This window comes from Eschrichtius robustus, chromosome 4, assembly GCF_028021215.1.
Source record: "Eschrichtius robustus isolate mEscRob2 chromosome 4, mEscRob2.pri, whole genome shotgun sequence".
Lineage (NCBI taxonomy): Eukaryota > Metazoa > Chordata > Mammalia > Artiodactyla > Eschrichtiidae > Eschrichtius > Eschrichtius robustus.
In genome coordinates this window covers 57,357,921-57,642,905 of record NC_090827.1, presented here as the reverse complement: position 1 = coordinate 57,642,905, position 284,985 = coordinate 57,357,921, and the positions used below count along the sequence as shown (strand labels likewise).

Sequence of the window (284,985 nt, the reverse complement as noted above, 5' to 3'; positions counted from 1 at the left end):
AACTTTGGGCAAATTACTTCGTGAGGCTGATCGACCATTTCCTTTTGTTTATAAAATGGGAGTAGAGAAGTAAGTCAGACAGAGGAAGACAAATACTGTATGATCTCACTTATACGTGGAATCAAAAAAAAAAACAAAATGGAACTCAGACACAGAGAACAGATTGGTGGTTGTCAGAGGTGGGGTTTGGGAGGTGGGTGAAATGGGTAAAAGTGGTCAAAAGGTACAAACTTGCAGTTGTAAGATAAAGAACTCATGGGGGTGTAATGTAGAACATGGTGGCTGTAGTTTATAACACTGTACTATATATTTGAAAGTTGCCAAGAGAGTGAACCTTGAACTTCTCATCACAAGAAAAAAAAAAAAAAAATCTAACTACGTATGGTGATGGATGTCAACTAGACTTACTCTGGTGATCATTTCACCATATATGCGTGTGTATACCAAACCATTATGTTGTACACCTAAAACTAATACAACATTAACGGCAATTATATCTCAATTTGAAAAAAAAGATGGGAATAATTTATGTCACTCATAATGCCAAGAGGCCCAAGGAGGGAATAATGGAAGATATGAAGAGTTAAATGAGGTAACAAAAGTTCCCTAACAAAAAGCACCTAACACAACATCGGAAATACAGTAATAATTGGACATTATTTACACCTTTCCCCAGTTTCCCATTCTCCTTTGCTATACCTAGTACATGCATATGATCCTTTTTGTTTCAAGTGCTTTCCTATTAACAATTATAGGGCAACTGACACAGGACTGCATATTCTGTTTAACAACCGTGGGGAAGTTTGGCAGCTTAACAAAACATCCTTGACTCCCTTGCAGAGAGGAGAATTCAGCTGCCCTTGGACTTTGGCTTTAAGACCTCACATTCTTTTCTCAGAAAACAGACCTGAAGACCTGGTAGGTGTTAAGTGTGCTCTGATCCTTTCAGGTGTCTTCGTTTCAATAATAATAATAAACACCAGTTTCTTAACACTGAATATGAGCAATTTGTAGATGTTATCTCCTTTAACCTTAACTCCGTGAGGCAGGTGACATCATTCCCATTTATAGTTAGGAAACTGAGACTCAGAAAGGCTAAGTGCCACCCTACATCCCATAACTAGATCATTCTGAAACCACAAGACAAACCAAGATATCTATGGCTCCAGAATCCATGCTCCTGGCACTCTCACCAAGGTGCCTTGAGGCAACAGTAGCAGCAGTTGCAAAGCTCTTTACTTGAGAGGGCTTTTTCCAAGGGGAGAAGGGTCTGGAAACTTGGAGCTCTCATGAACCCCCTGGCTTCTCGCCCCAAGCAATTTCACAATACATCACCGGCATCTAACATTCATAAGTAATGAAGCCAAAATTAGTCCCTCGGAAGTTTACAGATCAATAACCTAAAGTCATCTAGTACAGGACAAAAGGGAGGGAGATGCAAGAGGGAAGAGATATGGGAACATATGTATATGTATAACTGATTCACTTTGTTATAAAGCAGAAACTAACACACCATTGTAAAGCAATTATACTCCAATAAAGATGTTAAAAAAAAGAAAAAAAAAAGCAGTGACTGTATCTTTAAATCCGGGGTGATTGGTCAGGAGGCTCTCAGACCCGAAGTGATCGGTTGACTGCATGTCCTCTGCTTGCTGAGAACTGTGCTATCAAGCCTGGAGAACTCCAGAATGGTCAAGGCAGGGCACAGGTGAAAGGGCAGACTTGGAACCTCAACAAAAGTTTCCCCATGACTTACAGAACTTCCCTAGTTCTGCGTTTCCCATACTTTCTGAGGGGGAAGTAGGCTCCTTTTTAGTCTTCTTTTCCCCGTGCCTCGCAGAGCAGCAGTATGGAACCACTCAGCCACGCGGACTGGGCAGCATCTAAAGGTCACGTCGCTGGCGGGTGCAGTTTGAGTAGAAGTGATCGCAGATGTGCAGGCCAACATCCAGAGGGTCAGCAGGGCCAGGGCCTGATCCGTGGGGCCATCCACATTTTCTGGAGTGGAAGGTGAATACAAGTCAAGACAGGACTGAAGAACAGGAAGATCGTGCGGAGCTCGGGAAGAGAAGCAGCAGAGTCGCCCTTTGTCCCCGTGTCATCTTTAACAAGGCAGTGGTGAAGGAATAGCGCATACTGATGGCCTACTGTGTACTCAGCACCATGCTGCATGCTTTATAGAGGCCCTTAGGCACGGTAATGTTAGAAAGACCTCGTTTGTCCTAACTCTGCTACCAACTAGCTTGGAGAAATTGGGAAAATCATTCAATCTCTCTGAGTGTTTATGTCATCTTTAAAATTGAACTAATAATATCTATATTTATCTCTGAGCCCATCAATATTAATTGAAGACCTACTGTGTGCTAAGCATTATAAAAGCTGGATATACATGTAGGTAAATTAAAATAAACCAGTATCTTATAAGTAAGTTCTAGGAATGTAATGTACAGCATGATTATAGTTGAAAATACTGTACTGCTTATTTGAAAGTTGCTTAGAGAGTAGATCTTAAAAGTCCTCATCACAAGAAAATATTGTAACTATGTGTGATGGACATTATTAAACTTATTGTAGGAATCGTTTTACAATACATCAAATCATTATATTGTATACCTTAAACTTGTATATCATGTTATATGTCAATTATCTCAAAATCTCAATCTGTCTCAATAAAGCTGGAAAAAAATTTTAATAAAATAAATCAGTGACTATTTTTGTGGAACTTGCAATCTATGTACACAAGCAAGCATGGTAAATTACATAAAATGCTTGGGATTTGGCAGTTATTAATTCATTTAATCTTCACAGCCACCCTATGAAGAGTATACTCTTTTCACATCAACATTATCTGCTATTGTTAAATTTTGAAACTAAACCTAGGCAGATCCAGACTGAGAAAAAAAAAAAATACTGAGTACTAGATTCATCTTAATTGCAAAAGTTAAATAGCCATCCGTAGTTGATGGTTCCATATAAAGTCAGTTTGAGGATGTGGTATATTTGATATTCAAAAATAGACCATGTCTTTCATTGATTCATGCCTTCTCTCACTGAATATTTGTGGTCCATCATTGTATTCTTAGTATCTAACCCAGCACTTGGTACATATTAGGTGATTGATACATAATTGTTGAATAAAATTGAGCACTTATTACATTACATTACATTATTACCAGGCATTAATTCTGAAAATTGCCTTGTATCTGATCTTTGTTCTTAGAAATTGTGTTAGGGCCTGTGGATAAAAAGATAAAATTCTGGCCCAGTAAGCTTTAGAAAGCTATGTCAATAGAAATGAAGGTAGGGAAGAGTGGTGGAGACCAGTCTTAAATGAAGAGAGTCCCCCATGACTCCAAAATAACCCTTCTATTGCTACTCTGAACCCATCTTTTCTTGCTCCAAGGTATTTCTCATAATGATGAGTGTTCCCCAAGATTCTGCCCCTAGATTTCTGCTGTACTAGAAAATGTATGGATTTTAGAGTCTCTAAATCAAAGTCCCAGAACTTACAAGCTGGGTAATTTTTGTGAAGTTACTTATTCTTAACCTCTTAGTTTCTTCTTATGTAAAACTAGGGCAAGGCCAAATTCTCTGGTCAAGAAGATGAAATAAAATGCTGTATCTGAGAGTAGCTGGCAAAATGAATGAAAGGATGGGAAAGTAGACACAGGTATAAGTCCATGTTACAGTAAAGCCAGGGGGAGAGGAAGTGTAGAATGTCATTGGTGCCCCCGCTAAATCCCCTTGACTCTCAGCATTCCGTACATGCTAACTGCTCTCACTGCAAGTGCCTTCAGCCTTTATCTCTCTCCAGGAGCTTGCCTTGACCCACGTCTAGGGCAGAACGGCAGCACCAGGGGGGATAACACCCCTGCGACAGCCCTCAACTGATGACAGATGGCAGGCAGTGGATAAATACTGAATGCTCTCCCCTCTGAGATGGGACAGCTCTGAGGTATGGTCTACACTGCCTTCCAGAGATACCTCCACCCCGAGGGGGCACGAACCCCAGTTGCACACAGTATTAACCTGCTCATAACACACCTGTATTGGCTCCCTTCTCATTTTTATGTCACATCTGCTCTCACCTTCCAGTGCATCCTGGGATCCCTGGATCCTTGTGTCAGGGTCTCTTTCTGGGGGAAATTATCCTAAAATAGTCAGATTATGTTAAGTATGAGGCATAACTGTGCGCGTAACTTTGTGAGGTTATAGGGTTACAGAGGAGTTAAGGGAAGAAAACGGAGGCTTTGGGTTAGAAAGAATCTAGAATGGTAACTTCTCTGGGTCAGCGTGCCAGGGAGTTACAAAGAGACTTAAAGAGAAATGGAGAGATGGGGTCAGGGTGCAGCTAAAGTTAGCTAGCACTGGGTAGGAAGTGAGCATATCTTTAGAGCTCTGAATTTTCCTCCAAAAACACAGAGTAACTTGGAAACACAAGAGGAGAAGATGAATGAGAAGAGTGCGAGGGATAGGAGCAAAACGAAGAGGAGGAAGAGCTCCCATCTAATTATTATCTACCAAGTTACTACTACTACCTACTAGTTCCTTCCATTTATTTCCATGGGGTCTTTGAATGTCAAGTCTAGGGTGTGACTTGAAGCCCTCACGCTAAGAACTATTGGGAGAATGGCGATTTCATAGGAGAACACGTTTCAGGCGAGAAGAAGAAAGAAAGGGGTTTTAAAAATGGGTTTATGTTAATAGAAATGTAACGGTTAATTTCATGTGTCAACTTGGTTAGGCCACAGCATTTGGTTATTTGATCAAACATTATTCTATGTTTCTGTGAAAGTATTTTTTAGATGTGATTAACACTTAAATCAGCAGACTGTGAGTAAAGCAGACCACCCTCCATAATGTGGGTGGGCCTCATCAATCAGCTGAAGGCCTTCATGGAAGAACACTTTCCTCCCCTGAAGAAGGGGAAATTCCGCCAGCTGGCTGCCTTTGGACTTGAACTGCAACTTCAACTCTCCCCTGAGTCTCCAGCTTGCTGACCCAACCCTGCAGATTTTGGACTTGCCTACCACCACGATGGCATGAGTCAATTCCTTAAATAAGTCTCTCTGTCTCTGTCTCTTTCTCTCTCTCTCTCTCTGTACCTCTCAGTAGATAGATAGATAGATGATAGGGATGTCAATGTAGAGATGTAGATATAAATATATACATACTGTATCTACATGTCTACACCTAGATACACACACACACACACCCTATTGGTTCTGTTTCTCTGGAGAAACCTGACTAATACAGGGACCCCTGGACTTTCCCCACAATGAAGTGGGGATTCCAAAGTTTCCAGTGAAAGGCAAAATGGTAATGGAGTGAGGGAGAACAGAGATGAGGTGACAGGGGCGAGACTGACCGAATGGGGAATTTGAGGGTAAGGAACAGATTTGAAAGAGTCATGAGAATAAAGGCATAAACCCCCATCAATTAGGTTTAATTGCAGAAAACAGACCATTCTGGTTATTATAATGGAGTTTGGATTTAACACAGGGAATTGGGTGCTTACAAAACCTTAGGAAAAGCTGGGTTTCTGGAAATGAATCCTAGAACAACACAGCCAATGGGCCTTCCAGGGAGCTGCTTCCCGGCCACAATTGGGAAGACGGGCACTTGGAACTCGCCATTGGAAGCATTAACTTCAAGAACACCCGACTTTAGCTTATTCCAGGGAACCCAACACAATGGGGGCCAACTCTTCCGCTGGGTGCTACTAGTAGGCGCAATGCCTAGTGCCAGCAGTACATTTAGGAACCCATAAAACTATTTAAATTTCTTTTAAAATTAGAAGAAAAAAAAGAAATTTTAGGTTGAATTAAATGTTTAAATATATAATAATAATATGTTAATCTTTATCCCAATGCAGTTGTAGAATATAATTTTTTTTAATGGAGGAAGGGGCCCGTGAAGGCAAGAGTACCTACTAGGGCCAATGAAAGACCTAATGGGGCCCCAAAAGCCATTGCTGCTGCCACCTTTGTGATTGCCTTGTGACACCTGTGAAACTAGTGACCAGACCCTGTGATGTGCTGCAGAAAAAGCATGTTGGACAAAAGAGCGAGTGAAAAAAGAAGAAACTCTCGCTTCCACCTTCTTAACTGATGCAAATGCATCTAATTGGTAGAAATGATTTGTATCTGAATTTCTAGCTCCAGAGGAGTCTGGAACATATAGTTTTTAGATTTCCAGTCTCCACAGTACCAGAAGATACACACGAAGGAGGTTGGAATGGATGCTGGAACCTGTCTCACCACATCCACCACACTTGCGTTAGTTACAGGAGTACCAGGAGTACGGCAGGGCCTCATGCTAGAGGAAAGGGAGGACAGAAGGACCTAATGTAAAATAAATTAAACTTTGCTGAAAGTGAAAGAAATGCTGCTTTACTCTCCAAGGCACAGCATATGTTTCTGCCCAGTAGGGACAGTGAGTCTCAGGTTCTGACCCCACCCTAAACCAAACAGATGTTACAATTAGTCTGTACCAGTCTATTCCCCCTCTGCAATTTTACTAGCAAAGGACCCACAAATTAGAGGATGGGGCAATTCATCTTCAAGTAAACAGCAGCTTCCAGCTTCTCTTGGTATTTTTCCTCCCCTCTGATCTCATCTTTACCACTCTTCCCTTTGCTCACTGTGCTCCAGCAACATATGCTCCTAAAACACGTCAAACACGCTCACCTCAGGACCTTTGCCCTTGCTATTCCTAAGTAGGAAACAGCCTGACTTACTCTCTCACCTCCTTTAGGTCTCTCTTCAAATGCCACCTTCTCTGTGACACTTTATGTAAAAGGGCAACCTCAAGCACTCCCTGTCTCCCCCTCTGCTCTAGTTTCCTACTTAGCACTTATTACCTTCTGACACTCCCACATATATATTCTTTTTCATATTCTTTTCCATTATGCTTTATTACAAAATATTGAATGTTGTTCACTGTGCTAGACAGTAGGACCTTATTGTTTATCCATTTTATATATAGTAGTGTGTATCTGCTAATCCCAAACTTCTAATTTATCCCTCCCCTACCCTCTTTCCCCTTTGGTAACCTGGTGCAGCCACAATGAAAAACAGTATGGAGGCTCCTTATAAAACTAAAAATAGAGTTGCCATATGATCCAGCAATCCCACTCCTGGGCATATATCCAGAGAAAACTCTAATTCGAAAGATAAATGCACCCCAATGTTCATAGCGGCACCAGTTACAATGGCCAAGACATGGAAGCAACCTAAATATCCGTTGACAGAGGAATGGATAAAGAAGATGTGGTGTATATACACAATGGAATACTACTCAGCCATAAAAAAAGAATTAAATAATGCCATTTGCAGCAAACTGGATGGACCGAGATATTATACCAAGTGAAGTAAGTAAGGCAAAGACAAATACCATATGATATCACTTATATGTGGAATCTAAAATATGATACAAATGGACTTATTTACAAAACAGAAACAGACTCACAGACATAGAAAACAAACTGACACACTCCATTTTACATATTTGATTAGGATGTATTTTCACCTCTAGAAAATAAGTTCTATGAAAACAGGGACTTTGTTCAGTGCTGTATCCTTAGCACCTGGCTAAGTCCTAGTAGTAGTGCCTGGCTAATTAAATGCTCAAAAGAATTTGTGAAGGCGTGAATGAATGAATGAATGAATGAAAAGTGTTCACACTCAGGTTCTTCTTTTCTCCCAGCTAATTTATTTTTGCTAACCTGATCATCTTTGAAGTTCTTTGAGATATCTATCATCTATCTATCTATCTACCTATCATCTATCTATCTATCTATCTATCTATCATCTATCTAGTGCTTAGATCCATGCACAGAACTGAAACTGAGAAGAATTACATCAGCAAGTCCTCTGCTTCAGTAATCCGAATTTATAGCTCAATGCTTCCTTGGTAGTTAATACCTCATTTTATATGTGATGAGAGACCCAAAGAAAAGTAACCTGCTGAGAGTTGCACAAGAACAGAGTTTAGGTCCCCTAATTCTGAGCTCAGAGTATTTTCTGCTCTAAACCATTGTGACTTGTATTTTTTCAGTATTATTTTCATGTGTATCCTAGGAATATTTGTGGGAAAAAATGACTAACAAGGGCAGTCCTCCCTTTTATTTTTGTTGAGCCTAGAAAATGACATGGCTCTATGTCCTTGGCCATGCGTGGTTTAAGTAGTAGTATCATGAGTTATGCAATTCACATATGAGAAGGATTCATTTATGCCTGTTCTTTAGAACTTTCCCCCTTTTAGAAGGTACAATCTGTTGAGAAGAACCAGCACAACCTCACAACTTATTATGTAAATTCTTATAAATACTTGTTACAGTAAAGTTTTACCCAACCATTATCATTCACTATGTTCCTATCATCTGTTGAAAATATGACATCCAATTAGGTAATGTTTGGTTTCTAGAAGGTTGAAATGTTCATCATTTTGGCAAATGAAAAGTAATTGCTAAATTCACTAACCAGGGTACAGACTAAATTCATCTTGTCCTGGGAGTTATCAAACACTGAATTTTTCTTTTTAAATATATTATTTTACTCTTTTTTTATGATATATTTTATTTATTTATTTATTTACTTATGGCTGTGTTGGGTCTTCGTTTCTGTGCGAGGGCTTTCTCTAGTTGTGGCAAGTGGGGGCCACTCTTCATCGCGGTGCGCGGGCCTCTCACTATTGCGGCCTCTCTTGTTGCGGCGCACAGGCTCCAGACGCGCAAGCTCAGCAATTGTGGCTCACGGGCCCAGTAGCTCCGCGGCATGTGGGATCTTCCCAGACCAGGGCTCGAACCCGTGTCCCCTGCATTGGCAGGCAGATTCTCAACCACTGCGCCACCAGGGAAGCCCCAACACTGAATTTTTAAGAGAATGTCTAAAAGCATCTTGTGCTGAAATCATTATTGCCAACTAAATGGTTCTATGTACTAGATTCATCTGACCTTAAAATAATTCCTATAGCATTCTCCCTGTTCTTGTTCCTGTGAGGCTGGCAATCAGAAAAGTGAGTCATTGGTTAGGCTTAACTTTCGGACAGACATCTTATTTGCAAATGGATGGTACCCAGAAATTCTATTCTAAGATTGGAAAGACTTGTAGCAAGTTTTTCCTGAGACAGATTTGCAATGACATTTGATAGAAAAAAGAAGGGTGTGGGTCTAGATAGCTAGAGGGAATTTCAGCTGTGCTAAGGCCATCTAAAGCATCAAACTTCACTGTGGAAAATTCTGGAAGGCCTGCCAGCTGGCAAGGTTAGAGTCCAGCAATAGGGATTAAGTTGGTCCTAGAGGTGAGAGGAGGTGGCCTCTTCTCACTAACCTGAAGGAGAATGGCACCACATAAAGTTTTTTTCAGACCCAAGGAGTATGCAACCAAATCCTAGTAAAATGACTTCTCAGTGTTGTGTTGTTTTTTGAAGCCAGTCCCTTGTTGTCTGCAGTGCAATTCTCCAGAAAAAAACCCTAACTCCACTCTTTTTCTTTCAAGCAAAGATATGGAATGCAATTGAGTGAAAGTACATTATTATAGGATATTTTAGTTAGGATCTTTCTGAATGATAAAGACAGAAAATCCTCCTCAAACTGATTTACCCAAGAGAAGGAATTTATTGAATTGTGTAACTAAAAATCCAGAGGTACTGTGGACTTCAGGCACAGCTGGATTCAGGGTTCAAAATGTATCATAACAATATGGTTTTTCTTCACTTCAACTGATTGATTTCAGCCTCAGTTTCCACATGGGAGCAAATGACTGCAGGAGTTCCAGCTTCATATTGTCTCAGGTTCACGCCCATTGAGAGAGAATGTCTGCCCCTCTTCCACAGCCTCTCTTGAATTTTAATGGCTGTTATGGGCCATGTGTCATCCCTTAATTAAATCTACAGCCTAGAGAAGGCTAGGCTCTCATTGGCCAGAGTACCTCTGGGTTGGGGATGGAAAAATCACCAGAACCACGGGAAGTGAGAACGGGGTGGGGAAGGAGTAAGTCCCTGACTGAAAATCAGGGAGTGCTATAAAAAATGTTAAAACCTCAAATAATCTGAAATGTCTACAAGATATGGAAAATCTAAAGTTTATTCATATTCAAGTTTTTTTTTTAAGGTTTTTTTTTTTAAATTTGTTTTTATTTATGGCTGTGTTGGGTCTTTGTTTCTGTGCTAGGGCTTTCTCTAGTTGCGGCAAGTGGGGGCCACTCTTCATCGTGGTGCGCGGGCCTCTCACTATCGCGGCCTCTCTTGTTGCAGAGCACAGGCTCCAGACGCGCAGCCTCAGTAGTTGTGGCTCACGGGCCTAGTTGCTCCACGGCATGTGGGATCTTCCCAGACCAGGGCTCGAACCCGTGTCCCCTGCATTGGCAGGCAGATTCTCAACCACTGCGCCATCAGGGAAGCCCCCATATTCAAATTTACTACGTTAATACTGTGTGACTTTTGACACATCCCACAGCTGAAGGAGACAGCAGTGTGTATTGGCTGGAAGATTGACAGAATGAGCAACATTGGGTTGATAGAAAGAGCATAGAACTAGGCTTCAAGATGGCTGATTAATAATCTTGAATCTTGTTTTGACCACAGACTTTTCCATGTGATCCTAATTCATCTTACCTTTCTGATTCCCCAGCTTTTTTTTTTTTTTTTAATCTGTTAAATAGATGAAAGAAACATCTGCCTGCATTACTTAGCTCACTGGGTTACTGTGTGGCTGAAATCAGATAAAATCACTACGCAAGGTGAGGCACATAGTTTTATTAGTTTGTCATGAGGGATATGTCCATACAAATAAATATTACGTATTTTGTTTCAATAAAGGATGATGAGGTTAACCCACTCAGTGATTTTTACTTCTAAGGGTTATGCAGTTCTTGAATTCCTGACTGAAAAATTGGGGCAAGTTCCTTTTGTTGGTTCCAACAACTGAGTCCAAAGTTTAACTAGATACTCATTTGCTGACCTCTTACTAAGAAAGAACCTTTGAAGAGTTAGCATAAGATCTGGGATGAAGGCAATCCATTGACACATTTTCTTTCATTCTTATTCATTGACTCCTTCCACAGACATTTTAGAGTACCTATTATATGATAAATAGTATAGACACACTTAGAGTCAAGAGGACATTAAGATACTAAACTAATAATTATGCCAGGGAATATATAATCACAAACTGACAAGAGCTATAAGACTCTCTAATGGGAACTTATATTTTGATTGAAGGAAGCCTCTCTAGTGAAGTGACATTTAAACTGAAACCCAAATGACAATATACTTAGTTGTTAGAAAATTGTGGTGATGGTGGAGGTGGTGAGTAAGAATCAGGGGTGTTCCCGGCAGAGGGAAAGGCTGGTGCAAATGAACCATATTGAATGTCTGCTATTTTTGTCCACCCAGCATCCCTATCCCCCTTCTTTTTTTTTTTTTTCTTTTGGTAACCTAAACCTTCTCTCCTGTGAGGAACCCATTTCTGCCATAGTTTTTAGGCAGATACGTGACTGAGACTAACCACAGCACTCTTTCCCCCACTAATGGGCACTTATGTCAAGCTAGCCAGCCAAGGTGTCCCCTGGATCTTTTCTTTTAGAATATCAGGATAAACAGAATCATTTTGCTGTAGTTATTAAGCTAAGAATGAATAACTGTGTAATAGCCAACTGTATGGTTAGAGGGGGCATAGTTCACACAAGACCATCCTCACTTCTGACACCAAATGCACATTTGGTAGATCCCACAACTACCTTCAGTTTTGAGATTTAACTAGAAAGACTCACAGAGCTCACTGAAAGCTGTGGTACTCATGGTTACAGTTTATTACAGGAAAAGGATACAGATTAAAATCAGCCAAAGGCAAAGACTCATAGGCCAGGAGGGTATCAGACCTGGAGCGCTGAGTTGTCCTCTCCCTGTGGACTCAGGATAGCATTACTCTCTTGACATCTATGTGTGACAATATGCACAGAGTGTTGCCAATCAGGAAATTCATTTGACCATCTGTGTCTAGAATTTTCATGGGGGCTTCATCACCTAAGCATGATTGATTGCCCAGGTGCGTGGTCTCAGTTTCCAGTTTCTCCAGAGATCAACTGATACCACATGACTCCAAGTCACGTTAACACACATTGTTGATATGGATCAAAGCCCTCGCCTTAACACATATTGCTACTATCTGGCTGGCCTATGGCCCCTAGGCTAATAGAGACACTCTTATCAAGCATGACATTCCAAGGGCCTAAAGATTATTTCCCAGAAGCCAAAGGCCAGACCTCTCTTTGGGTAAGATTAATTCTTCATTACGTACACCGGCATCTTTGACAGTGGATATCTTGCTTCCGTTAAGACAGTTCATGTCAAATCAAAAGAATCAAATCAAAGATAAGCAGAGCTAAAAGATGTAGCAACAGAGCAATAAGATCATAATTTGAGTTTCTGGAATTAGCCATGTCTGAAGTCAGCCACATATTAGGCTCCTTGTTTACATGAGCTACTATATTCCCTTTTTTGCTTAAGTTTGTTTGAGTTAGTTTTTGTCCTTACAATTAGAGAGGTTCTGATGTGGGAAATAACTTGTTGATTTCAAAGATTTAAAAGAAAAGCTGGAATATAATGAGCAAAGGGGAGTGAGTGCTAGATAACACTAAAGACATAGGCAAGGCAAGACGATATAAGGGTTTATATGCTGTATTAAGGATTAGGGAATTTATCCTAAGACTGTGGAAATCTTCTAAAGGATTTTAAGAGGGAAGTGACACTATCTGATTTACATTTTTAATTTTAAATGTGGAGAAAGGAAGGGGTCGTGGAGGAAAATGGAGATGAAGAAGAGTATCTAAATTTGAGAAAAATTAGGAGATAAAATTGGCAGGACATGGTGATTGATTGGCTATGAATGGTGAGAAAGAAGAATGTGTCCCAGATGACCCTCAGATTTCTGGCATGAGCCACTAGGTGAATGGAAGTACCATTTATTGAGATGAGTTGGAGATGAGTTTTGGATGTGATTAAGTTCAAAATGCCTGTTTGTCATTCACATAAGAGATTGTTTCAAGGAACCGAGAGAAGAAAATATGTCATGAAGGAGAGAGAGGCTGACTGTGTTAAACCCTGGGAGTTACAGTGAGGACCAAAGAGTGTCTGCTGGATTTGGAAATATGGCATTTATTGAGGGTTTCAGCAAGAGCAGTTTTGCTGGAGTGGTGGCGGAGAAGCCATATGAATTGGGCTAAAAGTGAATGGGAAGCAGGCAGTTAAGACTGCACAGAGAACTTTCCTAATAAGATTGCCTAAGAAAGGAAATCAAGAGAAAACTGGGCAGGAATGTGGAATCAGAGGAAGGTTATTTTTTGGTTTGGTTTGGTTTTAAGATGGAAGATGCTTGGTCATGTTGAATGCAGATAGATTCTAGTAGAGAGAAATGTGAAAGATGCAGAGGAAAGAAAAATAATGTGCTAATTAGGGTAATGATACCTGCTATAACAGAAGGACTCAGCAATATATAGTAGGTCAAACACAATAGAAATTTTTTTCTCACTCACATAAAGTTCTTAACAGAGAAGTTCTTAATGGCAGGTGGGTCTCTCTAACCGATGAGTCAGAGACCCAGGCTCCATCCATCTTGTGGATCGCTTATGTTTAGTATATGAGTTTCAACTTTGCTGTGCCCCTCTGCATCAAGTGAGAAAAAGGGAGAAGAAGCAGTCCTGCTTTTTCAGCTACTTGGTCAAGAAGTGACCCATGTCACTCATCATCACATTTATTGACAAGAACTAGTCACCTCCGTTGCCTCACCTGAAGGCAACGGAGGTTGAGGAACATAGTCTCCAGCTGGCCAGCCACTTTCTAGCAACAACTGTATATATCAGAAGACAGAAGCCCGAATTTAGGAGGAGAATTATTTCTGCTACAGATAATAACCAGTTGAACACATTCTTTGAGAATGGGATCCAGAATACATGCGGAAGAATTTGATTTTGATAAGCAGAGGGACAAATCTTCCATTGTAAGGAAGGAGGAAAAGAAAATGGGAGCTTGTGATTTTATTACCAAGCACTTACAGTGAGTACCAATTAGAGGAAGAGAATAAGGTAATAGGAGTTGAAACCTGGCTGTGCCCAAATTTGGAGCCCCACCTCTCATCCAGAATCTGGCTAAGGAATCAGTAATGGCTGGTCACCTACTTTAGCAAGAGTTTTTACAAACAGGACAGAATCAATAGGATAGAATCAATAGAGTCAATACAGCCAGGGTCAGTCATGCCTGCAGAAAGTTAAGATTAATTCCTTAGGGGGCTACTCCGTACTATTTCTGTCCTCTGTTAGGGTAACCTGAAAGAAAAACTCATAGAGAGTGAGTTTTGTCTCAAAATGAAATCATCTTAAAGCAGAGCCAAAGGCTTTGCCCTCCATTGAATAGCCTAAAAAAAAAATTGAAACCTTGTTAAAAGTAACCTAAGGGGAGAAGGCCAAAAGATGGGCAATAACTTGCTCTCCACCTTGTAGAAGCCAAGGGAAAGCTGATCAGGAGCCGGGGGCAGGCTAGTCAGTTTTGATACCACAATTGGAGGTGAAGCCAGCAGCACAAATTCAAAAAGCCTTGCTCTACTAAATAAGCTTCACATCTTGGCTCCCAGACAAGAAAGAGAACTTGTGACCAGAAGGGACACTCCAAAAAGAATTTCAATGAAGCACAACTTGAGCAAAAACAATAAGCTACCCAGATTACTTGGATCGTGGACAGAGGGCCTGGCATGTGGAGCGAATGTCATCAGCTGAGAACACAGCCTTGATTGGTAGCTATGGCGCCTGCTGCCCACGTGGTCCCCTTGGGCTGGCTTCCTGGTGAATGCTATTTGGAGAGTGCCAATCCACTCCCCTCTGTTTGCTGTTTTTTCCTCCCTCCAAATGGTTCCCACAGAAATCTTTCCCAGCCTAGGCACTGTGATAAATATGTTTTACTAAAATGTCATCATGGTTTCATAAAAAATTTTCTTTCAGGGTGCAGAGCAACACTGATGGTATGAATATAAAATGGTTCAACCCTCCGGAGAATTGTTTGGCAGTTTCTTATAATGATAAATGCACGTCTATTCCGTGACCCAACAAGTCCATTCCTAGGTATTTACTGTAGGGCAATGAAAACATACGTTCACACAAAGACTTTCATAAAAATGTTCATAGCAGCCTTCCTCATAATAGCCAAAAGCTAGAAGAACCCTAAATGTCTACCAACAGGAGAATGGATAAACAATTGTGGTGTATCTATACAATGGAATACTACTTGGCAAGAAAAAGAAATAGATTATTGATAAATGCAATGACATGGATGAATCTCAAAAATACTGTTGATTGAAAAAGCCAGACCCACACACACACTAGCATACTATATGATCCTGGGGTGATAAAAATGTTTTATATCTCATTTTGAGTAGTGGTTCCATGGGTATAAAGTTGTCAAAACCTATCTAACTAAATATCCAAGATCAATGCTGCTTATTGAATATAAATTGTGCCTCATAAAAAGAAATAAACTTCCTTTATAAAATGCTGTTAACATACCCTCTGCATATTCTCAGACTTCAGGTGCTTGAAAATAAGCTTCCTGTCCCATTTCATACCTTAGAACGGCTTATGAGGTAAGTCTCAGAAGAATTCGAAGGCAAACACCAACAGAGGTAAATGACAAACTGTAGCTAAACCAAGGCAGAAACTGGGTAAGTGCCGGGGCCCAGCCAAGTGGCACTGTGGTTAAAAACTCCTGGCTGTTTTTGCCAACAACAGACCCCCTCTTCTAGTATGCCCTGGAAGGAGGTTAGTGCTAATTCCAGCTGCACTGGCTCCTGAGGTTTACACAGAGAGAATTTAGCAGGAGTTGACCCTATAGTCTTTTGTGTAGCCATCCTTAACTGATCCCAATAGAGAACACTCCCTTCCCTGAATTCCTGTTGTATTCTCAGCTGTACCATACAACTCAGCATCTATTTTATATTTAATACATTACTTATTAGGCAGGCAATAAAGTAGAATGTTTAAAAGCATGGTCTTTGTAATCGGAGACCTGAATTCCAATTCTATCCCTGTCACTTATTATCTGCCTAAATTTGGAGAATGCACTCAAACTCCCTAAACTTCAATAACCATTTGCACTAGACAGGGGGTTTTCCAAGAGGGAAAGACTGAAGAGGGATGTATCATACTTGCCAAACTTACCAATCAGTTTCGCCCTCCTGGGTAGAGTAAGCGGTGGGCAAGGCAGACCAGGACTGTTGTGCTAATAGAAAGGAAACATAGGGAGTGGGGACAAAGCATTCTCCCCCTAGCAATTTGTATGAGAGTTCACCATTTTCAAAGCTCTTTTGCCAATATTACCTACTGTGAAGCAGGTACTATTATCCACTCTTTACCAATATGGAAAATGAGGTTCAAAATCATGGTCTGTACCAACATAAAGCTGACAATAAGCAGCTACACCTGCAAGTAGACAAAGAGTTTTCAAGATTTTTTTATTAATGTCTAATTTGGGCAAATATTTTAAATTTTTATTGACAAATTAAGTGCATAAGTATATATTTTGTATATATGTCACACATATATACCTTGTTAAATGTTTACAAATTGAACATACTCATGGAGTCATGACCCAAATTAAGAAATTGAGTACCCTCAGCTCCTCCAAAGGCCAGTCCCTCTCCCCAGCCTGTGCCCCTCTCAGATCAATGGCCCACCCTCAGGAATAACCATAGCTTAACTTCTGCTACTGACTGAGTGTTTGTGTCCCCTTCCAAATTCATAGGTTGAAATCCAGTCCCCAATGTGATGGTCTTTGGAAGCGGGGCCTTTGGAGGTGATTGGGACTAATGCCCTTATAAAGTAGACCCCAGAGAGCTCCCTTGCCCCTTCCTGCCATGTGAGGACACAGCAAGAAGACAGCCATCTGTGAACAAGGACACAGGCTCTCACCAGACACTGAATCTGCTGGTGCCTTGATCTTGGACTTCCCAGCCTCCAGAACTGTGAGAAATAAATGTTTGCTGCATATAAGCCAGCCAGTCTACGGTATTGTGTTATAGCTGCTGGAACGGACCAAGACACTTCTAGCACCAAAATTAGTGTTGCCTGTTTCTGAACTGTATACAAATGGAATCCTGTGGAATCACACACTAGGCACTCCTTTGTGTCCATTGTTTTAGCTCAGTTTTGCGAGATTTATCCCTGTTGTGGTAAGTCCCTCATCTCGTTGCTGTACAGTCTTCCACTGTGAGGACACACCAAAGTGTGTCCATCCATTCTCGGTGGATGGGCAGTTGGGTCGTTCCCAGTTGGGGGCTTTTATGATTAGTGCTGCTATTAGCAAGAAGGTCTTTTGGTGACCAAATGATGTGCATTTCTGTTAGGTAGACACCTAGGGGTAGAGTTGCTGAGTCCTAGATCATGTGGATGTTCAGCTTGAGTGTGTACCGTCAGTTTTCCAAAGGATTTGTACCGATTTGCACACCTACCAGCATCAATTCCTTGTGTTCCAGTACTTGTTAGTACCAGTCTCTTTCATCTTAGCCATTCTGGTGGAGCTGGGGCACATTTTGCCTTTGTTTTGATTTCAGTACCACTTGTTGGCACTTTTTTTTTTTTTGACTGTGGTTTGAATTACTTTGTTTCCTTTCACACAATGGCTGAGATACTTTTGTTCCAGTTTCTTTGTTTTCCTTCCAATCACTCATCCTATAGGAAATTCTGGTGAGTTCTTTCTTGTCTCTTTGGCTCATCTGTTGTTTTCTTTCCCTGATCATTGCTTTCCATCACTCTTACACATACTTCACTGCCACTCCTCAGAGCAAGTTCTCCAGAGACTCCTGCCACGTCCATCAGAACTCTCAGCCGCGTGGAGTCTCAGGGTCCCTAGGTTCCCCTCTCTAGTCTCATTCACGCTCATCCTAGGACTAGTTCTACTCGCACTTGTTCACCAGGCCAGGCCCTAAAAACTCCCAGCTACCAAGAATTTAGGACCTGAGCATCCACAGATTTTGGTAATCCACGTGGGTCCTGGAACCAATCCCCCATGCGTACAGCAGGATGACTGTAGTTAACATTTATTGAGAGTTTACAGTGTGCCAGAGACTTCGCAATACTCCTACACCCCCCACAAAAATCCTACACTTTACAGGTGAGGAAGCCGAGGTGCAAGTTTCTCCAGCTCAAATCATTAGAAACTGACAGAGCAAGGACGCACACTCAAGAACTCCAACCCCAGAGCATGTGCTCTTAGGACTTTGGTCAATTCGGCCAAACTCCACAGCGCCTATTGTCTGTTCCACTCATCTGGCAGTTATATTTTGATCTTTATATTGTTGGTCATCCTTTTATTTCCATCACCATGATTTTGAATTTTTCGGATCTCCTGTCTCATTTTGTAGGGCATCAACTTTCTGACACTGTGTTTCCGGTATCAGTTAGTCATGTCCGGACTCTGTCATCAGGACCTGGCAAACCTGGCTTCCTCTTCCCCCCCTTTTGTCCCGAGGGTACAGTGGAGCCCTACAAATCAGACTACTTGGCGTACCTGCAGTATTATCTTTCCTACCCACAGCCCAGCCAGGCTGGACTCCTTTTGGGCCAGTCAGATGCCCCAGCCTCTAAGATGACCTATTAAAAAGCCATGTTACTTGTGGATGCAACACATTTTCTGGTCAGAAATTTCATCTGTTAACTCAGACCCCAGCCCACTCGTCTTTGAGTCCTCTCCTGACTTCACTTGCGGCCATGAATTTACCTATCCTTCCTATGATAGTCTTCATCATAAATAGTACTGTCTGTAATTTAATGAGTGTTTACTTCTTGCCAGGAACTGACATATATCCTCTATTTTAATCCTCCCAACAATACGTATAGTTAAATATAATCACTATTTTGCAGCTGAAACAAACAAGGGTCACCAATCAGAGCACAGCCAGGATCCAAAGGTGCATCTGTCTTCCTTCCGACCTGGGGTGTTTCTCCCCTCAGCTTTGCTTTTGCCAAGAGGAGCCCCGACTGTTCTCTGCTGAGGGCTGGACTGCTACCACCGCGGGTGACCTGCTTTCTCTCCTGATAGCGCTCCAGCAAGCCCTTACCAGTTTCCTCATGTCATTATCTGCACCAGAGACTTACACGATCAGACCTGCCCACCAGTTTCTTCCCGGATCGTTACTCTCAACACCTGTCAATCCAGCGCAGCCCAATTAAGAGACCACTCTTCCCCGTCTCCAGGGGCACGCAGCATCCTGTCCCGTTCAAGTTTGAGTAAGAAGATACTTTGTGTATCTCTTGATTGAAACACTTGGTCCTACCAGGATGTATTTGTGTTTTAAAAGAAGAATGTATCTATCCAAGTAAATCTCTAATGCAAGTATTGATACATTCTCTAACAGGAAGAAGTTCAGAACAGGGTGGGGTGGCAGCAGTAAATCCTTGATTTACAAAGAAGGAAGCTGAGTCTCAGAAAATCTTTGGCTTGGCTGAGAATAAGTCGCAACAATGTGAAAATGAAGCTCTGCCTTCTAATCGCTGACTTTAAACCTTGCCCTCTTTCTGCCCCCCACCTGGTGCCCACCTTCATCAGCCACCACGCTGTGTAAAGCTCTCCTTCCTCTGTTTTCATGCTTGTAGGGGACTCATTTCCTCAGCGTGCCCTGGAGAGGGGGCTGGGACAGAGCTCCCCTCCTCCCCTCCAAAGCTGGACTCCATCCAGGCTCTCAGTCCCCTCGGTGAGTAAAAGTGTTGCTAAGGCTCGTCACTCCATTGCAACATTCTGTGTGTCATTATTATTTTATGAGATAAAATGTTCAGCTCTTGCTCACCAGTCTCTCCCAATTTTCCACCTAGGAGATGCTCCCTAGGATATACTTCTAGGTTCCAGAAAGCTTTTTCATTCATATATTCGTTCAGTGTCAGGGCATAAAGAATGCTAGGTCCTGGGGAGAGAAAGAAGAGCCCCTCCTTTACTCCACAGAACTAGGGGTTTGATTTTATGAAATGATTTGCTTCAAATTCACTGGACTCTCCTTGGCTTCCAAACTTACTGTCTCTCCAACCCAAGGCTTAAGGTGAGCCCGAATACTTGCGATTCTTAGATAGTTGGTTGTTTGTAGTAAAACATTGTGCTACGTCGGTGAGCTGGATCCACCTGATACTCCACCCCAGATTCACACACTGGCTTTGCCTCCCAACCACGGTAACCCTGGCAGCAGCCTGCACTGTCCAAGGGCACAGAGCCAAGTCACGGCTGCCACCTTTGGCTCCCTGACACCATCCGACATAGCGTTATTTTGCTTCCACACTCCATGCCTCCTGCTCCTGAGCTCCTCTGTTGTCACGGTGCCCACACTTAGCACACTGCCTTGTGTGGGGAGGGCCACAGACTTGTGCCCACTCACCGCTTCAGCTGCTGTCCTAAGACCCAGCCTCCTGACGTACAGACAGAGGGGCCAGGTGCATGGTCCAAAAGTGCACCTTATCCATCTCTGCGTCCTAGCACCTAGAACACTGCATGGTAGGAGCTCAGCAAATATTTGCTGAATGAAGGAATGAAGGACCAGAATACTGAAGTGGCTTGCCTAGATACCTAGTTTAGGAGAGAACTAGACAAGAATCCTGGCTCCCTAGGTGCAATATCATGCTCATTCATCTCTATCAAGCTAGGTTTACATTCACTTCCTACAAGAAAAGAAAAATAAGATGAATAAGAGCAAGGGAAGGAGGAGAGAATATAGAAGAAAAAACACAATAAATAAAATCTGGGGTTGAATTTATAAGTGGCAAAATAGCCAAACTAGAGCTGACATTTTCCTGGGTCAGAGGTGGTCTGCTCCAAGGCAGATACATTGTACTTATGGATAAATGGTACTGTAGCCCAAATTCTCACATCTGGAACAGGCCTGGAAAAGCACTTGACTCCAGGCATAGTGAAAGTAGCTCAGAATGCATATTTATAAGATTGAAATGTGGCCGTTTACCACTTATCCTATCTCTAATTATCAAGTTTTTTTTTAAATCTCATTTAAAAGATAAATATGATATTTTCCTAATCATCCCAGCAAAGTAAGTGTCCCCTAAGAATTTGTTATTGTTTTGGTTGCTGTTACTTTAAGTTTCTTAAGGGAAGCAAGCATATTCATTAATATTTATTTTTATTTAATTAGTATGGATCAATTAATACTCAGAAACCACAGCAAAAATTCCAGTAAGAAATTTTTTTTTTTTCAGATTGTGACTTAGATGTGTATTTTTTCCCACAAAGTATTGATTGATGAAGAGTAAGGAAGAAAAAGTATCTTAAGAGGAAATTTCTTTGCATTAGCTGTATTGTTAAGACTAAAGACCTGAAGCAGAGAAATGGAGTAATGAAAAAATGATGACAGTGCAAATTTAGGCATGCTGTCACAGAGTCCAATAAAATGGGTTTTGGAAATTATCATTAATTCTTTTACTTAATGCGAAAAAAATTTATACAGAAAGCTATAAAGAAATCAGTATTTCTTGTAATCCTATCACTTGAAAATAACTACAGTTAATGTTTTAGCACATAATTATTCAAATTTGGCAAAATAGGGGCAGTCCTAAGACATCTCAGATTATCAAAAAATATAAAGAGGTAATAAGGGACCTGGGAGGGATGGCTGGGGAGTAGAAGTGGGAGAGAAATTTTTCATTGTATAAATACTATTATGTAGCTTTTAGAGTTTGTCCTGTTTTAATGTATCTCCTATCAAAAATAAATCAAATTTAAATTTAAAACCAAGATTTAAAAAATATTTTAATAGGAACAGAGAAGTTTCAGACTCACAGTAGAACAGGGTTTTTTTCCACAGTCATTTCAATAATAAATGTGTTTTCATAACCATGAGTGTATCGAGTTATTGCCAGCTTTAAAAAAAAACAAAAAAAGGTGAATCAAAAAGTACAAAAGCAAACACAGACTCTTCCTTCCTTGCCCTTTACTCCCCGTATTCAGTGCCCTCTGATTTCCTATCACCGCTGCTGTGCAGTTCTGCTCACAGCACAGTCTATAACAGCCAGGTTAAGCAGCAGCTTTTTTTCTTTTTATTTACTTCTATTCCGATGATGCTAATTCCCGATCAGTTCTAGTTATCATTAAGAGTTGCTCATATAAATTATGTTTCATAATTAGCTAATTGTGCTGTACCCAATTCTTGTTATGAACACTTTAACTATAGAACTCATTTTCCAAATTATTTTTTCAAACTTTTTTCCAAGTATGTGTACACATACCTTACATAAAAGTTATCTTTTGTTTTGCTTTTACCAAAAAAATGAGATCATAATAAACGTACTACTTTAGACTTTTTTTTTAACTGCGCAGTACATTCTGAACTCTTTCATGCTAAGAAACATAGATCTCCCTTATCATTTTAATTCATCACATTCCACTTTTTCTGCCTACAAGTTTAATTAATCCCCTATGCCTTGGGTATGTATTTTCTTTTAAAAAAATGAACACTTCGAGAATTTGCTTTTCTTCATTAAATACGGCCATGGTCGTCTTTGCAGTATCTTTACAATGTTAGTATATAAACTATTAAAATGAATGTGATTCCATTATCATTTAAAGACAGACACAAAGGTCAATGAAGGCTGAGATTTCTATAGGCCATAGCAACCCTGGCTATTGCCTTTGCTGAAGCTATAACAAACCCAGGAGTAATTGAGGTTCACCCAAGATTTCAGATCCACCCAACAAAAGCAGGATATATGTATGAGTCAGCATTCTCAGATCTGTTTTAAATCAAATCATTTCTTAGGTGGGGATTTCATTCCATTCAATTCAAGCATTTTTTTAATTTGGTAAAGTGCAAGGCAGTGTGCTAAGGAAGAGAAATGCACACTAACTAATTGTCCAGGACACTAACTAATTGTCCAGGACACTAACAATCTAATAGGGAAATATACATACATAAGACATACGTAAATAAGTATGATGCAAAGAAGACTTGTAAGTAAGACAAAATCAACAAAAGTGTTCTAAGAAACACAAAGGAACAGATTAAATTAGGCTGGGAAGGTAGCATTGGATTTGCTCCTATAAGAGTCGGTAGGATTGCAAGAGAAGAGAGAAGACATGGGCTGTTGACATGGGCTTGATTCAAGCTGCTCCCAGCTGTAGAACCTCTCTCCTGTTTTCACTCTGTCCTTTTCAGTTTTCTCTTCCTGGGCTGCTATGTTTCTGGGCACGCCCAGAGGATCTTCAGACTTCACAAACCGGTCGTGCAGAGCCTGGCATTTCAATAAGAAGCAAAATGCTGAGTAACAACAACATGAAGTCAATCTGTCGCTTGCCAAGAGCTGGGAGGCCTGGGTGGTTTCCCAAACTTAAAGAGGCAGAAGGATATTAAAGCCAGCCTCCCAGGGGGGAAAAACCTGGATGGATTTACCAACACAGGAAACGCTATGCACTAATCCAATTTGGGTAGGTACACCACCTGTGATTACTACTGGTCACTCCCAAGTCCGATGGGCTAACTGAAGCTCTCCATTACTTTGCCTTTTTTCCCATGACAGACTAACATCCCACAAATGACTTACTTTTGTGAAGAATCTTTCATGCACTGCAGAACAGAGATATTGTGCAGTCAGTTCTGGGTCAAAGAGGAAAAGTTGAAGAGATTTAAACAGGAAATGACTCGACTACAAAGAATTCAAAAGTATAAGTGAATAAAACGAGCCAGGCACAAATGATGAATTCTAGGTGTCCTAGAAACAACAGGGCCCATTGCCAGCTCAGATGGGTGGAATCCCAGGCTGATGAAACACTCCAGAGCTCCAAGGAGAGCACTCCTGGATCCGTCACACCCGTGTCACAAGTTTTCCACCAGCTCAGCTCTTATTCAACACTCTGGGGCCTTTTGTCCAATCACTCATGTTTGACCACTTGTTCTAGGAACAAATGTTGGGGTGACCTCACACTGTCTATAACTGAAATGAACAGAGGAATCAGCAGTCAGAGCAACCCAAGGAAAACCAGGGGCAACTCAGGAATTTCTTAATTTAACCTTTGCTTAGAATTCTCAATCAAAAATTTAAAATATGATTATAAAATAATAGCTACTCCTGATGGAAAATTTGGAAAAACAGAAATCTAAAACACAAGTCCACCACTGACATATGTTGGGTATATTTATTTTCATTCAGTGTTCCCTGCCCACATGAATGTATAAAATTGAGATCATGTTATATATACATGGTTTTATGTTAATTTTTATCTAACATTATACTCTAGTCATTTCCCCTGTTATGAAGCATTGTAAACATTGATTTTAATGGCTGTATAATGTTTCATCCTACAAGTAAATGACAATTTATTTAAACAGTCCCCTTATTGGGGCACTTAGACTGTTTCCAGTTGTTTTTCTGTTTATTTTTTGTGGGGGGTTTTGTTTTTGTTTTTTTTGAAGTAATACTGTGATGAATATCTGTACATATAAATATTTTACTACAATTAAATTTATTCCCTAAGGATCCGTGTCAAGAAGTAGAATTATTGAATCAAAGAGTACTCTCAAATTTTTCTAAAGTTATAAACAGATACACCATGTTGTATGAGCAATATAGTGTATTACAAAGTCTGAACATGAAACAAATCTCTTTGAATCACCGTGGGTGAGTCAGCGAGTCCTCGGCCACACTCAGTAGCCTTATTTTGTACATTTCACCTATAGTCCCTTGAGTTTCCTCACACCCTGCCCCTGACCCCAATCTAGCCAGTGCTTTCCCATAGCTGATCATCTTTTTTCACTTGAAGGATCTGAAAACTGTTGAACTCAATGGTTCCCTCTTCTTCCCAGGCATCCTACATCCAAATAATCTGAAGGAGCGGGTTCTCTGGGCCATGAGACTAAATGCTCTATCTCCCTATTTTACCCACCTGCCTGCATCTACCCACACATATTGGGTTGACCAAAAACTTTGTTCAGTTAGTGAACATGTTGTTCAGTAAAGTTCTTTGTGAAAATGAAAAATGTGTCTTTTATTTTTATTTAAAACCGAACGAACTTTTTAGCCAACCCAATATATATGTATTCTCTTCTGTAAATATCATGTATAGGTTGTCAACACCCAAACTTATCTCTCCAGCCCAAATTTCTCCCCAATCCAACTGCCTACCTGGCATCTCTACTCGGTTGTCTAATAATCATCTCAAACTTAATACTCTGTCTAATACCAAACTATTGATCTTTCCCAAACCTGTTCTTCCTGTAGTCTTCTGCACATATGTTAGTGGCAACACCACCTTTTTCTTTCTCATGCCCAAAACCTTGGAGTTCTTTTTCACACCTCTCTCTCACATCCCACATCCAATCCATCAGCAAATATTTGCATCATTTCTCACTGAATTATTGCAATAATCTCCTTACTGGTCTCACTGCTTTTCAGCCTATTTCTCAATACAACAGTCAGAATGGCCCTATTAAAACATAAATCAGATCATGTGACCTCTGTGCTCAAATCCACCAAAGGCTTCCATTTCACTTAGAGTAAAAGACAAAGTCCTTTTAATGGCCAGACAAAATCTTCCCCCCTCCCTGCCTCTGTACCTATTTCACTGTATGTTTTACTCTTTTCTCTTTGTTATCTCTGCTGTAGCCACACTGGCCTTTTTGCTGTTCTAGGAACAAGGCAGGCACTTTCCTTCTTCAGGGTCTAAATACTTCCCATGCCTTTTATACTCCTCCCAGATTTCTGCATGGCTCACTCCTTACCTCCTTCAAGTCTTTACTGGTCTATCTTCTTATTTCCTATTCATTAAATTTTAATTACAAAACTCCTGTTCCAATGCTCCATATCTCCTTTCCTACCTTATTTCTCTCCATCATGCTTATCACTCACCGAAAGACCATACTTATTTGGTTTATTGTCTGTCTCCCCTCACTAACATCTGTTTTGTTCACCACTATATCCTTAGCACCTCAGTTTTAGTGCCTGACACATAGTTGGAGCTTTAAAAATACTTGCTGAATAAAGGCAAACTATGAAAAAGTATAGGTAAGGACTTCTGTGTCTCGATCATGAGAAAGTGATAGGCACCAAAATGTCTCCACTCAATATTCTGATTCCTGTTACAGAATCAGGGCCAAAAGTACACAAAAAAACCAGCATTATTACAGGTCAACTGAACCAGGCCTAGTGTCTTCTAGTTATTCTTAGATATTTTTGTAAATTTTACACATTATGGAATTTTTAAAACTTCTATACACTAAAGCAAATCAGCAGGTTTTGAAAAGAGATTATTTGGGGGTTTTCAGCATTTCTATTTGGTCACAGAATGTGGCAACGGTTTCTGAAAATGGAACCAGTATCAAAGGGGAAGGACTGAAGATAACGTGGAACTGAGTGGCTTCTAAATTGCTATGCACCTTATAATATCGCATTCAAACCTGCAACAACTGAGAGTCAAGGAACAGCATTCCAATTATAACTATATTAAAATTGAGGTTCAGAGAGAATAATTTCCTCAAAGCCACACAGGTAGTAAGTGGAAAGCTTAGAATTTCTTCGAACTAGCTCCCCAGTATAGGACTTAGAATCTATTGCTCATATTTTGACTAATTAGATGACTTAGGAGAGATCATTTAATATTTCTATCTTGGTTATTTGCAAAACAATGTACATTCACTTTAGACACATACCTTGGAGTGAATCAGAGTGATGATCTCAGGTCTTTCTGGCTCTTATTCATTTCTCACCTCTTTCAGAAGAAAGCAAATGTTCTCAATGATCAAGTCCTTGTGGCTCTTGTGTTTCTCGTTCAAACCTTTAAAGCTTCAAGTTAAACCACAGCCACCACTACAACACAAAGCCTCCTGGAACATTTTCCCAAGTGAAACAAAGAGTCTAGCTGTGTAAGGGTGTCAAGCAAAGCTAGAGATGGAACTCCATGCTGGCTATGCATGTGATGGACTTTGTTTAAGGGAATCCTATGTTGCCAGCACTGTCACTTGTCAAGGACAATAGCTGTCGGCCCAGCATTAAAATGTGAAGATTGGGAGAGCTGCCAGTGAAAGCAAACTGTTTTGTGGTATGGGCTATGTTGTTTTGGGGCATCAGCTGAAGTTCACCATCGATGACCACCTGCACACTGCCTTTCACTGGCAGTCCACCCAAAGGAGCGACTCAGCAAACTAGAAGATGAATTTCTAGGGAGAGGCAACACAGTATAATGGGAAAATAATTAGAATAGAGGTGAGGAAATCTTAATTTTAATTCCAGTGTTGTGAGAGATCCCTCCTTTAACTGACCTTGGCCTCCTTTTCCTTATTCCCTCACTCATCCAGTCACCCACCCAGACATCCAACAGGTATTTATTAGATGCCAACTTGTTTTCAAAGGATTGGGTCAGATGATGTGAGCATTTCATGATTCTGCTTTATGTGTATTAGGGATAATAATAATAGTCTCGTCTACCTCAAAATGATGTAATGAAGAGGAAAATCCAGTTGCTCCATTGGTAAAAATGGAAATAATTATGTTTGTCTTGCTTACTGCATGGATTTACTATGAGAAACATGTGAGATAATTATGTGGGTATACTCTATGAACTGAAAGCATTATATAAATGTGTAGGAAGATAGGTACCTTGAGGAAGGTGAAACTTATACCATTGTTGGATATTAGTGAGAGAGAGCGAGAGAGAGAGAGAAAGAGAGAATGACTCTAGAAACTAATAAAATCTAGTGCCATTTTTCTTTTCTTATTTTTTTTTTTGCAAAAGCAAGACTTCCAAAACTAAAAATAGAAGTTAGCTTAAATAATTGTCTTTATAGTTTTGCTAAGAAAACACACAATAATAACCAAACCTGTGGTTCAAACTACACTCTTGTGTTATACTGACTACCAGTAGTTTTAGGTGTTCAACCTCTACAATTCAATATTAGACCTGTGGGTAGGGATTTTTTATTGCTAATATATAGGTTAGGATTAAGTTTTGCTTCACGTTACAATAAAATAAAATAAAATAAAGCACACTGCCAGTGCCTAAAGCAAGCCAGAATTTGGGAGGATTTTTTTCTCAGATATAAGAAGTCTGGAGGAAGACAATCCAACTCTGGCCATTGCAGAATGTTATATCTTTTTTCTCCATTATCCTAACATGACTTTTATTATTAAGGCCATCTCAGGGCTGTTAAAGTTCCAGTTTTCACATCTGCATTGCAGGCCAAAAGAAGAAGGAAAAGCAGAAAGGACCCCTCCCAGCTGAGCAGCCTTTCTGGACTTCCCAGCTAGTAATGACGCTTTCCTCTCTTTGACAGAAAATAGTCATGTGGCGACACTTAGCCACAAGAGATGCTGGGAAATGTAGTTTTCCACAAAGACACCCTGTGCCCAGCTAAAAATTGGGGTTCTGTTAAAGAGGAAGGGGAAATTGGATGTGAGGGTAGGCAACTAGCAGTCTCTTCCACACAAAATATTAATAAGAAAAATAAGTCAATGGGTAGAATTTCCTCAATTTAACATTTTCCTCCATAAATGTTCCATATTCCTTTGGTTTTAATAATATTACCATTTCTTTATAATAGTACACAATAGAACTGATTTGATAAAAAATAATATGCATTTTTTTTACTTAATTATTTGTATTTCATTTTATTCTTAAAAAAGCAACATGATTTTCAGGTGTTTCATCACATGATTATATCTGAGCCCCATTAATCCAAGTCAAAGAAAATCTTAGATGTCTAGTTTAGAAACACATCCTGCATGGAACTAAGCTGCCAGCTCCCATTCTGTCAACAGCCTTAGCACAGAAGCATTTGCAGTATTCATGGGGGATGGGTTTCAGGACCCCTGCAGATACCAAAGTTCTTGGATGCTCAAGCCCCTCATATAAAATGGCATGGTTGCATAGAACCTATGTACGTTCTGCCATACACGTTAAATCATCTTTAGATTATTTATAATACCTAATACAATGTAAATGCTAAGTAAATGGTTGCCAGCATGCAGCAAATTCAACTTTTGCTTTTTGGAATTTTACTTTCTGGAATTTTTTTTTTTTTTCTAATAGTTTCCACCTCTGGATAGTTGAATCCGCAGATGCAGAACCATGAATACGGAGAGCCAACTGTACTAAAAAAGGATATTGACATGAACACCAGCATAAAACAAGGCATCTCTGAATGTTTTTCAACCCAGAAGAGTGTCTTTCCACCGTGGGCACAGCATGTGCATCTTTCTACATCTGTCCTCAAATTCCTGGCAACATGATTGTGCTCTGAGTAATTACTATCCCCTTAGTGTGTTGTGTTGAGCTTATACCATATGTGTAGCTGTGGGACTTTCTGTTTATTTAAAATTTGCCTTAAGACCTTAAAGAGCTCTGAGCAACAGTGCCTGAGGAGCTCATTTCCCAACCCAAGGAGCATGGCAAACCAACCGGGTTATGAAAGAGCAGTGGTGCATCCCGGACTGTCCCTGTTGTTTGGGGAAGTGCCCTCTGCGGGCCACAGTCCTGGGATGGCAGCCAAATGAGAAACATAAGCTCTGAATTTCGAAGCAAAGTTTTTATTTCTTTCAAAACAACTATCACTATATGACATAAGCTTAATTTCAATGCCATTTGGGCCTTGCTGGCAATAGTATAATTCCTGGATGAAATAAGATTTGGAGAAATTTGAAAAATCTAATACGTTATGTGACCTTGGACAAATCACTTAACCACACCAAACTGTTGTTATTTTATGCATAACAATAATAGTTACATTAGATTATTAACATAGTAATCCCCCCACCAAAGTATTGCAATACTATTAAATACATGTAAGAAAAATAACTACTTATCATCCCCTATTTGGTCAAAGAATTTTTGTCACTTACTAAGACGGTTTTAGCAAGACTTTTAATTGAGGGGTCAGAAAGTTACTCACGCTAATGAGGGAACAGAACGCTATAGTCTGTAATATCCTAGCCGGCTACAGTGTTCTACCTCTCTAGATCTTACTGTCTCTAGACTCCTTTTTTTCTTCCTTGGGTTGCTCCTTAATTCTGGGCATTTTACTGCTCATTGTCTCTCCCTCTAAAGGTTGGCAAAGGAAAATAACAGCAATTCTGATAAACAGAGCAAATATAAATGGAAATGAACCAAAGGCAGCTCTGTTATATTCAGTAGAAAATCATATATTGATCAAATGGCACTATAACTTGGGAGGCAAAATGGAATGGTAGCTAGAACATAGGCTCTGGAGTCCAGAGTGGGAAATTCATGCCTTGAAAATTATTCTATACTGGCCACTTGACCCTTAACAAATCATGCAACCTCAGAGACTTCGTCTAAAAACTTTGGGTGGTAATAGTACATACTGTCTAAGATTTGTGAGAAGTAAATGATATTACTCATATAGTGGGTGTGAAAGAATTTCAATCTAAAATAGAACGGAAGGATATAAAATGAAGAATCTCACACATATGCCCTCAGGAAGACACAATTTAGGGACTAAGAGACCGATTTCCCACAAATGCCTGACTTAGAGAAAACTGATAGTGTCAGAATTTTCTCAGATGTTGGGGGTGGGGTGGGTGTGTGGTTGATCAGAGGTTGTCTGTTATCAATCTTAGGAAATTTTGCTACAAGTATGAACAGAAGATGACCCAGGTCAGGTTGATCTAACAAACTGGGCTGAACTGAGCTTTGTTTGTATGACTGGACTGATTGTGTCTGCTCGCGAAGTTTTCAAGTCTGGTTTCTGTTTGTTTCTGATTCTGACTGACTCTAACTGAACTCTCCCCTCTTTACATCCCCTGCCCATAAATACAACCTATGCCAGACTCTCAACAGACTCACCTATAGCTTGCTACAGTTTGCTTGTCTTGAATTGCAATTCCTCTGACTATTCCTGAATAAACTCTTTTTTTTTTTTGAGCTTGCCTCAGTTTACTTCTTTATTTAGGTCAGCGTGGGCAATGTACTAAATGTTACCTATTACTATTAAGTGATACTATTATGAGATATCTTTATGTATCAACAGCAAAAGAATTCCCCTAATTTGAAGGTCCATTTAGTTCGAGCAATATCTGATCCCATGCAAATCTAGCACAATGGGACACCCCTGGAATGACTATAACAGGATTAAGTCTGTTTCCAGGTCGTTTCAGTAGGAAACTTGAGACTTCATTATCTGTTTGTCAATGTGTTATTTAACCCATAGTTCACTCATAGTCCGTAACTACTTTTCTTTTGTCCTCTTCCGGTGTCTTTAACAGCCCTGTGGCTTTGAGGTTTTGCTCCCTTCCCGATTCACAGTTCATTTTCATCAGCACTCCTGTTTCCTGTTTTGTCCCCGTCTAGGCTGTTTTGCACCTCTAACTCCTTCCCCTTCCTCTTCAGAGGACATCAGCAGCATTTCCACTAGGGATGGGCAATGCCACCAGCTTCTCTTGCTGTAGCTTTTCCTCTTCTTTCTTTTTCTTTTTTTAACCTCCTTTGAACCTTCCTAAGCTTCCTGTAATGACTACATCTCTGTTTCAGCTATTTCAGTACTTCTGGGGCTTTAGATTTTGATCTGGATTCATGTCTTCTAGCCGAAACCATCTCAAACAAGTAGTTTGAGGTTTTTGCTGGAAGGTAATTTGAATTTGTTTATATGGCCACCAATTCCCAATTTAGATGTCATGAGACCTCTGGAGTGGAGGAGTGACCTTCCCAGATTACCTTCCTCTTGTTATCACTCAGTTGCATTATTAGTAGGGACGGGCTGTTTTGTTCATGACTCAACTTTGCTTCTTATATAAGTAATTACTGCTAAATCAGGAGAATTAGGAAAGGCTTTCATTTCAGGAGGGTTGATGAAGGGTTAACTAAACTCAACCGTAGATAGATATGGGTATATATCTATGATTTGATATACCTTCATCAATATGAATGATCACATACACATACACGAGTGCACGCACTTACACAAAAGCACACAATTAATCCTTTGTAATATTCTGGCGTCTCTTCTGCAAGGAAGACACAAATTCAAACTGAATATGACAAAATAACTCAGCTGCCATTGGCAGATGACCACTGACTTCTTCTGCTTCTTTTCTTTTTCTTTTTTTTTTTAAATTTTATTTTTGGTCATCACTATTTAGGTGAAGAGCAAAAAAGCCCAGAATATTTCTCAGGCTGCTGTCAAATGATTGAGGTCTGAGATGTACATTCATTCATTCAACAAATATTCACTGAGCACCAACTATGTTCCAGGTGCTCACAGCACAGCTACTTACAAAACAGACCAGACCCCTGCCATCCAGAACCTTGTGTTTGGGTGGGTAATCATCTTTCAGGATCAGCCACCCTGCTCATTTGATCAAAATCCAATGTTGTTTCAGATTCCAAGAGGAGAAGGTTGAGGTGAGAACAGAGACGGAGTTTATCACGTGCCCCGTCGTGTGGTTTCCTAACAGGCCAAATGCAACACAGGCTGAGGTATTGCTCACTCTTCCTGTTTCTGTCACTCAGAACTCACAGTGACATTTCAGGAGCTAGATATTTCATTTCCTACCAACCTAAGACTTGTGTTGTGTTTCTTATTATTCTCTTCAAATGAGAGGGCCATTCTCTTACCGAACAATATTTTTGCCCTGCACCCTGACAATCCAGAGGAGAAGTCTTCTCTTGCCTTGATTTTCTCCAGGGGGCAAGATAGTTCCTCAGAGGGACCTTCTCTTGCTCTGTAATATCACTGTTCAGACTGACTTAGATGTTTACTGAAAAATGCCACCCGTTAAAAGTCACCATGAAGTTCTTAAGTGAATCCCTGCTTTAGTCTTGTTATGTTTTTGATTTATATGCTAAAAAAAAAAGTAAGCAAGTATTTGCCATTCACATCTTTCTTTCATTTCTATAATTATGTTTTTATAGTGTAACTACAGATAAAAAGCACTTTCCAAGTCTTTTTACTATTATCTGGTTTGTGTAGGGTAAGGATGTAGGAGTGAGTATATTTGGCCTGTGTTTATAGGTAGTTGTGAGTATTTCTAAAGATCTGCTATTTTCTAAGAAGTCTTACTGTTCTTGTTTTCAACTAACAAAAATTGGAAAATCAAGATTGTGGGAGTATAAAATGAATGCTTGCAATTTTTGTCATTTTTTAAAACCCTAGTTCTGTGGCTCTTGAGTTTTTCTAAGATGACTTCACCTAAAAGCTAAGACCAAGCCAAAGCCCTTGTAAACAAGTGACAAGGGACATGATAGCTCATAATGAATGCAATCTGGTCTATCTGTGGCATATTGTGTGGATAAAAATTAAAAGGCTAATTTTGAACACAAAAGAAATGAATAAAGCCTCTTGCTACTAAGAATTAAGAGAAGACCGTTGGAAGGCAGAATCATTCTGTGCAGCTGGACCTATATCCTCCTGCAGAGTGGCAACCTCGTCATATGGTTAGGAAGTCTGGCTCTTACCCAAGTGGCTCGTATTCAATTCCCCATTTGGGCAAGAGTTGGGAGGAGGTGGAGAAGAGCAGTTAAGACACTGCCTGGATTCAAGTCCTGCCTTTACTACTTATTTACTATGTGCTGTCTTAATAACCTGAGCACAGAATAACAGTACTTGTCTCATAGGGTTGTTTTAAGATTTAAATGAGATAATCCACATAAAGCATATGGCTTAGCTGGCACATGGTCATCAGTGTGAGATATTATCGTGATGATGATGACGATGATGATGATGGGTGTCCAGGGAGACACCAGGCTGAATGCACCTGGAATGACTCAGAAGGTTACAGGAAGCCAGGAGTCTGAAATGTGAACCAGGTGACAAGCTTTAGAAAATGGTTAGAGAATTGAGGGGGTAAGTTGGCAAGGTTGTTAAGAAGGATATGAGGCAATGCCTATAAAGTCAAGAGGGGTAAGGGTGCCCTTTTGTCTCCTGTGGAACAAAGTGCATCACCTGGCCTAGGTCCAACTATTCAAGGGCCTGGACCTCAGCAGAGAAGACAGTGAACCCAACTATCATAGTTAAGGTCAAATGGGGCAAAGCTACTTTTCTTTTCTGTTTGTTTGTCTGGTTTCGAATACTCCTGAAGAGGAATTTTATGGTTTTCACTCTTCTAAGATCGGAATTCTGTATAACGGAAGGAAAAATAGCACTCTAGTAATCCTCTCTAAAGCCATACACATACATAATTAAAGAAGGAGACCCTGTGTAGGATAAGAACGACAGATCTCATCTGACCAAAGCACGAAGGAAATAAATACCCTTCTAAACATGTTACAGTTATATAAGCCATAAAATATATTTCCATAAAATGAGCCATCAATTTGAAAATATCACTACATATAGTTTGTAAAATTACTAACTGGTAATTGAAAAATGTAAAGTTGACAAGACTCAAGAAATAGTTGTGGAGTACCTATTTTGTGCATTATTACATAATGATAGAATCATGCTGTTCTGTTGCTTTATGCATTGATTTGCATTGCCTAGTCAATTTCTAACTAATTTCTTCAACCTTCATGAAGAATAGTAATCCAGAATCTCCTACTGAGAATACAGTAACATATATTCATAAATTCATAGCATTTTAGAGCTGGAAGGACTCTCGGAAGAGAATGAAAATCAGTGCCGTAGGCTTTCTTCAAAATGCTAGTTAATGTCCGAAGGACCTTTTGAAATTTTAAAATATTATTTTGAAACCATCTTATAAAAGAAATTATTTAGTCAAATATATTAACTGACCCACTGAATACCCACCTGTAATAAGAATTTATTCATCCTAGCAATGTCAATTTTAGGAAGCACAGAATAGAAATTCAGATAACATAAATGATGGATTCAAGGTGAATGGCATGAATCATTCATTAGAGTGAGATGACAATCAGTAGGGCATCTGGAGAAATAAGGGCTAGCATTTGACCTGGTTGATTATTTCTGTTCCCAGCTGAAAAATATTTTCTACATTCTGCCCAGCTCCTCTTGAGGTAGACAAATGTTAAAATAGAAAGAAGAGATCATGTGCTTTTGTTTAGGATGGGCTCATGGGGAAAGTCCTATAATATTTTCAGCTGGTTGCTATGGAGCCAGCCAACAGCGAGCTCAGCTAATAAATTTGGACTGATGTGGGATGGTGCTACAGTGGCATTTAATAGACAACTAAGCATTGGAGTTGTGCAGCAGAGGAAATGTAAGGCAGGAGGATACTAGCAAAGTTCGCTTAATAGAAAGTCACAAAGTGCACAGAAGAATGGTCTGGTTTTCAAATGTCACAAGGTATTTACAAATCCTGGTGAACGAGATATGCACATTGAGTGCCCATGAACCCTACCACAAGTAGATATCCCAGGGAGAGCAATTTACCTGCACATTGTAGCCAGGGCACAAGGGGAAGCTGGTTAAACTATTTTGGTATTTAGCTGAGCTTTGAAGTAGCTTTGAAAACCCATGTTCCAGGCTGGTTGGATTTCTTGAGTTGTCAGGTCTCCACTGTGGAACTTCTGAAGATAATCAGAAGTTCAATTGGAAAGAGTTAAAGAACTAGCTGCCTTCGTTTTGTTTAAATGGGCAATGAAATCACAATGACAGTCATCATTAGCCATTCTCTTCTATGGCTCTGGACAGAACTTTTTTTTTTCCTGTTCAGCGCTTCGCTTCCTGCTTGGTGTTTGTCTAAGCAGGGAGGAAAGTCATCGTTCAAACTCTGCAACAACAGATTGCAAGCTAAGGCTTTTCTACACTTTGTTTAATTTTCCTGAAATGTCCTTTTTTCCAGAAATGATTTATTGGTAACCCAGCATGCATTACTTCTTACTCAACACTCCCCTGGGGACGTAGTTAAAACATCACTTAGCTGTAATTCTCCTGGGTGGGGAAGTGGCGGGTGGTGGCAATGAAACCAAAGCCCAGATTTGAGCAACTGTGGGCTGTTGACTTTATGCTAGTCTTTCATGAAGGGAGCACTCAAAACACCACAGCCATTCAGCAAACAGTGTGCATTTCATCTAAGCCTGGCTAGCTTTGTGCTTGCCTTTCTTTAGGCTAGAATGATCCTAACCAGCAATGTCTTTGTGTCATGATGCAGAAAGTTGGCAAGTGCACACGAGGATAATGCTGAAGTCTAACTTCTGAGTGGGGGAGGGAATCGGAGAGAGAAGTAAGCTCTGCACAATGGCTAGTGGTTCTCTCTCCTGATGTTTGTTCCAAGAGAAGTCAATCATTGTGCATTGTCTTTTTGGAAGTGAATACAGCATATTATTTTTGAGTAAAATTTGAGATTTCTTTTTGTGGTCAAATATATGGAAAATAGAAGCACTCTGTACTTGATTTCTTTCCTTTTATTTAAATGCCTCTTAACGGCATTCTTCTATGTGAAGGAAAATGACATAATCGGTTTCTAAAGATGATACTGGTTTAATGATAGAAATGTTCAATATTAAATCTACTAGAACTATTAGGATATGTTACCAAAGTTTTTAAAAAGTTCTCGTATGTAGTGAACTTTGTTGATTGCCTACTCAGCAAAATGTCTTTCCCTTCTTCCCAAAAGAACCTCAATTTTGCTTTCCTCTCATCTAGCCATGTGTCTGGAAGATATTGATCCCAGCTCCAGAGAGAAGTCTGATTGGTCTGAGTAATGCCAACCCTCTGTCAGTCAACCAATCAGGAATGGACATGTAATTCAATTCTGGCCAATAAGGTGTAAGCAGAAATTTACACCTATAGGTGCTGGAGGATTCTGGGAAGTTATCCCTTGCTATTCAGAGAACCATAGGAATCCATCCTTTTCCTCCTTGGATGGAAATAAGAAAGCACATAGGCCCAGTAGTATAGTCATCCTAAATCCACAAGAGGAACAAAATTGAGGTCAAAGCTGTGGATGGTCCTTATGACATCACTGAGCCAGTAGATCAATCAATATACTTCTTTGTTGTTTAAGCCATTCAAGTCAAGCTTATGTTACTGCAGCTGAAGGCATCCTTTTAACACAGAGTGATCTATCTGCCAAGCTTCATCCTATGCATCTCTTAGTTTTTTGCTCTCTCTTCTTCTTTCCCTCTCTCTTTTTCACATATGAACCCCTACTTTTGTTTTGACTCACATTATCCCACTCTGACACTCCCCTCCGTGCCCTCTGTACCTCTTCTCTCTGTTTTTCTCCCTTTTGCCCTTCTTCCCACTAGTGGTACCCATAGGTATGTATTAATCTTGTTAGTCCACAGCCAGGATCAAAGAGTAGAACTACCACTAGGTATAACTCTGGAGCAGGTGGAGTTGTCTCCTTTTCCTTCTTGTACTTTGGCTATCAACACCCCTCACCTTCCAGTAATTTCCTCCACTGCTCCTTACTTACCTTAACTACTTGTGATGCATTCTGACATTTTCTATTCTGTTGTTTCATTTTAAAAAGTTGCTTGTCTCTACTCAGTAAATTGATTTCATGGGTGGGTTGTAACCACCAAAAACACTGCCTTAACCCACAGCAGAAATTGATGGGCAATATGACAGTCTCGCAAGGAAGTCTTTGAGGGTAGTTAAAGTCTTACTCAAACTTGAATAAAATGGCAGCCAACACAAATTGGAAGGGATTCTGTTTATGTGAGCTTCCGTAATATTTTTTTTCCTAAAAAAGCAAAGAGTGAGTAAGACAGTGTACAAACGCTGACAACTGATGTGATCCTAGTAATGTGGGGAGCTCTTTCTGAAATGACAAATGTATTTAACAAATACCATCATAGCTATTTCCAAAAGGTAGAGATGTTTTCTTCAAAAGCTGTTGGTGTTCCAGAGTCAACTTACTGATTGCATTTTTATGTGTAACTTCTTAGGGCCTATTAAATACATCTGTTTGTTCATTAATTTGTTGGCATTGCTACTTCTTTAAGAGCTGGGAATTTGATAATGGCAGATTATCTGTAAGCACCATTTTTATACTGTTGGATTGTGTCCAAAATATGTTGGCTTTCCTGTTGATAGCTAGTCGTTATCAGCTGTAACCACTCTTACAGCCTGTACATACAAAGGCCGCACATATAGAGTCCATAGAATGCTTGAGGATCTCATGATATCCAGGAAAGCCCTGTTTATAAAGTGCTATGTAAACATAAAATGTGATTATGAATTTTTAAAAGTAAAAAACTCTCTTTGCTTAACAAATCATTCATGAATTTTGATATTTCTATTAATGGTACTGAGTCCTATGAATTTTTCCCCACAACTCTAATTAATATACACACACACACACACATTTGATTTTTAAGCCTATATTCAAAACAATGCATGCTGGTTAATTATCCACAAGCCTTAAGCTCTCCCTTATAGAATATATTAAGAAATAGGTTTTCTTCCATATATAGTGATATTTATAATGTGATACATCCAGAATTGTTAAACGATGTAATGTAGTCTTAATAGTTAAGACAAAGTTTTGGAGACTGAAAGGCTCCAAATGCATATTTATTTCTTACTAACTCTGTGAACTTGGGCGAGTTACTTAACCTCCTAAGGTCTGGAAGTTCTCATCTGTAAATTGGGGATAATATAAATCCCTTCACAAGGATGTTATGATTGTTCTTATCTCTACCCATTAAATTAATTTCATGATTCTCTAGTGGATCATGACCACCAAAAACACAGCTTTAATCCACAGCATAAACTCTGATATTTAGAATCACGGGCACATGGTAAATTTGTAGTGTGCAGGAGAGTGTGTGTGTGTGTGTGTGTGTGTGTGTGTGTGTGAAGCACTTAGCACAGTAATGATACATAGCAAAAGCTCAGTAAATGGTAGCTCAAGAAATGATATTATTAACAATAAAAACTAATGATAATCGTGAAACTTTTATCTCATATCTCCTTTACTATAAGAAGTGCAGAAATCTAGAATATGATACTTCTTGCTTTCTCTTTAGTGTTGGGGGTTCTCTCTACTGCTCCCCAATCACCCATGTGTATAACTAAGGATGTATGTCATGGCCTTTATGCTTGAATTGTGGAAGAATACTGCGATACACATTTCTAACTCTCCGAGGTGCGTGTGTGTGTGTGTGTGTGTGTGAGAGGAGGGACAGGGTGCTGGTCTCAATCTTCTTGCTAAAGGAACTTCCTTGAAAATAAATATGCTGAAAAGTAATGACAGGAAACTTCACAAAATCAAAAAGAGGATGTCAGGAAGTACAGGATGTGAGGTTGTTTTCATTTCCTTCAGTGTTTTTCTTATTAATCATATATATTTATAACTTTAAAAAGCTGAAGACTTCACTCCTTAAGGCCCAGTTTATAAAATTAAAAGGCTGTGATACAAAAAGAACTAGTTTAATACTTCCTGTATTATAAACAGCTTTTAAGTCTCTGATCCTACATTATTGGACATCTGAATAGGGACTTGTCACACTCATTCTTATTCATTTATAAAACCGTTCCACACTCAGGCTCTCCATGCCAATATGGAAAGGGCACAAAAGCAACGTACTAAATGGTAGAAACTGATAAGGAAAGGTTTGTTTGTTTGTTTTTCTTAACTTCTGATCATTACTTCTTTCCCAGAAGACAACTTTTGAACACATGGCCCTGGGCAAAGCAACAAATGCTCAAAGCTAAAACCCCCTTCTCCCTGTAAGAATCAAGGCTACAGAAATATCAGTACTCTCAGTGCTTGAGCGGTCAAGTGCCAGATGAGCGTTCTGTGTTTTTCTATATGTAGAGAAAAATGAGCATGTTGCCTGCAGATTTTTCTTTATGAAATGAGGATCTGCATCCTGTGGTCGTTACCAAGCAGCACATTTCCTCTCAGACACTGAAACACAATTTATCTACAAAGAAATTTCTAGAGTTCTTATTTGGCTGGAAGCCAAAATAAAAAACAAACAAAAAAAAAATTGTTTTACAGTCCTCTGTTTTGCTGAACAGATAGATATGAAGGTTGTAGGTGGGCTTGTCTTTATTATTCTCCTTGACTTATTAACACCTTGGGACTCAAAGCATAAAGTTTAATCCATCTTTTAAAAAATTATGATCTGAGTCAAATAGTTCAAAAGGTCATAATTTAGCTCCATGCACAGAGTTTAGATTTGAGAGGCAGAAAGTCTCTTGATAGTAAAAGCAGCCTCTCCTTTACTTCTTGATAAAATTCTTGTGAAAGTGTATGAAGGACATATGTTTCCATCTGCCCAGCATCCCTTGCTCTGGGAAAACACCACTCCCCCTTCCATGTGATTTTAGAGGGGTTGCCAGTAGTGACTGTACCCCACTCCCACACAGGACACAGATCTGGCCAGTCCTAAAATTTTCTTTTCCTGAAATTGAGATGTGATGCTGAGGTTGATATGCTTTCTTTCTCCTGGGATGTCAAACTAGGCCAGAGGTCCCAGAGCTACCAGCTGCCAACTTCACCACGCACAGAGGAGGTGGAGGAGGCCCAGCTGCAGAGGGAGAGGATGACAGAGACAGAGGAGCCAGAAGAGGAGGGGAAGGAGAGGAGAACAGCAAGATGGGGGAGGGGAGGAAGAGAAGAAGCAAGAAAGAAGAAATTTAATCTAACCTCAATGGAGCTATGATTGAAGCCAGCTGATTCCTGAACTTCCTAGATACTCAACAAATTCCTTCTCTGTTCAAGCCAGTTTAAATGAGGGATCTGCAACTGAGAGAGTCCCACCTAAGACAGTAGCTGATGTTCCATCATTCATTCATTCAACAAATGTCTATTGTGTGCCTCCTATATGCCAGGTGCTAAACGGGTATCGGGGGGCACACGGCCCTTGCCCCCTTGCCCTCACAGAGCTTATACCCTGGCTGGGGAAATAAACATTACACACACATTCCATTTGAATATCTATCTTCAATTTTTCATTTTATGGAAGAAAAGAATAGGGTACTGAGAAATAGCACTAGAGGAGAATGAGTTGAAAGTCTACAGTGTTGGTAGAATAATACTTAAAATGGCATGCATGGATTGCGATTTGGCAGTGCAGATGAGGCAGCTTGGTGGAAATAGAGAAAACTTCATTCATAGTCTGGAGCCAAGGAGCCTCATCTGAGCTCCATCAAAATCTGCCATTTTTGATTTCTTTCATCAGTATTTTATAGTTTTCTGAGTACAGGTATTTTGCCTCCTTAGGTAGCTTTATTCCTAGGTATTTTATTCTTTTTGTCATGATGGTCAGTGGGATTGTTTCCTTAATTTCTCTTTCTAATCTTTTGTTGTTAGTGTATAGCAATGCAAGAGACCTAAAGATTGTCATACTGAGTGAAGTCAGTCAGACAGAGAAAGACAAATATCATATATTGCTTATATGTGGAATCTAAAAAATGGGTACAAATGAACTTATTTACAAAACAGAAGTAGAGTCACAGATGTAGAAAACACACTTATAGTTACCAGGGGATAAGGCAGGGGAGGGATAAATTGGGAGATTGGGATTGACATATACACACTACTATATATAAAATAGATAACTAATAAGGACCTACTGTATAGCACAGGGAATTCTACTCAATACTCTGTAATGACTCTGTATGGGAAAAGAATCTAAAAAAAAGAGTGAATATATGTATATGTATAACTGATTCACTTTGCTATACACCTGAAACTAACACAACATTGTAAATCAACTCTACTCCAATAAAAATTAAAAAAAAAAAACCTGCAAGAGCTTTCCTCATCAGCAAAGAGGCAATAACTGTCTTTATTTCTCAAGGGTTGTAATAAAAATTGAATGAGAAAACACAGCTGATGCACATTTGAAAAGAGTGTGGTATAAATCCAGCGTGTGCAGGATAGAAGAATAACAGGACCAATCTGGGGCACCTGTTAGGAAGCATGGATGCTGTCCTATCATTGGGGAGGCATTGAAGGGGCAACAGCTGGAAAAATATGTGAAGGTTAGTGGCCCAAAAATGGTCACTAGCAGCATTGTTTGCATACACAAAGGATATGCAACACAATCTTTATTTACTTATTTATTCTAGCCTTTGATGTGTTGATGCATATGTTTTAGTTAATAATGTCCAACATTCATTGTTGAGCAGTATTCTGAGGGAACAGCTCTGAATAACGTTTAACATAATAACAGTTTTTTGAAACCACTTAAGGCATTTCCCAGGTGGCTTTTGTGCTCTCCTTACAAGATGCTTTAGGCCATTTTTTAAAGAAATGCCAAAAACAAAACAGCAAAGAAGGAGTCACCACTATCTCACTAACTTTTGAATTGACTTTTAAAAATCTAATTATTAAAATAATACACTAGTGTTTTGAAAAATTCAAGTAGTACAGAAGAACATAAAGTGAAATTCCCCTTCCCACCCACCCTATTCTCCTTGCCCAGAGGAAACTAATCTTAACAGTTTACTCTGAATCCTTTCACAACTTTATCTGTATAGTCAGCTGGCTCCTGAAAGCTGAATAGCAGTCTCTTGGTAGACAACAAAAGGGAGGTTTTTTTCTACAAGTGGAGGAACAACATGAGCATGCATTGTCATGGGTATGATTGACTCCCAGTCCACTACTCTTCTAAATTAAGTAGTTCCTTAAAAAACTAAAAATAGAATTATCATATGATCCAGCAATCCCACTCCTGGGCGTATATCTGGAGAAAACTCTACTTCGAAAAGATACATGCACCCCAATGTTCATAGCAGCACTATTCACAATAGCCAAGACATGGAAACAACCTAAATGTCCATTCACAGATGAATGGATAAAGAAAACGTGGTACACATATACAATAGAATATTACTCAGCCATAAAAAAGAATGAAATAATGCTATTTGCAGCAACATGAACGGACCTAGGGATTATCATACTAAGTGAAGTCAGTCAGACAAAGACAAATACCATATGATATCACTTATATTTGGAATCGAAAATATGGCACAAATGAACTTATTTACAAAATAGAAATAGACACACAGACTTAGAAAACGAACTTATCATTATCAAAGGGGAAAGGGAGGGGGAGGGATAAATTAGGAGGCTGGGGTTAACATTTACACACTACAATATATAAAATAGATAAACAACAAGGACCTACTCTATAGCACAGGGAACTATATTAAATATTTTGTAATGACCTATATTGGAAAAGAATCTGAAAAAGTGTATATATATATATGTATATGCAGCTGAATCACTTTGCTGTACACCTGAAACTAACACAACATTGTATACGTCAATTAAAAAATTAATTAAGTATAATTTGGCCTGAGATCACCTTGGTAATCAGGCAAAATATTACATCATACTCATTTAAGTGACTTTCAGAAATCCATGGGTCTCACTTTGCTATACAGCAGAAACTAACACAACATTGTAAAGCAACTATACTCCAATAAAAATTTAAAAAGAAAAAGAAAGAAATCCATAGGTCAAAACAAGCATCCCAGGAGTATGTTATCCAGAAAAAAATGGGGTTGAGGTGTGAATTTGTGTCTTGGCTACTTACTGCTCTTTAACATTGGTCCCTGCCCTGTGTGCTATGCTCTGGGCAGGCTCAGTGGTCATCCCCACTGACCACAGGCTGGCCATGCCTCCATCTATAGCATTGTCCCAGCAGGGTTCTCTTCCTACCATTTGCAAGCTTCAGCCTGAACCTAGGAAGGGCCTTGCCTTTATCCCCTCCCTGTCTGGAAGATCCCACAATGCTGGCCTTCTTTGAGGCAAGATGTTGGTGTGCTAGTCTTTTGTTTTTTAAGTTCCTTCATAGTTCCCCTTTTTATGAAAGGGAAGGCAAAGAGGCATTAAACAACATCACCCACCGAGAAAACTAGTATTGCAGCAGGCAGAGGGCCCAGTGAAGGATAGGAAGCCCAGAAGAGTATGGTTATGGGGGCAGGTGGAGACCTGATTAGAAGTGTCTGTACAGGGGACTTCCCTGGTGGTCCGGTGGGTAAGAATCCACGCTCCCATTGCAGGGGCCCGGGGTTCGATCCCTGGTCAGTGAACTAGATCCCTCATGCTGCAACTAAGAGTTGGCATGCTGCAGCTATGAGCCCTCATGGCACAACTAAAAGATCCCGCGTGCTGCAACAAAGACCCAGCGCAGCCCAAGTAAATAAATAAGTAAAATAAATATTTAAAAAAACACAAAATAAATTAAAAAATGAAATAACATTTCTTCATCCATTTAAAAAAAAGAAGTGTCTGTACGGTATTCTAATTTGTATTTACATAGGCATTGTGGGGAGGGGATGATTGAAGCCTTTAAACAGCAGTGGCAGAAATCAGATTCTCCTTTAAAAAAACAGCTCTGGTGCCAGCAGGAACAGTGAGTTGGAGGGGAACAAGGCTGGAGGCAGTGATACCAGTTAGGGACCATGAGAATAGTCAAGAAAAAGAGATTGTGGAAACAGCATCTTAATCTCCTCATGTATCTGAGGGAGTTTCCATTCTATTGGCCTACAATTTGGATCATAGGCCAGTCTCCCACCATAAAAGACAAGAAAAGCTGGAGGCATGCATTTCTAGCCTTCCTAGAAGCTGGAGGTAGGACTTAGACAATAATTCATCCTGGTAGTGCTGGCTGAAGAGGTGGCAACAGTGATCAGGGCAGCAGTGATAATGGCTAAAGTTAAGGCATCCAGAGGCTGCTGGTGGTGGCAGCAGCGTCTTAGCTACAGGGGTTCAGTATAATGATGTTTGGCTGTGGTTCTGCCTGCCTGAACTCCCTACATTTCTGTCCCTTTTCCAAGCCTGAGATCTCTGATCTCAATTTTCATTCTATTTCTAAAATAATCCTCTGAGGAGGTAAGGCAGGTGTTATGATTCTCATTAAGGTGAGGAAACAGACTCTGAAAAGATAGGTGATTTGTTTAAGAGCAAAAGCTGGTAAGTGGCATACTGAGGCTTGGATCCAAGTCTTTATGACGGGGCTCAGTACTCTCTCCACTACCTCCTTGCTTATCAAACTAGGCAGCTCATAATCCACGGCATATGTGGCAAAGAAAAGGGAAGTGCTAAAAACTATAGCTTACTCATTGCACAGCTTTCTAGAGTTATGTAGAGGTCTTATTAAAAGTTACATTATTTAAGATAATCTGTAATGGAGTAAAGTGCAAAATCTAGGTACATTTAGCAAATTCAAATAAATTTTACCTTTGTAGGAAGTGAGCATCTAGATTCCCCAGAAGTACGAAAGCATTCATCTCTGTAGTGTATACTTTGGTAGGAATGTATGAGAACTTCTGAAATGAAACATCAGCCAATTCTTAGGCTAGTGTTGCAATTAGCTAAATGTCCCCATTTAACTTAGTAACCACCATATTTAACCCCACATATCTGATCTATGTGTACATGTATAATATCCTCATTCATACATGTTCTTAAAGCCCAGAAGTCCAGAGCATCTTAATAAGTGTGTCATAAAATTCATTTGACTAAAGGTTGGTAGAGATGCAAATGCTAACAAATGCTGCTAAAGCTACGTGAAACACTCTGGTAAATACCCTATTGAAAAAGAGAGAAAATGTCTTTTCCATATCTGCATGTTATACTGAAATGAGTATTTGTCATCTGGAGATAATTATGTGCGATGATTTCATAGTGAGGAAACAAATTCATGTTTCAATGAAAGGGTAAGGCAGATATGAATCATAATCATTCTAAATTATAGTTATTAAAATCCTATAAATTCAAAACATTTCAATTCTATGACTCGGGCAACGAGTCTAGTTCGAGCAGCAGTGACCAAATTTTCAGAAGTTCTAATATATATATATAGGTTACAGCTGATCACAAAATGTTTCTCTAGATTACTGTTACCTGTGCCCATTTACCCATTCTACTATTCATTCAGGCACTGCTATGTCTTAAGGCAAGATAAATCCCACATAAATAAGGAATTATAATATGATGTGATATATAGTAATAGAAGTACATTACAAGGCACAGCGTAACCATCAAAGAATAAACTGCCTATTGGCTTCACTGAAGGGTTGACCCTCACCCTCAGGATTGGGTCCTAAAGGAAGCATATGAGAACAGCAGTGGACAGCATGCTCAGAGGTGGGAAAGGTGAGCACACGATAGGATTTCAGACAGAGGGAGTTGTATGTGCAGGGGCGTGGAGATATAAAATAGTTTAATGAGTTCAAAGAATTGCAAGTATTTTGCTCTTTATGGAACCTAACATTGAAAAGCAATGGTGGAATAGAAGTTAGGCAAACAGGGGACAGCTCATATGAAGTACCTTAAATAATCATGCTCTATGGGCTTTATTTAATGGACATGAGGCAGACAGTCAGAGTTTCAGGTAAGAGCAGAGCAAGAGAGTATTTACCCTTTGGAAAAATGACTTTGGAGGCACTGTGAAGAAGAGCTTGGAGAGGAAAGAGACAAAGGCAGAGAGTCCAGGTGAAAAGTTATAAAGACCTGTGCAAATAGACATGAAGAAATGAGAAAATATGTGACAGATTTCTATATAACATCAACAGAAATTGATAATAAATTGGATGTGAAGGGAAAAGAGTGGTGAGGACTTAGACACATGAGTTATTATCAAGCCAAAAAACAAAATAGGAAATAGAGAAATAACAGATTTGGTGGATATAAAAAATAAGCTCAGTTTTGGCAAGAATGTGTTCAAGTTGTCTGTGAATTACACAGGTAGACCTACAGGACAGGCAATGGTATACGAGGAAGAGGTCAGGGCTGGTGATACTAATTTAAGTCATTGATCACACAGGTAGTAATGACAACTATGGGAATGAGATTGCCCAATAGGAAAAAGATGTTCTAAGAAAATATTATGTGTATGCCTGAAGTGTCATTAATGGTTGCCACATCTTCGTCAATAACAATTGTTGGAGTGTGTTTTTTCATTCATGCCTAGGAATGTGCACCATGATGTGGTAGAAAGAGTGCAGTACTGGTGAGCAGGAAACTTGGCTCCCAGTCCTGGCTCCCTCATAAAGCCATTGCATGATGTTGGGCAAGTCACTTAACCATTTCTTTCCTTGGTTTCTTTATCTGTGAGATGAGGAGGCTGGATTCCATGAGCTCTAACACTGTGTAATTCTTTAACCAGCCCTCCAAATCTTGTGATTTGCCCTGATGGGCTCTGATGAAGCTGCCAGTGAAACCTGAAATAACTAAATAATAGACATTGAGGGTGAAATGTGGCCTAGGAAGAGCCACAGACTTTATAATTTTTCCCCTGAGTAATGAAAAGCTAACTTTGAAAAAATATTTTTGCTGTAATTTGGGGGCAGTTATTGTAGACTATTATGAAAATGTAGGGCTATTTATTGAAAGGGAATGATATTTGGTCATAAATATTTGGGTTTTGATTGAATGACTTTTTGAGTCCAAGTTTTTCGGAAAATAACTATATAAGATTGTCCCATTTAAAAGCCATCTACTTATAGTTTCATTGCATTAAAGATTGTGTAATAGTTCTGACAATATTTGTCCCTTCTGGCCAATTATGACTGCCTACACAAAATATAGGAATAGAAAACATCTATTGTAATTATACTGCATTGAAATTGTATGTTCGTATGATGGCAGGCAGTTCAGGTGATCGGGCAGAAAGAACTTACTGATAGATGGGCTCATAGGTGCTGAGCTTGTACCCAAACTAAATACATGAAAAGCTTTCCCTTTGTGTTCCCCAAAATGTAAGGTACAGTGGATTACAAGCACCAAAGAAACATAGATTGTAGTTCAACTAACAAATCAAACATCTGTGAAGATATTCACTAGCTGTGTTGGGCTATGTGGGTGACACAGGTTTTGTAAAATTATTTGTGATTTTGATTGAGCTGCAGTCTGGCAGTACCCTTATACTAAGCCTCTGAATTATAATTACTCTCTGAATATTAGAGGATTATCTTGTAAGGAGCCTTGAGCACGCTGTGACTTATAGAAATCATGGCACCAAAAACCTCAGAACATAGAGCTTTGCATTGTAAAAGGAAAGTTTATTTAGCTTAATCAGAATTGTGAAAACGTTTAAAATTCAAAGTAGAAGAGTAAAGAGTTAATGAATGAAAATTAATATATGTAAACAAACAAAAACCAGTTGAAAAATGGAAGAGAATGCAAAACCAATCCCCAAAAGACATGATACCTAGGAATAAACCTAACAAGAAATGTGCAAGACCTATATGAAGAAAACTTTAAAACACTACAGCATGGTTAATCAACTATCCTCCAATATAAAATAAAAATTAAAACAAAACACTATTGCATGATGTCAGAGAAGACTTTGGACAAATGAAAGACTTCTATTTAGAAAGAGATCCAAGATACATTATTAAGTAAAATAAACAAGAAGCAGAACAGTAAACACAGCAACACGGCATAAACACAGCAAGAATCTTCCTTTTCGGGCTTCCCTGGTGGCGCAGTGGTTGAGAGTCTGCCTGCCAGTGCGGGGAAAACGGGTTCGAGCCCGGCTCTGGGGATCCCACATGCCGCGGAGCGACTGGGCCCGTGGGCCACAACTACTGAGCCTGCGCGTCTGGAGCCTGTGCTCTGCAACAAGAGAGGCCGCGATAGTGAGAGGCTCACGCACCACGATGAAGAGTGGCCCCCGCTCGCCGCAACTGGAGAAAGCCCTCGCACAGAAACGAAGACCCAACACAGCCAAAAATAAATAAATAAATAAATTTATAAAAAAAAAAAAATCTTCCTTTTCATATAAAAAAGGAAAAATAAGAACCTACATTTTAATTTACTTGTATATAAAGCAACTCTGAAAAGAATCATAAAAATGTACCTATGGAGGATATGGAAAATTAGTGGATAGGAGACAAGAGTGGAGGAGGGGATTTTTTATATCCATTACAGAGCATTTGCTCATTCAATTTTACAGCTATACAGCATTCCATTCTATGTTTGTACTATAATTTGTTTTACAGACTTCTGTTGATATTTAAGTTGTTTCCAGTCATTTGCTATTACAATCAATTCTGCAATTAATCATGTAAATGATTACTTTTTCAAAAAAATCAAATTTAAAACCATAAACAAAACTTTCAGCTAAAAATATCCAGAAAGAAAAAGCAGACCCCTTCCAATGAAAGCTCTGACTTAAATATAAACAGGGAAGGTCAAAATGGCAGGTCTTAGAAGTGGCCAAGTCCAGGATGAATAGCTAGGCGTCCTCACTCTCCTTTCCTTCTTCCGCTCCCACCACAGACCACACACCCAAACCACAGCAGCTCTCTTGCTTATGATGAAGCAGTGTCCCTGTGTCATCTGTGCATTGGAAAACCTGCTGTGCCCATGAGAAACAAGCCAAGTGATTTCATCCATGCAAGTCAGCACAGGGCTCAAAAGTTGTTCTAGTTCATCAGCTGTCATTATTCTCACCGTGTCTCTTGCCATGGTGGCTACCTTACTAGACTGGTAGGTGTGGCAAGGTGATTTATTACAATATTAACTTGTGTTGGTTCTCTCTTTAGTTTTCCGTCCTGCATTTGAAGCAGGTAGCTCAGTTTTTGCTCCCTTGTCTCAGAAGTGGTTTGTAGCTGAATGGAAAGCAGGAGCTTCATGAGAAAAGGCAGCTCCTTTATTTGTAAACACATCAACTCACAGAAGAGAGTATAATAGATGTCCTGAATTGAGGAAAGAGGAAGAGAAGTGCCTTTGACAGTGGCAAGAGGAAAAGAGGGTTAACTTGTCCATCCAGGGCAGGGCTAGCAGTCTACAAGTTTGTAAAGTACTACCTGCTCCAGGCTCCCAGTCAGGGCCTCAGGAAGGAGGGCTTCATGGCTTTGGAGCCCCAGGCACCAGGGTCCCAGCCCGGGTCATTTTCTATGTTCAGGGGCCCAGGAGCAGTTTGTCACTGAATTTCAAGGAACCATTGGACAACAAATATATCAGCAGCAACCCATGATGGACTGGACAATAGAGATGTTTCCTCTTTGAATCAGTTAGCAATACTTTAAGCTGCAGATAATGAAAAACTCACAATACAGTGGCTTAAACAAGGTGGGTGTTTCTGTTTTCTCTCACAACAAGAAGTTCTGGAAGAAAGTGGATCCTGGAATTGGTTCAGTGGTTCAATGATGTTGGGACCACCAAATCTGCAATTCTCCTGGCCTATTCTTCGTGGTTACAAGATGGCTGCTACAATTCCAGATATCACATCCATATTAACTCAGGAGAAAGAGAGGAAGAGGGAGCCCTAGGATGTTGCATCCATTTTATCAGGAAAGACAAATATATCCTATGCCCTCAGCAGAAGTCCCCTTACCTCACATTGGTCAGTGCTATCACTTGACCACTTATCCACCCCGAGCATCAAGGAAGGTGGCCCAAGCAGAAGGAGTTTGGAAACATCTGTTGGGTTAGCCAAAACCACACCCAAATTTCTGAGCACTACGTAAGCATCCTTGAATCTTGTGTCATCAACGGGAGATGAAACCCCAATAATGACAGAGATTCAATTTGCCACCACCCAGTGAATTAGGATGAATTTTAAAGAAACCAATTAAGAAAAAATAAACACATTTTTAAAACAATAACAATAAGAGGTAAAAGGTGATATTTTTTACACATCAGAGTTTGTAGTTGTAAATTTATTACGTTTTATGTAGGCACCAGTGATCTTCTCTTTTGATGTCATCCTTAAACAAAGTAAAAAACAAAAACAAAAACAAAAACAACCAGTAGTCATAGATGCTTCCTAGCAAGCAGTCACCAAACCTATTCACCATGGACCTGCAAACTCAGCCATGTACATCTGAACACTGGCAATGAATATAAACCTTGTTTATGAGGCACATTTGACTAAAGGTCAACATTACTTAAACTTAGTCATAGAGCCTCTAACCTTTGGGGTGCAGGTGGCTGGATATGGACTCTTACCAAATCTCTTAATTGGATAACGCCTATATTTTAAATGTCAGATACAAGTCTTTCTTTGTTAAATGTAGTCAATTTCACTAAAACCCTAATCTTTTTTGGCAGGTGCCCCATATTTCTAAATTTCTGTTCTGTTCTTGCTCTGTGTCCTTTTGGACTTGATTTTCACTTTGTTTTTTAACTGACATTAGGCTAGTGGATTCTGTTGTCTCTTAACCCCGGTTCTGGATCCCTCTCTTCTTTCCCTTCTGCACTGTTTATGTTTTCTCTTCTAGTGCTATTCCAAGGAATATTTGTCTCCTCATCGGCTGTCTTCTCTCTCCAGAGATAGCGTAATGGCACTGACTAAGGATAGCATAATGGCACTGGGACCAGGCAAACAAGCTGCTGCTTGTTACAGAGATAGATCATTAACTTCAGATCACTAAATGCAATTCTTCAGCTTATCTCTTGCAAAGTTAGTATAAGAAAGTCATTTCCCAATGGTAACCACTTGCCAGCTGGAACTTTCACGCATATGATCAGGCTAGATGAAATTGATGGGGACCTTTGAACTCTTCCCAAGGAATTGTCTCTGTAATGCGATGGTTTTCTCCATATCACGATCATATTGTTAATATTAACAAGCAGTACTTATAATGGGCTTGGAGTTCCTAAGATGAAAGTTGTCACATAAATAGAATGAATCCATCTGGGGAGATAGAATGTGAGTTCGAGGAATGTTACATACATCATTGAAAGCCTGTGGACTTATTCTCACTGACGTGTAGCTAAGGACAGTGGTCAACATTTTGAATGTGGCTTCTCCCATAAGACACAACTTTCCATTTAAAATTTTTAGTTATATCCAGTATTTTGTTGAACATGAACAAGGATATTAGTGGCATCATTTAAAATAAATCATTTTATTTGCTTCTCTGGCTTATGGTTAATTTTGCAGTTAAATCTAACTATTTGGAGGCATTTTAAAATAACCCCTATTGAGGGCAATTCAGCAATAGCTTTAAAAATTATAAATGTATTTGCACAGTTATAAGTTGCCAGATCTACAAAACTATCCAATAGCCAAAGATTGAAAACACCCCAAAAGTTATCAATAAAAAAGACTAGTTAAATAAATTATGGTACATCCATCTGAACACTGTGCAGCTGTAAAAAAAAATGAGGAAGTTCTCTATGTGCAGATATGGAAAGAGTTCCAAAATATATTGTAAAATAAAGTGTAGAAATATATATATATATATTGCTGGTTCAGTTCCAGACCACCACAATAAAGCGAATATTGCAATAAAGTGAGTCACATGAATTTTTTGGTGCCCCAGTGCATATAAAAGTTATTTTTACACTATACTGTCATCTATTAAGTGTGCAATAGCATTATATCTAAAAATACAATGTACATACTTTAATTAAAAAATACTTTATTGCTAAAATCAAGCTAAAGCAATTACAATAGTAACATCAAAGATCACTGAGCACAGATCACCGTAACAAATATAATAATAATAGAAAAGTTTGAAATATTGTGAGAATAACCAAAATGTAACACAGAGACACAAAGTGAGCAAATGCTCTTGGAAAAATGGCACCGATAGACTTGCTTGATGCAGGGTCGCTACAAACCTTCAATTTGTAAAATACACAGTATCTGAAAAGTGTAATAAAGCAAAGTGAAATAAAATGAAGTATGCCTGTACATAGTATGCTATATAGTGCAGTAAAAGAGTGGGGGGGGGGGATAAGAATTTATATTTACAATTGCTTGTATCTGCATAAAGTAATTCTTGAATTTTATATGTTTAAAAAAGCATTAAAAAAAGATTACCTATGGTAGTGTGAGGTTTGGGAATTGGATAGGTGAGAAATAAGAGGAGAAGTGAGATATTTTACAGTTTTATGTATTCTATATATAATACCATAGGAATGTATTATTTACTCAAAAAGTAAAATCAAGAAAAGAACAAGGAAGTATTTGGATGCTCTGCTCCTGTCTCAGTGTGTCTGTATTCTTTTAGCCCTCCACGTATAAGTATCATTATAGTGATTTCATGAAGCTTCCCCTATAGTGGGAATCTTGCCATTCTCTCAACTCCCATGGCACTGTTAGGACAGATCACTCTCCACCATGTGTGATTATCATCTATAGATGTCATTTTCAAGACTATTCTCTACTTACCTCCTGCCATGCTCGTCCTCACCTCTAAATGACCTTCACGTTGTACTTTTCTCGGTTTCTTGAACAGGCTATATGCTCCCTCCCACAGAGAAGCCTCTTCTAATCCTCTTGACTTGGTCAGGTTCCCTTGCTATTCTTTTCTATCCCCGTGCATGCCTTTTCTAAGTACCTGTCTCACTTGTTACTACTTGTCGTATACGTCCTCCCTACCCGAGTCTAGACCAAAAGCTCCATGCAGGGCTGGGCTGTATTGTGTCGTTTACTCCTGTGTCCCTAGCGCTTAATACAGTTCCTAGCAAAGGGTTAGCAATACTTGTTGATTGGAAGTGAATGTTATTCCTCCCTTGCTAGAGAGTGATTTCCTTATGGGTAAGACATGTCATCTTTCTAAAGCCCACATAATATAAAGGACAGCAGGGTGTAGTGGATAAGAGATGGGGGTTCAAATAAGAGCACTGCTATTCACTAACTCTGGGATCTTAACCTTTTAGCCTCTCTGGGCTTCAGAGTTCTCACCTATATTAAGTTTTTCATTCATTCTGTCTTTCAATAATATTTACTGATTATCAACCATGTGCCAGGCACAGTTCTAGTAACTGTGATACAATACAATGGTATGCAACACAGACAAGTTCTGGCTGTCTGCAACACACATTCTAATTAGGATAGGCAAGGAGAGTGTGGAGAGAGGCACAAAAAACCCATAAAGCAAATAAAGCCGAATTCCAAGTAGTGATAAAGGCTACCATAGAGCAGCTGAGGATGGCTACTTCAGAGCAGCCAGGGAAGGCCTCTCTGAGCAGGTAATGTTGGAACTGAGTTTTCGAGCAGATTAAATGAGATAGTGTCTGTCAAGATCTTAAAATAATGTCTGGCATATAATAAACTTCAATAAATGATAACTCTTAGTATTATTAACAACTTGTCAAAGAATGAACTGAAAATATGTGAAAATATAAACAGATTGTCTTTAGCATATAAAATACTATAATCACAACATTTATAGGTGGATGTATATGTATTTATATAGGGTGTGTGTGTGTGTGTGTGTGTGTGTGTCAGCAAGCTCTTTTATGACTGAAAGAATCTCCTTCTTTGGTTCTGAATAGTTAATGCTTCTCCCAACCCCCAGAGCAGTACAGTTTATACCCTGGGAGTGATTTAATTGCTCATAGCACCTGACTAACAAGGTACTCAGGGAGAAATCCCAGAAACACAAGTAACATTTGTTTTCATAAATGGATTCAATGTTCTCTAAGGTGCCATGAATCTATGAGGTTTTCTTTTTTACAGATGTTCGTTACATCTGAGGTGATGAAAAAAAATGGTTACAGGTAAAGGTCTGAGAGAGAGAGACTATGCATGTATCAATACAACCCCACTCCAAACTCTAAAAAAAAATCACTGACCATTCACATCTTCCTGAGGTGGTAGTAAAATCACTGGAGAGTACTGGTTGGTGTGTATCATGGGGTGGCGTTTAGAGCCTCCTCTGTGTCAGGCACTGCTCATTTAATCCCTCCAAAACATAGGAAGTTAGTAGCTATCTTAGGTTGGTTCTCAGAAGCTGACCCTTAGATATGGGAAGTGGAAGGGGATGGGGGAGTCAGGGTGTGATTTCTAGCTAAAGTCTACTTGGGCTGGAGGTCCCAGGGGAATTCAGGGGTATGAAATATGTGCCCACTGGAGTTAGGGAGTGGGTGTGTACATGCTCAGAAACAAAAAGTAAGACCCAGGGAATCTGGGTGGAGCTTCGACAGTGTCCTCTAAGGTATTCATATTCCTAATTTACCTAAGAGGAAATTTGGACGTTTATGCACTCAGAGAGGTAAATAATTTGCTCAAGGTCACCTACCGATTAAGTGGCAGAGCTTGGATACAAATTCAGACAGACCTGACCCCATGATTCATGCTCATTCTCCACTACCAAATGTGCTTCCCCTTCTGACCGTCCATCAGCCATATATACAGAAACATATTCTGTATTTATGTAAACAGATATCCTTACCCAGCTTCCTGAGGCAGAAGTTTATCAGAAATTACCATGAAACGTTATATTTAGGAATCTCTAGAAAAGCACCGTCCAACAGAAATAGAATGCAAGCCACATATACAGTTTAAGATTTGCTAGTGGCCACAATAAAAAAGAAACAAGTGAAATGACATTAATAGTATACTTTACTTAGCCCAGTATATTAAAAAATCATTATTTTAATATGTAATCAATATAAAAAATAGATATTTTACATTCTTTTTTCATACAAATTCTTTTTGTATATTTTACACTAAGCTCATCTCAGTTCAGTTGTGAAATGTCATTCAGAAATACTTGATGTGAATTTAGATTTTATAAAATTTACAGTTGAAAAAAGTAGATTCTCGTAGCCAAGTTCGAAGTATTTAAACATCTTCCACAACAGAATTGAGTATCACTTTTGAATTGAAATCAATTAAAATTAAATGCTAAAAATATCCAGTTCCTCAATCACACTAGCCACACTTCAAAGGCTAGCAGTTTCATGTGGCTAGTGGTTACCATATTGAACAGGATGGAAAATTTGTCCTATGAGCAGGTACAAGGTCATGAGTCTGTACACCATCAGGAACGGAAACAAATATTGTGTCTGTCTTGCTGCACATAGTAGATACAGTGGTAAACAAAACCCCCATGTCCAGGAACAGTGAACTACAAGGACTTTGCAATTGGAGTTGCTCAAAAGGAGTGAGAATTAGCCCTGTTAATAGTGTGGGATCAGAGCAACTCAGGAAGAAGATGGTGATCTTTGCTAAACCACCTACATGCAACACTTTATTTTCATCTCCAGAGACCTGATTACCCAGTTTCAGTGCATTTTGTAATCTGGTGAGAAGCTCTGCAACAAACCCAAGAGTCCTGGCAGGTGGACATTTTGACCCCATAACTACACCTGTACATGCCAGATGGTGCTGGAAGCACAGCCAGGTGCAAACACATGAAAGCACTAGAAAGACTCAAATCTTTAAATATATGTGAAGATTTATGCTCAAAGGAAATTTCCAAAAGGCATGTGCAAAAATGTTCATGGTAGCGCTATTCTTAATCTCCAAAAACTGGAAATTATTCAAACGCACAACAGTAGAATGATTTAATAGAGAGTAGAATTTTCTGGATTATTCATGCAGTGAGATACCATAATAACAATGAGAATGAAAAACCTAGAGTTCTATCCAGTAACACTGATGAATCTTACAAACATACTGAGTTTCTTTGAACCAGATAGAAAAAAAGAACAAAATGTAGGATTCCGTTTATACCAAGTTTAAAATTAGGCAAAAGTAATCTATGATTTTAGAAGTCAGGATAATTATTAAATTCGCTGGAGTGGGGAGAAGGGAGGTTCTGATTACAAAGTGGCATGAAGGGGGCTACTGGGATACTGGCAAAGTTCTGTTGCTTAATTGTAAGCTGGTTATGCAGGTATGTTTGTTTAATGAAAAGACGTGGTTGGTACACTTTTCTTTGTATATGTATGTTATAATTTAAATATATATATAATCAATAAATAAATTATTGAAGACCAACAGAGTTTCGTTGCCCATTCTGGAGCTCCAGAGACAAGTTGGGCATGTGTAAGAAAGTCAAAGTTATCATTCCACTCTGTGTTCTACCTTCTCGAAATCACAAATATCTTTCTTGGAGGTAAAGGAAAACCAAGCTGATCATAGGGCCAGGAGAGTACAGGAGGATAGAAGGTAACAAAAAAAAAGAGAAAGAGTCCTCGTTGAGGTTCCTCTGCCTGGCATGTCCTTCCCTCACTTCTGCTTAACGAAAACCTAACCTCTTTCAAGTTCCATTTGTGACACTTCCTCCATGAAGGCATCCTTGATTGCCATAAACAGAAATGATCTCTCTTTCTTCTAAATTTGTAGGGCACTTGTCAGTACTATTCATGATATATTACCATGCATCATAGCAATTTCTAGAAGGCAATGCAGTGTAGTGCTTATGAGCTTGTGGGGGGAAGTCAATTAGGCTTCAAGATCTTCCTCTACCACTCGCTGCGTGAGCTAGAGCAAACTGCCCAATCATCATGCATTTGTTTCCTCAGTTGTAAAATGAAGATGATAAAACTAGAACCTCCCCAATAGGTCGTTGTGAAGATGAAATGAGATAATGGATGTATAGCTGCTGAAAATCAGTAAGATCTCAGAAAATTCTTCTTCTTATTATTATTATCTAATCTAGCAGATAATAGGTTCCTGAAGAATATGGAATATGACTTAGAATATGGAATATGACTTAGAATATGGAATATGACTTTACAAAGAATAAACTTATTACACATGAAACCAAGCAGGACCCTGTGGGATCTTCCTGTGGACAGACCTCCACATGTCCCCTGTCTGCCTCTTGTTTGTAGTTTTAGCCTCCTAGTTCTTCCTCAAGTTCCAAAGAGCAAATTGAGTCAGAGAAGTGAGAAAATTCAGAAACAAAGGAAGAGAGCCAAGCAAGATGAAATAATAATAGTTTAGCCATAAAACAAACTCAAGGACCTTTAGTTCCTCCTTAAGTGTGATAGATAATATCCTGAGACATATCCTTGAGTTGTTTTGCAGATACTAAAACCCTCACCAGGAAGACCAAGTTAACTGCATGCTGACCCCAGACTGGTTGGAACCAGAAGGTTGATGACTGAGATTCCTGAAACATCATCCTGTTACCTCACCACCAGCCAATCAGAAGGATGTGCATGAGCTGATATGCACCCTATGACCCTCTCCCTCACCTTGCCTTAAAAACCCTTCCCTGAAAGCCATCAGGGAGTTAGAACATTTTGAGCATGAGCTGCCCGTTCTCCCTGCTTAGCCCCACATTGGGCGCCTTGCAATAAATGCTATACTTCCCTTCACCACAACCAGTGTCAGTAGATTGGCATTACTGAGTACTGAGTGAGCAGACCCAACCTTGGTTCAGTAACACTCACAGCCCATGTGGGCTTGCCTTACATGCAGTCATGTTCTTTTCTATGTTTCCCACTAGCATAAGCTCCATAAGAACAGGAACTCATTAATGGTAATATCCTTTGCATTGTATATCTCTGGAATTTAGGCTTTATAGATGCTTAGTAATGGGTTGAATCACCATGCCCTTTCTCATGCGGCAATACTCAAAGCAATCAAAAGAGAATTTCCATAAACTCATACCACACATCTTCCTACCTCTAGGGTGACCAACTCACTCCCGTTTGCCCTTGGCTGTGCCAGTTTGGGCCCTGAAAGGCTCATAATTGAGGAAACCCCTCAATCCCAGACAAACCAGGAAGGTAGATCCCCCTACCTGCATTTGTGCCCATACATTCAGGCTGGCAGTTGTTTTTATGGATGAACAATATCATGATCCTATCTAAAGCCAAGCCCTCGTTCTGGCCGGCATTTCCTCTGCCTACTCAAGGACTGGGTTCTTGAAATTCTCCTCTCGTCTTCCTGCATCAGCAATCTTTTCCCCTCTACAGAGCCATTCCCATCAGCATACCAACATGCTGTAATTTTTCCTATTAAAAAGTGTTAAAAAATTTAAAAACAGTACCACCAACAACAAAAACCTCAAAACTACATCTCCATCAAGCTACTGCCCATTTCTTGGCTCCCCTTTATAGGAAAACTCCTTGAATGAATTGTTTGCACACAGTCACCAATTCCAATTCCTCCTTTCCCCATTCTTTGTTGAACCCCTTCAATCAGGTTTCTGTCCCCAACTCTCCATAGATATATGTCTTATCACAGTTTGCCAACAATCTGAAGCCTTCCTAGACCATTGAATTATGAGAAATAATCTTCTAGTACTGAGCCATTAAATTTTGCCTTTTTTTTAAATTTACTTTTTTTAAAAATTGAAGTAGAGTTGATAGTGTCGTTTTTTGAAACAGAGAAGTTTATCCTAACTTAAGTAATAATAGAGCTTAGGACTTCCACATGTATATCTTTGGTTTAATATATCTCCTCTGCCCTTCACACTTGTATATCCAGCTGTCTACTCTGCAACCAACTGAATGCATAGTAAGCATCTCATGCTTCATGAGTCAAAACTAGACTTTTAATTTTCCATCCCTAAGCACTCTCCCCCTCTCAGAAAATAATCCTCCATTCTTCTTGCTCAGGCTCCAAACCATGAAGTCATCCCTGACACCTCTTCTTCTCTCCTATTCCACATCCAGTTCACCAGGGAAGGCCATCGTCATCTCTTGCCAGATGACTGCAACAGCTTCCTAACCTGTCTCACTGCTTCCTCCCTGGTCCTGACCCCTCTCAACACAGGAAGCAGAATAATCCTCTAAAAATATAGGGTCAGCGTTAGTTACTCTTCTGTTCAAAGCTTCCCCAAGAGACTTCTCATGTCATTCAGAATAAAATCCAGGGTCCTCAGCTGGACCTGCAAAGCCAAACGGTCTTGTTCTGTTCCCTGTCTGACCTCATCTCCCACCGCTGTGTTCCTCCATTCCTCTGGCCCACTCACTGGTCGCCTTGCTTTTTGCAAACACCACAGCCATTCCAGCCTCCCGGCCGGCCATGAACTTGCTGCTTCTCCTGCCCAGAAGGCTAGTCCCCCAAATAATGACATGATTCACTCCCACACTTTCTCAGTCTCTCCTCAAATTTTATTTTATTTTTTCATAATTTTTATTTTTTAGGCCGCAACGTGCACATATGAGATCTTAATTCCCCGACCAGGGGTCGAACCCGGGCCTCCTGCCCTTGAAGCACAGAGTCTTAACCACTGGACCGCCGGGGAAGTCCCTCTCCTCAAATTTTAAACTCTTTCCTTTGCCTTTTAAATCATTCATTTACCGATTTAAGAAATATTTTCCGTGCGATAGACGCTGTGCTGGGAACGTGAAGTTGAACATGACATGACCTCTGCCCTTAAGAAACTGCTAAATCAGACTAGAGACTGTGCTTTCCAGGAAGGTTTCCTAGAGGAGGTGGCCCCTAGGATGAATCTTGCAGGAAAAATAGGAGTTGGCGGAGGAAAAGGTGATCAGACAAGTAAGTGCCTTTCAGGGAGAGAGTGTAGCAATTGTTAGCGTGTGTGGGTTTGACATATGCCGTATTCAGAGGCTACAGGATCAACCTTACCTGTCCCAGAGCCTGGTCATGGGCTATTATGTGAGCATTAGAGATAGCTCAGTTAACTGCAGAGGATGGGGAAGAGAGAAGAAGACCAATACGACCAGCTACTAGGGTGGTCAAGAGCAGCGACCAGACACGGGGACTGCAGAGGACTGCCCATGACAAGAGGGGACGTTCAGACGAGCAGTTAGAATGAGCAGAGGGAGGGATGGCCCAGCCTATGGGCAGAATCGAAGAATAAGGATGCCCGCGGCAAGCAACGTTCGGAGATAGTAATAGCGGTGAGATTGCTTTAAGCTGATGGCTCTCAATGAACCAGTCTCCTAGTATTCATGCCCTCCTCAGCCTCTCCCCTTGAATCTGGACTTGACCTGTGACTCACTGTTAAAGTCTCAACAGGTCTCAACCGGGGGAGATTTTGTTCCCCAGGGGACGTCTTGTTCCCCAGGGGACGTCTAACAATGTTTGGAGACAATTTTGTTTGTCACCAGTTAGGGGAATTGGAGGTGCTACTAGCATCTAGTGGGTAGAGGCCAAGGAAGTGTTAAACATCCAACAATGCACAGTACAGTCCCCACGACAAAGAATTCTCTGGCCCCAAACGTCAATGGTGCCAAGGTTGAAAAACCAATAGAATGCAAGCTAAGTCTTAAGACTTTATGCCTTAAGGACCTAAAGGCTTCCACTTTTGCCCCCTTGGAAGCAGGGTAGCCAGGCTTCTTACATGGGCAGCTCAGAAACTCCATGGAGAGACCACGTGACAGGCCACATGGAGAGGGAGCAGTCCTAAGGCTGAATGGAGCACTGACAGCAAGAACCAAGGTCCCAGATATATAACCCCAGGCAAGCTCTTCCAGCCAGCCTCCAACCGTTTGAGGAATGTTTGCTGAGATGCCAGACATGGGAGCCAAGATGCTACCGTGGATGTTCCAGCACCAGCAGACATCACAGGGAACAGAGACGAGTTGTCCCCTCCAAGCCCTGCCCAAACTACAGAATCATGAGCAAATAAATAAAATGTCGATTTAAGTCACTAGGTTTGGGGAGAGTTTGTTACACAGCAATAGACAGGTGAAACAGCCAACATAATAGGTACTGTTCTAAGCACATTCTGACTGCAACCCTATGAAATGAGACTTGTTATTGTCAATACCACTTTAACTAGGAGGACACCTAAGCACACAGGCATATATAAGTTAAGTACCCACCCAAGGTTAACACAACTAGGAGGTAAAAGAGTTGGGCTTTGGGCTTCCCTGGTGGCGCAGTGGTTGAGAGTCTGCCTGCCAATGCAGGGGACACGGGTTTGAGCCCTGGTCTGGGAAGATCCCACATGCCGCAGAGCAACTAAGCCCGTGAGCCACAACTACTGAGCCTGCGCGTCTGGAGCTTGTGGTCCGCAGCAAGAGAGGCCACGATAGTGAGAGGCCTGTGCACCGCGATGAAGAGTGGCCCCCACTTGCCGCAACTAGAGAAAGCCCTCGCACAGAAACGAAGACCCAACACAGCCAAAAATAAATAAATAATAAATTAATTAAAATGCAGCACCTCACAAGTATTTAAAAAAAAAAAAGAGTTGGGCTTTGAACCCAGGCAGCCTGACTCCAGAGGCTATATCTTAACTGTCATGTCATACAGCGGCTCTGGTCAGTCATTCATTCACTTATTCAACAAATACTCATAAAGAAACTACCCTGTGCCAGGCACTACTCTATGCACATAAAATACAACAGAGACCAAAAGAGAAAAATTCTGGTCTCACAGAACTTACTTCTAGTGAAGTCTGAGGTGCCATAGAAGTATGCTTTCAGGTAGTAAGACATTGATTTCTTTCTCGGCTGTCAGGCATCTATTCTAGCACCCCCATTTCCACTGGAGGACTACCCTTCTTTCTGGATACAGTCTGTTAGGACTGTTACTCAAGGTGGCCAGCCCTTCCCTCACCAAGCCAGGCTAAATGTTCCTGCCCTGGGGTTTGAATCTTCAGAAAAGTAGCAAAACGATTGAAACTAGTTGGAACTCGTTCGTTCCAGGCGTGGCTCTGAGACAGAACTATTGAGAAGCTCTTGCTCCTAGACCTCCAAATCTGCCCTGCGTCCTACCCATTTATGAGCCTTGTTCTATAAACATCTTGCTGTTCTGTGAGCCATCTGATAACTTCCTAATAAATTCCTATGTTGAGTTAGGCAGAGGCTGGTCCTGATGCTTGTGGTTAAAGGACTCTAATTACAAGCCTGGAGTCCAAGAGAAGGTCTCTGGGCCCAGCGGGGAGACTGGTCAGAATAAATAGTAATGATGTTCCCCAATAATCTCCATTAACTTCATCTCTGGTTTCTAGATATGGGCAACTGAGGCTTCTTCAATTTTATGTAAAGTGTTAAGCAAAACCAGTTTCAAGCCTCCTTCTTCAAATCAGATTGCTGTACTAAGACCTTTCTGCATAGAAATTCTGAAAACACCATTGGAAATAGTTTTTAAAGCAAAGATTGAGACACAGGATACTGGTTAATAAGACTGTAATAAAGACACAAGACTATTTATAAGTACAACTGGCAGGATTAAGCCTGAGCTCAGAACCAGACCAGCAGCACATGCCCAGGAAAAAGGAGATTCCAAGCCCTTATCCCAGACTCCCTAAATCAAATCTCTGGCGTGGGCACTAGGAATTGTCATTTTTGTATAAATGATTCTGTCAACGATCTGAGGCTCGCTAAGATTTGATAACCACATTGTTCTGTGCTGGGCTAGAGCCCCTTAGATTAGTGCTTAGTCAAACGTTAACATGCAGACATGTGGTCTTGCTAAAATGCAGATTCTGATTCAGGAGGTTTGGGGTGGAGCCTGAGATGCTGCATTTCTAACAGGTGGGCAGATGATGTCCTTGCTGCCCAGATGGGTCATAGTCTAGGAGGGGCAAAGCCTGAAGCTGGGAGGCAGAAGGCACAGACTCAGGAAAGAAGCTGAGAAGTAGACAGCCTGACAGCTTATTCCTTAGCAAACTGACATAAGGGAATCACAGAGCCTGCAAAACCGACAACTAGGTTCTTAACCCCCGCGGTGCTGCCAATCTAGCTTAACCTGAGCAGCCCCTAAAGCAGCTAGGAGACTCAATCTGTTAAGTCAATCCTGAAACAGCTACTTGGCCTGACTCTTTCTCTCTGATTCCTTGTTCGGCATTACAAGATGAAACAAAAACAAAGATGTGATTCCAAAGTTCAATCTGATGTAATTGGGTGCTTTGTTCTTAATTAGAGTGCAAAGTACTCCTTTTGCAGGCCATTGCATCTGTGTAAATAATCATTTCATGTTTACTGTTCTAATAAAAACTACTTCTCATTATGATAATAAAAGTGCCTACAAAGCTGGCATAGACAGTTTCCAAATGATGGATGAGACAATCAAATTATTCTGAAAAGCTTGTGAATATTTAATTACTAGACATGGCCCTTCCCTTTGTGTTCATTGATACACTCAGTAGTAATCATGGCCCAGGTATTATGCTGAGCATTGACATTTGTTATAAGGATTATGTGGTCCCAAAGGCCTGGCCAAGAAACTCAGAAATTCAGCCTCTGTATCTTGTTTGATGAAACTCACAGGATCCACTCCATTGTTGGATTTATTTATTAAACGGAAGACTATGTGCAAATCCCTGTTCCATGTCTGCTGGAGGAAACCCAGAAATGAAGGTAGAGTTCCGAATGGTAGGGAATAAACAACAGGTGGTCTGGGCTTTGTTCAAAATGTGAGTCACACTAAAAATGAGTGTGGGGTTTTTTTTTTTAAGAGTCATTTCCACTCCAGATTTCAATGTATGGTGCTCCACAACATGGGTATCTAATAGCCACCACAGCAGCTGTCTATTAAGGCAAAGCTCTACTGAACTGATATTTTTTTAAGCTTGAGCAGCATTTGCAGGGCTGAGCAGAGGAGCTGAGAAAGGTGCTTCTCTTAAAGTCTTTTATCCCCTACGGACAGAAGGTCATCAAATCAAAAGTTTGAAAACCTCTGGTTTATACTAGAATTATTCCTCAAATAGCAATTTCAAGACAGAGGAATAATAGTAAAATCTTTAAAAGTAGGTATTAAGCACCCACATGCAAATTCTTTGTGCCAGGGCTATGCTGTTGAAGGAAACTCCTGGAAATGATTAGGGAGAGAATGTGAGACCATAGGAAGAAGTCCAGAGTGAGGGCAAGCAGAGAAAGCAGGACCATCATGGAAAGGGCTGAAAGGAAGGATGTGTTGACACAAGCTCTAGGTGAGAAGTGTGATGTAGGGCTTCCCTGGTGGCGCAGTGGTTGAGAATCTGCCTGCAGGGGACATGGGTTCGAGCCCTGGTCTGGGAGGATCCCACATGCCGCGGAGCAACTAGGCCCGTGAGCCACAACCACTGAGCCTGCGCGGCTGGAGCCTGTGCTCCGCAACAAGAGAGGCCGCGATAGTGAGAGGCCCGCGCACCGCGATGCAGAGTGGCCCCCGCTTGCCGCAACTAGAGAAAGCCCTCGCGCAGAAACGAAGACCCAACACAGCCATAAATAAATAAATCAATACATACATACATAAATAAAATTTAAAAAAAAAAAAGTGTGATGTAGAATGAGAGGTACAGAAATGGATCTCCAGCACCTTGAAAGACTGGAGAAGAAAGTAAAGGCATCACAAGGAATGTCACCTTATTGGAGAGGCCTCCCCTGACCGATGTGCCTAAAATAAATACTCTCATCCTTATGCATCATTTTCCAACCATTCACACTGCTGTATCTTTTTTCCATGATACTTATTACTACATAACATTATTTTATGTGCTATGAATATATATTTGTTTGTCTTCTGTTTTCAGTTACAGTGTAAGCCCCATGATGCCAGGAACCTGGTCTTTTTCACTGCTATATCCCTAAACCTAGAGCAGTGCCTGGCAATGGCAAGTACTCAACAAAATATGTGTTAAATGAACTAAATGAATGAAACCAATAAAGGGATTTGAGGAGGGGAAAAGGCAGAATGCTAGTACACGTTTTAGACTAGAGATGCAGTGACTAAGGATGGCAGGGGGAGAGAAAATAAAAGTAGAACGGTTTATTGAAAATTTTAAGATAAAAAGATACAGGAGGTCCTAAACTCACCCAAAATCCAGTCTAAGCAGTCTAGAAGCATTGTAAAATAGTTGTGAGCTTTACAATAGAAGCATCAAATAATTCTCAAGGAGAAAAACTGAGCCCTTGATTCTGGGTAAAATGGCTCATAGACAGCAAAGACCCTCCAACTGCTCCCATCCCAGCAACTTGACTTGCTCCAGGGGTTCAACAAACCCTCCTGGAAAGTCACACTAGAAGGAGCATCAGATGTCACTTGGGCGCCGTTCAAGAAAAGAGGAAAGCGGAGTTAGTAAGGGGGAGAAACGTTAAAACTCTAGTAACTAGTCAGGAAAGAGAACTCGACTAACCATCCCTCCCACCACCCCCTGCTCCCCTCAGACAGTGTCTCATTGTTGGGATTATGTTTACTTGAGAAAACACAAAGCCTCAGCTGTGAGTTTGTGGTTGTGCGTGCCTAGTACTTATTTTACCAAATGTCTTTGTGCCTGGCAGGAGTGATGCTGAAGGGGCTGGTTTAGGCAAAGGACAAAGGAGCATCTTGTAACTCCACCAAGAAGAGAATGCATTCCAATGCACCTTCTCCATCAGAGCCTTGCATTTAATTTGTCCTTGCCTTGTGTGTACTGATTCCCAGCTCTTAATCATCCTCAGACCAACAACAGAATATTTATTCCGTGAAAACAAAATTCAAACACAGGTTGATCTGATAGTGGGGTTTACCTCTGAAGTGTGAAGGGGAAAAGTGAGGGACACTTTATTATTTTATGAAGTCTAAAAAAGCGGTGACATTTGTTGCTTGTTTCCTTGCTTTATTTGTTCCACTTGATATTTTTGAAACTGTAATTTTATTAAATAAAAAAGGGATACATTATGAGTACTTATTTTACTTTCTTTTTTTCCATTTGACATTTCTAATATACATATATTTTTAAGCAAATTAGGTTGTAGGAGAAGATTGTGTTAAGAAAAGTTGATGGCCATTAAATTTTAAATGGTCTGAAAATATAACTACTACCACCTCATACCAGTCAGAAAGGCCATCATCAAAAAGTCTACAAATAGGGAATTCCCTGATGGTCCCATGGTTAGGACTCAGCGCTTTCACTGCTGGGGCCCAGGCGCAGCCAAAAAAAAAAAAAAAGTCAATAGTAATAAATGCTGAAGAGGGTGTGGAGAAAAGGGAACCCTCCTACACTGTTGGTGGGAATGTAAATTGGTGCAGCCACTACGGGGGACCGTATGGAGGTTCCCTAAAAAACTAAAAATAGAGCTACCATATGATCCTGCAATCCCACTCCTGGACATATATCCAGAGAAAACTCTAATTTGAAAAGATATATGCACCCCAATGTTCTTGGCAGCACTATTCACAGTAGCCAAGACATGGAAGCAACCTAAAAGTCCATGGACAGATGAATGGATAAAGATGTAGTATACATAATGTATACAGTGGAATACTACTCAGCAGTAAACAAAGAATGTAATAATGTCATTTGCAGCGACATGGATGGACCTAGAGATTATCACACTAAGTGAAGTAAGTCAGACAGACAAAGACAAATATCATGGTAACACTTATATGTGGAATCTAAAAAAAATGATGCAAATGAACTTATTTACAAAACACAAATAGACTCACAGACATAGAAAACAAACTTATGGTTACCAAAGGGGAAGGGGGAGGGACAAATTAGGACTTTGAGATGAACATATATACACTACTCTATATAAAATAGATAATACCAAGGACCTACTGTATAGCACAGGGAACTATATGCAATATCTTGAAATAACCTATAATGGAAGAGAATGTAAAAAAAGAATATATATATATATATATATATATATATATATATATATACATAATTGAATCACTTTGCTGTATACCTGAAACTAACACAACATTGTAAATCAACTATATTTCAACAAAAATTTTTAAAAATACCAAGAACATTGAAGGTATTTGTTTCAGAAAGCAAAGCTGATGTCATGCCTCCTAGTCCCTTTCTAATTTAAGGACCTCAGGAACACAGAGTTCAGTTGATTTTACTCTTTTTTTTCCATTGCACACTATTTCCACAAGTCCTTGCTAGACTCCTCTCTAATGAAAAAAATTTTAATGTTTTTCTCCTTTATCCCCCATTTTCAATCACACTTCTCTTCCTCCTAATATACCTACCCTAGAGTATTTAATTGTATAGCACAGGGAACTGTATTCAGTATCTTGTAATAACCTATAATGGAAAAGAATCTGAAAAAGAATATATCCTCAAAAACGGATTCCTTTCGGCCCCTTCCCAGTCAATAGCTCCCCAAAAGGTAACCATTACTCTCTTATCATCATCGATCAGTTTTACCTGTTCTTGAACTTCACATAAATGGAATCATACAGTATATACTTATTTTGGGCTTCTTGCACTCAACATTATGTCTGAGAAAGTCATCCATGTTGTTGTGTGAATTAGTAATTCATTCTTTTTTATTGCTGTATGGTATTCTATTATATGAATATTCTACAATTATCTATCTATTCTCCTGTTGATGGACTTCTGGGTTGTTTCCAGTTTTTAGTTATTATGAATAAAACTGCTACGAATATTCTTTTTTGTGTCTTTTAAAAAACAAATGCCCTTATTTCTCTTGGGTGTATACTTAAGAGTGCGACTGCTGGTTTATAGAACAGATGTATATTTAGAGTTCATAGATACTGCCAGTTTTCTAAAATGGTTATGCCAGTTTACACTCCCACTAGCAATGCATGAGAGTTCCAGTTGCTCCACATCCTTGCCAACTCTTTGTCGTTCTATGGATAGTAGGTGTATAGCGGTATCTCATTGTGGTTTTAATTTGCATTTCCCTGTTAACTAAGAATGTCAAGTGGCTTTTAATATCCTTGTTAGCCATTTGGATATCCTCATATGTAAAGTGCCTTTTAAAATCTTTGCTTATGTTTTTTAATTAGGTGGTTTGTCTTTTTCTCATTGAATTTTAGGAGCTTTTAACACGTTCTTGTTAGGAGTCCTTTGTCACATACATGTAATTGGGAATAAATTCTCACAGCCTGGCTTCTCTTTTCATGCTGTTAATGGAGTCTTTTAACACCAAGTCCTTTTCAGGAATTAGGTAATAAATATATTTTATATGACACATATAAAGGAGAGAGCTTATCTTATTAGGTTATCAACATGTACAGGGTAATAAAATTTATGTCAATAACATCAAATAAAATCTATTTTAAATGACCATTTTATTCATTCAAACATACACTTCAATATTCATCCCGAGTTAATTATGTGCAAGACACTGGGTCTTGGGAACACACATGCCTGAGACTCTTCTTGCCCTCAAGGAACTCCATGAGGTTGGCAGATGATAAACTGCAATAGTGGAATGAGAGAAATGATAATAGATATGTGTACATTTCCATGAGATCAGGCTAGAGTGAATGAATGTACCATGAGGGAGCCCAGTAGGAAGAATATTAAATCAGTTTCACCAAGGGACATTTGCCCAGAACCTTTAATGAAGAGGAAGGAGAAAAACTTTCTGGAAGGGGTACAGAAGGCATGGAGGAGGGGTCAAATGCAAATACTCTGCTCTCGCTAAAGCACTGATTTCTAATATGTGGTTTTCAGACCACCTGAACCAGATTGACCTGGAGTACTTGTGAAAATTGCAGATTACTTACTGCCTTTTACCCTAGAACTTCTTAATTCAAATCTTTGGATGTAGGACTTGATAATCTGCATTTTAAACACATCCCTTGAGTGGTTGTGGTCTTTTTTACGCCCTTATGTTTGAGAACCACTGAACTAGAATGTAGGGGAACCAATATGACACAAGACATGGTGCCTAGAACCAAGTTATGAAGAGCCTTTCCTTGAACTTCATGCTGAAGAGTTTGGATTAAATCCAAGTGGACAATATAAGGACATTAAAGGAGTTTTTAAAGAGAAGAAATTTAGAAAATCAAGATGAATGATGTTGATAAATTGAGTTCTTTCTACTCCAAGGAGACGTAGAAAATCATCATCAAGGAAATCTGTATGACCTATCTGATAGTATTTGAACCATGCCTTGACTAAAAGTCAAAGGAGAAAGGAACATTTGTATTTCTTGTTCTAGATCAGGGATTGGCAAATTTATTCTATAAAAGGTCAGACAGTAAACATTTTATGCTTTGCAGGCCACACATTCTCTGTTATACCTACTCAACTCTGCTCTTAGCAGGAAAGCAGCCAAGCAGCCATAGAAAATATATACATGAATGGGCATGACTTGAGTCCCCACAAAACATTATTTACAAAATCAGGCAAGCAAGATTTGGCCCATGGGAATTAGTAGTTTGCCTTCTTTAGTTCTAAATAACTTCACGCAATCTAGTTAAAGGCTTAATACCAAGAAGTTTGACTCGTGGCTGTCTTCTCCCTCAAAATCGTGTGCAATATCTGCCGTTTTAAATAAATACAAATCTGAAACAAATCATGATGAAAAAAATTAGCAAAAGCTAGATTGTCATATATTTTACAAGAAAGTGCCCTAAATGCTGAAAATGTAATGAGGAATAAGGGGGAGAAGCGGGGAGACTGTTTTAGTCTAGATTAAAAAAAAAATTGAGACTTTACAACCAAATATAATGCTTGAGGCTTGATAGGATTCTGGATCAAAAAAGAAAAAAAAGATCTATAAAGAATATATATATATATATATATATAGGACACCTGGGGAAGTTTGAATACAATCTACATGTTAGATGATATTAAATCAATGTTACATTTCTTAGATCAGATAATGATATTGCAGATATGTAGAGAATGTCTTTGTTCGTAGAGATCCATGCTTATATTTAGGGGTTAACGTGTTGTGAAAAGGGTTCAACAAAAACAGAGAGAGAATATGGCAAAACCTTAACAATTGTTAAAGCTAGGTAAAGGGTATATATATTTCACTGTACTATTATTTCAACTTTTCTGTGGCTTCGGCTTTTTCAAAAAATAAAATTGGGGGAAATAAATATTGCAGAGTTCAATATGCAGTACGCTAGTTTCTCCTTTGGAAATGCGAAAGAGGACTGGGCCACTTCAAAAACAGTTCATTCCGTATTAGAATTCTATCATAAAGTAATGGAAGTCCTCGTAGACACGCTCATTTTCAGGCCTGGAGGTCTCATTGAGAACTTTTGGCTCCGCCTCACCGCAGTCCCACCGCAACCCCATCCGCCTTTGTGTTCTCTTTTTCTTCCCCCAAGTTGCCTGAAGGAGGGATGTGAAAAAAAATCCACATTCCACAAGTATATGACATGTCATAAAACTGTGGACTGTGGCCATGCTCAGAGCTCTGCCCCACATCCTTTCTGGCGAGGGTGTCCCATATTGTGGCCCCGACATTGTCGCTGTTGACATGTTGAGTCCCTTCTGTGTGGAGTGTGGGAAGTCGATCAGAAGGAGGTGACAGAGGCAGAGCTGCCAAGGGGACAGAATCATCTGTTTACACAGTTCTCTTCTGTCTCCGGTTTTGAGTCCTCGGCTGTTTTATCGCCCTCTTCTTTCTGGCACAGCCCCGACTCCTCTGGGGGTCATTTCCGGAGTGGAACCCTTGCTCTGTCACCGCGCCTTTCTGTTTCTGTTTCCTTCTCCTTCCCCTTCCCCTCTGGCAGTTACAGATCCTTGTGTTTGAAAATTGCTCGAAGGGGGACGGGGTGGTTGGCAGTTGCAAATAACTAAATTTAAATCGTACCAAACATAGCTCTGATTTAGGCTGCAGTATAAATTTATCCTGAAAAAATATAGATATGTATAATATGAAAGGAAAGACAAGTAAGAGTGCTGTTTAAAAAGAGCAGAGCTAACAATAACAACCACAAAAGCTTCGTACATGTGAAAAAGCATGAGATTTGCCGTTAGGTAGACCTGGACCTGAATCTCTGCAATGCCACTGACTGGCGGGATGGTCTTGGACAAATTACTTAACTTCTCTGAACCCCAATTTCCTTACCTCTAAAATGGAACAAGTAACACCTACTTCTTATTAGGATAAAATGTTGCAATATATTCTTTCTTCTTGGCTAAGAAGCTTCTAGATATCTGAACATTGATCTAGTATAACTAACTGCTGGTTCCGCCTAAAGTGATCCTTTATATTCCACAAGGATGATTGAGTACACCGCCCACCTGGGAGAAAGGGGGCAGTTGGTTACCTGCCCCCAGGGCAAAGTGGAAAGCCCTTCTTTGAAGTCTTTACAATGCAAATGCATCCAGATATTATCAGTGTTTCTCAAACCTTTAATGTGAACACAATCACCTGGGGCTCAGGTTAAAATGCAGATTTTTATTCCAAAATCTGGAGTGGGGCCTGAGTTCTGAACTTTTATCAAGCTCCCAGGAATGCTGCTGCTGTCCTTCCCCAAACCGCAGGATGATAAGACCCCAGGGTCTGTACTGAATCGGAGATCTCCCAGACTGGGAACTGCTAGGACTTCTTAGCTTCCTTTAATCCATCTTCATTCTCATTTTCATTCTGGGGCAGCAACTCATTTAAACGCCCATTTTTTAAGTTTTCTTTCTATTAAGTGTGATGTTCCTTCCACCATGTTTTAACGAAGTAAAACTCCTTTTCCAAAATAACTAAAACAAGTGTGAGCTGCCAGTTGAAGCCTCGCTAAAGAATTAAATAAACCATGAGCGTCTCCACAAGCATGAAGCAATGAGTTTTGCTGTGAAAAGTTGGGAATGAGAAAGCAAGCTTGGCAAACAACTGCTCAGTGTGCAACCTTGACCCCTGGGGCCCCAGGGGTGGGCAGGAGACCCACGGTCTCTTGCAACTGTGAAAGTGAAAAAAGGGGAAAGCAAAGCTTTAGAGAGGTGAACCCCTGAACCTGTGCTTTGAGGCTTCTTTCTTCACTTCCCTCTCCAGCCTACAAGTCAGTGCATGCATAGCCCTCCCTCCTGTGGGAGCGACTGGGAGCCCAGGACTTGCCCAGCAGGTTCTGGCCCATTCAAGGCCTCCCTTGGTGAGTCCTGGTGGCTCGAAGGGCCCAGAGATTTTTAAACAGCTTGACTTAGCATATGTTTAATGCCAGTGAGTTGTTAACGGGAAAGAGTTGGCTAAATTTCTCATCTACAATCACTGAAAGAGTTTTGAGGTTTTAAAAAAAAATCAACCAAAGCAACAAACACTTATGGAGAGTCCATTAAAAGCTAAGAATTAGGTTAAGGATTGTGGAAAATGAAGTTTAATGAGACACTCCACTGTCTTAAGGAGTTTTCATATTATTAAAGGAGATAGACAAACACATTTTAAAAGCCACAAGACATGAATAAATGCTGTAACAGTGAAACGAGTAAGAAGGTACAGCTAATCAGAGATGGGAATGATGGAGTCCAGTAAAGTATAGTGTGTTTTTGCCCAGTGAGTGCCACAGGGCTTGTTACGTAAATGCACAAATATTCAGTATAAATGAATGGATGAGTGTGAATAAGTGAATGCAGAACAAGACCTTAATCTCTTAGAAAATTAAACCGGTTTTTTCCTGTTTTTTTTCTTTTTCTGAACTATCATCTGCTGGCTTCACATGGCACGCAGCCCTCACACTGCGTTCCATCCTCTCCCCTGACAGCAGTTAGCCTTAGAGTACAAATCACCCCTCACTCTGCCTTTAATGGGCTTTGGGGGTGGGGTGCTACTTGTATAGTGGTAGCTATATCTGTCAGTCGTTTCCCCCCGGCTATTAGCAGATATCCTGAGAGCAGTCCTATAACCCTGGAAACAACTATTGCCAATTTTCTCATTGAAGAAAACAGGACAAGGAGGAAGAAACAGGAGACAGCGTGGGGAAGGTGCACTGACAGTAAAGGACTGAGCTTTTCTGGAAGGACAGTTACCCAGCAGCCTGCAGGTGGCCAGTCATCCCTCAGAACCATGTGGGGCTGAATGAAGCCAAAGGCCTGTGCCCTGTTCAAGTGGGAAGGTGCCCTGTTGATTGTGTTTTATTATGACACTATGTGTGATTAATAACCATCTTGGAGGAAAATTTGCAGAAGACTTCGAAATGGACAAATTTAAAAAAAAGATTTAGATTTCCAGGTGTCTTTTAATGCAATACTAGGTGTTGTCCCGTAAGCCCATCTTTCAGGGTTTATCTCATTCTATAGGGTCTATGCCTTTCATTGTCTTTGAGCTATTTTACAACTCTGTAAGTTGTAGACAACTGACAGCAATGCCAATAATTCCTGTTCATAGAAATGCAACTTTATCGAGGTGAATGTGCCGTTAGTTCCACCATATGGAAGAGGCCAGTTTTGCCTCTATTGGCAAATTTATTTCAGTGCCCCTATTTGCCTGTATATGTATCTGTTCTCTGAAGTCTCCTTTGAACTGGTTTTTACATCTTACTGGTTTCCTCATTAATTGAGTTAAGTAAAATATTTGACACATATCCATTTTATATTTGTATGAAAGTCATGATATTATTTCTTTTAAAAAATTGTCCTTTACCATAGGAAAAACAAGATAACAAGGCATCAGATATTCATACCTTAATGGCAATGGAGAAAATAGATCAAATGCAAGTTTGTAATTATGAAAGATAGTGTTCTGTATACAAAATGAGTATTAAAACTTTATCCACTGGAGCTGGTAACTTTAAATACAGCATGTTCAAGCCTGGTAGTTCTAAGAGAACAGTTTGACACCTTTACATCTTTTTTTTCTCAGTGGTTATCAATGGGAACTCTTTGTAATATCATTGGTGTAGGGGAGGAAAAACCTTTCCTCTACCTTCTTATTGTAAGTGCCTGTAGCCTGCAAATTAAATTGACAAAAGCTAGATTAACAGGAGAAAAGGTTTATTCTGCATGTACACATGGGTTTCACAGAATGAAAAAGTGAAAACCCAAAGAAATGGTTAGGTGAGCAGAAACAGACTCGCAGACTAAGAAAACAAACTTATGGTTACCAAAGAGGAAAGGTGGGGGGGAGGGATAAATTAGGAGTGTGAGATTAACATGTACACACTACTATATATAAAATAGATAATCAACAAGGACCTACTGTATATCACAGGGAACTCTACTCAATATTCTGTAATAACCTATAAGAGAAAAGAATCTGAAAAAAAATAGACATATGTATATGTATAACTGAATCACTTTGCTGTGCACCTGAAACTAACACAACACTGTAAATCAATTATACGCCAATATAAAATAAAAATTTTTAAAAAAAGAAAAAGAAGAAATGGTTAGGCCTGGAAAGTTATACACCATTTTAACAAAGGGTGTTAAGTTGTGGAGGACCTGTCAACACAAAGTAAAGGGGTTTGGGCTTCTAGGCGTGGTAAATTATGGGAAGGTAAATATACGGGGGAAAAAACGAATGGAAGTTAAGGGTTATTTTAGTAAACTTTGTTTATGCAGACTCATCTCAGTTCAGACTTTTTATCTCCTGTGATAAGGGTTGTTTTCCTCCTCCTGGTGCTGGAGAGGGGAGAGGGCCCACCTTCACAAAGGGAATTTAAGGCCTTGCTTTAAGTCACAAAGGGGGAGGGCAGAGAGCTCCTGCTGTGTCTATTTCTTAATTGTCATCAGCTCAAAATTATCCTTATGCTAAAGTGGCGTATTTTGGCATGGCATATTCTGATCCCCCTTCACTGACACAAATCTAATGGCTTTATTTATGCCTGCTCCCTGATGTTACTACAATATGTACATTATTTCTCCTGATATAATCACTGAAGATCCCCTTTAAAGCTTTCAGAGCCAGGTCTGCATTTCTGCATGGCTGATCTGCCTTACTTTATTTTCTCATCACATCTAGTTCCCAAGACTTCTTGCCATTAGGGATCCACGAAAGAGAATCTAGATTGGATTGGAACTGTTGCTTTAGCCAAAATAATTAAAGTTATAACCAGTTCAATCTCCAGAAGATTTTGAGAATGATGTAACAACCAGCCCTATTTCATTTTCGAAGTATATATAGCAGTTCTAACATGTATGTGCTTCACTACTCTTCTATACTGCACCTTCACGTACTAATATGGAGTGACATACGATATATTAAATGAAAAAAAGTGAAGTGCAGAACAAAGTATACAATATGCTACCTTGTGTGTAAAAAAGGGAGAAAGATCAGAATCTTTATTAGAATTTGCTTGTATAGAAAAGATGGGAACAAAATTGGGTATTTTGGAGGCAAAGATAGAAGCGAGATTTTTAGACTGTATACCGGTTTATGATTTCTGCTTTTTGAACCTTGTGAGTGTATTATTTATTTTTTTAAAATTAACCGTTTTTCAAAAAACTAAAGAAAAATTTTAAGTATAATGTAGCTCATTAGGCTTTTCTTAAGTTCCAGTTTCAACATGTTAAAAAATAAAATAGTGAAATAAAATGTGAACTGTAAGATTATGAGTGTGTATATATTTGCCTGTGCTCTATGTGCCAGAATGATCCATCAGAACAGGCTGTGTGCTCCAAACAGATGACCCCTGGCACACTGAGAGCACAGTCACTACTGAGCAATAACGATATTATGCATAGCCTTTAATTTGCAAGCAAAACCGGTTTAAAGAACGAGAGATCTGACATATACACACTACTATATATAAAATAGATAACTAATAAAGACCTACTGTATAGCACAGGGAACTCTACTCAATGCTCTATAATGGCCTTTATGGGAAAAGAATCTAAAAAAGAGCAGATATATGTGTATGTATAACTGATTCACTTTGCTGTACAGCAGAAACTAACACAACATTGTAAATCAACTCTACTCCAATAAAAGTTTTCTAAAAATTTAAAAAAAAAACGAATGAGGGAATTTGTGTTAGAGAGGAAAAAAAAAGAAAAATTGCAAACATAAGACTAACACCTGACATTCTTCTTCCCTGCTCTCCCGTTCTAAATCTCCAAAAGAAAGACCTCAGTTTCCAGAGTCCTCAAGCATTTTAGTTACAATTGGAGCTACAATTAAACTATGTTTTAAGATGTTTGGGAGCTTATCAAGTCTTTGGTCTGTATTGGAAGTGCATGGGTCAAATTATTTAAACAGGGATAACATAAAGTCTTACCAAAAAAGGATACCTCCCACTTTGTAATATTACTGAAATCTTTGCTTCGCACAGGGCTGGTTAGCGCCTGTAAAGGAAAGGCCCTAAGCATGGAGCTTCTACTTACTCTAGGGTCCCTCTCCCACATGAATCCAAACAAAAGCAACGCAAATAGAAAATAAATATCAGAAAGGCTGGCAAATGTTTTATTTTTCCCAAAATGACCACTCTAATGCATGTTAAAAATATAAAATGCCTCAAAACTTTTTCTTTTCTGTATTTTGAGGGGGGTGTGCCCTGTTTTGTGAATGCCTTCTGCATGGGCTTCGTTCGCCTGCTGGGTAATCCAACAATTGATTTGCTCTACATCGTTACAGTCAAAACAATGTTTTATAGATGTTAAAAGCAGATAAATTTGAATCTTAGCTCCACTATTTACTAATTACACAACCTTGGGCAAGTCAGTTGGCTTTTTTGAATCTCAAGTTCCTCATCTTTCGAAACGTTCAAAATAATACCCACCTCTCAGGCATCTGTGAGACGTAAGAATAGTTAACACCTATGCTTGCTGTACACCAAGCCCTGCTCTGAGCACTTTAAGTATAACAGGTCATTTAATCATCAAAATGACTTTAGGAGCTATGTCCTCGTGTCAAACCTCAGAGGCCTGAGGGACATTGAATAATTCCCCAAAGTCACACACCTGGCAAGTGGCTGAACCAGGATTTACACCAAGGCAGTCCAGATCCAGAATGTATGCTCTTAACCACCACAGAATACTGATAGTGCTTCTGTGATGTGCTGACAGACTAAAGTAATAGCGGATTATATAAGAGAGAATTTCTTTTCTTTCTCAACCAACAGTCTATCAGCATTCAAGCCAAGGACCCAGGCTCCTTCTATATTTGTGTTCTTCTGCCTCGATGGAATTGCCTTCACCCATCTGGTCCCGGATGACTTATCATTATACACACATTCCACTCAGTCAGAGGGCTGAAGGGGACAGCCAGGTATGCGTCTTCCCTGTAACAGCATCCCTCTGAAGTTGCACATCTCACCTTAGCAAACTTCCTGTTGCCTAGTATATGGTCATACAGACACATCCAACGGCAAAAGAGCCTACAGACATAGCCTTTATCCTGAGACAGAGAGGGAGAGGGAAGGTGGGAGACAAAGAGAGGAAGTAAATGAAGCAAAATGTTGAAAACTTAGAGAATCTGGATAAAGGGTATATGGGTGTTATCTATACTATTCTTGCAATTTTTCTTTTTTAAAACTGAACTGAAAAGTTCAGTTTTAAAGTTTTTAAAAAGTCTATTTATGACAGGGAAAAAAGGCAATATCTACTACTTAGTCAGAACTTAAATTCCAGGCCCTGTGCTAAGTACTTGTGGCAAAAACTGCAGGTTTTCCAATCTATTCTTCTTTTCTTCAGAAAGTAATATAACCCTGATCTGGACGGGCGTGTGTGGGGGTGTGGGTGTGGGGGAAGGATTGGGGTATGGGCAAATCCTGCCACCTGTTTTTTAAATGAAGTTTATTGGAGTACAGCCACTTGTTTATATATACTTTTTTTTTTAAAAGAAATTCACGTTTGTTTGTTTGTTTATTTATTCATTTATTTATTTATGACTGTGTTGAGTCTTCGTTTCTGTGCGAGGGCTTTCTCTAGTTGCGGCAAGTGGGGGCCACTCTTCATCGCGGTGCGCGGGCCTCTCACCATCGCGGCCTCTCTTGTTGCGGAGCACAGGCTCCAGACGCTCAGGCTCAGTAGTTGTGGCTCACGGGCCCAGTTGCTCCGCGGCATGTGGGATCCTCCCAGACCAGGGCTCGAACCCGTGTCCCCTGCATTGGCAGGCAGACTCCCAACCACTGCGCCAGCAGGGAAGCCCCTATATATACATTTTTATGGCTGCTTTTGTGCTACAATGACAGTTAACTATCTGGTCCACAAGGCAGAAAATATTTGCTGTCGGGCCCTTTACAGAAACAGTTTGCTGACTCTTGCTCTAAACCAGTTGGCCTCACACTTTAATGAGGATTAGAAACACACACATGCATATACATATACACAGGTATCTTTTCTGAGCCATTTATATCATACTCGTTTACCCCTTAATATTTGAGTGTATTTCCCAAGAACATTTCTTGCATAATCACAGTACAGTAATCAAATGCAGGAAATTAAAAATAAATACAATCCTTTTTCCAACCAACGGTCTACATTCTGATTTTGTCAATTGTCCCCATAGTGTCCTTTACAGCAAGGGTCCCCAACCCCCTGGCCGCGGACCACCGCCTGTTAGGAACCGGACCGCACAGCAGGAGGTGAGCGGCGGGCGAGGGAGCGAAGCTTCCCATCGCTTCCCATCGTTTCCCATCGCTTCCCATCGCTTCCCATCGCTCGCATCAACAACCCTGTCCGTGGAAAAATTGTCTTCCACGAAACTGGTCCCTGTTGCCAAAAAAGGTTGGGGACCTCTGCTTTACAGCATTTTCCCCCCCCTTCCACTGCAGGATCTGGTTCAGAATCACATACTGCAGTTTTAAATCTTTTTGGTGAGTTGTTTTTCATGTCTTTCCCCCATTTTCAATAGGTGTAAATTTTTTTCAAAATTCAAAAATTCTTTAGTAGAGATATTAGTCCTTCATTTCTGATATCCACGGCAAAGATTTTCTTATAATTTGCCATTTGATTTTTGACTCTGCTTATGGTATATTTCTGCCCATGCAACCATGCAAAAGTGTTTCTTTTTTTTTAAATGTAGTGAAACATCTTTTTGCATCTGGATTTTGAGTCATAGAAGCTTTTTCCTACACTGAAGTTAAAGGTGGAATTCACCTATGTTTTCTTCCAGTACCTGTATAATTTCATTTTTTACATTTTGATCTCTGATTCGTTTGGAGTTTGTTTTCTGGTGAAGTGTGAGGAATGAATCTAATTTCATCTTTTTCCAAATGGCTACCCAGTTGTTTCAACAGCACTTACTAAAAGTCCATCTTTGCCCCAGGTATTTGAGATCCCATAGTTATCATATATGAGATTTCCACATGTAGTTGGGTCTATTTCTGGACTCTTCATTCTATTTCATTGGTCTGTTTGATTATGCATGTGCCGGTATCACATGGTTTTAATTATAGAGGCCTTGCAGTGTAATTCAATAGCAGGCATGCGAGTCCCTCCTTGTAGCTCTTTACTTTGCCATGTTTTCCTAAATATTCCAAAATGTTTATTTTTCCATATGAACTTTATTTCAAATCAACTTGTCTAGCTCCAGAAAAAAAGTGTTGGTGTTTTTGTTGGGATAACATTAAAATTCCGGATTAGGTACAAAACTGATATTTTGAGACTAGAATAAGGGACTTTTTCCATTTATTTCAATCTTCTTTTGTGTCTTTCAGGAGTGTTTTATGGCTTTCTTTGTATGGGTATTCAACATTTTTTGTAAAGTCTATTCTAAGTATTTTATCTTTTTTGGGTGCCTCTGTAAATAGGCATTAAGAAATTTGAGGTTTAGGAGATTTAAATGTAACATGTTAATTTTATATCCTGTTACCTTACTGAATTACTTTATTGTTATCTAAGTTTTACAGTTAATTATCTAGGGCAACACTGTCCAATTGAAATATAATATAGTCATACATACAATTTAAAATTTTCTAGTAGCTAAAGTAAAAACTGTTAAAAGAAACAGGTGAAATAAATGTTAACAGTATATTGCATTTAACTCAAGATATCAAAAATTTTCAACATGTAATCAAGAGTAGAAATAAAATATTTTTGAAATTTTTATATAGGGTCTTCAAAATCCAGTGTGTATTTTATTTATTTACAGAATATTTCAACCTAGAGCTTAAACTTTTATCAGAAATATTTTGTGAATTTAGATTTCATAAATTTTACAGTTGGAAGAGTATATTCACATATCCAAATTATTCCAAACATACTTAAAAGTTTTCTTGTGACTGAAGCAAGTACCAAAAAGATCATTTTCTCTTAAAATTTGTGTCCACATTGACAAAACTTGTTCTTCTTCTTTAGAAAAATTGACATGACTTTGTAGCAAAAGCATCTATCTGTTAAATAAATTCACTAATTCTTGTGTCAGTTCTGTATTACTAACATCAAATTTTAAAAGGTATTTCATAAATTGAAGTTCAGCCTTGAAGTGAGGAATTAAAACCTCCCAGGGGTAACTCTCAGCAAATGCGGATAAGAATCTGGATAAATACTCCAGCACACCATTGTTCAGGTGGGCAATTCTGAGAGCCATTCTGTAGGCTTTGCAGGAGATTACGTGGACCTATCCTCAGGGGTGACCTTGATAATGCACCCTTCCGTCAGCTTTCCCTCCTTCTCCAGCTCATCCCCTGCTGTGCTTCACTCTGGCTCCCTGGGAATAGCTCCTCCAAAAACAGCCTGTACCTAAGTCCTTATCTCAGGCTCTTTTTTTCAAAGGAAATTCAAGAAAAGACAGAGCTCTACCAAGTTTGGAGCATGAGCATGTGTAAATGGTGGAATGCTTGTAGAAAAACAAATTAGAAATATCTGGTAAGTCCTTAAAATATTAATCTGGATTTTGATTGAAAAGTGAGACCTAGAAATATAGATTTAAATGTATTCGTTATTAAATTAAGTAAGGAGAAAGGTAATGTTAAAAACTGTAGTCTGGGGCTTCCCTCGTGGCGCATTGGTTTAGAATCCGCCTGCCAATGCAGGGGACATAGGTTCGAGCCCTGATCCGGGAAGATCCCACATGCTGTGGAGCAACTAAGCCGTCCGTATGCCACAACTACTGAGCCTGTGCTCTAGAGCCTGCGAGCCACAACTACTGAAGCCCGCGTGCCTAGAGCCCATGCTCCACAACAAGAGAAGCCACTGCAACGAGAAGCCCGCACACCACAACGAAGAGTAGCCCCCGCTCGCCACAACTAGAGAAAGCCCGCGCACAGCAACAAAGACCCAACGCAGCCAAAAATAAATAAATAAAATTAAAAAACAAAAACAAAAAAAGACTGTAGTCTGTACTGTGGCTATGTAAGAGAATATTCTTATCTTTAGGCATATACAACTTATTCTTAAAAGTTCAGAAAAATATGTATATGCACATATACATAACTCCTTTTATACATATATGTATACGTATATGAAAAGAGAGAGAGAGGGAAAGAGAGAGAATCTGGGTAAAGAGTATATGTGTGTGTTCCTTGTACTATTCATGGAGCTTTTCTGTAATAAAATTATTTCCAAATAAAAAGTTCAAAAAAAAACTACTATAGAGTTTCTTTTCAAAAACAGCAAACTTCAGTCATATAGCTTCAGGGTCAGCAGCCTTTTATCTTTTTACCACCTACCTATAAAAAAAATTTCCTGAAATGCTGACAAGCTAATATTGTGAAAGGCTCCACATTTGGGTTCACTAAGAAAAACAAGGAAACATTCCCTCGGAAATGATTATAAACAGTCACACTTTCCCCCACTTGAAAACAAAAGGTAACGTTGGCTATTGCCTTTAAAAACTTGGCTGGCTCTTTCCTTACTGTGATGACCTGGTTTGCAGAGGCACTGAGAAAATTCATTAAAAAATGGTAAAGCAGCTGAGATGTTGGATTCAAAGGTCACGTGCTGATGTAATTTCTTCCCTGGATTTCTTGGAAACTTTGCTCAGGAAATCTCTTGCTGAGTTAGTAAGTAAAGACAATACAGATATAATGGGGAGAAGGTCTGTTAATGAACCAACAGTACACTGGCCAGCAACTTGAACAAATGCCTGTGAGGCAGCTCTTAACATGTCAAGGCTGAAGAACTTTTACAACTGATAGTACACAATTCCTTCACTTGCCAGAGTTTACTATTTGGCGGAGCTCACAACTGTCATCTGTTCTAACTGCTCATCTGCAGTTTTCCACAGTCTCTAATGGTACCTGTCAGGTCATCATCCAGTCTATGCCTAAATATGTCCATTATGCCTGAAACAGCACTATTATTCTGTCTCCTTGTATAAACAATGATGTTCATGGCATTATTTTTAATAGTAGTTAACAAATTAGGAAGACCTTAATGTCAGTCAGTAGAAAAACTCATAATTCATTGAAATTCTGAGTATTATTAAAAAGGATCAGTTGGGTTTAAAGATACTTATTTGGAAGAAAAAAGTTTACAATATATCACTAAGCAAAAAAAAAAAAAAAAAAAGAGATTGTAAAATAGTTTACATAACATCATTCTGATTTTTTTACAAAAAGCTGTAAACTTTATCTCCATCTGCCCCAAAAAACAGTCTGGAAAAATAAATTCCAAACAATTCCAAACCATTTACAATGGTTTCCTGTAGGGAGGATGGTGGAAACAACTTACTCCTACTTCTTGTGTTTCATTGTGGTGAGAGTTTCCCTTACACTTCTGACCTCTTGACCCTTATTCCTATTCCACTCCTTGGAGGTGTGTGGGCAATAGGGTGGGATATGCTTATTCTCTCTGACTCTTATTTCCAGGTAAGGAGTAGGCATTAGAGAAATACCACTCCTGGGTGAAGGAGTAGATTGGCAGGTTTGAAGAAGAGCGTTGTCTCTTTCCCTCTGGAGTCCGACTCTAGCAGAAACCACCCTTCCGCTCTTTCATTCCATGCTGTAAGTTATGGGGATGGACCCCCTTAGGTGAGGAGGCCATGGTTGTAACGGGTTCCCAATAATTCACTGACTGGGGCAGATAAGTGCTATCCTGGGGTTTGGTATTAGCAAGCCCACTGCTGCCTCCTATCTAGACTGTAGATTATACAGTAGATCTAGCAGTAGCAAAGCTGATGTTTTGCTATCTGCCTGATTCCTTATTTCTCATTGGTTCTGAACTTGAATGAGTAATAAGTATCATTCATTGGAAACCCTCAAATGTGAAAACACTATTTTCTTTTTCTTTTTTACGCTTATATATTGTCTGAATTTTTTGTCATGGTCAGCATGTATCAATACTACATAGAGAGATATTGATACCTCTAGATATAGAGGTATAAGGTCATAAAATCTATATCCTCAGTTTTTACCTAATGTCAGTATTCTTGTTTCCTCTCTGATTTGTATTGTCCTTTATACTTCAGTCGCTTAAAGCAACCACATTGCCTTCCAAGCTTAGGAGGGGTGCTTTTCCTTGATCTACTCTCTACTCCCTTGGTCACTGGACACTAATTCTCTTGTTCCATACATACTTTCCCCTATGATAGAAACCATCTAATTTGGCTTCTCTCGAGAAGATCATTGCCTCTCTATTCCATTAAGTCATTCCTATTCAGACTAGGGAAAAAGCTTTTCCTATTTTTCTAGACCCCCAGAATAATTTTGCTCTGGTGACAGACTAAGAATGGTCTCCCAAGTATTTATGGAATGTCTCCTTCATTTTCCATATCAAGGACTCCAAATATATAAAATACTATGTCCTCTCAAATCTTTATTTTTCCAGGCAAAATATTTCCACTTTTTTCAGCTATACATCACATGACATGGTTTTGATTCCCTCTAATGTATTGGCCACTATCCTCTAAATGGCCCCCAGTTTGTTGATAAGCCTCCTAAAAGGTGTTAAAGAATGACACCCACAGAGGAATATAGTTCTCTGGGTGTGATCTGAGCAGTGCTGAATAGAAAAGGGTCACAACCAACTTGTTACAAGGATGGTACACTCTTAGCACAGTGGGAAGACTGGTGGTGTACTTATTGTATGTGCGATATTGGTGATCATGTCATAGGATCCACTCATATTGGGCTTACTGTAATATGAAACACATAAATCACGTTCAACCATGCTGTTGGTAAAATAGATTCATTCCTCTCAACATACAAACATCTCACGTCACTTCCACACTAAATTATAAATGCCCCCGTGTTTCCTACAGTGATCATCTCTTCACAACAAAATATCCCTCCTCCTTTACTGTCTATCACTGCTCAATTCAGGTGATTCTGATCTGAGTACTTTGAAGTGACTCTTATAAATAATGCTAATAAGAAAAATCCAATAGTCTCTTTTCAGTCCCAGTCCTGCCCTCTAGAATGTTGACATTGTTGGGCATTCCCTCGTTCTTGGGCTTTAGACACTACTGCCTTCCAACTCCCATAGCACTTTCAAGGTTCCCTTCCTATTTCAAACAGTTTCTCTTCTGGCTGTCCCACCCATATCTCTGTTATTATCCCACTTAAAACACGTCAATGCCTCCTTATAGCAGTGGTTCACAAGCCATTTATATATTGGAACCATCTGGGGAGCTTTTAAACATAGCTAAGTCCAGGCCTCATCTCAGACAAATTGAATCAGAATTAATATAGAGACTCCTGGATTTAAAAACCACCAGAGATGGCCCCTACTTTTTTGTCCAGCATCACCTCTCATCCCTTACCTAATGATCTAACCATATTAAATAGATTTCTTCAACATGGGCTCTTTCTCTTTCTAGGTTGTACACTGTCAGTTTGTCACCTCCTCTGTGAAGCCTTCCCTAGGTCTACATCTCCAACTACACCCTATTTTTTCCTTACTATTTAATTCCTTTGACTTGATAGTGAGACAGGGTTTAGGTTGAGTCAAGTTGGTAAAGCTGTAGGTATGCCCAAGTCAAGGAGCCAAGAGTAGGGAGGGGTAGAAGGTAGAGTATGCAGAAGCGGTGGTACTCATATCCCTTTCAAAACCTTCACACGCATGTACATAGACACACAGACACACAGACACACAGACATACACACACACAGTGAACGAAAGTGGGGTCCTCTTCACTTAGATTGCAAAGAAGTGAAAAGAAAGCATTTGGGGAAGAGATAAAGGATGTAGGAGGGTTGTTTTATAATTAAAGGATCAAAAGAAAGTAGGATGTAGTCGGCTGGGGATAATAGTGAGAGAGAAGCGATTGTTTTTTGGCAAAGGGCCTCGGGTGACTGGAATGAGAAGTTTGGGGCAGACGTGGGGGAGCTTGTGGGATTTACATAGCTGGTGGGGTGAGAGGTGTGTGGTCAGCAGCTGTGGGCAGCTGTCTGCAGCTTCTCAGAACCAGTTTTTGATTCTGAACTAGGATTGATGTAAAGGTCATTGGTCCGTTGTTTGTGGTCAAACTTCTTTCTGGTTTTGAATACTTCTTGTTCTTCTGATTGTTTCAAAAGTTGCTGTCCTGTGATTTCCCTCTTAAACTATCTTACTATCTTGAAATAGAGAATAATATTGATTGCCTACCCAACACCATTTCCCATTTACTCTTTAAATAACTTCTTTCCCATACAGCTATGTGCTTTAAAGAAACATGATTCCATTCCCACCTCCTTATCATGATTAGTCTAAAGTTTAGAGCAATCTGTGCATGGCGTTTCCCAGGCAACTGTAATTGGTTTGGGGGGTGTACCTAACCCCAAATCTTATTGGTTAGGGGATAGGATTTCTCTTCTTCTGGACACATAGAAGAACTTTTGTAGCCCAGTGACAGCCATCTTCCAACAAAGAGAAAAACAAAGGGATAAACCTGCTCCTGAAGACAGCAAAGCAGAGGGATGCAAAGAATCTAAACCTCTTATGATATCACTGAGCCACTGAATCAGCCAAACTTGGATCCTGCCCTACCTCTGGACTCTTTGTTATATGAAAATAAATGTTATCAGTTAAGCCATTTCTGGTGATGATTTCTGTTATTGTAGCCAAAAGCATCTTAACCTTCATCTGGATATAATTTTAAAAGATTAAATGCCTTAAACTCACATAAATTAAATGATTATCTCCTCAAAATTTCTTCAACCTTCTTGAATCTTGGCCTTAGTTCTCTCTTTCCAATATTTGTTCTAGAAATCTGCATTCAAATATCACTGAGATGCACATACTGGTGCTACCACTCAGCTCATAGACCTTCCAGGAAAGCGAGGGAGGACTGATATGAGAGCTCCTTCCCCTTCCCAAGGCTTGGAAAGGAGTCAGATAGATTTTAACTTATCCAGTACAGGAAGCAAGTTGTTAAAGCTTTTTAAAATTATTATTATAAAATAACATATGCATCTGAGATAGCTCTAGAATGGAATTCCCAAATGATAGGACTGTATGATTTGAAAGAGGAAGAAAAAGTTAATGTGTCATCTGGTGTGTGAATGTTTTATTGTCACTGAAAAAAAGTTATAAGTCCATTCATCACACTTGGTTTGCTACTCTATATCCTTTTCTTGTTCTTCAGAGGAAAACAGAATAGTTTTTGTAGCTACAAGAGGCACATCTCTCAGTTCCTGAAAGTTTTGTAGAACAGCAGCAGGAAAGAATTATTTCCAAATGATCTCACAATTGACAGAAAGTTGTAATTTCATTTCTCTTCAAGAAGGCGGTCTTTCAGATATTGAAATTAGAAGGCTTTTTTAAAAATGATAATACAGAAGAGACAAATTGACACTTTGCTGATGATTTTTTGTCTTTCCTGTCACTATTGGCAACACAAGTCACTGTTAAGGTGGTTTCCAAAAACACTTAAAGAACAACTGTAAAAATTACAAATAAATCAGATGAATTAAAACTTAGGAAAGAGAAAGTTCAAGCGATCCTTCTAATTAGCGAATATAGACCAAAAGTAGAGTATTTCACTGTTAAATTTAGTATACAAACAATCAAGGAAACATATATTTTGAATTATTTGCATGTCTGCATTAAAGGTTTAAAATATCTTAAGTGAAAATGATAAAAATACATTCAGAAACTATGGCTTGTGGAATCATTACTTCTCCCTCTTCATAGCAAGAAGACTCTACAATAAGATTAGGCTGTCCCCATCTCCCTGTGTAAATTAAACTTCCCCTAATCACTCTCTATCCAATTAACGTTTTATTTTCTTTAGAGCGCTTACCAGTCTCCGAAATGTTCTTCTCTATTTGTTGTCTCATTCCACTAGAATGTAAACTCCACAAAAGCAGAAACCTCACCTAGTGTATTGCTCCTGTGTTCTCAGCAAGGCACTTAGAACATCTAATGCCTTTTAGGGGCTTGGTAAATATCTGTTGCATACATAAATGATGGATAAATAAATCTTGGTGAAAATATGTTTTAATTTACAGGGGAAAAGAAAAGACTCTGTACAGTATATTCTAACTAATTCAATTAATCAGGAAAATTTTCCCCGAGAAGTATTAATAATGTGACATTGTTAACAGATAGGCGTGGGCATTTAGAAGCTAGTTATAAAAAAAGAATGCTAAATATGTACAGATCCTTTTTAATACAAAAAATATTTATGGCATGATTTGGATTATTTTAAACGTTTCTGAACTTAAATTTAAATCTTCCCAAGTTGAAAGGTGTTTTACTAACAAGGACAAATGCCGTCTCGAGAATATTTATGATCAGAGATTTCTGACCCAGCCTGAGACCTGGGGCAGCAATCACCAAAAGTAATTCTTCTAATTGCCCTAACTACCTAACTACTCTTTCACATGTAGCCAAAATCTCCGAAGATGGTGAAAACTTGCCAAACACAGACTATATTCATTTGTTCAGATTGCTATAACACAGCACCGTAAACTGGCTAGTTTATAAACAACAAACATTTATTTTTCACGATTCTGGGAGGATTGGTGAGAGCCCACTTCCTACATGGCTGCCCTTCTGCTGTAAACTCACAGCGTGGAAGGGGCGAGAGATCTCTCTGTGGCCTCCCAGATGGGATAAAGGTACCGAACCCATTTATGAGGGCTCCGATCTCATGACATAAGCACCCCCCAAAGACCCCCACCTCCTAATACCCTCACCTTGGTGGCGAGGATTTCAACATATGCATTTTGGGGAGACACAAACATTCGGACCATAGCACAGACAGACAAAAATGGCAGAGCCAAGAGTTGAAATTTCAGGTGTCTAACTTCAAAGCCTGTGCTTTTTTCAATATATAATACTTTCCAGTAGATAGAGTTTGATGACATGTCAGACATGAAAATGAGATAGAGAGAAGGAACAGTTTAGAATCGTTTGGAAAAAAGAAAGCTGGCATTTACAAAATACCTGCTTTTCATGATCTTAAAATTTTTGTGGTTAATCAAAAAGTGAAGGTCACATTAATAAGGTACTAGATGCGGTCAGACAAAAGTCAGTATCAGGTACTGATACATACAAGCAGCATGTATGACATTCCATCCAGGGAAGACCATTTCCATCATCATCACCATCAAACAATTATTGAAGAACCTACTGGATGACAAAGCAGGTGTTATACTAAGGAATTAACCCAAGGATTTGAAACAGTAAATTTGATACTCCAAAGATCTTATTTCTTGAGTTAACCACAATTAACTGGAAAGCTCAAATGTGTTGACAGTATGTTAGTGTGAAACAATTAAGAAATGGATCTCTGTCAAGGAAATTTCCTTCTCCTCACTTCCATGCATTGGAAGCCAAATGCATGATTAGTACGGATTTGTTCAAAGTGTATAAAGTGGCAAAAATGCTGAACTAGTAACTGTATATATTGAAATTAAATGACAAATACTTGCTCTTTCACCTTGAATACTTACAGTAATATTTTGTTTCCTCTGTGAGAGTCTTACTGCATGTAATATAAATAAAAATAAAAATGTCTTGAAATACAAGAGAATCTGATAAGGTCATTTGTAACATTTGTGAAAAGCTTTGAAATGTGGTCTTTAAAAAAATGCAAGTTTCAAAAAATGTCATCTATCAACATTTATTTCAAATTTATTCCAGCACAGATCAATACCTGATATAACTACAGCATTGTTTTTCTCAATGCAACTGAAAAAAGAAAAAAAAAACAAGAGCTTCAATTAAAACAAGCCACATAGACCCAAATTTGAGATTCTCATAATTTTTGTCAAGTTCTACTAGAAAGTCTAAAAGTTTTGTTTGGACTTCCAGCTGGACTGGGAGTATAGAGAACTTTGCATTTATGCACAATATTCCTAGTTACCTTTTTGCCCAAAGCTAAGATGATCGCTTTCGTAATGAGTATTAATACTTCCTGTAAAGCAATCTGCTTTACCACCTGTTGTTGAAAATATTCCATTTTCTTTCACAGTTGCTGGAAGATTCCTCTGCTTACATTTTGGTTTCACACAGTTTCTGTGAGCCTTTCATTGGAAAGAAATCAATTCTGTAGTTAGATTAATAGAAAATGTTTGTTTATATTCTAAACAATCTGATCAGGAGTGGCTGAAGGGAGAGCTAAGTGACTCAAAAGAGGGAAATAATAGAATATGAAGTTTCCAAGCTACCACTGGCCGAAAGCCAAATATATTCCAGGGCTGCTCAGTGACCAGCAAGACACAAATTGATCTTGGTTGTAGTCATAGAGGGCGGGCAGGTGCTTTTGACCCCAAACAGTTGCATTTCTTGGCCTCCTCTGTTCTGGCAGCGTCATCTGTAAGGCCAGGTAGCAGAAGAGCCTGTAGGACTAAACTCTTTGCCGTAACTGACTTGATTCATCCGGTGAGGGAAGCCGACCCTTTCTTGGATTTCAGCAAACAATTGCTGTGGCACCATCTTTTATAAGCATGACACTCCAGAGAAAATACATATTAAATTTCGAAAGGCTGTTCTTGGGTCTTTAATCTCCATACTTTTCTTTGAAAATCATGCTTTCCATGAATATAATGGCGCATCATGAGAAGTTAAATAATATAAATATTGAATTATAAATTCTTATTCGGAAATGAAATGATGTGGCTAAATGTTTATTTTTGGAGAAATATTTTCTATTTTAACTGAAAAAAAAAAAGTGTGCATTTAGGAAAGAGGTATAGAATAGACCCCATCTCAAAATTCATACCAATTTTTAGGAGACACAGAGAAATTAAAACCCATGGCTAAGCCTCCATAATTACAAATGCCCATTTAATTACATGAATTCAGCCAACAAAGTAAATTCCATAAAAATCAATGAAAGTCTCTTTAGTTTTCTTTTCAGTCACAGATGAGATAAACAGTTGACTAGTTGAGGATATTTTTAAATGGCCTTTTAAATAAATATCTGTTGTTCTTTTATTTAATCACAAAAGTAATACATGCTTATTACGGAAATTTTATAAAATATGAAAAGATCTAAAGTACAAAATAAAATTATCCATAAAGCTATTGTTCAAGTATAATCATCATTATGTTTTTATTGTATGTCTTTTGGATTTCTCTATGCATAAATTATATGTATGTTTACAAAAAAATTGGGTTAAAATTGTATGCATCATTTTGTGACTTGTTTTCCCCCTCAATATTATACACAGTTTTCCTTTATTCTACTACATTTAATCTCTTATGACTGATATATAAATTGTTGTCAGTGTTTTGTTATTATAAATACAGCTGCAGGGGGGCTTCCCTGGTGGCGCAGTGGTTGAGAATCTGCCTGCCAATGCAGGGGACACGGGTTCGAGCCCTGGTCTGGGAAGATCCCACATGCCGCGGAGCAACTGGGCCCGTGAGCCACAACTACTGAGCCTGAGCGTCTGGAGCCTGTGCTCCGCAACGAGAGGCCGCGATAGTGAGAAGCCGGCACACCGCGATGAAGAGTGGCCTCCGCTCGCCGCAACTAGAGGAAGCCCTCGCACAGAAACGAAGACCCAACACAGCCAAAAAATAAATAAATAAATAAATAAAAATTAAAAAAAAAATACAGCTGCAATAAATGTCTTTGCAAATAAATTTGTATATCTACTTTCCATTATCTCATTAGGGAAATATTAGCACTGGAATTCTAAGATAAACACTTAGCCTTTTAGAAACATTGAAATAAATTATACTCTTACAAATAGTGATAATAAGGCTAGTTTGCTGATGCCCTAGCTAACACTGGGTGTTATCAACCACCTGTCTTCATATGTAGGCAGAGCATAATCTAACAAGTGCAGGAGATGGACAAGTACATATATTTCCTTCTAAATGGTCCAGAGATTTCCCTTGAGTTTCCTTTATGCTCAATTATAATATGAGTCAGAACCAAGTCTTCAAAAGCAGGACAGAGGGACTAAATTGACAAGAATTTGGGCCACCATGTCCATAACTTTCCTGTTGACTCATTTGTTCCTGCACACTCATGTGCCTTAGCTCTGAGGCTGCTTTTGTTTCAAGTTACTCAGTAAATTACAAAAGTCAAATCAGCAACAAAAGAAGTGAGTTGGAACACAGTACAGTGGTGGGCGCTTTTATCCCTGCAATTTCAATGTTTTATTAAAGTATATTTGTCTATTTATCCATGAGACTAAAAAGCTGTGATTTGTTCCATCTTTTGTTACCCACAACAAAATCAGTATATTGAAAACAAACAAAACCAAATTAGTTTCCGAAGAAAATTCCAAAGGAATTACACTATCACAGGCATCAACAGTGTTTTCTATAAAGGACCAGATAGTAAATATTTTAGGCCTTGCCAGCCATATGGTCTCTGGCACAATTATTCAACTCTGCCCTTGTAGTATAAAAACAGTAATAGACAATATGTAAGCAGATGAGCGTGGCTGTGCTCCAATAAAACTTTATTTACAAAAACAGGCAGCTGGCTGGATTGGACCCTCAGGCTGTACCCTCAGGCAGACCCTCAGTCTGCCAACCCCTGCTCCATCTTACTATTTGATTGTAAAGAAAAAATACACCAAGGAATGTTTGTATAATTATCTCCCTGAAATGAAATCATTGTTTATATGAAGTGAAATCATTCTTTACATTAAGATATAATTTTTATTAAACATCTGTTAAGTGTGTGGGATCACGTGAGTCCCTGACGTTCTAAGAAAGGGCCATAGAAAGGACAAGTCAAAGAAAAGGGCTGAAGGTGAAAGGGTCTCCACAGGGTGCCCTTTGCCTCACCCAAATAAAACTTAATACTGAAACTCTTCTAAAGTACTTTGGAGCTTATAAATCTTCATAGATAGGAACAATGATAGACCCCAAAGCAAAAGCAGAGCTCTGCTCGGTGAAAAGGGACAGCTCTACCATCACCAGTGAAGAGCGGCCATTATCATCTTGATCACTGAGTATTAGTATTGGCAGGTTTGTTGCACCTTATTGATTATTTTGGTGCTTATTTGGAGATAATTTTCAAACATTAGCTATCATGGCTAGTAAAAGCAAATAGCAAAGGAGTGACAGAACGGCTTGAAAGTGCTTGCGAGAGGCCTAAGATGACAAAAGAAATGTTCAAATGTAAAGTCAGAACTAATACACAGTTCTTTTATAAAACAACTTAATATAGCTGTCAGATTGCATACATTTTTATAGTGTCACTTTGGCTCTATGAATAAAAGGACTTATGTATCAAAGAGCTAACGTGCTCACAATTTCAGAAGAGAGTTTGTATTCTTTTCCTTCATGACACAAACCTTTCTGCCAAAGAGTTTTGGCTTCTGTGGCAGATTAACGATGGCCACAAATCCTTTGACACTTTTACTGAGAGCTGGGCTCTATACTCTCTCAGATTCTCTGACTAAAAGAATGCAATGAAAGCCCCCTTTCTCAGTTTTCAGGCCCAGGTCTTAGGAGCCTACCATTTTCATCTTCTGTCTCTTGTAACACTTACACTTGGAGCCGTGAATGGCTGAGTAAGAAGTCCGACTACCCTGCTGGAGAGTAGGAAATCCAACTACCTTGGGACACAGAGAGGCCCCAAGACCACATGAAGAGGAATAGGGGCCCAGCTGAGCCCAGCCCTGCAGCCATCCCATCAAGGCATCAGCCATGTAGGCAAAGCCATCTTGGACCCTCAGGACCAATGCAGTTGCCAGAATGCTAGCAGAAGAATCACCCAGCTAAACCCTTTCCAAATTCCTGACTCACAAAATAGTGAGATATAATAAACGTTTTGTTGTTTTAATCCACTAAGTTTTGGTGTACTTTGTAATGCAGCAATAGGTAACTTGAGTAGCATACACGAATGACAAACAGCAAAAGATACTTATATGCATCCTAGCAATTAATTACTTTGCGTTTCTCTCTTTTATTTTCTGGTTACTTTCAATAAAATACACATCCCCAGTTTTGTCTCTCTGGGTGTCGTCATCTGAAAGTTCTGTTTCACTTCCTAAACCATGACCTTCACCAAGAAATATCTAAGATCACTGTTGACACATAATTACCAATAAAAAATTACTTTTTAAAAATTTAAAATCTGGGGAGATTGGTTCAAGATGGCGGAGTAGAAGGACATGCTCTCACTCCCTCTCGCAAGAACACTGGAATCACAACTAACTGCTGAACAATCATCGACAGGAAGACACTGGAACTCACCAAAAAAGATACCCCACATCCAAAGACAAAGGAGAAGCCACAATGAGATGGTAGGAGGGGCGCAATGAAAATCAAATCAAATCCCATAACTGTTGGGTGGGACACCCACAAACTGGAGAACACTTATACCACAGAAGCCCACCCACTGGAGTGAAGGTTCTGAGCCCCACGTCAGGCTTCCCAACCTGGGGGTCTGGCAATGGGAGGAGGAATTCCTAGAGAATCAGACTTTGAAGGCTAGCAGGATTTGATTGCAGGACTTCAGCAGGACTAGGGGAAACAGAGACTCCACTCTTGGAGGGCACACACAAAGTAGTGTGCGCATCAGGACCCAGGGGAAGGAGCAGTGACCCCATAGAGACTGAACCAGACCTACCTGCTAGTGTTGGGGGGTCTCCTGCAGAGACGGGGGTGGCTCTGTCTCACCGTGAGGACAAGGACACTGGCAGCAGAAGTTCTGGGAAGTACTCCTTGGCGTGAGCCCTCCCAGAGTCTGCCATTAGCCCCACCAAAGAGCCCGGGTTGGCTCCAGTGTTGGGTCGCCTGAGGACAAACAACCAACAGGGAGGGGACCCAGCCCCACCCATCAGCAGGCAAGCGGATTAAAGTTTTACTGAGCTCTGCCCACCAGAGCAACGGCCAGCTCTACCCACCACCAGTCCCTCCCATCAGGAAACTTGCACAAGCCTCTTTTAGATAGCCTCATCCACCAGAGGGCAGACAGCAGAAGCAAGAAGAACTACAATCCTGCAGCCTGTGGAACAAAAACCACATTCATGGAAAGATAGACAAAATGAAGAAACAGAGGGCTATGTACCAGATGAAGGAACAAGATAAAACCCCAGAAAAACAACTAAATGAAGTGGAGATAGTCAAACTTCCAGAAAATGAATTCAGAATAATGATAGTGAAGATGATCCAGGACCTCAGAAAAAGAACGGAGGCAAAGGTCGAGAAGATGCAAGAAATGTTTAACAAAGATCTAGAAGAATTAAAGAACAAACAAACACAGATGAACAATGCAATAATTGAAACGAAAAATACACTAGAAGGAATCAATAGCAGGATAACTGAGGCAGAAGAACGGATAAGTGACCTGGAAGACAGAATGGTGGAATTCACTGCTGCGGAACAGAATAAAGACAAAAGAATGAAAAGAAATGAAGACAGCCTAAGAGACCTCTGGGACAACATTAAACACAACAACATTTGCATTATAGGGGTCCCAGAAGGAGAAGAGAGAAAGAAAGGACCCAAGGAAATATTTGAAGAGATTATAATCAAAAGCTTCCCTAACATGGGAAAGGAAATAGCCACCCAAGTCCAGGAAGCACAGAGAGTCCCATACAGGATAAACCCAAGGAGGAACATGCCTAGACACATAATAATCAAATTGGTAAAAATTAAAGACGAAGAGAATTATTGAAACAGCAAGGGAAAAATGACAAATAACATACAAGGGAACTCTCATAAGGTTAACAGCTGATTTCTCAGCAGAAACTCTACAAGCCAGAAGGGAGTGGCATGATATACTTCAAGTGATGAAAGGGAAAAACCTACAACCAAGATTACTCTACCCAGCAAGACTCTCATTCAGATTCGATGGAGAAATCAAAAGCTTTACAGACAAGCAAAAGCTAAGAGAATTCAGCACCACAAAATCAGCTCTACAACAAATGCTAAAGGAACTTCTCTAAGTGGGAAACACAAGAGAAGAAAAGGACCTACAAAAACAAACCCCAAACAATTAAGAAAATGGTAATAGGAACATACATATGGATAATTACCTTAAACGTGAATGGATTAAATGCTCCAAACAAAAGACACAGGCTTGCTGAATGGATGCAAAAACAAGACCCATATATATGCTGTCTACAAGAGACCCACTTCAGACCTGGGGACACATACAGACTGAAAGTGAGGGGATGGAAAAAGATATTCCATGCAAATGGAAATCAAAAGAAAGCTGTAGTAACAATACTCATATCAGATAAAATAGACTTTAAAATAAAGAATGTTACAAGAGACAAGGAAGGACACTACATAATGATCAAGGGATCAACCCAAGAAGAAGATATAACAATTATAAATATATATGCACCCAACATAGGAGCACCACAGTACATAAGGCAGCTGCTAACAGCTATAAAAGAGGAAATCGACAGTAAGACAATAATAGTGGTGGCCTTAACACCTCACTTACACCAATGGACAGATCATCCAAAATGAAAATTAATAAGGAAACAGAAGCTTTAAATGACACAATAGACCAGATAGATATTGAAATATAATTGATATTTATAGAACATTCCATCCAAAAACAGCAGATTACACTTTCTTCTCAAGTGCACACGGAACATTCTCCAGGATAGATCACATCTTGGGTCACAAATCAAGCCTCAGTAAATTTAAGAAAATTGAAATCATATCAAGCATCTTTTCTGACCACAACGCTATGAGATTAGAAATCAATTACAGGGCATAAAACGTAAAAAAACCAAACACATGGAGGCTAAACAATACGTTACTAAATAACCAAGAGATCACTGAAGAAATCAAAGAGGAAACCAAAAAATACCTAGAGACAAATGATAATGAAAACACGACGATCCAAAGCCTATGGGATGCAGCAAAAGCAGTTCTAAGAGGGAAGTTTATAGCTATACAAGCCTAACTCAAGAAAAAAGAAAAATCTCAAATAAATAATCTAACCTTACACCTAAAGGAACTAGAGAAAGAAGAACAAACAAAACACAAAGTTAGCAGAAGGAAAGAAATTATAAAGATCAGAGCAGAAATAAATGAAATAGAAACAAAGAAAACAATAGCAAAGATCAATAAAACTAAAAGCTGGTTCTTTGAGAAGATAAACAACATTGATAAACCATTAGCCAGACTCATCAAGTAAAAGAGGGAGAGGACTCAAATCAATAAAATTAGAAATGAAAAAGGAGAAGTTACAACAAACATTGCAGAAATACAAAGCATCCTAAGAGACTACGACAAGCAACTCTATGCCAATAAAATGGACAACCTGGAAGAAATGGACAAGTTCTTAGAAAGGTATAACCTCCCAAGACTGATCCAGGAAGAAATAGAAAATATGAACAGACCAATCACAAGTAATGAAGTTGAAACTGTGATTAAAAATCTTCCAACAAACAAAAGTCCAGGACCAGATGGCTTCATAGATAAATTCTATCAAACGTTTAGAGAAGAGCTAACACCCATCCTTCTCAAACTCTTCCAAAAAATGGCAGAGGAAGGAACACTCCCAAACTCATTCTATGAGGCCACCATCACCCTGATACCAAAACCAGACAAAGATACTACAAAAAAAGAAAATTACAGACCAATATCACTGATGAATATAGATGCAAAAATCCTCAACAAAATACTAGCAAACAGAATCCAACAACACATTAAAAGGATCATACACCACGATCAAGTGGCATTTATCCCAGGAATGCAAGGATTCTTCAATATAAACAAATCAATCAATGTGATACACCATATTAACAAATTGAAGAATAAAAACCATATGATCATCTTAATAGATGCAGAAAAAGCTTTTGACAAAATTCAACACCCATTTATGATTAAAAACTCTCCAGAAAGTGGGCATAGAGGGAACCTACCTCAACATCATAAAGGCCATATATGACAAACCCACAGCAAACATCATTCTCAATGGTGAAAAACTAAAAGCATTTCCTCTAAGATCAGGACCAAAACAAGGATATCCACTCTCACCACTATTATTCAACATATTTTTGGAAGGATTTTGGGGAATGAGTGTGGACTGAAACACACTTTGGGAAATACTGGCAGAGTGGAAAGATCTGGAACTTGGAGCCCAAAGGCCTTGGTTATAATCTTGATCTTCTATTTACTGACTGAGCAAGTCATTTACCCACTATTAGTGTCGATCTCATCTTATGTAAAAGGTTGATTATGCATGCACTTACTGGTACTCCACAGAGTTCTTATGGGAAATAAATGAGAAATTTTAAGTAAAAGTTACTAATTCAATGCCTGCCATACAGCAGGCCCTAGTGATCAAATGCTGGAGGATGATTGTCTTTGTATGACAACATCTTTAGATTTTTTAAGGTTCTGGTGAGAATTCTGGTGCTGATTTCTTATCAAGTTCTAAACATTTACCCTACTTGGATGAGCCTAGATCCAGTTCTCCAAAAATGAACCCCTGCAGCCTCACAACATCTCATGGCAATGACCACAGGACATGATATATTGTCTGCTGAACTGAAGGTCAACTTGGTTTTGTTGTCAAACCCATCTGACAGATAGACAACTAAGCTCAGAGATTTTAAAGTTAATTTCTCAAGAAAATATAAGATGGAGATGAAACCTATCTTAGAGCAGAGGGCTAGTATCAGAAATTCAGAACATGGTTCATCTCTTTGACTCTTTGTTTCCTCACTTATAAATCAAAACAATAATTGCCCCATAGGATTATTTTGAGAAATTTGGTATTATGTATGGTAAGTACATTGTGTGGTATAGGATATAATATACAGTCAATAAACTGGCATCAAAAAGATTTTTCATAGAATTATATAATATTGAAATTAAAGGATCTCTTAAAGACCACCTAATCCAATTCCTTCCTTTCTAGAATTAAAAAAAAAAAAAAATCTCAGAGGGATGAAGGAATTTGGCCAAGATCATACTGTTCTTAACGGCAATGCCAGGCAGGAAGTAATAGCTTTCCCCAAATATTCAAAGAAGGATAATAGATTTGTCCTGTATGACCCCAGGGGATAAAATCGGTGTGAAAGCCAGAGCAACGTGAAGAAGACATGTCTAAAAACCTCAGTGTTCCCCTGTTGAAATGGGTTGCCTCGGGCTGCACTTTCCCCCTATTTATGTACTGAAGCTAGCTCTAGGAAGATGAATCAGGCCAGATGTACAGTGATCACTCCCTGGGGTGTATGCACTGAAGATTAATCATATGCATTGTGGCTTGGCCACAATCGTGACTTGGCACATGGTTGACACATTACCTAAGATGGGCCCAGACCTATGACAGAGCCAGCTCTGGAACTTCTATTTTACAAGAATATAGGAGCCACAATCTCATTGGAAGAAAGGACTCAAAACTGTAATTTCTCAGCACTTTACATAAGATTGAGACTATACCAAGTATCCATATCAAAGAGTAGGGTTTCAAGGAGATTAGAGGGAGACTAAATTCCTTTAACCCAGTTGGCATTGCCACTGGGTATATATAGAAGTCTGGCTCGACTCTGCTGGATGATTAACCAAAATTTTAGAATCTGTAATTTTCTGTTATCTGTACCAACAACCTTTTTATGCGGGTAATTGAAAATTGGCTGCAATTATGAAATCTGACCACTCAAGACAAACTCGTTGGGCATCACTCTTGAGAAATAATGTGGATTGAGATATTCCACCCACTAGACAACCCAAGTAATGTTTGCTCATGATGAAAGAATGTGCTGTCAATCACAATACCCCAAACCAAAAACAACAACAAAGAAAGTCCTCTCTTAGAAACAATCTGAGTGAAACAGGACTGATAATAGCAACAAAAGAGAAGTGAGAGGTGATTTGAGGAAGTAAGATAAAGTTCAGTAAAGGCTGGGATATTTCAGTGGAACCTATTAAAAGGGGAACTCCAAGATATGCCTTGCATTTGCTCAGATCTGGACCTGAGTTTGCATATTTTGTGATTTCAGAGTATGTTCTGAATAAAACAGCAAATATACTTAGTATGAGTGGTTAATGAGGCCAGCAGTAAAGTGGGCACATCCTGTTACAGTGCACATGATAATACAAAGCTAACATTAACCAAGCGCTTACCATGGGTAGGCACTGTGCTAAAACGTTTCACATGAGTTAACTTGTTCAGTCCTCCTAACAGGCTTGTGATGTCAGTACTATTCTTAACTCATTTTCAGGAAACTGAAATTTAGAGAGATTAACTACTTTCCACAGCTGATAAGTGTCTAACCTCAGGTTTGAATCAATGTCTTCTGACCCCAGACCCATACTCTTCACTATTGTACTATACTGCATTGTAGGCTATACTGTCATTTACCCTTGTGACATCTGAAATGAAATCCAGTTTTGTTGCATTAGAGCTGCTGCTTTTGTTCCTGAAGAAGCCCATCATTACCACCTCGAGTGGCCAGCCTTTGGGGAATGATGTGCCTCATTCATGTCAATCCTTGGAAAAAACCTACTCCAAATAAGTTCTTTTCCCATCAAGGTCATGATAGATCAAAGATCTACTAAGGATGATAAACTTGATCAGGAGAAGTGGCATAAATTGAAATATAATCAGGAAAATATTCTGACCATTATTTCACTTACATTGATAGTTAAAGAGTGGCCCACGGGTGCTGCTGAGGAAACCACTCAAAGGCCCAGCCTATCTGTGGCAGCTCTAACTTTCCTCAACATAAAGAAGGTTGGGTACAGGACCAGCCAGATACATGTATAAAGCAGGTGGACTTTCAGGATGCTGAAAAGGGCACCTGCACCTACATTGTTTTCCTCCAGAATTGCCAAGTGGTCTGAAATTCTCACCACTACTATCACTAATTTGGATAAAGCCCCCTGTCTTAGAACATAAATATGTCCTTGAAAAGGTGAATGCATTTATCCATCAGCATTCACTATAGACCAACCAGTGAGCTGTAGTGTTAGAAAAGAGAACTGGGCTTCAAGGGAATGAGACCACGGTAGGTAAATTTTGATGAATAAGACAATTAGAAAGTCACCACAGTGGTTTCCAAACACAGGTCTGCAGAGAGAAGTTGGTCCACAGTGAGGTTTTCATTAATTTATGGTGAAACATGAGCAACAAGGACAATGTAGTAACTTTTTAAATTAAAATTGTAAATTCTGAGATCATGTTCTTTTTGGATGGTACTATGTCGTTTCTTTTATAAAGTGATACTGATATCACTTTATAAAATAGTGATATAGTGGAATATCTCTTCATCTACTGATGAAGGTTGTGTTTTTTTCCTTAATGTCTTTACTTAGCAAAATAAAAAGCTAGCAACTTTTTGTTCATCTTTAATGTGTACATGCGCATGGGCTAAGTACTTCACATTTGATATTTTATTTATCTTCACAATGACTATATGAAGAATATACTGTGATAATCTTTATTTTATGGATGAGGAATCTCAGGCCTGGAAGATAAATAACTTAACCAAGGTTATATAGCTACTGAGTGGCAGAACTGTGACTTGTCCTCCTTACTCTTCCAATTTAGCGTAGGGATATTGAGGCCTTTGTGGGAGGTATGGGTGCTAAAAACAGAGAGAGAAATGTCAGAGGAGCTGAAGTCCAGAAGATAAATTTCACCTGCTTAACTTTACCATAGGCTCCCTAGAACTTTGCCTCCAAAAATATTTCCCAGCATTTATAAACTAACATCATAAAATCCTAGAAGGCTAAGCAAAAAGAGTCTTAAGGTTTATCTTCTTATTTTCAATAAATGAGGAAACTTAGAGATAGTGTCTGACTTAAAATTCTAAATACTTGCATTGCACTAACACTCAGAAGTGTTTACTTAAAGCAAAAGATATAACATAGCTGTTATTGCTACATGTAGAAAAAGAAAATAGACAGAAGAAAATGCAGCCTGATCAAACCAGCAAAGTATCTGAATGTGATAGACTCTAGCTCAGCCAACTCAATCACCCATCCCAAATGAAGAGCAGTAAATAGGAAAAAAGACTCCAAAATACAGCTAATTTCAACTCAGTGCTTTGTACATAGTAAGCACTCAGCAAACAGTCAAGTACTAAAAAGACTGAATGAATCCCTGATTTTATATTACTCTTCATAACATGGGCAACATGCATCTTTTCTTGTTCTAGAAATGGACATTGAAGACCTGTGAAGATGCTTAACCATGAAATAACTCTTACAAGGCTACGTTTTGATCAACTAAGTCCTGCCACTGACTAGATATGAAATGAAAATGTGCAAATATGTTAGTATAGACATAATACATGCAGTGATTAACTCTTAAGAATGAGTATCATTCATTTGGCATTTTTCCAAACTCTCAACATTTGAAAACATTTTACATTACTGTGCCTCTTTGCCACCAGGGAGCCCAGCTAAGTCCAGAATTATGCTAACTTCAGGGAGGGAGGTGGAATTCTTAACAACCACAATAACCTTGGCAGGCAGCTCTCTTATGCATGCTCTGGAACACACTTCCAAGAATTAGAATAAAGACTAAAGGATACGCTCAGCATTTCCAAGTACTTATGTACCCCTAATTGGCATCTCCTGTTGACTATAGGAAAAATGAGTGAGGAGTCATTTAAATTACTTTTTTGGAGGGTGAGAGGAACAGAAACAGAATAGTGTTTTGTGAACTCAGCCCTAAGCTTCAGGAACCCCATTATAACTCATATCTCTAAGCCAAATTGCTAAAGAAGTCCATGTAATGCTTTTGAAAGGCAGGCATTGAGGTGGGGACCCCTCATCTACCCTGTAGACCAAGATACAACCTATTACAGTGGGAACTCAGGTACCACATTGAGGCACTTCCCACCGTGGCTTGGGTTTGTATGAGAAACATGATCAAATGGAATTTGATTCCTGAAGATGTATAGAGACAGGTAATTCTCAAGATGCCTCTTCACTAGGGATGAAACTAGGGCTTGGAATTGCGGGTGATGACCAGCATAGTTCACAGGCTCCTCTGAGTATGGGCCAAGGGATTCCTCACTTAAACCCCTGTCCCACATTTCACTCATCCCCTCAAATGGATGAGGCATTTGGCATCATATTCATTTTTATTGGATTTTTTTTCCTCTTGAAAACTTCTTTTTTTAATAGTAATCTTTTATTTATTTTTATATTTATTTTTGGCTGTGTTGGGTCTTCGTTTCTGTGCGAGGGCTTTCTCTAGTTGCGGCAAGCGGGAGCCACTCTTCATCGCGGTGCGCGGGCCTCTCACTATCGCGGCCTCTCTCGTTGCGGAGCACAGGCTCCAGACGCGCAGGCTCAGTAATTGTGGCTCACGGGCCCAGTTGCTCCGCGGCATGTGGGATCTTCCCAGACCAGGGCTCGAACCCGTGTCCCCTGCTTTAGCAGGTAGATTCTCAACCACTGCGCCACCAAGGAAGCCCCTCCTGAAAACTTCTAAGCCGAGATCTAATTACATAATCTCATGATATGTCTATCATATAGGGATATCAAGGCTAACACTGTTGGACTGTATGCTAATCAGTAAAAACTAAATCTATTTTAAATAAATAAAAAAATAAAGACCTTGTCTTAATTCTCTCTTCGGCCTCCAGTGCACAGTACATGCTTATTCCATAGTGGACATTTCATAAACGTTTACTGCCTTGAAAAGAATTCCTATGGTGAGGAATTTTTACCTTGGTCTTTGTTTGGCTGGACGTAATTATTTCTTGGTATTTTGTCATTTGAAATGTTTTGAACCAGTAAGTAGTAATACTGAGTAGCAACAGAATAACAACTGATTTATTTAACTTTTAAGCCAGGAAAATTTGCCCACTCAGGGAGCAATATTCAGTCATACAATCTACTGAGTATTTGCTTACTTTAATGTCAAATTTCAGCTTCTCTTGAAGTATTCATCAAGAGTGATCATCTGAAAGTATTCTGAAACTATCGATCCTATAACTTTTGCCCTTTGACTCAACTTCCCTGTTATCAATGTTATCAATGCCTATTCCCTAGAAATAGGTAGAAGGTTTGTGAGCTACCAATTAGATATTACTATACACATGCAATTACTATTACTCTCAATGGCAATGATTCAACATGCAAATGTGTTGAAATAAGTTGCATATTGCAAGAAATAAATGACTAACTTTTAAAAATGATGTATTTTAAACATATTCAAATCTAAGACTATCCCAATAACATATATTCTCACTCATTCTCACTGACATTTGAGTTGCTTTTCCTGAGTGAGAGAGAACAAGGTGGAATTATAGCCAGGTACCAGGAATTACACATAGCACACAAGGTCTCACTGGTCACTGGTTCACTTATGGGAGTGTGTGACACACGTGAATGCCATCAGTCACATGCATCACAGTGGAGAAAACGTTTGCAAATTCTTGTTCTATAGCCATAGTCTTTTACTGAGAATTAAAATTACCTTTGGAAAATTTACATTTAAACATGTTACAGTGTGATTGTTCACCAGTATAAATAAGACAAGAGCTTCCCTGATGAAACTATTTAATAATGCACCTAACTACCTACATTCCTTAGTCCCCTTTTCTGCCTTTATTTTCCTCCGTAGGATTTATCTCCATCTGACATACTGTATATTTCAATTATCTGTTTCTACCTTCCTTCTAGAATATAAACACTCCATGAGGACAGGGATTTTTGTCTTGTTTTCTACTGCTTCTCCCACCTCTAGAATAGTGCATGAAATATAATTGACACTCAGTAAATATTTGTTGCTTTCATTAAAAGAAAATTTGGGAGTTTCCCTGGTGGCCCAGTGGTTAAGAATCCACCTGCCAAAGCAGGGGACACAGGTTCAATCCCTGGTCCTGGAAGATCCCACATGCCACAGAGCAACTAAGCCCCTGAGCCACAACTACTGAAGCCCACGCACCTAGAGCCTGTGCTCCGCAACAAGAGAAGCCACCACAATAAGAAGCCCATGCGCCGCAACGAAGACCCAACACAGCCAAAAATAAATAAATAAATTTAAATTTAAAAAAAAAAAAACAAAAAAGAAAATTTGGATGATGAATAAGTAAAAACAGCCCTAACAGTCTAAAACACAATAGTCAGTCCAAAAGTAAAAGTAGAGCAATGATGGAAGAGAAACCATCAAATATAGCGGTTCTTTTCTCTGCCTGGCAAATTAGAGAAAGATACAACATTTTTCGAAGGCTTGAACAATATATAAATTCCAAGAGCTTGTGAAGAAAGGAGCACTTCTCAAATCAACATCTTTTAAAGGAAACTAACATTAATTGTCAGATTAGACAGTAATATTAGTAAACAATAGAATAGTAATTCTACTAAATGAAAGTAATAAAACATTCATCTGAACTATAGTGTTAAGAAGGATGAAACTAAGATGAATTCATTTTTATTTATCAGCTAGAAGGTAAAAGATTATAAAGTCCCATTTTATTTCACTAAAAAGAATCCTAAACTTGAATAATTCTAATGCTAAACATGAATTGGCTCATATGATATATTTGTTTATTTTTAATTAAACTTTTTATTTTGTGTAAGTGTGAATTCACATGCAATGGTAAGAAATAATACTGAGAGATCCCATATGGTAACATCTTACAAAACTATAGTACAATATCACTTACTGACATTGATACAGTCAATACCTAAAACATTTTCATCACCACAAGGAATCCTCAGTAGCCATATCTACTTCCATTCTGCCAACAACCCTCCCCAACTCCTGGGAATCACTAGTACATTCTACATTTCCATAATTTTGTCATTTCAATACTGTTACACACACACACACACATTTTTTTTTCCAGCCATGCCATGCGGCTTGTGGGATCTCAGTTCCCCAACCAGGGCTTGAACCCAGACCACCGCAGTGAAAGCCCAGAATCCTAACCACTAGGCTACCAAGGAACTCCCAATAATGTTACATAAATGGAATAATTTGTTCTAAGTTCACAGTATGTAATTTTGGGTATCGGCTTTTATTTTCACTCAGCATAATTCTCTGAAGGTTCATATAGGTTGTTGAATGTATCAGTAGTACCTTCCTTTTTACTTATTTTTTTTTAACATCTTTATTGGAGTATAATTGCTTCACAATGGTCTTCCTTTTCATTAAGTAATATTCCATGCTATGGATGTACCATAATTTGTTTAACCTTTCACATGTTAAAGGACATCTTTAACATCTAGTTGTTTCCAGTTTTGGGTATTATGAATAAAGCTGCTACAGATATTCATGTATGGGTTTTCATATGAACTTAAGTCTTCAGTTCTCTGGGATAATTGCTCAGGAGTGCAAATGCTGGGTTGTATAGTAGTTGCATGTTTAGTTTTTAAAGAAATTGCCACACTGTTTTTCAGACTGGCTATACCAATTTACATTCCCACCAGCAATGTGTGAGTAATTTACTTTCCCTGCATTCTTGCCAGCATCTGGTGGTGTCACTATTTTTTAATTGTAGTCATTCTGATAGGTATGTATTGATATCTCATTGTGGTTTAAAATGTGCACTTCCCTGATAGCTCATAAAATTGTATATCTTTTCATGTGTATGCATTTTTACCATGAAACGTCTGTTTCTATCTTTTGCCCATTTTCCAATCAGACTGTTTTGTTTTTCACTATTGAATTTGGAAAGTTCTTTATGTATTCTAGATACTAGTTCTTTATCACATATGTGGTTTACAAATATTTTCTTCCAGTCTGGAGCTTATCTTTTCATACTCTTAACAGGGCTTTCCACAAGCAAAAGTTTTTAATTTTGACAAAACCCGACTCATCAATTTTTCTTTGATTGATCACGCTTTTGGTGTCAAATCTAAGAACTCTTTGTGTAGCCCTATATCCCAAATATTTTCTCCTACTTTTTTCTAAAAGCTTTGTAGTTTTAAGTTTTACATTTGACTACAACACCATTTTGAGTTAATTGTTGTATATTATGTGAGACTTACCTCCCTGTATGTTCCTTTACTATCCCTTGTTTACAATATAAATGTCTTCAATATTTCCTATGTAAAACCACAACAGACAGTGTTATAACTTTTGGCTTCCACCATCAATCTTAATTTAGAACCGAGAGGAGAAAAAAAGCCTATTGTATTTACTTATATTTTTGTTTATCATGTTCTTCTGATATTCTAAGTTTTCTTTTTTATCATTCCCTTTTTGTTTAGAGAACTTCCTTTAGCCATTCTGATAGAGTTCATTTGTTGATGACAAATTCTCTTAGTTTTCCTTCATCTGAGAATTTCTTGATTTCTCCTTAACTCCTGAAGGGTATTTTTTGCTGGGTATAGGATTCTGGATTGACAGTTCTTTTCTTTCAGCACTTGAGAGGTCTTATGCTACTTTCTTCTGGCCTCTTATTGTTTCTGATGAGAAATTTGCTGTCATTTGAATTATTTTTCCCTGTAGGTAAAATGTCATTTTCTCTGGCTGCCTTCAAAACTTTTTTGTTATTAGAAGTTTAATTTTACTGTGCTGTGGTGCAGGTTTCTTTGGGTTTATTTAGTTTGGGGTTTGCCAAGCTTCCCGAATCTATAGGTTTCCAAATTTGGGAAGTTTTCAGTAATTATTTCTTCAAGTCCTTTTTCAGTCTCACTTTCTCCTCTCCTAACGACACAAATGTTATCTTTTGTTTTGGTCCCACCAGTCTCTGAGACTCTGATCTTTTTTTTTAAATTTAATTTTCCTATGCTGTTCAGATTAGTAATTTCACTGTTCTATCTTCCAGATCACTAATTCTCTCCTCTGCACCTTACATTCTCCTGTTGAGCCCACCTACTGAGTTTTTTATTTTGGTTATTGTATTTTCCCACAATTTTCTAAAATTACCAATTTGTTCTTCTTTATATCTTCTATTTAATTTCTGAGGCTTTCTACATTTTTTTGTTTGTTTCAAGTCTGTTTGTTTTAATTGCTCATTGATTGCTTTTTATCATGGCTGCTTTAAAATCTCTGACAGATAATTTTAACATCTGTGTCATCTTAGTGTTGGCATCTTTTGTCTTTTTTTTTCATATGAGTTTGAGATGCACTTATTCAACTGAGGTTCATTCATTATGGAACCTCTGAAAGAACAATATCAGTTTCAGTTCTTCCCACTTCTTGGTGTGACAAATAATTTTTTAAAATGAAATATTTGAATATTTTTGTATTCTGGAGCTGAATATTTTTGTATTCTGGAGCTTATTTAAATCTTCTGTGCTCAATAATAGCCACATGTGTCATAGTGGCTATTATATTGGATACAGAACATTTTGAACATCTCAGAAGGTCTACTAGACAAGGGTGAACTAGACACTGAACAAAATGGCTCATGATACTACTAAATGTTGATGTAAAATACAGGGGAAGGAAGAAAAATATGAGGAAGATGGGTGAATAAATGACCCTATGAATTACAGGGATAGAAAAGATGTGGATTTATTCACAAGGCAAATCTGCAAAATGGACACTAACCTACTACCATACCATGGACTGAACTTTTAGTGATTCTAGCTGCATGGGTCTGTTCCTAAAAAAAAAAAAAAAAAAAAAGAAAGGAATTCCCTTTTTCTATGAGTTGATGTAATTTGGAACAGTAAAAGCTAATTGATGTGACAGCTGAGATTAGTGTGTATTTACCCTGACACTGCATGTTATGTTACATTGAGATATATCTGACTTTAGCAAATGTTGGACATATTCATTCAACATCATTTTATTTGATAGAGGAGATACATCTACGTTATAGAATTCAGGTTTTTTAAACAATAAATGAAATGATATAGAGACGACTTTGGCAAGAGAGTACAATTTCAGGGCAGCAAAGCCCAAATAAAGATAAAATATATACAAATAAATGTAAAATGGCTAAAAATCATAAAGATTTCAGAACTAGAGCTTCTTGTTATTTAGTTTATTCAACAACTATTTATAAAATGTATGTTATTACAGTTCAACCATCAATTTCTTAGATGAGAAATTGAGCTACAGAGAAGTTGGCTTCATTACTTAATGGGAAAGCAAGGAAAGGAAACCTAGGCCATTTCATACTACATCTAGTTTCTTTCCTATTTATATCATATGGCCATCAAATGTCTTTCATAGTCATACCAGCCACACTGGAGAGTTTTGAAAAAAATACCTTGCACTTTCTGTTTCCATGATTAACTTATAATTTCCCTCATTAATTCATTCCACATATATTTACCAAGTGCCTACAATGAGCCAGGAAATTCTAGGCACCAAAGTTCATCAGTGAACCAAACAAAGATCTGTGTTTGAACACTTACATTCTAGTGGTGGTAAATAAATAATAAATTAGAACATGAATACTATGAAAAAAAGAAAAAGTAGTACAGGTTAAAGGGGGGTGAGATGGGAGGTATGAGGCAGATTAAGTCACTCTTGCAGGATCTATTATAACCATCTGATGGATCTCAGCTTTTCTCCAATACCCATCTCAAATGCCACCTCCTCTATGAAGCCCTCCTTAATACCTTAGTTAAAATTTATCTTTCCTCTCTGCTCCTTTAGCACTTCTTATCTCTATTCCAGCACTTAGCATTCTGCCTTGTGTAAGATATGAATGTATCTGTCTTTTCATTAGACTGTAATTCCTGAATAAAGAGAATGTGCCTTATTAATCATATTATCCCTTAAAGAGTCACTCATGATGGTTGCCTTAATAAGCATTTGTTGAATAATGAAGTCTAAATTGAATGAACTGACAAAGACCTGGAATGTTTATAAAAGGTAATCCTGATATTAGAATTCAGAAATATAAATTCAGCATGCAGATTTTAGGTGCCAGTTCTCTATCCATGCTAATCTTGTTCTGTTCTGCCCACACCTGTGTGGCTAGAGAGATAGTATTTAGTTTTGTTAGAGAGAGTCTTTATTTTCTGCTCTTGCTGGATTTCTAGTAAAAAATACCACATATTCACAAATACCATTTGATTCACTTAACAAATCAAGCAAAATAGTGGCATCATGAGGAACTTAAATTTGTCTTCAGAGTTGTCATGCATTATCCACACAGCCTATTAAATTAACTGTTATACACCAGAATTTAGGCAACTTAACCAACACTATGACCCTTATATAATATCACACCTTTACCTGAGAAAATAAGATTTATGTGAAATTGTCAATCTTTATTTTTCTTTTGCCAGTGAATAAAAAACACAGAAATCATCAAGCTATATTCTTCTCTATTTCTTTCACGAAATGTACTGCTTTACATGCCCAAGAACCAGTAGGACTTGATGGTTAAGAAATGTATTTCTTACAGCATAGTAGCATATTATCTTGAAAGTGCTGTTATGAACAATATTTACTACATTCACGAGTACTGAATAAAGCATAGCTATGAAACTGATTTTTTTTTTTTTTTTAATAAATAGGTATTTTTTTATAGTGGGTAATGTGAAGACTTCAGATGAAATAGATTGAGAAACTGATTGGAAATTGAACGCAAACTAAGACCACTTGACTGTTACTGAAAGGAATAGCCCAGTTTGCTTTTTTTTTTTAAAGAAATTCACGTTCTTTTATTTATTTATTTATGACTGTGTTGAGTCTTCGTTTCTGTGCGAGGGCTTTCTCTAGTTGCGGCAAGTGGGGACCACTCTTCATCGCGGTGCGCGGGCCTCTCACCATCGCGGCCTCTCTTGTTGCGGAGCACAGGCTCCAGACACGCAGGCTCAGTAATTGTTGCTCACGGGCCCAGTTGCTCCGTGGCATGTGGGATCTTCCCAGACCAGGGCTCGAACCCGTGTCCCCTGCATTGGCAGGCAGATTCTCAACCACTGTGCCCCCAGGGAAGCCCCTATGAAACTGATTTTGATTACACATTCTGTAGGTATTCTAATTGGTAGGTATGAATAAAAGACTTCCCCTAAGCAATCATATAACTAAAAGTACACAAAGTTCTTGCATCTTAATTCTTTTAAAGAATCAGTTTTAGAATGTAAAGATTTAGTTAGTGCATAATTATAAAGTATTTATAAATTCTTAGTAATTCAGATATATTGAATTGGTTGAATTAGTGATTAGTGTTGCTTTTTTGAATAGAGATGTGACGACATGAAATATTAATGAAGGTTCTACTGGAATTGCTAATGATGGATTCTTCTGATGAAGAAGAACTTAAAACAAATCTCTTTTAAAGAAGAGAATGTGTTTGTATTTTTGATATTTTTATTAAACTGAAACATTGATGTGTCTCTTGAAGGTACTTATTTTTATCCAAGATGCACATACAGTACATATTTCAATTAAATTTTATCCCTGTTGTGCAGGGCATTTACTATAAAGGATAATCATTAGAGTTCTCATTATTAGAGAAACAGGGATTGATTATGCATTATGATTATTATAGGAAAGTTGATGGGTCATAAGTGAGAAAGGTAACAATGGTGAGTGGACGAGAAAATGTGCAGGTCAGAAGCAGAAGAAATGTAAAAAACGTACAGGATGAGTATGACCACAAGAAACCATGTCTATACCCACTAAATTCAATGTTTGTTTGGCTTAAAGTTTGGATCTTAAGTCTTATTTCTATTTTCCCATGTGAGTAGTAAAAGGCTGTGTGCATGTGTATGTATATATAGGACTGCAATAAGTGCCTATTTAATTAATTTATTTACACAGAGACAGCCAAGTTGCTAAAGTAACTCTTTGTCTTTGAAGCTGTGTGTAAATGCTATCAAAACAAGTGATAAGTTCAACAAAAATAAAAATTGTTATGTAAACTTACTTCAGACAATTTTAATTTTTTAAGGTTTTGATCATATCTCTTTGTTGTCATACCAATACTAAAAAGCTCAAAGTTTAAGTGGGCCAAATCTATAGCTGGTTAATCCTCTTTGGTACAAAATATGAGCATTGTTATCTCATAAAAACTATTTTGCTTAAAATGTATTGTTAGACACATTTTCAAAGACCAAGTGTACTTATGTATGTGTGCAAAATTTGAATTTGGTATCTGTCAATACTGAATGAACATTTTAGTGCAAAGCCGCCTAAACACACACACACACATCAAATTTATAAGTTTAGAGTTTATAAAAATGTGCTTGTTTATAAAAAGGATATAACATGGGCACTCAACAAACAGTATTTCATTTGGATAAAAATGGCAAAAATTTTAATAAAATGTTAACAATGTATAAATTTCTTTTAGCTTTCCTTTTTTTTTCACTCCTGAATTAAAGTTCTTACTCAGGAGTGCTAATTCCTCTTGCATCTTGTATATGTTCTGACTTGCTACTAGTTTATCAGTAAGCATTAGCTGGGTGTTGTCATGGTAAATGGGAAAAATGTTTTTAATCTGTCCTTATTAGTAGGTGCAGTGCTGTCAGCAGATAAGAGAGAGAACAGAAACAAGGTATCTGTTGAAGTGTGAAAAATTAAAAGTTTTAAAAAAGCATACTTATGTTTAAGAATGATTTCCTTGAATATTATATTTAGAGCAACATGTAAATTATGTAATTGAATAAGGTCAACAAACAGCAACTTACAAATATTATAATTTAAGAAGTGGGTACATAAATATAATTTTCATGTTAGCTTGAAATATGCACTAAGGTGGTGTTTGATCGTCACCGTGATGAAAATAAATGACAAAAATCGCTTTTATATAATATCTGGTCACACTTCATTAAGATTTTTCTGAGGAAAGATCTATCATAGGAAGCTCTCTTTTACTTTTAAACAAAAGTACATTCAGATTTATCTTTGTTTACCTAGACTCTGATCAATTGTAACTCTCCCCTCATAGCATCTGTCTTTTATTTCTTTCTGTGAATCCAAAATGCCATTAAAAAGCACATTTCAAAATATCAGTTCAAAGTAGCATTTATTTTCCAGGTACTTTGTTTAATTCCATAAGTATTTAACACCTATAATGTGCCCAATATTGGGCTATGTATGCAATGGAATTACTTTAAAATGATAATGATACATTGTGTATTTTGTTTCACAGTTAAGACTTATATACACTCAGCAATTAAAGGACACAGTATGCTAGGCTTTGCATGCAGACAAAAGTGCTACAATGGTTCAGAGAAATGATGGATTACTGTGAAGTGGGGAACTTGGGAAAAAACTTTCTGGAGGAGGTAAGTTGGGAAAGCTGTATATGTCTAAAATGAATGACGAGGAGGGAAAACGGTGCTCAGAGTCAGGGAAATAGCAAGTGCAAAAGGACAAGGGTGAGATTTTAGCCAGTGGAAAAGAAATCAGCCTCTTAGGGCAGATTTGTTTGTTTCGAGTGGTAGGGACCAGGCTTTCATTATAGCCTCAGGCTTTACTTTCCGATTTACTTAAGGTTTCAGAGATTTTACCTCTCACCTACCTTTGTCTTACTGATGATATTACTTATGGCACTCTCTTGCTTAAGCTATCCTGATTTTACCCTTTTAAGTTTTCCATTCCAGAAGCAGAATTTCCTTTCTTATCGTTCCATAAACTGAGCAGTTTCCCATTTCTTGTTTTTGTTTTGTTTTCAACTACCGGCATTTCTTCTCTTAAGACTGTCTGCAAAGATCCAGCAAGCCACCTAAGTTTAAGTTGGTCAATGTACCTGAGTTCCACAAATGTTTATTAAGCAATTAGTAGGGACCAGGCATATACGGAGATGAAGAAGCCATGGTTCCTACCCTCCTGAAACTTTCAGACAGGTAAAGGCTGTTTCTTGCCCCAAGTCTGCCTATATTGTCCTATACTACAATTTACAGTTTAAAGTCTGCCAAAATAGAAAAACATAAAATAAATGATAAATGCTAAGAAGCCTAAAACTCACTCCAAAGAAGAATCAATAGGTTATACCTGTGAAGCACCTGTGATGAAAGGGTAGCACAGTGGAGTAGTTTGGGTCCTAGCTCTGTCACATTTAGTACAACTTTGAACAAGATGATATAGAGAAAGGAAAGGGGACATTTCTTCATTGCCTACTATGTGCTGGCAGTGTGATTGGTATTGGTTGTGCATTATTTAATACTCATAGATCACATCACCTTCCAGCTCCCACTTCAAAAAACAACTGCAAAAAATTCACCACCACCACAGAAAAACAAAATTTAAAAAACATATTCTTGGGAGTTCCCCGGTGGTCTAGTGGTTAGGATTCAGCGCTTTCACTGCTGTGGTCTGGGTTCAATCCCTGATCTGGGAACCAAGATTTCCCCAAGCTGCACAGCATGGCCAAAGCCCTCCCCCCACAAAAAAACCCCCATATTCTTCCTATTTTAAAGACAAATGAAACTCCAGTGTAGAAAAGCTAAGAAGCTTGGGATTTCAGACACACCTGAGATTTGAGCCTGGTCTCAGCCCCCAACTCTACCACTTACTAGATTTTTGGCAAAGTTATTCACTTATTTATTCAATATTCACTATATGTCAAGCATGTTGCTTGGCACTGGGTTTTAAGAAAACGATGTGACAGTCCCTTTCCTTAAACCTCTTAAACTGCAGTAGAGGGAGACAGGCATGGAATGAAGCCCTTGTAATTAAGTGATAGGTGTAGTTCTGGAAGTTGTACAGAGTAGCGTTGGTGGGGGGGGCAAATGAGTCCACTCTACCTGGGATTGGCAGATGGCAGAGGACAGGAAAGGTTTCCTAGCGGACGTGGCCCTGGAGTCCCACACAGTCACCCACTGATTCAGATGACTGTGGGAAAGAACAAGACATTCTACCTTGCGTGAGCAGTGGGGCCTGAAACAGCTTGGTAAGGAATGAAAATGGTTCAGAGTGGCTGGAGTGAGAGAGCTGTAAGTCAGATGTAGTAATACCTACTTCCCTTGTTAGAGGATTAAATATATACAGTGTTAAGAACAATGCCTGAGACATACTAGGTGCTCAAACAATGTTCCTGTTCCTCCTTCAGTTTCTCCAGTAATTATATTGCCTTCCAGCTTGAAATTCTATGACTTTATTACACTGTATGGGTTCTTATTGTATATTGGTTCATACACTATTTAGCACATCGTACAGGTTCAATAAATAGTCTCTACCACAGTTGGAAGAAGTCTGGATAAAACAAGATGTGAATTTTGATAAGGGATTGAAGCAAAAGCTGACTTTAGCTTCAACACTTTTCTTTCTCTCTGTCCCTCTACAGTAACTTGAATAGAGTTTTGCTTGAGTATGTGTGTAAGTAAGTATGTAAGTAGAGAGATTCAGCATCAGTTCAACACATGCGGACAGGATTCAATATCTTTCCATGGGAACTGCTCACCATCTTCCAAACCCAGAAGAGCTGCTTTTCTGTTCCCAGAAGTTTTTTGTTTTTTTTTTTAATTTAATTTATTTATTTAATTTATTTTTAGCTGTGCTGGGTCTTTGTTGATGTGCACGGGCTTTCTCTAGTTGCGGCGAGCAGGCTCTACTCTTCATTGTGGTGCGTGGGCTTCTCATTGTGGTGGCTTCTCTTGTTGCGGAGCATGGGCTCTAGGTACGCGGGCTTTAGTAGTTGTGGCACGCGGGCTCAGTAGTTGTGGCTCGCGGGCTCTAGAGCGCAGGCTCAGTAGCTGTGGCGCATGGGCTTAGTTGCTCCACGGCATGTGGGATCTTCCCGGACCAGGGCTCGAAGCCGTGTCCCCTGCATTGGCAGGCGGATTCTTAACCGCTGCGCCACCAGGGACGCCCCCCAGAAGTTTTGAAGATCATAACATCAACCACACTGTCAGGAGGAGATTTGAAGGCAACGTACCATCATTGCATAACGTTAGAGCTCATTATTTCTGTCCAGAGCTTACAGTCAACTCTATCTCCACTTTCAATCTTTCTTCCCTGCCTCTATTCTATGGTTGTGTACATGTCTCCCCCACCCTGCAAGAGTACAAACTCTGAAATCTTGTCTTATTCAACTTTGCATCTCCTAGTTATCCGCTCCCTCCCCCCCGCCGCAATCCACAGTGCTTTACCCATTGCAGATATTCAGCAACTATTTGTTAAATTTTAAATATACCTGGTTAATCAGAAATTAATCTCACTTATCACAGTAGGGTTCCCTGAACCCTAGCAGCACACTCACATTTGGTGAGTGATGTGACCAGAGAGCATAGGAAGGTACCTTATCACCTTAAACTGCAGCAATCATATTGTTTATTGTGTGTTTTCAAGGAAAGTCTCCATGGTGTAGTGGGTTAAGAGCATGAGCTATGAAGTCATACTACCTGGTTTTGAAACCTGCTACAAGTCACAAGACAGACCTTGGTTATGTAACCTATCTCTCTGTGAATCAGTATTCTCATCTGCAAAGTGACAGTAATGGTCTAAGATGTCATCTCATAGTGTGGTCACGAAGATTTACTGAGTTAATAGCACTGGTACATTGCTATTTGTGAAGAGCGCTGGTACATTGCAAGTGCCCAATAAGAATTAGTTCTTATTTTACGCTCTGCTAAGTTTTATATGAATGTAACTGGGAGCAGGGAGTAGCTCGGCCATAGCAAGGAGATGCAAAGGCTAACGAGAAGAGGGAGGGCAGGAACATATCCAGGGATGTGACTGTAATCCCCTTCTAGGACAAATGCTTCTTGAGGCAGGAAGATATTCCTGTCATGAGGTGTGAGGCTAAGGTGCTGTATACCTGGTGGACTCTTCCCCCTGCCACCAATTCAGCAGGGTCAGGGATCAAAGTACCTCTCTTGGTGGTGAAGTTGCCTACCTCTTGCAGTCTTTTAAATGTTTTTTTATATCAAAAGTGGTTTACTAGTTAAACATTATTTATTATAACATAGCAATATAGAGCATGGGCTAAGAATATGGAGGCAAAAAAAGATCTAATCATGGTTTTGATCTTTATTATCTGATTGATCTTGGGCAGGATCCTTAAGTTCTCTATGCTTCTATTTTTTTTTTTTCTAACATCTTTATTGGAGTGTAATTGCTCTACAATGTTGTGTTAGTTTCTGTTGCATAACAAAGTGAATCAGCTCTACATATACATATATCCCCATATCCCCTCCCTCTTGCATCTCCCTCCCACCCTCCCTATCCCACCCCTCTAGGTGGTCACAAAGCACTGAGCTGATCTCCCTGTGCGATGCAGCTGCTTCCCACTAGCTATCTAGTCTACATTTGGTAGTGTATATGTGTCAATGCTACCCTCTCACTTTGTCCCAGCTTACCCTTCCCCCTCCCTGTGTCCTCAAGTACATTTTCTACGTCTGCGTCTTTATTCCTGCCCTGCCCCTAGGTTCATCAGAACATTTTTGTTTTTTTTTTTAAGATTCCATATATATGTGTTAGCATACGGTATTTGTTTTACTCTTTCTGACTTACTTCACTCTGTATGACAGTCTCTAGGTCCATCCACCTCACTACAAATAACTCAATTTCGTTTCTTTTTATGGCTGAGTAATATTCCATTGTACATATGTGCCACGTCTTCTTTCTCCATTCATCTGTTGATGGACACTTAGGTTGCTTCCATGTCCTGGCTATTGTAAATGTGCTGCAATGAACATTGTGGTACATGACTATTTTGAATTATGGTTTTCTCAGGGTATATGCCCAGTAGTGGGATTGCTGGGTCATATGGTAGTTCTATCTTTAGATTTTTAAGGAACCTCCATACTGTTTTCTATAGTGGTTGTATTAATTTACATTCCCACCAACAGTGCAAGAGGGTTCCCTTTTCTCCACACCCTCTCCAGCATTTATTGTTTGTAGATGTTTTAATGATGGCCATTCTTGCAGTCTTTTTTAAAAGCATGGTCAAGTTACAGGAAAAATTCTATCATCACAGAAAAGTATTTTATGTCAAATGAGTCATTTCTCTTATTAAGAGTATTTTTGAGCATCTTGGTATTTTAAACTATACTATCAGATTGAATTTTCTTTGATGTATATATATTTTTTACAGGCATAGTAATGATGTTGAGTAGTTTTAACAGAGGGTTTAAATATCAGTGATATTTTAAAAAACACTTTTTAAATGGATATATATATATATTCTTTTAATGGACTTCAGGACTTTTACTTTTTTGGAAAGCAAAGATATGGGCATTTAACTAGGTATAAGGTAATTCTGTTAGGCAGGGAGGATAATTTTTCCTCCTAGTAAAACATAATGAGGCTAATAATGATTGAAGACACATCATCAAAGGAAAACATTGACTCCTGAGGAAAACTGATCAATCAGGCATTGGAAGAGATGATTTATAAAGGTAATTATGGCACTGGAATAAGCCTTTTGGGATAAGCATACTTTGATCCATGCCAGTCATTCTTACTTCACATATGTCTTTGAGCAAAATAGATGAGGGTCAAAGTAACAAGAAGGTTTATAGCTTTCCAGTAGAAGACAAAAATATAACAATAATCCTCCCTCCTCCTCACCATTGTCAAATTCCTTCCTGTTTGAGGATCTCTGAATCGTTTAGTTGGCTACAATGATCTGCTGACTTTATCAGTATATTGTAACATGAAACCTTGTAAACTGAAACAATCTGCTTTAAATAAAAGTCTTTATTATGTGGCTAGTTTCCAACTATTTTAATCACAGTACAGCTGTAAACATTAGAAAGATTGACGTTTATATTGAAAAAAACCCCCTGAAATGTAATTTTAACTTTTTATCTCTATTATTCTATATCTGTGTTCTTACTGTAAGTCACCTCAATGACAGTGTTTAAGATGATAAGAATGTACATTATCCATACTTTTTCTTCTGTTTTATTTTCCAACAGGAAACCAAAGTGAAATGAATGCAAAACTAAAAGACTAGAATTCTCAATATAGTTTTTCCACTGATTAGTATCTCATTTTCTGCCTCCAAATCGGTTTATGGACACTTAATTTTGACTCACAAAGTTCTTAGGAGGATACAATCTGACAGTTAATATCAACATCTTTTGATAGTGTTTGTAAATGCTTGGCATTCTTCTTATTAGTAATACAATGTTTTTGCATTCTTATTAGTAACATATTTGTCATAGAATATTGTGGAGTTAACATTCTGAGAAGATCAAACAATATTCAAATTTTTATTATGTGCTTGATGAAAAATTAAAGAACACATTGCTTAGTGTTACCCATAATTTTTGAGAGAGGATCTGTGCCTTAAATTAATTACCAACTTCCATATCAGAAGTCAGGTTATTTGGGTACACAAAAGTTTGTTTGTTTGTTTGTTTTTTTAGCAATTGTGGTAAATTGGCTCCCAAACTGATCACAGGAGACTTCATTTACTCTTGTGCTGTCATCAGATGAATACGTATTAGGCCTCAACTTTGTATATTAGGCTGATTGCAGTTTAGATTGTATGAAATGACTAAATTTCTCAGTTATTTGGCTTGAAAAAATATAATTCAAATATTGTAGGAATGAGACTCCACAGTGAATCCCCACAGTAAGGAGAATGGTCCGCTTATTTCTGAATGGAAATCCCCAATTGTCACACCACATCAATGATCTGACATATCTGACTTCCACTGAGCTGGACTTTTAAAGGTCAGGTCACTGGACGAAGAATTTTAGCTTAGCGGGTTATGCAGCAAAGATGCCCAAATCCAGAGCACTGTTTTAATGTTGTCAGAAATAGCTTCTCTTGAAATAGCAGAGGGGAAGAAAAAAATGGAAGATTTTAAGCCCAAAGTCTTTTGCCTAAGCACATTTTCTAACGTTTCTGCCCGTATCTCATTAAAAAGCTGGATAAAGAAACAGGGGTGGGGATAGAACCACATCATCTACTTTCATAGAAGGTTCAGACTGGAGTCCCGCAGGCACAATTTATTTGGCCTACATTTAAAAAATTTGTAAAGTGCCATATTAGAAAAAAATCCAGATTTTTGGCTTCTCTTAAGAAATGGAACCTTTGGCCACAGTGGGCCTGTATTCATACGGGGGCGAAAGCAGGCTGGATTTGAGAATCGGCTGCTTTCTTTACACACGCTCAATGATTTCCCATTCCCTACCACCCCGAACGTCTTAACACCACGTTCACTTTGCCTGCCTCACCCCGCAGGCGTTGAGATTCCTGCAGTTTATGAAATGGATGCAAACGGCTCTTTTTTTTTTAAATGGGCAAATCTCTTTGTTAAAGGAGGAAGGGGGAACCGATGGCTGGTTTTGCTTCCAAACAGTCCTAAATCTGCAGTTTTTCAACCATCTGACCCTAACCTACTTTTTCCGGATGGCCCAAAGTATGCAACTAAGTATCAAAGGATGGCCCTTGTAGTCACAGTTCTATCACAAGCCAGCCATGTGACCTTGGGCGAGTCCGTTAATCTCTCTTGGCCAAAGGTGATGAAAAGTCTCTAAACGGACTTAATTACTGCTCTGAATACTTCACAAGGCTATTGCACAGCACACACGAGATTCTGAAAGTACTCCTAAATCATTTATAAACCGCAAAACGCTCCCTAGCACAAGCGTCTGTCAGAGTGCGACACCACGGCTTTAGAAGTTGGGTTCCTGGAATCCGCTCCAGTTCCGCGCTGCTCCCACCTCCCACGCTCGGGGTGGGCGGGCGGAAGAAGATTCTCAGGGGAGAAGCTCTGGAAAACCAGCTTAGAAATGCAGCGAGAAGTCCGTTAGCGGGCGTAAAGTTGTTGGCATTTTTAAGCCCCCAGAGTGACATACCAACTTCTGGCCGAGATGACAGACACCGCGCACAGCCAGCGCGAAAACCGGTCCCCGGGCCACCTCCCTGCTCGAAGCCAGGACCCCAGGAGCCAGGCCTGAACCCTCCCGGCCAGGACCCCAGACCCGGGATTCCGGACCTCGCTCTCGTCCCCAACCCCCCCCCATCGCCTCCCCCATCCCCCCTCCACGTGACAAGAGCCGGAACCGTCACTTCCGGCGGCGCAGGCCACGCGCCTGCGCGGGGCGTCTGGCCTCAGTGAGCGGTCGGCAGGGGCCCCGCGCCGCCAACGGCCTCGAGTGGCGGGCGGCGCGGGTTCGGCTGGGGCGGCAGCGGTGCCGCGGGATGCTATCCAGAGGGTGTGCGGCCTGAGCGGACCAGCCCACTCCGCGGAGGGGCCGGCCGCCCCGCCCCCTTCGCCATCTCCCTCCATTGCGCCCTCCTCCGGGACTCGCGGTCCGGGCGCCTGGTGCGGCGGCGAGGGCTCCCGGGGCACTGGCGGAGGCGCCCGCGTCGCCCTCGCACTCGGGCCCGCCCCCTCGCGCCCCGCCCTGTCCCCGCCCTCCTCGCCGCCCTCTGCGGGAGCCCGGCAGCTGCAGTGGAGCCGCGGAGCGGGCGGCGGGGCCGGGGCAGTGCGCTCGGCGCGCGCGGAATGTGAGGCTCGGCGGGCCGTAGCGCGCTCGGACGCTCGGACGAGCGAGGGGCGGCGACCCCTCGCGGACGCCCGGCCGCGTGCCGGACCGGGCACTCACCCTCTCGCTCGCCCTTGCGCGCGCCCCGCGCCCTCCAGCGCGCCGGCGGGACCATGAAGAAGTTCTCTCGAATGCCCAAGTCGGAGGGCGGCGGCGGCGGCGGTGGAGCGGCGGGTGGCGGGGCCGGCGGGGCCGGGGCCGGCTCTGGTAGCTCGTCCGTGGGGGTCCGGGTGTTCGCGGTCGGCCGCTACCAGGTCACCCTGGAGGAGTCACTGGCCGAAGGTACGGGCGCCTGGGGAGGCTCGGGCCGGCAGGTGAGGGAGGGCTGGGGTGTGGCGGTAGCTTCTCCAGGTCCTCGCCCGCTTGTCTCCTCGCGCTCCCGGCTCACTCTAACCCCTTCTGCCTCCTCTGCCGGGCCAGCGGGGGCTCTTAGAGTAGCTCGGGCTCTCGCTCTTAAGTCGGCTTTTCTCGCCGCCGGCAGCTCTGACCCGTGCACAGTTATTTCAGTACGAGTTTGTCATTTTCAGTCCTTCTTGACGCAAAGAAATAAATAGGAAACGTCTTAGCGAGTGCTGCGGTGTCGTGATTGGACCAGTGACTCATTAGAGGGTCAGACCGAGCAGGATTGGGGCTTTTCTGTCCCCGCTGTGGCTCAGGGGGGTGTCAAGCGTTGGCCTCACCACTCGCGACGCAGGGCACAGGACTCTGCAGCCCCGGCTGTTCAGCCTGGGTTTGCTCCTGCTCAGTCATCAGTTGAAAAACAATTTATTTCTGTGCGTGCGCGTGATGGAGGTGATACTTTGCCCCAAATTCAGTTAGTAGGTTGCTTTGGGGGAGCAGGTAAACTTGAAGTCCACTTATCTTTGTTTTTTTAGAATCTTCTCTATCAGGCAGGGTGCTAGTCATACCCTTTCGGTATGTCTTCTTTGATAAGACTTTAAAAGACGATATGAAAGCAGGTTAACTTTCACTTGAGAAGTTTTGTGTTCGATTCTTCATTATCTTTATCAGACTATGTCAACAGTTGAGAGTCTGCTTACAAAAAAGTTTGCTCCATTAAAAGAAAAAGATCCTACACTTTTAGTTTTGTATTTCTTGTATAATTGGCTTGTAAGAAATACTCTTGTTTTATTGCATGCTTCACTGACTTGAGTTTTTAACTGCAGAATATTACAAAAATACTTTAAAATTTCTCAAGAAATTATTTGTTGATAATTTGCCCTTTTAAGTTTCAAGATTAAGAGAGAAGAAACCAAAGACAGTAGTTTTGGTTCTCTGAGGGTCAGTTGTTGATGTGGTTTGGAGACAAGTAGACTGAGATTCCACTTGTGTTTTTTGAAATGCCATAAACAATAGCAAATTAGTACAAAAGAAAAACCTGAAAATTTTTGTCTATAAAATATTCTAAAGAGAAAGAAATCTTGAATTATTCAGGATGGATGTCATTGTTTTGCAAGCCATTGCCCCTAATAATGAGCCTAGCTGAACCTTAGGTGGGAGGAGGATCTTTAGCTTGTCAAGTAATGAATGTATGGTAATTGGTGTTGATAGACAGATTTACCATGCTGTAAAAGTTCCTAGTTCTTTATTATACGTTAACTTCAAGTGTTTGAGTTGTAGATTAAGCTATAGGTTTTAAGAAGACATGGCTGTTAACTCACATGCTGTACTTCTGTTTTTGAATTGTAGTAACTAAAGGGTGGCTTGAATAACATTACTCACTTCATTTCACTAAATCCCAGATGGGTCTTTTACTTAATAAGAAATCATTGACATTTCATCAAGTTAGACTTTGGTAGCTTCTACCGCTGCTCCACGCATGTCCTGTCATTACCCTGAGCAAACCATTTTCAATAAAAAAGAAGTAATTTTGGAAAATGCAAATACAAATGAATTTCAAAAGGGGAGTGCTCAAGCACACACACACACACAAAATTTAAAAAAATGTTTCCGTCACTAATGTCACTATTAGAGTGTTCCACTTACTTTTGCCATAAATTTGTCATTTATCTTGGAAAAATCCGTAATCAAGTGCTAGGAGGAAGCAAGCGTTGAACAAACTCTTTTGGAAGATGGCACTTCCCCAACCCGACACCCCAGCTCCTGGAACTAGGCTTTTGGCCTTCCCCAGAGGGAAGGCTGAGGCCTAGGCTTTGTTCCTTGTGTATTTCTTCTATTTTCAGCACGCGCACCACGGAAATCATCTATATTCCGTTTACTTTTTGATCCTGACAACATATTGTTATTTCATATGCTTAATATCATCTCTTCTTTCTGAATAAGTAATGCTACAATTTAGATAAGATGTTTAAGCACAAACGTGGTTTACATTCAAGAATGATCATTCAATAATTTACAGATACATTTGCCCAATTGTAAGATTAGGGCAAGTGCTTGTGAAAAGGCGTTACTGTAGAGTTGAGAGTACCTGAATTGGGGAGAGGTGTACCATTGAGTGGGAAAAGGGTAGAAGCATAGACAGATCAAAAAACAAATTTAGTAGAGTTTACATTTTTGCTTTGTGTCAGTGTTGTTTAAATGGAGGCAAGACCCTGTAGATGCTGTGTCCTGAGGTGTTTTTGCCATGCTACTGCAAATATAGGCAGCTTGCTCAGAATGACCTCTGCGGTATCTTTGAGTCTTCACTAAACCTGGTATGAGTGCTGCCGCCCCCCTCTTCAAATACATACTTGATTCTCATTATTCACAGTAGTCACGTTCTATAAAGTCGCTGTGACCAGTGATTTAGCAAATACTGAATCATTCTTCCTAGGGGAAATAGTGGCAGGGTACCGCAAGCCTGTGTTTACAGCATTTTTGTCAACCAGTCACTATATAACCTTGTTTTATGTGTGTTTCTGTTTAAAGACACCTTGTTTAGTATATATTGTTGACTCGTTAACATTGAACTAATGGTCAACAGTACTGTAACTCATGCCTAAATGAAGCTTAGTGAATACACAGATTTTCTCTGTAAGGGACGTCATAGCCTTCTTGCACTAAGAAACGCTAGATGGACAACACTTTGGCACTACACTTGGGGGCTCTTTTAAACAACAAACTCACCAATAAAAAACACAAAAATGAGAAAAACATGACACTACATAGACCTTGAAAAGGGCCCTTGTTTATAGCAGTGAGAGCTGAAACAAGGCAGAGCAATACCTCGTTGATTCCAGCTGGCTTACTCAAAATTTTCACCACTATGCGCATGTCTGCAAATAACTATGAAAGTGCCATTGTATTGATTTTGGGATATTTTATTGATTTCGGGGATACAAATAAATTTTAGCAAGTAAGCAAGTTTACAAATATGAACTCTCCAAATAATGGGGATCAACTATATGTATGTATGTATAGGTATGTGTATGTATGTATATATTTACATGCACATACATGTTTTATATATTATATATATTTAAAAACCCCACATTCTCAGGGGTATACTTATGTTGTATGTTATAAGTAAACTATTGGTGTAGTTTCCTTTCTGAAATATTATACACTTTGTATCATAATCTCTAGTTAAGTATATAGATGTTTGAAAATGCTGACAACTTGCACCTTTTTAGTTCTTGCTCAAAGTTGAGAGGACTAATATCACAGTGGGCCATTTTTTTGGTTTTCCTCGAAAACAATTTAGTTTCAGGAGTGGAATTTCAACTTTGGGCTGTAGAAATGAGGTAGAGCTATATATAAGAATTTTAGCTTGAAACAGTGTCGAATTGTCAAGCACATATAATTCAATGTAACCGTCCAAGTTTTTACTAAAACGTAGGACTGCTTTTGGATCATATGCCTCTTAGACCTTCAGTGCTAGTCAGAAGAATTTAATATTGATTTATAATGGGAAGAAGAGTGGGTTGTCAGGTAGGAGACTTTTTCCCCTAAGTGTCTTTGGTAAAAAGCAGACTAATGGGGAGCGTGGAGAGCAGGACACCATCCAAAATTTGTTGACATAGTCTAATCATGAGGTTATGGGACTGGATAGGAGTTGTATTTTGAATATGATTGGATGCATAGGACTTTCTGACACGGGCATGGGGGTTGTTGGCACTGTCAGTAATTGGAGGCCAGGAATTTACTACAGAGTTTTGTAAAAGTAGCTCAGTAGCTCTCAGAGTTAACTGCTTAGAGCAGGGTGAATTTAGGCTAGGTGTCAATTCTTATTGTTAATTTTACAGGAAGGTAGTAAGGTACATCTGATCTTGCAGGATAAATCAGTAAGAATCTTTAAGCATGGTATCTCATTTGCAGGAATTATCTGTGGCTACCCAGTAACATGTAAGTAAAAGTTCTTGAGAGATAACAAAGCAGAGGGGAGGATTTAGTAAAGATATCAACAACTGTTACTATTCCCTAACTATTTATTAAATGCCTTTTTTTTTTTTTTTTTAAATGCCAGGCTCTGTACTAGGTGCTATTTACACAGCAGAGAACAAAACAGGTATTTCTCTGGCATTATGGAACTTACAGTCTAGTGGAGAAGATAAATGTTAAACAGAATTAATCAGGTTAATGTAGTTAACAATTTTGATAATTGTCGTGAGAAGAAAGCATAGGGTTTTATGAGAGAATAACTGATTCAATTTGTATTGGATGAAGGAAGGCTTTTTTTTTTTCTTGACATTTTAGCAGAAATCTGAAGTATGAGGAGAGTTAAGTAAAGGCAGAGGTATGAAGGTGGCGTGGTATGGAGTATGTCATGAAGGGAGAAACTCCTATGTGGGGAAGAGTTTCAGGAACTGAAATATGTCCAGAGCTATGGACTATCATGAATGAATCACATGGAAGAAGGACCCAAGGTGGTTTTGGAGAGGACCAGGATCCAGGTCTTTGTATGCCATGTTGGGGATTTTAGATTTTGTCTGAAAATGCAATGGGAAGCTACTGAAGGATTTAAATTAGGGCTGTGACATGCTCTGATTTGTATTTTCGTAAGATCATGGTGTTTGCTCTATAGAGACTGTTTAAGAGGTATACAAATTAGATGATTAGTTAAGATGATGGCAGTGGGGATGGAGCCTGATGTTACTAATGCTTGAATGGGAAGACCTGGTTGTGGATTGGATGGAGGTGGGTGTTGTAGGAAGTGTGAAGAATGACTTGCTTATGTACTTCTTGGATGAAGGAGGTGCTATTTATTGAGATGGGGAAGAGTAGAGAAGGAACAGGTTTGGGGGTGGGGGGGTTTGGGAGGATATCCAGTAATTCCAGACATGTTTAGTTGAGATATCTGAGAGGGGAAATACATGTCGAGTGAGAAGTTGAATATATTGTCCAGTACTCAGCAAAGGTGTTTGGACTTAGAGACACGTACTTCTGATTGGTGAGCATTTGGCTGTTATTTTAAGCCCGGGAGAGGATTGGTGTAGGCAGAGGGTGTAGAATGAGAAGGGGAAGGCTCTCATGAAGGACACCTGTGGAACATTGGTCTCAGACATTAGAGTTTACCAGAATCATTTATTTGGAGGGCTTGGCAAAACACAGATTGCAGAGCCTGACCTCCGAAGTTTGATTTTGTATGTCTGGGCGGAGCCCGTAATTTGCATTTCTATCAACTTGCTCATCAATGCAGATACTGCTGCTCCAGGAACAGTGCCTTGAGAACCGGTGATATAGAGTAGGCAAAGACTGAAAAGACTAAAAAGGAGCTGCCAGAGAGGCAAAGGAATACCAGGAGACTCTGATGCCTTGAAACTCAGGAGTGAAGGGGAGGGAGGGAACAGTTGTGTTGCTGAGAAGTCATCTTACTTGGTCACATGTTTTTGGCCAGGCATTCATGACTGTCCATGCTCAGTCATTCACCTACCTTCTGAATCTTAGCTGTGGTTATTTCCTAGTAATGCTTTTTGCTCCAGCCACAGTGTGCGCCTCTCCTCCTTGCTCTGTGATTGAATCCTCTGTTTGCCTTTCACTCTGCTTCTGGCTGTCTAATCCTATCTTCCTAACTGCTGGCTGTGATCACTCCCTTCTTCCTGTGGACATTTGTAGCTGTTTGCTTTTTTCCCCTTATCACATTTAATCTTTTGTCTTGAGATACAATTATGTAAGCACTTGGAAACACTAGGGCGGTTAATTATTGTTCCTGTCTCAAGGCCCCTAGCAGATAGTAAAATTCTTGAGGCTGAAAGGACTCTGTATTAATTGCTTTTTGTGTCATAAAAATTGCCTCACTGTATCATGGACATTCAAATACTTTTCAAAGGAAATGATTTTTGACTTTTTTTTTTTTTTAAACCAGAATTCTTTAATAGAATTTAAGACCTAATTTGCGAATTAAGAAGTACCAGTGGAGGGCTCTTTAGTTCTTGTCCCCTCAAAGGTCTTCTACTTACGTCTGGGGACCCTGAATTTTCTACTTTGGTGAAGACAAAGTTTCAAGACAAAGTTTGTTTAAGGCAAAGTGTTGTTTAAATTAGCTTTCTTGAAACAGCAAAGAAAGAATAATGTGGATGCCCCCTTAAGTCATCTTTCTCTATTGACATTATATTTTTCTTTATTTAGCAGAGGTGGCTGAGTTAAACGGAGGAAAGTATTTTTACGTGCAATTGTGAAATTGTTTTATATTCTACAGTTGATTTTGACAGCCTTTTTTGGATGGAGAGCTTTTTGAGGACAGGGTCTTATTTATTTATCTCTGTATCCTTACTTCCTGTCCAGGAATTTTTTGTTGTTCTTGAATTAAACTATCAGGAAACATTGTTTCCTTTTCTGTAACGTGTAGTTAATACCTATTATGAAGATCAATAGGTAATGTGTGATATTGACAAGATAATTTGTGACAGTACCTAACAGCGCATGCCCAATCTCTCAATCAATATGGCTTAGTTTTAGGTTCAGATTTAGTTACAAGCTTTCAGTGAAATCTGATTCTGGCATTGTAGTAACTTGCTTTTAGATTAGGTATTACATTTATCCTGAATTAAGTTTCACGTTTATGTGTGTAAAAAATCTGAATCATTTTGATTAGATAATTATTATATGGCATTCAGTCACATATAATTTTTATGTTACAATCAGCTGTATAGAATTTTGACCTTGATACCAGCATATGCTTTCACAATAATATTTAAGTAATTCGCAGTAAAGGATATTACATAGAATCTTATTAACGGATGCTTCTCTTTTGGGTTGTTTATGTTATCATTGTAGGGATAGCGGCTAAGATATAAATTTGATTGTCTGCTGATATGTTTTCTCTAGAGGTGGCAGTTTTATTCAAGGACAAGATACTGACACTAAAACAATTCCCAATTTTCAACACTTCAGAAGTATGTAGTGGAAACTATACATTTATCTCCAATAAAGGGGCTAAATTGCACTGGTATGTCAAATTCTTTGCTTTTAGCTGTAGTCAACTTTGTGTGCTTAGGGCTGAGCAAATTGGAAAGGTTGTCTTTGGTTATTTTAAAAATAATGGAAATAAATTAATACTTGTTAGTATCTTTCCATTATGGAGTCTGCAGGAGAGATAAATAGAAAATTGATGTTGTTAGTACTAAGGAACATACTAGAAGGTAGAATTGATGTCTGTTCTTACATTGATTCCTGATCTTCTCTAGTGTTCTTTACTAATCTTATGTGTTATCTGGGGTTCTCTTTCACCCCTTCTCTCCGTTTGTTTGTTTGTTTTTTTTTTTGGTCAAAGCTTAAAGTAGAACATACACATTTATTAGAACACGTTTGGTGGCTATCAAAATGATTAAAACCTTGATCTGGAATTCTGACATTAAGAGTCTGAATGGCAATTTCAGTGCTGCATAAGGTTTCATCAGCAAAGGTTTGAGACTGCTCATTCCCTGATTTTTTATCCTGCATCCATCTGGTGAACCATTTATGTACCCACAAGCCACTATTTTTAGGGGACTCAGTTGGGACATCGAGTGGTTAATGACTGAGCCGTTTTAAATAGTTGGGCACTTAGTTAATTTGGAGATTCTCTGTGTGTATCATCTTTACAAATGAGATCAGTCAGCACATTTCTGCTAAGTTTCAAAACTCTCTGTAGGAAAGTGGTTGTCGGGCCTTTCCACAGAGGGACTTTGTTTTTGGAATTTTGGGTTTGTCTTAGAATTCCAGTAACATTAAGGGCATAGTTTGGGACATAACCTTTGGAGAGGCACTTTGCAATGGATATTATTTTAAAATGTGAAACAATTGTCGCTACTAGTTTTCCTATTTTAATATTATATTAAAATTTGAAATGATGCCTTCTTGGAGGCAGCTATTAAAAAAAAAAAAAAAGGCAAAACTTGGAGTCGGGCCAGCTGCTAATCCCAGTTAATGCCGCTAACTCACATTGTGACTTTTTTTTTAAACTTTTTTGCATTTACTTTATTTTTTAATTAAAAAAATTTTTAAAATTATTTTTTAATGTTTTTTGGCTGCATTGGGTCTTCGTTGCTGTGCGTGGGCTTTCTCTAGTTGCGGCCAGCGGGGGCTACTCTTCGTTGTGGTGCACAGGCTTCTCATTGTGGTGGCTTCTGGCTTCTTTTGTTGCCGAGCTCTAGGTGTGCGGGCTTCAGTAGTTGAGGGTGCGTGGGCTCAGTAGTTGTGGTGCACGGGCTTAGTTGCTCTGCTGCATGTGGGATCTTTTTTTTTTTTTTTAATATTGTGAACATTTACATATAATTAAAGTTCTTCAAAATCAGCATTTTTCAGAATCATCAATATACCATAGTCTACTATTCCAATACAGTTTTTTGTTGAACTTATTTCCAGTTTTTGACATTATAAATAGAAAGTAAAGAACGCCCCTGTGCAAAACGCATTGTCCACACATTGTGACATTTTGACCTCAGTTTCCTCAAGGAAAAAAATGAAGTGGGTAAAGATGAGCCTGTAACATCTTTTTCCATTTTAGCATTCTCTGATTCTGTCTATGTAACTGAAATTTACTTCTCCTGGTGATAAGAGAGGAGCATGAGAAAGGAGGGATAATGATGAACAGTTTTAGGATTGAGACTGTAATGAAAGGATTGTGTTTGATTATCATGCATTTGAGGTTTTTTTTTTTTTTTTTTTTTAAAAGGGAACGCTATTTATTTATTTATTTTGGCTGTGTTGGGTCTTCGTTTCTGTGCGAGGGCTTTCTCTAGTTGCAGCAAGCGGGGGCCACTCTTCATCGCGCTGTACGGGCCTCTCATTGTCGCGGCCTCTCTTGCTGCGGAGCACAGGCTTCAGACGCGCAGGCTCAGTAGTTGTGGCGCACGGGCCTAGTTGCTCCGTGGCATTTGAGATCTTCCCAGACCAGGGCTCGAACCCGCGTCCCCTGCATTGGTAGGCAGATTCTCAACCACTGCGCCACCAGGGAAGCCCCTGCATTTGAGTTTTTTGGCAAACTTCAGTATAGGGTAGCAATTTATTTTTTATTCCACGGTATAAAATTATTTCTTAATCATTGGAAAAAAGTCTTTTCTAAGAAGTTGCCTTATGTGGTAGCCTTAAGGTAGGGGATGGGTGCTCAAATAAAATTGTATGGCATTTCAGAGTACTATTTAATTTCAAAGGATGTACAGCCTTAGTTGCTGCTTTTGTCATTTTAGTAATTTGTGTTCTCCAAGTGATTCATTTATAGTATATGTATTTTAGAGGGTATCTGGAAGTAAAGAAACTTTCTTGTTTTTCAAGTTTTTATTTGTAAAGAATATATGAGGAAGGGTATGGTTATACTTTATCTGAGTGAGTTTACGGATAGAAAATTTAACCATGATATGTGTGAGGAACATTACTTTTTGTTTCCAGTGCTGTCAGCTCTAGTCTGGGTCCCTAATACTTCTTAAAGAAGTACGTTCTTATGTGGACTATCCCTCCCATTTTATGCTCTTTACTCACCAAATCAACACTTGTATTCCTTCAAATTTATTCTCTCTGAAGTGGACTTCTGATTATGTCACCCTCTTATTTGCCTAACCAAGTGAAGTGCAGACTCATTACTCTGGGATTCAAGGTCCTCTGTAATGTGACCCCAAGCCCCTCTCCAGCCTTAATCTCTCACTCCAACCCTAGGTGTATATCACTATTGCATATGTACTTGATATCTTCTGCACTTCTCTGATGCTTTCTCATTCCTGTTTTTCAGCTTGTGTTGTTACATTTGCTTAGAATGCAGACACCTGCCTCCCCAATTCTGTTGAAATTGGATCTTGCAGAATACATTTAAAATACAGTTAGTAATTTGCAATCTTTATTTTTCCATGAAACCCTGTTCGCAACCAAATGAGTGTAATTATGCCTTCCTTTGATGCCCTGTGTAGCAACTCTTGCTCATATTGCACTTATTTTACACAGCTTTGTTCTATTCCAAGAAAATGTCTAATAAAAAGTTTCCTCTGCTGAAAGATTAAAAGCTCCTTTAAGGTTTGGCTTATGTTCATCTTATATCTCTTGCAGTGCTGTACTCATGATAGGTATTCAGTACATTTGTAAGAGATTGAGTTTTTGAACTGAACAGCAGTCAGAAGGCCAGTAAAAATTTACTGTAAAACAATTGGATAGCAACCAGATTTGACATATCCTGCTGTTCAGTTGATATTTAGGAGCAGATTGGCCCTGTTTTTCACGTTGTGTCCCTTTATAGAAATTAAAATAAGTAGATATATTTGATGATAATGTAGATACAGTATTATCTAGATGGATGAAAAAAATACAACCAGATTTATTTTGGGATTTCTAGCCTGTTTTATTTTTGTTATGATTACAGGAACAGTACATCTTTGTTTTGTGCGTACTACATTGCTCTTTTTATTAGGTATGACTCTCAGAAATATTCCAGCCTGAGTTCCCTTGACCCATGGCATCTTTAAGAAAGCCACTACTGTGGGACAGAGAGAGCAAGCTGAAGAGGCCTAAAGTATGTGCTCTGAGTAGCTGATCTTAAGAAAGTAATAATGTTGGAAATGATCAAGTGGCTATGGCTTTCTCTTGAGTGGCTGATAAGTACCAAGGTTTAATGTGACAGCCAGAATCTAAGAGAATGAGAGATTAGCAAGAAGGGGGTCTCATCTCCTTAATGCTCTGTGTGAAGGAACATATGATCATTACTTTGGGAAACGCCTCTGACTAGTCTGTGATATCAGAGGTGATCATTTTCTAGGTAGAGAAACATTGAATTTTTTATTTTTTTTTAGATTAGGAAATTTGTAAGCCTTTAATGTAACAGATCAGAGGGTAAAAAACCAAGTCCTTATGCAGTTTTCTTAGTAGCTAATCATTATCACCCTCAACATTCTTCTATTTCTTCTTTGGTTTCCTGGAAGAGAGGTTTCCAGCACACTCCTTCGCTTGCCTAATTGCTGTATTTACTTATTTTCCTTAATTTTTTTGTGGCTGGGCCATTGTTCAGGCTGGCTGGAGCTTTTTACATACTTAAGTATTGTCTTTTGAATGAGATGGTCAGTGGTTAGTCTAAATTTTAGTATTCATTCTGGAATCATTAAGATATTAGTACTAAAATGACTTACACATAATATAGTAAAATATTTTACTTAGTGAATGTTGTCAGGACTATTTTTCTAGGGAGTGGGATTATGCATCACTGGTCATGATCCACTTCTTCATTCTCTGGCCTGCATAACACAGTCTCTCCTACTGAATGTTAATGGCCTATCTATTCTTTGTGTACAAAAAAAATGATGCCACTGAGTCATGATCAGTAGGATGTGTGTTTTGAGTTATTTTTCCAGAAGTAGGATGAGTATGTGCTTAGCTGTGCTTAGGCTTTTTTTAAAAAAATTAATTAATTATTTAATTTATGGCTGCATTGGGTCTTCATTTCTGTGCGCAGGCTTTGGTTGCAGCGAGCAGGGGCTACTCTCCATTGTGGTGCACGGGCTTCTCATTGGGTGGCCTCTCTTGTTGCGGAGTGTGAGCTCTAGGCATGCAGGCTTCAGTAGTTGTGGCATGCGGACTCAGGAGTTGTGGCTCGCAGGCTCTAGAGCACAGGCCCAGTAGTTGTGACGCGTGGGCTTAGTTGCTCCATGGCATGTGGGATCTTCCCGGACCAGGGCTCGATCCCGTGTCCCCTGCATTGGCAGGTGGATCCTTAACCACTGTGCCACCAGGGAAGTCCCTGTGCTTAGGCTTTTAATAGTCTCTTTTGTGATCAATGACAGAAGTTTGTAAGATAGTTAACTAGTGTTGTACTGCAGTAATATAGACCTAAAGAGGTTTTTGTTTGTTTGTTTACCAACTAGCCTAGTTCAAATCCTAGTGAGAGTTAACCAGATTGTTAAATCTTTGTTAATTGTTCGTCTTTTAGCAAAATACTATTTTTACAATTCTAAGGATCTCGATCCAAATTGATAGTTATATATTTTTAAAACCCAGTGAACTAGCTGTTACAGGTTTATGTTTTTCAGCTCACTGAAGTGGGAATTTAAGAAATGTTGCAGATACATGGATTGAACAAACATGTGTTTGTGTATGGCATTTTGCCCATAGTATCCTGTCTGTAAGGAATGTTAGAAGTGAGTTTGCAAGGTGCTATATGAATCCATCACGTTCAAAGTTGGATGTAACCATTTTGTTGTCCTATAAATTTCTAGCATGAGAAACTCCTATTTACAGAGTTACGGTTCAAATTTGTTCTCACTTTAGAATAGTGGCTGTCTTTCTTAATAAAGGCTATGTGTATTTTAAAAGGTTATGGTGGGCCATTATGTGTATTCTGAGGTCAATTCTATTGAGTTTTGCTTTTTGGAGGACTAAATAAAGGGATAGGGATGGTGGGTGGTGTACAAGAGTCTGAGTTAAGGCAAAGACCTTCTCACCTTCCTTCAGAGAGGATCCCCAGTAGTCTATTAACTGGAGTTGGTGTTGCTGGACTAACAGTCTTTCTTTTAAAATGCTGCTGCGCCATTAAATCTCCCGTAATTGTAGCAATTATCCAATTTCAGTGCCCTTGTTTAACTATGAAAAAATAGAGTAAGGGATGAACCAAAGTTACACTGTTAGTGCTGGTTGTGGAGGGCAGAATTTAGGTCTCAGGACTTTAATTTAGCACTTTTTCTACCATGTGCCCTCCTTAATTGGCTCTTGCGCACATTCCAGCATTGGCCTTTGATTGGAGTGGGACTTCAAGCAGGCTTAAGGGACCAGGGGACTTTTAATATTCTGGAAGCAGCTGGAGTATTAATGGGTACGTGAGGAGTCTGAGGTGGAAGGAGGTATTCCCAAACATTTTTGAGTTAAAGTTTTCCCACTGTGCTCCTTGCTGAGGCCATCAAGCTATGTGTTGCAGTTGTTTAAGATGTCAGGATTAATATGAAAAGGTTTAAAATTGCAACTTCCCCCAAATTAGTTTGTTGTCTCAGTCTAGAAAGATTCAGTCCTAAGTGAAATAGTGTGTTTGAGAACTGTGAAGTAAGTAACATAAAATCACATTACTTTAGCTTCTTCATTTGAATCTAGCGTAGCAGTATCTGGGAACTCCTGGTAGGGAGGAAAGTGAAAAGAAGAGAAATAGCTGACTTCTTATCCCCTACTTCCTTCTGTTCCTAGTTCAAGGCTATGGGAACTTTAAAGCTTAGCGTATGATGTGCTGTAATATCAAATCCCGTTTTGTATTTCATTTAACCAGTTTATGCTACATTTATTCAAAATAAAAAGACACAGGTTCTTTCAAGTTTTGTTTTAGATAATAGCACATATGCATCTGACTTAAGCCTGGAGTACTACACTTCTGAGTTTTTGCAGGAAATAAATTCATGTGACACCATAAAAATTTTCTTAAAAATGACACGACATTACTTCTGTGATATATGTGGCATATTTTTATACGCATGCAAGTGAAAAGTTAGAATGGAATGGTCCTTGATCTATGATTTAAAAATATCAAAAGAAAATTTCTTAATATTTTTTATTAGACTATGGGACTATCACCATCATTATCAAGAAGCATTTATTTAATGTCTGTATTTTTCTAAGTAGGGAGTTTTTTTAAAAAATTGAGATATAATTGACATATAAGATTATATTAGTTTCAGATATACAGCATAATAAGTCCATATTTGTATATACTGTGAAATGACCACCACAATAAGTCTAGTTAACATCACTACACATAGTTACAGAATTTTTTTCTTCTGATGAGACCTTTCAAGATCTACTCTCTTGGCAACTTTCAAATATACATATAGTATTATTAACTGTAGTCACATTATATCCCCAGGACTTAGAGCTTTTTTATAAGCCAAAGTATAACCCCTCCCACCACCCATCTACCTCTAATATCTGTCTCTCCTTTACTTCAAACTTTAGAGACTACACCCCCTGATTATCTTTTCCCTCCTCTTTTTTTCTCCATTAGTTATCTGATTACTTACTATATATTACTTACTATACTAATTACTATTAATTACTTACTATATCTATTCAGCATATCAAACTGTTTGTTTTTCTCATCTTAAAAGACAAACAAAAATGAAAATAAAGCTTTTTTTGTGGTCTTTTCATGTCTCTTTCTTTCTGTCATTGACTTTTCTGAAAAAATAGGCTTCAGTAATGGTTCTCAAAGTGTGGTTTGTGGGCCCCAGGGGGAGGGATCCCCAAGACCCTTTGAGGGGGTCTATCAGGTCCAAATTATTTTCATGATACTTCTAAGATGTAATTGCCTTTTACACTGTACTGGCATTTGCACTGATGGTTCAAAAACTGTGGTGGTGGTTAAAGCTGCTTTAAGACAAATCTACACAGTTGGCACCAAAATGTATTAGTAGTCATTGTATTCTTCACTGTCACATGCACTCATTTGTTGTTGTTGTTTTAAAGCCAGTTTTTCTTAAGAACGTCCTTATGAAGCAGTAAAAAGTCTTTTCTCAATCTTGGCTCTTGAGTCCATGTCTTTTTTTTTTTTTTCCCTGCTTGTGTTAAAATACATATAACAAAGCTTACCATTTTAACCATTTTTAAGTTTACAGTTCAATGGCATTAAGCATATTCACATTGTTATGCCACCATCACCACTATCCATCTCCAGAACTTCTTCATTTTCCCAAATTGAAACTCTGTATCCATTAATCACTAACTCCTCATTCCTCCTTTTCCCCAGCCCCTGGTAAGCAGTATTCTACTTTCTGTCCCTCTGAATTTGACTATTCTAAGTACCTCATATAACTGGAATCTTACAGTATTTGTCCATTTGTGATTGGCTTATTTCATTTAGCATAATGTCTTCAAGATTCATCCATGTTGTAGCATGTATCAGAATTTCTTTTTTAAGTCCGAGTAATATTCCATTGTATGTATATATCGCATTTTGTTTAGTCATCCATCGGTGGACACATTTCGGTTGTTTTTGGCTATTGTGAATAATGCTGCTATGAATATAAGTGTACAAATATCTGCTCAAGTCCTTGCTTTCATTTCTTTTTGGTATATACCCAGAAGCAGAATTGCTGGATTAGTATGTGAAAAATTCTATGTTTAATTTTTTGAGGAACTGCCATACTGTTTTCATTGTGGCTACACCATTTTAAATTCCCACTAGCAGTGAAAAGGGTTCTGATTTCTCCTCATCCTCACCAACACTTGCTGTTTTCTTTTTTAAATTTTATAATGGCCATCCAAATGGATGTGGTGTATCATTGCAGTTTTGATTTGCATTTTCCTAAAGATAAGTGATGTTGAACATCTTTTCATGTGGTTATTACTGGTCATTCGTAAGTACGCATCTTTTTAATGTGTAAAGAAATGGGAAGTATACATAAAGCACTTGCTGTATAATGAAGTATAGTGGTGTAATTGAGGAAAAGCACTTAGGTGATTGTTTGAGTTGTGTCCTGAACCTGCTGCTTTTTTCATGGAAGACTGTTTATTTGCAAGAATGACTGACAAACTATGGTTATTTATTTAGATTTGGGTATTTGGCAGACATTTTCTCAATTAAGTGAGCCTGTCACTGCAAGGAAAACAACTGTTTTTAATGATAGGGTTTGAGCTTTCAAAAGAAAATAACAATTTTGGAAAACTTATATCTGCCATTGTGAACTTGACAGCTTCCCATCACTTAAAGGCTTTTCTGAGGAGATAGGTGGTAATATTAACAAATATGATTTTTAAAAAAGGGTAATGGGAAATTTGGTGAACTGTTATTTTCCAAATACATGACGTTACAAATATAAGATTGACCATTGGCTTCTAATGTAACAGTGCAAAAAATTCAGTGATGTGGTTTTAGATACCATGTTGCAGTGACCTTTAAGAAACCACTAACTGTTATGTTTTGCTACTGTAGCAGAGAAGAATATCCATAGTTATTGGAAAAGACTATTAAGATAGTCTTTTATCTTTCCCTCTTCATGTATGTGTGAGGCTAGATTTTCTTCATATGCTTCATTCAGCCAAAACCACATCACAGAAGATCTACCGCAGAAGCAGGTATGAGAATCCAGCAGTCTTCTATTAAGGCAAATATTAAAGAGCTTTGCCAAAATGTAAAGGATTGCCATTCTCCTTTCTAAATTTTTGTTTCGAAAAATACGGCTATTTTTAACAAAATGTCATCTATATTGATGTGTAATATTTTTATTATTATTTTCAATGAATTAATCAACATTAAAAAATTCCTTTTTAATATCTAATCTGGTAAATGCAGATTGGTATAACCCACATAAACGAAAGCTCTCTGGGGTCTTCCATAATTTTTAAGACTGCAAAGGGATCCTGAGCCCAAAGGGCTTGAGAATTGTTGGGTATACATTGTATGGTCTAGCAAAACTGTGTAATACAGTAGCCACGAGCCACATGTGACTGCTACTTGAAATACGGCTAGTCTGAATTAAAATGTACCATAAATGTAAAATACACACGGGATTTCAGAGCCTGAATGTAAAAAAAAAAAAAAAAAGAATGTAAAAGATTTCATTAATTTTATGTTGATTGCATGTTGAAATAATCGTATTTTGGGTATTTTTGGTTAAATAAAATGTATTACTAAAATTCACTGGTTTTTACCTTTTTAATGAATGTAGCTACTAGAAAATTTAAAATTACATATGTGGCTCTCGCTATATTGGACATACGTTGGACAGTACTGGTCTGTAATGGTGAACAGTTCAATGTGCGGACCCTACACTTTGCAGTTGGGGTTCTTCACCCGGGGTTCACAGACATCCATGTGTGTTTTTCTTAGGAGAGGGCTTATGACTCTCATCATATTCTCAAATGGATATGTGACCAAGGAAAAGTTAGGAATGTGTTGTAGAATGTGTAGACAACTTGCCTGAGTTACTGCTTGTAGTTACTTGGGCACTGCTCGTGGCTTGGATCTGGGGGAATCCCTTTCTCACACTTTGAATGGCTGGGTGAAACCTGTGGTGCTTGGGTTTTGGTGAGATGTAGTCTTGGCTGCTCAAGTTGGAACCTTGAATGAACGGTCCCACAGAAATGTCTTTTTTTTAGCGAGACACTAGGTATTATATAGTACTATTAGTACTAGACTGCAGGTTGACCTGAGAACTTAATTATCACATGTAGGATTGTTGCTGTGGGAAAAATATTCTGAAACCCAAAGAGCAGTCTTAGGAGCTGTCAGAATACAGTCCACTGCTAAGTCAGGGATTTCATACATTTGATGCTTGGAATCTGATCAAATTAGTGAATTTCTTAACTTGATCATTCGTAGAGGTTGAAAATAAGATATTAAGCATGTGTTAAAGTGACAGTACATTCCACAGATGAAGTTATGGGATGCTTGCAAACCATTAATCCCTAATCATAGCGAGATTATATAAACAAGCCGCTGAATTGGAGGATATGTGAATGAAGTGGTTGCATGTTTAGTTTGAGTTAGGTCCATGATGCTGTTATGTAATAGATTCTTGGCTTATGTTGTTCTCATCAAGAAAGTCTTCCTGAAACAGTGAAATTTCAGGGCCTGCTTCAGTGAAAAGAGAATGCTGGATTGAGGGTATTCTAAACATAATTATTTCATTACAACTCTTTGTATGTTATATTGCCCATAGCATTTATCACAATATCCCATAATAACTTATTTTTGTCTTTCTCTCTCTGTAGACTTGTAAAATCATGTTTTCCAGAGGCTAGCCCAGCCACATACTAAAATTTGTTGAAAAAAAGAACATAGGAAGAACCCCCGTCTCATGGTTAGTTGATTGCAATTTGGGTGAGATGCATGAATATGGTGATTGGGTGAAGAGAGAATTGAAGGTAGGCTAAGAAAGCAGATGATGGTTGTAGAAAGCAGATGATGGGTTGTAGAATTGTAGAATTTAACTACAATTAAATACTTAATTGTAGTATTAAGATGTTTTAAGATGTTGTTGAGGGAAACTGGGAAAAGTTGAAGGTGTAGGTTTTTTGTACTTAAGAGTTACAAGGCCAGGGAGTCCCAAGGAGAGGTTAGCATAATGCTGAATTTGGGAAGAAAAGACAAATTTAACCACAATATATAAGAATTGGCTAAAATTTGATTCTTTTGAAGCCTGATATTCTGGTGAGCAGGAAGTTGTAAAATCAGTGAGGGAGGATTGAGACTTAATACCCAGGCTTCGGATTTGTGAACGGAGAGGAGTTTTGAGATGTAAGAAAGGGAGAAGACAGTAAGAGTAGTAGAAAACTAAGTTTATATGTAGTCTTTTTCAGTTCTACAAAACAAAACAAAAAAACATTAACTTTAAAATCTGACTTTTCTGCTGTGGGAGAGAAAATAAGGATAAGGGAGGGGAAAAGATGTGACTAGAAATAACAGAAAGGAAAGTCAAAGAGAGTGACTTCATTACAGTCTTACGCATGGGAGTTGTGATGAGGTGGCCTAGGGACTGGTGACAGAGCAGGGGCGTTCAAGAGGAATATTCCTCTTTACTAGAATAGCTGGTTCGTTTTAAATGTATTAATTTTTTAAAAGTAATTTTGGGGAGTCATTCTCTAGTATACTGCTTCTCAAACTCTAATAAGTATGTGAATCACTTGGGGATTTATTAAAATACAGCTACTGACTCAGCACATCTGGGGTGGGGCCTGAGGTTCTGCATTACCAGCAAGCTTTTAGGTGATGCCAGTGCTGTTATTTCCACAGGTCACATTCTCCTTTAGCCAGTCTCCTAGGAGGGAGAGAAAAAAATACCCTCCACAGTGTTCAAAGCAGTTCATGATGAACGTCTGCTTTGTTAATGGGCTTCAGATTGATCATTAGTAGATAGCAGGGCTAATGTAAGAGTTCTTAAACTTTACTTGGGGTGCTTATCGAACAGATTCCTGGACTTAAATCCCAGAGATTTAATCCTAGGTTTAGAGAACTGTCCAGAAAACTTCAGGTTTCATAAGCACTCTGTATAATTCAGCAGTGTTGGCATTTTGATTGGCATTACACAAAAACTGCATATTAACTTAGGATTGAGCATATTGACAGTATTGAGTATTCCTTTCCAGGAACATAGCATGTCTCTCCATTTTATTGAAGTCATATATATGAGAATTACTAGAAATCTTGTAAGATTTTGGTTGAAAAACAAAGAAAAACGGGACATAGTACCTGTTGGGTGCATGTGAGAAACTTGCCTAAACTGTTTCAAAGTCTCTCTCATCTTTATTACGAAGGTCCTTTAAGGTCAAAGGGGACAGTGCATTAAGTAATTTACAGTTTATGGGAAAAATTTTTAGAAATATTGTTTATATATATATATATATATATATATATATATATATATATATATATATACTCACTAGGGGAGGAAATAACTGGTTTTATTTCTGGAAATAACTGGTTTTATTTCTTTCCTTAGCTTTCTTTCTATACCATTTCTATAAATTATTTCACTCTGAAAAGAATTTGTTCTTAGAAAAGCTGTGATCGTGTACTTTCAAAGGTGTGACTTTCTAACAGTTGTCTCTGAACAGATTACTTCAGGTAGGCAATATTTTTAGGGAAGTTGCAGTGGTTATCTGGAATCCTTTACTCAAGAGTTTCACTTTAGTCATTGTTAGCCAAATGTACACGTAATTACTATTATGCTCTGTCAAATAAAGTATATTCTAATATAAACCTGCATGTCTTAAAGATCCGCAAGCTGAATGAGAGAACTAAAGTCTGGGTATCAGTGCTTTTAAGACAAAACTTGTTTTGATTTTTTAATGGTACTTGTTCTGTCTGAAATTTTAAATATCTTTATAGACCATTCTAACAGATGAAAATATCAATGATAAACATTATCAAATTACTACATATTGACATATTTTGATAGAGACTTCTAATTGTCTAGAGAACTTTCTCCTGCATTGCCAAATTTAATGTGTTCACCAGTTCTTAAGTGGACAGGACAACAGCACCATTTCCATTTTTACAGAGAAGGAATGTGAGGCCAACAAAGGTCAGGTACCCTTAGAAGCCAGTTCATAGGGGATATATATAGGGCCAGAATTTGGAAAAAGTTATGCTTGCTGCATATGCCAGTAGAAGTAGTAAAAATTAACTTTTTTTGGATTGCGTATTTCTTTGAGAATCTAATGAAAGTTATACAGATCCTTTCCTCAGGAAAATTTACATACATACAAATCCTGCACAAGATTTCAGAGAGTGTATAGATAGGCAAATTATTATGTAATATATTTCTTGATTTTCTGTGATTTTTACAATATAAAAATGATATTCAAGCTTTTGTGTTTTAGTAGCTTAGATAATAGTGGCTATGGGTACTTATAATATACATGAAAATAATGGGAAGTAAAAGCATATAGAGAATGTATGTTTCTAACCTATACACAGATACTTGATTTTGGGGAGGGAATTCTGCTGCTGATTCAGATATTTTGTGTGTGTGTGTGTGTGTGTGTGTGTGTGTGTGTGTATTTAAAGAGTTTTATGTACAATTTTTCTCTCAGTATGATTGGCTTTTCTATTAAAAGTACATAAAATGTTTGTAAGGCTGTGTCTATTTTTAAAAAAATTTATTTATTTTTGGCTGCGTTGGGTCTTGGTTGCTGCACACAGGCTTTCTCTAGTTGCCGCGAGCGGGGGCTACTCTTCGTTGTGGTGCGTGGGCTTCTTATTGCGGTGGCTTCTCTTGTTGCGGAGCATGGGCTGTAGGTGCGCGGGCTTCAGTAGTTGTGGCACGCAGGCTCAGTAGTTGTGGCGCACGGGCTTAGTTGCTCTGCAACATGTGGGATCCTCCCGAACCAGGGCTCGAACCTGTGTCCCCTGCATTGGCAGGCAGATTCTTAACCACTGCGCCACCAGGGAAGTGAAGTCCCTGTGTCCAGTCTTATCTCTGACTCTCAGAGAGTTTGACCAAATTCTTCCTTACTGATGTGCTGCGGTCATACCGGTATGCACAGATGGGTTGTAGGTGTGCCGAGATGGTTCCCCCTCAGCCCTCAAAGTGGCCCTGTTGTGGTTGGAGGTCCCTGCTGGTCAGCTCAGGCCAAAAGCAGACTGTCATTTACATCACTTACCCAGGGGGCTGGCCGAGTGGTTGGACAGCACTTAGTTGGGTAATAATACTGGATGGTTTTCTATTAGTAGGATAAATGCAGATTTAGACAATGGAATATTAAGCCCAGGGGATGGTAGAGGCTGGTGAAAAAAAATATGCTCTACTCTGCCTGACAGGCCTAATTAATCAGGAAATAGATTCAAGCTGTCTTTAAAAAGGAGGAATTAAACAAGCTATTCTTTCAGTTTGAGTCTTGTGTTTAGTAACATCAAGATAAACCAATTTGAAACTTGTAGAGTGGGCTTACACAGAATGTTTAAATATGTATCTGTTTTCTGTGCCAAGGTTTTGCTATCAGGCCTTGAAGTAATAGATACTGGCTCTCTGCTGATACTTTGGCTCTGTGTGGCGATTTTTCTCAGTAGTCCCCTCCTCCCTTTCTGAAGTAATTACAGAAGGCACTGTGTTTACTTGGCACACTTGAGGTTGTTAGACAAAGTGCTTGCATAAGCATCAACATGTTAGGGCTAGTGTAGTGATAAAGGATAGTGCCAGGAGGAGTTAACATATCCTGTTCGGTATACTCTATATCTTCTGTGACTTAAAAACAAATGTTTATCTTACTTGTACTGAATGAGGTGGAATTACCATGCCTCCTAACTTCTCATGCACATTCAGCAACACAGTTTTTTGGGGTTTTGTGTGCTAACCATAGGCTGTAATGTATGGTTTTAATTCTACTTTAACGAACCAAATTCTGGAATGTAGTTATGGGTGCAAGTTGTTTAGTGTCAAGTTAGCTTAATTTAATTTCTAGGTGTCGAAAAAAATGGGTTTTCCTACTCCTCTGATCATTGCATGTTAATGTTTTAAATTGGAAAGGCTTGAACTACAGCTGTCTTCAGAACTTTGATATAGAGCTGTTTTTATTTAATAAAAATATAATTTGTATTATAAAGTAAATATCTAAAATAAAAAATGGAAACCAACTCATTTGCTAATGGACTTAAGATTGAATTGCCTTGCTTATATATAAGAAATATCTAATATATACTAAAACTATAAACAAGATTTTGGAGGATGAATATATTTTAAAAACTTTGTAAACCTTTCGTTGTATTTCAGAAGTTTTTAAAAAAGAATTTTCTTTTAGTATTTTTTTTTTCCTAGTAGCAGTTGTCCAAAATATTTTAAGATGGAGTTAGAACATTCCATAGTGCTCAGTGAGCTCGTTTTCCTTTGCCTGGTGTTGATGTTTTACCTGTCCTTTATTCCCTCCCAGTCTCTCTATGTGATGAATGTATTCACAGACATAAATTCCCCAAATCTCTATCTCTGTAGTACACACCTCCTTGCCTCTGTTGTAGACATGATATCAAACTATTAAAATATAAAATACCTGAACTTCTCACCAAATCAACAACTTCTCTGTCTTCATTGGAAGGGAAGGCCACTCAGTCACCCAAGCGAGAAACTAGAGATGAGTCTGTCATCTCCTTTCTAGGGATACAGTCAGTACCTTTATTATCTTTTGCCCGGACTCTTAAAGTAGCTGTGTGGGTGTGTGTATTAATGTCTCACTAACCTCTTATTAATGGTCTTCCTGTATCCTTTTGAGACCTTCTTCTTCATACTGAAATGCCTTTCTAATTTGTCTCCTGCTTCTGCCCTTGACTCCTCTTCAATCTCTTCAAACAGTGCTTGCTAATTATTATCTTTTTAAAAATTATTTTTTTGCTATTTTTTTTTTTGACTGATTAGGTTCTCTTTCCTTTATTTCATTTTTTCCCCTCTATTAATTGGAAGTTTTATATATATATATATTCCCTCTACTTTTTAGCAGTTGTTTAACACAAGACTAAAGTTAGTATCTATTTACTGCACAAATATTATGAGAACCATAGAATGCTCTAACTCCTATATAACATCACCATTCTCTCCTCCTGATTTGTGATATTATTGTCCAGGATTTTGCATCTATCTTCACTTTTCTTTAATCTACAAATTAGACATTATACTTATTGTTTTATTAGTCAGTGTTTAATAATTATCCTCTTTGTTTATCATTCTTTCTTGTATGTCAGGCTTTCCATCTAGGCTCAGCTGCCTTTACTCTGAAACATTCTTCCTTTAAAGTTCCTTTAATAAAGGTCATTTTGTTAGCCTGAAAAGTTTTTATTTCATCTTCATTCTAAAAAGACTTCTGCTTGATACAGAATTCTAGGCAGATAGTTATTTTCTTTCAGCATTTTGGAGATATCATTTCATTGCCTTGCTTTTATCGTTGAGAGGTTGGTAGTCACTCTAATTGCCTTTGTGGGTAATCTGCATTTTCTCACTGGTGGCTTTGATGTTTTCTCTTTGGTGCTGTATTCTTTTACTGTGATGGTATAGGTATGGTTTTCTGTTATTTTATTTTAGTATTTTTGGGTTTTCTGAATCTGCTGATTGGTGTCTTTCATCACTTCTGGAGAATTCTCAACCATATCCTTTCTAATAATGCCTCTTAGGTGACAGACGTATATTGAATCTTTTCACCATATCCTCCGAGTCTCATAACCTCTCTTTCCCATAACCTCTCTTTGACCCTTTGTGCTACATTTAAGTGTATATCAGCACTCTGTTGCATTTGGATATATATTCCACTTTTCCTCCTTCAGGTGTGCTTCATCTACTGTTTACCATTTTCAGTTATTGTAATTTTCATATTAGAAATACAATTTGTATGGTGTTATAAAATTGCCTGGCCAATTTTTTTGTTCCTGTCAATTTTGATAACCTCTTAATCCCTTTTTATACTGTCAGTTTCCTATTTTGTTTCTTTAAATATGTGGAACATAGTTATTTTATATTCTGTGTTTGGTAATTCCAGTATTTTTTAGTCTTTTCAAGTCTCATTATGTAGTTTGATTGTTCCTTCTGACTTTTGTTCATGGTGGCTGGTTTCTTGAGTGCTCAGTGATTTCCTTCCTTCTTCTAAAAAATATTTGTTGTCTGCTCATATTCCATAGAATCTCAGCGGTTGGAGTTTTTTGAGGTCTGAGTGCCTTCCTCTAGAGAAAATGTGAGTTTATCTCTAGTAGACTTCTGGGTATACCCACCTGAGCTACTTTAAATTGTTGGCTTAGAATTTTTTTTGCTTGGAAATCTCAGGAGACTCTCTCACTTCATTCAGAGCTGAGGCTAAGGTCGAGGCATATATCTCTTTAGCATCATTAGCAGGGTGGATTGGTTTCTATTTTACATTGAGGGTGAAGTGCTTTGTGGATCTAGGCTTTATGTGGTGGTCCCATTGTGGACTTCTGCCTTTCTCACTGTTGGCCTTTGGCTCCAATGCAGCTTATGGATTCATGCTTTCTTCTTGTTTCCTTTTGTTTCAAGGAATTCTCTTGATCTGCCTCCATGATTATTATATCCAGCATTTTAAGGACTACTGTACTAGGAAGGTAGTCTACCATGAATCTCTAGTCTCCCTCCCATGTTGCTAGAAACAAAAATTGTAATTTAAATTTTAATATGGTCAAATTTATTCGTTTTCATCTTTTTGAGTTTTTAAAATATCTAATGTAAGAAATTCTTCCCTACTTCAAAGTCATACATACCTTTTCCTTTTAAAACTTTTAGTGTTTAATTTTTTAATATTTATATCTTTAAGTCATCAAATTTATGTTTGATGTGTTATGGGGTAAAGATCTAATTGACTAATTTATCCTTTTCCCAATGATATATATGCAATGTTTCTGATGTCATTTATCAATTTTAAAAATAACTTTCATATATAAGTCGATTTGTTTCTGAGTTTTCTCTGTTATTCTGTGGTCCTTATGCCATTATATAATCTTATCAGAGTTTATAATCTTGATAATCGGTAAAGTGACTAACCCCATTCCTTTATCTTATTTCTTTAAAAAATTGTGAGCTATTCTTATTAATTCTTTGCACTTCCATGTGAGCCTTAGAATCAGCATATCCAATTCCATGAAAAACTATTAAGATTTTTATTTAAATGACATTGAATTTATCAAATAATCTATGAGAAATTGAAAACTTTGTAACATGGAGCCTTCTTTTTCATAAATATATAGATATAGAAAACTCCACTTATTTAAGATTTCTTTGTCTTTTATTAACGTTTTATAATTTACCTCGTACATCTCCCATACATCTTCTGTTTGATTTATTCCTTGGTGCTTTTGTTGGTGATATTGTTGCTATCATAAATGATATATTTGTATTTTTTCCATTTTTCTCTTGGTTGCTCCTGTATAGGAATACAATTACTAGAGAATTACTTTCTAATGCAAATCTGATGAATATAAACCTTTGCTTAAAATTCTTCTGTGGTTTCTTTATCTTATGCAGGACAGAGTTCAGGCATCTTAGCACAGTGATCTTAGCAGTGATCTTTCATGGTTAGAATTATTTCTGACTCTTTACCATGCCTCATCTCCCATAACTTCATAGTTTGGGACCTGTGCTTCAGCTATAAGGAGCTAATTGTAATTCCTTGGACATACTCTGATTTTTAAAATAAAAGCTTTATTGAGATATAATTATATATCATAGAATTCAATTTAAAGTGTACAATTTAATGATTTTTAGTATATTTTAGTATACAGATCTTCCTCGACTTACAACGAGGCTGTGTCCCAGTAAATCCATTGTAAGTTGAAAATATCATAAGTTGAAAGCGCATTTAATACACCTAACCTACCAAACATCATAGCTTAGCCTACCTTACCTTAAACATGCTCAGAACATTTATATTACATCTGCCCACTTACAGTTGGGCAGAAGCATCTAACACAAAACCTATTTTATAATAAAGTGTTGAATGTCTCATGTAATTTATTGAATACTGTACAGAAAGTGAGAAACAGAATGGTTGGAAGTGTTTCATTTGTTCGCTCTCGTGATCATTGGGCTGACTGGGAGCTACGACTCGCTGCTGTTGCCCAGCATCACAAAAGAATGTCCTACTGTATAACCCTAGCTCGGGAAAAGATCAAAGTTCAAAATCTGAAGTATGGTTTTTCCTGAATGCCTGTTGCTTTTGCACCATCATAAAGTCATCAGTTGAACCATAGTAAGTCGGGGACCGTCTGTATTTAGCGTATTTGAACTACCACCACTTATCTAATTCTATAGACCGTTTTCATCAATCCAGAAGAAGCCCTGTACTCATTAGCAATCACTTCCCATTTTTCCTTCCTTGCCCCAAACCCTTGCAGTCAGCAGTCTGTTTCCTTTCTTTATGGATTTGCCTATTCTGGGCATTTCATGTAAATGGACTAATATGTGGCCTTTTTGTCTGACTTCTTTCACTTAGTATATTTTCAAATTTCACCTGTGTTTTAGCGTGTATCCTATGTCATTCATTTTTATGACTGAGTCATATTGCATTATTTGGGTAAAATACTACATTTTATTTGTCCATCAGTTGATGGACGTATGGGTTTCCACTTTTTGGCTATCATAAATAATGCTGTTATGAACATTTGTGTACAAGTTTTTTATGAATGTTCTTCTGGGTATATTTTCAGGAATAGAGTTACTGGGTCGTATGGTAACTCCATGTTTAACTTCTTGAGGGACTGCCAGAGTTCTCCACAGTGGCTGTACCATTTTATATTCTCTTGAAATGTATGAGGGTTTCCAGTTTCTCTACATCCTCACCAATACATTGTCTGTCTTTCTGATTATTGCCATCCTAGTGGGTGTGAAGTGGTATCTCATTATGGTTTTGATTTGCATTTCCCTAATGATTAATGATGCTGGGCATCTTTTCATGTGTTTATTGGTCATTTATATATATTCTTTGGAGAAATTTCTATTAAAATCTTTTGCTTTTTAAAAAATTGGATTCTTAGTCTTTTCTTGTTCAATGGTAAGAGTTCTTCATAGATTCTGGATACTAGATTTTTATCAGATAAAGGATTTCTAAATATCTTCTCCTGTTCTTTGGATTATCTTTTCACTTTTTTTAGGGTTTCAAATTGAATATTTTATTAACAGTGCAGCTGTCTTTGTCTTTTTACTTTCTTAACGTTCTTTGAAGCACAAAAGTTTAAAATTTTGGTAAACTCCAATTTTTTTTTCTTTGGTTGATCGTACTTTTGGTGTCATGTGTCAAAAAAACCATTGCCTAATGCAAGGTCATGATGATTTACACCTATATTTTCTTCTGAGTTATATAATTTTAGCTCTGTGTTTAGGTCTTTCATCCATTTTGAGTTAACTTTTGTATATGGTGTGAGGTAGAGGTCCATCCAACTTCATTCATTTACATGTGAATATCCAGTTGTCCTAGCACCATTTGTTGAAAAGACTTCTTTTCTCATTGCGTTGTCATTCTTGTTGGCTATCAATTGACCATAAATGTATGGGCTTATTTTGGACTCTCAATTCTGTTCCATTGAGCTATATGTCTGTCCTTATATTGATTGCTCCAGCTTTGTAGGTAGTTTGAAATTGGGAAGTGTGAGTCCTCCAACTTTTTTCTTTTCAAGATTGTTTTGGTATTTTGAGTCCCTTGAGTTTCTATATAAATTCTATATAAATTTTAGGATCAGGTTGTCTAGTTCTGCAAAAAAAAAAAAAAAAAAGAGAAAAAAGGATTTGATAGAGATATTGGGAGTTTATTTATTTTTTTAAAGTGGGGATTTGGGGAGTACTTGGGGAATATTACTGTCTTAACAGTTCATTCTTCCAATCCATGAATGAGGGATGCTTTTATACTTATTTAGATCTTTAATTTCTTTCAGTGATGTTTTGGAGTTTTCAGTATACAAGTCGTTCATCTCTTTTGTTAAATTTATGACTTTTTTTAAGATTATTGATGCTCTTATCAACAGAATTGTTTTCTTAATTTCTTTCTCAGATTGTTCATTGCTGGTGTATAGAAATACAATTGATTTTACAATAATGATCTTGTATTGTGTAACCTGCTGAACTTGTTTATTAGCTCCTTTTTGTGTGGATTTTTCAGGCTTTTCTATGTACAAGATTGTCATTTACAAATAGGTATTTTTACTTCTTTTCAATTTGAATGTTCTTTTATTTGTTTTTCTTACCTAAATTACCCTGGGTAGACTCTCCTGCACAGTACTGAATAGAAGTGGAAAGAGCAGACATTCTTGTCTTGTTGCTGATTGCATGGGGAAAGTTTTCAGTCTTTCACCGCTGAGTATGATGTTTTAGTAGATGCCCTTTATCACACTGAGAAAGTTCCCTTCTATTCCTGGTTTGTTGAGCACTGTTATCATGAAAGTGGTGGACTTTTTCAAACGTTTTTCTGTTTTTATTGAGATGATCATGTGCTTTTTTATTCTATTAATATGTTTTATTATGTGATTGATTTTTATATATGTTAAACCAACCTTGTGCACTCCTGGGGTAAATCCCACTTGGTCACAATGTATAATTTTTTTTTTTTTTTTTAAATATGTTTCTGGATTTGGTTTGCTATTATTTTGTTGAGAATTTTCACATTTGTAGTATAGGGACATTGGCCTGTAATTTCTTGCAATGTGATTGGTTTAATAGAATGCATTAAAAAGTGTTCCCTCCTCTTGCTTTTTAGAAGAGTTTGTGAAGGATTGGTGTTAATTCATCTTTAAACATTTGATACATTCACTAGTGAAGTCATTTGGTCTTGGGCTTTTTTTGGTTGGACGTGTTTTGATTACTAATGCAATATCTTTACTTGCTACAGGTTTCTTTAAATCTTCTATTTCTTCTTGAGTCAGTTTGGTAATTTGTATCTTTATAGAAATGTACTGATTTCATCTAGGTTATGTAATTTGTTGACATAAAATTGTTTCCCTTACAATTCTTTTTATTTATGTGATGTTGATAGTATATCTCTTCTTTATTCTTTTTTGTTTGTTTTTATTATTTTTTATTGGAGTATGGTAGCCTTACAATGTATTAATTTCTGCTGTACAGCAAAGTGAATCAGCTATATGTATACATATATCCCCTCTTTTTTGGACTTCTTTCCCATTTAGGTCACCATAGAGCATTGAGTAGAGTTCCCTGTGCTATATAGTAGGTTCTCTTAGTTATCTATTTTATACATAGTAGCGTATATATGTCAATTCCAATGTCCCAACTCATCCTCACCCCCCTGCCCCCATAGCCATACATCTGTGTCTCTATTTCTGCTTTGCAAATAGGTTCATCTGTACCATTTTTCTAGATTCCACATATAAGCGATATACGATATTTGTTTTTCTCTTTCTGACTTACTTCACTCTGTATGACAGTCTCTAGGTCCATCCACATCTCTGCAAATGACACAATTTCATTCCATTTTATGGCTGAGTAATATTCCATTGTATATATGTACCACATTTTCTTTATCCATTCTTCTGTTGATGGACATTTAGGTTGCTTCCATGTCTGGCTATTGTAAATAGTGTTGCAGTGAACATTGGGGTGCATGTCTCTTTTTGAATTATGGTTTTCCCTGGTTATGTGTCCAGTAGTGGGATTGCTGGGTCATAAGGTATTCTATTTTTAGTTTTTTAAGGAACCTCCATACTGTCCTCCATAGTGGCTGTATCAGTTTACATTCCCACCAACAGTGCAAGAGGGTTCCTTTTTCTCCACACCCTCTCCAGCATTTATTGTTTGTAGATTTTTTTTGATGATGGCCGTTCTGACCGGTGTGAGGTGATACCTCATTGCAGTTTTGATTTCCTTTTCTCTAATATTTAGTGATGTTGAGCATCTTTTCATGTGTTTGTTGGCCATCTGTATGTCTTCTTTGCAAAAATGTCTCTATAGGTCTTTTGCCCATTTTTGGATTAGATTGTTTGTTTTTTTGATATTGAGCTGCATGAGCTGTTTGTATATTTTGGAGATTAATCCCTTGTCAGTTGCTTCGTTTGCAAATATTTTCTCCCATTCTGAGGGTTGTCTTTTTGTCTTGTTTATGCTTTCCTTTGCTGTGCAAAAGCTTTTAAGTTTAATTAGATCCCATTTGTTTATTTTTGTTTTTATTTTCATTACTTCAGGAGGTGAGTCAAAAAAGATATTGCTGCGATTTACGTCAAAGAGTGTTCTGCCTGTGTTTTCCTCTAAGAGTTTTCTCTGGCCTTACATTTAGGTCTTTAATCCATTTTGAGTTTATTTTTGTGTATGGTGTTAGGGAGTGTTCTAATTTCATTCTTTTACATGTAGCTGTCCAGTTTTCCCAGCACCACTTATCGAAGAGACTGTCTTTTCTCCATTGTATATTCTTGCCTCCTTTGTCATAGATTATGTGATCATAGGTGCATGGGTTTATCTCTGGGCTTTCTATCCTCTTCCAGTGATCTATATTTCTGTTTTTGTGCCAGTACCATACTGTCTTGATTACTGTAGCTTTGTAGTATAGTCCGAAGTCAGGGAGCCTGATTTCTCCATCTCCGTTTTTCTTTCTTTTTCTTCGTTCTTAAAGAAAAAAATTTGGTTTTGTTGATTTCCTCTGTTAGTTTTTCTATTCTCTAGTTAATTTATTTTTACTCTAATTTTTATTATTTCCTTCTTTCTGCTTTGAGTATAACATGTCCACTTTTTCTAGATTTTAACCTGAGGAGTTAGGTTATTGATTTGAGATCGCTCATCCTTTTTCGATGCAGTTGTTTACAGCTGTAAGTTCTCCTCCAAGAATTACTTTAACTGCATTTCCTAAGTTTTGGTATGCTGGTTTTTTTCATTTTCATTCATTTTGAAGTATTTTCTCATTTCCCTTGTGATTCCTTCTTTGGTCCATTGGTTATTTATAAGTGAAATTTCTCAAATTTATTTTTGTATTTGATTTCCAGTTTTATTCCATTGTGGTTGAAGAACATACTTTGTATGATTTCAATCTTTTAAAATGTTTTTTTTTTTAATGCACTAACATATTTTCTATTCTGTAGCATGTTCCATATGTACTTGGTAAATGTGCTTTCTGCTATTGCTGAGGGGAGTGTTCCATAAATGTCTTCTAGGTCCAGTCGGTGAATAGTGTTCAAGTCTTATTTTCTTGTTGACCTTCTGCCTACTTATTCTATCCATTATTGAACGTGGGATTTTTAATTCTCCAACTACTATTGTTTAAACATCTATTTCTTTCTTCATTTCTGTCAGTTTTTGCTTCATGTGTTTTGGGGTTTTGTTTTAAAATATATGTATGTTTATAATTATTGTATTTTTCTGGTAAATTGACCCTTTTCTTGTTATAAAATGCCCTTCCTTGTCTCTGGTAACTATTTTTGTTTTAAAGCCTAATTTACCTGATGTTAGTATAACTATTCTGGCTCGTTGTTTGGTTACAAACATTTGTATGACATATATGTTACCATTCTTTCACTTTCAGCCTGTTTGTGTCTTTGAATCTAAAGTTTTTTTTTTTTTTTTAAGTAATTTCTGACTCTTTATTGATAGCCTCTACTTGGAGACATGATTTTTGTACATTTCTTTAGTTCTCTAGAGATGGTTTTCATTAGTCCTTTCAATGTATTTGTAATAGCTGGCTTAAAGTATTTGTCTAGTATGTCCAACATCTGGATTTCCTCAGAGGTGGTTTCTCTTGACTGCTTTTTTTCCCCTTCTATATGGACCATAATTTTCTATTTCTTTTCATGGCTGATAGATTTTTGTTGAAAACTGGGCATTTTAAATAACATAATATGGCAATTCTGGAAACCAGATTCCTCCACTCCCCAGGATTTATTGTTGTTGTTTTTTGTTTAGTGACTTTTCTGGAGTGATTCTGTAAAGTCTGAATTTTTTCGTTTTTTTTTTTAATGCCCCTGAAGTCTCTGCTCAATTAGGTTAGTGGTCAGCTGTGATAAGACATATTTTGTTAAACACCTGGAATCAGTAAGTCTTCCAGCTTTTGCCAAGGGGCTTTATGTGTGTGTTGACAGGAATTCAGTTCTCTGATGCAGTTTACAACTGTGCTTATCCTGCCTTTCCTTCTTTTGCAGAACCTCAATGTCAGCCAGAGATGAGAGGCTAGGGCCTTCTCAGTTCTGCCCTGGGCATGCCATTTTACTCTGTATGTGTGTGTGGCCTTCTCAGTTCCCAGGACCGTGTCATAGCTTTTCAAAGCCCCCTATAGATACCTTGTTTCCTATTTTTCTATGTAAATTATTTTGGTGAACTTCCTGTTATCCCCACCTTGTGTCACTGCCTAAGACAGCTGCAGTGTTATAGAATTGTTGCTGATTGTGTTCACCAACCACTTGAGTGATAGAGCTTTTTGCAGTGTGAGTTATGAGTCGGGTTAAATAAAGACAAACCCTGAGAATGGAGCTTTTCCAGGGAGCTACCTGACAGGTCTAATAGTGATGAGTCTTGGGCTTTTTGGTAAGTCTAAACCTGTTTTGTTTCTTCCATTGTCTGCAGAGCTGCAGTTACTGTGGTTGTGAGCTTTATCTTTTCAAGACTACTGTGGAGCTGGGAGAGAATGATAATAGGACAAGTTAAGATGTCACAAAGCTCATTGTTTTTACTGAGATTGTCATTTTTCTTGAATTATTGCAAGTCTTTGTGTAATTTCCAGAGTTGTGAAAATAGAGGTTTTGACAATTTTTGCCAGTGTTCTTATTGCTTTTATGGAGGAACAGATTTTTGAAGGTCCTTAATTTTCTATTTTGGAAGTGTCCCACCTCTGATACTTTTACACTTGTTTTTTCCCCCATGCTTTACTTTACCTGTTTGGGAACTACTATACATCTTCAACATTCAGCTCATGTATTACTTCTTTAGTGACAACCTTTCTGATTTTTCTCCATGTACTACAACTTTTTTTGTTTCCATATGCTTTGAATATAGCTCTTTTATTCCACTTGTTATGATACTTTGTTCATCCATATTTCCTATAAGATTGTGGGATATTTGAGACTGCTTTTAATCTCTAGTTCCTGAGAGTTGAAGAATCCCTGGAGATTATCTATAACTGTCAACATAATTTTACAAATGAGACAGGCCTAGAGAGAGTAAAATAGTAAATACTTGATGACTAAGTATGTTTCTAAAACCCACTTTCTGCTAATCATGTAGTACATAGTCATTATACACTTAATTATTAATATTATATAGAATTATAAAGCTGTGGTTATGTATTGTTAGATATTTGCAGGTGAAAACAAATCTATTTTATTAGATTTCATATATACGTGTGAAATAAGATCAGGAGATGATAGATATAAAGCTAGTTAATTTTAAACACAATAGGAACTTTTTTCTTTCTGAACTTTATAAAAATAGTTTAAAAAATTGGTGTATATATATATATAAGTAGTTAGATCTTTTTGAAAAAAATTACAAATGAGTGTTTTTGCCAAGTAATCTCTATCAAGAAGCTTAATTTTTTCCATTGATAAAGGAATTTTCTTATAACATGTTTTAGAAGTCATTTAAGAAATTTTAGGACCACTTTATAAATTACGCAGGTTAATTTATTGACCTTTCATGTACTGGCTTCCACATACTGTTTTTTTTCCCCCAAAACGTTGAAACCCATCAAAACCTTTATCTCAATTTAGTTGACTTGGTTAGGGACAACTTGTAATGCTTTTGAAATTCTGTCAGTCTCAAGAAGTGGGAAATTTCCCACATTGTAGTTATCGAAAAGAATTTATGACCGTCTCTGAAGTCTGTTTCAAACAGAAGTGTTAGAGAACTGTGTTAAATTTTAGCGATGATGTGGAAAATCAATGTCAGTGACTTTGGTGACAATATTTATATTTTGAGTCTCTGGGCATATAATGTCTATACATGCAAATATATAATTTCTTTTGCATAAGCTGGATCCTAAAGTGACATTTTAAGTATTATAGGGAACTACCTATATTAGCCCACTTTATCTTATTGTTACCTAATACCCAAAACATAGGAGTATCATAATTCTGAATTATTGATTTTTGTTTGTAAGCTTCTACCTTGGAAACATTTTATATGGTTCTCAGTTAATGAGAAATACATGATATTTGTATTCCTATAGAAATAATCTTATAAATGAGGGCTAGCCTCTAAGGCTTGATCCAGCTGCTAATGTATGCGATGCCCGTCTAGGACTCTCTTAACTGCAAACAAAAGTTTGCAGTTGAATACATCTCAGCTTAGTGTACTGAAAAAGGAATTGTATTAGTTGAAAGACAAGAGACTCTGTGTCCTGAATGAAGCTGTACCTGAAGTCAACTGAGATTGCTCTGTATATACAGTCGTCCTTTGGTATCCACAGGGGATTGTTTCCAGGACCCCTTGGGGACACCAAAATCTGAGGATGCTCAAGTCCCTTATATAAAATGAGTTAACATTGGCATATAACCTATGTACATCTTGTATACTTTAATTAAGTCATCTCTAGATTACTTATAATATCTAATACAATGTGAATGCTATGTGAATAGTTGTAAATACAATGTAAATGCTATGTAAATAGTTGCCAGCTTGTGGCAAATTCAAGTTTTGCCTTTTGGAACTTTCTGGAATTTTTTTTGGAAGGGGGGAAATGCTTTCAATCCGTGGTTGGTTGAATCTGCAATGTGGAAGCCGTGGATACGGAGGGCCCACTGTAGTCTATTATATGTTTAAAATTATATTAGCGTTTTTTTAAGCACTTTTAATGCTTGCACAAAATGCCATCCTATGTGACATATTTACGTAATTATTTGCATGTTGCTGGAAATATAGGTTTCTGTATCTTCACTAATAATTTCTTTATGGTAGAATTCTGTAAAATAAAATCATGAGAAGAAGAATATGGATATTTTTAAGGCTCTTGATATATGATATATAATCTTTAAAGTATGGTTATGGTGGAAATATTTTACTAATTTCCACATCCACCAAGAGCATATAAAAATTATTGATTTTAGAACATCCTTGATGACAAGTATAATGAGGTTTTACTTTTAAATAATTGTTCTTTTTTCTGGGAAATTTTTTTTAAGATTCAGGAACACAACTATCCTCCTCATGGCTATAACTAATGATAGATGTATTAAGAATTCACGTATAAATAAGCATAGCTCTTAAATATATCTCTTTCACTTAGATCACTTCTCTGGACTTTATACTTGGAAATCTAATTGCCATTTCCACATCTCCAATTGAATGTCCAACAGGCATCTCTAACTCAACATGTCCCAAACTGTGCACTTGATATTCTGTTCCAAACCCTCCCTGTTGTCTGTCAAGAACTGTTAAGATTTTGAGATTTACCCTACTTGTTAAGCTGAGGAGTTAGCCTGCCATAGTTTCATAGATGGTGGCAGAAAACATGAGACAAAAGATTTTATTACAGTAATAGCTATAGCCAGAGTATCAGTGTTTGCTCCACTTCCCAGAGTCTCAGTTCCCAAAGGGCAACATGAAAGGGCCAGGTGATGCCTGTACATGAAGTGGATTGTACTGTATTACAGGAGAGGAACCCTGAGTTTACGGAACCACAGTCTTTTATAATGGGCATTAAGTTTGCTCCAGGGGAGATGGGGGCAGATGTTATCTTTATTATGCTGGGCAGTAAACGAACGTTCCCTTTGCTCTTGAGGGATACACTGGCTCTGTCTTCTGAGGCTGTTCACTATGCAGACAGTCCTGAAAAGATAGTCCACAACAAAGGCAGTCAGTGCCCTGCTTGCAAGATGGGCAGAAATGCGAGAGACCCATGTTAAATTGTTTTCCAGCACAGTCTTCTCCATCTCAGTTAATGGTGACTTCATCCTTCCAGTGTCTCAGACCAAAACCCTTGAAGTCACTTTTAGCTCCCATTTTTCTCACATCCAGTGTTGTCAAGAAATCCTGTCAGCTCTCTCTAAAAAATATATCTAGAATGTTTTCATTTCTCACTATTCCTACTGCCCTGGTCAAAACCACTGTCATCTTTCAACAGAATTATTGCAGTAGCCTACTGACTGACTCCCCTACCTCTAATGTTGCCTGCCTTCACTCTGTTCCCCACACAGTGGACAGAGTGGTCATATTAAAATATGAATCCAGTTATGTCACTCCTGCTCAGAACCATCCATTGGCTTTCCATTTTACTTAGAGCAAAAGGCAAAGTCTTTACCCTTATCCATATGTAAGAGCCTGTCTGATCTGTCTCCCTTTGAACCATTTGCCCTCTTTTTCTATTATACTGTCCTTTGCTCATTCTGCTCCAGGCTTTCTGGTCCCTTTGCTATTCTTCAGACGTATCAGCAGGCTCCTGCCTTAGGGCCTTTGCACACCCTCTTTTATCTACCTGGAATGCATTTGCTCTCATTCCCTCACTTTCCATCTTTACTCAGAGTCACCTCAGGCCTTCCCTAGGCATCTAGCATCCAGATTAAGCATTTCAACCTCATCGCTACACCCAACACAATATTCCAGTCTACGATCCATCCCCACTGTAATTTTTTTCTCTTCAGAATGTATCATTATCTTCTATATATAAGTGCATATTTTACTTGTATATCTTGTTTCAGTCTCTCTAGGATGTAAGCTCACAAAGGGCAAGGGTTTCTCTGAATTCCATATAGTTAGTTTTGTTTCTAGCACCTAGAACAGTGCTTGGCACCTTGTGAACAGTTAATAATATATGCTGTTGAATGAATGAATGAATGATCTACGTGGTAAAGAAGTGAAATTCTGTTTTCCGAATTTGTATTGTGTGTTAAAGGTATAGTCAGGGAGGGGATATGGGGATATATGTATACATATAGCTGATTCACTTTGTTATACCGCAGAAACGAACACAACATTGTAAAGCAATTATACTCCAATAAAGATGTTAAAAAAACATGGGGGAAAAAATATAGTCAGCACCAAGGGAAAATGGTGAATCCGAGGTTAATTGCATTTTATTCCCGGAAGATCAAAGCAGTAATTGTAGTTTGTGAATTAAAGTGCTACCAGCAGAACCAGTTTGTTTATTTATTTATTTATTTATTTTGAAAGTGAAATAATACTTATTGAATGCCTTTATTTTGTGAGACAGTCAAGCCAAATACATACTAACACAATTATGTTTAACCCACAGAGCAATCCTATGAGGTAGGCAGTTTTATCCTCATTGTACCATTGAATCTCACTGAGCTTAATTAACCTGCATATGATAACCCGGTTGGTAAATGGGAGATTACAGTTGAGTTCTCCTTAAATACTGTGCATAATGCTAAATTAAAAGTAAAATACAATATTCACTGGTAAAAAAGCAAATCATTAGGCCTTAGTTCCTTTCTCAAAATATTCAAATTAAGAATTTCTGAAATTTGTATGAACAGTGCATTGATACAGCATACACAAGTCAAGGTTGATTTCACTTGTGATCCTGGCATGTTTGCCTTCTTAGACCTCAGATATATAGATAGCAGAACCAGTTTATTAATGTTAAGTCATTCACTCAATAAATATTTGAGTGCCAGGCAAGGTGGTAGGCATTGATGATACTGGGTTAAGTGAGGTGTTACGTAGTCTCTGTCCTTATAGAGCTCACAACGCAGTTGAAGGGAGAGGCGTTGAATAAGTATAATAGGTACAAATACTGTGGTGGATAAAGTTTTAGAAGTTCCTGTTGTAGGGTTGCAAACTCAGATGCCTACACAGGCCAGGCAGGTAATGTAAAAGAGTAAAGTGGGCCAGTGAATCACTGAAACTTCAAGAATAGAGGGAGCTGTGATGAACTGCAGAGCACATGCCCAGTGTAAAGGGGATGGCAGGTGACAGCTCCATCTGATTGATGTCATATAGGAATGAGGACCCTCTCTTTCCTTATTTCCAAGTTTTTCAAGAGAAACTGAAAAATCTAGATTGTCATCTGAAATATACCGATCTTCTGAGGCACTGTGCAGTCCGAATCAAACACGGTTTTGACCTACGAGCCTCTTCCGTATAAAGAATACTGCTTATAAAGTAGGTTCTATCAAGAAGAAAACTCTGGGGGGTTGGGGGGGACATTGTTTCGTTTTGATTATCCCAATTTTCTTTCGTTCCTTCTAAATTTTAATGTTATTCCCAGATCCTACGTAGACTTTTCTTCTGGCATAACAAAGACAGGTGTGGATATAAAAATCAGTAGAATGTGAGATTTATGAGAAAAAAAAACCCCTCTGGCTTCATCTTATCAGTGTTGTGTAATTGGACTAGCTGCTTACCTTCTTTCTCAGTGTTTAGTTTATTCCTCATCTGTAGAATGGGAACAACAGTTAAATTGCCTCATAATGTTATGAGAACTAAATAAGGTAACGTGCTTAGCAATGCTTTATGTATTGTCAGGGTTGTATGAATGTTGTGCTCTTGCCTTTTCACTTTTCAATTCCCTCTCCTTTTGTTCTCCACCCAATCAAATGTAACTGATTTATTCTTTCATTGCCTTGTAGTAGATAGAACAGATACAATAACTTTGGCATGAATTTAAGTTAGTAATTCTTTTTAGGGATATTTTCACTTTTAAAAAAGAAACTTCTGGAGTCATTGCCTTAACCTAGAGTAACGAAACTCTGATGTATCACAGGCCAGTGGTCATTGGCTCAAATCCCACAGCCAAGTAAGTGCCTGTTCCACTTAACTTGAAGATAGTTTCAAGTGACATTGCTTTCGTTGGCAATGGTTGGAACCAGAAGTTGCTGAACAGCTTAGTATTTCTTCTGTCTTGTTGACTAGCATGATGTCTGATGATATACACAATACAGAAAGACCATGTGTAATTTTATCCGTTCCTCTCATTTCCTTCCATTCCCTAGGGAAATAAACTTGATAGAAGTAAACACTACTAAAGCCCAGTCTTTCATAAACATGAAGTGCTTGTGTGTGTCGGGATATTGGAGCATAAGGTATCTCAGATACCATAAACATTTTCTGCGGTTAGAGACTTCTGTTGCCTTTGGGGAAGTTGTGAGTCTGGATAATCAGCGGCATTGTTGTTCTTGTAAAATAATAATTCTCCGTGGTGCTGGTGGGGTTGTTGAATGGCAAGGGAGAGAAGAGTTATCTGGGGGAAAACATCCTAGGTCTTTTGTTCTTTTTCTTACAACTTTATTGTGAAAAATTTCAAAATATACAGAAAATTTGAAGGAGTAGTACAGTGAATAACCATATGTTCATCACCTAGATTCAACTACTAATAACGTTTTACCACTTTTTTCTTTATACATTTAAAAAAAAAACACATGGATAATTTTGAGTCAGGACTGTGCATTAGAAGAATTATTGTTCATTTTCTTAGGTGGGACAGAGGTACTGTAGTTGCATAGGATAATGTATGCATTTTAAGAATGTGTATGTGTTTAAATACTCATGAATACTAATGACTAAAATGACATGAATCTACAACTTACTTTCAAATAATTCACCACCAAAAAAACATGTTTTATGGTTTTTTCAAAACTAGAATTTAATTAAGAATTATGTACTGAATTTGATTGTAATGTCTCTTAAAATCTAGAATAACCCTACCCCCCTCATTAAAAAAGTTTCAATTTATTTAAACTAAAAAAAAGAAAACAAAAGCAGTTCACCCATTTCTTTCAATCCCCCAACCCTTCACTTCTGGCAACCACCAATCTATTCTGTGTATGAGCTTAGTTTTTTTTTATATTTATTTAAAAAATACTTTAAGATTCTACATATAAGAGAAATCATATGGTATTTGTTTTTCTCTGTCTGACTTATTTCACTTAGCATAATGCCCTAGAGGTCCATCCATGTTGTTGCAAATGGCAAGATTTCCTTCTTTTTTTTATGGCTGAATAATATTCGTGTGTGTGTGTGTGTGTGTGTGTGTGTATGGCACAGTTTTAAAATCTTTTCATCCATCATTGGCCACTTAGGTTGTTTCTATATCTTGGCTATTGTAAATAATGCTACAGTGAACATGGGGGTGCATATATCTTTTCAAATTACTGTTTTTATTTTCTGCCAATAAATACCCAGAAGTGGAATTGCTGGATCAAATGGTAGTTCTATTTTTAATTTTTTGAGGAACCTCCATACTGTTTTCCATAGTGGCTGCCCCCAATTTTAATTCACACCAACAGTGCACGAAGGTTCCCTTTTATCTACATCCTCTCCAACATTTGCTATTTTTAGTCTTTTTGATAATAGATGTTCTAACAAGTGTGATCTGATATCTCATTGTGGTTTTGATTTTCACTTCCCTTAAAATTAATGATGTGGAGCATCTTTACATGCACCTGTTGGCCATATTTGTGTCTTCATTAGAAAAATGTCTATTCAGATCTTCTGCCCATTTTAATATCAGATTTTTAAAAAAGACTATTGAATTGTATGAGTTCTCTATTTTGGACATTAGCTTCTTATCAGATCAGATATATGATTTGCAAATATTTTCTCCTGTTCAGTAGGTTGCCTTTTCATTTCGTTGTCAGTTTCCTTTTCTGTGAGAACTTTTTAGTTTGATGTAGTCCCACTTGTTTAGTTTTGCTTTTGTTGTTTTTGCTTTTGGTGTCAGGTTCAAAAAATCATTGTTAAGACCTATGTCAAGGAGCTTACTGCCTATGTTTTCTTCTAGGAATTTTATGGTTTCAGGTCTTACATTCAAGTCTTTAATCCAGTTTGAGTTAATTTTTGTGTATGGTGTAAGATAGTGGTCCAGTTTCATTCTTTTACATGTGACTGTTCAGTTTTCCCAATGCCATTTGTTGAAGAGACTGTCTTTTCCCCATTGTATATTCTTGTTTCCTTTGTCAAAAATTAATTGATGATACATATCTGGGCTTATTTAATTAATCTGGGCTCTCTATTCTATTCCATTGCTCCATTTGTCTTTTTATGCCAGTACCATACTGTTTTAGTTACCATAGCTTTGTAATATAGTTTGAAATCAGGGAGTGTGATGCTTACAGCATTGTTCTTCTTTCTCAAGATTGCCTTGGCTATGTGGGGTCTTTTATGGTTCCATACAAATTTTGGAATTTTTGGTTCTATTTTTGTGAAAAATGCCATTGGAATTGATAGAGATTGCATTGAATCTGTAGATTGCTTTGGGTAGTATGGACATTTAAACTATATTAATTTTTCCAGTCCATGAGCATGGATTACCTTTTCAGTAATTTGTGTCTTCTTCAATTACTTTCATTAATGTCTTGTAGTTTTCAATATACGGGTCCTTCACCTTCTTGGCTAAATTTATTCCTAGGTATTTTATTCTTTTTGTAAATGGGATTGTTTCCTTAATTTCTCTTAATTAATAAATTCATTCATTTTTAGTGTATAGAAATGCAGCATATTTTTGTGTATTGATTTTGTATCCTGCAACTTTACTGAATTCATTTATTCTAACAGTTTTTGAATGGAGTCTTTAGGGTTTTCTATATATATATCATCTGTGAATAGTGACAGTTTTACTTCTTCCTTTCCAATTTGGATGCCTATTATTTATTTTTTCTTGCCTAATTGCTCTGTCTAGGACTTCCATAAGATGTTAGGAAAAGACACGAACAAAGTTTTTGGCCAACCCAATATTTTGCTGAATAAGTGTGGTGAGAGTGGGTATCCTTGTCTTATTCCTGGTCTTCATGGAAGAGCTTTCAGCTTTTCATTTTTGAGTGCAATGTTAGCAGTGGGCTTATATGTCATATATGGCCTTTATTAGGTTGAGGTACGTTGCCTCTGTACCTGCTTTGTTGAGAGTTTTTACTATAAATGGATGTTAAAGTTTGTCAACTGTTTTTCTTTATCTACTGAAATGATCATATGATCTTTCTAAAAAATTTTTCTTTATTTTTTTATTTCTGGCTGTGTTGGGTCTTCGTTTCTGTGCGACGGCTTTCTCTTGTTGCGGTGAGCGGGGGCCACTCTTCATCGCGGTGTGCGGGCCTCTCAGTGTCGCGGCCTCTTGTTGCTGAGCACAAGCTCCAGACGCGCAGGCTCAGTAGTTGTGGCTCACGGGCCCAGTTGCTCCGTGGCATGTGGGATCCTCCCAGACCAGGGCTTGAACCCGTGTCCCCTGCATTGGCGGGCAGATTCTCAACCACTGCGCCACTAGGGAAGCCCGATCATATGATTTTTATCCTTCATGTTGTTAATGGTATATCACATCGACTGTTGTGGATGTTGAACCATCCTTACATCCCTGGAGTAAATCCCACTTGATCATGGTGTATAATCCTTTTAATGTATTGTTGAATTCAGTTTGCTAGTGTTTTGTTGGTTGAGTATTTTGCATCTATGTTCATCAGGGATATTGGCCTGTAATTTTCTTGTGATACCCTTGTCTGGTTTTTATATCAGGGTAATGCTGGCCTTGTAAAATGAGTTTGGAAGAATTACCTCCTGTGTTTTTTGAAGAGTTTGAGAAGGATTTCTATTAACTTTTCTTCGAATGTTTGGTAGAATTCACCAGTGAAGCCATCTGGTCTTGGACTTTTGTTTGTGGGGAGGTTTTTGATTACTGATTCAGTCTCCTTATTAGTAGTAATCAGTCTGTTCAGATTGTCTATTTCTTTTTTTCTTTTTATTTATTTATTTATTTTTGGCTATTTAGATGCTATTTTTAAAAAAATTTATTTTATATTAGAGCATAGTTGATTGTCTATTTTGTCATGATTCAGTTTTAGTAGGATTTGTATTTCTAGGAATTTATTTCTCCTAGGTTGTTCAATTTGTTAGTAATCTCTTATGATCCTTTGTGTTTCTGTGGTATCAGTTGTAAGATCTTCTCTTTCGTTTCTGATTTTATTTATTTGAGTCCTCTTTTTTTTCTTGGTGAGTCTATCTAAAGGTTTGCCAATTTTATTTATCTTTTCAAAGAACCAGCTCTTAGTTTCGTTGATCTTTTCTAGTGTCTTTTTAGTCTCTATTTCATTTATTTCTTCTCTAATCTTTGTTATTTCCTTCCTTCTACTAACTTTGGGCTTTGTTTGTTCTTTTTCTAGTTTCTTGAGGTGTAAAGTTACCTTGTTTATTTGAGACTTTTCCTGTTTCCTGAGGCAGGCATTTATCACTATGAACTTTCCTCTGAGAAGTGTTCTTGCTGCATCCCATATATTTCGGTATGTTACATTTCATTTTCATTTGTCTCAAGGTTTTAATTTCTCTGTTGATTTCTCTTTAAGCCATTGGTTGCTCAGTAGCGTGTTCTTTGATCTCCACGTTATTTGTGAATTTTTTAATTTCCTTTGTGTAATTAATTTCTAGTTTCATACTATTGTGGTCGGCAAAGGTGCTTCCTGTGATTCCAGTCTTCTTAAATTTTTTTAGACTTGTTTTGTGGCCTAACATATGATCTGTCTTGGAAAATGTTCCATGTGCACTTGAGAAGAATGTGTATTCTGTCGCTTTTGGATGAAAAGTTCTGTACATACCTGTTAAGTCCATCTGGTCTGTGTGTTATTTAAAGCTGATGTTTTCTTATTGATTTTCTGTCTGGGCATCTATCCATTAATGTACGTAGGGTATAAAAGTCCCGTACTATTAGTGTATTACTGTCTATTTCTCCTTTTAGATCTGTTAATATTTGCTTTATATATTTAGGTGCTCCTATGTTGGGTGCATAAATGTTACAAATGTTATATCTTCTTGTTGGATTGATCTCTTTATCATGTAACACCCTTCTTTGTCTCTTTTTACAGTCTTTGTTTTAAAGTCTGTTTTGTCTAATATAAGTATAGCTACTCCAGCTTTCTTTTGGTTTCCATTTACATGGAATATTTTTTTAATCTCTTCACTTTCAGTCTGGGTGTCCTTACATCTAAAGTGAGGCTTTTGTAGACAGCGTATAGATTAGTCTTTCAAAAAATTTATTCAGCCACTCTGTGTTTTTTGATTGGAGAATTTAATCCATTTATATTTAAAGTAATTACAGTTAGGTATGTGCTTATTGCCATTTTACTAATTTTTTTCTGCATGGTTTTGTTGTTTTCTTTCCTATGTTCTTCTCTGGCTTTCTTCTTTTGTGGTTTGATGGTTTTCTTTAATGGTATGCTTATATTTCTCTTTATCTTTTGTGTATTTACTACAGGTGTACCTTGTTTTATTGTGCTTTGTTTTATTGCACTTCCCTTTATTGCACTTCACAGATATTGCATTTTTTACAAATGAAAGGTTTGTGGCAACTCTGCATTGAGCAAGTCTATCAACACCATTTTTCCAACAGCATGTGCTCACTTTGTGTCTCTGTGTCACATCTTGGTAATTCTTGCAGTATTTTAAACTTTTTCATCATTATTATATTTTTCTTGGTGATTCGTGATCAGTGATCTTTGCTGTTATTACGAAGACTCTCTGAAGGTTCAGATGATAGCATATTTTTGCAATAAAGTATTTTTTAATTAAGGTATGCACATTTTTAAAGACATAATGCTATTGCACCATTAATAGACTACAGTTTAGTGTAAACATAACTTTTTATATAATGGGAAGCCAAAAAATTTGTGTGACTAGCTTTATTGCAATATGCTTTATTGCAGTGGTCTGGAACTGAACCTACAATATCTCTGAGGTATGCCTATATAGGTTTTTGCTTTGTGGTTACCGTGAGTCTTACATATAACAACTTGTATCTATAATAGTCTATTTTAAGTTGAAAACTACTTAATAAGTTTGATCCCATTGTAAAGCTCAACATTATTACTCCCTCCCGTTTACACTTTATATTATTGATATCACAATTTACCTCTTTTTATCTTGTGTATCTCTTAACTAATTATTGTAATCATAGTTATTTTTACTACTTTTGTCTTTGAACCTTCATACTATTTTATAAATGATTAATCCCCTACCTTTACTTTGTATTTATCTTTCCAGTGAGATTTGTTCATTCATATGTGTTCTTGTTACTATTAGTACCCTTTCTTTTCAGCTTAAAGAAGTCCCTTTAACAAATTTCTTGTAAGACCTGTTTAGTTGTAATAAACACCTTTAGCTTTTGCTTGTCTGGAAAACTCTTTATCTCTCCTTCACTTCTGAGTGATAACTTTTCCAGGTAGAGTAGTCTTGGTTAGAAGTTTTTTTCTTTAAGCACTTTGAATAGATCATGCCACTCCCTCTGGCCTGCAGAGTTTCTCCTGAAAAATCTGCTTATAGGCTTATGGGGGTTCCCTTGTATGTAACAAGTTGTTTTTATCTTGATGCTTTTAACGTTGTTTCCTTGTCTTTATCTTTTGACATTTTAATTATAATGTGTCTTGATGTGGGTCTCTTTGGGTTCCTCTTATTTGGAACTCTGGGCTTGCTGGAACTGGATGTCTCTTTCCTTCCTCAGGTTATGGAAACTTTCAGCCATTATTTCTTTAAATAAGATTTCTGCTCCTTTCTCTCTCTCTCCTCTCCTTCTGGGACCCTTATATTGTGAATGTTAGTCCATTTGATGTTGTCCCATAAGCCCCTTAAGCTATCTCCACTCATTTTCATTCTTTTTTCTTTCTGCTGCTCTGATTGGTTGAGTTCCACTGCCTTGTCTTTGAGTTGACTGATTCTTCTGCTTCATCCAGATCCAGTCTGCTCTTGAACCCCTCTAGTGTATTTTTTAGTTCAGTTATTTATTCTTCAGCTCTGTGACTTCTAGTTGTTATTTTTTAATATTTTTTATCTCTTTGTTGAAGTTCTCACTGTTCATCTATTCTCAGTTTGGTGAGCATCTTTATGATCATTACTCTTTATTAGGTAAATTACTTATCTCTCATTCATTAGGGATTTTTATTTTTTTTTCTGAGGTTTTATCTTGTTCTTTCATTTGAAACATATTCCTCTGTTTCTTCATTTTGCTTGACTCTCTGTGTTGGTTTCCATACAGTAGGTGAAACAACCACCTCTCACAGTTTTGAAGGAGTGACCCCGTGTAAGAGATGAATCTTGTCATTCAGCCCTGCCTCAGCTTTTGGTTGTCACTTAAACATCTGTGCTTGCCCAAGCAGCCTATTACATTTTTAATACCTCTCAGTGGTTGTGGATGTGCCAAGACTTGTCATTGTCCCAAAGGGACCACTTACTTTCAAATAGTTTATCAACAAAAATCATGTTTTACAGTTTTTTTCAAAACTAGTAATTAATCAAGGATTATGTATTACATTTGATTGTAATGTAGCCCTGCTCCCCTCATTTTTGTACTCCACATATGGAACACTGTACAAGAAAGCTAGCCAGAGTTAATCTCTCAGACTTTGTCTGTTTCTTTGTGTTATCATTTTCCATATTCTCCTAGCCCCTGTTTTCTGTAAACTGCAATATAAGCCAAAAGTTTTTAACAAAGGTACTTCACAGGTGATGCTGTTTAATTACTTCATATTCCATCACATCAGGAAGCATATAATGTCGATATTAATGCCAAATTAGTGACCCCCAAATTTCTCCCATGAAAAGGAATGTTTTTCCTTTTGATACTTTGACACCATGTGACTATCCTATTTCTCATAAACCTTTCATCTAGGATTTTGTCATACAGTGATGATCCTTGCTGAATCAGTTTCTTAATGTCATATTTCTCAACTTTGGGAGTTTTCTCCCAGTTCCACTAACAGTCTCTATCATTTTGGGGAGTGAGTAGAGTCCCTCATGTTGGGCAAGAAAACGGGTTGAGAACCTCAGTTACAGGAAACATTTAATGGTATCTAATTTTATGTAACTTTTTCCAAGTTGGCTTTTCAGTTCTTTGGAAAGAAAATACTGATTAGGAACTGAGGGACATTCAGAATGCAAATTATATCTGATGAAATTGATTTCTTGTAGTGATTGGGAAACTTTTTTGCTTGTAGTCAGGTTATGTCAAAGAAATTAGTGTATGTTAGGTTTAACAAGGCAAACCTTGTTAAAAAAAAATACCTTTTTTTTTTCTTTTCTCAGAGCAGTTTGGTTAATTCAAAAGTGACTTAACAGTTATGTTCTAAACACATTGATTATTTATTTTTCACTTACTATTGTGTGAGACCCTCATCAAATTGCTTAACAACTAGTGGAAGAGACAGATTGATAAACAGGATCAAATATGCTATATGGTATGGAACAGAAAGCTGTGAGAATTTTAAAGAGGTGCTGTGCATACAATTAGGCAGCCTAATTGTATGAACAAATATTTATTAAGGACCCAATTTGTAGTGACCTTTTGGACCACTACAAATCCATTTTGAATTATGGTTACATTAAATGTTTCTTAATTGTTGTTTGATGGCATACTTCTCATCTTCCTAAGTAGAAGATAAAATACATCCTTAAGTACAACTACTAGATAAGTGGTTGCATTCCAACAACAATTTTTTGACAGCAACTGGATGTCTGTCAATTCAGTTCAGTTCTGACAATACCCAGAGTAGGTGCAGACCCCACAAGTGGGACCAGTCCTAGAAGATTGCCCCCGTTTCAGATGACAGGGAACCACCAGCACTTCTGATGGACTGGGTTGACTGCAAATTTGGGTGTTCCCATGACACCCTCTTCAGGTTTGATAATTTGGTAGAACTACTCACAGAACTTAGGGAAGTGCTATAGTTATGACTACTATTTTATTTATAAAGGATACAAATGAAAAACCCAGATGAACAGGTACATAGGATGAGGTCTAGAAGTGTCTCTAGTGCAGGAGCTTTTGTTCCCATGGAGTCAGGATGCACCACTCTCCCAGTATGTTAGTATGTTCACCAACCATGAAGCTCTCTGTACCTTGTTACTTGTAGTTTTTATTGAAGTAGCTTAACATAGGTATGGTTGATTAAATCATTGGTCATGTGATTGAACTCAATCTCTAACGACTCTTTTCTCCTCAGAGATTGGGAGGTGGGATAGGAAAAAGTCTGAAAAGTTTCAACCCTCTAATCATACACAGTAGTTGGTTTTTCTGGGACCAGCCTCCAACCTGAAGCTATCTGGAGACATCACCAGTAATCACCTCTTTAACATAACAAAGACCAATATCCGTCATTAATTATTTTATTTTCATGGGATTTTGAGAACATTTGGAATATTTTATAGTATTCTTGTAATCCAATATTTGGAAGTATAAATTTAGCTTTAATTTAGCAACCGTGCCTGGAACTGGGCTTGAATTGAACAATATGTTGAATTGGACATAGAAATATATAAGTGGAATTTGTGGTTACTGCCATAAATTCTTTTGATTTATGTATAAAATGAGTTAAAAATTGAAGTATGTGATAATATAGTCAAAACTCTATATAGAGGTGCCTGAGGGAGTGAGGAGCATGAATTGGGTTGGTCCTGAAAGCCTTCTGTGAAGAATGTGTGTTGGAGAATTTGGTGGATATGGATTGGTGGCAAGCAGATAATGGTCCTCTCTTGGATTACTATAATGTCTCAACTAGTTACCTCCCACTAAATGCATTCTTCAAACAGAAATAATATTAGCTAACTAATGCTTAATCAGAAAATTTTGGAAAATATAGTATTTGGAGAAATATAAACAAATTATTCCATTTCATTCTCAGAGCAGGCACTGCTGAAGACCAGTACAGTGTTTACCATGTTTAGGTGTAAATCATAGTTGATGAACACATCATCTCTCTATGTAGAAAACTTAACGTTTTGCCAGATCTATGTCTGATATAGGATTGATGAAATTATCAAACTTTAGTTTTTAGGAACAGGGGTTTTATGAACAAAACTTAGTTAACATTTTCCCCCTAATTTTCCTAATTCATGGGGATAAATTTACTTTGTTATATGTACGGTTGAGAATGGATATAAAGCAGGGGTCCCCAGTGCCCGGGCTGCAGACTGTTACCAGTCCGAGGCCTGTTAGGAACTGGGCTGCACAGCAGGAGGTGAGCGGCGGGTGCGGGAACGAAGCTTCCCATCTCTCCCCATCGATCACATTACCGCCTGAACCATCCTCCCCCGCCCCCGCAGTCCATGGAAAGGTTGTCTTCCACGAAACCAGTCCCTGGTGCCAAAAAGGCTGGGGACCGCTGATGGATAGAATCCATGGTTCCTTCAGGAATTTTTTTACTGTGGTTCAGTGTGTACTTAACTAGGTTGTGCATCAGAACCATCTGGGGGACTCCCACTGCCGCCCCAGTTAATAATCAGTTTATATTATTATATATTCATAAGAACATATACAGAAGTAGAATAATGAGTAAGGGGTGGTTTAGCAAAATGTATGTATTTGGCCTGACTTGAGACCTTCTGATTCAGACTTGTCAGAACCTGGAAACTATTCAAGATAAACACACACACACCAGCTCACCAGGCAATTCTGATGCATAGTTGTGCTTGGGAATCATTGCTCTAGGGGAAAAAATATCTCAAAACAAATGCTATATAAATGATTTATCTTGACCTGTACCCATACTACTTCTGTATCTAGATATAGTCTAAGTTTTAGCATTGACTTTAGTTTTTTAATCAAATAAAATTTGAGCAGCTAAGTAGCACTTTATTAATGCTACTAATTCGTTAATGTTTGCATATGAAATTAATGTTAAATGAGCATCTTTTAAAGAAATGCCCTGAATTGTTAGAGCTTTTACTTCAAGTACCTTTCCCAAACATCATCTTTTTCTCTCCTGGTAACTGCCTTGTGAGGTGTTTGATTTGATTTCCCCTACATTATATACATGGAAATCCAAATCTATAAGGTGGGAGTTGTACAGTTTCTTATACGTGCAGTTAGAGGATATGGAGACTCCGGAATGAATCCGTACTGATTCTGGACTGTCATCCTAGGAGCTCTTTTCCCCTGTTGTTTATCCCCAATAGTTTACTTTTCCTTCGAGCGTTTTGCACTGAACTGGAGTGCTAGTGCCTTATCATTGCTGAGTTTGCTGTGTTAGAAGGGCTGACAAATTGATAAAAGTGACATTTTAAAAAAAATTTGATCTTGAAACTTCACTGAATTTATTACTTCTAACAGTTTTGTGTGTGTGTGTGTGTGGGTGGGTGGGTGCGTGTGTGTATGTGGAGTCTTTAGGGTTTTCTTTTTTTTTTTTTTTTGGAATTTTTGAATTTTATTTATTTTTTTATACAGCGGGTTCTTATTAGTCATCCATTTTATACACATCAGTGTATACAAGTCAATCCCAATCTCCCAGTTCATCACACCACCATCCCCACCCCCGCCGCTTTCCCCCCTTGGTGTCCAGACGTTTGTTCTCTACATCTGTGTCTCAATTTCTGCCCTGCAAACTGGTTCATCTGTACCATTTTTCTAGGTTCCACATATATGTGTTAATATACGATATTTGTTTTTCTCTTTCTGACTTAACTTCACTCCGTATGACAGTCTCTAGATCCATCCACGTCTCTACAAATGACCCAGTTTCGTTCCTTTTAATGGCTGAGTAATATTCCATTGTATATGTGTACCACATCTTATTTATCCATTCTTCTGTCGATGGGCATTTAGGTTGCTTCCATGACCTGGCCATGGTAAATAGTGCTGCAGTGAATATTGGGGTGCATGTGTCTTTTTGAATTATAGTTTTCTCAGGGTATATGCCCAGTAGTGGGATTGCTGGGTCATATGGTAGTTCTATTTTTAGTTTTTTAAGGAACCTCCATACTGTTCTCCATAGTGGATGTATCAATTTACATTCCCACCAACAGTGCAAGAGGGTTCCCTTTTCTCCACACCCTCTCCAGCATTTGTTGTTTGTAGATTTTCTGATGATGCCCATTCTAACTGGTGTGAGGTGATACCTCATTGTAGTTTTGATTTGCATTTCTCTAACAATTAGTGATGTTGAGCAGCTTTTCATGTGCTTCTTGGCCATCTGTATGTCTTCTTTGGAGAAATGGCTATTTAGGTCTTCTGCCCATTTTTGGATTGGGTTGTTTGTTTTTATAATATTGAGCTGCATGAGCTGTTTATATATTTTGGAGATTAATGCTTTGTCCTTTGATTCGTTTGCAAATGTTTTCTCCCATTCTGAGGGTTGTCTTTTTGTCTTGTTTATGGTTTCCTTTGCTGTGCAAAAGCTTATTTAAGTTTCACTAGGTCCCATTTGTTTATTTTTGTTTTTACTTCCATTACTCTAGGAGGTGGATCAAAAAAGATCTTGCTATGATTTATGTCAAAGAGTGTTCTTCCTATGTTTTCCTCTAAGAGTTTTATAGTGTCTGGTCTTACACTTAGGTCTTTAATCCATTTTGAGTTTATTTTTGTGTATGGTGTTAGGGAGTGTTCTAATTTCATTCTTTTACATGTAGCTGTCCAGTTTTCCCAGCACCACTTATTATAGAAGAGACTGTCTTTTCTCCATTGTATATCCTTGCCTCCTTTGTCATAGATTAGTTGACCATAGGTGCATGGGTTTATCTCTGGGCTTTCTATCTTGTTCCATTGATCTATATTTATGTTTTTGTGCCAGTACCATATTGTCTTGATTACTGTAGCTTTGTAGTATAGTCTGAAGTCAGGGAGTCTGATTCCTCCAGCTCCGTTATTTTCCCTCAAGACTGCTTTGCATACAAATTTCAAGATTTTTTGTTCTAGTTCTGTAAAAAATGCCATTGGTAATTTGATTGATAAGGATTGCATTGAATTTGTAGATTGCTTTGGGTAGTATAGTCATTTTCACAATATTGATTCTTCCAATCCAAGAACATGGTATATCTCTCTGTTGGCATCATCTTTAATTTCTTTCATCAGTGTCTTATAGTTTTCTGCATACAGGTCTTTTTGTCTCCCTAGGTAGGTTTATTCCTAGGTATTTTATTCTTTTTGTTGCAGTGGTAAATGGGAGTGTTTCCTTAATTTCTCTTTCAGATTTTTCATCATTGGTGTATAGGAATGCAAGAGATGTCTGTGCATTAATTTTGTATCCTGCAACCTTACCAAATTCACTGATTAGCTTTAGTAGTTTTCTGGTGGCATCTTTAGGATTCTCTATGTATAGTATCATGTCATCTGCAAACAGTGACAGTTTTACTTTTTCTTTTCCAATTTGTATTCCTTTTATTTCTTTTTCTTCTCTGATTGCTGTGGCTAGGACTTCAAAACTATGTTGAATAATAGTGGCAAGAGTGGACATCCTTGTCTTGTTCCTGATCTTAGAGGAAATGCTTTCAGTTTTTCACCATTGAGAATGATGTTTGCTGTGGGCTTGTCGTATATGGCCTTTATTATGTTGAGGTAGGTTCCCTCTATGCCCACTTTCTGGAGAGTTTTTATCATAAATGGGTGTTGAATTTTGTCAAAGCTTTTTCTGCAGCTATTGAGATGATCATATGGTTCTTATTCTTCAATTTGTTAATATGGTGTATCACATTGATTGATTTGCATATATTGAAAAATCCGTGTCATCCCTGGGATAAATCCCACTAGATCATGGTGTATGATCCTTTTAACGTGTTGTTGGATTCTGTTTGCTAGTATTTTGTTGAGTATTTTTGCATCTATATTCATCAGTGATATTGGTCTGTAATTTTTTTTTTTTTGTAGGAAATTTGCCTGGTTTTGGTATCAGGGTGATGGTGGCCTCATAGAATGAGTTTGGGAGTGTTCTTTCCTCTGCAATTTTTTGGAAGAGTTTGAGAAGGATGGGTGTTAGCTCTTCTCTAGTTTGATAGAATTCTCACCTGTGAAGCCATCTAATCCTGGGCTTTTGTTTTTTGGAAGATTTTTAATCACAGTTTCAATTTCATTACTTGTGATTGGTCTGTTCATATTTTCTATTTCTTCTTGGTTCAGTCTTGGAAGGTTATACCTTTCTAAGAATTTGTCCATTTCTTCCAGGTTGTCCATTTTATTGGCATAGAGTTGCTTGTCGTAGTCTCTTAGGATGCTTTGTATTTCTGCGGTGTCTGTTGTAACTTCTCCGTTTTTATTTCTAATTTTATTGATTTGAGTCCTCTCCCTCTTTTACTTGATGAGTCTGGCTAATGGTTTATCAATTTTGTTTATCTTCTCAAAGAACCAGCTTTTAGTTTTATTGATCTTTGCTGTTGTTTTCTTTGTTTCTATTTCATTTATTTCTGCTCTGATCTTTATGATTTCTTCCCTTCTGCTAACTTTGTGTTTTGTTTGTTCTTCTTTCTCTAGTTTCTTTAGGTGTAAGGTTACATTGTTTATTTGAGATTTTTCTTGTTTCTTGAGGTAAGCTTGTATAGCTATAAACTTCCCTCTTAGAACTGCTTTTGCTGCATCCCATAGGTTTTGGATCATCGTGTTTTCATTGTCATTTGTCTCTAGGTATTTTTTGGTTTCCTCTTTGATTTCTTCAGTGATCTCTTGGTTATTTAGTAACATATTGTTTAGCCTCCATGTGTTTGTGTTTTTTACATTCTTTTCCCTGTAATTGATTTCTAATCTCATAGCGTTGTGATCAGAAAAGATGCTTGATATGATTTCAATTTTCTTAAATTTTCTGAGGCTTGATTTGTGACCCAAGACGTGATCTATCCTAGAGAACATTCCGTGCGCACTTGAGAAGAACGTGTAATCTGCTGTTTTTGGATGGAATGTCTTATAAATATCAATTAAATTTGTCTGGTCTATTGGGTCATTTAAAGCTTGTGTTTCCTTATTAATTTTCTGTTTGGATGATCTGTCCATTGGTGTAAGTGAGGTGTTAAAGGCCCCCACTATTATTGTGTTACTGTCGATTTCCTCTTTTATAGGTGTTAGCAGTTGCCTTGTGTATTGAGGTGCTCCTATGTTGGGTGCATAAATATTTACAATTGTTATATCTTCTTCCTGGATTGATCCGTTGATCATTATGTAGTGTCCTTCTTTATTTCTTATAATAGTCTTTATTTTAAAGTCTATTTTGTCTGATGTGAGAATTGCTACTCCAGCTTTCTTTTGATTTCCATTTGCGTGGAATGTCTTTTTCCATCCCCTCACTTTCAGTCTGTATGTGTCCCTAGGTCTGAAGTGGGTCTCTTGTAGACAGCATATATATGGGTCTTGTTTTTGTATCCATTCAGTAAGCCTGTGCCTTTTGGTTGGAGCATTTAATCCATTCACGTTTAAGGTAATTATTGATATGTATGTTCTTATTACCGTTTTCTTAATTGTTTTGGGTTTGTTTTTGTAGGTCCTTTTCTTCTCTTGTGTTTCGCACTTAGAGAAGTTCCTTTAGCATTTGTTGTAGAGCTCATTTGGTGGTGCTGAATTCTCTTAGCTTTTGCTTGTCTGTAAAGCTTTTGATTTCTCCATCGAATCTGAATGAGATCCTTGCTGGGTAGAGTAATCTTGGTTGTAGGTTCTTCCCTTTCATCACTTTAAGTATATCATGCCACTCCCTTCTTGCTTGTAGAGTTTCTGCTGAGAAATCAGCTGTTAACCTTATGGGAGTTCACTTGAGAAATCAGCTGTTAACCTTATGGGAGTTCCCTTGTATGTTATTTGTCATTTTTCCCTTGCCGCTTTCAATAATTTTTCTTTGTCTTTAATTTTTGCCAATTTGTTTACTGTGTGTCTCAGTGTGTTTCTCCTTGGGTTTATCCTGTATGGGACTCTCTGTGCTTCCTGGACTTGGGTAGCTATTTCCTTTCCCATGTTAGGGAAGTTTTCAACTATAATCTCTTCAAATATTTTCTCAGGTCCTTTCTCTCTCTCTTCTGCTTCTGGGGTCCCTGTAATGTGAATGTTGTTGCGTTTAATGTTGTCCCAGAGGTCTCTTAGGCTGTCTTCATTTCTTTTCATTCTTTTTTCTTTATTCTGTTTCACAGCAGTGAATTCCACATTCTGTCTTCCAGGTCACTTATCCGTTCTACTGCCTCAGTTATTCTGCTATTGATTCCTTCTAGTGTATTTTTCATTTCAATTATTGTATTGTTCATCTCTGTTTGTTTGTTCTTTAATTCTTCTAGATCTTTGTGAAACATTTCTTGCATCTTTTCGACCTTTGCCTCCATTGTTTTTCTGAGGTCCTGGATCATCTTCACTATCATTATTCTGAATTCTTTTTCTGGAAGGTTGCCTATGTCCACTTCATTTAGTTGTTTTTCTGAGGTTTTATCTTGTTCCTTCATGTGGTACATAGCCCTCTGCCTTTTCGTCTTGTCTGTCTCTTTGTGATGGTGGTTTTTGTTCCACAGGCTGCAGGATTGTAGTTCTTCTTATTTCTGCTGTCTTCTTGCTTCTGTAGTTCTTCTTGCTTCTGCTGTCTTCCCTCTGGTGAATGAGGCTATTGGTAATTTTTTTTTGTTTTAAAATTATAATTAAGCTACAAAATATCCTATGCCAAAATGAGTTTTAAAAACTTAAGGTGGAAATCTTTGTTTATATGTGACAGAAGTAATTGTCCTTTAGAATACCCGGCTATGTGTTTCAGATATGATGCTTTCTCGGGTACAGTTAACAGACTGTGGCATAAATAATGAGGACATTTATAATCTTACATGAGAGGTCTGGAAGGCTTGTGTAATTCAGTAGCCGAAGTAATTCAGTGTTCTGGGTCATTTTCTCTCTGATTCTTTTTTCCATCATGACCACATATGGTTGCCATAGGTCTAAAGATTATATTCTTATAGAACAAAATCCAAAAGCTGGAAGGAAGAGCAGAGCCTCGTCATAGAAATCCTTTTTTTGTTTTGTTTTGTTTCTTCTGGTTGGAAAATCTTTCCTGCAACCCTCAGCATACTTTCCCTTATGTCCCATTTAGCCAAAATTGGTTACATATTCAATCCTAAATCAGTCGCTGACAAGAGGAAACGAGATTCCCATTATTGCCTTAGAACAGTGTTGGTTCAACCTCTGGAACTTTAAAAGGGACCCACCCATCTGATGCTGTTGATGTCTCATATTAAATCACATCAGTGTTTTGTCATCACTGAGACGGAGGGGCTGATGGGTAGGCAATCACTAGTATTTGCCAAACTATAGTGATATAGTTAAGTTGTAACATTTTCCACATCCTATATAAGAAATATTCCCACTCAAATGATATTTGTATATTTTAACTTGAGAAGCATGTTATCCTGTATGTGCTACTTCATGATTGGCATAGGAAGCCAATGTTTTGGCTGTTAATTTAGTACAATGTGTTAGTTGTTTACTGTTCTTATTTTTGTCTTGTGTACAATCAGTTTATTTCCCTGTGAGATTAAGCTCCTCAGTGCCGTTACATGATTTTGGCAGGAGCTTCAAACTCTTCTTATTTAATCGATTCTTGTTCTTCTAGGTGGATTCTCCACAGTTTTCCTGGTGCGGACTCATGGTGGACTCCGCTATGCATTGAAGCGAATGTATGTCAATAACGCGACAGACCTCAACATTTGTAAAAGGGAAATTACAATTATGGTAAGTGAAAGAGTAATTCCATTTGAAAAATTTGGTGTATTTTCTTTCAGTTTTTCACATAACATTAACCAGCCTTTAGGCAAGCTGCTTATTGGCTTGGGCACATCTAGATAACCTTTGAAGTGTACTCTTTATAGCCATACTTAGGGCTAAATACAAAGAACTCCTACCTTTCCTCCCTTCCCTATTGTAGTTCAACAGGCAAGCTTCTCTGCTTTCTTTTTTCCTTTTTAAAATAAATTTAAATTATGGAATATTTTGAGAAGAGAAGAATTTAGAAAATTAGTGAACACCTGTTTACCCCCTACCCAACTTAAGAATTAAAGGCTTACAGATACAGTTGAAGCCTTCTGTGTATTCGTCTAACATTATCCTTATACTGTTATCCTTATCCAAAAGGAAACCCCTATCCTGAATTTGGTGCTTACCATTCCCTTGGGTATTTAATACATTTACTATATGTGTTACTATTCACAGACAACAGTTAGTTTTGCTTTTCATTTTTAAAATCATGCTGTAAAGTTGATTTGTGTGTGTGTGTGAACTCTGTAGTATTGGTAAGGTATGTTTCAGCAAGGAAAAAAATTCTTCTTTAATATTAGGAAAAGTGAAAAATATTTTAATACACCATTAAAGAAAATTTCAGTTACTCAGTTAACTAGATTAAACATTTTGAGAAAATTACAGAGTAAAACTTTCCTTTTTTTCTAGAGTTGCTTATTGTCAGTGCTCTGGATGGTTTCTTATTCTTGTTCTCCCCTCTTTCTCCTTCTCCTCCTCTCTTCCTCTTTTCTTTTATTATTTTCCTCTTCCTCCTCCTCATCCACTGTTTATCAAGTGCTAATATATATATTTAACATTTTTGTTTTATTGAGGTGAAATTCACGTACTACACATTTTATAATTCACATTTTAAAATGAACAATTCAGTGGTTTTTAGTATATTCGCAGTATTGTGCACAGACTGCCTCTACCTTGTTTTAAAACCTTTTCATCACTCCAAAAGGAAACCCCTGCCCATGAAGCAGTTGCTCCCCATTCCACTCTTGTTCCAGGCCCTGGCAACCACCCGTCTATGTTATGTCTCGATGGATTTACCTATTCTGGATATTTCATATACATGGAATCAAGCAGTATATGACCTTTTGTGTCTGGCTTCTTTCACTTACCATATTCTTAAGGTTCATCCACATTGTAGCACTTACCAGCACTTCATTCCTTTTTATGAGTGAATAATATTCTATTATATATACTATATATGTATCAAAATTTGTTTATGTGTTCATCTATTGATGGACTTTTTAAAAAAAACATGGATAGACATTTGGGCTATTTCTACCTTTTGGCTATTGTGAGTAGTGTTGCTATGAATATGTGTACATATGTATTGTTTATTTTCAGTTCTTTTGGGTATGTATCTAAGAGTGGAATTGCTGGGTCATATGGTAATTCCACATTTAACTTTTTAAGGAACCATTAATTCCACAGCAGTTGAACCATTTTCTGTTCACACCAGCAGTGTTAGGAGGGTTCTAGTTTTTCCACTTCCTTGTAAACACTTGTTACTGTCAAGCCTCCCCAACTGCTAAGAGGGAGATTTTCTTATTTTGTATCAACATCTTTATCAACACACATATTTTGATCCTTTTTGTTTGAAGATAGGCACATTTGTACAGTATGACTTATCAGAATTCTGCCTTTATTGTCCCTATCCCTTAGCTAGACTAGAGTTGATTAGGCTTTGAGACTTGCTTTTTTTCAGGTAAGGCTATTAGTCAAAAGGGTGAAAAGATTTACTCTGAGATAATAGGGAATCTTAGACTAAGTTTTCTAACTTGAGCCCAGATATGGTATTGTACTGTAATTCTTCGTTTCAATAGAATTTGTATAATTTTCAGATATATAAAATATAGTCATCATCAACCTCAGCAAAACTCAGATCCTATGCTTTTAAATAAGATATTTTGGGGAGGTGAGCAGTTGTCTTCCAACTGTTTTTTGATGACTAATCCTTCACTATTTATGTTTACTTATGAATTATTCACATGTTCAGCTGCCGTTAGCTAATATCTCAAATTATATTACACACTTAAAACTAGGTTTATTTTAATGATAGTGGATGTAAATTATTTTAAACAGTATTCTTGATAAGAGTTTTTAATTTACAGACAGACCTTATTTAGATCATTATGATTTTTAACCTTATAAGTGTTGATGATTGTCTTGTACTAGGAGCAAAGGTGTCAGATTTGCCATGTTCTTCTTATTTTCTTGTACTTTGTAATATTAGTGTTATCTTTATGGTTTCTTTACAAAAATCCTTTTTAGCTATTTGTTTATTTTTTTAGGTTATTTAGTTAAAAGTACATACATTCATAAATTCACTTGACTAGGTGGACATAAATTGCAATATGTTGCGGACAAAACAAAGAAACGAGAGTGTAATTGTTAGTTCATAAATGTTAGAGCTTAATTTCTTTATCTTTTTAAGACAAAAATAAGTAAAAGTTCTGATATTTTATTCTTGAGTCCCAAAGGACTACCTTGTACACTCACTTTTGGAAACTGTTACTTTTTTTTTTAAAATTTATTTATTTTTGGCTGTGTTGGGTCTTTGTTACTGTGTGCGGGCTTTTCTCTAGTTGCTGAGAGCGGGGGCTACTCTTCGTTGCAGTGCGCAGGCTTCTCATTGCAGCTGCTTCTCTTGTTGCGGAGCACGGGCTCTAGGCACATGGGCTTCAGTAGTTATGGCACTTGGGCTCAGTAGTTGTGGCTCACGGGCTCTAGAGATCAGGCTCAGTAGTTGTGGTGCACGGACTTAGTTGCTCTGCGGCGTGTGGGATCTTCTTAGACCAGGGCTCAAACCCGTGTCCCCTGCATTGGCAGGCAGATTCTTAACAACTGTGCCACCAGGGAAGCCCTGGAAACTGTTACTTCTGAATAAACCATCTCTTTCTTCCCCAGTGAATTTAAAATAAGTATTCATTAAGTATTTGCTTGTTAGGAAATGACAGTCACATATAAATAAACTTTCCATTGAAACTGTAGAAACCTTTTTGAAATGTGTCAGATTCCATACTTACACCTCAATCTTACTTTTTGAAATTCTTTAAATATATCAATTTAGACTTGAAATCATTGTTAATGATAGACCTTTAAAATTTATGTTTGCCAGTTTTTAAAATTTTGTTTATTTTTTACAGAAAGAGCTGTCTGGTCACAAAAATATCGTGGGTTATTTGGACTGTACTGTTAATTCAATTAGTGATAATGTATGGGAAGTGCTTATCTTAATGGAATATTGTCGAGGTAAGTGTTTTTCTGCAGTTGTTTTATGCTAAAAAAATTTGCCCATAAAAATGGGTCAGTAGGTGTCTTGGTTTCTCCCAGGGCAGCTGTCATCTAATTCTGGGCATTCATTGCAATCTCAGCTTTAATTATTTGTCTAAATAAGGAGTGCTGTTAAAAAGTATTTAAAACCTACTCATAGTTGATGCAGTGATGATATGAGCATATTTTAATGGACAATTAGAAAAATGCTGTTGGGTTTTAAACAGAAAATCTAAAACATAAAGAACAGTCACCTTTCCTGTTCCCTATACATTTCTTCTATAATCCAACCAAGAAGAGCATACTGTGTCCATATTAGTGTTGCAAGACTTTTTTCCAGTACGCTACCATGTTATCTTTGAACGTATTAGATGTAATAAATTTCAAGGATGCATTTTGATCTATAATTTTTATAAACTTACATTATGTGGTCTTTTGAAAACATCAGAAGATAGAAAACCACATTTTATTTGGATATAATGTGGTGTTTTCAAAGAAATATTTGCTTGTATAGTATGCCTTAAGAATTATAATAATAATTTTTAAAGTCCCTGAAATTTTTTTTTTTTTTTTTTACTTTAATGGGTGTAATGGGGGCAATTAATCCATTTCCTGCAAACTTGCTTTCCCCCCTCCCCCATCAGACTGTATCTGACAGTTTGGATTCTAGGGAGCCCTGGTTTATATATAAATTCTCTTAAGACAGTTACGATTGTTAATTATGGTACCAGGAACTCTTGTCACTTCCTGAAGGTTGGAGGAGAAGGAGGTTGGTGATGATAATGGAGAAAATGTGGTCTCATTTACTCCAGTCTTGTAAGAAGGGGGAAGGACAGAGGAAAATGAAATGAATCAATATTATAATATCTATTGTGATATGTTTGTAACTTATTTCCATATATAACATAAAAAATTAGATATTTTCTTGATTGTTTTTCCTTATTTATATATCATCTTCTCTACTGTAAAGCATTGTGATCTCTTTAAGAAGACGATACTGATTTTCTTTATCCTACTTTCCTGAATTCTAGCATTTAAGGTGCCAATTCTTAGCTGGATGAGAGTTGACTAATAGCTACTTGTAACTTTTTAAAAATAATTGAATTGAGCATAATTATAATCCTGGATGAGTTTAATTGTCATCCAGAAGACATTTTAAAAGGGGAGCTACATGAGCTTCAGTTTTTAGGCAAGTGAGTACTTGGGAGCCAATGGTGCAGTCTACTGCAGATAAAATTAAGTATCTTGTTAAAAAAAGTCATATCAAAATTTAAATGGGATGGTATAGCGGTTTAAATTAAGTGGTAATAAGTGTAATCTCAGAGAGATGAAGATTGTTGAGGCTAGAAAAATGTTGACTTTTTAAATTTTAATGATGAAATTGGGCAGAGTATAAAAGTTCTTGTTTAGGAGATGATAACTGTTTGAAAAATATGTAAAGATTTGGGAGTTACATGCACCTTATTTTAAAAGACCTTCAGTATACATTGTTTGCTTTCTGAATCTGATTTTTAAATTTTTCATTAGAATAATTTTACTTTAATTTTCAGAAGACTTTGATTTTGAATAATGAAATTTTGTTTGTTTCTACATTTGAAATGCAGATCAAATAGAGCTTTTTAGCTTTTTTTGGGGATTGGATTTTGTGATTCAAGCCTTCTAGCCCAAAGATCTCTGAAGGGAAGAAAGAAGATTGACTTTTGTTTAAAATTTATTCTACTCATTACAACATTGGAACTGTGGAAAAGATAGAATGAGTTCAAGGTTATGATGTCTTTAGCTGTGAAAAGATATTTCAAGAATGTGAATGAACACCAATACAACACTTTTCTTACTGTTTAATTTTTGGATAAAATGAGTCAGGGTGTCTGACAAACAAGAGGATGGAGGAAATTGCTGCTTAGTCAGGTGCCTCAATCTTATATGAGACACTTTGAACAAATTACAACCAAATGGACCTGAGTTTCTGAAAGTTGAGGATTGATAGGTAAAATAAATGTTTTTTTTCCCCCCTGCTTTAAAGTTCTAAGAAAAAACACCTATTTCAGAAAATACATGAGTATGCCGTTTAGGCAGTAATAATAGAAGGAACAGGTGTGTATGCACCTTCTTACAGATTACACAGTAGCAGACATTCATTTATTCACACTTGTTAACAGGAAAGTTTCAAGTTAGCATAAGCTTGCCTTTTCAAATTTCCAAAATTGATTTCTGTTAGAATGCTGTGAATGAGTCATGTATTTACTTGCATTCTTAAAATATAATGATAGTAAACTTTCTCTTAGTAATTAAGAATTGTCATTATTAGATTATCAATTATTATAATACATTGTAATATTTAATAATCCTCTTGGGGCTCATTGTTGTGGCTATTTGATTTTAGTAAGTTACTCTGCCCACTATCTCTTAACCTGGTTTAGAGCATTAGCCCCTTAACCCATCTCTCTTTTTCCACTCTTGTGATTCCTCCATCCCTCAATCAAGGAGATCTTTTAAAAGGTCAGATCAGGAAGTTTCCTTGGTTCTCAAGATAAAATCTTGAGATCAAGATAAAATCTTGATTTGTTTGTCTTGTCGGTATCATCTGACTTTACTCTCTTCTCTGCTTTCTAGACCATACCCACAGTGGTTCTCTTTAAGTTATTCAAAATCATTAAGCTCTTTCCCAAACTAGAGGCCTTTATATATGTCACTTGCTATCACTAGTGTGTTCTCCCAGATCTCTGCCAGGTTAATTCCTGATTAACCTTCAGTCTCAACATAAATAATCACTTCCTTAGGCCTTCTCTGGCATTCTCTTCTCCCCATCCTCCTTCACTAATTTAAATTTGGGTTTCTCTCATTTTATCCTTATTGTACGTAATTATGATAAATACTTGTGTGATTGTTTAGTGTTTATCTCTGCCTTTAGACTATAAATTCCATGATAATAGAGACTTTATCTTTGTCCACCACTGTTTACCCCTAAAACTAGCACAGTGTCGAATAACCATTTCTTCAAATCTGTGATGCCATCAATTACAAGGTACACTCTGAATTTGGAGATGTTAAAATATGGCCAATAGCATTAGCAGAACGTCACTTATTTTAAGATGTTCTCATTTCAGAGATGTAAAATATGAAAAAAATATATGTCATTGAATCAACACAATATGGTATAACAAGCATCCTTACATGAAAATTATAAAAAAAGCCAATTCCCCATTACCTGAGACCATAGACATTTCTTAATCTCTTTGTTTGTGGTAGCCTTCATTTATTAAAAATATGTCTTCTCAAAATTACTTTTTTGGTTAGCTGGGCAGGTAGTGAATCAGATGAATAAGAAGCTGCAGACAGGTTTTACAGAACCAGAAGTGTTACAGATATTCTGTGATACCTGTGAAGCTGTTGCAAGGTTGCATCAGTGTAAGACTCCAATAATTCACCGGGATCTGAAGGTATGAACTTTAGTCTACTTATGGATTAATGCCTTTTAAACTTTGGAGTTAAAAATGTTCTTGGACTGTCTTCATATAAACCAGTTTTTATTACTAGCACTGAGATTGGTCTCTCTGTCCCCAGCTACATTTCCTGAGGCCATATAAAGACTGACGATAAAATTGAAATTGTGCTTTTCATGACCCTGAGGGTTGCTAGCACGGCTGTAGAGGTGGATTTTGTGCTCCCTACTTTGCTTCTGTTTTACAGAGCAGGCTTCTTTAAAAGGTTTCATATGAGCAAAAATATGAACATCACTGACACAGGTTGGATATCCCTCCACACTATTCTTCCCAGTTCAGCACTCCTCCTATTTCTTATAATTCATTTTAAGCATCAGGGTGTTTTCCAGAGATATTGGAGGTGACCGTAAATGGGTCTCTTTACTCATTTGTTTATAATTTACTGTAGTTTTAGATAATTTACTATAATTTGGTGACGATTGTCACTCTAAGGTCACTTTGTCTTACATTTTCGTGGAATCTGACCTCTTGTATATGGTACCCACTTGTTAAATTGGAAAAAGTGCCCAAAGGGGATTGGACATTCCTGGTATCATATTGCTTGAGCTATCATTACACATATTGTTTAGAAGCATAGGTGTCCTCTTTGATACCTGCAAACACTAAGATTACAAAAATTCCTCTTCCTGAAATGCTTTATGCCCAGATATCCCATGGCTAATCTTTTCCCCAGTTCAAATCTGCTCAGATTCACTTTCTCAGTGAGTCCTGTCCTTACACCACCTTATTTATAATTACAACCTAACCTTTCCATACTCTACTTGTTCTACCTTTTATTATCACTTGTCACTTTCTCTGATACTATAAAATTTGCTTATGTATTATGTCTGTTGGTTATTTTCTGTCCTCTCCCACTACACTGTAAGCTTCCTGTGGGCAGGGATTTTTCTCTTGTGTACTGATGTATCCAAGCATTTAGAACAGTGCCTGGCACATAGCAGGGTCTTAATAAATATTTAATGAATGAATGAATCCTAATTCTGACTTATTATACAAAATTTATGAAAAGTGATAATAAAATGCTCTTAAGATACAAGAGAATAGAAGATGTCACTTAGAATATAGGTTGTTAACCATGAAAGCATCATCTAGGGACACCTGTACTGAAAGGATACAAGTCAAGGCAAGATTGAAATACTTGACTGCAGACCTCTGTCCCTTAATTTCGATAACCAGTATAGTTCATTTCAGTTCTCTTGAATATGCAACTTTTACATTTTCCCCAATAATTCGGTCTGATTTCTTTGCACTGTTGTGGCTCATTAACTTTTTAAATGTAAAGTTGATGTTTTCAGCTGAGTCTTCTTGATTTTAAAACAAAAAAGACATTGAACTGCATAATTTTATATAGACCATATTTCATATACTTAGTTCTTTTTACATGTGTAAATTTATGCAATCCTGTGTTTGTTTTAAGTAAGTTTCTTTTTTTTAAGTTGATTTCTTGTATAAATCTTTATTTTGTACAAATATTGAATATTTTTAAAAGTAGAGTAAAATGAAATATAGAAGAAAAATTGTAAAGAAACTGTAATGTGAGTATTTTGGTAGAGTTGAGAGAAATTGAATTACTCATTTAAAACTGTATCATAAAAATAAAAAATATTGTGTAAAAATATTAATAATAGTATCATTTATTGCATGTTTACCTTATTTCAGTCACTGTTCTAAGCCCTTTACATGTTTTAATTCTTTCAGTTTTTACAACAATCCCATGTAATAGATATTATTATTTTCCCCATTTCATAGATAAGGAGACTAAAGCACAAGAGTAGTTAAGCAAGTTGTCCAAGGGTACATATGCTAATAAGTAGCAGAGCTGGGCTGTGAACCCACATTCTCCTGTTTTAGAAACCGTGCACATAATTTTTATTTAAGTTACTACAACTCTGATCTCTAAGTTAAGGCATGAAGTCAAATCTGTGTTTTTCAGTGTAGTATTTTAGATAAAAATGGAATTAGGAGTCAATCAGAGGTAGAATTGTAATGGTTTTTGTTACCTTTCTATAGGTAAGCTAAGTGTCAGAAAAGGAGAAAAATGGAGGTGTAGTATAGACTCTGACTGCCACTAGTTCTTCTCTTCCATAGAAGCAGTTTTTGAGAGGACTTAGGGTTCCTTGGCTCTTGCAAAAATCATCCTGGGATGGGAGAAGCACTTCTCTGTTCTTAGTGAGAGAAGCAGTAGATAAAGTAAAGTATATTTTTGTTCTGAATCATTTGTCCTTTCTCACAATTTGAGGTATCCTCTCTCTCTCTCTCTCTCTCTGTCTCTACCTATCTCTCTCTGTCTCTCTCTATATATACATATCAGTGTTTATTGTGTAAAAACATTGTTATAAAAAGATAATTTTCACCTTGAAAATACTACTAATAATTGCGTTTCTTTTCTGAAGGTGGAAAATATTTTGTTGAATGATGGTGGAAACTATGTACTTTGTGACTTTGGCAGTGCCACAAATAAATTTCTTAATCCTCAGAAAGATGGAGTTAATATAGTAGAAGAGGAGATTAAAAAGTAAGTGTTATCTTTATTGTGCTTTGTCTCATGGGAATTTTAGTTAACTTGAGTCTGTGACCAGCTCTTTTAATATAAATTTTAGGTATTCCATTAATAGATTTCTTTAAGATATTTCTGTGCCATAGACATTGATTAGTTTATGTCTCATCTAGTTCAATAGGAAATACATTTTACAATGGAAACAAAATTTTCATCTGCATTGTAAACAAATTTATCAAGAAATTTGTTAAATAAGCTATAGTAATTAGTGGAATCATTAAAGGGAGTTTGAAGTTATTGCTGAATTCAGTTAAACATCTGTTTTTATCGGTACTGAGGATTTGTGCTTCTTAGGAAAAAATTAAATTATTTGAAAACATTAAACTTTTACTTCATATTTAATATTAAGAAGATTGATCTATTAATGCATTGAAAACTATGTGGAAAACTTGTTACTTTATAACATTGTATTGGAAAACTTTCTGTTAGAAATGTAACTCGTATCTGCCTTACGTTTTCTTAATCTTGTACTTTCCATGGTTGCTAGCGTACTATTATAAGGACCTTTCCCTGACTTTTCTGTTTTCTAGTTTTAGAAAATAGTACTGCTTGTAAATCTTAGGTTATCTTAATAAAATGATACAGAATGCAGAAAGATCTGTCAGAATAGAAATTTCTAAGTAGCTGCCTTTTCTAAGTTGCTTTTCTTCACTTCCTGACAAATTCTCAATTGTTTAAGGCTGCCTAGGAGCTTTCGTTTGAACTGCAACATATATTTTGAGATAGCTGAAGTAGAGCTGATCTTACTCTGGACCATTTGTATAAAACTATGGTTTTCTAGACTTACATATTTCTACTCAGGAAACAGCCTATGATGATTATGTTAGATTCCATAAAACAAACTCCTTAGTAAACATATAAATGTCCTGAAGAAACAGAACAATGAATTATTGAATTAGCTTCTTGTGGATATTTGTATATACATATAATTTAAAAAGATTGGGTTGTGATGTATAGTGACAGCTGCAGAATTCTGCTCAAGCATCTTTGACTTGCTGGAAGTTTCATTTCTTGCTGTTAAGATCTGAAGTATAGTTAAGGTTCAGCAGAATTGTACACTAGTGATGAATGTAATAAGCTCATGGATTCTTGTGCTTTGTGGCTCAGTTGAGGAGTTAATGATCTAACCATTTATTCAGTTAACAGGTAATTATTTAGGGCCTACAATGTAGTGGACACTGTTTTGATGGTGCTACAGTATAGCAGTGAACAAAAAAAATAAAGTCCCGTCCTCATGTAGTTTATATTCTGGTTTCTTAGATCACTCCTCTGTAGTAGTATCATCAGAATGTATCACCCAGTCAGGGTAATTTGGAAAAAGTAAGATGGTAGAATATTGAGCTTTAAGATACTCTGTAAAATGAAACATATAAACACTGAAAATGAATCCTAAATTATGCCATAATATAGGAATTCCTTTGATAGTCTAATAATTTCTGCACCACTTTATTCTGTTCATTGAGCACTACTTTATTCTGTTCATAATGGATTTGGAGTTTTTATACTGGTAAATATTTATTCACAGTATCTTTTAATTCCAAATTGCTTATGCTGACAGTCAGTTTTAGAATTGTACTTAATTGTGTAATTAATAATAGTTAATTATGGCAACGAGATTACTTTTAAAACAACGATTATAAAAACAAACCTAAAGGAGATTTACTACTGTGTGCAAGGAATTATGTTAGAGTCCATAAAAACAAGCTGCTTAATAAACATAGAAATTAATTTTTTGAGAAGGTGGAAGCTTTACTTTTAAATTAATAGACTAAAATATTTTGATAAGGATATTTTCATAGTCAAATTGTATTATTTCATGGAAGAAATTCAAGGAAAACTACGTTTCCCATACGTCACCTTTATTTAAAATTTTTCAATTAAAAATTGTTTTCATCATTATAGATGCAATTGCACTTGTTGAATAAAAATGTGTATAGATGCTTTGTATTGTTTAATCCTTGATGGACTTTTAATGAGCTTTTAAAATAGTATTATTTCTTTATAATGTTATCGAACCTAAAAGTTTTTCGTAGTATTTTATGTAGAAACAATGTAGTATCTGTCTTTTTTTTTATATCTCCACTCCATTTTACTTATTTACTGCCAGGTATACAACTCTGTCATACAGAGCCCCTGAAATGATCAACCTTTATGGAGGGAAACCTATCACCACCAAGGCTGATATCTGGGTAAGGCCAAGAAAGGCTGACATTTTCACTAACCAAATTAACAAAATCTGATTATTTTCCCCCTGTCCTCCGCAAGGTATTTCCTAATAAGTAGCAGAGAGTGGTGGACAGTAAAGCTGCTTCTTCAGAAGAAAAATATTAGCACATATTATCTTCTTGATCCTGAGATGGAAAGCTTAGGTATAAAAAGGCAAATAAAGGATTTCCATATAATGTAACTTTTTACCACAGTATTTTTTAGAATTTAAATTATATATGATTGTTAACATTTTTTTTTGATTTGAGTGCAATTTTGGTTGATCACAGTATGGAAAAGCTGGACATAATTCTTACGTAATATTGTTTGTAATTTTCTGGAGTATTTTAGGATCTTTTTAGTGGAAACTAACATGAGTAAAACTTTTTAAAAATTATAAACATACTGTTGACTAACCTGTATATATTGAGGTTCTTTATCATTTAGCATCTATATGTGGATTGAATTATTGAGATATATCATGTTTCTATAGAGTTGAACTTTACGTTAGAGTGCCCACACTTCTTTAGAACTTATTTCAGAAGTAAAATGTGTTTGGGCTATATTTAATAAACTAGCAGGAAACTCTATTTTAGATGTGAATTCATTTAAATTTAACAGGTATTTAGCCATATCTACCACTAGTGGCTATGTTAGGGATGGAGGAAAAATACTCCTTTGGAAGTAGTTCTAGAATTTCCAAGAAAAGTCATTTATTTTGTTTTAAAACATAATGTTTAGAAAGTAGTCGAGTGTAACGTGTGAACCCAAATGAGTATCTTCTTGGTGCCCCTCTCCTGGCCTTCTCTTATAGGGGTTGGGATACCAAGTATTCTTGCAAGATAATAAAAAAAAGAGTATCTATCTATGACTGGCTTTCCTCTGTCTACGTAATATACACTTTTTCACCGATGGTTCTGAAACCTTGTGGTAGTTGAATTTTTGACCGTATACATATAATTTAATCAAACCGTGAATAAGTTTGATTTAGGTAATTTGATACTGCTTACAGATCACCAGCTTGTGTGACTCAAATTCCATTCGCTCTTCTCAGCATTAACATTTTGACTCATTAAATGGTTTATAGTAAATGGCTTGCAGTATAATGTAGAAAGCAAATTCAGTTGGATCTTAGTTTATAAAACGAAGGTATTAATTAGAGGAGGTAATTGTGGAAGTCTTTTCTGGCCTAATTTTGTGACTGATGTTGAAATCCACATTACCTAAAAGCGTATTTCAACAGCAGAGGAAGCAACAGACATTATAGCTTGACTGCTGTTTTGAAATCATCAAGCGTTGATTTAAAAAAAACAGTCTCTAAGAACGCGATTGCTACCCAATATCTTAACAAAAAGGAGGGAATCTTTTTTTGTTGTTTTCATTTTTCACCAGGCTTCGAATGCATGCCAGGCAGCATACTAAATTGTCAGTGATAAGTTTAAAATTTATGCCATTTACAGATTAGTATATGGGACAGTATTTCTATAATGGATAACTTGGTATAGCTGTGGGATGACAAATAGATACTCAAAGATAAAAAAGAAGCCAGAAAAATCATCAGAAAACAGAATCTGTGTTTATATGCTTGACAGAGTTTTAATTTCCATGATGCCATTTTAATGCTTGTCTTAGCTCAGATGAAATGCTACAACATTTTAGGTGTGAATTCAAGAATATCCAGGAAAAAAATACTGCTGATTCAGAGGGTTATGATATTGAGGTTAAAGTATTCATTTAGCATATATATTTTGGGAAAAAAATTTTTGTTTTGAAGTTTTCATTGTAGGTTATTTTTATCCTGAGAACTAGGATGCTGATTTTATTGACCAGTAGGAAATTCAGTGAGAGATGCTTCATGTTACCTTTTAATGAGGAAAATTAAAGACGGTGATACTCAGCCTTCAAAATAAGGTCATTCGTTCCCTCCTGTTTCTTCAACAGTTCTCATTGTATCAAATGGATAAAGAGGGAAATGCCTTTGGTGGGAATAAAAATTAGGACACCTCACTGTGCTCACACTCTGTAAAGCAAGAGTATTTTAGATTTATGTTTTTTAAGTACACTGGCATTGCTATCTAAAATTGTTATCTGGGAACTCCCGCAATAAAAGACACGTTACTAAAGGTTTGATTGACAAGATAAAACTGGCTAAAACGCAGTTTGCCTAACTATCATTTGGGCAGAAGAAAGGTGTAATTTAATGCAGATGTTACACCATTAATAATATATTTTTTAGTGCTTTTAAGGAAGGCTTACTCTCAATTTGCTGCATAAAAGCTGAAAATATCTTCCTTATAGAAAAAAAGCATTGTAAATTTTTTTAAAGCCACATTGAACTGGTTATTTCTATTCAGAATCTTAATAGTTTTGTTAGTCATATGGTAAATAATCTAGTAATGTTTTTGAACTAATATATTGAACTTTCTAGAGTCTTCAAACTTTTTTCATTGGAAGACTGTTATAGTATTGAAAATAATGTGTTGTAAGTTAATATTGTTGAACTCAGAAAGGTATTTCTGTATATTGTGATCTTCATAGTAGTTATAAAACTAGTGTATTGTTAATTGGGTTTGCTAAGTTGCTGTGTGGAGAAAATCCAACAAAGGAAAGCTGATTTGCTAATTTTTAGATAGGCCAAATTTCGGTTATTGCTAATGTAATTGTATAGTTACTACTGGATAATTTTATATAATCAATTTAGAATTAGAATCACCCCTTACACTCATAAGGCTTATAGGTGACACTTCCTGTGACAGCATAATGATTTCTTGAGCAGAAAATCACATTTTATTACTCTGTCTCAGGTTTGAGCTGTTGGCAGTTTAGCTAAAAATTTCCTGTGCTACTTTTCCAGATGCAATTTGTGTTTTAGGGTGTTTTGTCTTCATTGTCAGCAAGTAGATTTATTGGTGCTATGGTGTCTATGAATCCATGCAAGTGAAGCAGACAGAGCCCTTCCTTTTTGAGTTTTATATAGATTACCCAGGTACAAATATGACTAGTGTCATGTAGAATTAAAATTGTAGGATTATATATAGAAGTAGAGAACTAATTTTTATATTATGTGCTCAGCGAATAATATATTCTGAAATAATGACGTGCTCATGAAATCAGTGAAAATCAGGGAATAATCAGTATTGATGGTTGTCTGCTAAGTTTAACTGTTCTGGTTAACTCGTACTTGGAATCCCAGGATTTTAAAACAGATATTATAGTGAATTTTTAAAAAATTCTGCTCGGAGGAGCCTTGTGCTTACATCGTTGGTTGTTATATGCTAGTTATGTACTAAGTGTATATTTTCCTTGTGACAGAAATAAAGGTGTAATTTTTCTCCCGAAGGGAACCAGCCACTTCTAATTTTAGTTATATCATTCATGATCTAGAGTTCCATGATAACATTAATTCAGCCAGCTAGCCACAGATGTGATAGAAAAATATGGTAATGATACAGTTAAATGCCTTTTTAAAAATTAAGTGCATTAATTTGTTTAAGTTGTAATTTGTGAAAAGATTGATCCAGTATAGAAACATTAGGCTTTTATTTTTTTTAATAACGTATTTAGTTTTTGGTTTGTGGCTACTTTTTTTTTTGTCTTGTGGTTAAGTTGATACTTGAGCTCTGATGATATTCATGCTTTGTTTTACAGGCCCTGGGATGTTTGCTGTATAAACTTTGTTTCTTCACTCTTCCTTTTGGTGAGAGTCAGGTTGCTATCTGTGATGGCAGCTTCACCATCCCAGACAATTCCCGTTACTCCCATAACATACATTGTTTAATAAGTAAGTACTTGGAAAATTTATTAAAAAAATTATAAGATACAGTACTTAGGGCCTGCTGTTTCCATTCCTTTACCTAAACCTAGTCTTTTAATTTCACGTATTATAATTTTATGGAACTATAGTCAAGAAATACATTTAAAAAGATGTTTATAAGACTTCTATAGGAATGAACGCAGATTAATTAATGATTAGTACATGGGTATTTTTAAGCTCTAGATAAGGTTTTATAGAACATAGAGATTATGTAATTAAGGAAACTGGAATTTCTGGAAAAACTTACAGTGTAACATTTAGTTATTCAGTCTTTGAACTTTTGAAATCCAAATATCCAGATCTGTTGCGTCTTTAGATCACAGTATTGCCAATCTTAGATAGTAGTTTATTTGGCCACTCTTTTTAGTATTCCTTATTGATTATAAAATTAGAAAGCAACCTAAGTGTATGTCAGAAGGAGAAATCCTGTGGGCCTTTGATTCCAAAAGAACACCTCAGTTTTCATTACAGCCTCTTTTAAGAATTTTTTCTTCCTTTTTGACAGGTACTGTAATTTAATATTTTATGTATGCACATGGTACAATTTCTGAAAAAGATGATTTGGGGGAGGGAGAGGATCATCAGATATTAAATATGTTAGGAAGTTGCAGTATTTAAACAGCACTGCTCTGCACTGTTTCAGTTAAAGTGTTTCTAGCGTTTCTACTCTGTTTTTTCCATTTTAAACATCCTCTGTCATAGCCTCCAGCCACTGAGATCAGTGCAGTAGAAAAGAGGGTCAATGTAAATATATTTGAGGTTTTGTATAATAAAGATAGCAGTTCAACTCAGTGGGGAAAAACAGATGGAAATACAAAACTATATTATGCACTTGTGGATGAAAAATCAGACTGGATCTCTACTTGAAACATTATGCTAAAATTTCAGATAAATCAAAGACTTAAATGTAAAAAATAAAACATAAATGTACTTGAAGAAAATAGGTCTGAATTTATTTATAACACTGGAATAGGTAATGTGTAAACTAGGCTTTTAATCTCAGGACATAGAAAAGATGAATCCATGGACATATAAATTTAAGCCATTAAAAGTTCCCCCAAACCATGAACCCAAGCATAAAGTCAAATGATAAACTGGAAAAAAAAATTTATTACACACTTGACAATTGGCTAACTTTTGTAATTTATGTTACACATTTGACAATTGGCTAACTCACGTAACTCAAAAAGAAAAGGGCAAACACTCCAGAAGAAAAATAATCAAAAGAAAATGGAGCCTAAAAGGATATCTAGCTTTACTTTGCAAACTTATTTAAAGCATGATCTTTTTGTTTCTTTAATGTGGATTTGCTCATACATGTTGGAAATTAGAGAATTATGTCAGTTGAACACAAAAATTACATTGCTTCACGTGGAATGCTTTTCCTAGGCGAGGGGAGGCAGGGCAGGGGTGGGGGAGCTGGTGTTATAACTTGTAGGGGAAGAAAGTAGCCTTGAGCTTGGCTGCTGCACTGCCAGCTTGTAGACTTTCCACTCTAACTGGAGAACATTAATATGAATGCTTGTACCTGAGGTTTTCTTCCCAGAGAGGTCTACCTCTCAGCTTTTGTGTGACTCTCTACCAACGGATGGCCTCCTGACTAGCACCCGCGCTGGCTCGGAACTGCACTTTTATCTTACTGGTTGAGACCCTCCTAGTCTTATTTTGACGTGTTTTTATGTCCTCGTGGCAGCTTTCAGCCCAATTAAGCTACCTGCCTGGTCAGCCCAAGTTACCTTCCCAGATACCAATTAATGTTTTTGTCAGTGTTCTGGTGACAGAGCTGTATAGTTTTTTTTTTCAGTGGTTTGTCCCAGCTCTCTTTTCCTGATTAGCCCTGTTATTTTTAGCCTGCCATTTTGCAGAATGTGAATTTTTTTTGGAGAGCAAACATACTTTAGAGTATATTTGAATAAACTTCATACCCATAAGCTGCTCTGTCTTATCCAGTTGCTTTCTTCCTTCATTGTCCAAAAATTAGGGCATCAAAAGCATGGAAAAAACTCATTAATTGGAATGCTCAAAAAATAGATGGAGGAATTTACTTTGGCTGTTGAGTGTTCTGGCTAATTGAAGTTTAACCTTTTATTGAAGCCCTTGTTGTAAATCATTGTATCTGTGGCACTGTTTTGTTGTTAAGTATAATGCTTTCATCACAACTGGGCTGAGGATTTTATTGAGGATCTTGAAGTGTCTTAGCAACTCAGTGTCCTCATTGGACAAAACTGTATGAAAGACTGGACAGTATATACCCTGATTCATGATTTAATTTGCTTATAGTGATGAGATCTTATTTTTTTTTGTTTTTTGATAGTTACAACAAGAAATTTCTGGTTTATTTTTCAGCTATAAATGAGAGATTTTCAACATTTGATTCAGAATGCAACACAGTGTAGATTCTAAGAGATCCAATCATTTCCAATCTTCCCTCTTGCCACAGCCAGTTTATATCTCAGGTTTATAAGTCCTGCTTAAACTTCAGACACAGGCTCCAGTACACTAACTCTGCAACTTAGGATTAGGTTCTCATTTGAGTAGACTGATAAATCACATACCAGCTACAGCTCCTACAGCCTGTAGGGATGGGATGGGATTCTCTTTCACATGTGAGGCTTCTTTCCATTTAAGATCTTATTTTCTTGTGTTAGGTTTGTTTGTTTTCCTTCTCTATGTATGTGTTTGGGTATATGTGTTTGTGTATAGTCGGAAGGTAGAAAAGCTAAACACTGCAGACAATTTTAGGATCTAATTGGACTCTAGTTCATTGATGCTTTACTGGGCATCATATGCTTGCTTTATTTTTCAATAAATGTACAGATTTTAGGTTTTATCAATGTTAGTATAAATTCGACCATGTATTAATTTCTTTGAACTGATTTCTCAGAGCTAGGCAGAAATAAAAAAACAAGGTTGAATAAAATAAAAACACTCAAGTAAATGTTGGTATTTTATCTCCTGTCAAAGGGCTTTTGTGGACTTTACTTTTTAAATATTGTCTTGAGTAGTAAAAGCTTAATAACAAAGTAGAGATTTTTTAAAACCCGAACATACTTATCTATAATGCAGTGGTCTTCAGAAAACATTTAATTCTTTGCAATTTTATTTTTTACATTTTTCACATGTGACCTTGCCTGTTTCTCACCATCCTATTTAGGTTTCTCTGTCTGCTTTTATAATAAACTAATTGGTGATTTACATTGCTTTCAAGTAAATTCTACCTTCAGAAACCAGAAACTACCTAGCTGTGCTCATAGTTTTTGAAAGTGAAGCTTTTTATTGCCAACTGTCTATTCATACAATGTAGTTGTCCCACATTTATTTATAAGATAAAGCATTTAAAAAATATATCTTCTTAGTATGAATAGATTTACTAATGCTGTTTACATCTATTTTATATGATTCAAGATTTTTGAAAATGAAATAGCCATGCTTAATCTCTGTTAAAACTGTATGGTTTGTGGTTATATAAGTATTTGAATATACTTTTGATTATCACCAGTTTGGTCAAGGGTAGTTATTATTATTTATATAATAATATTTAATAAATTAATGATAATAATTGTTAATTATATTAACTACTGTCCACAAAGCTCAGTTTATTAACTTTCTGCAGACTTTACTTCTTAAAAGTAGCAATTATTTAGAATTTTTCTTCTTAGCTTCTGTTAACTTTTCCAATAGACAAGTAATGGAGATGGATTGGGGGGGGCAATGAGGAGAGAAGCACTTTCCATTTTTGGATCTAAGAGTTGAAAAGAACTTAGAAGAGAATATTTAGAGGAGAATGAGAAGCATAACTAACGGGATTTCTGAATAGTTTTGAAGAGTGAACAGAAGGCTGGTTGCTTCACCTTTCTTTTAGCTTCTGTTATGGTGGTTAAGGAAGTACATGTAGAGATTAAGAGCAATTTGGCCTTCGGAGCCAAATGGCCTAGGCTTGCATCTGCTCTGTCACTTATTTGGTACAGAATACGGGGCAGCTCCATCTATTTCAGTTTGATTTCTAAAATGAGCATATTAAATTACCTACCTCTTAAGGTTATTGTGAAAATTAAATGAATTATGAGAAGTGCTTCTTAGTACGTGTGAGTACTCAGAAAGAGATGGCCTTTAATGCTACTGTCATTATTACTACTATAGCTCCCACTACCACTACTACTGATGTTATAATTCTTCCTGAGCTAACCTAATTTTTGATTTTCTGGGTGGGGGTCAGGGCATCTGCTGTCAGATACTAAGTAGGATGTACTTTCCCTGCAGAGATTTTTTTGGATGCTTTGAAGCCAAACTTGGTTTTTCAGGTTAAGGTTGGATATCAAAGGTTTACCATAATTTATCATATATTCCAGAATATACTGTTAAATGTAACTACTAAGATTAATTTTCTTACCTCTTAACTTTGTGCAGTGAAATAGTGATATATAATATATAATGAACCAGTCTGTTCTCTGTATCTGTCTTTTTTGTTTTTTGTTTTTTTAAGTGAGATCATGTGGTATTTGTTGTCTGTCTGACCAGTTTCTCTTAGCATAATGCCCTCACATTCATTCATGTTGTTGAAGATGGCAAGATTTCCTTCTCTTTTTTTAATGACTGAGTAATATTCCATGGTGTGTGTGTGTGTGTATGCCTCTCATTTTCTTTATCCATTCATCCATTGATGGATACTTAGGTTGCTTCCATATCTTGGCTTTTGTAAATAATGCTGCAGTGAACACAGGGGAGCAGATATGTTTTTGAGTTAGCGTTTTTGTTTCCTTCAGATACATACTCAGAAGGAGAATTGATGGATTATGTGGTATTCTATTTTCAACTTTTTGAAAGACCTCTGTACTGTTTACCACAGTAGCTGTAACAATTTACATTCCCACCAGCATTGCACAAGGGTTCCCTTTTTTCCACATTCTACCAACACTTGTTATTTCTTGTTGTTTTCATAATAAATACATTTATTTTAATACCTGTTTTCTGTGGGAGACCAGGAACTTGCTTATTTAGATAACACTTAAAATTTATTATGGATGTTAAAAAATACATACAAATATAGGCAGAACAGTGCAGTGGTTTATCATGTACCTGCTACCCAGCTTCAGTGATTTTCAACTCATGGCCAATCTTTCTTCATTTATGCTCTTCACCCACCGTCTTCCTATATATTTTTTTGTTGAAGAAAATCTCAGATATTTTAATGTACCTTTGAAAAGAAATCAGAGATTAAGATAGGGTTTCCTTGAAGGTTTTCAGTCATTGGCTCTGGGTTACCATTTGGGGAGATGTAAAGAGAGGGCTGTGATCAATAACTTCTAGGAACAGCTACCAGGGCTATCCCAAAAATACTATCCTGGCATATTATAGTGCCGTTTAGTCTTTACATTATGGTTGAACACATTTATTATTAGCTCTGAAATTTGGTTTCATTTCAACCGTCCATAGAATAAGGTCTGTAGAACATCTTTGCCTAACATGTAAGTTTCTATAATACTTTCCATAGGTCAACAGACAAAAATAACAAGTTAATTCTTGAAGTATTTATGATTGCAAAATTAGAGTGGGTATTTCTCTTTTCAGGTAAATTACTGTAAGTGTAGTAACTGGAAGTCTGTGTGCGAGAAAAAGTGTCTTTGTGGAAGGAAACAATGTTGACAAATTTTAAGCAGGAAACTTCTTTTGAGATCTCTGTCCAAAGTATTTTCCTATTAAATTTGTTGAGCTGTTAGATTAGAGATGCTGGTTTAACTTTTACTTAGGAGCTGGTATGGATCCCTCATTTTATGTAACTTGAATGGAAACTACTTCATTGGATTTTCGGTGTGCGTCCTCGACGTACGGGTAGGTTAACTTGGCCACTGCTGTGCTGCAGCAGCCGCTGCTTCTTCAGCTGCTCTTTTTGCTGGAATATGCAGGGATGGTGTACTTTCCTTTGCAAAATTAGAATAAGCATAATTAATTCGGCTGCCTTGGGCAAGTTTTTTTTTTTTTTTTTTAATTTATTTATATTATTTATTTATTTTTGGCTGCGTTGGGTCTTTGTTGCTGCGCGCGGGCTTTCTCTAGTTGTGGTGAGCGGGGGCTACTCTCTCGTTGAGTTTGAGAAGCACAGGCTTCTCACTGCAGTGGCTTCTCTTGTTGCGGAGCACGGGCTCTAGGCATGTGGGCTTCAGTAGTTGTGGCTTGCGGGCTCTAGAGCGCAGGCTCAGTAGTTGTGGTGCACGGGCTTAGTTGCTCTGCGGCATGTGGGATCTTCCCGGACCAGGGACTGAACCTGTGTTCCCTGCATTGGCAGGCGGATTCTTAACCACTGTGCCACCAGGGAAGCCCTGGCAAGTGGTTTTTATCAGGTAGTCTGATACATCAGTTGGAAATACTGTGGTGGTTTAGTCATATGCTACCTTCAGTGCTGAGACTGTTTTGCGTTCTTAGGTTGAATTAGTGATATTTGTGTCAATAGAAAGAGTCACACAAGTAAGAGGAGCAGAGAAGTACCCTTCCATTTCTATATGGCATACTTTTTAAAAGTCGATTTTATATTTACAGTAGAAGCAAGCTTAATGGGAATGGTCTTGTGCTGACTCACATGATCATATTAAGTTGGGTAAACAAGGGTGTATTCTAGCTTCTCTGTCTGTTTTTAAAAACTTAAGTACTTGATTCACTTTTGGATGAATTAGACACATGTATTCCTTAATCCACCCCTTCTTTCTCCTCAGGAGCATATTTCTATAGATGATATGGTTTTATTGTCATGAAGTAGGAGTTAATAAAACACTAGACTTGAGGTTTAATTATTGTGAGAGAAAATGGCTTTGGATCAACTACTTAAAAATTGAAATTGTCATTTTTTGGTAGGTATGCTCCAGTGTTTAGCTGGATTAGGACTGATACCTCTACACTCCAGATTACATCATTCAGTAATGTAGGAGTACATTTTGCAATCCATTCTTTTGGAGAGTTTGGAAAATTACATTATTAAGTGCTTTAACAATGCCTTATTGAGATTTTTTCTTTTTCTTTTTAAATGGCTGATAAGCTTCAATATAAAAATATTCAGAGATAAAAATGTAACCATGTTCTACTGTGGGTTTCAGCCTCTTCATACTTTGAATTTAGAACCAAATTAGAGATGGGGCACAGGATCTCATTAGATAAAATGACAAAGCAGATTGCAGAACGGACTCCGAAGCCAAATGGGCCTATTAATGCATACACAACCCCCAAATATACTCTCACAGAGTCATAGACAATGTTGGAAAACCATGGACTTCCTCCACAGAAGTAGGCCACTTGCAAAACCTGGTTCTGTAGAGAACATACATGTCCTGAGAATAAACTGTTGAAAGAAAGAGCAGCAGAGATGGACACGTGTGGGTGCTTATTTCTTTTTTTCTAGTCTAAATTAGACAAATCACTGTCTTTCCCTTGGAGAGGAATGTATTATACTAATAGAGAGAGGTCACTAGCACAGTGGTTTTCAAACTGCTTGACAGTGATCCATGGTAAAAAATACATTTTATATATACATACACATAAAACAAGTTTCTTGAAACATTGCTTATACTTACAGTAATGCGCTCTAATATTTTCTATTCTACTTTACTAAAATAAATGCTAGTCATGACCTTTTAGGCTGATTTTATGTCACATAAATGGTATCAGTACGGTTCGACAAACTAAAGTGCCTCCAGGAGATGTATTCCCACGTGGAAACATGAGCCAGGGGAGTTAGAGGTCCTTTTGTTTGCTTATAAGATGTTATCAGTTCTACCCACATTGGTAGAAGTCTGTTTAAATTTATCCCCATGTCATGTACTGTTGTTACTTTTAAAACATGTCGTATCTGTTGGTATCAAGATAAAATATAACTTTGGAGGATGAAATAAACCTTGTAGATTTTTCAGATCTTTTCTGGGTTTGAATGAAGTTGAATATACATTAATACATATTAGAATTAAATGTTCTGAGTTAATTTCTAACAATGGTGATACAATAGTAAAATATCAATTTTATAAGTTATATCTGTTAGCCTTTTTAAGTATATAAAATCAAGTGATATGCAGAATATAAGAAAACTGAGTTCAGAATCTCCCAAATAAATTTTTGTTTGTGCTTAGTGTCACTTGCCAAACAACCATGTTTTTAGCAAATAAATTTATCATGCTGTTGGAGATGTATTACACATTGTTCAAATATTACTTAAGTTTGAAAGGTAGATTTAATTCATTTTGATTTATAATTTTAATTTATCTGTTTATATACCTTGATATCTCTGTACCGAATTTTGTTAGTAAATTTTAGAATATTATCTAATTAATGCTGTAAATTTTACATTGCAAATAGGTTTAAAAATGATTTGAGTAAGATAAGAACTTAGAGTTAATCAATGAAGCAGCATTAGAATATGAAGGATACTTTAACAAAATATGGATTTTTTAGATATATAATTGAGTATAAATGTCAGCCTTCTTGTGAAATTGTATATTAACAAGTAGTTCAAGAAATTGACAAGTGGTAGTGGTCATTTTGGTTAGAAAAAAGGTCAGGCCTTTCAAGCAATGCTGTAGGGTTGGTGTGAAATCTGTTCATAATAGAACCATAAAATTATGCTTATACTTCTGAACATGATGTGGATAGCATGTTGAAATACAGAACTATGATGAATATTGCTATCATCAGCATGGGAAAAAAGCATGTTTTAGGAAAATTATAGTGCCAACCTTGTACTACTTTGTTAAACAGATTATAATGCATACAATTTAGTCTTCTCTTTATGATTTAGGAGCACTTAAAAATGAGTAGAGGTATTTTAGATAATTGTGAAAATAAAGACCCCTACTACAGCCCTGGAACTTTTTTGGATAATTCCCCAGTGTTTACTAAACTCACTTTTTCTTTTGCATTAGGGTCCCAGAAAAATATTCATATTTGTCGTTCATACTTTCAGTACAGAACTGTTCTAGGACTGATTTGTCTTTAGTTTGGGATAATGTATAAAATAGCAATTCTAATGTTTTCTATATACGTTAACAATGTTTGCTGGAATCATCACTGCTCTTAGAATGGAAATGTATATATAATATATGTATACATATATTTATTTTATCCTTTTAATGTACCCCTAATTGCGTCCGTGTTCAATGAAACGTCTTAACATTTTGATCTTTTCTTGCAGGGTTCATGCTTGAACCGGATCCAGAATGTAGACCTGATATATTTCAAGTGTCATATTTTGCATTTAAATTTGCCAAAAAGGACTGTCCAGTCTCCAACATCAATGTAAGTAGTTTTGCAAGTAGGATATGAATTTAAAATCCATTTTATCTGTGCAGATATATATACTTTCGGAGTTACTTGTTTCAAGACAAGTGGTCTCATAGTATGTTTGTGATTAGTATTTTTGACACAAAGCTGCAGTTGCCAAACTACGTACTGTGGTGCTCTGGGGAGCTACAGTGGACTTGAGGGCACTGCAGGATATTTTGCATATTTGAGGGAAACGCAGTGACCTCTGTCTGATACAGCACAAACTGCTGTTATTAAGTTGTTTGGGCCTAACTGTTGAAGAAACAGGACTGTTAGATTTTTGGGGAGCAGGTTGGGGCCGGGGTGTCATGAAAAATTACTGAGACACACTGAGCACTCTAAAGTTTGGTTACCTTTGGCATAAAGAGCATCGGCGGCATTGTAAATGCAGAGAACTGGGTTCAGTTCTGTCTTTATCAGTGACTGATTTTGTATATTTTGGGGAGTTACTTAATAATTTGTTACTTTTTCTGTAGAACAGGGTTAGTAATTATGAGGATTAGAAATAATAAATGTAAACCCAGTGTCTAGGGCAGGGAAGCTGAGTTGGTAACAGCTATTACCATGCAAAGGCTTTGAATTGTATCTGGTGTCTGCCTACTGTACTTAACTACATCAGATTAACAGTATATGGCGAGTCTGCTAATTTTAATAAAAGTCTAGAATCATCAGTGATTTTTAAGCTGTTCTCAACATTGTCAAGATCATTCTGGCCTGACTTGTTCTTATAGGTTTCCTTTGTGTATAACTTAATCCATCCCACTGAGAGAAAAGAAGGAATTTGGTACCTATTCCTTTTTGTTTCTTGAAGTTCTTACTATGTCAATATAATATATTCTCGGTTGAAGCTGAAAGTCATTACTAACATTCTAGTAATGAAAGTAGCTTTATTTGACATTTGCCTGGAGTTTTAGCTTTTCACTCAGCAAACGTTTATTGAGTACTTACTATAAGCCAGACATTATAGAGGATAAACAAATGAGTGAAGCCTCTGCTCTTGTTTTCTAGACTTGACAAGCAGTGTCATGAAAATTACCTGCAGTATGTAAAACAACACTGTATTCATGTGCTTGGTGTTTTGCTTCTTCTTCCAAAGAGTATGAAATAGTCATTGATTTACAAGTGTAATATAATCCTTTATACCCAAGATTTACCCATTTGTAAAGTGGATATAATGATGTTGTTCTGTTTTTTTTCCAAGGGTTTCTGTGGAACACAAATATGAAAGTGACATTTGTATAACATGCACTGATACTTGCAAATATATGTGAACAATTTATAGATATCTGAGGTGAAGAGATTGTCTCAGAGACAATACTTTTAAAATTTAAGAATGTATCTGTAGTATTTAAGTAAAGCTTTCTGCAATTGAAATGAAAACTAAAATGAAAAGTTTTATTTTTTCTTCCAAGAATTCTCCTATTCCTTCAGCTCTTCCTGAACCGATGACTGCTAGTGAAGCAGCTTCTAGGAAAAGCCAAATAAAAGCCAGGTAGGCAAAACTATGCTGAAATTTGAAAAGGCATTTAAAAAAAAAGAGGACAGTCCTTGTTTTTAATCCTAGCAAGTGTGTCATTCATTAAATATCATCTTCACCCACAAAAAATGTCGTATTCCTTATTGCAAGTACAGAATAAGCTTTTTTATATAACAGGGTTTGACAGCAGTTGCGCTTGAACTGCTCTCTCTCAGCAATCACGAGGTGATTGTGTAACTGGTGATGTTACACTGGGCCCTTTTACAGGGGGGAGTTGTCATTTCATCACATGGCAACTAATTTAGGAGATTTTATGTTTTACTTAATAGCTAGTATGACTTTTTTTTAATATACTGAAAGAAAAAATAGCTATGTGTAATTTATAATGAGTGGTTATAATGGTAATACTTTTAAGACTGATAAAGAAATATAATGTTTTAAATAATTTTTATAGTTCTTTACTACATTAATGTTTGATACAAATTACATAGGTTAAGACCTAAATCTGACTAATGATTGAATTAATGACTGATTTTTCTTTTTCTCATGCTTTTTTTTTTTTGGAGTTTAAAAGTTAATAAGCAGGACTGTATTTTAGATTATCAGGCAGGCATAATATTACATTTGGGGAGATTTCTTGGTCACAGTTTTTTGTATTATATTTTACTTATGCAAAGTATTTTATTTGACATAAAATACATAAAAAATATTTGTCACGCACTTGTTACATGCAAGATACAGATACTGAGTCCACAAAGAAAAAGCAGCAGTGTTTATTTCCAAGGAGTTCTGATCCAAATGAAGATAGACGGGTGAACAGTCACACCTTGATAGGTATCAGGCAGCTCTGAAGGTGGAGGAAGGGAAAGAAGACAGGAGCACAGAAGAATCCGGTGGGAGTTGCTGGGCTCTTTCTTGAAGGATGAATAGTCTAGTCACTTGGAATGATGGGCAGTGAAACCATAGCAGGCAAACATTGCCGGTGAGGACAGCCTTTGTGAAACTACAAGGCTGGGGCATAATAAGGGCACATATACGGGAGTGGTGGGAAATGAAGCTGAGGAGGGGTAGGTAAATATCAGTCATGAGCAACTTTGTTTATATGTCATGCTGAGAAATTTGGATTTTGGCCTTTAGGCCGGTGAATTTTCAACTTTGCAGTCAGTTTTGCTATTTGGAACTTGGTTGTCAGGTGTGTTATAAATAATCTGTTATTTGTAAATTATTGAAATATCACTTGAGAATTACTTAGTTTTTTAAAAAAAATATGGCATCACTCTAAAAACATTATCTTCATTCACTTAAATTTAAAATACTCTTTTGAGTAAGAGACGAAGGAGTAATGTGACATCTAACTTGCAGGAATCCAGCCTGACTGACTGTCTTACCCATGACATAGCTGTAGTTAGCAACTGCTGTTATAGTTGAGTGGTCATTATGAATTATTGTAGGACTTGTCAGTTGAATTTTATTGTTACTTGTATTTTAAAATAATTATTTTGTTAATGATTAAATCTTGAAGAAAGTAGATACAAATTTTTTAAAAAGCATGAGTCAACTGAACAGTAATGCTCTGAATATCTTTTCACCATGACGCAAGTTACAGCTATACAATTATAAGGAAATGAAATAGTTAATGAAATAGTTAACTAAAATTCACAGTGCTATTCATAGTATGTTAAATCTATACATTATGTGTATTAAAAAAATAGGGTTCATTGGTGCTTATTGGTCAATAATATAAGTTTACTTTTTATTGATAGTATCAGTAAAGAAGTTGAAACATTCTAAATGTTAAAAAGTTGAAAATCTTTTTTTTTTTTTTTTCCATGTAAAAGGCATATTTCCAGAGAGGGGAGGAGGGGGAATCTTTAAATAGCCAATATCATTATTAACATGTTTTAAAGCTTTTATGAATATTATCTGCCTGCCCTGCCTTCAATCCGTGGCACTTTTTGTTTCACTTCTTAAAAGCCCCCATCCACCTCCCCAAAACTTGCATCTGCTCTTGGGACTGTTACAACATGTGAAGCTTATGTGATTTATATCTTAAAGATGGAAGGGTTGAGAATCACTGTCCTGGCAGAAGGAAACACTGAAGGATTTTAAGAGAAGAGAGTGTTTGTATTTTAGGAAGATTGTTCAGGCTAGTCAGTGGAAAAGAGAAGAAAGGAAGCAAAAAACCAGCTCTGTGTCTGCTACCATAGTGCAAAGGAAGCTGCGTAGCAGTGTTGATATCAGTAATTACTCGCTCTTTCATTTTAGTTAAGTTTGTATTTTCACTTTGCCGAATCTGTCCAGGCATTCTCCTCCCATTTCTTCATAGACTGCTTACTTTCTTTTACTGTCTGATGAAATCATATTTATGTTTAACCTCCAGTTCTCACCTGAGCCTTCTCTAGCCAAGTTAGGTTAAAGGTAAAATTACTCCTCCATGAAACTCTTGACAGTACTAGCTTAGCGCTGGTTACTTTTTCTGTCTTACATTTTATTATATTTTCATGAACATGTGCCATATCTTTCTAGGTAGACTGTAAATTCTTTGAAGACAGGGTACTGAGCCCTATTAGCTGGATATCAGTAACTGTATAATAGATATTGGTACATTAGTGAAATAAGTTAGGAAACACTAGACTAAACAAAGTCTGCAGAACTTTTAATATGCTTTTTAGAGGTTTGCCCTGCTCATGTGTGTTGTGAATCCTTTACGGGGCTATTTAGAACAGGAACAAGGCAGGGTGAGGTCTGGCCTATATACTACCCACTTAATGAAGAATGGGTAGACAAATAGAAAGATTGTATACAATATTTCCCCCAGATTACTTGAGTTTAGGGAGTACAGCATTGGTTTTAGTGCCATATCCATAATTTGAACTCAATAAATAATTAGATTAAATGAGATATAATTGGTTACATGTATACATGATCTTTTTATAACCTTTTAGTTCTATTTTCATATGACTTGTACCATCCCCATCCCGTCTAAAACATAAATGTTATTTTTAGAAAACAGCACACATACAATGCATTTCTATGATTTTCCAAAATCTTTTGATTCAATTTCACATCCTTTCTTTCGGAGAAAGATAGTTATTGAGAGGGCTCCCTCTTGTGGTATCTCCAGATAGAGGAAAGACCTGTAGAGTTCTGTGCAGTTACGATAGACAGGACTTTCTCTAAATGCCGCAGATGTGTACTTGATAAATCATATGTATGCAAAACTTTTAAGCGTCAGATCATTTTGAAAATGTGCTAAGGGAACTTGATAAAGAGATTTTATTGCAATCCTTTTGAAAAGTGAACATAGACCCTGTTAAAAAATATTCGAGTTTTTGTTCTGAATTTATAGAAAGCAGAGTTGATAAATATGTAAGTTAAAGATTTTTCCTGGCCATTTTTGAAAGAGAAAAGCAAATGTCTGTGTCTCCTTGAATTATATTTAGTGTCTCTTGCTTTCAAAACTGCTTTCCACTTGACCACTCACATTTGTGGCCTAAACTAAGTCCTAGTGGGAAAACTTTTATGTAATTTCCATTCAGTGTTTTAAGTAAAGCAAAGTTAAAGATTCAAGACGCTGAATGTGAGCTGATAGCTCCACCAGTTAACAGTTTTGGCTTCTTTTGTTTTACATGCCTTAGGGCCTATTCTTTTTTTTTTTTTTTTTTAAGGCCAGGAGTCCAAGCTAAAGGAGACTGTTGTTTGTTGTTTCTTATTTTTATTTCTTTGACTGGTTTAGAGAGTTGGCTCTCAGTTTTGTCTAAAACCTTATTGGGAAGACTTCTGTTTGCTTCCTTTATTTTATCTCCTTAAGAGCAATTCTATACTCTTTTTCTGCCAGCTCCGGTGGCAGACTATAAGTGGTAGCAATCTGGCTTGAGGAAATGGGTTAGGTTTATTTTATTTACTTTCTTATCTTCATTAAACATTTAGTACTTGAAAATGAGACTTAGGAAGAAGCCAAGAGGACTAACATGATTATCAATAATAATAAATATGCATCTGTTGAAATAGATCCTTTATAGAACAAATAGTAAGTTAGAAGTGATCCCAGTATTTGGAATGACATGTGTTCTTCTGTTGTAGAATAACAGATACCATTGGACCAACAGAAACCTCAATTGCACCAAGACAGAGACCAAAGGCGAATTCTACTACTGCCACTCCTAGTGTGCTGACCATTCAAAGTTCAGCAATACCTGTTAAAGTCCCAGCTCCTGGTGAATTCAGTAACCACAGACCAAAAGGTGATACAGCTCTGCCAACCTCGTCCCCTTTTTAGTTAATTTACATAAACCTTTTATGGCTTGGTTTCCTAGAAATGTAAATTATTGGCAAACTTACTATTGTGAAGCAGATGTGTCACATAGTGCTTTAAGAAACATAAAGCTACTAATGTCTAATAAACCCACCTAATTGTTTTCCTGATGTTGTCAGCAAAGGTAAGGTACTGGCAGTATAAAAATATGGTATGAAAAGCTCACAATCTGCTTATCTCTAGAGTCATCAACTAGTAGGGTTCGAGGTTGATACTAAAGTTCAAGAGTATAGAAAATTCTATATATAGTATTGGAAAGGAGGAACTTGAAACTCTAGCCTTACAAAGCTTTAATGTTAAAGTGTTTTCAACTAGTATGTTTTAAATTAGGATACTCTAATTGTTAAAAGCCTACATGTTGAGTCTTAAGAACCTGGATTTGAGTCCTGTTTCTCCTATTTTTTAGTAATGTGTGTTATGAAAATACTAGTACCTATCTTACGGGACTGTTGTGAAGATTAAATGACTGTGTACTATAATGCCTGCCACATAATATGTCCTTAAGAAATGTTCACTATTAACTACTGTTACTACTATTAGGTAAAGTATATGCTCAGGGAAGACGTTTATGTTATCTGATGTAACATATGCCTGTGGTGATCAGGCCTACCTGATGGAGGAATAGGGAAAGGGGAAAGGGAACAAAAGGGGAATTTGAAGTCTTTTATGTCCAATTCCCATTTTACCATTTCTTAGCCTCACTGTTCTCTTCTGTAAAATGGGAAAACAACCATTCTGTCTATTATAAAGAGTAAATAACAAGGTGTATGGTATCTAGGAAAATTCTGTTTCATAGTAAGCATTCAGTGTTAGTTTTCCTTTTTCTACCTTTTGGGTTGGAGATGTTATTCTTTTTTTTTTCTTTTTTTAAAATAAAGCTGTATTTATTTATTTATTTAATGTTATTCTTCTTTTCTTTTTTTTGGCCGTGACATGCGGCATGAGGGATCTTAGTTCCCTGACCAGGGATTGAACCTGTGCCCCCTGCAGTGGAAGTGTGGAGTCTTAACCACTGGACCTCCAGGGAAGTCCCGCTATTAGTCTTCCCTATCACATATTTTGGCCCTTCAGCCAAAGACCACTAGGAACACACTTATATTTAAATAAATTTGGTTTATTACTCAGGTACCCTGGAAATCTGTGGGAGTATCTCAGTAAGAAGGTGTCTGAAAAGAGGTATTAAGGGATTTGGGCTTGTTTTAGGTAATTTTGGGGAGGTGGGGCTATAATATCATTATCATCATCTAGAAGGAGGGAAGCAAAAGCCTCATTTGAAAATGAGGCAGCATTTAGTCATTTTGGGCAGGATTGAGAGAGGTTTGGTCATTTTTCTGGTTTGGACAGTGTTCCTGATTTTGTCAGTGTTGAGACATGATAATGGAGTAGTCTTGTCCTGGTCCATCATGGTCATAGGATGGCTTTGTCTGATGCCAGTGTTCTGTAAAATTGTTTATGTTTATCATGAGAACACCTAGACCTAAGTGTGTCAGGCCTACCCCCCATGTCAGGGGCACCATTTCTCTTTCTTACATACTTCTAGCTTAAGGTGAAAAAAAATACTATTTTTCCCCCCATATGTACATCTCTTAACAGTGCTTTTCTCACTAAATCTTATATAAAAAGTATGGAATCTAAAAAAAAAAAAAAAAGTCGTGAAGAACCTAGGGGCAAGACGGGAATAAAGACGCAGACCTACTACAGAATGGACTTGAGGACACGGGGAGGGGGAAGGGTAAGCTGGGACAAAGTGAGAGAGTGGCAAGGACATATATACACTACCAAACGTAAAATAGATAGCTAGTGGGAAGCAGCCGCATAGCAGCATAGCACAGGGAGATCAGCTCGGTGCTTTGTGACCACCTAGAGGGGTGGGATACGGAGAGTGGGAGGGAGGGAGACACAAGAGGGAGGAGATATGGGGATATAAGTATATGTATAGCTGATTCACTTTGTTATAAAGCAGAAAGTAACATACCGTTGTAAAGCAATTATACTCCAATAAAGATGTTAAAAAAAAAACACATGAATAAATTTTAAAAATATATTCATACAATACACTAGCATTCAGAACAATGTAGAAGTCCCCATTCTTTTTCTTTCCAGAGTAAACTAGCAGCAGTTTGGTATACATCCTCCTAGTCCTTTTTTATGTTCTTGCATGCATATACACAGATATAAATAATTCACGTTGGGTTAAACACAAATGGATTCATACTATACATAGTTCTCTACAACTTGATTTTTTTTTTAAACTTAATATACTTTGGAGAGCTTTGCATATCAGTGCATATAGATCTACCATGTAGTTTTTAATAGGTATGTGATATTCCATCATATGAATGTACCATAGTTTATAAAACCTTTTTGGTTATTTCCAATATTTGCTATTATAAATAGTGTTGTGGTAAACATCTTTATAATGGACACTTGATTTCCATGTCAGCATTCTTCTTAGGAAGCTATTAAAGTATACTCATTTACAATTATTCAGATACTGCCAAATTACCATCCAAAGAAGACTTCAGAAATTTACGCTACAGCACCAACAAGGTGTGAGTGTCCTTTCATCCCTGTCCTTGCCAACACTTGATAGTATTGGTTTTTTTATTTTATTTTATTTATTTATTTATTTATTTATTTATTTATTTATTTATGGCTGTGTTGGGTCTTCGTTTCTGTGCGAGGGCTTTCTCTAGTTGCGGCAAGGGGGGCCGCTCTTCATCGTGGTGCGCGGGCCTCTTACTATCGCGGCCTCTCTTGTTGCGGAGCACAGGCTCCAGACGCGCAGGCTCAGTGATTGTGGCTCACGGGCCCAGTTGCTCCGCGGCATGTGGGATCTTCCCAGACCAGGGCTCGAACCCGTGTCCCCTGCATTGGCAGGCAGATTCTCAACCACTGCGCCACCAGGGAAGCCCAATAGTATTGGTTTTTTAAAAATGTTTCCCTATTGACAGGTGAAACATTTTTGATTTTATTTTAATATTCCTGATTAACGGTCCTGTTTCATGTTTACTGACCATTTGTTTTCTTCTGTGAATTGTCTTTTGCAATTTTCCATGAGATTGTTTGTCTTTTATTTACTTTTTATTGCTCTGAAGAATTTTATCTTCATGTATTCTGAATATTCTTTGCCAAATATATTGTAAATATTTTCTTCCAGTGTATCATTTGTCTTTAACTCATGAATTTACTGAACTTCTGTGAGCCTTCATTTCATCATTTGCAAAATGGGGAATAATAGTATGAGGATTTAATGATGTACTCGAAAGCATGGTTTTCATGTAGGATTTTAGTGATGGTTTTTGGGAGTTCTCTGGTGCTCTGTGGGCTTGGCTTGAGAACCAAGGAGCTCTATTCAGCTTGAGAACACTAAAGAGAAGTCACAGTTTGTGAGGTGAGAGGGGAGTTCCATGAGTTATTGCATGATGCTCATTGGCTTGTGCTTGGGCTTCACCTGCAGCTGAAAGTGTTCTCCAGTTAGACATCAGGGCCTTGAAAGATGAATGTATAGCTGAGGAGCTGAACTTTTTAATACTCTTCCAACTGGAAATAAATACACTTAAAAGGCTAATCGTGGTTATGTCTGTGTGGCGGAATTATGGTTTTAATTTTCTTCCTGTATTTTTATAAACATTTTCAAGAATAATTAAAATGAACATGCCATTTTTTTGTAATTGGAAGAATTAGAAATAGTTATAAAACGATTTTCGTAGAGGTGTTGAATTTAAGGCCTGTGGAGTTTTTTTTTTTTTTTTTAAACATTTTTATTGGAGTATAATTGCTTTACAATGGTGTGTTAGTTTCTGCTTTATAACAAAGTGAATCAGTTATACATATACGTATATCCCCATATCTCCTCCCTCTTGCGTCTCCCTCCCTCCCACCTTCCCTATTCCACCCCTCTAGGTGGTCACAGACCACTGAGCTGATCTCCCTGTGCTATGCGGCTGCTTCCCACTAGCTCTCTATTTCACATTTGGTAGTGTATATATGTCCATATATACACTACCACTCTCTCACTTTGTCCCAGCTTACCCTTCCCCCTCCCCGTGTCCTCAAGTCCATTCTCTAGTAGGTCTGCGTCTTTATTCCCATCTTGCCCCTAGGTTCTTCATGACCATTTTTTTTTTTTTTTAGATTCCATATATATGTGTTAGCATACGGTATTTGTTTTTCTCTTTCTGACTTACTTCACTCTGTATGACAGACTCTAGGTCCATCTACCTCACTACAAATAACTCAATTTCGTTTCTTTTTATGGCTGAGTAATAGTCCATTGTATATATGTGCCACATCTTCTTTATCCATTCATCTGTCGATGGACACTTAGGTTGCTTCCATATCCTGGCTATTGTAAATAGAGCTGCAATGAACATTGTGGTACATGACTCTTCTTGAATTATAGTTTTCTCAGGGTATATGCCCAGTAGTGGGATTGCTGGGTCGTATGGTAGTTCTGTTTTTAGATTTTTAAGGAACCCCTCCATACTGTTCTCCATAGTGGCTCTATCAATTTACATTCCCACCAGCAGTGTATGAAGGTTCCCTTTTCTCCACACCCTCTCCAGCATTTACTGTCTGTAGATTTTTTTTTTAACATCTTTATTGGAGTATAATTGCTTTACAATGGTGTGTTAGTTTCTGCTTTATAACAAAGTAAATCAGTTATATATATACATATGTTCCCATATCTCTTCCCTCTTGCGTCTCCCTCCCTCCCACCCTCCTTCTCCCACCCCTCTAGGTGGTCACAAACCACCGAGCTGATCTCCCTGTGCTATGATGATGGCCATTCTGACCCGTGTGAGATGATATCGCATTGTAGTTTTGATTTGCATTTCTCTAATGATTAATGATGTTGAGCATTCTTTCATGTGTTTGTTGGCAATCTGTACATCTTTGGAGAAATGTCTATTTAGGTCTTCTGCCCGTTTTTGGGTTGGGTTGTTCGTTTTTTTGATACTGAGCTGCATGATCTGCTTGTAAATTTTGGAGATTAATCCTTTGTCAGTTGCTTCATTTGCAAATATTTTCTCCCATTCTGAGGGTTGTCTTTTCTTCTTGTTTATGGTTTCCTTTGCTGTGCAAAAGCTTTTAAGTTTCATTAGGTCCCATTTGTTTATTTTTGTTTTTATTTCCATTTCTCTAGAAGGTGGGTCAAAAAGGATCTTGCTGTGATTTATGTCATAGAGTGTTCTGCCTATGTTTTCCTCTAAGAGTTTGATAGTGTCTGGCCTTACATTTAGATCTTTAATCCATTTTGAGTTTATTTTTGTGTATGGTGTTAGGGAGTGTTCTAATTTCATTCTTTTACATGTAGCTGTCCAGTTTTCCCAGCACCACTTATTGAAGAGGCTGTCTTTTCTCCATTGTATATTCTTAAGGCCTGTGGAGGTTTGAAGACATTAACATTGATGAAAAAGAATCCTTCTCTCTCTCTTCTTGCACTCTCCCTCCTTTTCTCCCTTTAGGGTTAAAGAGTCATATTTGAAGTTATGGTAACTTGTTGGAAGAGAATATAGAAATTATAGTATATTGCATTTCCTCTTTTTGAAGTTGTCTGTCTCATCCTTTTTTGGTTATTTCAAAAGTTTATTCATAGGATTTTCCTATGGTAAAATTTATAAAGCTTATAAAAAAATGCCCATTTAGGAGACAGTGTTAGTAGATTCACTAGAGCAGCATTTACTGAACATCTGTTATGGAAAAAGTTCTTTGGGGCACTAAAAGAAGTCATAAATAAGTCTTCACCCCATGCTTCAGTTAGGAAATAACCATGTAAACAATTAATATGTGCAAGGCAAAGAGCAATGTTATAAACTGAGTGGAAGCACTAAAGGAAGGAAGAAGGAAGAGAGATTTGAGATAAACTTTAAAGGTAAGAAGAGTTGCAGTGGGTGGAAAGTGGCATTCTAGACAGAGGATCATGTCAGCAAAGATGCAGACTCATGATGGTGCATGATACAGTTGAGAAATGTGGAACATTTCAAATTGTCATGGTTGGTGTGTTCACGGAGAGATGAAGCGTGGCAGATGAAGTGTCTCTAGGATGTTGACTTGTTCACGAGTTGTAACTGACAAAACTAACTTTCATGGGTACTTTTATTACAGTAAATAGTCCCTTTAGACTCTACGCATACGGAAGTTTCTGTAAGATAAGGATATGAATGCCTTGGTTAATGATGATTGGAGTGCGTGTTTTGAAGTGCAGCCGTTTTATTGAAGTCGTGAGTATGTTAATGTAAGTTTTTGGAAACCTCTTTTAGGAGCGCTGAGACCTGGAAATGGCCCTGAGCTCTTACTGGGTCAGGGGCCCGCTCAGCAGCCTCCACAGCAGCATCGAGTACTTCAGCAGCTACAGCAGGGGGACTGGAGGTTGCAGCAGCTGCATCTGCAGCATCGCCATCCTCAGCAGCAGCAGCTACTTCAGGATGCTTATGTGCAGCAGGTGATGCTTGCGTTACTTGAGATACAGAAGTGCTGTCGGGGAATTCACGCCGCTCTTGAATCGCAGTGAATCCCCTTTTGTGTCATGGGTGCTTTTGAACTGTAGATGGAAGTAAACATTTTGCTCAGTTTCCTGATTATTAAAAGAATATGTAGTTTGGACTTCTGTAGTGGCGCAGTGGTTAAGAATCCGCCTGCCAATGCAGGGGACACGGGTTTGAGTCCTGGTCCGGGAAGATCCCACATGCCGCGGAGCAACTAAGCCCGTGCGCCACAGCTACTGAGCCCACATACCACAACCGCTGAAGCCTGCATGCCTAGAGCCCGTGCTGCGCGACAAGAGAAGCCACCGCAATGAGAAGCCTGAGCACCACAACGAAGAGTAGCCCCCGCTCGACGCAGCTAGAGAAAGCCCGCTCACAGCAGTGAAGACCCAACGCAGCCAAAAATAAAAATAAATATATAAGAAATTAAAAAAAAAAGAATATATGTTTTATTTGCATTCTGTGAGATACTCAAGAGTACTCCTGTTGTAATAGGTTGTATCGTGGCTTTATGAAGCAAAGGATGTTCACCCAGTCATTTGGCATTGCAAATAAGTACTGCAATTTATGATGAATATTATCTTTTTCAGGTTACATTTTGAGTTCATATCTATAGACTAATAATGTTATTGTTGGAAAGGTGATATTAGATTTTCAGAAGTAATATTGTCTTGGGTTTTTGTTCTTATTCTTTTTTTGCCTGTGTTGGGGGTGGGTGGGTGTGTGTGTGTGTGTGTATGTGTGTAGGGTTGGCATTTAGAGTTGGAAGGGACATAGAAAAAGATGACCGTAAGTTCTAGTCTGTCCTTTGCCTCATCAGAACCTGCACATCTGTAGTTTCACTAAACTATTTTAAATTTAATGACTGTCTTCATTGTCCTTCCATCATTTCCTGAACTATTTTTGAGCCAATTATATGCATGGTACTTCTCATGGGTATACCCCGCCCTCTGGTCTTGACTGATAGACCCAGAGTGGAGGATAGTTGAATAGGGGTGCCATTGGATGGCCAGAAGATACCATTGAAGGGGAGACAGAGGAGCATGGGAATTTACTGTAATGGTTCCTGGACACAAGTCACTTCAGGGGTCTTCATCAGCTGGTAAACGTGTTTCGGTTTAGGTTTCTTCCAGACATCCTTAAACTGTGCTGGAGATGGTTTTAGTTGAATCTGTTATGTTTCATAAATAATTTTGAAACCAATTCCAATAAGCTGATTTAAGTTACAGTCACTTACTGACTATAGGTATCTTACATTAGTGTTTGGACTATTGAGTACCCAAGTCATTGTTATGGTAAGATCAATACCTAAAAAAAAAAAAAAGGCTCTCGCACAAAAAAGGCATGAGTAATACTGATGAGTTTGTTTTTCCAATTGTAGTATCAACATGCAGTGCAACAGCAGCAGATACTTCAACAACAGTTTTTAATGCATTCAGTATATCAGCCGCAACCTTCCACATCACCGTATCCTACAATGGTAAGCGTTATGTAATTTCTAGAGATTTCTCTCTGAGTATACATTCCAGTGTTGGAATTCACAGTACGAATAGTATTATTCAGAATTTAATAATTCAGAATCAACTCAAGTTAGTTTATTAACATGTATTTTATCAAAGCCAGTTATGTACTCTCAAGCAGCTTTACATAGGGCTGAACGTGGATCCGGCACATCTTATCTGATAGTATATAAGGAGATGATTGGTTACCCAGGATCTCTTGTCATATGTCTCTCTCATTTGGCAAATGTCTGTTGAAGAAAAGAAAAGAAACCCAAAGGAAAGTTGCATTTGCTTCAGAGAATAGTTTGACCTGTTTTTGCAGCGACCGCTATACCAAGTGACTTTAAACTACCATATCATTTTTTCTTAAACTATTTAAAGGAGAATTTTTGAATCCTGCCGGGTGACCCTAACTTTCCAGTTCCTTTTTTTTTTTTTTTTTTTAAATTGAGATACAATTGACATAAGATTATATTCTTTCACCTGAAACTATCTACCTGAGATAACGTAATAATCCGATATTCGTAGCTATTACGAAATGATCAGCACAGTAAGTCCAGTTAAACAACTTCTTAAATAGATTCATTTCATCTTGTAGTTTTCTAGTAGTGAGCCACTCCTTCAGATAAAAATTGTTTTTCAGGTTTCTGATTTTGTTGCCGGTGTGAAAAGGAAGGAGCGTAGTAAATAGGTGCAACGCTGACAGTGCTTTAGTGACCTCGAGCGTTGTTCTGCGTAACGGCACTTTTTGTTTCAGATGCAGCAGTATCAGCAGGCTTTCTTGCAGCAGCAAATGCTAGCTCAACATCAGCAGTCTCGACAACAGGCATCACCAGAGTATCTCACTTCCCCTCAAGAGTTCTCACCGGCCGTAGCGTCCTACACTTCATCACTTCCAGCTCAGGTTGGAACCATAATGGACTCCTCTTATAGTGCCAACAGGCAAGTATTTTCCCATTGACTACAAAGGAAGTTGTTGTGGGAGTGGGTGTTGTCATGGAGTGGAGTCACTAAGTGGCTCCTGAATTAATTTAGAGCCCATCTTAGCGTTCCCTTTTTTTCTCTTACTAGTCCTCTCTCCTGACCCCTTTGCATCTCCATCCTTCTTTCCATTTCCAGCAGTTGATTCTGCTAACTGCTGTTTGCAAATAAGGCTTAGCAACATCCAGCAGCATTTAAGGCTAAGAAAGTTATTAGCTTGTATGTTAAAAGACATTCTCTGTCTGACAAACTTAGTAGCTTAAAACGACGATAAACATTTATTATCTCACACACTTTTCTTTGGATCAGGAATTTAGGAGTAGCTTACCTGTATGGTTATGACCGGGGAAAGGTCTCTCATGAGGTTACAGTTAAGATGTTGGCTGGGGCTGCAGTCCACTGAAGGCTTGCCTGGTACTGGTGGATCTGTTTATAAGGTCACTCACATGGCTTTGGGCAGGAGGCCTCAGTTTTTTGTCACATGGATGTCTCCAAAAGGCTGCTTGAGTATTCTCTTTGGCAAAATCAAAGACTGTTTTGAACAAGGAATTGTTTATTCTGGTTTCTTCAAGAACACGTGGTCCGAAAGAGAGGGCAAGGAGGAACCTTTGATGCCTTTTATGATCGAGTCTCAGAAGTCACACGTTGGCACTTCCACCATATTTCATTTGTTAGAACTGAGTCACTAGATCTAGCCCACATTCAAGGGCAGGGGAATTCGGTTCCACCCTTTGAAGGGAGGAGTGTCAAAGAACTTGCAGACATATTTTAACACGTGTTTGAAGTGTAGGTTAAGGTGACACCCCCCCCATTGAGTTACAGGTCTACGAAGAAGGATCCATAAATTCATTCCAGGAATAGGAGGAAGATGATCCAGATAGGGAATCCTAAAGTTGTAAAAGGATCATTGACAGGCAGGAGAGGAATGCCCATTTCCCTTTGAGTTTTAACCTCTCTTATCTGTGCTTCTAGAACTCCGAAAGTCCTTAAAGGTAGTTTTGGAATTAGAGATGGGATTCCTTCATACGGAGGCAGGCTTGGACTTTGGCAGTTGGTGCATTCCTAGTGTGAGTTCTAAACTGAATTACATTTATTATTAAGATACCTAAGTCATATTTACTAGAAAGACTATCTACTAGTTGGCCAATTCTAGCTTTCAGTAAGTGTTTAAACATTCCATTCTTGGCTCAACTATACTGAAGGGGCTTGGGCTAGGGGATTAAATGGGCAACTTTTGCCCTTTTTCCCTTTCAAGATCTGTGTGGTGGCAATGGAAGTGAGCTCCCAAGGGGAAGGTGAATTTAAGGGGATGAGTCAAGGCTTGCAAAATTGAGATACTTCTTTAGAAGCACATAGAGATTCTCCCTCCATTACCAGTGTTAGAAGATCTGGATCTGAATTATTAAATGAACTTGACAACTTTTGTTGTACTGTCTAGTGCCTATGCTGTATTTCCAGGCTGGGTTGAGGGAGAGGTACCCAGGTATTCTTAGGTTAAGAAGGCTTTAAACTCTCATCTTCTATTAAAAGCCAAGAGGCCTATTGGATAACTTTCATAGAACCAGTAGTCCTAGGCTCCAGACTATAGATATTTTAAACACCATGAATAATTTATTATATAGAAAATAACCCTCCTCTAGTTTTAGGCAATTCCTAAAGCAATTCTGGCAGCCCACCTTTTTTGTTGGTAGCTATGTAGAGAATGTCTTTGTCAAAAGGAAAATTATTGTGTCTCTCAGCATAACCAGGACATAAAATCACCTTATTCAGTAGTGATTTTAGAGTGATACTGTTTGATATGGCAACTGATTTTCACTTTAAGGTTTATTCACTATGATAAATAATAGTTAATATTTAATGAGTGCTTATTTATTTATTTATGTTCTCTCTGCTTTACATGTATTAAATCATTTAATCTTCTCAGTAACCCTATGAGGTAGATACTGCTACTCTTGTTTCACAGATACGGAAGTTGAGACCTAGAGAGGTTAAGGAACTTGCCCAAGGGTACACAGCTAGTGACCTTTGTGGAGGTGATTCAAATCCCATGTGGTCTCCCTTCCAATCCATGCCCTTACTGCCATCTCCATCATAATAAAATGATCTGCTTTTCCAAGTATTTATATAGTATGAACTAGGAAACTTTAAAATTTTCAATTATAATGTATTTTTTTCCTCTCTTAATTTTTACTCTAGGTCAGTTGCTGATAAAGAGGCAGTTGCAAATATTACAAGTCAGAAGAACATCAGTAACCCACCTGATATGTCAGGGTGGAATCCTTTTGGAGAGGATAATTTCTCCAAGTTAACAGAAGAGGAACTGTTGGACAGAGAATTTGACCTTCTAAGATCAAGTAAGGGACACTTGAAGGCTTATTTTGCTTCACAGTAAAATAACAGCTCTATAATTATTCAGCAAGGCCAAAGACTGTTTTGGGATGGTAAAGAGAAAATTCTTTTTGCGCATTTGAGGGCAAAATTCAGGCCATCTTCTTTTACATATACTATCAAACTATATTGTGTGCTTTAGAAATCAATTGCTTGACAGTAGCTATTAAACCCAAGATTGCTGATAATACGCTGATTCCCAGCACTTAAATACTGCATATCTTTGAATGTTAATTCAGAAATCTCCAAAAAATGGAAAATTAATGTTCAAATAAAAAGGGAGAGATTAGTATCTTGTCTTACTAATCATTTTGCAGCTCTGTTTTCTTGCACACTCAGTAGAAGATATTGTGGGTCTGAGATGCCCTTTGAAAGTGCCTGAAAGAAAACATGGGCTACTACATTATGTTAATGTTTTGTGATGTCCTTTTAATGAGTGGTGACATAAACGGGCTGCCTTGTTGTCCTGGTATGGCAAAAGTGAAATAAATTCTTTTCCATTTTAAATCAGATATCTCAATGTTTTTACTTGCAGTCATTGCCTTTTCTTAAACTACCTAATATATATGTCAAGTCTCGCTATACATATTTTAGAAGTTATTTTTTGGAAAAGGTATGTATGGAGTATTTTGGGGAGGTTGCAAAACAGTAGCAAAAAGCTCACTCCTGGAGTCTGTGGATAATTGTCAGGTTTCTGGGTCCTGAGGGTGTGTGTGTGCACGTGTGTGCCCCGTGTGTTTCCCCATTTTGCATGTGAAAAGAGGGTCTTGATGGTCCCTAGTTATAGTTCCTAGTTTCTATTTTATTTTAGGTAACTGGCCTTATGAGAACATTTATTAGATGAAGTACTTTGCTCCAAATTGGTATATATTTTATGTAAAGTTTATAAATGCCCTGAATTCATGTAAGAGTAGTCGTTTGGAGTTTAAATTGGTATTTTACATATTGGTTATATGATTATGAAAAATTCAATTGATTAAATGCAGATATAAAAATGAGTTCTGAGCCTTTAATAAAGGTTTGTTGACTTTGGTAAAACCAATCTTACATTTTTTTATTAAAAAAATTTGTTTTAAACTACAACATTCTTGTTTGGCATTTTTCCTACAATTTATGTTGAGTGGTCCCAAAAGCAAGGTTTTTAAAAAAGGAAGTAAAATACCTCTTTCCTTTAGGGAGATGGTAGGGGGATACAGGGGGTAACCAATCATTGTAATTTACAGAATTATTTTTAAAGCAAAAGGGAAAATTAAAATATTCATTTTACTGTACTGTGACCAGGATAGTAACTAAGGTTTGCTAGATAAGTTTTTTCTACTCTTTGGGCGAACACTCCCCTCCCCGCTGTTCTTAAAAAATAAATCAATGTATGGAATGGGTAAAGTATTCACATTTTTTTTTGTGCCTTATAAAAATGTTATTCTAAGCTCCCTAGAATTTGTAGTAACACCCAAGTGTTAGTTACTTTGCATAGGCAAAAGTGGCATACAAATATTCATGTATACCTAACTTCATAAAAATTGGATTTAGCATGTAAAACTCTTAACCAGCTATTTGCTTTCAAACTTTAAGGTCTGATTACATGTGTAATTTGTGTATGTGTTTGTATACACATGTGTATGCCAAAGAGAGTTCAGACTTCATTGCAGCATTAGATATGGAAAGATATTAAATTCCAAGTGACAGTGCAGGAGGAACTTTATCTGAAGGTCAGACTTGGAGCAACTCAGCCATTTGGGAAACTGCCTAGATGGTCCCCGAGCTATTGAAATCACTGTCACAAGGACAGTGTACTTAAATTGGCACATAGCACCAGAAAACGTGAATTCTGATACCTGGCCAAGCCATTTAACTGGGTTTAACTCTGTAAAGTCACTTAACTGCTGTTTCACTTACTCATTTATAGACTGGGTATAATGATGCTTACTTCATAGGGTTGTCAGGAAGATTAAATAATGTCTTTTAAGTCTCTGGGCACTCCATCAGTGTCACCTCTGCTTTTCTCACCTTCTGTATAAGTCTTTGGGCTTTGACTCCTGAGGTTATTGCTCTATAACCAGCATTTAAAAATTACATCTAAACTGTCAGGTTTCTCAGCTGGCAATTAAAAAAAACAAGTAGAAGGGGCTTTGTGGGCAAACACATCAACAGCAGAAGTGATGTATGACAGCTTGGAAAGAGATGGAAAAATGTCTGGTTTTCCCTTAATAATTGATAGTCATAGTAATGGGGTTCAACAAAGGTGAAATGTCTTTAATAAAGTTTATAAAGAAATCAATAAAGTATAGAATATAGTTTAGAAAGATTTCCTCCCAGATTTGACTTTATTATAATATTGAGTCATCTTTAGCACCCGTTTCACTCACAACCAATAAGGTATCTAATATTTGATCTACTTGATAAGGGTTTAAATTACACCGATGGGCAAAAGACCTCTTCTAGAACCTTAAGAGTTTCAGTAGACTAACAGTGTAATGAAAATTGATTGTTGGTCATTACTGGTTGGTTCCTCTGTCGCTATCAACTTTTTCCAAAATGAATAAATTATCGATGTGTTTGGAATATCAAATTTATCTTTTTTCTCAGTACAGATATTTATCAACAATTTTTCAAAGTCCTTTCTAAGATTTTTTATGTTTGGCTTATGAAAGCTTTCCAGTGAGAAACTGAATACTTTTATGTATGGTCCTTAAAAGTATAGGCATTGCCCATGTAATGATTGTTCAGAATAAAACATTGCCATTTGAGGTTTTATTTTTTAAATGGTATGTGGTTATTTATTTTAAAAAAAAAAAAAAAGCAAAAAGATATGCTGTCTAGGAAATATTTTACTTGTGTGTATTTTCCAGAAGGTAATTTAAAAATTATATTTTGAAATACTAAAATTCCAAGATACCAGTAATTGGTGATAAAAAAACTGTTTTTTAGTGATCTTTAAGAGAACAGTTGAATCCAGCTGGCAAAAGGATTTAACATATAAAATATAAATCAAATTCTTCTTGCTTTTGCTTTCAGTGTAACAATATTTATGGTTTGGAATTTTTTACCTGTTCCTATTTAAGACTAAAACATTAAATCGAAATTAAGCGTTATTAATAAAGCTAGTCTCAATATTTTTTACAGTTTAAGCTTGTATTTTTCATGGTCTTTTGTATCAAAGCATCCAGATTAGTATGTAAACTTTAGAAATCTAATTGTCATAATATTTAATACATTAAACACTAATTAGAATACAGGTGTTTGGGAAAATTTTTAAGTTGCCTTTGTTTGAATAGTTGTGTAGCTCTACATATTAATTAAAAGTAATACTTGATGGAATATTGTTTTCTTGTTGATAGTGGATTTATTGTTTGTTTCTGTTTAAAATTGCATCAAAATAACTAAAAGGAAGAGTAGAAGAAACTAAAGACTGTGGCTGCTTTGCATATTCTACTGAATGTGTTGGGTTTTTTTTTCTGAAGCCACAGTATGAAATAGATATAAACATCTGTGTATATAGTTAGTTTGTTGTAAAACATTAACTCTCACCATTTTAAGCTGATTCAGACCTATCACTGTTCCTTTAGGGCAGAATAACAGAACTTTTCAGGTATATTAGAACAGTGTCGAAAGTATCAGATGAAGACTATACTTTTAAACCTTATTCTTTAACCTTTTGGCTATTCAAGCCATTATCCATATAAGCTGCTGAATTAACTTTTCAGAGTATATTAATTTTCTGATGATAGTATGAAATACAGTTTGATTTTAGGATCTTAAAATCCTGTATTTTTGCCATTTGTATCCATTAAACTTCTTGAAAAGATACTGTCTTTATTCAGCACACAATTCTTTTGGGAAGGCAGAAAGAGGTAAGTTTCTTATATTGGACAAATCAAGCTCAAGTTTTGCTCTGATGAAAAGGAAACCAGTTCTTTGAAAATGGGGCTTAAATACATTTTAGGGGTGACTATGTATTTGAAACTCTACATACCATTTTGTTAGTTTTTATTTATAGGTAATTGATAATTAAAAAAATTAATATGTATGTTTATTTTTTATTTTGTGCCCTGGGACCCAGATTATCATGTGAACTTTAGAAATCTAAATGGTTTTTTAAAAATCTTCCATGGAAAAATTGATGCTGTGTTTTTTGCAACAATGAGAACATGATTCATTTTATAGTGAGTTTATTCTGCTTCCTGTTTTGAAATAATTGGATAAATGAACTTTGTATGGAACAGTATGTTCATATTGTAACTTATGGGGACCCCATATATAAAAAATATTTGTTTACCCCTACATGATAGTATTTGTACTCTTGTCATAACTACATGGTGCTGTTTATACATTTACCATGAATTTACCATAGATAGATGGAGATAATACATCACTGCATGAGGATTCAAAGAACTTTAGTGGTAACTTTGCATTTTTATATGCTGGGAACCATTGGAACAGTAGTGGTTTATAAACCTGGAGAATATGTTAATATGTAGATTCCCAAGCTTCTATTCAGATAATCTGATTCATTTGTATTATATTAGGTCTGTGATAGGACCCAGGTTTTATACAGGAGTATAAATACATTTTACACAGGAGTCCTGGCAATTATGATGCAGATGGTTTAGGAAGGAAATCTGGTCCTGATTTTGACCTAAGGACTTGTAAACTATATACTTATATACAAATATATATATGTAAGTATAATTTTATTAGGGCCTGATAAAATTGGTAACCCACAGGTATCCTCTGTGATTCAGTGAATCTTAGGCCTCTCCTTGAAGTTTGATTGTGGCTTCCCACCACAATAAATTAAAGACACCCTTGGTTATATAAGGTGTTCTCCGACCTTATTTTTTCAGAAAGTTGCTATGAAAGTAACTTCTTTATAGTTAAGTGTTGGACAACAAAATATGAAAAAGCTTTTTTTCATAGTACAATCAGCATTTGTTACTGATTTCCTGAATTAAGTATACAGTGAATACCTTGAAAAAGAACATCTAAAATAAATTTTCATTGTTATCCGTTTCTGTATTGGAAATATTTGAAAATAACCTCTTAAGTTTTGGAAATTTTATTTGTGCATAAATCAGTTGTCAGATGTGTTGACTTAAAATATTAATTAGTGCTTCAACAAAATTTTAAGTAAAAATTTAAACAATCTAAAAATTTCATGTGGATATTGCAGAGTTAGTTTTAGCCATAAAAGCTCATAATTGTATCATAAAGGTGTTTAAAGAATCAGTTGTCCATAGCAATAATTGAGTATTTTCAGGATATTGTAGACTCTAGGGCCTTGCCTTCTCAAGCTTGCGCTCCCTGGACCAGCAGTGTCATGTCCTCTGGAAGCCTGTTGAACTGCAGAATTTCAGGATCCATTCCAGAACCATCCAGTCAGAATCTGCATTTTAACAACTCCCAGGTGATTAGAATGCACATTAAATTTGAGAAGCACTGTCCTAGGAGATTGCTGCTTTAACTTGGGGCTTTTTTTGTTTCGCTCTGCAGTTACGAGTCATTTTTAAAGAATTCTAATTCTATTTGGATTCTCCCTCCCCATCCTGCCATCCCTTAGAACTCAAATGAAACCAGCATAGTTTACCCATAGAATTCCTTAAACATGAAAAGTATAGTCCTGGGAATGTTTAAAATATCTGTAAGGGCAAAATGGGTCCCTAATAGCATATGTTTGATTACCAAGAATCAGAGGATAGAGAGGCATTCTATAAAAATCCAGAAGTTCTCAACTGATAAAGTGCCTGCGATGTGCAGAGTTTAAGAGCAGGGAAAAATAATCACTACTAGGGAAATAGGATACGTTAAATCTTCTTCAGACATACCAGACCTGCTCCCACCTTTGAGCCTTCGCTCTAGCACTTCCTCTGCCTGGTGTGTTCTTCCCCAGGTATCTACTCCTGCCTCCTTGGAGTCTTTTCTCACCTGGTACCTGTTAGAATCACTCTGTTTCACTCTGTTTATTACTGCAACCTGTGTCTGCTCCCTTAATTCCTTTTACCCTGCTCTACATTTTTCTCTCTAGCTTTAACAGTCTCTATTTCTCATGCTTGTCGCTTGTCAGTCGTTTTTCCGTGCCAGCATATAAACTCCATGAGGGCAGGAGTCCTCTTTTTGTTTGCTATTGCATGCCTCATTGTCTAGAACAGTGCCTGGCACATACTAGATGCTCAACTATTTGTTGGATGAAAAAACGAGTTCTGTTGTTAAGGCTTTTAATTTAGTAGAGAAATATCTATATCTTTGCATTTGTGTGTATGAGAATGGTTTAACCAAGTAATATGAGAAATGAACAATAACATAAAATGAAGTAACATATAGTGACTTACTTTTTATTGCTATTGAGAAATAGGATTTACCTATTTTATGAATGAATGACCATTTGCAGTATTTTTTCCATGTGTGCTTTCAGAGAAAGTTTTCCAAATATGTCTCCGTTTAATAATCTGGGTTGAACTTCAGATCCAATATGTTACAAGTTAAAGACAACTGGTATTTAAATAAACCAAATTAAGTTATTTACTAGGTTAATTGTATTTAGTGAAATCTAGCACTGTGATTACATTGTTAAACTTGCCTTTGCAGCAACAAGTACGTATTAAACTCAGGACTACCCACTAATACTTAAACGGATGAACTTTGAATCTCATATTTTTCAAGAAGGCTTTGTTTAATTTTCACTTTTATTTATACTGTATGCCACTTTTAAGTTTAAAGATCGTTTTGTTTTTATTTTATTTTTTGTTTTGTTTCATCTTATTTTTGCAGACAGGCTCGAGGAGAGAGCATCCTCAGATAAGAATGTAGAGCCACTTTCTGCTCCACATAACCATCCTCCAGAAGATCCTTTTGGTTCTGTTCCTTTCATTTCTCACTCAGGCAAGTTACATAAGTAACATCATCACTATCCATAAAAAGTACACACAACATCAAGAACAGCAACAAGGGCAAAAACCCTTATTATAAAGCCAAAGTAGGAATCAGGTTTTAGTTACAGCAGATAGAACAGAAAATTATTTTAACCTTTAGCCATCCTCGTTTTCCTAATGTTCTTTCCATTGGGTTATTCAATTTGTGCCTTTTGCAAACACAGAAAAATGCTGATTTGCGTAGTAGAACCATAACTGGTTCTTTCTACCTCGACTGTTGGATAGTATTGAAAAATTTCATGCGTGAAAATATCTCTCACTTTTATATACTTAAAATACATTTACAGACATTTTTATACTTAGCGTTTGCTTCAAAATCCTGTTTTCCTAGTTTATACATGCTCTCTTGTAGCTGTGTTTACAAAGTATTAGTGACTTTGTTACAACTTGTGACAAATTACCTATTTTCTTCTTACTCCTTTGATTTCAATCCAGAATTTAATTATTCACCATTTAAGAATATTTGTGATAATATTTTCAAAGTAATTACCTAGTTAATGCTGTCAAAGATAACTAGGATGGAATAGGATCCCACTCCGGCATAAATGGAGTTTTGTGTTTGTATAGTTAGAGTGGGAAAATTGAGTTTAATCTTAGAAAAGGGAAATGCATTGCAAGACATTACGCTTTACTGGAAGGTAAAGGTTTTGTTTAATATATTCAAGGTAATTGTCGGCTATGTTCTTTGCTTCTGTTTCGTTTATTTCTCACTCAGGCAAGTAAAATACGTGACATCATCACTACCATTTAAAAAAACTTCATACAAGAGAGAACAATAACAAAAGAAAAGCATTGTGAATGTAAAGCCAAAATAAGAAATAGGTGTTCAGGATTTCTGATAATACACTGAAGCAATGTTATAGCCTTTCAACATTCAGATTTGGTTATCCAGAACAGTACGGTAACTAAGAGTGTCTCTGTATACTTTGATGTTCCATATTTTCACTCTTTGCCGTTTATTGAAAACAATCCATGTTTTTGTCATTTTCTGTCAGCTTCCTTCAGATTATCTTTTTCATGAATGATATGAAATCATTAACTGGGGAAGACAAATTTACTGTGTCAGTTTACTTAATATGTATAGATGCACTCCCTCACACCCCCCAATACCCTAGGTCAAAAACTGTGTTAACTGTTTTTTTGGGTTTTTTTTAATAATAGCACAAATGGTCCTTATAAATTCTCAAGAACATGGTACTCAGTGACTTCAGATAGTGATCTATTTGTGGCAGAAAGCGGTTTCAGTACTAGCTCTTTTTCGTACTCTAGAAGGAGTTACATAATCCCCTTCAGGTTTGTACATATCTATGCAACTTCTTGTCTGTTCTTTAATAGCTTCTGAAAGAACCCTGGGGAAATGAATAGTAGAATCAGGAACTAGAGTAAGCCTCAGTGATTTGCCTTTTCCGTGGGCACCCTTATTTTGGGGTTGGCCTAGGATTTCTGTAGTCAGAAATAATGCTCACAGATTTGAGCTTGATTGCTGCTGTTGCTGCTTTGTTTTTCTTTTTCCTTTGGGTATTTAACTTCTCTATCAGATTTTAAGCTTGCTGAGGGTTGAAAACATGAATTTTCTGTCTTTGAGTCCTTCCCAGTAGCCAACCCAGTAAGTACCTATTAATATTCATTGGCTGTATGAAAAAATTATGACTATTCCTAAAAATTCATACTCCTTGGCGTTAGGACAATGGCCATAAAAAATGCCCTTTGATATAAATGCTATTGCTCCAAAAAATATTTTTAGATTTAGTGTTAATAAGAACATTGGAATAGTTTGGTTATGAAAAATTGAGTACATAGACTAGAATAAAGGAGGGAACGGTCATAAGAGAAATGTGCCTCCAGAGAGAAGAAAAGGCAATCACTTTGCTATGTTAGCTTTGTTAATTTATTTTTATCAGATTCAAAATACATAATCAAAATTTAAGAATCTGAAAGTAACTTACCGCCACTGACCTGTTCATCATCAAGATTAGAAATACTTTGTTATAAATAATTTTTAGGTAACAATAAAGTATTTGAAGGCATTCATTTTCCTCTAAGAGTAAAATAATTGAATCTCTGAAGCAAAAAACTTCCTCATAAGCTTTATCAAGAAATTGGAAAAAGAAAAAGGAATTCTACCCATTGAAAATACATTCCACGTGGCATCGTGAGCATCTGGAGATTTATAGGACTAGGACAGAAGAAAGGCAAGAAACTACTTCTAAGTGTGTGTGTGTGTGTGTGTGTGCGCGCGCGATACAGGGTGATATGTATATGTGATAAGCCATCTTACTTGAATCTGAGAGTTGACAATTCTGAACATAATTTAATTTTAGGTAAACCGTATAGAGAATGCTAGTTGAGAATAAAATGAATTCAATCATGAGGCAGAATGCTTATAAGAATTCTAGTGGCAAAGTGCATTTAAGGAGACACACTGTCTTGAATCTAGTGTTCCTTACACTGGTTTTATTAGGAATTGTGTTCTTTTTATTTTGAAAGAAAAATTTCTGTTAAAACTTTTAATCTTAACTTTGAAATTAATGAATTAGTTTTTACTTTGCTTTTCTTCAGTTGATCATAATTTTATAAAATTATTTTTAAGCTAAATTTTTTTTTTAAACATCTTCATTGAAGTATAATTGCTTCACAATGGTGTGTTAGTTTCTGCTTTATAACAAAGTGAATCAGCTATACATATACATATATCCCCATATCTCCTCCCTCCCGCATCTCCCTCCCTCCCACCCTCCCCATCCCACCCCTCCAGGCGGTCACAAAGCACCGAGCTGATCTCCCTGTGCTATGCGGCTGCTTCCCACTAGCTATCTATTTTACATTTGGTAGTGTATATATGTCCATGACACTCTCTCACCCTGTCACATCTCAACTCTCCCCCTCCCCATATCCTCAAGTCCATTCTTTAGTAGGTCTGTGTCTTTATTCCCATCTTGCCACTAGGTTCTTCATGACCTTTTTTTTTTCCCTTAGATTCCATATATATGTGTTAGCATACTGTATTTGTTTTTCTCTTTCTGACTTACTTCACTCTGTATGACAGACTCTAACTCCATCCACCTCATTACAAATACCTCCATTTCATTTCTTTTTATGGCTGCGTAATATTCCATTGTATATATGTGCCACATCTTCTTTATCCATTCATCTGTCGATGGACACTTAGGTTGCTTCCATGTCCTGGCTATTGTAAATAGAGCTGCAATGAACATTTTGGTACATGACTCCTTTTGAACTATGGTTTTCTCAGGGTATATGCCCAGTAGTGGGATTGCTGGGTCGTATGGTAGTTCTATTTTTAGTTTTTTAAGGACCCTCCATACTGTTCTCCATAGTGGCTGTATCAATTTACATTCCCACCAACAATGCAAGAGTGTTCCCTTTTCTCCACTCCCTCTCCAGCATTTATTGTTTGTAGATTTTTTGATGATGGCCATTCTGACCGGTGTGAGATGATGATACCTCATTGTAGTTTTGATTTGCATTTCTCTAATGATTAATGATGTTGAGCATTCTTTCATGTGTCTGTTGGCCATCTGTATATCTTCTTTGGAGAAATGTCTGTTTAGGTCTTCTGCCCATTTTTGGATTGGGTTGTTTGTTTTTTGGTTATTGAGCTGCATGAGCCGCTTGTAAATCTTGGAGATTAATCCTTTGTCAGTTGCTTCATTTGCAAATATTTTCTCCCATTCTGAGGGTTGTCTTTTTGTCTTGTTTATGGTTTCCTTTGCTGTGCAAAAGCTTTTAAGTTTCATTAGGTCCCATTTGTTTATTTGTGTCTTTATTTCCATTTCTCTAGGAGGTGGGTCAAAAAGGATCTTGCTGTGATGTATGTCATAGAGTGTTCTGCCTATGTTTTCCTCTAAGAGTTTGATAGTGTCTGGCTTTACATTTAGATCTTTAATCCATTTTGAGTTTATTTTTGTGTATGGTGTCAGGGAGTGTTCTAATTTCATACTTTTACATGTACCTGTCCAGTTTTCCCAGCACCACTTATTGAAGAGGCTGTCTTTTCTCCACCGTATTAAGCTAAATTTTTAAGTTAAAATAATATGTTTATCTGCTTTAAAAAGTTGGATTTAACAAGGTTTATAATGAAAAAAAGTCACTTCTCTGCTTGCTCCCTCCCTATACCCTTTCCCTGTACAGACTCCCTGGAGATGATTTTTCACTTCTGGCATTGTAATATGTCATGCTTATTCTTCTATTTCTTTTATTTCAATTTTAGATGATGTGTATAGACTTCGTATTTTGGAAAATGATGATTTAGATTAATTACACTGTTAGCACCCAGCTGCAATCACATGCACCTGTCCTTTCGCTAATTTCCAGTACAGTTTTGACACAATTGTTGGTTGTCCATGTTGTTCAATGCGTACATTTTATGCATATGTAAGTATTTGTCACTGAGGTCCAGTATACCATTATTACATTTCCTTCTATAAGGTTTTATTTTTCCTGGAGTTAATTATAATGATGTTTATAAAAATGACTATGTTTTTGTTCCCTGGTTTTTTCTGTACCCTGTCATTGATTCATCTCCATTTGGAAATGTAAATTTCCTCCCAACTTAAGGTGGCTGTCATTTTCATTTTTACTTGATTACGTCTCTCGCCGAGCTCCGCAGCCTGAGTTGGTTGCTTCCTGTGCCTGCCACACGCTTATCATCCTAGTATTTTCTTTCGCCTGTCGATCTTCCTGGGAATTCTTGGATCTCCTCTCTTTCTCTTTCTTGGTTAGTAGAGCAACTCCTCTAGAAATTTCTTGAGAAAATATATATGCATGGGAGGAAAACTTTTGAACTTTGCTGCCTTTTTTTCCTAACCTGACATTTGACTGATAATTTGGCTGGGTAAATAATTCTTTGTTGGACATAATTTTTCCTTGTGAATTTTCAAGGTACTGCTTCATTGTATTCTAGCTTCAAAAAAAGGGATAGGGGGCTTTAACTAGAGGAATGGCTGCACTCTATGCCCCTAACCCTAGGTCCCGTAGCCTCTACTATTTAGAGGAGAAAATACCTGTTTCTTCTCCTTGTTAGCTGCATGTACTGCAGATCTGGCACGGTCAGCAGCCTTAGTTTGTCTATATGGATGCCTGTTTGTTGCCTCGGCTTATGATGATCACTTTTGGACTTCTTAAGAAGCTTAGCTGAAGGTAACATTTTGGTAGACCATGTCTTCAAATGAATCAAATCTAGCTTTCCTTCTTAGCTTTAAACGTTTCTTTATGGGCAAGATTAAATTTTGTAATTATTCTTTTATGCAGAAGTCAAATAATTATATCAAGAATCTGTTTGGTGCTGTATAGAAAGGGAATATCTTATTCCATAAGCTGATATCTTAATTATAATGGAATTATATATACCTTGTATGTCAGGTTACTAAGCTGATATTAGTAGTGTGGTGTGTCATAGAGAACATTGACTTTAGAATTAAAAAGTCCTGGGTATGCTTCTTAGTTCTGTCCCAGATTAACCATGTGATACCGGCTGTTGCCTAATTTCTTAGAGGGTTTCTGTATCTTAAATTGGGGATGATATTAGCTAGTTGATGAGATTGTTGAAAGGATTAAATGAGAGCATGTTATACAACACGCGGACATCCTCAGTGTTGGTCGCTGTTGTGGCTCTTGTAGGTAGTGTTATTAAATAGTATTTTTACTACTTACTACTAAATTCCAAAATCTTAGTGTTAAATAAGTTTTGAAGCTGCCATCTAGCTTGTAGTAGTACAGAGTTCCAGTAATAATAAGCTAACTACTGAATTACATCTTTTAATAAAGTGTAGAACCTGTCTATGAAGCTGTTCCCCACCAAGAACTGTTTTAACAGTGCCATTTCTATTTTTATTAAAGCATTAACTACCAGTATTCAGTACAGTGTACACACAGACATCCTGTTAGAAGCATGGTGTTCGTTCCCAGTCCTGAAATGCACCCAGCCTTCCTTCTCCCCAAGGCATCGTGCTGCAGTTAGTTGAATTACAGCGTGGACAACCTAATTTTAATAAACACTCTCAAATTCTGAAACATAGTATTTGAAGAATTTCGTCACTGAAGTTTTAGATTTCTTGTATTGCATTTCATCTTTAATTAGGTTTGGTGAACTTCCTTTACTCTCCCCAACCCCAGACCTACCTCATGGGTCTCATTATCTAACAGGAAGTTAAATTGAATTTAGGGTTGGGAAGGTCACATCATATATAACGAATACTTGTTGGAACATAAATTACTTCAGATTGTCCGTCCAATTGCTGGGTCATTTTATAAGCCATGATGAGTGTACTGTTTATAACTTTAGATTCTAGTAATTCTTGAAGATCAAGAATTTTCCTCTTCCAGAATGTCAGTAATAATGGTTACCATTTATTGAATCCTACTGTACACATACGGTGGAAACAGGCTCAGAGCAGGATCAGTGACTTGCTTAAGGTAAGATAGTTTATAAGCAGGAATCCAGCTCTGTCTGATGCTAAACTCTGTTCTACAAACAGTAGCAAAACAAAAGTGTTAAATGACTTGTTTTACCAGTGTTCAGTGGATGTTCTGTGTGAATCGTTCCACTTGTAGATGTGTTTTTGATGTATTTGTGGGACGACGTGAGCTCCACGTCCAACTCCTCCGTCACTTTGATTCCTCAAGTATCAAGGGACTTGTTTTAAATGAAAACCTACAATAACATGAGTGACGTGATAGAAATGTCAGTTTTAATCAGAGTGGCAAATATTGCCTTGTCGCTTGGCCTGTCTTGAGAGAAATCATACAGATTTTGATAAAACCTTCTAATCCAGTAATCCTTGGGTCTGGCATGGTAAATTGCTGAGAAATGATGGCAGGCAGTATGCTTCCAATTCAAAGTGAGCTTTAAAGTCTTACAGCCCCTCCCTTATACCCCAAATGATGAGACAACAGAAGGCATGTAATTACAATAGCAGTTTCAAGCCATTCATCCTCTATAATCCGATAGCAAGGAAAAGAACATCAAAACAAAATTTTCTTGAAACTGGAAGCTTCCTATGTGATTAAAAATGTACCACCTGTTTTATAACTAAAAGATGGAAACCTGATTAGAAGAATGGTAATATGAATAGTATGATGCAAATATGCCCCTCTCCCCACATTGTTTTGGACGTATTCTAAATATTTTGTATTTTTTGATATAGTTTATAAAGGTTCATTTATGTGGTTTAAGAATACATATGCAGTATTTATTTAAAATAGTGTGGCATTACCCAGGATCTCATTCTTTTCACAAAGTATTTGTTTAAAAGAATACTAATAATAAGTATATGAAAGTCTGTGAAAATTGATGATAAATTTTAGCTTTTGAGTTTGGAGTCATCTTTTGGACTGGGTAAGACTATGATGTCTTTGAACTTTTAACATCTAGAAATATCTTCTTATGAAAACTTGAGCTTGGAATAGATGAATTCATGTTCTTATGTTCTTCATTTGGTGGATTCATGTTCTTAAATTCATTTGGTTAGATAAGCTTGTTCTTCAGAACCTCCCAATTGTTTATACCTTTGTCAGTCATTTTCCAGATCACTAGAATCAGGATTAGTACATGGGTTTCACAACTGTTAAAGTGAATGATAAGTTTCTTGAAGTCAGGAATTGTCGTATCTTTGTATACCCCGTACAGTACCTTGATGAATGAATTCATTATCAAAGTATACTTTGGTAATCTAATATAAACTTTCTCTCTCTCACACACCCTAATAGTTAATGAGCTTTCACTAGATAAGATGAATTTTATTAATGTTCAGCTCTATCAGGTAAGTTCCATTATTGTCCTTATTTTACAGATGAGGAAACTGAGGCTTTTTTGGATGTTTATCTTCTGTGGATTTTGTAAAGTTGTATATGCTTTCATTTGTTGATAAAGCCTTATGGTATTTCCAGAACTTAACCCTACAGGGTTAAAGTATTTATCGTACTGTTCAACAAAGCACTGTTTACTGAAATAGAAACAATACTGTGCTCATTCTATTAGTTTTTTGTTTTTTTGTTTTAGTTTTTAAAAATTTTCAGGCATAGCTTTTGTAAATTTTCAGGCAGGATACAAAAGGAACACAAGACAAGTCTGTGGTTGTATTTTGTAGGGGGTTGGTGCTAAGCTATACTGAATGTTTGCTGGTGATGATATTCTACTGGTAGTTTAATTGTAGAATTTACAGATGAGAGTTTTAGAACTAGTGTCATCAGCAAAGAAGTCACTATGGCCTTAAACTTGGACAAGTCATTCAGCTTTTCCTTAGTTTCAAATTATTTATGTATATAAAGAGATTGGACTAGGTCTTTAAAAATCTCTTCTTGTTTTTTGCTTTCAAGATATAGTTGAAACTATGAAACAGGATTAAGGTCACTGAAAGAAAGAAATGAGAAGAGAAACCAGAAAGCCAGGGGATGAGCATTGGTTGGTAACACTGCATATTTTGAAGTGGTAGGAAGTCATGATAGTGCTCTGCCATGGAAAGCAAGGGGAACATTTTTGAAGATGTGGTTAATAAGAGTGAAGGGGAAAGATCATAGCAAACCTTACAGGACGATTTCACCCTAATGTTGTGTGGGAGCCTAAATGGTGGGGAGTTAAGAGATAATGTATGAAAACCCCTTGGCACTGCATTTGCACTCAGGACAATATTAGTTACTGTCTTCTCTGATTCATTTCTCAGTACCATTAGAAATGTATAGTAGGTACTCCACAAATAACCATGAAATGATGGTATAATACATTGGCAATAGCAATAATATAGCCCTTGACTGAGTACTTACAACGTGCCAGCACAGTTATAAGCACTTTACCTGAATTCTCACTTTAATCCCCGCTACATTTCTCTGAGGCAGATATTATTGCTGTGTCCCTACTTTACAGCCGAGGAAACTGAGACACTAAGTAATACCTGACTCCAAATGAGAACACAGGTCATCAAAGGACACTTTGATGAAGTAAGGGAAGTATACTGTATATTTTGATACAGACAGTTACCAAATGGTTGATTTGGTATTTCACTTGTTTAGTAAATGCTTGTTATTTTATGGATGGTACTGAATAATTGAAGCTCTACTTTGCTAGCTTTGAACTACTATCTTGAAATTCTATATAAGAGGTATATTAAGCCATAAAGCAGTGAGAATAAGCAGAATTTATGTGTGTAAATAAGTACTAGTTCTCGAGAGATGAATTTATATGCCACACGAGAATTTAAGACTTCATAACATCATTGCTGTTCTTAATAGTTTACCCAAATCTGCACTGTCTATCTTAGTCACTCACCTTATTCTCAGGATTTGGCTCTGATTAGATTTTGGCTATTTCCTGCGATCAAACCCAACCTCAGAAGATGAGGATTACTCAAAAAGCTGAAATTTTTACAGTTTGTAGCTAGTTCCAGGGCACAAAACAGAAATAAAAATATCCTGACTAGAAGCCATCAAAATATCATTCCATTGTATTTAGTTTAAGGAAAGAAGAATGCCCTACTTAGAGCCAAAAATAAAGATTGGTCAATATATGAAATTTTACAGGGTTTTACCAATATCATTTAATGGAGAAAAATGCAACTGAGGTATGATGCTGGGCACATTCTAGACATTCGTTTATGCTTTAAATACATGTTCCTGGCGCTTATTGTAAATATTACAGCTCCCCTTCTACCTACCTGAAAACCAGCCATTTTTGTGTTAATAATACAAATCTCAGTAAATATAGGGATTATTAGGATTTGGGATATATTGAATTATAAGGCAACATATTTAGGCTATACTTTTGGGAAATTAACTTAAGCAGTGAAATAATCCTGATTTAAATTTCATGGTAAACCAAATGTGTAATATTTGCTCTAACGGCTTAGAAGAAGCAGTCTAGCACCAAGAGCAAACAGTAGGAATATCTGAATTTTTTTTAATGACAGAAATATGTTTAGGCAAAGAAATAGGTTTTAAAAGTTGATGGCACTCAGCTATGAAGTCACATTTTAAAGCACTGTACATTGTACAGTTGGTAACCAACTTTCTAACTTGTAGTACTTATTTTGACAGTCTTTTGTGCCTTTGGAACAGGACTAAAAGTCTTAGAATATATTGAAGTAATTTTAAAAAATTTTTATTGGAGTATAGTTGATTCACAATGTTGTGTTAGTTTCTGCTGTACAGCAAAGTGAATCAGCTATACATATACATATATCCACTCTTTATTAGATTCTTTTCCCATATAGGTCATAATAGAGTATCGAGTAGAGTTCCCTGTGCTATACAGTAGGTCCTTATTAGTTATCTATTTTATATATAGTAGTATGTTATATGTTGATCCCAATCTCCCATTTATCCCTCCCCCCCTTTAATTTCCATTTCTTTCTCAGTTTTTTTATAGCTTCACAGTGAAGAGAGGAAAATTAAGTGGATGGCTGTTGTCACAGAAAGCGAAACTATGGTTGTAACTTGCGGCTTTGGAGCTTAACTTTTCCCCAGCAGGAGGTGCTACTGAGAGATAACCACTTGTACTTAAAATTGTGCTTCATGGTGCTTAATATTTGAGCTGCTCTTAATATGCTGGCAGAGAGGCCCATTGCTGCTCTTGACTCTTATGTTAGTTTATGAAGGAGTGGAAGGATGGAGAAATAGGGAAACGTTTAAGCAGGGTCAGGGTGGGTAGGTTATGTGAATATGGGAGAAAAAAGGAATTTGGATAAATATTTCTGATTGCTTGTTTTAGTTTTATGAAGGGGCGACAATAAAAGAAATAAAACCAGTCTGTATACACCAACCAGAAATTTCCCCAGTTGCCCATACTTTTCAGGGATGTAATCTGAAACCCTAAAGATGGGATAGATCATTGTGTGTGTCTTTTCATGTTCTTTTTGAAAGTGATCCTTTCAATTTCTAATATTGTGCTCTCAACTATAGCTATTTAAAAATCAGAGATATAGTTTCCAGGATCCAAAATGCACCCGTGTGGTGTGTAAATATACATTTGTTTGCCTGCTTATTTTGGGCCAGTTCTAAAGTAGACCTGAGCCACTCTTGAATTAGCCATAGAATTGCACCCTCCTCTCTGCCCCCTCCCTATTCTTCCCTCTCATCTTCAACCACTGGGTCCAGAAAGTAGGTAGGAAGTTGGAGTATGATGTATGAGATAATTGAGTTTGGCCTTGCTCTGGAGATGATGACAGTTAACTTTACCAAGTGCTTCTGAGTCAGGCACTATTTTGACTCCTTTCTTTACAGCAGGCCTACAAAGTAGAACCTGTTATTATCATATTATTCTCTCGTAATATAATAATATATATTCCCTCATGTATGAGGGAACAGAGTAGAGAGAGGGTTTAGCTGTGGTCTTAGTAGAGATTGTTACTGGGTTAACTTTATTAGCTCTGTATTGATTTTTGCATAAGGAAGGAATAACAGTAAATCGGTAAATTATGATTAAAAAAGGGGTTTTCTTTCCCCTCTCAAAGAAAAAGTGCATGATCATGGTTCTGTTTAAAATGCTGAAAAACTAGAAACAACCTAGACGTAAAACAACCTAGAGGTAAATAGTTCAATGCTATACATACAATGTTTTATTATGTTTCTATCAGAATTACTAAATGGACTATGTTGATACCTGTAAAAGATGCGTTAAAAATGGTAAGTGAAACCCTACAAATTTATATCCACACTGACAATTTAAAAAGCAGATCTGTATAGCACTTTACAACAAAGAAATACGTATCTGTATTAATACAACTTTGAGAAGCTGACAAAAGGCAGACAGAGTAGGGAGTAGAAAGTGACAAGTGTGTTTTGGAAAGCAATGTTGACCATTTGGGTAAAGGAAACAGTTAATTTAGAAGACAAAGATTAATATAAGAATACCAAGAGAAGGACTCTTGTCCTATGTTAAATGTTCCAGAAGATTTCTAGGAACAGATCTCTGTGCCCTAGAAATGGAACATTTTCCAGGGAAATTGTAGAGCGGCATTTTCCCTAAGTGCTTTTTGCAGAATTGTTTATAAAGGTTAATAGGTGTTACATGTAACAAATAAAAGTGTTTGTAGTGAAGCAAATTTGGGAAACCCTAGGCTTCATTCAGTCAGATTCTTCTGTGTACGATGTGTCAGCACCTTTAGTACGATAAGCATTTTCCAGGTGAGTGGTGGTGGTGAGAGGGGTACATTGTAGAGTGCAGCATTTCATAAACTCATTTGCCTGAGACCACAGAACTGTTTGGTTCTTGTTACGGGAATAGCGTTCTGCAGAAGACACTTTAGGAAACATACTGGAATGTTCCTGGAGGTGTCCATGAGCAGGCAGGAGGGGTGGTGCCCGTGTGGCTCTCTGTGGGTGGGTAAGTAGCCTGAGCAGGTACTAAGTTAACGTGTATCTTAGAGGGACTGTCCTAAAGTCAGGGGTGATTGCAAGTCTTTGCCATCGCATTTTTTGCTTTTGGATAAAAATTCATGAAAATAAATGCTCTGGCTAATCTAAAAGTAATCTTTGTTTTTAATATCAGAAGTATGCTGTATGGAGAAGTCAAATGAAAATCTGCATTTGATTTGATTTTAATCTGTTAGGATTGAAGATAAGCTTATTATGAATATGTAAAGATACAGCATATAACTCTTGGCTGGTTTCAGGGAACTGGCAGTTGAATAATGGATGAAGATTATATTTGTATTTAAGTGTAACTGATAGAAATCTCCACATCTTCTCTCCCCCTCACTCCTCAGCCCCACTAGATTTCCTCCCCACTCCCCACTTCACGGTTGTCAACAACCTGCATGAGCTGACCGGAGCCAGTGGCGTTTCCGTCCTCAGTTCATTGGACTTCTTTGCGTCACCCTGCGCAGTTGTCTACTCCCTCCCCCGCAAACACTCTGCTCTCTTGGCTTCGGCAACATCACACTCACCTGCGTTTGGTCCTCCTCTCTGGCACTTCCCTGTTTGCTCTGCAGGTTCTTCTGTTGACTTCTAAATGTTCTACACCTGAGGGCTCAGTGGCGGATCCCCTTTTCCTCAGAGAGACGCTGAAGGGTTTTCAGCGGTAGCCACATGATTAGCGTTTCAGGAGGGTTATTCTGGTGACAGTGTAGAGGAGCAGTTTGAGGGATATGGGCCTGGAGGCAGACAGGCAAGTTTAGAGGCTAAGGAGTTGCTGGATGAAGATAAGGAGGGGATGGGATAGACAGCTGGCAGAGGGAGAGGAGGGACCCGATTCCAGAGATTTTAAAAACACTATTTGGTGGGAAGAGGGAATATGATTTGCAGATTTCTGCTAGTTTGCAGAACTTGGTAGGTCGATGGAAGTGTTCACTAATTTAGAGGGAACTGGTGAGGACACATTTTAAGAGGAAAGATGATCTCTTTTGAAATTACTGAGTTTGAAGTAATGGTAGGAGATACATATTTATGATAAGTATTAGATGAATAGGATAGATGAGTATTCATGGTAAGAATCAGAGATCCACTCATTACCGTGTAAATGCTGATAACATACAAGTAGTTAGGACCCAGGGCAGGACATGCAGAGGGAGAAAGACAGCCAAGGATAGAACCCTGGGGAGAATACATGTTAAGGAGATGTTAGTGAAAGAGAAGTCTCTACAAATATGACCAAGAGGGAATAGTCAGAGAGGTGGGAAGACAACAGTGCTGACTTTCAAAGAGAAGGAAATAACTCAGAGGTGGTCCTATGCCATGGAGACCACTGTGTTAATAACGAGAAAGAAATGGTCCTTCCATCATAAGGTATAATTAGTTTCCATGACTAAAGACTATACTTTCAACCCTAGCTAATTGTTTTGAAAATATCTGATCTTAGAGGGGAAGGGATAAATGGATATGTGGTTGGATCAATTCAAATTGTTTCCTACCTCTGGAAAATCAATTCAGTACACCAGTGTATTGGGAGGGCTGTATATTTTCATGTAAACTAACATACTATTTATCTTTACTATATGTCGTACAGTGAAATTGTAGAGCACTGTATTTGATGCAATTTTATTACCTATCATACAGTGAACATACTGATAGTTAAGATTTTTATTAAAGTAGCATGCTTTTAATGTAATGTCCAGTAGTATAGGTATGACAGTTTCAGGAAGATGTGGCATCTAGGGAAGGCAGATATCCTTGGTACCGTCTCAGTTCAGTAGCTGGTCCTTAGTTTTGATCAGGCTGTGGGGATGCACTCATATGTTAACCCAACTCATAAGATACTTGCTTACAAAAAAACACCAGAATGCCAATTTAAAAATTACACAGCGAAACATAACTAAGCAGATAAGCTATTCAGGCTTGCTGATCTCTGTGGGAAAACTTTATAACAGAGTTGAAATATAAGCAGAAGGCTGTTGGGTAAACGTGGGATCTGAGCAGGGCAGCTGTCTGGATAATCTTAGTCTGAAGGTGGAAGAAGAAAATGTGCTTGTGTACTGTATTCAGAGTCCTGTTCTGGGTTACAGTAGTAAGTGAGACTTCGCTGTCAGCGATCACCTAATGGTGAGGAGGTGGTGTGTAGGGTAGAGAGACAAGTAAGTCTGTCTGCACTGAAGGACCTAACCATCGACTTATGAGGCCAGGTGCATCCCCCAAGCCTAATGTTAAAGAACTGCCCTTACATCTTCCTCTAAGGGAACTGCCGTTGAGTGATCTGTAATGCTTTGTGTTAGTACATAATGTTTACTGCAAATGGTTTTTGAAATGCATTGGAATGATGTAGTAATTTTTCTTTGAATCTGCAGGTTCTCCTGAAAAGAAAGTTGAACATTCATCCATGAATCAAGAAAAGAGCACTGCAAACCCTATCAAGAGTACAAAAGCAAGCCCAGTATCTAAAGACCACCGGACTGGAAAGAAACCCCCAGAGAACCCATCAGTACACGGTCCAGTGCAGAAGGGGAACGATGAATCCGAGAGTGATTTTGAGTCAGACCCCCCTTCTCCCAAGAGCAGCGAAGAGGAAGAGCAAGAGGACGAAGAAGTTCTTCAGGGGGAACAGGGAGAGTTTAACGATGACGACACGGAACCGGAAAACCTGGGTCACAGGCCTCTGCTTATGGATTCTGAAGATGAGGAAGAAGAAGAGAAACACAGCTCCGATTCGGATGACGAGCAGGCCAAAGCCAAGTACAGCAGCGCAAGCCCGGTCTACAGAGACACAGCTGGCAGTGCAGCGATCCAGGACCCTAGTGCAGCACTCCTCACGCCCACGCAGTTACCCTCGGACGTCGGAGCGGGGACTCCCAGACCGGAGTTCGATGTCTTCGGCGCTGTCCCCTTCTTTGCTGCGCGTGCTCAGCAGCCCCGCCAAGGGGAGCCGGAGCAGGACCCCTGCCCCCAGAGCCGGCTTCCCGCCGCGGGGCTGGAGCCGGAGGAGTTCGATGTCTTCACAAAGGCGCCCTTCAGCAAGAAGGTGCCCGTGCCCGACGCGCCCGCTCTCCCCGCTTGTCCGCAGAGTGTGGATATCTTTGGCTCCACTCCGTTCCAGCCCTTGCCCGCATCGGCAAGGAAAAGCGACAGCAACGAGGACCTTTTTGGGCTGGTGCCCTTTGAGGAGATAACCGGCAGCCAGCAGCAAAAAGTCAAGCAGCGCAGCTTGCAGAAACTGTCCTCCCGCCAGAGGCGCACGAAGCAGGAGGCGGCCAAGAGTAACGGGAAGCGGCACCACGGCACGCCCACCGGCGCCAAAAAGCCGGCCAAGCCCGCCTACCGCACCCCAGAGAGGGCCCGCAGGCACAAGAGGGTGGGCCGCCGGGACTCCCAGAGCAGCAATGAATTTCTGACCATCTCGGACTCCAAGGAGAACATCAGCGTCGCCCTGACCGACGGGAAGGACAGAGGGCACGTCCTGCAAGCCGATGAGGGTCTGTTGGACCCCTTTGGGGCCAAGCCGTTCCACCCTCCGGACCTGCCGTGGCACCCCCCGCATCAGGGCCTGAGCGACATCCGTGCCGACCACAACCCCGTCCTGCCCGGGCGGCCCAGGCCGAATTCCCTCCACGGGTCGTTCCCCGGGGCAGATGCGTTGAAAATGGATGATTTTGGTGCCGTGCCCTTTACAGAACTCGTGGTGCAAAGCGTCACCTCACATCAGTCCCAACAGGCCCAGCCAGTCGAATTGGACCCATTCGGTGCCGCGCCGTTTCCTTCTAAACAGTAGATAACTTCTGACGGACTCTTCTTCTTAACTCCTGTTTCAAAGAAAAAAGTATGAATAGTTTTATGAATTTGAAAGAAAATTTATTTGTATAGCTCTTTATATCATTCATTCCTACAGGTCAGTCAGCATAGGTGATTTTTAAATAAACCAAATAGAAAAAGGAAGTATCTGCACAGGGTAGCAACTCCACGTCTCTTCCACGCAGGAGCAAAGGGAGCGAAATGGCAAGCTCTAACCTGGGGTTTCAGCTGCAGACGTGAAGGCACAGAAGTCCAGGGGAAGCGTGTGGGCCCTTTCCAGTCGTGTGGTCCCTGAAAAGGGACTGGAAAGCTGCAGCTTTATTTTTATAACAGAATGTCACTTGTGTGTGCGTATCCGAGGCTCATTCCAGAATCCAGCATTTAAAACTAAGGTGGTTTGTACATACACAAGTTGCATTTGTGGATTTTTTTTTTAAGGTCTCTTCTAATTTCCACATTGGGGGGAAAAAAAAAAAAATCCACTTCTCATAAAGAATGAGGAAGTTATTATCTGGAGAGTGCAGAGATTTTAGTCCTTACACCTTTCTCCACAAAGCGGAGCCAGAGGTCACTGACTGTTGTGCCTAAAACTGTTTCATTTAAAAAAACAAGTGCCATTAATATGGAATATCTATGTAGACACCTTGAACAAAAACTAAAGAGAGATATCTGACAGGTGGAAAAATGTAGAGAAAAAAAATGATACAAAGAAAAAAACACTCTTACTTCAGGAACACTTTATGTTCTGGTTTTGAATGGCTTCTTGCTCAAAACTTACCATGTCCCTAGTAAAGCAGATTATTGGAAAAACTGGGAGTGAGGACAAGGGTCATATAGAGATTTTATTTTAGGGAACAATATGTAGCTAAAACCCTGAGTTTTTGAGACGTTTACAATGTAAAATCATGTTGCATTTAATAATGTGCTTTATTAAATTACCACCTTCGCCAACTATTTCCCCAAGTCGTGAGCAGCAATTTCTGAGTTAGGTCTGGAGGGTGGAGTAGTTTTAATCAAGTGCACAGAACAGCGAAACCCACAAAGCCTTACCGGCAGGACTCAGCGCATCCTGCCGCAAATACCTCTGCACTAGTAACAGGAGATCTGAGAGTGGCTGTGAGGTGTCAGATGACCAGGGGCTAGCATCTCGACTCTGCTAGTTAGCTGATTGTGTCTTTAGTGAAAAGAACCCAGCTACCAAATTGCCTCTTTTTTAACATCACAAATCCCAATTAGAAACTTGAGGTTTTATAGAAGTTGTTTAATAAGATAGAAATCACGTCTATGAATTAATGTGAATAGAGTATCTGTGCTTCCTGTGTCTCCAACTATTTTAAGTTATAATTAACTGTCCTTCCCTATCAAATTAACATTTAGAGGTTTCTAGAACCATTAAAGCTATTTACAAAAAAAGGGTGAAAACTCTTTTCAACTGGCACTCTCCTCGATTGCTCTATTTTAAATTAACTCTCTTTGAGCCCAATTAAAATGTATTTTATGAGTAATCATACTAGAGTCTCTTAATTATAGTGCCCCAGTTGGGTTGAGCTATTTGCCTGTTTTCACAGTTCTAAACTTGGGAAGAAGCAAAGTATACGTAACTAAACCATCTATTTTTTATTGCTTCTCTCTTTTTTATGTTTTAAATCAGATACAACTTTTGTGGACAAAGGGGGAAGCAGTATGTGAATCAGAGTGAAGCAGAGGCAGACCAAGCATGACATTCATTACTGCTTAAAAGCTGTACTTTTAGAGCCCAAGTGCACCAGTTACTTGTCCTTGTGCCAAAGGCAAATATTATGTTTGCACCTTTTTTTTTTTTTTTTTTTCTGATTCTCAGGTTGATTAATACTGCTAATGCAAATGCTCAAGTAGATGTGCTTTGAAACTTTACAAAGTAGATTCAAGTGATACTTTCTTTTAAAAGTGAAGAGTTGATGATTACACATAGTAAATTCATGAACTACAGTAGGTTTGTATCAAACAGAATCTGTTTTTTAATGAAATCTGTTGGTTGATGTATACACAATATGCTTCCTTGACTATTTTAGTCCTTAGCCTTGGTCTCTGCTAGACCTCATGAGTTTCTTAATTTAGAAGCGGTAGGGATGAACTAGTATGGTTTCCTTGGGATGTAAACATGAAATACCTAGAGTCTGTCTGATACCAAGGCCTTGCTTACAGTTGTTTTTCAATACACTGAATAATTTTAAATGATTTAGATACTGATAGACACTTTGGCTTATAATGCTGGATAAATTCTAAGGAAACACTTTGACACTGTTTAAAATATTTACCTTCTTATGTTTATTATATCATAGCCCAGTGACTTTTCTCTTGAGATTATAGCTCAGAAGAGACATTTAGGACTTAATAGGGGACCCAATGGGATAGAAATGGGGAGATTCCTTTGTGTTGAAGTAGGGGCATTTTCCCAAGGAGTACAGGATTAGGGTTGCTTTCCATTTCCCATCATGTTTTCCCACTACTGTTAGGTTGTAAGTCACTCCACACAGCTGATGCCCAGGTAATTCCCTTATGAGAATTATGAGAATAAAGCTCACAAGACGCGTGAAAGAGCTTAACACATACTTGGTACACAGCACTCAGTAAAAGTTTGGCTCTATTATGGGATGGTCCAATTCTTGCTTAAGGAAGGAAAGTTGAAAAGAAATCATGTTTGTATTAATCAGTTGTCCTCTGTGCTTCTTCAGCATGTAAAGTAGTCATAACTCTAAACCTGTAATACTTGAACATCACTAAGGGAAGTAAAATATTATGAAGCTAGCAAAAGTCTGAGGCCAAAGTTATTTCTGTCCTAACAGCTTTAATAATGCCTATTGATTTTGAATCATCTTTTTAAAAGTGGACCATTTGCTTATTTTAATATTATCACTTCTGCAAAATGTTAGTGTTAAAAAGATCAGTTTTTATGGCACTGAGGAATGTATCTGCTAAGACACAAAAGTTGCTTGGTTATAGATATTAGGCAGAGGAGGAGAGGTTGTAGGCTGGATGAAAATTTAACTGACTAGAATGTTTATTCAAAAGTATCCATCGGGAAAGTGTGATTCTTCCACTGACGCGCCCCATCCCTGTGTGTGTGTGTGTGTGTGTGTGTGTGTGTGTGTACGTGGGCACAGTTATGACATTATTTGGAATTGTAGATAGAAGCAGCTTTTGATCCTACCCTGTTTATTGTGTGACAGTGATTGATAGACTGCTGTCCTCATCTTGCTGGTGGGAAATACTAAGGTGGAGACCCCTCCTCTACTCTGGTGTTCATCAGGCGGAGTAGTTTTCCTACTATTCAGCCTCTCTGCTTGGTTTATTTTAGGTTGTGGTACTTCATATCAGCATTGCTAGAAGGTACACGTGTATTAGTATCACTAGTTCTGAGGAGTTTGGGTACATTTGTTTTAATATATATATAGAATGTGCAGTAAACATTTTCTTTTTTTTTTTTTTTTTTTTTTTTTAGCAAAATTACGCCTCATTTTAGGTCCAATGTTGAGCTGACAGATCTACTGTGAGAATAACAATGATGATAGTTTATTTGAAAACTTTTATACACAGTGGTGTTTATATATTAGGGTAAATATATAGACGCACACATGCATGTACATGTTACACCTCTCTACTGTGGAGTTAATGTGAATTTTTAAATTTTAAATGGAATTGCAACCACAATCATTACTAAAGGAACATTCACTCCTGGTGAGGGTTTACAAAAGCCACTAAAAGAATAAGGTAGACAGATGAAAATGCAAATGGCCATCATTTGGGGTTATTTTTATTTAAAAATTATACTACTTTTGAAAGAGAATTGTTTTTATTCCTACGCTCTTTTTGTGATTGAAAAGTCATCTAATAGTAAGCAGAATAGTAATAGTAAGCTACTTTTTAATTGCTGGCAAACAGCTTTAAGTGCACTTTCTTTGATTACACTTCCATTTTTTGTTAAACTTGAATTTTCTGAAGCCTTTTATGTACCACTAAGCAAATAACTTTAACTTTTAATAAACCTGATTTACATCTTTATTACATTTCTAATTGTTGAAAACATACTTTCTAAAGTTAACTTCAATCCTCACATACAGCTGGAAAACTGTTTTATGAGACAGAATCAGTTGCTTTTTTTTTTCTTCCTATGTCTAATTAAGCACTAACTGATTTTAGTACTATATTGCCTTTACATTGCTTATTCTCATTGACTGAATCCTGTCCCTCATTCACTTTGTTTTGTTTGAAATTTAAAGTTATTTTCTTACTGTATTTATCATACCTACTGTTTTAATAATCTGCTTTCTTTAAATGCAATAAATCCCAAATGGATTGCATATTCTTTATAATCAGTGACTTCAGAGTTTTTCATTATTTGTCATCTTATTAAAAGTTTTGGATGCAAACTTCTAGTCAGTTCTTTCATTTACACCACAGACAGACATTAAGCACCTATTATGCACCAGCTAATGGAATAGAAAATGAATAAGATTAGATCTCTCTTCTAAGGAGCTCACAGTTTTGGATTTAAGTAAGAAAACACATTTTGACCTAGCATTTATACTACAAAAACAATAACACAACTTGTTCAGGGATTACAGTTACTGATACTTAACAACGATGAAGGTATGGCAAAAACATAAGACTTTGAAGTACCTTTTGAATGTTTGGCATAGTTTTTGCATTACATATAATTTATTCTTTAAACTCTCTTTCTTTAAAAACTGGTGACATTTTAACTGTTAAAAAATATTTAGTTTTCAATAAAATACTGTAGTCCTTGATTATGTCAGAAAAGAGGCTTTGGCATGTTAAAGAGAAACCTGTTTATTGGATTGATGGACTAAGTTTGGCGTCAAGATGGCAATACTATCTTTTTTTTTTTTTTTTAAACATCTTTATTGGAGTATAATTGCTTTACAGTGGTGTGTTTGTTTGTTAGTCTCTGCTTTATAACAAAGTGAATCAGTTATACATATACGTATGTTCCCATCTCTCTTCCCTCTTGCATCTCCCTCCCTCCCACCCTCCCTATCCCACCCCTCTAGGTGGTCACAAAGCACCTAGCTGATCTCCCTGTGCTATGCGGCTCGCAATATTGTCTTATGTATTATTCCACAAACTGGAGTTTTAGATTGGTGGCTTGTGGAAAGATTCAACTTACTTATTTGTTAGAAATGAACTTCTTCTTTTCGTAAGTAGTAACATTTACCTAAAGTTATGTGGAAAAATAAGGGCTCTGTTTCTTTTTAATAAATGGTACAAAGGAGCAAAATATCCGATGATAAAGGTTATCTAAAAAGAACAGTGTGGGATGTGCCACTGTTCAAATTCAGTTATAGTTAACTTCTTTCGAGAAGAATATATGCTGCAGTTAGAGCTGTTTATTTTGAGTAGGCTCACCCCTTTTTAAGGAAGTCCAGCTCCAGCGTCATATGTAAGATGTAGTTAGGATTCTCCTGTTGAAAGCATGAGCTTTTGAAGTTTTATTTGTTGCACATTTAAAAAGATGATAGTTCACTTTTGCTTTAGATTGTTGGCAGTACTGAATTTACACGTGTGTCCTGCAGTGTTTTTGATCCCGGGTTTGTAGAGCATGACTACACCTTGGTGGCTATCAATCATTCCTGTCCTCTAAGGATGGAAGTTTCACTGTTCATGAGAGACCCCCCCACTGTTGCTACCTCTCCTTTCTGAAAATGCTTTTTCTCAAAGGTAGTTTCAGTTTTGGATCATTCTCCCGCTATCCTACTCAGGAAGTATGGTACAGAATTTCAGGGGATGTTAGTACCCAATAGCAAACGTAGCTCTTTTCAGTGTAAACACAGTTATTGTGAAAATGCATGTAAAAGACACTTCTGCCCCTCCCCTAACAGCTGAGCTGATTCTTCACTGCACACACTTCGGCAGGGGTAAAATTACCCAGAATGATGATTACAAGTGAATACAGACCTACTCAGCTCAGCAGAAATCCAGAAATGCAGGCTTTGCCCCTTGATATTTAATGCAGGGCAAAGGATATCTCTAGGTAGGTACCTGCCAAATGGAGAGCTGTACAGCTTTATGCCAGTCAGTCACAATCTTCAAATCGGTTACTCTGTCCGGGCGGGATGCCATTAAGATGTGACACACATTCCCTGAAGCTTCATTCCTGATTCTAAAATATGATTGTGAAGCTGTTACGTATTATAAAGAATGACAAGCAGCACTTAACGTATTTAGCAAACCCAGTTTATTTACATAATACATATTTTGCCATGCAGCTCATGAACCGCACTCAGTGTAACAAGAAAGACAGGCACTATCTTGCTATTTGAAAATGGTTTTATATAGAAAGATAATTCTCTTAAATGAATTAACTACAACCTTACAAATCACTGTAGACAATTTAAAACAGCCATGAATAATTTTAAAATGTAAATCTGTAGGTAAAGAGCTTTTATAGTTTACACACTGGTAAAATTAAAACCAGTCTTTTTTAGTACTGTAGCTGAATAGTGTACTTTTAACCTTATTTTAATAAATCTACAAAACAAAAATAAATATAATTACAAGGCTCAGATTCATAGGCAATTTTAAATATTCTTTAATGTTAACAACGTCTTAAAAATTTTGCCAGCAGTGATGTGCACACAGTAGGTGGTCAGTAAATGCTGATACACAGAAGTGTTTATAGTTGACAGCAATCCACATTCATTCATTCCCTACTTTATAATAAGTACATTAAAGACAAAAAGAACTTTCTTAAAATATTTAATATTTTCATAAAAAAGATGAAATGTTTACATGGTATAATTTAGTTCTCCTTTACAGTCAGACCTGTATGCTTTTCAAATTCAAGAACAGTCTTAAAGTATAGTCTTTTTATCAATTAATTCAGATGGCAAGTATTAAATAATTCATACACTATAACAAAAAACAAGACTATTTCTAAAAATTAAAAGAAAATGAAATTTAAAGTTCAATATGTTTTTATTTTGAGAAGATTTTATAATAAAAAAATGGCGCCAGACCTAAAATAACTGGACTTCTTCATTTTTATATTAATTATAACTATGCATTATATTCTGTTTGACCAAAATGACAAAATATCTGTTTAAAAGCAATAATACCATGTAAGCCAATAAGGGATGCTTTAGGGAAAATATATCCTATTATCATTTCACCAAAATCTTCTTTCACTTAGCATATGAATCAAATTTCTGGCCCTATGAGGTAAAATGGCCATTTTCAAAGTGGCGTTCCATCATAATAATGGGTATAATGTGGTGTGCCCTTAGCCTACTGGGGGAGAATTCTCCTTGCTGAGATACTAGCATGGGGAATTCATATTCCAAAAACACTACACTGAAAAGAAATACTAAATTTTACAGATGCATAAACTGAGGCACATTAAAGTAACATTCCAAATATCAGATGTATAAATGACATTTTGGGAATAAGCTTCACCATCAATCAATACCTCCTGATACTTAGAAATTCCAATGTTCCGAAGATACACCAGTATTTAAAGCAGTTCCTGTCAACCCATTAAGAAACTTGGGTAATATTTTATATTCCAATAAACAACATGTTTTTATGAATGACTGCTTTATGGGATTTAACTTATGCATATGAAAAGACCAGAGAACAAGAGTGCTATGTTGTATGATGGGGCAGCGAGATCTAGTTTTTAAGTATATACAGTGCAGTTTCAGGCCCAAATATTAGATAGTGTATATCAATACTGTGAGTTATCAGTGCAATACTAACACATGCATAAACAGAGAAAGACCAGAGCACAGGTGAATAATCATGTCATCAACTGGGGCATCTGCATGACTTTGTTCTAAGGCTTAAGGTTCATTTCAGCGTCAAGAACTGGGCCATCTGGATTCTATGCCCTTGAAAGTAGCACCCATGTACCTGGGAACCCCCATCACCAGGAAATTTAAGACTGCAAACTCAAGAGAAGTGAAAAGTCTTCTGTTACAGGAATTTTGGAACCCCAAAACTACCGTCTACTGGCAAGAGCTCAATTATTATATGGAATTAAATAATATTTGAAATTGAAAAGCTTAAATGGCTAATAACTTGGTTATTAAACCACAGAATTTGTTGCCTGGTCATGTAATCGGTTCTTAACATGACTTTTATCTGATGGGAAATGACAACGCAAGTTCTTTTCCCTTTCTCAACGCCTCTCTCAACTTAAAGGAGAAGGGGTTTAAAGTTTTTGTTCTAGCAAACTAAAAAATCCAATGTTCCTAGGGAGGAGAGAACCTACAGCTGAAGGAAATAATATCTTAAGTGCCGGTTTCTCACAAACCATCCATTGACAGGCTAGTGATTACTCAAAATCACGATCAGCTTGTGTTAAACACAGGCTTATCGCAACCCTTGCCTTGATTAGGCACTTAAACTTGATCATCTACTCTAAGTATCACCTATTAAAGGAATCACACAAGAGGACTCCATTTTATAATGGAGGTGAGCCCTTCCTAAGGAAGTTGAGCTGGTGTTCAGTAAAAGTACTATTTCTACACTGGCTTCACATTCATTGTCATTCAGATGTTTGTTATGAATGCCAACTAATTTTCACTTTCGGTACAAGCAGCAAATTAGTAGTCTTAAGGGCCCATAAAACAGTTACAGATCCCCAAGTATATTTTTCCATTTTTATAAAGTATTACTCATGATATATCAAACCAGAGGGAAAAGGAAAAACTAATGGGAATCTTAGAAATAGTGGGGTATACAACTCCCTGTTATATATTGCTTAATAACTGAATACACCAGGTGGCCATACCTGAATTCACAAATGTGAAACATAGTCAGGACAAGGCTTGCTATGTCTGTACTGCATGACATACACTGTTGACTGATGCCACCAATATAACATCACTACTGCAAGGACATGCCATATTTGGTGGCTTGATCCGAGGTAGTTTAGTTGTCCTGGAAGGGAAGGCAGAGAGAAAAGAGTATCGACTGTAACTATTTTGATATTAAAATAAAAATATATTTCCATCTCTGGCCCTGGAAATATGACTGAGCAGCAAAAAGATTTTGGCAGTCTCAGAGCACCTGGAGACCGACTGGAGATTAATTCAGACTGAAATGTTTTCTAAAAAAATGTTAATTCATATTTGAGTGTGACTGAAAGGTTTTAAATTCATTAAGTATACTGGTGAATTTTAGAAATACTATTCCAGATGTCTTTTCAAAATTAAGACGTGGTTAATTTCAGGAATTTGACCTTTTGTCTCCCATGTCTCAACTTACGTACCTGGTGAAGAAAAGACATTACATGAGAGAAGCAAAGGAAATTAGTGCTATAAATCATGGAGTTTATTAGGTATGAAGCAGATACACGGTTGTGTTTGGGTGTAAGTCTACTTGAAGCACTTTTTATTTTAAGCAGGTGTATAAGGAGAAAGCTCAGACCTGAATCTTGTGCTATCAGACGAATGGAACACTCTGCAAAATGTAATTAGTAATGAGTTAATTAACTAAGGCTGATTAGTTCATATACAACTTAGGAAAATTACTTCATTTCTCTTTGTGGTTAAAGAAGTTTGAATTCCAAGGAGATTAAATAACTAACATGTGGGAAGCATCTTGGAAAACAACAAAATAAATAACAAAATAACAGAGCCATAGACATTTAAATGTAAGTAATTTTCTCTTAGTCATGGTGCTTCTATGGTCACGTAATGTACTGGGTTGGCCAAAAGGTTCGTTCGGGTTTTTCGTAATATTTTATGGGAAAACTCGAATGAACTTTTTGGCCAATGCTATAAATATTCTCTAACCTTCTCTGTCTTCTCTTACCAAGAATAATAATCAGTATAGTAAGTAGATTTTAAAGTGTAAGTCAACAGGATCTTTTCTGTGGAGGTTCTTAGCCTCTTTTTGGTGCCATGGAACACTTTGACAGCCTAGTGAAGCTCACAGACTCATTTCTAAAAGCATAAAACACTGAGGATTATAAAGAAAACTGATTAGTTTGTAATACAAGTATCACAGATTCACTGAATTCTGTCCATGGACATCTTGGGGATCCCTGAACCCATCAAATACCACTGTGATGTTTATATACTAAAAAAAAAAAATTAACCTGAGCTGAAAGTAAGTTCTTAGGTTTAAATTTTTTGATTTCACAGTATTCACCCACCATCTCACCACCACTACAACATGTTTCTCTTTAGGGCCAGGTAATAAATGAGGACTGGCCAGACAAGGAGTGTTTCATTTTTTATGATCTCTGTATCTCTGCTCAAATGTACCTGTATTTGCACACACTCAGCTACATGGGGCATGTTTTATGTCAAGCTCATCTTGAGAAAAGTTAAGTTACATAACGTTTGACCTTTTACAGGTGCCCTATATTAGACAACTGGGAACTTTTAAAAAAAACTTTTTATAAATTTATTTATTTATTTTTGGCTGCATTGGGTCTTCGTTGCTGCACGCGGGCTTTCTCCAGTTGCGGCGAGCAGGGGCTACTCTTCGCTGTGGTGCACTGGCTTCTCATTGCGATGGCTTCTCTTGTTGCAGAGCACAGGCTCCAGGTGCACGGGCTTCAGTAGCTGTAGTTGTGGCGCACGGGCTTAGTTGCTCCGCGGCATGTGGGATCTTCCTGGACCAGGGCTCGAACCCGTGTCCCCCTGCATTGGCAGGTGGATTCTCAACCATCGCGCCACCAGGGAAGTCCCCAAGTAGGAACTTTTGATCTGAATATTTTAAGGCCTAAAAACACTATGGCCATAATCACAGAGTGCAGACACCTTTCATTGGTTAATTTTCTACATCTATGATGAAGAAGAAATTAATAATAAAATAATTATTAATAAAGTGATACAAAAATGTATTTTACCAAAACTGTTTTCTGAGGAGAATTCTGACCCTGCCTGGCAGATGGGTGGTCTTCAATTCAGGGACATGTCCTAGTTATGTTCCCAAATCCTAATGTTTATATTCAGGTTCTTCTTTGTAGTCCGTCCTTATTTAAAACTCAGTGGAGAAAAGTCAAGTGCAGAGAGGAATGCCTGAGGTTCTGCAGTCTATTCATTCTATACTTCGGGGTTTCTCATCCTTTCTTCTTCCCCAACACACATGACGAGTGGCATGTCCTATCTTTGATTCACTGTGGAAGAGGTTCTTAACCCAGGAAGAAGGGAAGACAATTTGCAATTTGAATTTAAACTGCTCCCCTACTTCTAGCCCCCAAACCGAAAGACCACTGCCTTATGTCTCTTGTTATTCTTGACTTGAGCCAAAGGTCACCTGGACTTGCATCATTCTGTCCCTTCCTAAGCCACATATTTCATTTATGAAACTGGGGTTGAGGGGCATCATAATAACAATTGCTAAGATTTATTGAGTGCTCACTACTCGTGAGGAACTGTGCTAAATGTTTCATGTGCACTTTCTCATCTAATCCGCACAATGACCCCCAGGAGAGAAATGTATTATCTTCATGTTTCAGAAGAGAAAACTGGGCTGAGAAAGCTTATGTGACTTATTTAGCTCATGCAGCTAGAAAGTGGCTGACGGGAGATTTGAACCCAAGCAGTCTGACTCCAGAGCTGAAGCTCCTAAACAAGCAAATACATGTTCTGGAGAACATTATTCACTCTACTCGGTGTCCTCTTAGTTATTTTCTATCAGAAGACGTTTTCCTCTGGACTGAAGAAGCAGGGAAATCTGTCCTTCTCTTAAGTTCCTGGATTGTGTGTATCTTGGGGACATGAAGACCCTTAACTTAGATTAATTTCCTCTTACCACTGGGTGCCAGGAAGCTGAAAGCCAGACTGATGGGCTTTCTTTTATAGAAACTTACGATAGATACATTATGAAGTAATCCTAAACCTGGCTTCTTTTCATTATCCTGTTATTTTACTTTGCCTCTTGTTTGCTTTATGGATCTCGCACATATATCGATAAATTAATTTTTAAGCATAAGCTGGTATACAAAGAAGTAAATGGTAATTGCTAACTAGTGCTCCACAAAAAAGCAGTGGCTGGGAGTTCATAATTATGAAATGGTGGTGACCCTATCTACTGGACTCAACTCATATTGTGACAGTTAAAGACAAAGTTTGTGAAAGCCATTAGAAAGTTCAAGTTTTAGATAACACTTGAGAAGAGAAGAGCCATTCTATAATCAATAATATTGGGGAAAAAAAATCTAAGTTTTGATGCTCTGAAACATATACCTCCACTATATATTTAGAATAAAGTTAGAAAACCATTATACAAGTGATACGTACCTGGAAAATACCTTTCTGGAACTTTGGAAATGTAGAATAGGAAAGCAAGAAGAGCAATCACATACATCACAATTACACGGGGTGCAAAGTCCTGAAAAGCAAAACATATTTTTTCACAGATCTTGCCCACTGTGATTGAATTCTCAATTTCTTATAAATCTAATTCATAGAATTAGACAACACACAGGAGTAGAATTCATAGGTGGGATTTAAGTGTGTTAAATCTGAATTGCTTTTGCAGACAGTCTCCAATGAGAGAAAGCTTGCTCTCAATACTGCAGGAAGCAGTCCAGAGGAGTGGAACACAGAGACAACCCTAAAGGTCAGGGCACCAGGGCAGCTAAAGCTTCAACATAGTTTAGGTCCTAAGGGCGTCCAACTCCATCTACAACGTAGGCGCCTGGGTGGAATATGTATGGGAATGGCGTTGCCAGCTGAGTAAGGAGAGACTAAACAGGGATGTGTGGCTGGAAAAGAGCCAAGAGGCTTGGCCCAACAATGAAATCTGTTCCACCGTCCCAGATAAATGGCTCTCTTGAATACTACTCTACAAAGCAGTCCATCTCACAGCTCTCTTGGAAAGCTTTTCCTTGCTCTAAGAAAATCAGCCAGCTCTAATTTATACATGCTGTTCCTAATTCTGGTTATAAAGCTAATTTACCAAGAAGCCATTGAAGAAATAAAGAGAAATTATTTCTCTTCCCTCTAACAGATATTTGAGAATCATCATGGACCCCCTCCCCTAAATCCTATATCCTCAGACTAATCAACCTCAGATTTTGCAAACATTCTAGAACACAGCTTCACCCTGCCTCCCAGGATTAGCCCTTTGGAACTTTTCATCTTTGGTTATGTGCCTCTCTTTCCATCTTTTTTTGCTGAACACAAGATGGTTCCCTTTTTTTTTTTTTCCTTTTCTGAATTTCTTCAAAATCTACTGGCTTAATGGGTCTGGTTCTCTTTCTTTGTCACGATAAGCATAAAAGGATGTGTTTCCCTCATCCCAAAATTTCACTCACTTCTATGTCAGTAATTAGTTACTCATTTCTGGTTAGGATTAAATCTAGAGTGGCACTTCCCCATTCTATTTTCTGGGCATCGAAACTGTCAGAAAAACAATGTTTTCACAGGTATCAGGATCACTGAAGTTATTCCTCACTACTATCTCACCTTTCTCCCAATTTACTCATCTTATAAAGAAACCATCACCGTCATCCTCAAGTTGGCAAAACAGCCAGATCATATCACTCAGTTCACTACACCACAGACTTCCTTTCTTTTTAGTTTTAGTTTTATATGCAGATGCTTTCCACCACGCTGCTGCCAACAGTATGTAAGCCTACTTTTAGTCCCCCCTTCTAAAAAAATATAATTCCTTTGAATAAAACCTGCATTTAAATCCCTATATTCCAAAGGTCCCATTGCAACAAGTGTATGCGATTTCTTCTAGATTTCTTGGCATAATTAGTTATGTTAAAAATTCTCAAGTTTACTCTCTAGCACACACTTAAGGCATTTTTATATAAATCTCTAAGAACTTAAGTCTTACTTCTAATTCCCTTCTCAAGCACGCTGAGGAATTCTCACTGAGGTTCTTCCTAATGTACTCCAACTGCTCCCCCATAATAACTAACTGTCTTTTATTTTTCAATATATTTTCCTTGCTGGGTGGAATGTGCTCCCACGGCTCTAGCTACCAAGACAGTAATGACTGTCAAATCTCCATCACCAGTCTCGAACTCCAAGCTAAATCCAGACCCTATCTCCACCTTTACATCCCACGGGTACCTCAAACTCAGGTCCAAGAAGAAATCCTTCCCAACTCCTTTTCCTCCACAAACAAACAAACAAATCAACTGCTCCTACTGGCATTATCCCTGCCTCAGATGACAAAGCTGGAAACTTGGGAGTCCTCCTCTACAGTAAGGACTTGGGGATTTACAACCTATGGGTAACAGAAAGAGAATTAAGAATGTGTCATCTCATAGAAATACATCTCAGAAGAAAACAGTTAGACTTCTACCACTACAAGGTATGTTTACTTATTTATATAGATGTGAAAAATTATTGCGTCATTATGCAATTAGAAATATGCCCTCAAATGACAAAGATCCACCTTCTTGGCCTGATTACATTACTTTACTGAAAGGAATAAAATTGAAAGGACAAAAAAAAAAAAAAAATGGGAAAAATACTGACCGCACTCAACCTACCTGTACAATAGGAGCACCGATTCCTCCATTGAGCCAAACCCAGTGAAGAGTAGGGATCACTCCATATCCCGAAACAGAACAAAAGATGACAGAACGGAGCCTCTGCCACTGCTGTGTGAGGTAATTGGGATGGATCTGAGCAAAGAACACCGCCAGGATCATGGCAAGCACTGTGATCAAGTACACCTGCCGCCAGTACTAGGAGGAAAGGAAATCATATTTTAATTGTTATTCACAATACGGGAAGGAAAAGAGTAATTTTCAGTTTTGGCTTCTACATTACACATTCCAAACTCTATTTATTTGGTATTTTCATTTCCAAACATGATTGCCTTCCTTCCTTAAAACAACGCACGTTGCATACGACTGCTAGGTTTCTTAGGATGATAAACCAGACCCCAAAGTGAGCTGGTAAAGAACACATTTATTCACACATCAAAAGCATCTCCTGAGTACCTATTATATGCTGGGGCGATTTAAGTCCTGTGGAAACAAAGACGACTATGACAGGGTCTCTCAGAGGGTGAGCTCATAGGCTATGAGAGGGGCAGACATATAAGCAAATGATTATAATCTAATGATAAGTACTGTAACTGATTGTGAAGAGAACGTTGTAGAACTACAGAAGAGGGAGCAATTGATACCTGGATTAGCTAAAAAATGCTTCACAGAGGAAATGACATCTCAGCTGGGCCTTGAGGAATACATAAGATTTTCATGAGAAGAGGGAGCTCTCAAGGAAAAGGAACAGCACACAGAGCAAGGAAGTTTTACAAAGGGAGGCTGAAAGGCAGATGTACTGTCGGGCTAAGTATTTGTACTTTACCATGCTGGCACTGAGGGAAGAGCAGAGTCCTTGAAGAAGGTGACGACGTGGTTGTTTTTCCAACTGACTTATTAGAATAACTCCGACAACAGTGAAAAATAGAGAGAGATGACAGGAAGCCAGGTAGCAGATATTATTATAGAATAACTGATTCAAGGAGAAAATAGGAGCATGGACTTTTGTTGAACAAGGTAGATGTTAGCACCAGATTCAGCAGACATCTTTGAAATAAACTAAAGTCTTAATGGTTGACTGGATGTGTGAGAGGGCAGTAGAGGATGGCTCAACTGTTTCTAGTATGAAAGGCCATGCAAATGGCTTGTACTAACGAGCAAATGAACAAAGATGATCCAGAGTGTGTGTGTGTGTGTGTGTGTGTGTGTGTGTGTTGGGGGGAGAAAATGGGGAAGCATGAAAGAATGTTCATTTAAAAATATATCAAGTTTGAAGGACTTATAGAATATTTAGGTATCTAAATGAGCAGCTGAAAAGCTGGTCTTGAAGCTCAAAAGTTGGCATCACCTAGGACAGAGTTCTTAACCTGGGCTCCAAGGACTTCTCTGGGACCATTACACTTCTTGAAATTCACACATCAAAATGACTGGTCAGTTTGTGCCCAAACGGACGTTATCCGGGATGGAGGGTCCATGGTTTTCAATCTCATTCTCAAAGCAGCCTGTGTTCCTTAAAAGGTAAAGAGCCACTATAGCAACTGAATATTTGGAAATGATAAGATACCGGAGGGAAGAAAACTTTTCCTTTAGATGATCATGGACTGTATTAGCTCTAACAGTCCTTTTTTTTCTCTTTAATCTACCTTGGACTTCTAGTTTTTCTGAAAACAGATTTACAAAAAGTGTCCCGCTAGTCTCTTTGATGATCAGATATATTTGGGAAGAGGTAAACAAAAAAAAGGTTTCAGAGAAATACATAATAAGCAAAACAATTCTAATATTACATGACTGTACTCACGAGCCTTTTTTTTTTTAAAGATACAGTTTCATGCAAAATGAATAAGTTGTGAAAGGTGAGTAGATATGAATAGTTTACTACTAAAACCAAATCAATTTATAAGGTAAATGGCATGTACATTTAATTTTATGCTTATGTTCCAACGTAATCAGGCCTAAAAAGCAAATGGCTCACATATAAGTGGCTACAATTAATAATGTTCTTACATTCAAACCAAATTATGATTTTTCGCTTTGCTAGTTTTACACTCCAGCAGTGTAGGCAGTTTTCTATTATTGCGTAGCAACAAAGGTCCTACTTAAGAATTCCCAACAGTCAGAGGACCCCTACACTGCAGCCAATCCTCCTAGAAAGTGAAGGCTGGGGATACGGCTTGGACCACCTGCTCCACGGGGAGGGCTCGGGCACGACAGGCTCTAGTCCTGTGACTAGTAGGTACACTGCCCCTGGGAGAGCAGCTCAGTCTTGGCTCTGTAAGGGAAGCAACTAAAAGGATAAGCGGAAAACAAAAAAAAAAAGTATGGTAGGAGAGCAGGAGGAAAAGAGAGTAGGGTCGATGGGGACTTTCTGAATGGGAGGCCTTGAGCTGTACTGAGCCCTCAGGAAGATTCAGTTTGCCTTCTAGGCTGAGACATGAGGAGAGGGGGTAGTTTGGTTGGCCAACATGTTTAGATCATTTGCTGTACAATTTGATCACAGTGTTTCAAATGCTGCTTTGCACAAGGCAAAAACTGACTTTTGTAACTTTAGGGTCAGAAAGAAGAGCTGATCTAAAACTCACAATAGACACATTTGTTCAAGACACTCACCACCCATCTGGTCTGTCTCTAGGCCTGCCTCCAAACATAAGACTAAGGAAAGGAAAACATATTTCTTACATAAGAATATGGGTCAACACACTCGCAGATATACCTTTTGTTTTTTTCTCACTGAGAGAGGAGTAAAGGATAAGAAGGGAAAATGGAAAGCAGCAGCTAGCTTCATAATTTTAACAAGCGCTAACTTTACCTTCAACTCTATAAACACAAAAATAAAAGATACATAATGTACATCTGAGGAACCATGTAGCTGTATGTGTTTAGTGGGGAAACATTAATTTAATGTTTATGTTAAGTTTCAGAAAATAACAACATATATATATATTATTTTCCATTCCTTTCCAAGTTAGTGAAAGGAATAGGCACTGATAATAGATGTTAGAGATCACAGGGCCCTTTTGAAAACGGAGTTTATGCCTCCACCAGACTTTCGTTTCTTCTATAAGTTAGTTAATTATGTGCTTATTCAGAAGTTCAAGGGAACCATGGCAAGAACACCCAAGACCTATATAAGAAAGGTAGAATGTAAAATGTTTTAAGTTACTTACATTATTACAATAAAATGCATAAAATACGCCGGAGACATAGCAGCCCAGTATTCCAATAGAAATTCCTGCATAATCTAATGCCATCCATCTTCGACAGGTTTTTTCTGATCGATGGCAGGAAAAAAGATGATAGCCCACAGAGCAAAGCATACAGACCTATGGAAAATAAAACAAGTCTTAGCAGTGAAACAAACAAACAAAAAAACAAAAGCAACTCATGCATGATGTTCATGGAAGTGGTCAGGTCAAGTCCAGGCTTTTCAGCCAAACAGACCTGGACATGGACCCTAGCTTTGTGCCTGACTATATGTCATTTCCCTAAGCCTCAGTTCCTCATGGGTAAAATGGGCACAACAATCATAAAGAAAGATATCTATAATGATAACTATTTTATAACATAAAAAATTTAATGAACAGTGTAGTAGAAGGAAATCTACTGAGGCTTATTTTGATCTATGAGTAAGTTTCCTTTTAAAAACTACTTACTACAGAATACATGTCCTTAAAGGAAAATAAATCAAAGAATATGGAATTGTATGATGTAAAAAAAAATAAACCCCTCCCAGTCAGTCTATTCTCCAGTGGGAGCCACTGATAACATCTTTTTTTGTGTCCTTCCAGATATTTTCAATGAACATATCAAACACCTATGATATAGAAGTCCACACACACAAGAACACCATATATACTTCTTAATCAAACAGAATCATACAGTCTGTTCTGCTATTTGTTTTTTTCACTTAATTTAAGACCTTTTATGTCTGTATGAGACTTCATTGTATAGAGTTTACTTTTAAGTTAAACATAGCTTTGCTGTGTTCAAGGTAAAATAATTATGACTTATGCTGACTTTATACGTTATCAAATTGAGAGCAAAGCTAATGTAATTCTATCAGTTGCTCTGAAGATTGATAAGGTTTCTACAGCTGAACTCCCTCTAGTCATTAAATACCTACTGCGTGTCATACAGTGGGGATACAAAGATGAAACCTCTACTCTCAAAGAGATTTTTCTGAAACAAGTGAACAAATGGTGATGTAGGAAGTCCTATAGGAAAAGTCGGTGCAGAGCACAGTTAGAAAATAGAGGAGGGAGAGTACCAGGTCTGTGGGTGCATGTGTGTACTTGGGGGTGGGAGTGGCGGGCGGAAAAGAGCTACATATTTCATAGAAGGGTTGCCAACTGAGCTGCACCTTAAGTTGACCTGGCATTCATCAAGGACATAAATAAAGGTGTGCACAGGTTTATTGGAGGGCCCATAGGAAAAGCAGCATATTGAGAAACACAGCATCATTAAGGAATGCTATGCGGCCTTCTTCACGATATGATTATGACAGATCCTATATATCAAGGAGTTTTAACTTCAGTGTTATGGGCTCTGTGTGATACTTCTCAATATTTTAAGTGCACCCTTACAGAAAGGCTGAGATGAGAGGTTACAGGCATAGCCCTAGGAAGCAATGACTAGAGCCTACACTAAGCCAGGGACAGTGGGGGTAGGGAAAATGGGCCAGAAAAATGGTCATCTAGCTATTCTGTAGTCTGGCCATTAAACAAACCTAAGTCCCCATAGCCTCAATATCAATTTTCATAACAAGATTCCTAGCCACAATCTCATTTCTTCATCCACTATCTAAAATCCTTAACAGTCTGTGGCTTTGGCTACTACAAGTCAGAGTTTACTGACCCAATTAAACATAACTCTAAGAAGCTTGGTTATTTGTTTTCTCTGATTATCCTTGAGATAAAACACAGTAAATTCAGAGAACATGAAGGTGTATATTCTCACTGACAGGGAAAGATCTCATTGTCTCAATGCCTAGTGACACAAAACAGCAAGCGCAGAGATGACCACAGCTCAGAAGGAGGTAGATAGGAAAGGTAGGCAGGCAGGTGTGAGGCAGCTGTGATACACAAACGTCTGGAGGAATCTGAACCCAAATGTCAAATGTGGAAGTGGAATTTCAAATGACTTTTACTTTCTTCCAAATACTTTTGTGTTTGCTTGAATTTCTACATGAGTATATGTTACAGTAATAATAACAAAAATAAAGCTAATTTCATTGTGAAAAGGAAAATAAATGTGGAAAGAGAAAAACTACAGTATCAAGAGGAAAATAAAATATATGGTATTCATAGAGAACATCTGAGTTTTAGAAAAGTTAACCTAGACTTAGTATGCTCTGTTTTAAAAGGGACGTGTTGTTAGAGTTGCTTAAAAAACTGACTGAAAAATTATCTGACATGGAGTATGTCTCCGTTTTCTGGAAAGTTTCCTCCTGTGGAGTATCTCACTCCGTCCAGGTGGACAGGCAATTAAGCATGACATCCCACGTCTAAGCTCCTTGCCATGATACCCAAATACCTCGGGATCTGCCTCCTGCCTATCTCTCCAGCCTCACCTTTCTCCATTTTCCTAGGGTTTAACCACAAACATCAGCACCTACAGGTCCAGAAAGTGCCAAGCTGTCTCTAGCTTCTTGGCCTTTAGGCACTCTTTTTTCAGCTTCAGTGCCCTGCCTCACTCTCGCTTCTGCTCACCTATCTGGGTGACTTGATCTTTACGACAGGCTGGTTTTGTTCGGCACTGTATTCCCGATGCCTAGCTTAGCGCCTGGATATGGATAAGAGGTATTAAAAAGATATTTCTTGAACTGAATGCTAATGAACTGAATCTAGGGAAAGGTGTTCTCAGATTCTATTCTTCTCTAAGATAGAAAGACTTCAAAGCCCCTAAAATTACATTCTACTATTCAGAATGTACTCTATTAATCTGGTTGGTAGGAAAGCACTGAGCACGTAAAAAGGGTAGAAGTGAAAAGAGTAAAAATGTTATACCTTTAAAAAATGAAATGTAAATCAATATTAATACGTATATTTATGGTTTACCATGCTGCCTGCTGACTCTAAGAATTTGGGGAAATTGGGTGAACAAGTTATAAATATAATTTCATAAAAATAAAAATAATAAAAATGGTATTTGTAAGTAGGGAAGATGTGCTCATTTGCCTTTAGAAGCTGTACTGTGTGTAACAGAAAGATCATTGCACTAGCAGTTAGGAGAAGAGGGTTCAACTGTCCTGCTGAACAATCCTGAGCAAGTCACTCTAAACACTTTGGGTGTTTCTTCACTGGCAGTTTTTTTAATTATTTCATCTTCTCAGTTTTGCAATGCACTGCTTTCTTAAACCACTATGAAAATGAATGTGTGTTCCCTGAAATAACATCAGCTGTGGCTGGGTGGATAAAGGGCAGGCCTGGGGTAGAGGAAAACATGTGGGATCCTCAAAGGAGATAATATCTGTATAACAGTAGAGTATAAACCAATTTTTCTTATATTCAGCACATCTTAGTCTATAAGATACATCTAAAAATTAAGTATGGAGAAATTGATTCATTTCCATTTTAAAAATTGGGATAGATTTTTAAGAGATGTTTAGGCTCCGATCAGGACAAAAATTAAACCTGAGAAAGAGCATACTTTAAAAAACACTTAAAGAAAAAATAATTTTCTAATAAGAACACAAAAATACAGAGTATTCTTTCCCTCAAAGAAATTTAAAATATGGTTCTAGGAGCTAGAATTAGAAGAACAGGGGGAGGGAGATGTTCCCAGTGTGTTTCTTGATCATTTAAGTCCAAAGTTTTGAGTCAAATGATGAAGGCTTGAAACTATTACACAATGAAAGCAACACCTGTGCAGTTTACTTATAGATTCCCCTCTCAGAGTAGCAGCAGGTTAACTGCAGGGAGTGCTGGCCTATGTTTGGAGGGAGAGGCATGATAGCTTCTTCTTTTCATTTTTATGATTTTTTGTACTCTCTGCATGTTTTTTTAAATTTAAAAAATATCAACTGGATTTTGTTCCACATTAGTTTTCTTTTTCAGAATTACCTGTTTGAAAAATTATTAAACGTAACTTTTAAAGGCACTTTGTTACAGATCCCGGAAGAAAAATTAAAGTGCTGAGGAACACACACAAGAGGCTACAGAGGAGAAGAAACTGAAAGTATCTGAAATCAGGCACGTGTAAAAGGCCCAAAGGAAATTAACATTAAAGTGAGAGAAAAGATTAATACCAACAAAACAAGACATTAAAATTAAGACAGTATGGAAACAACAAATACAAAAGTCATAGACATATAAAAGATGAGAAATCTTCCCAAACAAGTTTTAAGCAGACAACAGAGTTCTACTTTAGTCGGCAAATACAGTACAGAGATTCCTATCTTTGTATTAATCTTAAAGCAGAGATGTCTAAAAAAAGGAAGAGAAAAGAAAGAAATTTTCTCAATCTTTAAAACTTACTGGATTTCAAATATACTCTAATAACATCCAAATACACTCTCATAAAAACATACTTTGGATGCTTATATTATGAAACTGAATAAGCTAACCTATATGCTATTTGGGGGCTCTTTAAAGCAAGTTGTGGGTGTGAAGTAAGGTCACCTGCCCAAGCTTGTCTGACTAAAGTTCTCTTTACCAATAATAGTGTTTGTGAAATGACTTACCTGGAAGCAGAAAAGGCAAATAGAACAAATTACAAAGTCTTCTCTGGATGCACTTGCTGAAGGTAACACAGATGTCATGTCATATATTCCCAGCGTGAAGAAGAGAAAGAAACCCAGCAAATGACTCCAGATGTTTACCGTCTCATTAGATAAAATAAACAAACTGGAAAAAACCAAACGTGCAGCTCAGATTCGTATCTGTTCGCTCACTGTCAGCATTTAAAAGTTTATGGACAATTTTGGGGATTATCTAATACTTGCTACTTTAAGCCCTTAACCCCATCTTTACCTTTCTAAATTTGATATACCATCTCCATCAGTCCTGGGATCTTACAGTTTTTTCTTGCTCACCTCTATTATATTTACCATTTCCTTCCTCAATTAGAGTTATTTATGTATAAATTCCATCTCATCCTCCAGCTTATCAACTCCCTGACGGCTGGCATGATTCATCTTTATGACACTACTGTTCCAAGCACAGTGTCTTGCTCAGATTAGATGCTAAATGTCTACAGAAATGAATGTGCAGATTAAAACTGGGTGCTAGCTACCATACTCTGACACTCAGTAATAGGTATCTGAAAACCTGCTAAGTATAAGGTTAGGCACGAACTTAAAATACCTTTTTAGTACTCATTACATGCAAGTGCAAAGTTAAATGGACTTGAGAGAAGCAGGATAAATGCAAATGGATCCACTGGAAATGTCCTTTAAGACAGGCATGCTGCAACAACTTTGCTGTGGTTGTTTTGAAACCAAACTAGTTTCCAGGTGGCACGAGTTTATTCTTTTTTTGGAACGACAGGAGGTTACTTTTACTATCAGTACTAATTGCCCTCTTTCAATACGCCCCAACTGGTTTGAGTTTAAGCAGTCTTGGCAGTGCAGGCCGGTGCAGAGCGTTCCCTGCCGACCAGGAGTCAGGAGGCTCAGTGTCCCTTCACTCCCACCCTGGGCAACAAATTAGCTCTGGGATCATAAGCAAGTCACTTCACCTCTCTGGCTTCAATTTCTCCATCTCTAAAACAAGGGAGCTGGATTAGATGCTGCTTCAAGTCCCTTCCAGCTCCTTCCTTAATTTTGTGAAATGTTTCTCCAGCTGTGGATAAGACTCATCAGATTATTGAAAGGTGATGTCATGACTAAAGGTTAAAATTCTCTTGCAAAATCTAATCTTTTGTTGAAACTAAAGTCTTTGACCTTCACTGATTCAGAATCCTTATTGGTAAGCACTAACGTATAACTCTAATACTGAATTTGCAGCAGTCACCATGGTTCACATTTTCCCATGTCATAAACATAGCAGGGTCTCACACAATCAGACGATCACCAAGGATAAAGTGGATCTTGTACCATGGATTTCAGGCTTATCCTGTATAAGCATCAAGTATAAAAACTACTTATATTGGGGAGTGGGGGAAGAGATGCCGGAATGTGAGGAGACACATCTAACCCCAGGACTGTTTGACAGCCAATACCACATTCTGCCTGTTGCCTCAGAACTTTTCATTGGTGAAACCCAGTATACACTCATTAACTGAGCAGAGAGGCATAATCTTGGCATGTTCCTTCCAACTAACAAGAGTATTGGCAGAACAGTTGTGACGTACAAAACCTCTCCTTATATCCAAAATGTGTCCTCGTCCCTCTAGACAAAGGGCAAAAGCTGAACCTGGAAAAGACCAAGCTGGTGGGAAGAGCACTTAGCAGAATATCCCCAGTAGGGGATCTACTCTTATTCTATGAGAAGTTAGACCTATACTCTGCTCTGCTTCAAAATCAACAGTCACCTTCATCATCTATTTGGCTTCAAATTCAATGACCATGGTGATAACAAGTCACCATTTATTGAGAGCTTATTATGTACCAGGCTCTGTGTAGCATTTTACATACACAATCCCATTTCGTCCTTACTACTTTCCGAGGCATATACTGTAATTACCCTCATTTTTACAAATGGGGAAAATAAGGCTGGGAGAGGTTAACTTTTGTTCAAGGTCCCACAGCCGTTAAGTGGCAGATCTGCACACCCAAGTCTTTTTTACTCAACAGCCCAAGATCTAAAGCACTATATTTCACTCCTTAATCCATGAAATTTGGACCCTATTATTAGAATGCAGAGGTGGGTATAAAACTCTTTAAGGCAACTGACTACCTGCTCTATCCTTGTGGAACTCTACATCCACAGCAGGGCCCAGCTCTGATTTCTTCTGTAATAACTTATGCAAAGGAGTCAAAGGGGAGGAAAATGGCACTCAGGATTCAAATTGTGAAGTACCGTGGGCCATGCATCGAAGCCAAGTAGGGACGGACAGTGATGTCACCTTGTGACCCTGAGTCAGAGAAGCACTTTAAAGGCAGGCAGGGCAAAGGAACTGGGGTAAGACCATGCCAAAAACAAGATCAAGAATCAAACATGTGGTTGCTGCTTGAACAATTCAATGGCTCACATTCCAGCAGTGGGGTGTGTCACTACAGTGACCTGGAGCTAACCAACATGGGTACCTTAATTCTCTTAAAGTGGGGTCCTGTAATTAAGTACATACAGGGAGTTTTAACAGAAAGCTAGTCTAAGAACTAGAACACTCATTTTCCAGTTTTGTTTTTTTAAACCCAGGCTTTCAAGGGACTCAATTTTAAGAGTTTAAATGATGAAGAAATTCCTTTTTTAAAGACACTTCTATAGTGCTCTAGTGGAGGGCAGTGCCTGTTATAGGCTCCCTTTGCTATAGTGCTTTTCCCACACAGCGTTTTTTCACAATGGCTATTATGTAATAGTATAATTAGCTCTTTAATATGTGTCCTCCAGGCTAGTATTTTCATTAGAACAAGGGCCATACCTGCTTGTTCTTTGCAGGACCTGGTAGGGTGCCTGGCACCTAGCAGGGGTTCCATACTATCTGCTGAATGAATAAACCAGGATTTCTAAATGTATGGCATTGTGAACTTGTTTCCTATTATACAGGCATTTATCTGGCCCCAAACATCTGACTTTCCATAGGGCTGCCTTTAAAATAAACAAAACTTAGGTATACACAGGGGCAAGTATGGCTCAGTCATTGTCAGTGGGGTCGATTCCAACATGTATCTCAATAAGCACCAAATGGAATAAAGGATGTAAAATTCCTTTGTAAAGAGCAAAGCCCCACAGGAGTTAGTGATTATGATCATTACTATCATTAGTCCATGGATCAAGTAGCCCGGCGGCGGAAGAAGGAAAGACAACGAGAAAGGAGAGGTGGCAGAAAGGGATGAAAAGGTTGGGGCAGCTAGGAAATGATGGGCACGGAGAAAAGCGGGGAAAGCAGCAGGCGGACCAGACAAAAAGGCTGTAGGTGAGGAGGAGGGGCCGCCGGCGCGCCCCGCCAGGCGCACCCAGCGGAGGCGGCCAGACTGTACCTTTTGATACACAGCCTGGAGGGCAGGTAGGCCCGGTAGCCGTCGGTGATGTACGGGTTGTCCTTGAGGGACACGGGGATCTGCTCATAGGTGTAGAGGCGGATGCCGCGGGGCACCAGGACGGGCCAGTACTGGTAGCTGCCCAGCTCGATATAATGTGCGCTCTTCAGCAGCTTCTGATGCATCCTTCCCGGCCGCCGCCGCTCCCCAAGCGGGGAGCTCGCCCAGGCCCCGCCTCCCCGGGGAGGGGGCTTCGCCCCCGCAGCCCCCGCCCCGGAGACCGGACGTTGCGCGAGGTCCTACGGCCCGGCCGCTGCCCAGGCCGGGCTCCGCTCACAGGGCGGCCACCGCGGTCAGCACCCCGGCGGACCCGGCGGCGTCGCAGCCCTCTCTGACGTCAGCACGCCGCGGCGGGCCCCGCCCCTCGGCCCTGCCTGGGGCCGACGCGGCTGGGGAGGGGGCGGGGGCGACGCGGCGGGGGAGGGGGCGGGGCCGCGGTCCGCGCGGGCGCGCCTGTAAGCAAGGACCTGCGGGATTCGCCCGGGGTTCCCGGGCAGCTCGAGCGCGTACGAGCGGCGGCCGGCCTCTCCTCTTCCGTGAGGAGAGCGTGGTACTGTACAGCGAATTCAAGTGGGTTTTTTTCTTATTCTGTTTTTAATTAGAAGCAATATGTGTTACATTTTGAAAATCAAGGGGAAAAGAGTAACTGGAAGAAAAATAGGAACTAGAGCTAACTCTTCACCGGTTACTTTTTATCTTGGAATCTCACACACTTGGGGTCAGAGGGCACCTTCGAGATTTTTCTGGGCTAAGGTCAGTCCTTGCAAGTGGTTGGAAATAGAGGAAAACTGATGTACATGGAACTATACCAAAACCGAGCATACGCTGAGTCATAAAGAAAGCCCCAGCACATTTAAAGCACCAAAAACATTCAGAGTATTTTCCCTGACCACAATAGACAAACTAGGAATGAACAAGAAAACCGAAAAGCCCCAAATGATTGGAATTGAAACAAAACCCTTCTAAGCATTTAATGGGTTGATGAAGAAATCACAACGGAAATGAGAAAATCTACTGAACTGAATGATAAAGATGAAATATATCAAAATTTGGGGGGCAAATGTTATAGCTTTGTCTCCGGCTACGAATTATGATGCAAATGCTTATTCATAATGGCAACAGGGCAAAACATCAGTTTTGCATCCATCTATGTAGAATCTTTAGCTCATTGTTTGGCTACATGCATGATGAGAATCATTCATGATGCCTGTTTTTTATGTTTTGTTATTGTGTTAGTAATATTAGTTGCTGTGTGAGAGGCGGTATGGTTTACTGATTAACTTCTGGGCTTTGAAGCCTTGCTACCTGGGTTTGAATTCAACCATTTACTAGCTAGCAAGTATTTAACCTCTTTGTGTCTCAGTTTTCTTACTAGTAAAATAGGTATAATAACAGTACTTTTTTTTTAATTATTTATTTATTATTTTTATTTTTGGCTGTGTTGGGTCTTCGTTTCTGTGTGAGGGCTTTCTCCAGTTGCGGCGAGTGGGGGCCACTCTTCATCGCGGTGCGCGGGCCTCTCACTATCGCGGCCTCTCTTGTTGCGGAGCAGAGGCTCCAGACGCTCAGGCTCAGTAGTTGTGGCTCACGGGCCCAGTTGCTCCGCGGCATGTGGGATCCTCCCAGACCAGGGCTCGAACCCGTGTCCCCTGCATTGGCAGGCAGACTCTCAACCCCTGCGCCACCAGGGAAGCCCAATAACAGTACTTTGTGTTGTAAGGATTAAATCAGTGAATCCATGTAACACTCTGAGAAAACTGCCAGGCATATTGTTAGCCCCCCCAAAATGTTATCTATTATTAGAGTTCAAGGGAAGATATATTAATAGATAAAACTAGACAAATTTAGATAAATCCTAAACGGACTTAAATGTCATGTAAAAGGAAACACTGAGACTTTTTTTTAAGCCATGAAGCTAAAACTAATATTTAAAAGCTTACTGTGTATTCAGTACATTAGCTCTGCTTAAGGTTACTGTGTATAGGAATTCTCATTTCCTAGTGGAGGAAGATCATACCTGAGAATGCCTGCCATGCTCATAGAAGTCTTCTGGGAAGTTCTTTTGCATGTATTCACGCTGGTGCCACAGGAGATTACCTTGTGGCCACCGCTGACCCAGAGTTGGATCAGTGGCCCATGAGATGTCCTAATGCAGATGTCCATGCAAGAGCAACGGTAATTAGCTTTCTTCGATCAGTTTCTTTCTTGGGAATTTGGCCTGGAGATGCGGGAAGAGAGCTTGTAACCTGGTATTTGAAACAGAAGTAGAAAGATGCCCAGAGATCATCAGAGACAGAGGCCTGAGAATGGTGGCTGCATTATGATAATGGTGGGACACTAGAGTGAAGAATTAGGAATGGCAGCTGCTTTTATTGTCGTGAAACCTGTTGCAAAATGACTTCTGGTCTGACTTCAATCGTTTATAAACCATGTCAGTTCTCTCTAATTCATTCATGTGGTTTCATTTTTAAAGTAAGCAGTCTTTAACACTAAGTGCTTAACTTCCACCTGCACTTATGAAATGAATGGACAGATATGAAAACATAGATACAGCAACAATCCATGTCTGAATCTAGAGAGAAAAAGACGTCTATGAGTAAAAAAATGGAAAGAGCTCTATTTCCTCTTCCACTCAGGTCTGTAAGGCAGTGGAAGCAGGAGCGACATTGCTTTGGGGCATCTCTAACAGTGATAACGCAAAGGGGAGAGGGCACAGTTCCCCACAGATAGCTATGGGATTTTGCACTTTGAGGGCTCTGGCTGTTTAGTCATGGTGCTTGCCAGAAGACTTCAGTAGCATGCCTGGTAAAGGAATGCCAGGGCCTCCCCCTCCTGGTGGGGGATCAACAGCTGCATCTAGCAGAAATCTCAGTGCGCTTGAAGTGACAGGATGGGGAACTGAACTGCCCAGTAAGAGTTACTGAGAAAATGGCAGCATCTCATCATAAGCACCTGTGGTGAGACACGTCTTGGCTTTAATACACTTGTGGTAGGGGGTAGGAAATTCTCGAGGAGTTGGGAGTCCTACATCTTCACGTGGGCCCAAGAGCCAGGAAACTTCAAATTTTTACTGTTGCTGTGATCAGTCTGTGTCCTACAGGGATCTGAGGTTTGGGGAAACTCAGATTGTGCCTTGTTTTATAGGATGGCTTTCAGTGATCTGGGATGGAGAGACATGGGGGCTTCATGGACCATCTGAGATATTTTTCCCTTCCCTCCTTCCTTCTTGTTTATTCTTTTTACATTTTTTAATAGCTCTAATATGATATTGGAGCGAGACTTGCAGGTATTGGAATGGACACACCATGGAAGTTTACATTTATTGAATTCCAATTGTGTGCCACACATTTGTCCCAGAAAACAGAGATGAATAAGACATCTTTTAGATAGTCATCTTTACAAATCTGCACAGCAAATTGACATTTTGACTGCCTCCCCTCCCCCCCCCCCACCATGAAACTCTTTTCTAGACTTTAGAGACAACTCACACCTGGATTTTTTCCTTACCTTTCGGCCTGTCCATTCCAGAGGCCTTTGATAATTGCTATTTCTCTACCTGAGTATTAAATCAAGGTGTGTTTAGGATTCTTTCTTCAGTATTTAAAAAAATATATTCTATTTTTAGTCTATATATTTCCGTGGCTTCAGTTACTATCTTTAAGTTGATGTCTCACAAGTCTGTAGTTTCAGGCCAGATCTCCTTTCTGTGCATCTGGATTCACATACAGAACTGGACATGGAAGCCTGAAATAATGAAAATGAACTCATTATCTTTCCTCCTGAATCTGTTTTTAACCCTGATTCCCTGTTCACTCAGTCTCTTAAGCCTTGGAGTTATCTCCTCCCTTGGCCGCATTTTATCAGTACCTTCTTTTCCTTCCATCCCTATCACCACAACCAGTTCCTTGCCAATGATTTCAGCCCTCCTGTCAAATTAGGCTGATCTGAAGAAACAATGAACCACAAACAGTTCATCAACTTAACTATATCTTCTTTAATTCCATACCCAAGTCGCTGAAGAAGATGACAAAAATGGCATGGATTGGTATCTCTGCAAATTCAGTTTACAGTTTCTGTGGCACTTTCAACTCCACTTTGGATATTTTAACATTTGCTACACACCTTCTACTCCCCACCCACCACCTAACATTAGCAGATCAACCCCTTCCTCTTTCACAGAGAAACGAGAGGTCAGAGAGTGGGAACTTCCTCAACTTTCTGCTGCTAACCCTCCCCCTCTAAGCTCACCCCAAATTAAAGCCCATCCTTTGTTTCCTTTCCTTTGTCTCAGTAGAAATGACCCCTTTGAACCCACTACTTCAGGTCAATCTGCTACCTATTTTCTGGATCATGTTCCCTTTAGTCTCCTCATGGATCTTGCTCTGTCAATTACCTTTCTCTCAGATGTATCTCCAACATTCCCCTCTCTGTTTTTACTTTCCCTTTGGCTGTCTCCCGGGCTGAAGTCCTCAATAAGTTCCCAGATAAAACTGAAACTCACAGCTCTCGTGCTGTGCTTTCTTTTTCAGTTGACACCCTGGATGTGACTTTTATTTGGATAGGATCTTTGCATATATAATTAAGTTTAATATCTCCAGATCATCCTGGATTTAGGGTGGCCCATAAATCTGATGACTGGTGTCATTGTAAGAGAAAGGAGAGGAAGATTTGAGACACAAGCACAGAAGAAGGCCATGTGAACACAGAAGCAGAGATTGGAGTTATACCACCACAAACCACAGAACCCATGGCCCATGGCACCACCATATGCTGGAAGAGGCAAGGAAGGGTTCCCTCCCAAAGCCGTTAGCATGAGGGTGGCCTACCCTACAGACTTAGGACTTCTGACCTCAGAACTCTGAGAGAATAAATTTCTGTTGTTTTAAGCCACCAAGTTTGTGACAGCCCTAAGCAACTAATACAGATTTTGGTATTGGAAAGAGGGGTGTTGCCGTAACAAAAGCTAAAAATGTGGAAGTGGCTTTGGAATTGGGTAGTTTATAGAAGTTGGAAGAATTTTGAGGTGTGTGATAGAGAAAGCCTAGATTTCCTTGAAGTGGTGGGTGGTTGGTAAAAACAGGGATGTTAAAGGAAATGCTGATGAGATCTCAGAAGGAAGTGAAGAGTGTAGTAGAGAAAACTTCTATCATCGTAGAGCATACATGTATTGTCATGAACAAAATATCGGTAGAAATATGAATGTTAGAAGGTTCTTCTGGGGAGGTCTCAGGAGGAAATGAACATAGCATTAGAAAATGAAGGAAAGGAAATCCTTGTTATAAAGTGGCAGAAAAGTTGGCTGAATTGAGTTCTATTGTTGGGTGAAAGCAGAACTTAAAAGTGATGAACTTGGATATTTAGCTGAGGAGATTTCCAAGGAAAGTGTTAAAAAATCAGCCTGGTTTCTCCTTGCTGCTTATAGTGAAACATGAAGGAAAGAGATAAGTGGGAGGAAGGAACTGTTAAGCAAAAAGAAACAAGCATTTGATGATTTGGGAGATTCTCAAACTGTCTAGGTCACAAAGAATGCTAAAATTAGGAAATTCATTGTTGGAAAAGCTTGCTCTGGAGAGAGGGTCAAGGATGTGGCTGGGCAACCTTTTTGCTTAAGAGATTGTCTTGTAATTTATGGATTTACTCAACCATTCAGCAGAAGCCAGGAATAGATACGGGGCTATCCAGGAAAGATCTGTGGGGACCCTTCTGTCTAATGGAGTAGACCTCCATGTCATACAGAGGAGGCACACACAGTTTTTGAGAAAGTTGTATTAGCAGAAACACTGAAAGTTTGGACTGAAGGGGACAGAGAGAGGACAGAATGAAGGAAGCCTTGTGGACTTCTGAGATTCTACAGGCAGGAAGCTGGCTGATAGAGTTACTTGTTTGCAAACATGTGTTACCCTTCATGAAAAAGGAAGAATGTCTTCAAGGGCAGAGCCCTTGTGACACAGAGACTGGCAGGGTCCTGTCATAGGCCCAAGGAACAGAGCATCAGGCCACAGAGGATTATTTTCAGGCCTTGAAACCTAAAAGAATTTGTCCTGCTGGATTTGGAGCTTAGTTGGGAATGGTGACGCCTTTATTCCTCTTTTGCAATGGGAATGTCTATCCTGTGCCTGTCCCACCCTTGTATTTGGGAAGCAGGTAGCATTTTTTCTAGTTTCACAGACTCTACAGATAGGGAAGAATTGTGTCACAGGATGGATCATACCCAGAGTCTCACCCATACTAGATTTAGATGATTTAGATAAGATTTGAGACTCTTGAGCTGATGATATTTAGATAAGATTTTAGAGTTAATGCTCTAATGGGTTGAGACTTTTGGGATTGTTGGCCTAGGGTGAATGCATTTTGCATGTTCGTCACACTGTAGTGGGTTGAATGGTGCCCCTCTTCCCCCCCCCCCCAAAAGATAAGTCCTCCTGGAACCTGTGAATATGACCTTATTTGGAAAAATGGTCTTTGCAGATGCAATTAAGATTTCAAGATGAGATCAGCCTGGATTGGGTTGGGTCCAAAATCTGTGATGCCACCACCATCACCATCTTCCCTGGGTCTCTGTTAATGAGTTCTTTTTAGTCCTTATTTTACTGATTTATCTGCAGCACTTAATTGCTGACCACTTTCCCTTTCTTTCCTTCCTGAGTTTCAGTAACCATATTCCCCTGATTTTCTTATTTTTCTTAACATACTACCTTAGTCTCTTTTGTGATCGCTTCTTCTTTTGCCTATCACATAAATATCCATGTTCTTAAGGGTTCTGTGCTTGATCTTTTTTTCTTGTCCCTTTACATACTGTTATTAGACTGTAACTGCCTCGATTCCTATGGTTTAATTTCCACATATATGCTCCTAGTTCCCAAATTTCCATCCTGAGCTATACACCTAAATATCCAGTTTCTTATTACGTATTTCCACTTCGATGTCTCTCATGACCTTCAAACTCAGGAACATATTGAAGCAAGTTCAAACTTTTTCTCTTCAATTCTTGTTTCACCCATTTTTATGGGTAACACCACCATCCATCTAGAAATTCAGGAATTGCCTAAAGTAAGAGGTGGAAAATAAATACAACTCATTTGCTGACCCTGATGGATAAGTAGTGGCTCCTGGGAGAGCTGATTTGAGTTGTAAAGAGTATAATTTTTTTTAAAAGATTTTTTTGATGTGGACCATTTTTTAAGTCTTTATTGAATTTGTTACAATGTTGCTTCTGCTTTATGTTTTGGTTTCTTGGCTGCAAGGCATGTGGGATCTTAGCTCCCTGGCCAGGGATTGAACCCACAACCCCTGCACTGGAAGGAGAAGTCCCAACCACTGGACCACCAGGGAAGTCCCTGTAATTATTAATTAGGGATGTCTGCTCTGGGCTGGGGAGCATCATTCTAGTCCTACTCGTTTGCGGTTATGCCCTAGATTCTTCCCTTATCTTCCTCTCTCACATTCAAATAGTCACCATATACTGTTGGATTCTGTCTCTGTTATGTCTCTCAAATGTATCCCTTTTCTTCATTCCTGTTGTCACTGCTATAATATGTCACTACCTACCTCTGGTCCCCACCTTCAACTCACAATTCAGTCTCCACCTCCATGCCCTTTAAAACCTAAATCTTATTTATTGCTATAAACAGATGGAGAGACAGACAAACCTATAATCTCTAGCTATACCCTACAGGATATACTTCAAGCCCTTTAACATAATATACCTCAGGACCTAGACCCTGACTTAGGATTGAGATGAGCCTTGTCTCTCCCAGCAGCCTTACCCACCAGACACATGACATACCGAACTACTCATAGTTTCCTGAAGGCACCACATTATTTCCAATCTCCTTGCCTTTGCACATGCTGCTCCCTCTGCCTGGAATGCCCTTCACCTATTTTTCCCCTTTCTTTGCCAGAATAACTCCTATTAATTTTTCAAGTCTCTGCTGCAGCATTACCTTTTCTGGGAAACTTTTCATATACCCTTATTCCAGATATAGGTTCAGTGTTTTTCCTCTGTGTCCCCTTGGTGTGTATGCAAACTGTGGAATTGAATTTACCACACTACAGTGGAATTACCTTCTTTCTTGTAGGTATTTAGTGTCCTTTGAGGAATCTTTATTCTGTTTGCAGTTGCAGTGCCTTAGGTGTTAGGTGGTCAATATCTTTTTTTTGACCATGCAGTGCAGGCAGCATGCAGGATCTTAGTTCCCCAACCAGGGATCAAACCTTTGCCCGCTGCGTTGGGAGCATGGAGTCTTTTTTTTTTTTTTTTTTTAAAGTTAGCGGCTATGCAAATATCCATTAATAGGGGATTTTAAAAAAAAATGTATTTATGTATTTACTTATTTATTTATGGCTGTGTTGGGTCTTCGTTTCTGTGCGAGGGCTTTCTCTAGTTGCGGCGAGCGGGGGCCACTCTTCATCGTGGTGCGCGGGCCTCTCACTATCGTGGCCTCTCTTGTTGCGGAGCACAGGGTCCAGATGCGCAGGCTCAGTAATTGTGGCTCACGGGCCCAGTTGCTCTGCGGCATGTGGGATCCTCCCAGACCAGGACTCGAACCCGTGTCCCCTGCATTGGCAGACAGATTCTCAACCACTGCGCCACCAGGGAAGCCCTGGGAGCGTGGAGTCTTAACCACTGCACCTCCAGGGAAGTCCCAATATCTTTTTTTTTTTTTTAATTAACTTTTTTGGGGGGAAGTCATTATAGACTCACATGTAATTGTAAGAAATAATAGAGTCGTACCCTCACCCAGTTTCCCCTAGTGGTAACACTATAGTGCAGTATCACAGCCATGATATTGACACGGACACGGTCCAGGTACAGAATGTTTTCATCACCGCAAGGATCTCTCCTGTTGTCTTTTATAGTCACACCTACTTCACTCTTACTCTCACCCCCTCCTTAACCTCTGACAGCCACTGATCTGTTCTCCATTTCTATAATTGTGTCATGTTAAGAATATTATGTAAATGGAATCATACAGTATGTAACCTTTTGGAGTTGGCTTTTTCCACTCAGGATAATTCCCTGGCAGTTCATTCAGGTTGTTTCATGTATCAATAATTTGTTCCTTTTTAGGGCTGAATAGTACTCCATAGTATGGATGTACCACCGTTTGTTTAACCAAGTACCTGTTGAAGGACATCTGGGTTATTTCCAGTTTGGGGCTAATACAAGTATAGCTGTAATGAACAATAGTGTACAGATTTTTATGTAAACATAATTTTTCATTTATTGGGGGTAAATGCCCCCAAATGCAATTGTTCAGGCAGGGTCGTATGGCAATTGCATGCTTAGTTTTATATGGAACACCAAACTGTTTTACAATAAATTTTTAATGAATAAAGGAATGAGGATATAGCATTGTTCAAAATCTTTAGAGTGAATATTAGGATCAAATAAATGTTTCTACTAATTGCATAGTCAATCATATTAGCCACAAGAATGATATTCTAAATACATTGAAACATACTGCAGAGCAGAAATCAATAAAGCTTAAATGTGATAAGCTTCTTCATTACTCTAGGAGTCAGGGTTTTTATCCTAAACTGTTTATAGCAATAGTGAGTTAGATTTCTCACAAATGATGTGCAAACACTGCACTATAATGTTTAATTTCTAAATGGCTGCACTTTGAAAATTACATTTAAAAGCCTCCATAAATGATAAACATAGTTAATCACTAACATACATTAAACATGTAAACACAAATCCCTTCAAAATTTTTTTCTATTTTTATAGTGTTCCACTGGACACCATAAAGGTGCTACAACCTTGATAGCATTCTCACTTCATACCAAGTCTATCTTTTTATTTGAAATTCATACCCAGCACTTAGAATAAGGTTCTTCAGGTATCATGGAAGGAGCATGTGCTCTAGACCCAGATGGACACGAGGCTGAATCTGAAAAATATCGCTTACTGGCAAGTTACAGAATGTCTCCTGGCTTTTATTTTCTCATCTGTTAGGTGAGGATCCTTCTAAACAACCTACATGACATGACATGACAGAGCTCTCAAGAGAAACAGATGAAATAACATGTACAAAGTGTACGAAAGGCATCAATAATGTTCAGTTCCTTTCTCCTATGGCATTTTTATAAATTTTAAATTTGGATTTATCTTTTTTAAAAAATGTATTTTATTGAAATATAGTTGATTTACAATGTTATGTTAATTTCTTCTGTATAGCAAAGTGATTCAGTATGTGTATATACACACACATGCTCTTTTTCATATTCTTTCCCATTATGGTTTATCACAGGATATTGAATATAGTTCCCTGTGCTATACAGTAGGACCTTGTTGTTTATCCATTCTATGTATAATACTTTGCATCTGCTAATCCCAAACTCTTCTATGGCATTTTTAATTTCCTGAGTAATAAATTTCTAAGGCTTATTTATATACTTTGTCTTGTTGTCCAGGAGATTTAAAAGAATAAGTTTTAAAAAACCCAATCAGATCCAAGGAAATATTCAAGGGTAGTTGTTATAATCTGCCAATGAGCCTTCTTAAGATTAGAGATAGATATTAATATAAAGAAAAACAATTTATGCCCCATTGAAAAAGTTAACATCTTGGGACACAAACCTTGTATTTCTTGACTTCTTTTTTCTTGGTAATGAATATACATTCATTACTAGTATACATTAGTTCAGTTCAACTAAGTGAAGGAATTGTGTTTCTTAATGTGGACTAATATATTTTTATTTTTAATAATTAAATGCTATCAGAAACAAGATCACCACTGACAGAGCCCGGAATTTTAAACAAACACCCACTTGGAGAATGGCCAAGAGCACAGATCAAGAACTACTTAGAGAGATCACCATTTACAACAAGCAGGAATAGTAGCTTACTAATCATCTTGTATCTGATTTGAATTTATAAATTTGAGGAGTGGTAGCCTTTCCACCTGACTACTTGCTCTGCAAAATTTAGGAAGTTAAGTATAATTGATGAAAAATGCAAGTTGACCTAATTTTGCACTTTTCAATGTTATTTTTGGATTACTATGGGGAGCCTCTGTATGTCAGAAAGAAGAATGAAAAGAGACATTTACCAGGAATATAAAGGAACTACTCTACAATAAAAAGTGATTGGGTATATGTTTCAGCTCTATTGAGGCTAATAAGAAAATAGGTTTAAACAGTGGCGTTAAGCCAAAAAATCAAGGTTTGGCTCTGTTCTCTGGAGGCTAGGTACCACATGGGCAAGGTAGGGCTGTACCACAAGGCCATGCCTAACTCTGAATATCATCTCCATCAGTCCAACACAAAGGTCTGAATGATTTTGATTGGTCTTCTTCAGGAAGACCCCATTAAAATGTGTTCAAATTACCGTGGTGATATGATCTATTAGCCCTTGGCATGGAATAGTTTACCAGATCAGCTAAGTTGCTACCTAGACTGGAGCCCCGCGAAAATGAAGCACAGGCAGTTTAGTTTTGTTGGGAGTGTGGAAGATTATGGGAAGTTCCTGGCATCAAGTGTTTATAAGGAAGAATAAATGAGCTGAAAACGAGGTGGGGGGCAGAGAAAAGGAAGCAGGAGCACCCTGGAGTCTTGCAGGATCAGCAGACTGGAAACTTTTCAAGAACAGGAAACTTGTCTAGTTCGCCATTGTACACCATTGTTCACAGGTTAAATACCACAGTGCCTGGAACATAGTACCTGAACAAAAATGTTTATTGAACAGATGGTCTAAATTGGGAGGTGGTGTCTATTCTGAAAGGAGAGACAGAGCTCCTTAAATTAAATTTATATACCTAACGAAGTTTGCCTAAGCCTGGCCTTGCTGAAGGCTGTAGAGCCGCAATGTGGTTGGGGGAGGCTGTAGAATTTCTTTCTGTAAGGTCTTTAAAAACAAGACAGACTCTTATCTGTCGTGAAGGGTTTCTATGCAAAACAGAAGAATGATCTGAATAATTTGAATAGCCTCTGACCCTCTTCATCCTTGGGCTTTTTTTTTAAATTTCAAGAAATGCATTGCAAAAGCATGTACAACCACCATTCACCATCAAGTAAGCAACAGTCATCATTTGTTGTGAGGCTGTTGTATGCCAGGCAATATGCTGAGTGTGTAACCCAGTGTGCATTGCCGAATTGTTTGATTTTTGAGAATTCCTGTGGATTTTACCATGTAGTGACACAGTCGTCCTGCAGGTGTCAGTCTTTCCCTGCAGAATGTTACCCATTGAGTCCTTGACTTCAGCCTTACACCGAAATAGGGCTGAGAAACCAGTGATTTTTAAAGTTGGTAACACTAAGGTTAAACAAAAAGATTGATTTATTACCTATATCTGAAATGAACTTCCTAAATATCAGCCTGACTGTTAGACAGTTAAATTCAAAAAACTTTTTAAAAAATAGAAACCTTGGTGATTAAGTTCACATACTTTCTGAATGGCTTTGCAGTTTTACCTTATCTTTAGCCTAAAAGAAGATAACTTGTCCTATTTTCTTCAGGAAAACTGAAACGACTTGTTTTTGAAAGGCAAGCTCAGAAGATGGATGAAAAGCTTCTGGCCTCCACTTATGCCTCGTTTTGAACCGCCCTGTCTACCTCATTTCTGACTTCTTTTCCCTTTTCTCAGAGGGGTTAGTGTGACTGAGCTTGGGGAAATGACTGGTCAGCTCTGACTGGTTCCTGGCAGAGGCAGAGCTCATCAGCCTCACTTCCCTCCACCTGGGGCTCAGCTTGTCCTTCAGGCATGTGGCCATAGCTGGGGCTGAGAGTACAGCCCTACAGGAACATGCCAGGGCAAGATGGAAGAGTAAAGCAGAATTAGCAATATGCCCAGAAATAGCAAATTTTGAATTGTTATCCCATGGTTTTTGCAAAAACACTCTTCGAGGCTTGCATCACTTTCTTGATGCTTCTGGGAAAATGCACAAAATATTTTCACCCCTGTAGCTCTGTATGTGGCTCTGGTGAGTCAGTATGTCATACACAGTGACAGCATCTGATTTTCTGGTATACTCTTGAAACATTTAGGGTTTCGCATCTCAGAGCTGTGGAATTTTTATCTCTTCCATCAGACCCCTGGGTCCAGCTTGAAGGCAGTACTTCTTAGAGTGCGGTCTGTTGATCACCTGCATCTCAATCGAGGGGGTGTTTGTTAAGGGAAAAAAAGGCAAAATCTTAGACCTACCTGTCTTCAGAACCATAGAACCAGATTCTCTGGAGGATTTACAAGAAACAACATTGATTCTTTCCCTCACTGAAGTTTGAGAAGTACTGAAAAGCAGTGCTCCCAGGAGCCATCAGAGTTCCCTGAGCACAGATTGCAAGTCTGATTTGGTCCTAGCTGCCAGCTGCTATCCCTGTTCACATGGGGTATCTTCAGGGCTCTTCCCCATTCCTTATTCTCAGTTGAAGTTTATGCCCAGAGCCTTTATTCACTAAAGATGATCTGAGAATCTCCCAGAGTTCAGTGCATTTTAATGAAGTCCCCACTGATAATGTCAGGGGACCCTAAATTCCAGCACATTTATTCTGGATTAAGCCTGGCATAGTCAGGACCCCCTGCTTACCTTTCTCCTTTTCTCCCCGCATCTGTCGGGTGGTATTCCTGGCCACCTCCCTTCTCTTCTGTTCTTTACCTAGCAAGAAATGATCTCTTAAGATCTGATTCTGGGTCCTTCCTCAAGGACAAACTCCTCAAGTCCTCCAGGAAGAGGCAGTTGATCAGTCACAGAGCAGGGCACGCACTGCCTCACTCTCTAATCTGTTTCCTATCAGCTTCTTGGAAGTAGTTTTCACCTTTTTTGTATCCCTGGCATCGAGCCTAGTGACTAGGACATAGTAAATGCTTACTGTGTGCTGGCTCACAAAAGGATTTTCAAAAATCCTACCTCCCACTTCTATTTCTGTAAATCAGTGTAAACCAAATATTAATAAGTAAGCTCCTTGACGATAAGGCCCAGGGCTTCTTCATCTTTAACATGAAGAAATGAACCTATGCATGAAAGTGTATCTCTCTCACTTCTGTTTCCATGTACCAATTTGAGATACTATTATATGGAACTCTAAGGGGAGGGGCCATATCTCCCTCATATCCAGCTCTTGACATAGTATCTAGCACATACTAGCACTTGCTAAATGTTTGCTGAAATAAAATTCAAGAAGCTACCAAGAAATCACTCTCCGTGAACTCATGTAGTACAGCAAGAAAAGATAGCCTAACTTTTACATATGCACCTGGAATGTTCTCCCCAACAGAGAGTTAAAGAACTTGTCCTGGGTGCTGCACTGGGTAGAGATGAATGCAAGACTAAAACCCAGGGTTGCTCAGGTGTGGAGGAGCCATTCAGCAGAACAGAGAGATGGGGTGCTTTCCTGGGTCACTGGCTGGGGAGCCCCCCAGTGAGGGCTGTAGGTAGTCCTCATTTTCCAGAGACGACCATTCAATACATACATGTCACCTTCCACCAAGCAGTTTTGCTTGTCCATCCTCTAACTGTAGTCTAGGGGAAGAATCTAGGAGGCCTTGTAAAGATTAAAGTCCATTATATGATAGTTTTAGTATGTGCATTTCTCCATCACAGGTGGGAAAAAACCCATCTTTTTGAGCCCGTTGTAATGCAGCATATAGAAGGTAGGGGTCAGTGCTGGAATACACTATATATGACAGAGGCAGAATTATAGAAGAGGTGACTTAGGCAAACTTAAGGGTTCTTTGGAGTCAGTTGGTTGAATTTTCTTGCTCTAACAGCATCCACTACCAGCACCAGCAAAAATATTAGTGATCATGTATTTCATGGCTGGTGAGTGGCAGTGTTGATCTTTTGAACCCAAGTCTACAGATTTTTAGTTCACAATGTTTTTTATTACACTGTAATATGATTTCTTTCAGTAGGTTTTTTTGTTTGTTAAAAATAACTACCTATTTTTCCAGATTATAAGAATAGTAAATTATCCTTATAAAATTCAGTCTTAGAGACATGGATGTTTAAGAAGGTAAAAGTTTCCATTTTCCCAGCTCCCTTCCATATATAAGTAATGTTAACAGCTCAGTATATATTCTTATACTTTTTCTTATATATAAACTTATATCTTTTTAATAGAAATAGAAACATATTATGTGGTTACTTTTAAATGTTGGTCCTGCAGCTCCTAACAATTGTTTTTCTCCTGTTCTTTTCCAGATTAGTGTTATTGTGATTTTAGCCCTTTTAATTTGTAACACATGGTGTGATTCAAACCACTGAGTCTTAGCATCTGTCAATGATAAGATCATTCTTTTTAGTGATATAAGGATGGTGGCCCATAATGTGGCAGAATTTGGCTTTTCATTTTTTGTTAAGTTATTAATCACTGTAAAAAAGAACTTCTGGTAATTTTTTTTTTTTTCTTCTTAAGCTTCAGTGAGTATCCTGAAGTCTCTCTTAAATTTCCACACAAAATTAAAACTAAGGTGGTTTTGGATTTTCCAAAGCAAAACTATTTTTCTCTGTCCCCAAATTTGTATTCTAAATCATTTATGTAGCACTAGCTGACACTGCTCTCTCACACCTGGGAGTCTTGTATGCTGCAGTCATAGTGATGGAATGGGGCAGTCTGGCGTGAGCAGTGGATGGGACTAACGTAATGGAGCCACATTGAGGCCACTGCTGTGCCTAGAAGAGCTCACATTAGGACTACCTTTGCAAAAGAGCAAAAGAGCAGTGACCTGTCTTCTTCAATACTGTCCCTGATGTTACTGATTTAAGGGTCTGGTTTTTTCCTTTGAACTCTTTCTCTTACTCTGTTTAGACCTATTTATTTCTCATTTCATTCCCTTTAACTTCAATTTTTTAAAAAAATTAATTATTTATTTATTTTTATTTATGGCTGTGTTGGGTCTTCGTTTCTGTGTGAGGGCTTTCTCTAGCTGTGGCAAGTGGGGGCCACTCTTCATCGCGGTGCGCGGGCCTCTCACTGTCGCGGCCTCTCTTGTTGCGGAGCACAGGCTCCAGACGCGCAGGCTCAGTAGTTGTGGCTCACGGGCCTAGTTGCTCCGCGGCATGTGGGATCTTCCCAGACCAGGGCTCGAACCCGTGTCCCCTGCATTGGCAGGCAGATTCTCAACCACTGCGCCACCAGGGAAGCCCTAACTTCAATTTTAGTATGTATTTCTTCTGATATAATTTCTCTATCTACACATATACACTTTATGAATATAGTAGTAGTATTATATATTATATATACATACTTTATTAGTACAGTATTACTTGCTTAACATATAAAGAAATATACATTTTTGGTATTGGGTGTATGTGCTCAAATTTTTTTTCCTGATGGTGGTGTACAGTAAAAGGTATTTGAGACCACTGTACAATATTATGAATTTCTTGTGGACTTGGATCATTTCTTTTCTTCTTGATATCCCTAATTGCTTAGCACCATGTCTGGCCTATAATAGGGGATTAATAAGTATTGTTGGCTGGCTGGCTGGCTTGCTGGATAGATGGATAAATTAATAAATCATGTGACTGTGTTTCTCCTCTTGAGCAGGAGGTTATCTTAAGTTACCATTTAGTAAATACTTCAGGTACTAAGGACACATCTGGGTGATCAAACAACTAGACTCTGATAATTGATCTCGATGCTATGTTTGGATGAATTAAAAACTGATTCAGCTTGCCACATTTTCCAACAGTCCACCAGATTGATGGATTACCACAAAATAAATGGTGAATATGATTGAGAAATTTTATGTAACTCTGCTCCCCAGGATTCATTTGTCTTAAATATTATCAGAATCCTATCTAGGGTTTAGCAAATGACATGATCTCCACAAACGTCTATGTTTAGATTTCTTTATATTTCTTCTCCCTTTGGTAAAAAGGTCATGTGGTTAGAGCAATACAATGACATGATCAGGGATGAAGAAGCAGGGGGAAAAGAAAAGTCCTGAGAAAGGTTTATGTGGCTCATATTCAACTGAAATGTTGACCCCCCCTAACAACTCTTGCCCAACTCTTTAAGGCAACAGTGAGGGGACTGAGGGTCATTGCCAAGTAACAGTGCCTCTGACTCAGTCTTCATGTCACCTCTCCTGTGGCTGATTCTTTCCTACGTTACTGCCATTCTTGATATTCCCTTTTACAACTACGTAAAACAGGACCTAGTACGTAGTAGGAATTTGAAAACTGTTTGTGTATGAAACATGTCTTCTCTGTATAATTTGTGCTCACGTACATGCAAACGTACATGTCTTTGGTTGTGGAGGTGGTAGTCACGTGCCAGCCAGGGCAGAGCTGGCGGGGGGGGGTGTGGGTGGGTGGCACAGCATCTGCACACTGCTCACCCAGCGTGGCTTGGTCAGGCAGTTCTGCTCAGCACCGCCTGTCTGCCTGTTGGTGAGGGAATGGCTGGAGAATGGCTGTTATCTTCTTCAGCTGTATCTTCTTTGTGATCCTCTTCCCCTGTGCCAATAGATACATAGACAAAAAGGCAGGTTGGACACTATAATAAACCCTGTGCTCTCTCCATCAGAATTTCCCACATCAAGTTCAGCTTGGTG

The 284,985-nt window shown here is 37.9% G+C and overlaps 2 protein-coding genes across 7 annotated transcripts; one reads left to right on the top strand and one right to left on the bottom strand.

Annotated features, from left to right (window-relative positions):
• The first annotated feature begins 120,016 nt into the window (after positions 1-120,016).
• BMP2K (BMP2 inducible kinase) lies at positions 120,017-245,339 on the top strand. 2 transcript variants are annotated; one of them, XM_068542779.1, is made up of 16 exons: positions 120,017-120,692; positions 176,803-176,921; positions 180,125-180,230; positions 183,549-183,691; positions 186,148-186,269; positions 188,419-188,500; positions 192,165-192,297; positions 201,497-201,600; positions 203,040-203,119; positions 207,188-207,348; positions 213,686-213,867; positions 215,292-215,390; positions 216,170-216,354; positions 218,590-218,747; positions 225,547-225,657; positions 240,437-245,339. In XM_068542779.1, exons 1-16 carry the CDS (start codon positions 120,524-120,526, stop codon positions 241,852-241,854), a joined length of 3,372 nt encoding a protein of 1,123 aa, XP_068398880.1. In that variant the 5' UTR covers positions 120,017-120,523; the 3' UTR covers positions 241,855-245,339. The 2 variants fall into 2 exon arrangements, with proteins under 2 accessions (XP_068398880.1, XP_068398881.1); XM_068542780.1 differs by lacking the exon at positions 225,547-225,657 and having other exon boundaries at positions 120,018-120,692.
• Positions 241,563-267,786, bottom strand: PAQR3 (progestin and adipoQ receptor family member 3). 5 transcript variants are annotated; one of them, XR_011073910.1, is made up of 8 exons: positions 267,422-267,786; positions 264,023-264,185; positions 259,509-259,664; positions 256,345-256,542; positions 254,132-254,222; positions 250,666-250,814; positions 247,914-248,034; positions 241,563-241,885 (listed from the first exon to the last, which is right to left on the bottom strand). XR_011073910.1 is itself a non-coding variant. In XM_068542782.1 (7 exons), exons 1-6 carry the CDS (start codon positions 267,604-267,606, stop codon positions 250,672-250,674), a joined length of 936 nt encoding a protein of 311 aa, XP_068398883.1. In that variant the 5' UTR covers positions 267,607-267,786; the 3' UTR covers positions 241,563-241,885; positions 250,666-250,671. The 5 variants fall into 5 exon arrangements, 4 of the variants coding, with proteins under 4 accessions (XP_068398883.1, XP_068398882.1, XP_068398885.1 ...); XM_068542782.1 differs by lacking the exon at positions 247,914-248,034; XM_068542781.1 differs by lacking the exons at positions 241,563-241,885; positions 247,914-248,034 and having other exon boundaries at positions 248,093-250,814.
• Positions 267,787-284,985: the final 17,199 nt, after the last annotated feature.

Coding starts and splice junctions, on each gene's coding strand:
- BMP2K (XM_068542779.1), top strand. CDS start 120,524: ATGAAGAAGTTCTCTCGAATGCCCAAGTCGGAGGGCGGCGGCGGCGGC. Junction 186,270..188,418: donor GTAGAAGAGGAGATTAAAAA/GTAAGTGTTATC, acceptor ATTTACTGCCAG/GTATACAACTCTGTCATACA. Junction 201,601..203,039: donor GTCCAGTCTCCAACATCAAT/GTAAGTAGTTTT, acceptor TTTTCTTCCAAG/AATTCTCCTATTCCTTCAGC.
- PAQR3 (XM_068542782.1), bottom strand. CDS start 267,606: ATGCATCAGAAGCTGCTGAAGAGCGCACATTATATCGAGCTGGGCAGC. Junction 264,186..267,421: donor TCCAGGCTGTGTATCAAAAG/GTACAGTCTGGC, acceptor GGTTTTTTCCAG/TTTGTTTATTTTATCTAATG. Junction 256,543..259,508: donor ATGCATTTTATTGTAATAAT/GTAAGTAACTTA, acceptor CTTTCCTCCTAG/TACTGGCGGCAGGTGTACTT.